Raw genomic sequence first — 247,601 nt, forward strand, 5'->3', positions numbered from 1 at the left:
ATTTACATGGTCAGTTTATTCAAACAACATAATTACATGAAATGTTGAATAGGGAGTGAGATCTGGTTGGTTTTTACAGGTTAGTGTGAAGCCCAAATAAATCCCAGAGCAATTTTGGCAAAGAGCTTGTTACTTCAAAGGAGAGACTAAGCCTACTTATGATTGTGCTGAAGAGTCTCTCCCAGAGAACCTCCTTTTTGCTCAAATGTGGCCTCTCTCTCTTTAAGCCCACTCAGCAGGTGAACTCACTGCACCCCCCACCCTGAATCCCAGGGGGGTGAATCTCCCTGGCAACACAGGACATGGCTCACAGAGATGAGCCTGTACCTGGCATTATGGGATTGAGAAACCCTTATGGACCAAAAGGGGGAAGAGAACGAAACAAAATTAAGTTTCAATGGCTGAGAGATTTCAAATGGAGTTGAGAGGTCACTCTGGAGGGCATTCTTATGCTCTATATCGATATCCCTTTTTGGTTTTTAGTGTATTGGAATAGCTAGAAGGAAATATCTGAAACTTTCTAACTGCAAATCAGTAGCCTTGATTCTTGAAGATGATTGCTTACTAAGTAGCTTACATGATGTGACTGTGTAATTGGTAAAGCCTTGTGGCTCTCACTCCCTTTATCCAGGGTATGGATGGATGAGTAGGAAAATGGGGACAAAAAACTAAATGAAAAATGGAGTGAGATGTAGGGGATGGAATGATTTGTGTGTTCTTTTGTACTTTAACTTTTATTCTTATTCTTGTTTGTGTGTGGTAATGAAAATGTTCAAAAATTGATTGTGGTGATGAATGCATAACTGTATGATGGTGCTGTGAACAATTGATTGTACACCATGATGACTGTATGGTGTGTGATTATATCTCAATAAAATTGAATTTTTTAAAAAAGTGATAGGAAAACTTCATGCCACCATAGCTGCCCAGCCACCACCCACCCAGCAGTTCAGTATGGAGCCAGCCTACACTTTCAATCCAAGTTCCACGGTGAGCAGAGGAAGCCCTATGTGCACACTGGAGTGCATGTCCTCTGGATGAAGAACCAAACCAGGAGTATCTGTCTCTGACTTGCCAATCTAGAACTTGCCCTGCATGCCAAAGCAACTTGTAGGCAGCTAAATCAGTGTAAGAAAAAATCAAATCACAGCATCCTGGGACAAACGATTATCAGCTTCAAAGCATGCAGTAGAGTGCATAGGACATGGAGGAAGGAATAATTTAGTAGAAGAGGTGGCACTCAGATCTTGATACATGGGGGAATTCCTAAGACCACAAATGCATGTCCTGGATAAGACACATACTCAAAACAGACTAAAGAAGGCCCTACAATTTCAACACGGGCTGTTCTTCAGGTTTGTTATTTGGAGGACTAAGCTCTGAAGGACATCACCACAATCAATTTTTGAACATTTTCTTTACCACACACAAAAAAGAATAAGAATAAAAGTTAAAGTACAAAAGAACACACAAGTCATTCCATCCCCTGCATCTCACTCAATTTTTCATTTAGTTTTTTGTCCCCATTTTCCTACTCATCCATCTGTACACTGGATAAAGGGAGTGAGAGCCCCAAGGCTTTCATGATTACACAGTCACATCATGTAAGCTACATAGTAAGCAATGTATCTTCAAGAATCAAGGCTACTGGTATACAGTTAGAAAGTTTCAGATATTTCCTTCTAGCTAAGTGTTTGTTTATGTTATCTCCTGGAATTCAAGGAAATATCTGTCATATCACTATCTGGATACAAACTGAAGGAACAGACACCTCAGGGACTAAATTTCAGAGGCAGCCAATTAAAATATACAATATGCAAGAAAAGATTTCAAGGCATACAAGTAACAGGAAATGTTGAGTCATCCAAAGGAACAATAAATAAATAAAATATCAGATCATCAACAAAGAACACCCGGCTGTGGACATATAAGACAAGGAATTTTTAGAAAAAATCTTAAATATGCTCAAGGACCTAAAGAAAAACATGGCCAGAGAACTAAAGGGTATCTGAAAAATGGTTTGTGAACAAAATGAGTATTTCAATAAAGACATAGAAACTATAAGAAGGTGCCAAATAGACATACTGAAATCAAAGACCACATTAACTGAAATTAAAAATTATTTCAAGGGGATAACATCAGACTGGAGCTGGCAGAAGAAATATTCATTAAATGTGAACATAAGACAAATATTTGTTCTGAGGATCAGAAAGAAAAAAAAAAAGTGATCAAAGCCTAAGAGATTTGTGGGACACCATCAAAAGTACCAATATATGTGTTACGGGAGTCCAAGAAGGAGGAGAAAGAGAAAAAGGGGCAGAAATAATATTTGAGGATATAATAGCTGAAAAATTCCAAAATTTAATGAAACACGTGAATATACACATCCAAGAGCTCAACAAACCCCAAACGGTATAAACTCAGAGATCCACAACCAAAAACTTAATAATCAACCTGCTGAATGCCAAAGGCAAAGAGTGAATGCTGAAGCAGCAAAAGAGAAGCAATGCATCAGGTTAAGGGAGCCTCAATAAGAATAAATGCTAATTTCTCATCAGAAACCACAGAGGCAAGAAAACAATAGGATGACATATTCAAGGTGCTAAAAGAAAATAATTCCCAACCAAGAATTCTATACTCAGTGAAGTGCTCTTTCAAAAATGAAGGAAAGATTAAGACATTCCCAGATAAACAAGAGCTAAGGAAGTTTTCCACCACTAGAACTGCCCTACAAGCAATGCTAAAGGGAATTTTTTGAAATGAAAGGAAATTATGCTAGACAAAAAGATATTCACAAAATGAAATAAGGGATACTAAATGCTTCACTACAAAAGATCTTCTAAATACAAAAGTAGGCAGTAATAGAAGAATTGACAGTCAGAAAAGATATGACTTAAAAAAAAGAAAAACAAAATGGCAGAAGAAAGTCTTGCATTATCTGCAGTTACTTTGAATGAAAATGGATTAAAACCTCCAGTCAAAAGGCAGAGATCGGCAGAATGGGGAAAAAAGTATCACCCGCTTTTTATAAGAGCTGTTTATAAGAGACTCACCTTCAATTAAATCACACAAGTTGGTTGAAAATGAAAGGATAGAAAAAATTCAATGCAAACAGAAACAAAAATAAAAATGGGTGGCTATTCTGATATCATATTACTTCAAGTCAAAAACTATTACAAGGGACAAAAACAGACAGTATACATGGATGAAAGGGTCAATTCATCAAGAAGGTATGACAATAATATATATGCATCTGAAACCAGAGCCCTAAAATATATGAAGAGAATAATGACCATTTGAAGAGAGAAATAGACAGTTCTACCTTAATAGCAGGAGAGTTGAATAAATCACTATCAAAAATAGAAAGAACATATAGAGAAAAGATCAATGAGGAAATAGAAGACATAAATGATACCATAAAACAACTAGACCTAGCAATCATATATTGTGCTGGTTTGGATGTATTATGTCCCCGATAATGCCATTATCTTTGATGCAGTCTTGTGTGGGCAGGAAATGTGTTGGTGTTGATTGGGTTGGAGACTTTTGATTGGATGTTTCTGTGGAGCTGTGATCACTCAACTGTGGGCAAAATCTTTCATTGCATAATTTCCATGGAGATGTGGCCCTGCCCATTCAGCGTGGGCCTTGATTAGTTCACTGGAGCACTATATAAGCTCAGACAGAAGGAGCAAGCTTGCTACAACCAAGAGGGACCCTTTGAAGAATGCACAGAAGCTGAGAGAGGAGCTGCAGCATACAGAGACATTTTGGAGATGGCCTTTGAAAGTAGACTTTTGCTCCAGAGAAGCTAAGAGAGGACAGACACCCCAAGAGCAACTGAGAGTGACATTTTGGAGAGAAGCTGGAGCTGAGAGAGGAAAATCCTGGGAGAAAGCCATTTTGAAACCGGAACTCCGGAACAGACATCAGCCACATGCCTTCCCAGCTAACAGAGGTTTTCTGGACTCCACTGGTCATCCTCCAGAAAAGGCACCCAATTGTTGATGACTTACCTTGAACACTTTATGGCCTTAACACTGTAACTTTGTAAACAAATAAACCCCCTTTATAAAAGCCAATCCATTTCTGGTACTTTGCATAATGGGCAGCATTAGCAAACTGGAACATATATAGAACATTTCATCAAACAACAGCAGAATACATCTTCTCAAGTGCACATGGATCATTCTCTAGGATAGACCATATGTTAGCTCACAAAACAAGTCTCAAATTTTTAAAGACTAAAACAATACAAAGTATATTCTCTGCACACAATGGAATGAAGCTAAATACCAATAACGAGGGAGAATGGGAAAATTCACTAATATGTTGAAGTTAAACAATACATTCTTAAACACCCAATAGGTCAAAGAAGAAATCAAAAGGGAAATTAGGAAATATCTTCAGGCAGATGAAAATGGAAACATGACCTACTAAAACTTAGGAGAAGCAGCAAAGCAGTGCTAAGGGGGAAATTTATAACTTTAAATGCTTACATTAAAAAAGAAGAAATATCTAAAATTGGTATCCTAACTTCACACCTGGAGGAAAAAGAAAAGAACCCTAGGTGAGCAGAAAGAAGGAAATAGTGAATAAAATGATAAAAATGATAGCAGATAAAAACAAAATTGAGAATAAAAATAATAAAGTAATCAATGAAACTAAAAGTTTTTCTCAGAAAAGATCAATAAAATTGACAAACTTTACTTCAACTGACAAAGAAAGAAAATAGAAGACACAATTAAAATCAGAAATGAAAAGGGGAACATCACTACCAGCCCCACAGACATAAAAAGTATTATAAGAGGATACTATGAAAATTGTACAACAACAAATTAGATAAACTAGAAGGAATGGACAAATTCTTAGATACGGACAAATTACCTAAACTGATTCAAAAAGAAATAAAGCCCCTAAACAAGACTAAGACATGTAGGGAGATTGAATCAGTAATCAAAAACCTATCAATAAAGAAAAGCCAGAGACCAGAAGACCTCAATGTTGAATTTTAGCAAATATTCAAAGAATTAACACCAATCCTGCTCAAACACTTCCAAAAAGGTGAATCATTCAATGATGTCAGCATCATACTATTACCAAAGCCAGATAAAGATATCACAAGAAAAGACAACTACAGATGAATATGCCTTGTGAATAAACAAGCAAAAATCTTCAATAAAATTCCAGCAAATTGAATCTAACAGCATATTAAAAAAATTATACACCATGGAATGCAAGTGTGGTTCAATATGAGCAGATCAACTAATATGATTCACCATATTAATAGAATGAAGGAAAATAAATATATGATTGTTCTAGTTTGCTAATGCTGCAGAATGCAAAACACCAGAGATGGATAGGCTTTTATAAAACGGGGGTTTATTTCACTACACAATTACAGTCTTAAGGCCACAAAGCGTCCAAGGTAACACATCAACAATCAGGTACCCTCACCGGAGGATGGCCAATGGTCTCCGGAAAACCTCTGTTAGCTAGGAAGGCAGCTGACATCTACTCCAAAGCTCCGGCCTCAAAATGGCTTTCTCCCAAGACGTTCCTCTCTAGCAAGCTTGCTCCTCTTCAAAACATCACTCCCAGCTGCACTCCCTTCCTCCCCCCGAGTCAGCTCATTTATGTAGCTCCACCGATCAAGGCCCACCCCGAATGGGTGGGGCCACGCCTCCATGAGAACATCTCATCAGAATCATTGCCCACAGCTGGGTGGGGCACATTCCAAGCAAATCCAACCATCACCAAAACGCCTGCCCCGCACAAAACCACAAAGATAATGGCATTTGGGGGACACAATACACTCAAACCGGCACAATGATCATCTTAGTTAATGCACAAAGGGCATTTGACAAAATTCCACAACCATTTGTGAGAAAAAACATTCAGAAAACTAGAAGTAGATAGATACTTTCTTGACATGATAAACTGATATTTGAAAAACCCACAGCTAACATCATACTCAATAGTGAAAGACTGAAAGCTTTCCCCCTAAGATCAGGAACAGGACATGATGCCCACCTTCACCACTGATGTTCAACATTGTACTGTTAGTTCTAGCCAGAGCAATTAGACAAGAAAAAGAAATAAAAGACATCCCAATTGGAAAGGAAAAAGTAAAACTTTCCATTTTCACAGTGACATGTCCTGAAGAATCTACCAGCAAGCTGCTAGAGCTAACAAATGGAATCAGCAAAATGGCTGGTCACAAGATCAATATACATAAATCCAGTGGCATTTCTCTACACCAGTAATAAACAATCTGAAAAAGAAATTAAGAAAACAATTCTATTTACAATAGCTACTAAAAGAATAAAATATCCAGGAATATATTCAACCAAGTATGTAAAGGACTTGTACATGGAAAACTATAAAACATCGCAGAAAAAAATTCAAGAAGACCTAAATAAATGCAGGGACATGCCATGCTCATACAAGTTTAATATAACTATAACTATAACTATGTATATATATAGTTACACACACACACTTGCTGTCCTTTCTTCTCTCGGCTTCTTTAAAGGACACAAAATTATATAAAATAATAAACATAACTATGTATTGTTAGGTTTGTAACATATACAAATGTGATATATAGCAATAATAGCACAAAATGGGGTAAACGGTATAGATCTATATAAGAGTAACATCTCCATATTCACTGGAATTAAGTTAATATAAATCTGAATCAGATTGGATAAGTTAAGATGTATATGGTAAGCACTAGAGCAGCCACTGAGGAAATAACTAAAAAAAAAAATAGAGAAAATCAATAAAGTAATTAAAATATTATATTAAAAAATATTCTCCTAATGCAAAAGAAAGCAGTAAAGGAGGAACAGAGGAACTCAAAAGACAAGAGAAATATAGAAAACAAAAACAAAAAGTTAAATGGAAAACATAAATCCAACTATATAAATAATATTAAATGTGAATGGATCAAGAAATCCAATTAAAAGCCAGAGACCACCAAACTGAATTTAAGATCAAGATCAAAATATATGTTGTAAATAGGAGACACACTTCAGATTCAATGATACACATAGGAAAAGGATGGAAAAAGATATATCAATACAAACAGCAACCATAATAAATTTGAAGCGTCTAAAATAATAACAGACAAAATAGACTTTAAAACAAAACATGTTACTAGAGATAAATAGGAGCATTTATAATGATAAAAGGGTCACATCATCAGGAAGATATAACAACCATAAACTTAAATGCACCCAACAACAGAACATGAAAAAACATGAAGCAAAACTGATGGAAATGGATAAACAGACAATTTGATAATAATAGGGACTCCAATAATCCATTTTAAATAATGGATAGAACAACTTGGAAAAAGATTAACAAGGAAATAGAAGCTTTGAACACTATAAGCCAACTAGACCTAACAGACATCTATAAAACACTCCACCCATTTACAGAAATATACATAATTTTCAAGTGCATGTGGAACATTTTTGGGATAGAAAATATGATAGACCATAAAATAAACCTCAGTAAATCTAAAAAGAAATAAATAATATAAAGTATGTTCTCTAATCACAATGGAATGAAACTAAAAAGAGTAACAAAAGGATATTTGGGAAACTCACAAATATATGAAAGTAAACAACACAGTCCCAAAAGTGTCAAAGAAGAAATAAAAAGGGAAATTAGAAAAAAATTTTATATGAATGAAGATGAAGACACAACATGCCAACACTTGTGGGATGCAACTAAAGTAGTACTTAGAAGGAAATTATAGACATAAATGCTGTATTAAAATAAGAAAGATAGCAAATCAATAGCCTAACTACCCACTTTAAGACATTGGAAAATTAGGAGCAAACTAACCCTAAAGCAAGCAGAAGGAAGGAAATGATAAAGATTAGAGCAGAGATTAATGAAATAGAGAATAGAAAAACAATAGAGAAAAATCAATGAAACTGGTGGGAAGATGGCAGAGAAGGAAACTCCAGGAATAAGTTCCTCCACCAGAAAAGCTACTGAACTGACAGCAATGGTCTGAATAGACTATTTTGAAGCTCTAGAGTTTAGTAAAACACTGTGCCTCAACAGCGAAAAGCAGGAGGAAGAGGCGGATAAACTGCAGTAAAGAACCATGCGGAGCTCTCTCTGTGCAGTGGCTGCCAGTGCCCATCCCCACTCTCCCTGCCAGGTCATGTGGGGATCCAGTCCTTGGCTAGCTGTTGCTATCAAAAAGGGATATAAAAATCCTCTTCCCCCAAAACAAGGGGAGACATGGCTGAGCACTCATGGATTTGATTAGCAAATTTGGATAGCTGGGTATGGACTCTGAGCTACTGTTTCAACTCAACTCAGACAAAAACAGCAGCAGCTTTGTTTCAATCCCACCCCCAACAGAGATGTAAGCAGTGGAGGTATAAAGACACAGTGCCTCCCTAGAGCTGCAGGGAACAGTATGCTGAAGGGATGCCATTGGCCAGGAAAGCACAGCTCAGGGAGCCATCAAAAAGGGTTTTGGAGTCTTTCCTGACCCTCTCCCCAAGGCACTTTGGAATTGGTCTGCACCCCCTTCATGGGTCCCTGGCCCTTTTTTGTCTGGGAAATACTGACTTGGGAAAGTCCTCTCCAGAGGGACTCTCTCCACTGAATTTGCCTTCCAGGCAAAAACAGCTAGAGGCAATGAAATGAGTGTAAAAAAACTATAGAGGCAAAACAAAAGCAAACAGATCATGATTCCTAGAGAAGAAACAGAGGAAATGAAGCTTTCTCCTGGGGGTGAAACAATGGACAAAGAGTGCAACCTTAAAAATTATACCACATATCTAGGACAAGAATCAGATAAAGAAGAGCTGAAAAAAATCTGGTACATTAAACATGGGCTTTTTTAAAGGTCTAGAATAATTTGAACCAACTGTCAAAGAAGAGCCATAACACAAAGTCAGTCGACAATAAAACCCTAGGTAACAGAGTGAAACTGACCTTCAGAGAAAACTCATCAAGACAATAAGATGAATAGACATCAGCAAAATATTATAAGCCATACTAAGAAAAAGGAAGGAGCAAATTGAAACTTGAGAGGAGACACAGAATGTGGAACAACTAATCAAAGATGTCAAGTAAATCTCATAAATCAATTCAGGAGATGAGGGGAAATATGTCTAAAGAGATAAAAGATATCAAGAAGACAATGCATGAGCGTAAAGAAGAATTTGAAAATATAAAAAAGATACATAACAGAAATTATGGGAATGAAAGTCACAATAGAAGAGATTGAAAATACAATAGAAGCACACAACAGCAGATTTGAAAAGGCAGAAGAATCAGTGAACCAGAAGACATGACAATCAAAATCTTACAGACAGAAGAACAGATAGAGAAAAGGATGGAAAAGTTTGAGCAGGGTCTCAGGGAAGTGAATGACCACATGAAAAGTGCACAAACATATGTGTCATGGGTGTCCTCAGAAGTAGAAGAGTGGGAAAGGGGGCAGAAAGAATATTTTAGGAATAATTATGAAAAACATAAATATACATGTCCAAGAAATGCAACATACCTAAACAGAATAATTCTAATAGACCTACCATAAGAAACATACTAGTCAGAATGTCAAATGACAAAGATAAAGAGAATCCTGAGAGCAGCAAGAGAAAAGCTATTCATCACATACAAGGGAATTGCAATAAGACTAGGTGCCGATTTCTCATCAGGAACCATGGAGGCAAGAAGGCAGTGGTATGATATACTTAAGGTCCTGATGGAGAAAAACAGCTAGCCAAGAATTGTGTATCCAGCAAAACTGTCCATCAAAAATGAGGGAGAGTTTAAAATATTCACATATAAACAAACTGAAAGAGTTTGCCAACAAGAGAAAAGCCTTACAAGAAATACTAAGAGTTCTGCAGGCTGAAAGGAAAAGACAGGGAGAGAGGCTTGGAGCAGAGTACAGAAATGAAGATTATCAGTAAAGATAATTAAAAGGGTAAAAAGGGAGTCAAAAAATAAAATAAGCAAAAGATATGACATAAAAACCAAAGGATAACATGGCTGAAGTAAGTACTGCCCTTACAGTAATAACATTGAACATTAACGGATTCGACTCCACAACCAAAAGACACAGATTGGCAGAATGGATAAAAAAGTATGATCCAACTATCTGTTGTCTACAGGAGACTCACCTTAGACATAAAGACACAAATGGGTAGAAAGTGAAAGGTTGGAAAAAGATATTCCATGCAAACAGTAACCAAAAAGGAGCTAGGGTAGTTATACTAATATCAGACAAAATAGGCTTTAAATACAATGCTATTTTAAGAGGTAATAATAAAAGGGACAATACACCAAAAAGAAATAACAATGATAAATATTTATGCACCTAACTATGCTGCCCCAAAATACATGAGGCAAACACTGGAAAAGTGAAGGGAGAAATAGATATCTCTACAATAATAGTTGGAGACTTCAATACAACACTCTCATCAGTACATAGAACATGTACACAGAAGATCAATATGGAAACAGAGAACTTGAATAATATCATAAATGAACCACAGCTAACAGATATATACAGAGCATTGTTCCCCAAGAAACAGCAGGATATACTGTATGCAGGGTTCATCCTCTGGGATAGACCACATTTTAGGTTACAAAACAAGTCTCCATAAATTTTAAAAGATTGAAATTTCACAAAGCACTTTCACTGATCATAATGGAAAGAAGCTGGAAATCAATGACAGGTGGAGAGTTGGAAAATTCACAGATGTGTGGAAGTTAAACAACACCCTCAAAAAAAATCAGTAGGTCAAAGAAGAAATTACAAGAGAAATTCAAAAACGAAAACAGAAATTAGGAAATGAGAACAGAATATATCAAAGCTTATGGGATGCAGCAAAGGCAGTGCTAAGAGGGAAGTTTATAGCCCTAAAGGCCTACATTAAAAAAGAAGAAAGAGCTAAAATCGAAGACCTAACTGCACACTTGGACAAACTAGAAAAATAACAGCAAACTAATCCCAAAGCATGCAGAAGAAAAAAAAAAAAAAAAAAAAACAAAGGTTAGAGCAGAAATAAATGAAATTGAGAATAGAAAAAAATAAAAAGAAATAACAAAGCCAAAATTTGTTCTTAGGGTAGATCAATAAGTTTGACAGACACTTAGCTAGACCGAAAAAGAAAAAAAGAGAGAAGATGCAAATAAATAAAATCAGAAATGAGAGGGAAGACATTACTACTGACCACACGGAAATAAAAAAGATCATAAAAGGATACCATGAACAACTATATGCTAACAAATTAGGCAACTTAGATGAAATGGAAAAATTCCTAGAAACACACAAACTGCCTACACTGACTTTAGAAGAAATGGAAGACCACAACAGACCAAACACTAGTAAAGAGTCTGAATCAGTCATCAAAAACTTCCACACCAAAAAGCCCAAAACCAGACAGCTTCACAAGTCTTTGCTAGCAATCATTCCAAGAATTAATACCAATGCTGCTCAAACTCATCCAAAATATTGAAGAGGAGGGAACACTACCTAAGTTGTTCTATGAAGCCAGCATCGCCCTAATACCAAAACCAGGTAGAGTCTACAAAAAAAAAGAAAATTATAAACCAGTTTCTCTGATGAATAAAGATGCAAAAATAATCAACAAAATACTTGCAAATCAAAACCAACAGCATACTGAAAGAATTATACACCATGATCAAGTGGGTTTTACCTAGGTATGCAAGGGTGGTTCAACACAAGGAAATCAATTAAAGTAATAAACCACATTAACAAATTGAAGGGAAAACCCATACAATCATCTTGACTGACACAAAAGGCATTTGGCAAAATCCAGCATCCTTTCTTAATAAAAACACTTTGAAAGATAGGAATAGAAGAAAACTTTTTTAACATGATAAAGGCTATATAAGAAACACTCACAGCTAACATCATCCTCAATGGTGAAAGACTGAAAGCTTTCCCTCTAATATCAGGAGCAAAACAAGATTCCCACTGTCACCACTGCTATTTAACATCATACTAGCAGTTCTAGCTAGAGCAGTTTTGCAAGAAAAAAAAATAAAAGGCATCCAAATTGGAAATGAAGAGGTAAACCTTTTACTATTTGCAGATGACATGATCCTAAACATAGAAAGTCCTGAAAAATCTATTACAAAGCTACTAGAGCTAATAAACAAGCTCAGCAAAGTGGTGGGATACAAAAACAACATGCAAAAATCAGTAGTGTTTCTAAACAGTAGTAATGATAAATCTGAGGAAGAAATCAAGGAAAAATTCCACTTACAATAGCAACTAGAAGAATCAAGTATCTAGGAATAAATTTAACCAAGGAAATAAAGGACTTCTACACAGAAAACTACAAAACCTTATTTAAAGAAATCAAAGAAGACCTAAATAAACGGATGGGCGTTCTGTGTATCATTAAGATGTCAATTAAACCCAAATTGATTTACAGATTCAGTGCAATCCCAATCAAAATTCCAACATCCTACTTTACAGAAATGGAAAAGCCAATTATCAAATTATTTGGAAGGGTAAAAGGCCCTGATTGGCCAAAAAAATCTTGAAAAAGAATTTGGAGTACTCACACTTCATGACTTCAAACATATTAGAAAGCTACCATGGTCAAAACAGCATGGTATGCCATAAGGATAGATACATTGGCCAATCAAATCAAATTGAGAGTTCAGAAATAGACCCTTGCATCTATGGACAACTGATATGTGACGAGGCTAGCAAGTCCACTTAAAGGAGACAGAATAGCCTCTTCAACAAATGGTGCTGGGAGAACTGGATGTCCACATACAAACGAATGAAAAAGGACCCCTATCTCACACTCATCTTATAAAAGGACCCCTTATCACACTCATTTGAGTTAATTTTTATATACGATTTCTCATACGTATCACATATGTGATTAAAGACCTAAAAATAAGAGCCAGGATCCTAACCCTCCCAGAAGAAAAAATAGGGAAGCATCTTCAAAATCTTGTAGGCAGGGAAATGTTCAAACAATAGATTGGGGGTGTGAAATGAAATGAAGTGAAATAAAGCTTCAGTGGCTGAGAGATTTCAAATGAGGTCAAGAGGTCACTCTGGTGGACATTCTTAGGTACTATGTAGATAACACTTTTTAGGTTTTAATGTATTGGAACAGCTAGAAGTAAATACCTGAAACTATCAAACTCCAACCCAGTAGCCTTGACCCTTGAAGACGATTGAATAGCAATGTAGCTTACAAGGGGTGACAGTGATTGTGAAAATCCTGTGGATCGCACTCCTTTATCCATTGTATGGATGGATGAGTAGAAAAATGGGGACAAAAACTAAATAAAAAATAGGATGGGATGGGGCAGATGATTTGGGTGTTCTTTTTTACTTTCATTTCTTATTCTAATTCTTTCTGGTGTAAGGAAGAATATTCAAAAATGGATTGGGGTGATGAATGCATAACTATATGATGGTATTGTGAACAGTTGATTGTACACCATAGATGATTGTATGGTATGTGAATATATCTCAGTTAAACTGAATTTAATTTAAAAAAGAAAAGAATCCATAGGACAGTACAGTAGAAACAGTGATCATTAATGTAAACCATGGGCTATAGTTAACAGTACAATTATAACAATATTCTTTCATCAATTGTAACATATGCACCACTCTAATGCAAGGAACTCTGTATTTTCTGCATGATTTTTCTGTAAACCTACAACTTCTTTAATAAAAAGCAAACAAAAAATTAAAAAAAAAACAGATTGGGTGATGAACGCACAACTATATGATGGTATGGTGAACAATTGCTTGTACACTTTGGATGATTGTATGGTATGTGAATATATCTCAATAAAATTGAATAATAAAAAAAAATCTTGTAGGCAACAGTTTCTTAGGCAGCCCACACAGAGCAGAAGCAATGAAAGAATAAATAGATAAATGGGACTTCTTCAAGGTATTTCATAATTTACCTTGTGATTTCTTCTTTGACACGAAGATTGTTTAAGATTACTTTGTTCAATTTCCACATACTTGTGAATTTTCCAGTTCTCCTTCTGTTATTGATTACTAGCTTCAATTCATTGTCATCAGAGAAGAAAAATTTGTGATTTGAATATTTTTTAATCTATTGATCCTCGTTTTGTAAGCTAACATATGGTCTATACTATAGAGTGATCATGAGCTGTAGAAAAGAATGTATTCTACTGCTGTTGGGTGAAGTAGTCTATATATTCCAGAATTTATAAGGAAATCCTATATCTGAATGACAAATAGACAAATAACACAATTTTAAAATGGGCAAAAGGCTGGAATAGACATTTCTCCAGAGAAGATATACCAGTAGCCAAAAAGCACATGCTCAACATCATTAGTCATCAGGGAAATGCATATCAAAACCACAATGAGATACAATTGCACACCCATTAGAGTGGCTACAATTTTTTAAAAATGGAAAATTACAAGTGTTGGAGAGGATGTGGAGAAATAGGAACAGTAGATCACTGTTGGTGGGAATGTAAAATGGTACAGCCTCTGTGGAAAATATATGGCAGTTCCTTAGAAATTTGAGTATTGAATTACCATATGACCTAATGATCCCACACTTAGGTGTATATCCAAAACAGTTGAAAGGGACTCGAACAGATATTGTCACACTGATATTCTTAGCAGACTTATTCACAGTTGCCAAAAGATGGAAGCAACCCACATGTCCATCAACAGATGAAAAGATTTTTTTAAAATGTGGTATATACCTACAATGGAATATTATTCAGCTCTGTAAAGGAATGAAGTTCTGATACATGCAACAACATGGATTAACCTTGAAGACAGCAGGTTGAGTGAAATAAGTCTGACACGAAATAATTAGGATAGACAAGAAACTAGGATAGAGTCAGAGACTAGAATTCAGATTACTAGGGTCTGGGATGGTGATAAGAAATGGGAGTTAATTAATGCAGAGTTTCTTTTTATAGTGATGGAAAAGTTTTGGTAATATATAGTGGTGATGTAGCACAACACAGTGAATGTAATCAACACCACTGAATTATACATCTGAATATGGTTAAAAGGGGATATTTGATATTTTGCTAGAATAAAAATTAAAAAAATAACATAGGACTATACAATACATGAACTCTAAGGTGAATTATGGACTATAGTTAATAGTACAATTACAATAATTTTCTCTCATCAGTTGTAATAATAGACCCACACTTACACGAAATGTTTAAAATGGGGGTAGGTATATGGGAAATCTATATTTGCTGCTGAGCCCAGGCTCAGGTGGCTTCATAGTGAATTTTACCAAATATTTAAAGAAAAATTATTACCAATGTGCTGGTTTGAATGTATTATGTCCCCCAAAATGCCATGTTCTTAAAGCAATCTTGTAGCGGCAGAAGTGTTAGTGTTGATTAGGTTGGAATCTTTGGATTAAGTGTTTCCATGGAGATGTGACCCACCCAACTCTGGGTAATGCCTTTGATTAGATGATTTCCATGGAAGTGTGGCCTCACCCATTCAGCACGGGTCTTAATTAAATCACTAGAGCCCTATAATAGCTCAGACAGAAGGAACTCAGTTTTGCAGCTCAGAGAGACATTTTGAAGATGGCTGCTGAAAGCTGCCACTGACATTTTGGAGAACGTTATTTTGAAATGCAACCTGAGAGCAAGCAGACACCACCCATGTGCCTCCCCAGCTAACAGAGGTTTTCCAGTCGCCAATGTCCTTTCTCCAGTGAAGGTACCCTATTGTTGATGCCTTACCTTGGACACTTTATGATCTTAAGACCGTAACTTTGTAACCAAATAAACCTTCTTTATAAAAGCCAATCCATTTCTGGTGTTTTGCATTCCAGCAGCATTAGCAAACTGGAACAACCAATGTTTCACAAAATCTTCTGCAAAATAGGAGAAGTGACCACTTCCCACCTCATTCTATGAAGCCAGTATTACCCCAATACCAAAGCCAGGCAAACATATCACAAGAAAACAATATGCCAATATTTCTTATGATTATAGATTCAAAAATCCTTAGTAAAATACTAGCGAACCAAATCCAGCAACTTATAAAAAGAATTACACACCAAGTGGGATTTATCCCAGGAATGCAAAGTGGTTTTAACATCCAAAATCAATTAATGTAATGCACCATATCAAGAGAATAAGAAACAAAAACCACATGATCATCTCAATGGAGAAAAACATTTGACAAAATCCAACTGTTTTCATTTCCTAGGCTGCTTAAGCAAATACCATGAAATGGGTCAGGTTAAACAATGGGAATTTATTTGCCTATAGTTATGAGGCTAAAAGAAAATCCAGTTCAAGTTGGCATCAAGGCAGTGCTTTCCTTCCAGAGACTGGAGTTCTGGGGCTGCCAGTGATCCTTGGCTCCTCTATCACATGGCAAAGCACATGGATGTGCTGCCTGTTTTCTCCCTTCTCTTCCAGGTTTCAGTGGTTTCCGTTTCTTGATTCCATGGCTTTCTCCCTTTCTCCCTGAATTTCATTCAGAGGACTCCAGTAATAGGATTAAGACCTGTCCCGACTGAGGTAGGACACAAGTTAACTGAAGTAACCTCTTCAAAATGTCTTTCTTACAATGGGTTTACACCCACAGGAATGGACTAAATTTAAGAACATGTTTTTCTTGAGTACACTACTTCAAACTACCACACCAAATTCTTTCACAATAAAACACTCAACAAACTAGAAACAGAAGGGAAATTTTTCAACATGATAAAGGGCAGCTACTACAAATTCACAGTGAACATTATACTTTATGGTGAAAAACTGGATGCTCTCCCCCTAAGATCAGGAAGATGAGAATGTCTGCTCTTACCACTTCTATTCAGCATTGTATTAGGCATTCTAGTCAGGGAAATTACAAAGGAAAGTAAAATAAAATGAATCCAGAATGTAAAGGAAGAACTAAAAAATCTCTATTTACTGAAACATGATCTTGTATATAAAAATCCCTTAAAAACACACTAAAAAAATCTATTAGAACCAATATACAAGTTCAGCAGGTTTGCAAGATACAAGACTGATATACAAAAATCAATTGTATTTCTATACACTTGCAATGAACCATTCAAAATAAAGTTAAGAAGACAACTCTATTTACAAAAGCATCAAAGAGAATAAAATATTTAGGAATAATTTTTTTAAAGCGCAAAACATATACTCTAAAAACTACCAAACAATGTTAAAAGAAATACTTAAAGATCTAAATAAATGGAAAGACAATCCATGTTCATGGTTCAGAAGACTTAATATTGTTAAGATGGCAATGCTTGCCAAATTGATCTACAGATTCAAACTAATCCCTATCAGAATCCCAGCTGACTTCTCAGCTGACTTAATTTCCACTTTCCAGTAGAAACTGACAAACTGATCCTAAATTCATATGGAAACTCAAAGAACACAAAAGCCAAAACTATCTTAAAAAAGAAGAAAACTGTAGGAGGACTCACACTTCATCATTCGCTGTTGCAAAGCAGCAGTAATCAAGATGGTTTTGTACTGGCATAAGGTTCAACGACATACAGCCTAACGGGATAGAATTGAGAGTCCAGAAATAAATCCACACATTAATCCATTTATTTTCCATAGAAAATCCATTGATTTTCAAAAAGGGTGCCAAGACAATTCAATTGGGAAGGAAAAGTCTTTTCAACAAATGGTGCTGGGATAACCAGATAGCCACATGCAAACGAATGGAGCCGGAATCTTACCTCACGCTATGTACAAAAATTAACTTAAAATGGACCAAAGACCTAAATGTAAGAGCCAAAACCATAAAACTCTCAGAATAACACATGTAAGTAAATCTTTGTGATCTGATACCAAAAGTACAAGCAAGCAAAGACAAACATAAATTTGGCTTCACCAAAATTAAAAACATTTGTGCTTCAAAGAACATGACCAAGAAAGTGAAAAGACAATCCACAGAATGAGAGGAAATATTTGCAAACCATATATATGATATATGAATATGTTAAGTACCCTTATAATTCAATAATAAAAAGCAAATAACCTAATCAAAAATTTGGGAAAAGATCTAAATAGACAGTTTTCCAAGGAAGATATACAAATTGTCACAGACACATGACAAGATGTTCAGCGTCATTAGTCATCAGGGAAATGCAAATCCAACCTACAATGAGATACCGCTTCACACCCACTGGGATGGCTATAATCAAAAAGACAGAAAATGACAAGTGTTGGCAAGATGTGGAGAAATCAGAACCCTTATACATTGCTTGTGGGGATGTGAAATGGTGCAGCCATTTTGGAAAACAGTTTGGCAGCTCCTCAAAATATTAAACATAGATTTACTATATGACCCAGCAATTTCACTCACAGATATATAGCCAAGAGAAATGAAAATATATGTCTACACAAAAATCTGTACGCTAACATTCACGACAGCATTACTCATAATAGCCCAAACAGGAAACAACCCAATCTCTATCAACTGATGAATGAATAAACATAACATGTTAAACTCATACAATAGAATATTATTCAACCAAAAAAGGAATGAAGTACTGATATGAGCTACAACATGGATGAACTTGAAATCATTAAGCTAAGTGAAAGAAGCTAGTTACAAAAGACTATTATATGACCCCATTTACATGAAATATCCAGAAAAAGCAAATCTATGGAGACAGAATTTGCATGAGGAAATTGCGAGGTGATAGTTAAAGGGCACACAGTTTCTTTAGGAGGTGGTAAATGTTCTAAAATTGACAGTAGTGATGGTTGCACTACCCTGTGGATACACTAAAAACAACTGAATTGTAAACTTTGAATGGGTGAATTGTTTGGTGTGTGAATTGTATTTCAACAAAGCTGTCACACACACACACACACACATACTCACACATGCACACACACACGCACACATGCAAACGCAGTAAGACCTGGCGTGATTCAGGTCTCCACACACTTCCCATAGCAGCTGCTGCAGCAGCAGCCTGCAGGTTGAACATGCCTTTGCTGGCCCTGGATCTCCTGTAACAACTTTGCGGAGTATGACAGCAGCCCAGGACGCATCCAGAGAACAGCCTGGAGGAGACCCCCGTGAGCTAGCATCTCCCACATGGGGAGCTTTTGTAGCCTGGAATTCAGGGCGGCCCAGAGGAGCAGGATGCCCTTGCCATGGCTGCCTTCCAGCCCTCCCAGTTGACCCAAGGAGCAGGTCAGCTAAAGCCCTGCTTCCTTCCACGTTCGTCTCTGGGAATCATGGGGGTAAGCCTGGTTTAAGATGGGCTGAAAACACTGGCTGCTGTCATTATGTTCTGTGTAGAAAAATACACAGTTTATGTTCTTAAGATTGCTTCAACCCTTTGCTGGGTTGAAAGGATCAGGCTTGAGAAGCTGCCATTTATTAAGCTACTCTCTCTGTGTGCCAGGCACATATATTGTCTCATTTAATCCTTACCACAACCCTGTGAGAAAGCATCAATAGTCCACCTCATAAAGTGATGGGTGGGGGGTGGGGCTGGAAGAAGGATGGGATTTGGGGGCTGGATGTCCCTTGGGAAGCCCCAGGTCCAGGAACCCCATCCTTGCTGTCTTCCCAATCCCTGTGTGTGCTAGTTTGAAGCTGTTATGTACCCTTGAAGAGGCCATGTTCTTCTAATCCATTCCTGTGGGTGCAGACCTATTGTAGGTAGGACCTACTGATTAGGTTAATCCTTTTACTGGAGTCCTTTAACAGAGATGAAATTAAGAGAAGCTCATGGAGAAAAGCCCTGAGAAGCTAGAAAGGAACCCCAGAAGCTGAGAGAGGAGGTCACCGAAGCCAGAAGCTGGAAGCAACAAAACCTAGGAGAGAAGAGAGAGACCAGCAGACACCACCATGTGCCTTCCCATGTGACAGAGGTGTCCCAGATGTCAGCAGCCTGTCTTCAGAGTCCAGATATCATCCTGCTGATGCCTCAAGTTGGACATTTTCACAGCCTAATACTGTAAATTGTATAATAAATTCCCACTGTGAAAGCCAACCCATTTCTGGTATATTGCATTCTGGCAGCTTTGGAAAACCAGAACACTGTGCTTTGGGCCTTGGATTTGCTTCAGATGATGGAATTACTATAGAGGACTCAGCTATTATTGGGCTGTTCTGATCTCCCTTCAGAGCCAACCTGCTTAAAGCTCAGCCCCACTCAGTGCCTCTTTGCTGCTCCAACTCTCAGAATTGTTGCCCTCCACCCAAAATGGCACACACCCTTCTCTGGGGACTCACAGAACCAGTCTGTAAGAAGTCTGACCAATATTCTGTAGTAACCTTTTGTTTGTGGACCTATCTCGCCTGTTAGCCTGTGAGCTCCTGGAGGGCAGGGATCATGAGATTTCCCTTCTGCCAGGGCTAGCCCAGAGCATGGCACATAGGAGATGTGAGGAAGGAAGGGAGGGAGGAAAGAGGAGGGGAGGGGAAGGGAAGAGGCAAGCAGGCAAGCTGGTGAGCCAGTCCTGAAGCTAGTCTTGAAGAAAATCAGTCATATAAATCCAGAATGCAACAGTCCCACTTTCTAAGCTTTCTTTAATTTGACACACTATAAATAAGATTATTTTATCAAAATCTAATGCTGTTGGCTTTGAATTATAAAATTTAGTCACAGAATCAAAAAGCATAAAGGGATCTTGAAGGCCACCTAATCTAACCTACCCATTCCACGAGTGAGAAGCTGAGGCTTAGAGACTTGACCCCTCTTCTGCAAAGTGCCACAGAGCATGAGAAGCAGGACCAGGGCCAGAGCCCAGTCTCCCACCTCCCGGCTCCGGCCTCCATCCTCAACTCCACCCTGCATCCCAGGGAAGTTCCCTGGCAGCTCTCAGCCAGCTCCACTCACTGCGGCAGCTGTAGACTTCCACGTACCTTTGTCTTTGTGGGTTTGTTTTGGAAGGACTCTGACTTGGACCTTTTCCTGAACACCCACCACAAAGCTGTGCCCACTGTCAGTACTCTGCGTGGACCCTGGTCCTCAGAGGCGTGACGCAGCCTGGCTGTGACTGTGACCCATCACTCAGCCAGCACCGAACGTCCAGCTAGGAACCAAGGGGCTGCCTTTCACTCCATAATAAAGCTTGAGCTCAGAAAATGATCACTTTTTTTGCTTAAAAAAAGGAAGTGTGCTTCATAGGATGGGTGGAAAATTCTGATCCCTTGCACGTGAACACTGCAAGCACAGATTTTTACATCTTTCCAAACAACACAAAGGGAGAAGACTGGTTGCATCTGCTCTCTTGTTGGGAGTAGCGTGCATTCTTCCTGGTCACTACAACCCCAGAAAACGGTCTCCGGGAGCTGCCCACTAACGGACACCACAGACCCAAACACACACCCCGCAAGACAACACTGGAAGCAACAAGATGCACACGTGAATAGTCCAGGAGCTCCTACCAGGCAGGGGAAGATCAACTGGCAGATGTATGGGATGGGTGGGAAGTCCTGGGAGTTCAGAGGAGCCAGGGAAAGGCCTCCTGCTGGAGGAGCTACCATTCCAGAGCCCGCATCCGCCCCCTCGTAGGCCACGGGCTACTTGAGTCAATCAGGTCCAACACTTGGACCCTCCTCTCTCTTACCTCCGACGATTGATTCATCACCAAGTCCTGTCCATTGTGTCTCACTCCATCCTCTCTGTGCCCAGCCACTGCTGGGTCCGGGCCTCACCGCTCCCACTGGACCACTGCAGAGCCTCCTGTGTGGCCTCCCTGCCCCAGGCTCCCGGCCGCCCGCAGACCTGGTCACAGCCCTCTGCCGACTCAGACCCGCAGCCCCCACTGCCTCAGAAATCACGTCCAGCCATCGGGGCCTGCCCTGCAAGGGCCCTGGCGCTGAGGCCCACCCGCAGCTCTTGCCACGTTCTGATAGCAGGTTACATCAGGCCATTTCCTCTTCTCCAGATATCACCACCACTGCACATCTCTAGGCCACTACTCATGCTTTCACCCAGCCTGCCGGGTCCTTGTCCCCTTTTTCACCCTCCCAGGTAAATATATAAAAGATATACCTCAAGCTCTGGCTCAAATGCTGTGATGCCTTCCAGGGATCACTTCCTGGGATGCAGCACACAAGGCTGCTTCGCGTGCAGTTTATCCATCTGGCCTCCCCGCGGTCCTGCCCTGTGTGCCACCCAGGCCACCACAATCCTCCGTCCACACCGAGGCGTCCAGCCCGGTGGACACTGAACTGCGGCGAGAAGCCTGACGTGGGCGCGGAGGACCCCGCAGCAGGAAGGAAGGGGCTAGGGCGGCGCCGGCGGCGTCCATTGCTGCTGGCGTCTCAGGGAGCGCTGGACCCCGTGGAGCCTGGAGAAACACAAAGCGGAGAGAGCTGGTGTTGTTGGCAGCAGTAAAGCGCAGGGAACTCCGGGACAGCCTGGGACAGGTTCCTCCCTCTGAGGCCCCCAGCCCTGGGCCCTCCCCCGCCCCAGCCCTGGGCACCTCCCCGTGGGTACATCGACGGAAATGGGGAAAAACTTCTGCTCAGCTCTGACGGGGCAAGGCCTCTGATCATTTACAGAGAAGTTGCTGACTGTTGGCTAGGCCTCAGTTTCTAGGCCAGAGAGAGGAATGGAGATGTAGGGCTCTTACAGAGGCATCTGAGTGTCTCCTGAGAAATGCAGGAACAGAACTCCCTTATCCTCTCTCCAGCCTTCCTCCCCTGCTCCTTCCTCATCATGAGTCAGCTTATGCTCACGGAGCACTCCCTCTCCCGCAATCTCTCCAGCCTTCCTCCCCTGCTCCTTCCCCGTCATGAGTCAGCTTGTGCTCAGGGAGCACTCCCTCTCTCGCAATCTCTCCAGCCTTCCTCCCCTGCTCCTTGCCCGTCATGAGTCAGCTTGTGCTCAGGGAGCACTCCCTCTCCCGCAATCTCTCCAGCCTTCCTCCCGTGCTCCTTCCCCATCATGAGTCAGCTTGTGCTCAGGGAGCACTCCCTCTCCCGCAATCTCTCCAGCCTTCCTCCCCTGCTCCTTGCCCGTCATGAGTCAGCTTGTGCTCAGGGAGCACTCCCTCTCCCGCAATCTCTCCAGCCTTCCTCCCCTGCTCCTTCCCCGTCATGAGTCAGCTTGCGCTCAGGGAGCACTCCCTCTCCCGCAAAGGCATATTTCTTTCACAATTGAGCAATTAAACTCATAGGATCCTAGAACTTCCCATCTGGAAAGGGGGATCAGAGAGGAGGAAAGGGAAGGAGAAGCCACCTTTATTGCACGTTTTGCAAGCAGTGGGCTCAGCCGTGTCCCTGTGTTTTCCCGTGGGACCCTCCAAGGATGCAGAGGCAGGGGGATTTCATCCTTGGCTTACAGGCGAGGAAACTGAGACCCAAAGCAGTCACGTGACCATCGCAAAGCCACAGATCTTGTAAGCAGTGTAAGTAAGCTCTGATCACAAATGTCCTTTCTACCAGATCTGGGGGCTGCTCCAACCCAGTCAGGCTGTCTCACAACCACCTAACCCAACTCAGGCATTTGGTGGACTATGAAACCCTCAGTGCCACTGTCGGACAGAAACTGGCTCCATGTCACTCAGCAAGTCCCCGGCTGAGCTGGGTCTAGGAGATGTGTCTCCCAACCCTGTTCCAAAGCGCCTATAATCATTACATGTAGACGGCAGCAACAGCGTGGGGCTCCCTGAGGCCTGGGAACTTGTTCCTTACAAACGGCCTTCTGTTCCCTCCATGCTGGGGACCAGGGGTGAAGAAATGGCTCCCTGATGCATGCTGGTGCAGAGGAGCTGCCTGGAAGGCTCCAAAACAGGAGAGAGTCTAGAGGGAGCGTGTAGCTGAAAGCTGAGCTGGCACCGGAAGAGGCGCCAGGCACTCAGGGCAGGGATTCCAGCACCCCCCCTCCCAGGGCACCTCTCCAAGCCAGGAGTGAGCCAGGGAGGCCTGAGGTTGCACCCCCAAGGGAAGCCTTTCGTGTAGCAGCAGCTGCAGCAGGGGCCCAAATCTTGTGAGCAGGGACCCAAGATCACAGGCACAAGCCCCAAGCCGAACTGGGAGTGAGCCACGGTTCCCACTTCCTGAGACCCTCGAGGCCCAGCGAGGACCTGGAGACGCACGGGCAGGGGGTTGAGCCCTGACTCAGCCACCTATTAGCTCCTGTGCCTGTGGGCATATTCCATAAAAGGGATCCCTCACAGGTTCTATTTTTTTTATTAAATATGAAGTAAGAGCACGCACCGAAGCCCTGAGCAGAGTGCCGGGGGCAGAGTGGGCGAGCAGTAAATGTCAGGATGGCCTCTCTCCTCCAGGCCCGGCCACAGCTGGCAGGTTGGAGAGGTGGACCCCTAAGCCCTCTCCTCAGAGCTCTCCAAGTGCACGGCAGCCCAGCACCCAAAGCCTGGCCCCTTGACTGCTCCCAGCCTGTGCGCACAGCCTGGCAGGGGTGCTGGAGGTAAAGGCAGGGCAGGGAGCTAATATTTACTGGGCACCCACAGCAGGGACCTTTCTGCCCAGCCAATCCTGCAGCCGCCCTGTTTCTTCAAGCACTGCAGCCACGAGCAGGAGGCCTGGCAGTCGGCTCCTCCACCACCGTGCAGGGTGAGCATGGGAAAGTCACCTACCAGATGGTGGCTGAGCACTCCCACCCACCCACCCAGCCCTAACATTTTCTGAGTCTGCTGTAGTTTTTCAAAAAAAAAAAAAGGCACCCTGCTCATAATTCTTCATAATAATCTGTTTACTGCCTCCCTTTCCCCTTTCCCCAAACACTCTAAGTTCCATGAGGGCAAGACTTGTGCGTATCTTTTCCACTCTTAAATCCCTAGTGCCTGGTACACAGTAGGTGCACAATAAATATTTGTTGACTGACATCCTCCTGACTCAGGCCTCACCTGGAGCCATAGTGCAAGAGTGCTTACTGAGTATCTACTATGTGTCAAGTACTGGGTATTAAGTACTTCCCCACATGGTATCTGAATTAATCTTAATAAACTTGAAAGGTAGGGATTATTATCCCCAGTCTATAAACAAGGATGTATCAGCAGCTCACAGAAGTTAAGCAGTTTGCCTGAGTCACACAACTAGGAAGTGGCAGAGGCAGAATTTGAAGCTGCTTGTGCTTGACTCCATTCCCAGATCTCCTGAGATGCCTCGGTTCTCTTAGACACACCCTTGTTCTGCTCTCATCTTGAGTCCCCCTTTCTTTTTCCTACGTTGTCTTCTCTCTTTTCTCCTGGGGCCATGTTACTGTTTAGTGGATAAAACTAAAACATTCACTGAAATATTTATTGACATCTTAAATATATCAGGCCCTATGCCAGGCTCCAGTGATAGAGCAGAGAACAGGATGACCACCATCCAACACTAAGGAAGCTGACGATGTTTAAAAGAATTTAGCAATGAAATTTATTTGGATGCACTGTGCGTGGTCATTGTGCTCTGTACAGCAGCAAACGGAAGCCTGAAGAATTTTGCTGCGCATCATGGGACCAGAGAACCAAGGTCATCTCATTTACGCAAGACAGACATTTTTATTACTAATAGTATTTTGTTCTCAGTTGCGTCATCAAGTACAGTGTAAAACCAGCCTGGTAAATTCCATGCTGAAAATGATTTAAATGGCTATCAAGAAAAGAAAATAGTGCTCAATATCGGACAAAGAAAAAGCAGCTGAATTTATCTCTGGCTTAAGGAACAGAGAGCTGATCCTGTAAGATGCAGTCTCTCTGGAGAGGGAAAGCAGAAAGCCGCTCTTACGTAGGATTTGAGGAGTTCACGAGCTGGCCGACTGCAGAAGTGGGAGTATTTGAGGTCTGGTAACCTCAGCATAGGAAACCTGGCTCGAAGCAGTTGCTGACTGACTGACCTTCAGCAGGCACAGAGCCAATTGTGAGCTGACTTTCAGATGCTGTTGATGCAAAGTTGTCCTTGATTATTTTGAACTGATGTATAAACTGATTCTGGAGGTTATTTGTTGCTCTGGCCAAAGAACCCTTTCCTAAGCGGGTGGAAAATTTTGTTTTCATGGCAAATGAATCTCGAATTATTTCAGTGACCAATTTCTAAGTCACTTGTTGAGAGAAGCATGATTTAGTTGTACTGAGTGTTAATACAGACCATTTGTATGGATTAAGAAAAAAATTGAAGGCCTGACTCTGCTAAGAGATCCTGTGTGATTTTTTTTTTCTCTTCCTCATTCCAGGCGATTCTAGTTTGAGATTAGATTAGGTTTTCTCTCCACTCCCCGGCACCATCACTTGCCACCTGAACAAACTTTAATTGGGGAGTTATCCTCTGAACCTCAGATGCCTCACCTGTGTAAGGGGGGTGTTCCGGTTTGCTAATGCTACCAGGAAGCAAAATACCAGAAATGGATCGGCTTTTATAAAGGGGGGTTATTTGGTTACAAAGTTACCGTCTTAAGACCATAAAGTGTCCAAGGTAAGTCATCAACAATTGGGTACCTTCACTGGAGGATGGCCAATGGCTTCCGGAAAACCTCTGTTAGCTGGGAAGGCACATGGCTGGCGTCTGTTCCAGAGTTCTGGTTTCAAAATAGCTTTCTCCCAGGACATTCCTCTCCAGGCTGCAGTTTCTCTCCAAAATGTCACCCTCAGTTGCTCTTGGGTCATTTGTCCTCTCTTAGCTTCTCCAGAGCAAATGTCTGCTTTCAAAGGCCATCTCCAAAATGTGTCTGTAAGTTGCACTCCTCTCTCAGCTCCTGTGCATTCTTCAAAGTGTCCCTCTTGGCTGTAGCAAGCTCGCTCCTTCTGTCTGAGCTTATATAGTGCTCTAGTAAACTAATCAAGGCCCATGCTGAATGGGTGGGGCCACACCTCCATGGAAATGATCTAATCAGAGTTACCTACACTTGGGTGGGTTGCATCTCCATGGAAACAGTCAATCAAAGAATTATAATCTAATCAACACTAATATGTCCGCCCATACAAGATTGCATTAAAGAATACAGCTTTTTCTGGGGGACATAATATATACAAACTGGCACTGGAGAGTAATGCATATCTGAAAGGAGCACAGTGAGAACTAGCTGGCATAGCGGTGGAAGCACCTAGCTCAGGGCCTGCACATACTAGGCATTTGCCAGATGTGAATCCCTCCCCTTTACCTTTTTTCCTAATGAGACACTGTTCCAGTTTGCTAAAGCTGCCAGAATGCAAAATACCAGAAATGGACCAGCTTTTACAGTGGAGGTCTATTAGTTCACAAATTTATAGTTCTAAGGTCATGAAAATGTCCCAAGTAAGGCATCAACAAGAAGATACCTTCACTGAAGAAAGGCTGATGGCATCTAGGGTTCCTCTGTCAGCTAGGAAGGCACTTGGCCTTCCCCGAGGATAGCTTCTGCTTAGCTTCTCTCTCTCAGCTCCTGTGCATCCTTGCTTGATTCTCCCAGGGCATTTCTCTCTAAGTATCTGGAGGTTCTCTCTTAGGTTCTCCAGGGCAAATTCTGGATTTCATCTCTTAGCTTCTCTTCTGGTTCTGGTTTCAACAGCTATCTCAAAATGTCTCTGGGCATTTTCTTTCTAAGCATCTCAGTCTGTGTCAGATCTCTTCAAAATGTCTCTGCCTTTTATCCTCTCTTGGAGGATGCCAGTAAACTAAGACCCACCTTGAATGGGCGAGGTCACATCTCCATGGAAATAATGTAATCAAAAGGTCCCACCCACAACTGGGTGGGTCACATCTCCATGGAAACAACCTAATCAAAAAATCCCACCCACAATAAGTCTGCATCCACAAGATTGGATTAAAAGAACAGGGTAAAGTCAAGGTGGGTCTTAATCCTTTACTGGAGTCCTTTAAGAGAGCTCACACAGAGAGAGAGAGAGAGCTCAGAGAAGCTGACAGAAATATTTTGGAGAGAAGCTAAGGTACGTAATCCAGAGTTTGCCCCTGGGAGAAGCAAGCAAGGACCCATCGGAGCTGAGACAGAAGTTCAGAGACATTCTGGAGAAAGTCACTGACACCAGAAGCTAAACCCAGAAGAGAAGGTTCAGCAGAGCCAGCCATGTGCCTTCCCATGTGACAGAGGAGCCCCAGATACCATCTGCCTTTCCTCAGAGAAGGTTTCTACTTCTTCTTCCCTTAATTTGGACACTTTTATGGCCTTAGAACTGTAAATCTGCAATCTAATAAATCCCCATTGAAAAAGCCAATCCATTTCTGGTATATTGCATTCTGGCAGCTTTAGCAAACCAAAAAAAGCATCTAAGAAACCTAGTTATTTCTTCTACCTACATTTATCATATACCTACCCCTGTGCACAAGGACATAGGCAGAATATTCATTGTATTATTGTCTGTAGTAATAAGATACTGAAACAGTCTGAATGCCCTTCCATATGTGACTGGGTAAATAAATTATAGAACAGATATATATGTATGATAGAGTATCATGTGGCCATTAAAAAATAAAAAAAGAATGATTAAGATCCTTATATACTGATGTTTACCAAGTTATATTAAAGTGAAGAGAGCAAGGTGCAACAGAGTATGTACATAAGACTATCATTTGTGTGGGGAATAGAAGGAGAAAAAATATGTTTATTCATAATTGCTTGCCTAAGCATAGACTATATCTGGAAGGATACACAGAAATGATAAAGAAAGAAAATGGTGGCTTCCAAAAACAGGAATTCAGCAATTGTGCAAGAGGGATGGGACAGAGAAATTTTGCTAAATACTCTTTTGAATTTTATGCCATATGAATATATTTCTTATTCAAATTTAAACAAAATAGAATAGAGCATAATGATCATATGATTATCTTGATAGACAAAGAAAAGATATTTGACAAAATACAAAATCCTTTCATGATTAAAACACCTATCAAACTAGAAGTAGAAGGGGACTTCCACAACTTGATGAAGGGCATCTACAAAAAAAAAACCTGTAGTTAATGATGGTACTGTGAACAGTTGATTGTACACCACGGATGATTGTATGATATGTGAATATACCTCAATAAAACTGAATTAAAAGAAACAAAACCTATAGCTATCAGCATCACTTAATGGTGAAAAACTGGAAGCTTTCCCCCTAAGATGAGGAACAAGAAAAGGATGTCTGCTGTCACCACTACGATTCAATATAGTACTGGAGGTTCTAGCCAAGGAATTAGGCAATAAAAAGGGAAAAAGGCATTCAGATCAGAAAGGAAGAATTAAAACTATCTCTATTTGCAGATGACATGATCTTGTATATAGAAAATCCTAAGGAATAACATTTAAAAACTCTTAGGTATAGGTAATAAAAATATTCATCAAGGTTGCAGAATACAAGATCAAGATCAAAGAACAAATCAAATACATAAATAAGAAAACAGTTCCATTTACAGTAGCATCAAAAAGAATAAAATACTTAGGAATAAATTTAACAAAAGTACAAGACTTGAACACTGAAAACGAAAAAACATTTTTGAATGTTTAGATCAGAAGACTTAATATTATAAAAATGCAATACTCCCCAAGTGGAATTATAGACTCAACACAGCTGTTATCAAAATCCCAGATAGATTTTTTTTTGAGAAATTGACAAGCCATTCTCCAAATTCTTAGGGAAATACAAAGGACCCAGAGTCAAAACTATCTTGAAGAGGAAGCACAAAACTGGAAGACTCACATTTCCTGACTTCAAAACTTGGCTACAGAGCTCCAATAAGCAAGACAGGGATTTGCATGACAGCACAAAGTACACAAACATATGTGTCATAGAAGTCCCAAAAGGAAAAGAGAAGGGAAAAGAATATTTGAGGAATTAAAGGCCGAAAATTTCCCAACTCTTATGTAAGACATAAATATATACATTGAAGAAGCACAACTCCAAACAGAAATAAATATACTCCAAACAGGATACATCTTAGTAGACTTACTCTGAGACACATACCAATCAGAATGTCAGATTCCAAAGATAAAGAGAGAACCTTGAAAACAGCAAGAGAAAAGTGATTCATCACTTACAAGGGAACCACAATAAGTGCCAGTTTCCCATCAGAAAACATGGAAGTGAGAAGTCACTGGTATGATATATTTTAGGTCCTGAAAGAGAAAAACTGCCAGCCAAGAATTCTTTATCAGGCAAAACTGTCCCTCAAGAATGAGAGAGAGTTTAAAATATTCACATATAAACAAACTGAGAAAGTTTGCCAATAAGAGACCAGCCCTACAAGAAATACTAAGAGTTCTGCAGGCTGAAAGGAAAAGACAGAAGAGAGAGGCTTGGAGCAGAGTATAGACATGAAGATTATCAGTAAGGATAACTAAATGGGTAAAAAGAGAGGAAAAAAACTAAAATAAGATCTTGTGATAGGAGGTGGTTTCCTAGACCTTATTCCCAAAGCGTGAGCAAACAAAGAACAATTACACAAATGGGATCTCCTCAAAGTCAAACACTTTTGTACATCAAAGGACTTTGTTAGAAAAGTAAAAAGGCAGCTGACATAATGGGAGACAATATTTGGAAACCACATATCAGATAAGGGTTTAATATCCTGAATATATAAAGCAATCCTACAGCCCAACAACAGAAAGATAAACAACCCAGTTAAAAAATGGGCAAAAGACATGGACAGACACTTTTCTGAAGAGGAAATACAAATGACTCAAAAACATATGAAAAAATGTTCAACTTCACTGGCTATTAGGGAAATGCAAATCAAAACTACAATGAGGTATCATCTCACACCTACCAGAATGGCCATTATCAAAAAAAAAAAAAAAAAAAAAAACAGAAAATAACAAGTGCTGGAGAGGATGTGGAGAAAGAGGCACACTTATTCATTGTTGGTGGGAATGTAGAATGGTGCAACCACTCTGGAAGACAGTGTGGAGGTTCCTCAGGAAGCTAAGTACAGATCTGCCACAGGACCCAGCTATTCCATTGCTAGGTATATACTCAAAGGAACTGGAAGTTAAGACACAAATGGACATTTGTAAATTGATGTTTATTGCAGCATTATTCATGATTGCCAAGAGATGGAAACAGCCCAAATGTCCATCAATGGATGAGTAGATAAACAAACGGGGGTATATACACATGATGGAATATTATGCAGCTGTAAGACAGGACAGAGACATGGAACATAATAGCATGGATGAACCTTGAGGACATTATGTTGAGTGAAGTTAGCCAGAAACAAAAGGACAAATACTCTATGGTCTCACTAATATGAACTAACACTAATGAGCAAACTTTGAGAGTTAAAAGCTAACACAGGCTACCAGGAGATTGAAAGAGGGTAGAGATCAGGCATTTGATGCTGAAGAACTACAGAATCTTCAGCAGGATTGATTGTATAAATCCAGAAATAGATAGCATAATACTGTGTGATGGTAGCACAGTATTGTAAGTACACTGAACAAAGATGTCTGTGAGTAAAGCTGAAAGAGGTGGGATGGGGGAATGTATGACACCAGAGGTAAAGATAGGTGATAAAAACTGGGACTGTATAACTTGGCAAAAACTGGAGTGACCAATGACTGTTACTAAATGTACAAATATAAAAATGTTTTTACATGAGGGAGAACAAATGAATGTCAACCATGCACAGTGTTGAAAAAGGGATGGTATTTGGGGAAAAAAACATAATCAAAGCAAACTGGAATCTATGGTGAACAGTAACATTGTAATAGGCTTCCATTAAATGTAACAAAGGCAATATACAAAAGCTAATTGTGTATGAGTGAAGGATATAAGGGAGGGATATGGGATTCTTGGTAGTGGTGTTGTTTTCTGTCCTTATATTACATTGTATTGTATGACATTTTATTTTTCTTTTTATTATCTTTTTTATTATTCACTAAAAAAAAACTTTTTTGTAGTAATCAATATGTTCTAGTGCTGACTGTGTTGATACATGTACAACTATATGATGACACCATGAACAACTGACTGTACACTGTGGATAATTCTATGGTATGTGAATATATCTCTATAAAATTGTAGGAAAATATATATATAGGAGCAAAAGTGTTGGAGAAAACATAGTGAGAGGGATGATGCCTCACCAATATGGACTAACTACAATGTGTAAACTCAGAATTGAATCTTAGAACATAGCCTAACGTGGACACAATAATTGTAATAGTCCCTAGATTGTAAGCTCTTACATCAGTTAACTCTATCCCTGAATCGTAAGGCCTATCTCTAAACTTTGAGATGCTGATCCCCTAGCGTATAACCTGATTGGTCTCTGGAACAATGCATATCTCTGAGACACCTGAAACTCAGAGCTAGAGCTCGGCAGATATGAATGTCAGTATTAGTGCATACAGCCACTGTCAAAAAAAAAAAAAAAAAAAAGCTGAAAAAGAGCCCAGACTTCAGTTAGTGATATGAATGAAGCAGGTCTGGTTAAGACCAGGGCAAGCCAGGCCAAAGGATAAAGGTTGAAACTAACTGTGTTTTAAAACTTCAACTTCCATGTGAGACCAAGGGAAGAGATGTTTATTTGGTGCAGGATCTATATTTTCTAAACAATTTAACTTGTACAGTATATTCAAATACCATAATTACATAGAACTTTGACTAGGAAGTGAGACCTGGTAGGTTTGTATAGGTTAATGTGAAATAGTGACACATCCCAGAGTAATTTGGGCAGATAATACAAAATATATTTGCAGCCTCCCCCTCCCCAGCTCTGAGGATCTGGGGGAAGGTGCGGATGTGTTGGACATCCTCACCTGGACTGGTGTTGATGTTGTCACAAACATTGGGACTGGCGGTTTGATGTGCTGAGCCCTCGAGCATGGGACTTGCCCTTGTGAAGCTCATTACCACAAAGGAGAGTCTAAAGTTGTATGTAATGGTGCCTAAGAGTCTCCCCCTGAGTACCTCTTTGTTGCTCAGATGTGGCCCTCTCTCTCTCTCTAACTGAGCCATCTCGACAGGTGAACTCGCTGCCCTCCCCCCTACTTGGGACCAAACTCCCAGGGGTGTAAATCTCCCTGGCAACGCAGAGTATGACTCCCAGGGATGAATGTGGACCCAGCATCGTGGGACTGAGAGTATCTTCTTGACCAAAAGGGGGATGCAAAATGAGACGAAATAGTTTCAGTGGCTGAGTGATTCCAAATGGAGTTGAGAGGTCACTCTGGTGGACATTCTTATGCACTATATAGATAACACCTCTTAGGCTTTAATGTATTGGAATAGCTAGAAGTAAATACCTGAAACTACCAAACTCCAACCCAGCAGTCTGGACTCCTGAAGACAATTATATAATAATGTAGATTACAAGGGGTGACAGTGTGATTGTGAAGACCTTGTGGATCACACCCCCTTTATCTAGTGTATGGATGAGTGGAGGAATGGGGATAAAAACTAAAGGACAAATGGGGTGAGATGGGGGGATGATTTGGGTGTTCTTTTTTCACTTTTATTTTTTATTCTTGTTCTGGTTCTTTCTGATGTAAGGAAAATGTTCAGAGATAGATTGTGGTGATGAACGCATAACTATGTTATACTGTGGACAGTGGATTGTATATCATGGATGATTGTATGGTGTGTGAATGTATTTCAATAAAACTGAATTTAATAAAAAGAAAAAAAATTGTAGGAAAAAAATATAAATATGGAGTAAAAGTGGTGGAGAAAACATGCTGTTGATGAGGAGACAGAATGGTGCAGCCTTTCTGAAAGTCAGTGTGGTGGTTCCACAAGAAGCTAAATATGTGGGGGCCATAAGGTTCCTGCAACCTCATTATGGGGTATGTACTTGGAAGATTCAAAAGCAGAGACATGAATTGTCATTTGCACACTGGTGTTTATGCAGGCAGTATTCATGATTTGCAATGGGTGGAGGTGGCCTAAGGGCACATCAACTGAAGAACAGAATCGTGAACTGTGGTGTATGCATACAATGGAATATTGAGCAACAAAGAGAAGGAGTGAAGCTGTGAGACAGGCCACGAGGTGAATGGATCCTGTAGGCAGCATTTTGAGTGAAGTATGCCAGAAACAAAGGCAAACACTATAATGCCTCACCAATATGGACTAACTACAATGTGTAAACGCAGAATTGAATCTTAGAGCACAGCCTAACAGGGAAATGATTATCGTAATGGTCCCTAGATTATAAGCTCTTACAGCAGTCACATCTAATCCTGAATTGTAATGGCTATCTCCAAACTCTGAGATGCTGATCCCTTTGTGTATAACCTGATCGGTCTCTGGAACATTGGGTACCTGCGTGACACCTTAAACTCAGAGCTAGAGCTCGGCAGATATGAATGTCAGTATTAACACATACAGCAACTGTTAAAAAAAAAAAAAAAAAAAGAAAGAAAAAAGCTGAAAAATTGCCCAGACTTCAAATAGAGATATGAATGAAGCAGATCTGGTTAAGACTAGGGCAAATAGGGCCAAAGGGTAAAGGTTGAAACTGACTGTGTGTTAAAACTTCAACTTCCATGTGAGACCAAGGGAAGAGATGTTTATTTGGTGTAAGATCTATATTTTCTAAACAATATAACTTCTAGAATCAATTTGTTCAAACACCACAATTGCATGAAACTTTGAATAGAAGTGACATATGGTAGGTTTCTATAGGTTAGAGTGAAATAGCAACATATCCCAAAATAATTTGGGGAGAGAATAAAAACATTTATGCAGGGCCCCCCTGAGGAGCTGGGGGAAAATGCAGAAGTGCTGGACTTCCTTACCTGGATTGTTGCTGATGTTCTCACAAACATTGAAGACTGATGGCTTGGTATGTTGAGCCCTCTTTCTTGGGACTTGCCCTTATGAAGCTCATTACTGCAAAGGAGAGACTTAACCTGCTTATAATTTTGCCTTAGAGTCTCCCGCTGAGTGCTTCTTTGTTGCTCAGATGTGGCCCTGTCTCTCTAGCTAAGCCACCTCGGCAGGTGAACTCACTGCCCTCCCCCCTACGTGGCACCTGACTCCCAGGGGTGTAAATCTCCCTGGCAATGCAGGATACGACTCCCGGGGATGAGTCTGAACCTGGTATCGTGAGACTGAGAATGTCTTCTTGACCAAAAGGGGGATGCAAGATGAAAGGAAGTGAAGCTTTGGTAGCTGAGAGATTTCAAATGGAGTCGAGAGATCACTCTGGAGTGTAAGAACACACTATATAGATAACACTTTTTAGGTTTTAATGCATTGGAATAACTAGAAGTAAATACCTAAAACTATCAAACTCCAACCCAGTAGACTTGACTCTTGCAGACGAGTGTATAACAATGTAGCTTACAAGGGGTGACAGTGTGATTGTGAAAACCTTGTGGATCACACTCCCTTTATCCAGGTATGGATGGATGGGTAGAAAAATGGGGACAGGGACTAAATGAAAAATAGGGTGGAATGGTGGGGGGATGATTTGGGTGCTATTTTTTACTTTCATTTTTTATTCTTATTCTGATTCTTTCTGTAAGGAAAATGTTCAAAAATAGATTGGGGTGATGAATGCATAACTATAAGATGGTGCTGTGAACAGTTGATTGTACACCATGGATGATTGTATAGTATGTGAAAATATCTCAATAAAACTGAATTAAAAAAATAAAATAAAAGATGTGACATAAAAACCAAAGGTTAAAATGGCTGAAGTAAAGACTGCCCTTACAGTAATAACATTGAATGTTAATGGATTCAGCTCCCCAATCAAATGACACAGATTGGAAAAATGGATAAAAAAAGTAGGCTCCAACTATCTGTTGTCTACAGGAGACTCACCTTGACACAAAGACACAGATGGGTCGAAAGTGAAAGGTTGGAAAAAGATATTCCACAAAAACAGTACCAAAAAAGGAGCTGAGGTAGTTATACTAATATCAGACAAAATAGGCTTTGAATGCAAAGCTGTTGTAAGAGACAATAATAAAAGGGGCAATCCACCAAGAAGAAATTACAATGATAAATATTTATGCACCTAACTATGCTGCGCCAAAATACACGAGGCAAACACTGGAAAAGTGAAGGAAGAAATAGACATCTCTACAATAATAGTTGGAGACTTCAATACAACACTCTCATCAGTACATAGAGCATCTAGACAGATGATCAATAAAGAAACAGAAAACTTGAATAATATGGTAAATGAACCACAGCTAACAGATATATACAGAACATTGCTCCCCAAGAAACAGCAGGATACACAATCTTCTCAAGTACACAGGGTTCATTTTCCAGGATAGACCACATTTTAGATCACAAAACAAGTCTCCATAAATTAATTAATAATAATAAATTAATATTCAGTCTCATATTAAAAGACTGAAATTTCACAAAGCACTTTCTCTGATCATAATAGAATGAAGCTGGAAATCAATAACAGGTGAAGAGTTGGAAAATTCACAGATTTGTGGAAGTTAAACAACACACTCAAAAAAATCAGTGCATCAAAGAAGAAATTACAAGAGAAATTAGAAAATGTCTTGAGATGAATGAAAACAAGAACACAATATATCAAAGCTTATGGGATGCAGCAAATAAATAGCAACTGAGAGAGTCTGTCAACAAGAGACCTGCCCATTAAGATAAGATAGGTAGTTCTGCAGGCTGAAAGGAAAAGACTGAAGAGAGAGGCTTGGAGGAGAGTGCAGAAATGAGGATTATCACTAATGGTAACTAAAAGGGTAAAAAGAGAGGCAGTAACAAGATATGACATATAAAACCAAAGGATAAAATGGTTGAAGTAAGTACTGCCTTTACAGCAACAACATTGAATGTTCATGGATTCAACTCCACAATCAAAAGACACAGATTGGTGGATTGGATGAAAAAGTATGATCCATCTATATGCTATCTACAAGACACTCGCCTTAGACAAGAACACACAAATAAATAGCTTGAAAATGAAAAGTTGGAAAAAGATATTCCATGCAAACAGTAACCAGAAAAGAGCTGTGGTAGCTATACTAATATCAGACAAAGTAGATTTAAATGCAAAACTCTTAAAAGAGACAAAGAACACTACATATTAATAAAAGGGGCAATCCACCAAGAAACAGCAATCATAAATATTTATGCATCTAAAAAGGATGCCCCAAAATACATGAGGCAAACACTAGCAAAACTGAAGGGATAAATAGATGCCTCTAAAAAAACAGCTGGAAATCAATACACCACTCTCATCAATAGATAGAATACTTGACAGAGGATCAGTAAGAAAACAGAAAACAGAATAATATGATAAATGAACTAGATCTAACAGACATATTCAGAACAAAGAACCCCAAGAGAGCAGAATATAGAGTCTTCTCAGGTGCACACTGTTATTCTTGAGGATAGGCCACATGTTGGGTCACAAAGCAATTCTCGATAATTTTAAAAGACTGAAATTATACAAAGCACTTTCTCTGATCATAATGGAATGAAGTGGGATATCAATGACAGGTGGAGAACTGGGAAATTCACAAAGGTGTGCAAGTTAAACAACACACACTTAAACAATCAGTGGGTCAAAGAAGAATTACAAGAGAAATTAGTAAATATCTCAAGATGAATGAAAATGAGAACACAACATATCAAAACTTATGGGGCAAAAAGAATGCAGTGATGAGAGGGAAATTTATATCCTTAAATACCCACATTTAAGAAAAAAAGAAAGAGCTACAATGAAAGACCTAATTGCACACTGGGAGGAATTAGAAAAAGAATAGCAAACTAATCCCAAAGTAAGCAGAAGGAAAGAGATAACAAAGATTAGAACAGAAATAAATGAAATTGAGAATAGAAAAGCAAAAAAAGAATTAATAAAACCAAAAGTTGGTTCTTTGGGAAGTTCAGTGAGATTGACAGACCCTTAGCTAGAATGAAAAATAAAAAAGAGAGAAGAGAAAAAGAGGAGAATAAAATGAGAAATGTGAGGAGTGTCATTACTAAGGATCTCACAGAAATTAAAAATATGATAAGAGAATACTAAGAACAACTGCATGCTAACAAATTAGATAACTTAGATGAAATAGGCAAATTCCTAGAAACATACAAACCACCTACACTGACTCTGGAAGAAATAGAAGACCTCAACAGCCCAATCACAAGTAAAGAGATTGAATCAGTCATCAAAAACCTCCCTACAAAGGAAAGCCCAGGATCAGATGGCTTCACAGGTCAATGCTACCAATCATTCCAATAGGAATTAAAATCAAGTTTGCTCAAACTCTTCCAAAAGAGTTGAAGAGGAGGGAATGCTACCTAACTGATTCTATGAAACCAACATCACCCTAATACCAAAGCCAGATATAGATTTGACAAGAAAAAAAAATAGAGACCAATTCTGTAATGAATATAGATGCAAAATGCTCAAGAAAGCTTGAAAATTGAATCCAGCAGCACATTAAAAGAATTATACATCATGGTCAAGTGAGTTTTATCCCAGGTATGCAAGGATGGTTCAACACAAGAAAAACAATTAATGTAATACACCACATTAACAAATCAAAGGGGAAAAACATATGATCATATAAATTGGCACAGAAAAGACATGTGACAAAATCCAGCATCCTTTCTTGATAAGAATACTTTGAAAGATAGGAATAGAAGGAAACTTTCTCAACGTGATAAAGGGTATATATGGAAAACCCGCACCTAACATCATACTCAATGGGGAAAGACTGAAAGCTTTCCCTATAAGATCTGGAATAAGACAAGGATGCCCACAGTCACCATTGTTATCCAACACTGTGATAGAAGTTCTAACTAGAACAATTAGGCAAGTAAAAGAAATAAAAGACATCCAACTTGGAAAGGAAGAGGCAAAACTTTCACTATTTGCAGAGGACAGGATCCTATATATAGAAAGTCCCAAAAAATTAACAAAGATTCTAGAACTAATAAACAAGCTCAGCAAAGTGATGGGATACAAGATCATCAAGCCAAAATTCAGTATTGATTCCACACACTAGTAATGGACAATATGAGGAGGAGGAAATCAAGAAAAAAATCCGTTTACAATAGCAACTAAATGAATCAAATATCTAGGAATAAATTTAACCAAGGAAGTAAAGGACTTGTGCACAGAAAACTACATAACATTGCTAAAAGAAATCAAAGAGCACTTAAATAAATAAAAGGACATTCTGTATTCATAGATTAGAAATGTAAATATCACTAAGATGTCAATTCCACTCAAATTGCTTTATAGATTCAATGCAATCTCAATCAGAATTCCAACATCCTACTTTGAATAAATGGTTCAAATCAATCATCAAATTTATTTCGAAGGGTATGGGGCCCCAAATAGATGAATCATCTTGAAAAAAACAAAAGAAAGAAGTTGGAGGATTCACTCTTCCTGACTTTAAAGCACATTACAAGGCTACAGTTGCAGTCGCAGTTAAATCGTCTGGGGGGATGGCGGCCGGTTGCTGAACCCTCGGCTCTCAGCGTTGCTCGGAGGGTACCGGCGGCGGGGGCTCTTTCCCGGAGGCGAGGGCGAGGCGGGGGACTTGGCCAGGTCCCCGGCGGTGGCGTGCAAGGTATGGAGGGCAGCGAGAAAGGAACAGGCGGGACGCTTTTTTCAGGAGGGTAAAGCCAAGAGCGTTTATTAGGGGTGAGCACAGGTTATATAGGCTGGCATAGAGGGCGGGGGTTGTTACAAGCCAATGCTGAGGGGATAAAGGCTAGGATTGGTTCTGAGAGGGTGTGGAGGTTAGGATTGGTTCTAAGAGGGCGCGGAGGTTGTTTGAAAAGGGGCGGGAGTTGCTCTGGCAACGGTGTCTGGCAACAGTGTATGCGCACTGGTGGTGGCGGGAGTTGCTCTGGCAACGGGGGGTGTGCGGGCAAGATAAGGGGGTGGGGAAAAGGCGGTTCCCTCCGGCAAGCCTCCCCTAACGGTGGTATTTTGGGTGAGGAAATGGGGCCTGCCTCCGGCCTCACTTTCTCAGGCCTGGGGGGCTGTGGAGGGCGCTGTCGCCCGTGCCCACCACCCTCCCCAGGGGCTGATCAGGTCCCCCAGCCCAGGCCAGCCAAGCTGAAGCACGTAATCAGTATCCCGCAACAGTGGTCAAAACAGCATGGTACTGACATAAAGATAGATGCATTGACCAAGGAAATCAAATTGAGAGTTCAGAAATAGACCCTCACATCTATGGACAATTGATATTTGAAAAGGCTGCCAAGTCCATTCAACTGGGACAGAATTGCCTCTTCAACAAATGGTGCTAGGAGAACTGGATATTCATATGCAAAAGAATGAAAGAGGACCCCTATCTCACACCTTATACAAAAATTAACTCAAAATGGATCAAAGACCTTAATGTAAGAGCCAGGACTATAAACTCCTAGAGGAAAACGTAGAGAATCATCTTCAAAATCTTGCCTTAGGCAACGGCTTCTTAGACTTTACAAAAGAATAGAAAAATGGGACCACTTCAAAATTAAAAACTTTTGTGCTTCAAAGGACTTTTTTTAAGAGAGTGTGAAGGCAACCTACTCAATGGGAGAAAATATTTGAAAACCACATACTCTGATAAGAGTTTAATATCCAGAATATATAAAGAAATTCTACAACTCAACAATAAAAAGACAAAAAACCCAATAAGAAAATGGGCAAAAGACTTGAGTAGACATTTTTCCAAAGAGAAATTACAAGTGGCTGAAAAGCACATGAAAAGATGTGCAACATCACTAGCAATTAGGGAAAGGCAAATCAAAACAACAATAAGATATCGTTTCATGCTTACTAGAATGGTGACTATTTAATAAAACAGAAATCTACAATTGTTGCAGAGGATGTGGAGAAATAGGAACACTTATTTACTGCTGGTGGGAATGTAAAATGGTGCAGCCACAGCAATTTCTCTGGAAGCTAAGAAGAGAACTGCCATATGATCCAGCAATCCCGCTGTTAGATATATGTGAGAAGAACTGAAAGCAAGGACTCAATCAGACATTTGTATGTCAATGTTCATAGCAGCATTGTTCCAAATTGCCAAAGATGGAAGCATCCAAAGTGTCCATCAGCTGAGGAATGGAGAAACAAAAGGTGGACATATGCAAATGAGGGAATATTATTCAGCTGTAAGAAGAAATGAAGTCTTGATGCATGCAACAACATGGATGAACCCATTATGTTGAATGAAATAAGCTAGGCACAAAAGGACAAATATTGTATGATCTCACATATATGAACTAATTTTAACACGAAAACTCATAGAGTTAGAATCTAGAATATAGGTTACCCAGGGATAGAAGAGGGGTAGAGAATGGGGAGTTTATGCTTAACTCATGTAGAATTTCTATTTAGGTTGATTGTAAAGGTTTGGAAATGTATAGTGATGGTGGTTGCACATTATTGTGAGTGTAATTAACAGTGCTGAAATACATTTGTGAATGTGCTTGTTAAGGGGAAGTTCTGGGTCATGTATGTTACTAGAAGGAAAGCGAGAAGATACTCATGGGACTGTATAACACGGTGACCCTGTTGTGGACGATGGACTGTGATTAATAGTACGAATATAAACTTGTTCTGTCATGAATTATAACAAATGTATGACACTATTACAATATGTTAATAATAAGGGAGTATATGGGAAAAATACACCTTATATAAACTGTGGAACTATAGTTAACAGTAATGATTTCATGAATTAGAGGTCCCGCTCTAATGCAAAGCGTCAACAATAGGGGGTATATGGGAACACTGTATTTTTAACATGAATTTTCTTTAAACCTACAACTTCTCTAATTAAACAATAATAATGGTAATTTTAGAAACACTATGCTAAGTGAAAGAAACCAGACTACATATTGTTGATTCCACTTATATAAAATGTAAATATAAATAAATCTATAGAGGCAATTAGATTAGTGGTTATAAGTAGGGCGAGGGAAAGAGAGAGAGCTTGAGAAATGACTGCTAAGGAGTATGGGATTTTTCTTTCTGAAGTAATGAAAATAGATTGTTGTGATGAATGCATAATTCTGGGATTATACTAAAAACCATTGATGTACACTTTGGATGGACAGTATGGTTTGTGAATATATATCAATAAATATCTGGTGTATACTAAGCAATGGGCTCAAAGGGATGGTTATACAAAAATAATTAAGATGTGGTTCCCACCCCCACAGGGCTCAGGACTCAGCAGATCAAGCACATGGGGGAAGAGCTCTGCCAGGTAGCAGAAGGTGCTGCTGGGGGGATCTGACATTGTGTGGAAGATGGGGGAGGCTCAGAGCTGGGTCTTAGAGGGTGGCAGATGCTGACTGGGCGTTTGAGTTGGAAGGAGTGAGGCTAGAGGGAGAAAAATGTAGGGAAATCTTAAGGATCACTAAATGGTCCCATTTAGAAGTTTTGTTGGATGTATTGAGAAGGACAGCATGAGTATAAACCCCAAGGAACCCCAATGCCAAGGGAAAGGTTGGGGACTTTCTTTTCAGTGACTGGGAAGACGCTGAAGGGGCTCAGGAGGGAGAGTGAGACATCAGGAGCTGTGCCTTCAAAGTTGTGGTGCGACAGGGGAATTGAGGGGAGGATGCGGAAGCAGGGAGGCCAGTTCGGAGGCTTCTGCTGTATGCACGTGAGAGCTCCTGAGGGGGTGAAGGAGTTGCTGCCAGGAGGTGAGAAAAGGGTCCACGCTGCGGCAGGGCGAAGCGCTCCGGCGGGGGAGCTAGGCTAGAACGCGGGGCTTCTCGTCCAGATTTGACCGCGTAGTTGACACAACCTTGGTCGAGCCAGAACTTTTCTTTGAGTTTCTGCTTCCTCAGCACAAACAAAATGGAGAGACACAGTGATCTCCACCGCTCTTGGTTCTCCGATTCTGATGCATGAAATACGAGCGCAGAAATCTAAGCAGGTCGTGATCGCTGACTGGCTGTGGGGGCTGGAGGGAGGGAGGGGAGTCAAAGGTGTCGCCCTGGCTCTGTCCTCCGAGAGTGGGGTCCCTGTGAGGGGACAGGGAAGCCAGGAAGAGAAGCCGGCTCTGTGGGGGAAATGACCAGTTTGATTTTAGGTACGTTGAATCTGAGATGCTGGCAGGAAATTAGGGGGTTTCGGAATGTTTAGCAGGCAGTCGAAAGTGGACAGGAGAGAGGGCAGGGCTGCAGGCACAGTTTGGAATTTCGCCGTGTCGAAGGGCGAGGTTAAGCTGAGTATGGCTGAAATAACTGATGGAGACACAGTAGATACAGATGCTGAGAAGTGTGTGATGCTGCTGAAGCAGAAACTTGCATATTGCTCTCCTTCAGGGGTGAGAGAATCACCAAGGCAAGAAGAAGATGATGTGAAGGAAAAGTGGTCAGACACGTGGAGAGACAACTAGCAGAACAAGAGGGGAGTTAGGGAAGAGAACACCTAAACAAGTGATGTTAATGTAGATCTTTGTGGACATGAAAAGAATTTTACTATATATTGTTAGAAGGAATTAAAAAACTGGTTACAAAATAGCATGTATGGTATGGTATGGTATCCCTTTTGTAAATAAACCTATTTATCGTCAGTGACCTCCAGAAACACATCTGTAGCTGAACATTGGGTTCATTGGCTCTTTGCTTCAAGGAAGAATGCACACCAGAGTGCCCTGTGATGTCTCGGAAAGAGGGCATTAGGACAGACTTACAGCTTTTGGGTCTTTTAGGTGATTTGGGGGAGATTTCAAGAGAGTAGAGCTTTGATCTGGATGGGATGCTATCCAAAAGACCTGCTTCTACTGATTGGGTATCTTAATAAATCTTAGCTAGAAGGCAGGAGGACTAAAGCAAGGCTAAATCTGTAATTGATAAATACGCAGCAGTCATGCATATTATCCAGGACAGGAACGTTCAGATTAGCGGGAAGGGCACCACTTCACTCCTGATGGGAAGAGTGCTGGAGGGAATGGATGAGGGGGACAGAGGAAAACCGAGGCAGTTCCCTCAAAATAGGAATGGAGGCCAGCCTGGGAAGCCTCGTCCCACTGCAGCCAAGCTCATGGAATGGCTTCTTGATGAGGACACTCTTGACCACGAAGTCCACAAGAATTTAGAACTCAGGAATGTACATGTCTACAGTTTCTTGTTTTTCCAGCTGTTTTTCAGTCCCTTTGCTTGCCTACCAAGCATGTATCAGAGTTAATGGAGCAATTCTATTATTAAACCACTTAGAAATTTAGAAGACAATGTACTTGGGTTTGAATGGGATAATTAGATATTGGGGAAAAAACATTTGGGGGAGAATTCCATATGAATCTCATGTGTTGTCCCCTTGTACCACATCCCCGAAAAAAACAGGATCAGTCACAGAGCTCAGAAATTGAGCTATTTCATGCATTTTGGTGAAAAGTAAAAGCATTTCTATTTCCAGTGGAATGCTTTAAGAAACACTGCAAAATATAGATCTGAACCTCCATTTCTGGTTTGACTTCTACTGAGAGGGTTAGAATCATTTTTCACTTTTGAAGAAGTGTGTGATGCTGCTGAAAGCCATCAGGATTCCTTTGGCAGAACCAATACCTGCTAAGACGCTGGTGCGCCACTCTATTCTCTGCTGAGAACTGTCAAACATATATTTAAGTTACTGTTCTGCTGATGGGGAAGTGGAGGCTTTAGGATATGGTGAGAATGTGGAAGAGACTGGGAGTGGGGTCTCACAATGGGTCAGAGCAGACAGGAGAGAACCTCAGGATGCCTTGCAGTATAGACTGTGCTCCCAACCCCATTTTCTTGGACTCCGCGATCTCAGCATCTACACATGGACTGTATGGACTCAGCAATTTAACAGGATCTTGGCAGGCATTGGTTCATCAGTTTCAGCTCACCTTCTGAAACAGGTTAAATAGTTTCCTTCAGAAGGCACACAACAGAGTTGTGCCCAGTTCTAATTCATCTTGAATGCCAATTTAGACTATGTATGTAGTATAAATGAGGTATATGACAGGGGACTGAGAATCAGCATGGAAAGATGGAAAGAGCACTGGATTTGGAGCCAGGATGATCTGAGTTCAATTCTTGGTTTGCTCACTTATGGACTGAATTGTGTCCCTCCCCTGAAAGATATGTTCAAGTCCTAACTCCCAGTCTCATGAAAGTGATCCTATTTGGAAAAAGGATCTTTGAAGATATTATCAGCTAAGATGAGGCCAAACTGGATTAGACAGGCCCTAATCTGACTGGCATCTTTATAAAGAGAGAAAATTTGGACCCAGAGAAGATGGCCATAAGACGGAGGCAGAGGTTGAGTTATTCCATGGATTCAAGCAAGCCACTGCCAGACCCTACAGATTTCAGAGGATGCGTGGAGCTGCCAACATTTTGTGTCTGGTTTCTCGCACCTAGCATAATGCTTTTTAAATTAATATTATTATTTTTAATTAGAGAAGTTGTAGGTTTACAGAAAAGTCATTTAAAAAATACAATATTCCCATATACCCTCCAACTGTTGACACTTTGCCTTAGTGTGATACCTTTGTTACAACTGATAAAAGAATATTGAAATAGTACTATTAACTATAGTCCATAGCTTACATTAGGTGTATTTTTTCTTGATATACCACCCTATCAACAACACCTTGTAATAGTATTGTACATTTGTTACAATTCATGAAAGAACTTTGTTATACTTGTACTATTAACCCCAGTCCATCATCCACAACAGGGTTCAGTGTGTTATACAGTCCCATGTTTTATCTTCTAACTTTCCTTCTAGTAACAGACACGACCCACAACTTCCCCTTTCAACCACATTCATGCACGTAGTTCAGCACTGTTAATTACACTCATAATAATGTGCTACTGTCACACCATCCATTTCCAAAGCTTTGCAATCAACCTAAATAGAAATTCTGCACAAATTAAGCATCAGCTCCCCATTCTCTACCCCAGTGTATCCCCTAGCAACCTATATTTTAGATTCTAACTCTGAGTTTGCTTATTATAATTAGTTCATATCAGTGAGATCACACAACATTTGTCCCTCTGTGCCTGGCTTATTTCAGTCTCATGCCCTCAAGGTTCATCCATGTTGTCACATGCATCAGTACTTCATTCCTTTTTACAGCTGAATAATATTCCATTATACCAGAGCAGTCCTGGCATTTCAGCTTCAGGCAGTGTAGGCTATCTTTTGGTCCACTCTTCAGCCAACCACCCTAACCACAGTTAGAGCCCTTTCTAACCCCTTGAACTCCAATATTGAATACATAAAATATGCTTAATGGGCCCATGTCAATAAATTCAGCCTGATCCAATTTTATGTCTCTTCCACCATTATCCCATACCCTTAATTTCTATCCCCACACAGATTCCCCTGATTTCTGCTATATAAATTGGAAAAATCATGCAGTTCCTTTGAAGTATCGTGCACCTTCTAATGGGTCACACTTTGTACCTCACCTTTGGGGCCTGTTGGGTCTTCATTCTAGCTCTAGGTCTGGAAGCAAACAGGAATGGTGGGGGCTGGTCATGAGAGAATAAGCAGTGTCTTGCAAGCCAACTATCTCAGGGCATTCCACTGCAGTTTCATCTGATGAAACAGATTAATCTCTTCAGAAAGAGTTGGGAGGGTTGCTTCCTCAGGGGAGGTGATTATGGGTTTATCAGGCATAGAAGGGTTAATCTCTTCAGGTGGAGGCAGGATGGCTGATTCCTCAGGGCAGACTCTGCAGGCTTATCTGGCAAGGACTCAGCAAACTCTAGGGTTTCAGTGTTCCCACTCTCATTATCAACACATATGTCCCCATTCCAGTCTTCAGGATCCCACTCCTTTCCAATCAATGCCCTCATTTTAACAGCAGACATGCTGCAAGGTTGGGAATCCAATTTATGTTTTAGTTCAGCCACTCACACAATGAGACTCTGGGTCTGGTTTACACAAGTCTCAGGTGTGCAGTTACATGACATAAGAGTTTCTTTCAGGGCACACATAGACTCTTTCATGTCCTTCATGTGGTTCTTAAGCTAGGAACTTAGAGGCCTTTGAGTTCATCCCTTTCTTTAACTGTATCCAGCATATTTAAGAACAATGAGACAACATCTTTATATTTTTTAATTTCACAAAACTATGTTAAGGTGCCAAATACACTCTGACCTAGAGTCTTACCTCTTAAAAGCACTCGAGTAGCACTACCCAATGGTGATATTTTGTGTATCTCTATTGCCAGTTCATGACATGGACTATCAGTGCCATCTCGATCAGTGGAAATAGAGTCATTAGTGCCTTTGAATCTAATCAGATTGGAGAACCAATTCCAAAAACCCCAGAACCACCTCCGAAATCTCATCCTTAACATTCTGTTTCTCAGAAGCACTTCCGCTACCAAAACCAAATCTGTATTAGTCAGGGCTCTCCAGGGAACAGAACCAGTAGGAGATACATATATGAGATTGAGATTTGTTATAGGAATTGACTCACATGACTGTGGAGATGGGCAAGTCTGAATTCCGTAGGGCAGGCCGCAAGCTGGGAACTCCAGTGGCGGTTTTGGATGAATTCCCCAGGAGAAGCTGGCCAACTTCTCCTGTGGAGATGGAAATTCTCCATTCTGACTGCTGAAATCATCAGTTCTCCTTTTGAGGCCTTCAGCTGATTGGATGAAACTTCTCTCACTGTTGAAGCAATCTCCTTAATTGACCATAGATGTCATCAGCCATAGACGCAATCTATGATGATTTAAAACCATGAAATACCCTCACAGTAGCAATCAGGCTAGTGCTTGCTTGACCAAACAAATGGACACCATAACCTAGCAAGTTGACACATGAACTTATCCTTTACAGGCTGAAACTGGAATGTCAAAGGATCTTGAAGGCCTGATCCACAGTGAAAGAACAAACACTGCTTAGCCGGGAGACAAATCCGCCTCCCGTGTCCTTCTCTTTTGCTTTGGCTGGAGATCTGAGAAAGTGTAGTGAGTCCCAAGAGAACCCTGACTAATTCATTTCCGAGTCTCAGCACCTCACCCAGTACCTGGCACACAGGCTCCCGTAAATGACCACTAAGTGGAACAGATCTGCATTAATTGTCTCTAGGAGCCCCAGGTGAGCAAGAGGGGGAACACGTACTTCTCCTCCTCCTTCTACTCCCTCCTCCACTCTCCTCCTCCCACCGCCACCTTCTTATTTTTGTGTTGTTTCTCCCTCTGGCCGATGAGCTGTTCAAAGAGCTCTAATTATTTATTTGTCACTTATCATCTAATTTGTTCACTTATTTAACAAAATTTATTAGAATGTACTTACATCCCAAGTGACGAGGATATTGACCAAGAGGAATGGCTGTGGCATTGACTTTAGAGCCCCGGTGTTCATGTCAGCAGACCAGGGACGGAATTCAAGGACTGCTGTTCTACTCAACTGCGGGTCCTGTACCCCCTTGAGACCCAGTTTCCTTATCCATAAAACTGGGGAGATGACAAATCCTTCCTCGGTGTTGTGGTGTAGATCACGTGTGTGTGAACATCCTGTTAACTAGAGAGTTGTGAGGGCTTCTTCATAGAACAGTTGCTTCCTGGAGAAAACAGTTGCCATCCAGGGAGAGCAGTGATGAGGGTCCAGGCATTGATGGTTCAGAATCTCTGGACTGGGAAGAGTCACTCTAAGGGATTCTGGAAGCTCCTGGGGACCACTGTGAGCTCATTGCCCTTGTGCTGCATAAATTTTTTAAGAAGTTAAACCAGCAGGTCCCAGCTCTATGGCAATTCTCAGTTCTCTATAAACTCTTTGCTTTCCTTGGGAGATATTAAAGCTATATTTTTTCTCTAAAAGGCTGAGCAATGGGGAAAGGAGTACTTAAGAGCTTGCTCCACTAAATTCTGTGTTTGATAAATCCAAAATGTCAAGTCTGCACACGTGGAAAGAGCAAGGACTTTGGATTAGACTGCCCTGGTTCAAACACTGCCCTTCTGCCTGTCACTGAAGGGCACTGGGCAAGTTATTAACCTCTATGAGCCTCTTTCTTACTCTGTAAAATGGGGATAAGAAGATCATAATTCACAGGGCAAGAATTACCTGAGGTCATGCACCTGGCACCTCACAGGTACTCTTAAGAGTTAGTTCCTTCATTTTGTGTCCTCTCCTGAGATACCATTTCATGTCATTCTGCTCTTTGTAGGCTGAAGAAGGGGCTGCTTCTGCTCTAAAATTCTGGGGCTCTGTAATTGAGACCAGAGGACAGGGCATAATGGGGGCCACTGGGCTTTAACTTTGGTGCTGGAAGAGTGGTGAACAATGATGACAGAATCAAGTATCAACACGATTTTGATGAGCTGAGTGAATGCACAGATCTAACAAGGTTAGTTTATTAGGTTTCAATTCAGAGTCCTAAAACAGACTGCACCAGTCCAGGCTAGGGACAGGGGTAGAGTAATGTTGGCTCATGTGAAAAAGACTTTGGGGGTTTAGTTGGTTGTAACCCCAGTGCAAATACACAGTGTTTGTGCTTTTCAAAGCAGCTAAAGTATGCAACTCAGGCCAGTCTTGGTTTCAGGGACAACAGAAGTGATGTAACTACTGAATTCTGTTGCATCGTGGCTAGCTTCTCCTTGGTCTTGACATTAAACATTTTTAAAATTATATTTTGCTTTTATCAAAATTATAAATTTATGTATATGAAAAACAGCAGTCTTCTGCCCTAACTTTTCTGTGCTCTCACTTTCCACTCCCCAAAAGAAACCACTTTAAACTTTTTTGACTATATCTTCTGTTGCTTACATCCATATTTCTAATTTATTAACTTGCTCATGCTGCTGTTTCTTGATTCTCCCACAACAGATACATCATCTATTGACTTCCTACCAAGGACAATGAGGGGTTAGCGCCCTTTATACCATCCCTCACACTAGGGCTTCTGAAAGCATGTAAGGCATTTCTGATTGAGTTTTAGGAAGGTGCCCCTTCCTCCAGCCTTGTCAGAGCACAGGGCTCGGCGAGCACACCAGGGCTGGATTTCAAGCTCCAGGCATCTTTGCACAGACCAAAAATCTCACACTGAGGCCCTGCCTCTCCTGTGCATATTTCCTCTCCTCATATCTTCCCCATGTCATTTTATCACAGCTTTGGTTAACCGAATATTCTGTATCTTCAGTAGTATGACTATGTCAGAGTCTTTCTTCTTATTCACTCCTAAATTAGATTAGGTCGTAAAATATGATTACATTTCCTCTTCTGTACACTTTTTTTTTTTTCCCTTGAATCACTGGATAAGTCTTCTCATTTCCTTAAACAGCCCTGCAGAATGCCTCTCCACCCTAGTTTCAACATGGACTAAACCAGGAGACAATTGATCAATTCCATCTTTTTTCCTGGAGACTGCCTCCTGGGGCCCTCTACCCTTCTGCTCCAGCTGGATTGACTTTTTGGGCAGACTGCAGAGCCAGGCTTCTGGGAATTCCCTGTTTCTCTGATCTTGGAATTTCCAGGCCTCTGGGTCCCATGTGTTTCTCTGGTTATATTCCCTTGTTTTGGTATAGCACATCTTCCAGAGCTTTCTGAGAAAGGGTGCATGGCATTTAGAAAAAGTGTGTCTGAAAATGTCTTTTCTATCCTCATACTCAATTGATGGGTTGACTAAGTTATAATTCCTGGTTAGAAATCATTTTCCCTGAGAATTTTAAAGGCATCTCTCCATCATTTTCTAGTTTTTGAGAAGCCCAGTGCCATTCTTTCCTCCAATTTGTTGTTTGTCTCTGAAAGCTTCAGTTTGTTTTCTTTATCTCCAATCTTAAATTTAATAATGAGGTGTTTCGGTGTGGGTTTGTTTTTTGGTGTTTTTTGTTTGTTTGTTTCTTTGTTTGTTTTTTACATCCAGTGGCCTTTTCATTTTGGGAACTCATGTCCTTCGGCACTGGCATATTTTCTTGAATTTTTTCTCCCATTGCTCACCCGTCCATTTAACTCTGTTCTTTTTGAAATTGGTTGGAATTTGGATCCACTGAAATAATCCTTTAATTTTTCTTATCTCTTCTCTCTCTCTGTTTTCCTGTCTAGGAGATTTTACAAATGTTATCTTCTAACTTTTCTAACGGAGTTTTATCTCTGCTATCATGTTTTTTATTTCCTAAAGCTCTTTCTTTTTTATTTGAAGTTTCCTTTTTTACAGCACTGTATTCTTCTCTTAGGTATTTAATAGTTCTTTTGCCTCTCTGGACATATTAATGATAACTTTTCTAGGAGATTTTCCAGCTTCTTATTTTGTCTCTGTTTCTTTGATTTTTCATTTTCCTTTTTTCCCCTGTTCACTTTGGCTGTTTTATGGAGACCCTTGACTTTCTTTCACATTTAGGATCAAGGTGCCAAAATACTGATGAGAAGTCAGCGTCCCTTGGCAGGGCTTGTCCACTTGTCCACAGGGGTTTCACTGTGCGTTGATTGGGTGGACACCAGCGCTTTGTCAGGAACTTCCGCATGTCAGCATCTGTAGGTGTTTAATCCGGGGACAATCCACCTCCCGAGAGCCCTCCAGCCTTCTTCTGGGGAAGAGTTAAGACCCAGCATTTGGGTCAGAGGGGAAAGAGCTTGAGGGAGGTCTTACTGCTCTTGTCTGGTCAAAATGGATCATTATTTTTCACTTCAGCAGTCCTTGAGAGCCCTAAAAGTATGTCTTCTGTTCCACATTTTAATAGAAACATGGAAAGATCCATGTGTCCAAAGAAGGGTGTGACTAGATTTTTGAGGTATCTCAACATTGTGTCATATGATTATGTTTGAAAGAATTGACGTCTTCTGCAGGGGACAGTACAACTCCTAAGCTTTGAGAGCTGCCTTAGATCTCCAAAGTGCTGTCTTTTGGGGGAGGAATAGCTGGCTCTCTGTGGCTACAAAGGAAGGAAGTAGGACCCCTGGTGAGCAGTTCCGGAAGGCAGACTTCAGCTCAGTCTCAGAAAGGGCTTTCTAGAGGACCGCCGGTCCCAGCTGTCCCCTGCAGTGGCTGGAGCACTCCAGAGGGGAAGCTGCAGAGAGGCTTTGTATTGAGATGGGCAGCTGGACCCGATGATGAACCTCTCCAAGGCTTCTCGCAGGATAGGTCTGAGAATTACGATTCCTGGTCCTTCCTGAGAGTCAGGACTGATGCTTGTCCCACAGTCCCTCTCAGCTGGATGAGGACCAGAGAGGGTAAGAGAACAGGTGCCCACTTGCTTTGGGATGTGGCCACTCTCTCCATTTGAGCATTTGAGTCTGGGCTCTAAAAGGAGGCCACAGGCTAGGCCTGGGATGGGATGAGCTGGCTGGGTGAGACTGGACTTGCCCATTGTGTGCCACAAAATTTTCTTAGAAAAATTCCCTAGTATAAATAAGGCTGTGAAAAGGATACTTCCCTACTACTATTTTTATTTATGGTAGTTTTTTAATTGGAAAGGGAGATATATGCCTATAACAAAAGTTCTGAGAGTTATTTAAGGAAAAGTAAGTTTCCTTTTCACCTCAGACTTTCAGGACCCCTTTCCAGAAGCAAGCATTGTCAACAGTTTCTTGAGTATCCCTCCAGAAATCTGCAGGATATACCTGAATATATGTAATTATAATTGTTATTTTTTTTTTTTTACACAAATGGAGATATTCTTGACAACATGTTCTGCATTTTGTGTTTCTGGGGTTAATGCCTTGAAGATTATTCCTCTTTAGTACATCTAGATTTTCTTGGGGCAGGGGGGGCGGGTCATAGATGTATAATATTTACTTAATTCATTTTTGAATGTCTTATTTGTTTGTTTATAAACAGGACTATTCACATACATGCAGTTCACTAATTTAAAGTGTACAGTTGAATGGATTTTAGAACACGCACGGAATCATGCAATATCAGAACAATCCAATTTTAGAATATTTTGGTCACAATGCTGAGCATCTCTTCATGTGCTTGTTGGCCATCTGAGTAACTTTGGGAAAAAATGTCTATTCAAATCTTTTGCCCATTTTTAAATTTGGTTATTTATCTTTTAATTTTTGAATTGTAAGAGTTCTTTATATGTTCTGGATATAAGTCTCTTGTCAGATATAGGATTTACAAATATTTTCTCCCATCCTGGGGTTTGTCTTTTCACTTTCTGCATATTTTTTTAACTTTTTGTTTGAAATACTTTCACATTTATGGGACAGTTAAAAGAAAATAACACAAACCCCATACAGAGAATCCCAACATACTCCTATTGCCCAAGATGCCCAGATCCACCAATTTTATCATTTTGCCACATTTGCTGTATCATTCTAACTATCCATCAATCTATCTGTCCATCTGTCTGTCTATTTATCAATCCATTTTCTGAACACTGAAGTGCAGGTTTATACATCTTGCTCTTTGAACAGTTAACACTGCCACGTACATTTCCTAAGAACAAGGATATTCACTTATGTAACCAACTTAAGTGCAGTTACCTTGTTCAAGAAATTGAACATTGATATAAAGCTTACAGTCGATATTCCAATTTTCTATTTGCAGCATATACATACAGTGGCAGTTTTATTGAGATATTTTATTGAGATGGCTCTCTCAGTGTGACAGAAAGCCAAGTACCAGGATGTGCCCGCAACCAGCCCCAGGACACCACAGCCTTTGTGGGGAGAAGCATCATCTTTCTAAAACCTTGATTTGGATTTCTTCTAACTTCAAAACCATGAGCCAAAAAATTCCCATTGTTTGAGCCAACAATTGCATGGTGTTTGTTTTAGCAGCTAGGAAACTAGAACAGTTTTTATTCTTTGTGGACCCAGTACTTCACCTAACAGCTGCGATGAGCTTCCGTAACTGAGAAAATATGTCATTGGGCCTCAGTACTGATCTGACTCCAGGTGGAGAGGGCATGGAGGCTTCCATTTAAGACCCTCCCAAACTTTGCCTTATGCATCTCTTCTTTTGGCTTCATATTTGTATCCTTTTATACAGTAAAATTATAATTGTAAGACAGTGCTGTCAGTGAGTTCTGGGAGTCATTCTAGTGAACTATCCAACCCGAGGGGTTGGTAGGAACCTCCAAATTTGTAGCCAGTTGGTCAGAAGTACAGGTCACCTGGGCCCACAAACTTGCAACTGGTGCCTGAAGGAAAATCTTTTAGAGGATTTCCCTTAACCTGCAGAGCCTTGTCTAACTCCAGGAAGAGTCCAAACTGAATTGAATTGTTACAGCAGAACTTACAGTTGGTGTCAGCAACTGTTGGAAGTTGATAGAAATTTTGACGCATATATACCCTCCCTTCGAGGCCATATAAAAATTGAACTTTGGGGGAAGAGGGAGTAGACAGGAGGGGCAGCACCAGGGTCACAGCCATTAGAAGAGGGAGTACACATCAACAAGAGCTCTGCCACAGAGCAGAAGGCCGAGGGCCACAGGTACTGTTAAAGGGGACCCCACAACCTGCTATAGGATGGAGCGGTTTCTGGCTTCCAGGGAGAGGTGGGCTCTCAGAGCTGGACCCAAGTGCCTCCGTCCCTCCACTTAGCCATTATCAGTAACATACTCCCTCGTGGCTATCGAACAGATGACATCTTATGCAGACATTGGGGTGTCCAGCCACGGAAGAAGGGCATTTCCTCCCGTACCTTTTTTTCTTAGAAATACCTTTCCCAGAAACTCTCCCTGCAGACTTAGACTTACCTCCATTTGCCAGGATTAGTTGCTTGTCCACATTTACACAACCACTTACAAGGAGAAATAGAATGATTAATACAACTAATCAACCGTCACACCCTGGAGCAGGGGGGAGGGGCCTAAGAAGCACATAGAAACCCCCACACCTGAACAAAATTGGGGTTCTGTTGCCAAGGAAGAAGGTGAAAGTCACTGGGTAATATCAGCTACTAAGGTATATAGAACCTTAGTCCCACATGCTCAAACGTCATAGTTGACTGTTATCCAGCACATCCTTTCCTGCACTGTAACAAAACTGCAACAATGAGAGGCATTGTCTGATATTAGGAGGAGCTCTGACCAATGATCTCAGAATATCTGGGTTTTCTAGTCCATACTGTTCCTTGCCAGTCAGCTGACTTTGGCCAAGTCACTTAACCTCTTGGAGCCTGTTTTCTGCTCGGAAAAATGGGGATTATAATTCTTCACCTAGACATGATAAAGATCAGTTGAGAAAAAAGTTGCATCTGCTTTGTATAACCTTATTAAATGTAAAAAAAAAAGAAAAAAGAAAAAAGAAAATGTAAAAGGGCTTCCTTTTCTTCTTCTCAAAACTGTTTTAAAAATGGTTGTGCTATGGAATATAGCTCACTGGCTGGTATCAGTGGAGGCTATTTTGGGAGGAGTGATTACTAAGAAACATGAGGCTCTGGTAACCTTGACAACCATAGGTAAGACAGAACGACGGTGCCCCTGACTTTCTGTATTTATGTTCTCCTCAAGGTATCTGGTGCTTTATTTGTCAGATGTGGAGTCTGCCAAGGTCGAGCAGGGTCTAGCGTTGGTCTGGCTAAATACTGTTTATACAAAATGGCCCAGACAGGTGCTAGAAGAACAAGGCACCACTCTGCTTCGGAAGTCACGGTGGGGAAGCCCAGGTGCTCTCCTGGGGAGCCCACTTTCTGCTCCCCTCTTCATTTCAGTTCTTGACACAATCACACCTTCACTCCAGCTGTCCAAAGTACACCAAACACTGTGTTGCAGGACTCAGGGTTGTAGATAGTGGATCCTGGTGAGCAATGACAAGCACCCAGAACAGTTATAAAGCACAGCCTGGTCTACCAAGAAGATGCAACAATAATGACCCTTTGTAAATTCAGTGTTTGAACCATCATTTGTGTTTAGGAAGTGTTGACTAGATGGAGAATGTTTATAATCAGTGTGGGGGTGTAAAGAACACCTGTGCTGCAAATATCTACATATGCACAACCCAGCTTAAGAAAAAGCACACACCTTAAGAAAAAGACACCTCTAAAGCTACCTGTGTGCCCGTCCCAAACACCTCCCCACCCTCAAACCCAGGGGTACCTCTATCATGAATTTTGTGTTTGCCTTGCTCTGCCTCTTAATTTTTCTACATTTTTATCCCTGAAAATGTTGTTTAGTTTTGTGAGTTTTTGAACTTCACATGATATAAACTCCTTTTCCAATTCCTTTTTTTTTTTTTTCCACCCACATGTGATGGTTAGGTTCATGTGTGAACTTGGCCAGGTGATGGTGTCCAGGTATCCGGTCAAGCAAGCACTGGCCTAACCATTACTGCAAGGGCATTTGTGGCTGGTTAATAAACCAGAAGGCTGCTTTATTAAATCATCAGTCAACTGGCTGCAGCTGTGACTGATTACATCAACGAAAGGCATGTCTTCTGCAATGAGAGAATTCAATCAGCTGGATTTAATCCAATCAGTTGAAGACTTTTAAGGAAGAGAGACAGGACCGTCACATCTTCAGCTAGTCAGTGAAGTGTTTCCTGATTTGTTCATCGAACACCTTCATTGGAGTTGCCCATTTGCTGCCTGCCCTACGGAATTTGGACTTGTGCATACCCACAGTTGCGTGAGACACTTTTATAAAATTTTATATTTACTGATATCTCTTTTTTGATTCTGTTTCCCTAGAGAACCCTAACTAATACACCCATATATTACTGAGTCTTCCTTCTTCATGCACGTAGTTGTAATGTATTTGGTTTCACTACTTTATTGTGTTCCATTGTATAAATATACCAGAAACATACATATCTCATCTCGTATCAGTGAGCCTTCTTTCCAGTTTCATGCCACTAGGTACAATGCTGCTATGAACACCCTTGGGTAAACTTGCTCTAGGATATAGACCTCAGAGTGAAACTGCTAGGTCCTAAGACATGGGCTTCAGGTCTCCCAGAGGTAACGCCAAATGATTCTCCGAAGTACTTGTGCCAATTTACATCCCACCGGCAGCGAACAGACTCACTGATTCTTGGTATTGTCTGGCTTTATTTTTGCCAATCCTGTTTTTTTGTGAAATGGAATCTTGTGGTTTAATTTGCATTTCCCAAATTACTGATGAGGTGGAACACTTCTAAATGTTTATTGGTCTTCTCAGTTTCCTCTTTTGAGAAGAGTCTATTCAGGTCTTTTTCCATTAGACCATCCTTTTCTTATTAACTATTTTGAGATTTTTATATGTATATTCTGGATCCTCATTCTTTGTCAGTTATGGATTGCAAACATCTATTCTCAATTTGGCTTCTATTTTGACTCTTTTTATGGTCTCTTTAATGAACAAAAATTTATTGTAATGTTGTCAAATTATCCATCTTTACCTTTATGGTTTGCACTTTTTATATCTTGTTTAAGAACTCCTTACTTAGCAGTCATAAAGACAAATACTTACATTATCTTCTTAAAGGTTTCTAATTTTGCCTTTCATACCTGAGTCTTTAGTCTGCTGGAATTAATATTTGTAAATGGTGTGACGAAAGTTCCTGTTTCAATTTTTTTCCATATGGTTATTTTTATCTTGGCACCATTAGTGAAAATGGTGTACTTTCCCCCTCTTCTAGCAGAACAGGCCTGTACTGTTATAAACCAAATGTCTATGTATATCTGGTCTGTTTCTGGATCCTTATTTTAGTCCACTGGTTTATTATTATATCCCTGAACCAATTCCACATTGTCTTAATTACAATAACTTTTTAGTGAGTACTGATATCTGGTAAAGCTAGATCCCCGACTTTCTGCAGTGTTTTGATGTACTTGGTCAAACGCTCTACTATATACATTTTCAGATCAACTTGTCAAGTGCCATGAAAAAAAAACAACAGCCCAGTATTTTGATTAGCACAGAATCAAATGTAGAGATCGGTTTGGAAAGAATTATAAGTTTTGAATATTTTGCCATGTTATTCCATGCCATTAATTTGTCTTCTTTAATATTTTTCAGTAAAATTGCATTATTTTCTCTACATTGGTTTTGCACATTTTGTTAATCTATTTCTATGCACTTAATATTATTTCCAATACTATCAATGGTATTTTAATATAATCCTTTTTAATTGACTGTTGGCTGGTGTGTTGAAAATGCATTTAATTTGTGTATATCAATTTTGTATCTGTAACTTTACCAAACTCTCTTATCAATTCTAATAATTTTTCTGCAGATTCTTTTAGGTTTTCTAAATACATAGTTAGATCGTTTTCAAACAATGACTGTTATGTTTTTTCTCTTCCAATCTTTGCCTATTTTTTTTTTTTTTTCTTTTTTTCTGCCTGGAACCTTCACTTAATGTTGAAATGTTTGTGATGTCAGGCATCCTTGTCTTGTTCTGGTCTCAAAGGGAGTTTTTTCAATGTTTCACCTTTAAGATGATGGAAGAAATGTAAATAATCTGTTGCCAAAGAGCAGTCTGCAGTGATTTTTAAAAACATAGCCATAAGTTCTTTGACATCCCTCCCATCCATTCATAGGTTCATAGATATGGATGAAACAAGAGGGTCCCTGAGTTGATAAATTGTTGAAGCTGGGTAATGTGCACATTGAGGTTGTTACGCTATTCTCTCCACTTCTGAATATTTTACAAATTTCCCTAGAATAAAAGTGTTTTTTTAAGGCTAAAAGGGAAGCATGAGTGTCATTCATTTGTTGGATGCAATGTTCTATATATTAATATGGAACTTATTAAATGTATTGTTCTAATTATCGATAGCAGAATTGAATTTTTGTCTGCTTTCTCTGTCAATTAATGAGAAGTATATTTAAATCTCCCAATGTAGTTGTAGCTGTGTCAATTTCCTATTGTAGTTCTTTTTGAAACCAATTTTTGCTTTGTATATTTTAGGACCATATTATTAAATAAATACAAGTTTAGAATTATTGTATCTTTCTGATGAATTGTCTTTTATTATTATTTAGTGATCCTCTTTCTCTAGTAATGCTTTTAAAGCTAAACTCAATTTTGTCTATTAGATTATAGCTACATCCTCTTTTGATTACTATTTGCCTAATACTTTTTTCATAATTTTACTTCTAATAATTCTGTGAATGTACAGCTTGTCTGGTTTTTTGTTTTGATGTTGGTTTGTTTTTACTTTATATTCCAGAAGAGTCCATACATGCAAAAAAGTAGACAGAATAATAAATTCCCATGTAACCATCACCCAATTCCAACAATAATCAATGGCCAATCTTGCCCCATCTACAATGACATCCACTTATCTGCTCCCACCCCAGATAGTATTTTGAAGCAAATTCCAGCTCTTACGTGTTTTAGATACGTTTTTTATAAACAGCATATAGGTAGGGCTTTTTTTTCTCTGCAGTCTGATAAACTTTTTCTTTTAATTGGAATGTTTGATCATTTTACATGTATTGTGATTACTGACATATTTGGATTTATTTCTCTGCCAAATTTTGTTCTTTATATTTGCCCAGAATTTTTATGCATTTTTTACTTTCCTTCTTCCTTGATTTTATATGGATTAATTAAGGTGGAGTTTTATTCTCATCGTATTTTTCCCTTTAATAGTTTGGAAATTATACACTCTATTTCTCATTCTTTTAGTAGTTAACCTAATGCCTTTCACAAGCATATTTAATAAAATCTAACGGTATTTTCAATATTATTCTTTTTAACTGATTGTTGGCTGGTGTGTTTTTTATCCTCCTTGCAAATAATAGATGAAACTTATAATTTATATGCTGTAATTTCTGGTATATTTGTTCTCACTCAATTGTTTAACTTCACAAATTAACCATTATTGTTATTCTTGTTTGAATATAATCAAAATTTATTTAGATTTATCCATATTTTTATCAAATTCTTTGCCCTCTCTGTCCCTCCTTTTATTGAAATCTCTATCTAAGATGATCATACTGCCTTTAAAATTTTCTTTAGTGAGGATCTATTGGTGCTAATCTCTCTCAGTTTTGTCTCAAAATATCTTTATTTTACCCCCATTCCTGTAGGTTTTCTGTGTATAAAATACTAGGTTGTCAGTTATATTTTCCAGCATCATGAAAGTATTAGCCCCCCTTCTTCTGCTTCTATTGCTGCAATTAAGAAGTTAGCTATTGACCTTTTACAAATGGCACCAAAAGCAAAATATGAAACCCTACCCCTCCAAAAAATGAAACCAAAGCAAAGGCTTTGAAGGCCAAGACGGGAGGAAGGCAGTGCAGAAGGGTTTCCACAGCTACACACACTGCACACACACACACACACACACACACACACACACACACGTGGAGGAGGAGGAAGAGTTGGTCCACCTGTCTCCCACATTTTGCAGTCCCCACACTGCAACTCTGAAGGCAATCCAGGTAGCCTCAGAAGAAGGCACTTCAAAGGATTGACTTGATCTACATGCCATCGTCAGATTCCCCCGATACCATGAAGATTATGGCCAGCGCACTGGTGTTCCTCAAGGATGTCAAGGGCAGCAAGCATCATCTCAGTACCCTCACCTGGCCTGACGGAGGGAAGGCGGCACTGGAACTGGTCCCTGCCTCCCAGGCTTGGGTTGTGTCCAACAAAAGTGGGAGATCATCTGAACTGAGTATTGTTGATGAATTCTAAATATAATAGATATTTTCATCATCTACAAAGAAATCAGCAACAGGAAAAAAAGGAAAAGAAAGAGAAGGAGAAGAGGAAGGAAAGGAGCTGAAGGAGAAAGAGGATGAAAAAGAGGAGGAGGAAGAGGAGGAAGAAGAGAAGGAGAAGAAATCTGCTAGTATAAGTTGTCATTATTTTAAAAACAATCTGTCTTTTTCTCTCTTGCTGCTTTTAATGTCTTATCCTTAATCTTGTCACTGGTGTTCTGCAATTTCAGTATGAAATGATATGATCTCTCATTTCTTCTTTACAACCCTATGGAGCAGATAAGACAGCCCCGATTCCATTGCTTGACAGATTCAGAAGCCAAGACTCAGAGATATTAAGGTTTATAAGGGAGAGACTAGAATGCATTTTCAGCTATGAAATTTCATGCTCTGTATGAAGAGGTCAATCAAGAAGTGGCTAGGTTAGGCCTAGATCCTGTCAAAACTAGTAGCAGAGAACTGAAACAAAGGAGCCCTAGGTTAGAAAATGTAAAATATTTAGAGTGTTTTTGCGTTGATTTGCATCAACTTTTATTACGCAACATAAAATTCATCTATGTGGCACATTCACACTTGCTATAAATCTGGCTGTAAAAAAAAAAAGCCTCCCGGGGCCCAGTTAAACATGTTATTATAAAGTCCCATTTAACTTTTATAAATTTTATTGGTATTAAATATGATTATACTACTACATTTGTACACTAACCAAAATAGAAATCTTAGAACAAGATGAAAAATAAATATAAATGGAAGTTCTGTATTCATCCCCACTCCCCAATGAATTATCTTGCACATTCCCACTTAGGAGATGGTGAATCTGGATACTTGCAGAGCCCATTTTCTACCAAAGGAGAGTACTACAATGAAAGCCTAATGATAATGTGAACTCAGGGCCAGGATGAGAAGGAGCAGTGTTGCAGGAAAGCAGCCCGACCCACCAACACTACCGTGGGGACAGGCCTGCTGGGTAGATCCCTGGGTCAGAGGGCTCGCCCTTGGCAATGCCTTCCCCATTCCCCATTTCTTCTGCCAAACTCCTTCTCTGGCTAGACACACACAGTCTCTCCTATGTTAAAAACCCCCATCAGGGTACAGTCAGGCTGTGCCTCCCTGCTTGGTGGCTGGGGACTTGTTCTCTCTTTTTAGGGATGTCTGCAGAAGGTGAGCTTATCCATATTCAGATCCCACCAGCCTTTCCCCACTAACGTAATATTTCAATGAAAAAATGCCCCTCTTGCTATTTTGAAGTACCTATTCAGCTTTGTATACTATGAGACAAGCTGGGTGCAGAAAGATATCCCAGCCCTGGATGGTGTCGAGTTTTACACCTTAACTTTGAAAACCTAAAATGCCATCCACGTTAATCAGGTAAACAACTACCATAACAAACATCCTCACAACATAAGATAGATGCAAACATAGCAGAAGGTAGATACAAATGGTCTCGTTTAAATCTGACAAAACAGAGGATCAGAAATTCCACCAGCCTTGATGTACATCACAGCCGGAAGGGGTACAGCGAGAACCTGACCCCAAATTGATCTGACTGCAAACCCCGAGTGTGCTCCACAGGATCAGGAGCAAGTGGGTTACCACACAAGCGTCAGTGGGTGCAGCAGTTCTAACACTATCATAGTCTGTAATTATAAGCTGAAACAGCTGTGACTTCAATACCATATTCAATTTTTGTAAATACTTGGCTTTTTTATTGCATATGAATAAAAATGCCCATTGCACTAACCAGATACCTAGAATTAGAACATAAGAAATTTTTAAGCCATGGAAACTTCTACCGGTATATAATTATTCACTGCCGACAGAGCTTATATCTTAAAAATAGTCACAGAGAGCAGGAATTATGAAGCTGGTATTATTACTCCATTAATAGACCACCATTGAGTTTTAGTCACACGATGAACAGATTTCCCTCCTGGTTAAAACTGAAATGTGAAACTAGATTAGTAAGAGATCAGAATAAATCAGAGAAAAAGGTGAATTGTAAGTTTTCATTAAACAAATCTAAAAATGAGCAGTATACAAAGTCACAGATTGGCACAGTGTTGTGGATATTTACAAGTTAAAAATATGAATTCTGACCAGAGGCAGGGCAAGATGGCAGACTGGTGAGCTGTATGTTTTAGTTACTCCTCCTGGAAAGAAGGTAGAAAGCCAGGAACTGTGTGGACTGGACACCACAGAGCAATCTGACTTTGGGCATACTTCATACAACACTCATGAAAATGTGGAACTGCTGAGATCAGCGAAATCTATAAGTTTTTGTGGCCAGGGGACCCATGCCCCTCCCTGCCAGGCTTAGTCCCGTGGGAGGAGGGGCTGTCAGCTCCGGGAAGGAGAAGGGAGAACTGCAGTGGCAGCCCTTATTGGAAACTCATTCTACTGATCGAAACTCCAACCACAGATAGACTGAGACCAGACACCAGAGAATCTGAGAGCAGCCACCCCAGCAGAGAGGAGATGGGCATAGAAAAAAACAGCACAAAAAACTCCAAAATAAAAGCGGAGGATTTTTGGAGTTCTGGTGAACATAGAAAGGGGAAGGGCAGAGCTCAGGCCCTGAGGCTCATATGAAAATCCCGAAGAAAAGCTGATCTCTCTGCCCTGTGGACCTTTCCTTAATGGCCCTAATTGCTTTGTCTCTTAGCATTTCAATAACCCATTAGATCTGTGAGGAGGGCCCTTTTTTTAAAAAAAAATCCTTTTTTCTTTTTCTAAAACAATTACTCTAAGAAGCCCAATACAGAAAGCCTCAAAGACTTGCAATTTGGGCAGGTCAAGACAAGAGCAGAACTAAGAGAGCTCTGAGACAAAAGGCAATAATCCAGTGGCTGAGAAAATTCACTAAACACCACAACTTCCCAAGAAAAGGGGGTTGTCCGCTCACAGCCATCATCCTGGTGGACAGGAAACACTCCTGCCCATCGCCAGCCCCATAGCCCAGAGCTGCCCCAGACAACCCAGTGTAACGGAAGTGCTTCAAATAACAGGCACACACCACAAAACTGGGCGTGGACATTAGCCTTCCCTGCAACCTCAGCTGATTGTCCCAGAGTTGGGAAGGTGGAGCAGTGTGAATTAACAAAGCCCCATTCAGCCATCATTTCAACAGACTGCGAGCCTCCCTACACAACCCAACAGCCCAGAACTGCCCTGGGGGGACGGCACTCACCTGTGACATAGCACAGTCATCCCTCAACAGAGGACCAGGGGGTTCATGGTCTGGAAGAAGGACCCACTCGCAAGTCTCAGGAGCCATATGCCAATACCAAGCACTTGTGGGTCAGTGGCAGAGACAAACTGTGGCAGGACTGAACTGAAGGATTAGACTATTGCAGCAGCTTTAAAACTCCAGGATCACCAGGGAGATTTGATTGTTAGAGCCACCCCCCCTCCCTGACTGCCCAGAAACACGCCCCATATACAGGGCGGGCAACACCAACTACACACGCAAGCTTGGTACACCAATTGGACCCCACAAGACTCACTCCCCCACTCACCACAAAGGCAAAGCAGGGGAGAACTGGCTTGTGGAGAACAGGTGGCTCGTGGACGCCACCTGCTGGTTAGTTAGAGAAAGTGTATTCCACGAAGCTGTAGATATGATGAATTAGAGATAAGGACTTCAATTGGTCTACAAATCCTAAAAGAACCCTATCAAGTTCAGCAAATGCCAAGAGGCCAAAAACAACAGAAAATTATAAAGCATATGAAAAAAACAGACAATATGGATTACCCAAGCCCAAGCACCCAAATCAAAAGATCAGAAGAGACAGAGCACCTAGAGCAGCTACTAAAAGAACTAAAGATGAACAATGAGACCATAGTACGGGATACAAAGGATATCAAGAAGACCTTAGAAGAGCATAAAGAAGACATTGCAAGACTAAATAAAAAAATAGATGATCTTATGGAAATTAAAGAAACTGTTGACCAAATTAAAAAGATTCTGGACACTCATAGTACAAGACTAGAGGAAGTTGAACAACAAATCAGTGACCTGGAAGATGACAGAATGGAAAATGAAAGCATAAAAGAAAGAATGGGGAAAAAAATTGAAAAAACTGAAACGGACCTCAGGGATATGATAGATAATATAAAACGTCCGAATATAAGACTCATTGGTGTTCCAGAAGGGGAAGAAAAGGGTAAAGGTCTAGGAAGAGTATTCAAAGAAATTGTTGGGGAAAACTTCCCAAATCTTCTAAACAACATAAATACACAAATCATAAACGCTCAGAGAACTCCAAATAGAATAAATCCAAATAAACCCACTCTGAGACATATTCTGATCACACTATCAAACACGGAAGAGAAGGAGCAAGTTCTGAAAGCAGCAAGAGAAAAGCAATTCACCACATACAAAGGAAACAGCATAAGACTAAGTAGTGACTACTCAGCAGCCACCATGGAGGCGAGAAGGCAGTGGCACGACATATTTAAAATTCTGAGTGAGAAAAATTTCCAGCCAAGAATACTTTATCCAGCAAAGCTCTCCTTCAAATTTGAGGGAGAGCTTAAATTTTTCACAGATAAACAAATGCTGAGAGAATTTGCTAACAAGGGACCTGCCCTACTGGAGATACTGAAGGGAACCCTACAGACAGAGAAACAAAGAAAGGACAGAGAGACTTGGAGAAAGGTTCAGTACTAAAGAGATTTGGTATGGGTACAATAAAGGATATTAATAGAGAGAGGGGAAAAATATGACAAACATAAACCAAAGGATAAGATGGCTTATTCAAGAAATGCCTTCACGGTTATAACGTTGAATGTAAATGGATTAAACTCCCCAATTAAAAGATATAGATTCGCAGAATGGATCAAAAAAAATGAACCATCAATATGTTGCATACAAGAGACTCATCTCAGACACAGGGACACAAAGAAATTGAAAGCGAAAGGATGGGAAAAAATATTTCATGCAAGCTACAGCCAAAAGAAAGCAGGTGTAGCAATATTAATCTCAGATAAAATAGACTTTAAATGCAGGGATGTTTTGAGAGACAAAGAAGGCCATACTAATAAAAGGGGCAATTCAACAAGAAGAAATAACAATCATAAATGTCTATGAACCCAACCAAGGTGCCACAAAATACATGAGAGAAACACTGGCAAAATTAAAGGAAGCAATCGATGTTTCCACAATAATTGTGGGAGACTTCAACACATCACTCGCTCCTATAGATAGATCAACCAGACAGAAGACCAATAAGGAAATTGAAAACCTAAACAATCTGATAAATGAATTAGATTTAACAGACATATACAGAACATTACATCCCAAATCACCAGAAGTTCACAGAAATGTTGCTATATTAGGTAACTTTCTTGGGGTAAAGTAGGAACAGGCTGGAAGTAAAGCAGTTATCTTAGGTTAGTTGTCTTTTTCTTACTCCCGTGTTATGGTCTCTTTGAAATGTTCTTTTATTGTTTGTTTTTTTTTATTTTTATTTTTTATTTTTTTTTCATACAGTTGATTTAAAAAAGAAAAAAGTTAAAAAAAAAAAACAAAAAAAAAAAACAAGGAAAAAAAGATGTAGTGCCCCCTTGAGGAGCCTGTGGAGAATGCAGGGGTATTGGCCTACCCCACCTTGATGGTTGCTAACATGACCACAGACATAGGGGACTGGTGGTTTGATGGGTTGAGCCCTCTACCATAGGTTTTACCCTTGGGAAGACGATTGCTGCAAAGGAGAGACTAGGCCTCCCTATGGTTGTGCCTAAGAGCCTCCTCCCGAATGCCTCTTTGTTGCTCAGATGTGGCCCTCTCTCTCTAGCTAAGCCAACTTGAAAGGTGAAATCACTGCCCTCCCCCCTATGTGGGATCAGACACCAAGGGGAGTGAATCTCCCTGGCAACGTGGAATATGACTCCCGGGGAGGAATGTAGACCTGGCATCGTGGGACGGAGAACATCTTCTTGACCAAAAGGGGGATTTGAAAGGAAATGAAATAAGCTTCAGTGGCAGAGAGATTCCAAAAGGAGCTGAGAGGTCACTCTGGTGGGCACTCTTACACACAATTTAGACAACCCTTTTTAGGTTCTAAAGAATTGGGGTAGCTGGTGGTGGATACCTGAAACTATCAAACTACAACACATAACCCATGAATCTCGAAGACAATTGTATAAAAATGTAGCTTATGAGGGGTGACAATGGGATTGGGAAAGCCATAAGGACCACACTCCACTTTGTCTAGTTTATGGATGGATGAGTAGAAAAGTAGGGGAAGGAAACAAACAAACTGACAAAGGTACCCAGTGTTCTTTTTTACTTTAATTGTTTTCATTTTAATTATTATTCTTATTATTTTTGTGTGTGTGCTAATGAAGGTGTCAGGGATTGATTTAGGTGATGAATGTGCAACTATGTAATGGTACTGTGAACAATCGAATGTGCGATTTGTTTTGTATGACTGCGTGGTATGTGAATATATCTCAATAAAATGAAGATTTAAAAAAAAAAAAAAGAAAACATTACTTGAGAATACTATCCACAGTTGTCTGAAATGGCTATTAAAGTACTTATTCCTTTTCTATTATGTAACTGTATAAAACTAGATTTTCTTTACTTCAGAGTAACGTATCACAAGAAATTGAATGCAGAAGCAGCTACGAAACCCTATCTTGTATTAACTAGACAATAATGAGATTTGCAAAAATGCGAAACAATGCCAGTCTGCTCACTTATGTTTTTTGTCTGGGATAATAGTTATTTTTTGTGGAAATGTTACTTACATTAACTAAGTTTATTATTAATGCGAAATGAATTAATAAAGAAAATATTTAAAATTTTTTCAGTTTTAATTTATAAAAGAATGTATTAAATAATAAAAAAAAAATGTAGCTAATGAGGGGTGACAATGGGATTGGGAAAGCCATAAGGACCACACTCCACTTTGTCTAGTTTATGGATGGATGAGTAGAAAAATAGGGGAAGGAAACAAACAAACAAACAGACAAAGGTACCCAGTGTTCTTTTTTACTTCAATTGCTCTTTTTCACTTTAATTATTATTCTTGTTATTTTTGTGTGTGTGCTGATGAAGGTGTCAGTGATTGATTTAGGTGATGAATGTACAACTATGTAATGGTACTGTGAACAATCAAATTTATGATTTGTTTTGTATGACTGAGTGGTATGTGAATATATCTCAATAAAATGAAGGTTAAAATATATATATATATGAATTCTGTTTCATCCCATTGCTTTGATGCAGTTGGAAGGGAAGTCATCTGGAGATGGCAATCTGTCACTGCCTGATAGTGTCCTCCTCTAAAATCAACCTGGAGAAATTACAGTTGTGAGAGAAAGACAAACTAGAGGAACAAGCAACAATGAGAACAAGGAGATCAAAACTATCAGCAGGGGGTGTTTTAAGTGGGTGTCGAAAGCTGGCTCCCCACCCATTCCCCCCACAACCTGCCAATAAGACAAAGCTGAGTCGGTGGCTTGCCGTGGTGTTGGGAGACCATCACCCCCAAAGGTTTGCCAGAATCCCAGAGAGGAGGCACAAACTTCAGTGAAAATTGGATGTTTGATTTAAGGAGGGTCTTTCAAATGGGTGAAGCTTGATTAGGACTGGCAAGGGATCATGATACCACATCCAGGGATGGTGGTAACAGTAAGAGAGGGTTTTGAGGGAGGGATTCAAAGAATCTTACGACACAAACTGTTGATGTTTTCCACTGAAGAACTGTGAGGTCTTTCTGGAAGTTCCTGTAAGAACAATCAAACCATTTGCCTGGGCTAGAAGATGCATGGAAAAATAGTCATGTCGATGAATTCAGAGAAATAGCACAAAGTCATGTTCATGTAGACAGTAAGGGGTGGTTTCCACTCTCTGGGTCCAGGCCCAGTGGGAGATGGTTCAGTTCTCACAGGTTTGAGTGGGATCTGCTGTGGTGACAGAGATGTAGGATGCTACGACCTGACAGAGAGCCAGAGGGAATACTGAGAGGATAGGTTAGAAGGCATTTTTGTCACTCTGATCTGTCTCTTTTCTGCAAGCCTTGCAACAGTCATTGCCTGCCCCTTCAGAGCATGCTACTATTTCTGGTGTTTGTAAATAATAATCAGGGCAATGTGTAATCCCTGGTGCAGTGCGACAGACAACCTACCCTCAGGCATCCATCTCCAAGCACCCAGAGCACATGGATCCCAGGAGACTGCCTCCAACCAGTACTGCTTCTTCCTGAAGGTTTATTGGCAAAACTCTGGTCCAAGAAGTTGCCAGGTGGGGAGAGGGTAAATGGGAGTGATTCTCTGAGATCTGTGACTCTCTGCCCTGGGTTTCATCCCTCCCCTACAATTAAACTCTGGGTTTGACAAAAGCCTGGCCTTAGGCCCTTCCCAAGGACCCACTTCCAGACAGAATCACTGACAATCTTACGGAAATGTGACTTCTCAGGCCAAATTAACCAGATTCCTGAGGGATTCCTGAGGAGTACGATCACTGTAAAATAAACAGCCAAATAAATATTTACCATCTGAAGCAGAATTATTGGAAGAGGTGGTCTAAAAATTTAAAAACAACAACATAATAAATATACTTAAGAGAATAAAGGAAGATATTCTTAATCAAGTATAAGGAAGCATCATTTTAAAAGAGGAGGAAGAACTGAATGGATATAGTGTGTGTGAAAACAGTTGAAAATAAAGAAAGCAATGCGTGGGATAAATATCAGCTGAGGAACAAATCAGAGACATGCAAAATCAGACTGAGAAACTCCACAGAAAACAAGAGAAAGAGAAAGAGACAGAAAATATGAAAGAAAAGCTAAATGGTTTTAAATCTGAAATCTACAAACCCACAGTAAAAAACTTCGTATCTTCATTTTTCACTAACTTCTACCTGAAATGCAGCATTTTCTTAAATTATGACTGTAGCCAATGCACTTGATTAGTAGTACCCATGACTTTGTCATTAATGGAAGTAATAAACATTTTCATATCACATTAAAGTTGTTGCAGATCTCTCAAAGTAATATTCACATTCATCACTGCTTTGAAATTACTCTAGTTGTTAGACCAGTGCTAGATCTTGTATTCTAATGCATAACAAAGAAGCACATGTTTACTACAGCACCATTTTTTAGTATTTCAATAATTATATCTACTTTGTAATTTTATGCATTTTATTTATGCATTTTAAAGCATTTTGTCTGAAAAAGAATCTAAAGATTGCACCACACTGCCAAAGGGAGCCATGGTACAAAGAAATATTTAAGATATGGTCTTGGAAGGGACATGGCAGTGTCGATACCCAGATAATAGTGGTCCCATAAAGGAAGAGGGAAGAAGAAAAGACAGGGCATTTTTGACAAAATAATGAAGATTAATTTTCCAGAATCAAAGATCAAAGCTCATCCTGAAGGGTTAATGGAGTGCCACACAATAGAAATAAGGGAAAAAATCACCCATATTTTATAGTAAAATTTAAAAGCATCAAAGTCTAAAAGAAATTCTAAAACTTTCCAGAGAGAAAGATCAGATGACCTACAATAGAACAAGAATCAGACTGATAAAAAGCTTTTCAAAAGCAACATTGGATACAAGATAGTTCAGCAATTTTTTTAAGTGTTGAGGGAAAAGAATAGAATTTTATACTGGTCTATATTGCCAATCAAATGTGAGATCATACAATATTCTCAGACATGCAAGAGCTCAAACTGTAAATCCTCTTAAAGGAAGTACTCAAAAAAAGAAGAGAAGCAAATCCAGGAAGATATTACTTGAAACATGAAAATTACAGGTGATCTGATTCCTTGGTTAAGTTCATTGTTATTTAAGAAAACAAATCAATATAAAGAAAATTTAAAAAGGAATTAAAAAAAGAAGGTATTTTCCAGGGCTAAAATTTTTGACAATGTCAGTATGATAGGAATAGGGGAAACCAAAGAAATAGAAGACAGTAGTCACATATTTGCCTTGTTAGAGGGAAGATACAAATATTAATTTTAAGAAGTCCAAAGTGGTAAATCTACCTGAATAGGGTTATTAAGAGAAACACTATAAGAAAAAAAAATAGAATATGTAACTTTTTAAACAACAGAATAATATGTGACCTATCCAATGGACAGCTAGAAAGGGGAGAAAACATAAACATAAACTAAAATAACATAAGTCCTAAACTAATAAAAAGCCATTACAATAAATGTAAATAGGTTAAACTTGCCAAATAATAGGTAACACTCTCAGACTGGAATAAAAACAACACATATACACACAGAAACAGATCCTATAATATGTTGTCTACTAAGGTTACCCTTGTAGACACAGAGGGTTTGATAATAACGGGATGGAAAAAAGAGGTATTGGACAAATATAAACCAAAAGAAAACTGGAATAGAAAGCTTATCAAAATATAGGAGGATGGCAACTAGTTAGGAAACCGTATTTTCACAAGGAAATTGCTGGGAGTGGAGTGAAGGGCAAAGCTGGCTTGCTTTTTAGTTATGGTTTGCTGTTAAATTTAGCTCAAGTTACAGTGATCTACCTACTGGCCTGTCCAGCATCTCCCCTCTCCTGCCCCAGTCTGTTATAGCTAGGAGGTCAACTTAAGTGTGAAAGGTAAGCAATTTGGCCCCTGAGTCCTTCACTATACGCAAATATAAGAAGCTCTGTTTTGTGTGAGGCAGGAAAGAATGAATGATCTCTTAGCATAAGAAGGGTTATTAATTGTAAGAAGTGGAGTTAAGAAGTCCATTATTAGGAGAAAAAATACATGAATTCATCATATATACCAAATTGCAGTGGGAAGACAGGGGACTGGAAGGAAATGAATTATTGCAGTGGCCTGATGTGTTTAATAGCTGAGATTTGAGAAGGAAGAAAAATGGAAGCCCATACCCCCACACACACCCAGAGTTTCCTTCTCCCATTCCCCACACCAGCCTAGTCCTCATCCCAGGGACAAAGCTAAAGCTCCCCACCATCTTCAGCCTGCACTTACTCAGATTTTAGACTCATTTCTGCAGAGCTATCAGAAACCCTGTCAAGAAATGCCTGGATGTTCAGCTGAGCCTGGAGCTGTGAAATTTCTAACACAGAGAAGGGAAAAAGAGGGAAAGGGAAAGGAACTTGCTTATTTCTCCATAGAGGGGTGGACAGGTGAGCAGTGAAGTGAGGGAGGATGGGTAAAAGGGAAAGAACCATAGGAAATAGAGGAAAGGGAGTATCCTCATGTGACAATTTCAAAAGACCTAAGGAGGAAGATCTCCCATGAGATGACAGGTCATGGGGTTTAAGAACTGTAGAGAAAAATTCTGATGGACCTTGAAATGAACCAAAAATTACTGGTGTCCTGTAGCACCCCCTCCAAGTTATCACAACAATTTCATTGTCTTGGAGCTATTTTACAACACTGTAAGTTCTAGAATACTGATCATAACATGAACTATTCTTGTCCATAGAAATATAAATTAACTGTGCCCAGTGGATTGTGATTGATTATTTCCCTCAGGACAGACCTGTTTTGCATCTATTTGTCAATTCAGTTCAGCATTCCTTATTTGCCTATACATATGCGGTTTTTAATTTTTCCTTTGAACTAATGGCGATGTCTTACTGACTCCCTCACTAGTTGATGAGTTAAATAAAATAGCTGACCCATGCCCATAAAATAGTTATATTTGTATGACAGTCTTGATTTTACCTTTAAAAATTGATCCTTTAACAGTTTGCACAATTAAAGCAGAAAGTCAGCTTCGACTTTCAGTGCAACCTGAGATGACCTTTCTAGAGCTCGGTTTTCTCATCCCGAAAGTAGGAATAATAATAGCACCAACTTCACTGGAATGAAGAGAGGCATAAACCTTCATCCAGGTCCCCTGTGGGTTCAATTCAGGGAAGATGGAAAGATAAGCATGGGGGTATTCAGACTAGGGAGTAGTATCTTTTCTCTCTCTCTCTCTCTCTCACTCTCACTCTTACTATTTGGTAGACATCTGTACTTCCCTCACTGAGGGTTATGGTTGGAGAAAAGTATTCACCACAGGATGATCATGCTAGAGAAGCGAACGTAGAGATCCATCCCATTTGATTAATCCACCGATCAATCTTAGCAGCCCAAAAAATTGGGACAACCAGTCATGATGTGCTTCTTATGGAGCGATAGAAGGATACAACACATCTATGTTATTCAAACACCATAATTACATGGAATTTAGAATAGGAAATGAGATCTGGTAGGTTTCTACAGGTTACTGTGAAAACTGATACATCCCAAAGTAATTTGGGCAGGGAATAAAAATGTATTTCCAGGGCCCCACTGAGAAACTGGGGGAAATTGTGGAAATATTACACTTCTCCATCTGGGGAATTAATGATATTCTCACAAGCATTGAGGACTACCAATTTAGTAGGCCAAGCCCTCGATCTTGGGGCTTGCCCTTATGAAGCTTGTTACTGCAAAGGAGAGGCTAAGCCTATTAACAATTGTGCCTCAGAGCCTCCCCCAGAGAACCTCTTTGTTGCTGAAATGTGGCATCTCTCTCTCTAAGCCAACTCTGCAGGTGAACTCCCTGCCCTCCCCACCATGTGGAACATGACTCCCAGAGGTATAAATCTCCCTGGCAATGTGGGATATGACTCCTGGGGATGAACCCGGACCCGGCATCATGGGATTGAGAAAGCCTTCACAACTAAAAGGGGGAAGAGAAATGAAACAAAATAAAGTTTCACTGGCTGAGAGATTTCAAATGGAGTTGAGAGGTCATTCTGGAGGCTATTCTTATGCCACTATATACACATTTCTTTGTAGTTTTCAGTGTATTGGAATAACTAAAAAGAAATACCTGAAACTGTTGAACTGCAACCCTGTAGCCTTGATTCTTGAAGATGATTGTATAACTTTGTAGCTTACATGCTGTGACCCTGTGATTGTGAAAACCATGTGGCTCACACTTCCTTTATCCAGTGTTTGAAAAGATGAGTAGGGAGGTGGGGCAAGATGGCGGACTGGTGAAGTGTATCTTTTAGTTACTCCTCCAGGAAAGTAGGTAGAAAGCCAGGAACTGCGTGGACTGGACACCACAGAGCAATCTGACTTTGGGCATACTTCATACAACACTCATGAAAACGTGGAACTGCTGAGATCAGCGAAATCTGTAAGTTTTTGCGGCCAGGGGACCTGCACCCCTCCCTGCCAGGCTCAGTCCCGTGGGAGGAGGGGCTGTCAGCTCCGGGAAGGAGAAGGGAGAACTGCAGTGGCAGCCCTTATCGGAAACTCATTCTACTGATCCAAACTCCAACCATAGATAGACGGAGACCAGACACCAGAGAATCTGAGAGCAGCCAGCCCAGCAGAGAGGAGATGCGCATAGAAAAAAACAGCACGAAAAACTCCAAAATAAAAGCGGAGGATTTTTGGAGTTCTGGTGAACATAGAAAGGGGAAGGGCAGAGCTCAGGCCCTGAGGCTCATATGCAAATCCCAAAGAAAAGCTGATCTCTCTGCCCTGTGGACCTTTCCTTAATGGCCCTAATTGCTTTGTCTCTTAGCATTTCAATAACCCATTAGATCTGTGAGGAGGGCCCTTTTTAAAAAAAAAAAATCCTTTTTTCTTTTTCTAAAACAATTACTCTAAGAAGCCCAATACAGAAAGCTTCAAAGACTTGCAATTTGGGCAGGTCAAGTCAAGAGCAGAACTAAGAGCGCTCTGAGACAAAAGGCAATAATCCAGTGGCTGAGAAAATTCACTAAACACCACAACTTCCCAAGAAAAGGGGGGTGTCCGCTCACAGCCATCATCCTGGTGGACAGGAAACACTCCTGCCCATCGCCAGCCCCATAGCCCAGAGCTGCCCCAGACAATCCAGTGTGACGGAAGTGCTTCAAATAACAGGCACACTCCACAAAACTGGGCGTGGACATTAACCTTCCCTGCAACCTCAGCTGATTGTCCCAGAGTTGGGAAGGTGGAGCAGTGTGAATTAACAAAGCCCCATTCAGCCATCATTTCAGCAGACTGGCAGCCTCCCTACACAGCCCAGCAACCCAGAACTGCCCTGGGGGGACGGCACTCACCTGTGACATAGCACAGTCATCCCTCAACAGAGGACCCGGGGTGCACAGCCTGGAAGAGGGGCCCACTTGCAAGTCTCAGGAGCCATACGCCAATACCAAGGACTTGTGGGTCAGTGGCAGAGACAAACTGTGGCAGGACTGAACTGAAGGATTAGACTGTTGCAGCAGCTTTAAAACTCCAGGATCACCAGGGAGATTTGACTGTTAGAGCCACCCCCTCTCCCTGACTGCCCAGAAACACGCCCCATATACAGGGCGGGCAATACCAACTACACACGCAAGCTTGGTACACCAATTGGATCCCACAAGACTCACTCCCCCACTCACTACAAAGGCTAAGCAGGGGAGAACTGGCTTGTGGAGAACAGGTGGCTCATGGACGCCACCTGCTGGTTAGTTAGAGAAAGTGTACTCCACGAAGCTGTAGATCTGATAAATTAGAGATAAGGACTTCAGTTGGTCTACAAATCCTAAAAGTACCCTATCAAGTTCAGCAAATGCCATGAGGCCAAAAACAACAGAAAATTATAAAGCATATGAAAAAACCAGACGATATGGATTACCCAAGCCCAAGCACCCAAATCAAAAGACCAGAAGAGACACAGCACCTAGAGCAGCTACTCAAAGAACTAAAGATGAACAATGAGACCACAGTACGGGATACAAGGGATATCAAGAAGACCCTAGACGAGCATAAAGAAGACATTGCAAGACTAAATAAAAAAATAGATGATCTTATGGAAATTAAAGAAACTGTTGACCAAATTAAAAGATTCTGGACATTCATAGTACAAGACTAGAGGAAGTTGAACAACAAATCAGTGACCTGGAAGATGACAGAATGGAAAATGAAAGCATAAAAGAAAGAATGGGGAAAAAATTGAAAAAATCGAAACGGACCTCAGGGATATGATAGATAATATAAAACGTCCGAATATAAGACTCATTGGTGTTCCAGAAGGGGAAGAAAAGGGTAAAGGTCTAGGAAGAGTATTCAAAGAAATTATTGGGGAAAACTTCCCAAATCTTCTAAACAACATAAATACACAAATCATAAATGCTCAGCGAACTCCAAATAGAATAAATCCAAATAAACTAACTCCGAGACATATTCTGATCACACTATCAAACACGGAAGAGAAGGAGCAAGCTCTGAAAGCAGCAAGAGAAAAGCAATTCACCACATACAAAGGAAACAGCATAAGACTAAGTAGTGACTACTCAGCAGCCACCATGGAGGCGAGAAGGCAGTGGCATGATATATTTAAAATTCTGAGTGAGAAAAATTTCCAGCCAAGAATCCTTTATCCAGCAAAGCTCTCCTTCAAATTTGAGGGAGAGCTTAAATTTTTCACAGACAAACAAATGCTGAGAGAATTTCCTAACAAGGGACCTGCCCTACTGGAGATACTAAAGGGAACCCTACAGACAGAGAAACAAAGAGAGGACACAGAGACTTGGAGAAAGGTTCAGTACTAAAGAGATTTGGTATGGGTACAATAAGGGATATTAATAGAGAGAGCGGAAAAATATGACAAACATAAACCAAAGGATAAGATGGCTGATTCAAGAAATGCCTTCACGGTTATAATGTTGAATGTAAATGGATTTAACTCCCCAATTAAAAGATATAGATTCACAGAATGGATCAAAAAAAATGAACCATCAATATGTTGCACACAAGAGACTCATCTTAGACACAGGGACACAAAGAAATCGAAAGTGAAAGGATGGAAAAAAATATTTCATGCAATCTACAGCGAAAAGAAAGCAGGTGTAACAATATTAATCTCAGATAAAATAGACTTTAAATGCAGGGATGTTTTGAGAGACAAAGAAGGCCACTACATACTAATAAAAGGGGCAATTCAACAAGAAGAAATAACAATCGTAAATGTCTATGCACCCAATCAAGGTGCCACAAAATAACATGAGAGAAACACTGTAAAAACTAAAGGAAGCAATTGATGTTTCCACAATAATTGTGGGAGACTTCAACACATCACTCTCTCCTATGGATAGATCAACCAGACAGAAGACCAATAAGGAAATTGAAAACCTAAACAATCTGATAAATGAATTAGATTTAACAGACATATACAGGACATTAAATCCCAAATCACCAGGATACACGTACTTTTCTAGTGCTCATGGAACTTTCTCCAGAATAGATCATATGCTGGGACATAAAACAAGCCTCAAGAAATTTAAAAAGATTGAAATTATTCAAAGCACATTCTCTGACCACAATGGAATACAATTAGAAGTCAATAACCATCAGAGACTTAGAATATTCACAAATACCTGGAGGTTAAACAACACACTGCTAAACAATCAGTGGGTTAAAGAAGAAATAGCAAGAGAAATTGCTAAATATATAGAGACGAATGAAAATGAGAACACAACATACCAAAACCTATGGGATGCAGCAAAAGCAGTGCTAAGGGGTAAATTTATAGCACTAAACGCACATATTAAAAAGGAAGAAAGAGCCAAAATCAAAGAACTAATGGATCAACTGAAGAAGCTAGAAAATGAACAGCAAACCAATCCTAAACCAACTAGAAGAAAAGAAATAACAAGGATTAAAGCAGAAATAAATGACATAGAGAACAAAAAAACAATAGAGAGGATAAATATCACCAAAAGTTGGTTCTTTGAGAAGATCAACAAGATTGACAAGCCCCTAGCTAGACTGACAAAATCAAAAAGAGAGAAGACCCATATAAACAAAATAATGAATCAAAAAGGTGACATAACTGCAGATCCTGAAGAAATTAAAAAGCTTATAAGAGGATACTATGAACAAATGTATGGCAACAAACTGGATAATGTAGAGGAAATGGACAATTTCCTGGAAACATATGAACAACCTAGACTGACCAGAGAAGAAATGGAAGACCTCAGTCAACCCATCACAAGCAAAGAGATCCAATCAGTCATCAAAAATCTTCCCACAAATACATGCCCAGGCCCAGATGGCTTCACAGGGGAATTCTACCAAACTTTCCAGAAAGAACTGACACCAATCTTACTCAAACTCTTTCAAAACATTGAAGGAAATGGAACACTACCTAACTCATTTTATGAAGCTAACATCAATCTAATACCAAAACCAGGCAAACATGCTACAAAAAAGGAAAACTACCGGGCAATATCCCTAATGAATATAGATGCAAAAATCCTCAACAAAATACTTGCAAATCGAATGCAAAGACACATTAAAAAAATCATACACCATGACCAAGTGGGGTTCATTCCAGGCATGCAAGGATGGTTCAACATAAGAAAATCAATCAATGTATTACAACACATTAAAAATTGGAAAGGGAAAAATCAAATGATCATCTCAATAGATGCTGAAAAAGCATTTGACAAAATCCAACATCCGTTTTTGATAAAAACACTTCAAAAGGTAGGAATTGAAGGAAACTTCCTGAATATGATAAAGAGCATATATGAAAAACCCACAGCCAGCATAGTACTCAATGGTGAGAGACTGAAAGCCTGCCCTCTAAGATCAGGAACAAGACAAGGATGCCCGCTGTCACCACTGTTATTCAACATTGTGCTGGAAGTGCTAGCCAGGGCAATCCAGCAAGACAAAGAAATAAAAGGCATCCAAATTGGAAAAGAAGAAGTAAAACTGTCATTTTTTGCAGATGATATGATCTTATATCCAGAAAACCCTGAGAAATCGACGATACAGCTACTAGAGCTAATAAACAAATTTAGCAAACTAGCAGGATACAAGATTAATGCACATAAGTCAGTAATGTTTCTATATGCTAGAAATGAACAAACTGAAGAGACACTCAAGAAAAAGATACCATTTTCAATAGCAACTAAAAAAATCAAGTACCTAGGAAGAAACTTAACCAAAGATGTAAAAGATCTATACTAAGAAAACTACATAACTCTACTAAAAGAAATAGAAGGGGACCTTAAAAGATGGAAAAATATTCCATGTTCATGGATAGGAAGGCTAAATGTCATTAAGATGTCAATTCTACCCAAACTCATCTACAGATTCAATGCAATCTCAATCAAAATTCCAACAACCTACTTTGCAGACTTGGAAAAGCTAGTTATCAAATTTATTTGGAAAGAGAAGATGCCTCGAATTGCTAAAAACACTCTAAAAAAGAAAAACCAAGTTGGAGGACTTACATTCCCTGACTTTGAAGCTTATTATAAAGCCACAGTTGTCAAAACAGCATGGTACTGGCACAAAGATAGACATATAGATCAATGGAATCGAATTGAGAATTCAGAGATAGACCCTCAGATCTATGGCTGACTGATCTTTGATAAGGCCCCCAAAGTCACTGAACTGAGTCATAATGGTATTTTCAACCAATGGGGCTGGGAGAGTTGGATGTCCATATCCAAAACAATGAAAGAGGACCCCTACCTCACACCCTACACAAAAATTAACTTAAAATGGATGAAAGATCTCAATATAAAAGAAAGTACCATAAAACTCCTAGAAGATAATGCAGGAAAACATCTTCAAGACCTTGTATTAGGTGGCCACTTCCTAGACTTTACACCCAAAGCTCAAGCAACAAAAGAAAAAATAGATAAATGGGAACTCCTCAAGCTTAGAAGTTTCTGCACCTCAAAGGAATTTCTCAAAAAGGTAAAGAGGCAGCCAACTCAATGGGAAAAAAATTTTGGAAACCATGTATCTGACAAAAGACTGATATCTTGCATATATAAAGAAATCCTACAACTCAATGACAATAGTACAGACAGCCCAATTATAAAATGGGCAAAAGATATGAAAAGACAGTTCTCTGAAGAGGAAATACAAATGGCCAAGAAACACATGAAAAAATGTTCAGCTTCACTAGCTATTAGAGAGATGCAAATTAAGACCACAATGAGATACCATCTCACACCGATTAGAATGGCTGCCATTAAACAAACAGGAAACTACAAATGCTGGAGGGGATGTGGAGAAATTGGAACTCTTATTCATTGTTGGTGGGACTGTATAATGGTTCAGCCACTCTGGAAGTCAGTCTGGCGGTTCCTTAGAAAACTAGATATAGAGTTACCATTCGATCCAGCGATTGCACTTCTCGGTATATACCCGGAAGATCGGAAAGCAGTGACACGAACAGATATCTGCACGCCAATGTTCATAGCAGCATTATTCACAATTGCCAAGAGATGGAAACAACCCAAATGTCCTTCAACAGATGAATGGATAAAGAAAATGTGGCATATACACATGATGGAATACTACATGGCAGTAAGAACGAACGATCTCGTGAAACATATGACAACATGGATGAACCTTGAAGACATAATGCTGAGCGAAATAAGCCAGGCACAAAAAGAGAAATATTATATGCTACCGCTAATGTGAACTTTGAAAAATGTAAAACAAATGGTTTATAATGTAGAATGTAGAGGAACTAGCAATAGAGAGCAATTAAGGAAGGGGGAACAATAATCCAAGAAGAACAGATAAGCTATTTAATGTTCTGGGGATGCCCAGGAATGACTATGGTCTGTTAATTTCTGATGGATGTAGTAGGAACAAGTTCACAGAAATGTTGCTATATTATGTAACTTTCTTGGGGTAAAGTAGGAACAGGTTGGAAGTAAAGCGTTATCTTAGGTTAGTTGTCTTTTTCTTACTCCCTTGTTATGGTCTCTTGGAAATGTTCTTTTATTGTATGTTTTTTTTTTAATTTTTTTTTTCATACAGTTGATTTAAAAAAGAAAGGAAAGTTGAAAAAAAAAAGAAAAACCAGGAAAAAAATATGTAGTGTCCCCTTGAGGAGCCTGTGGAGAATGCAGGGGTATTGGCCTACCCCACCTCCATGGTTGCTAACATGACCACAGACATAGGGGACTGGTGGTTTGATGGGTTGAGCCCTCTACCATAGGTTTTACCCTTGGGAAGACGGTTGCTGCAAAGGAGAGGCTAGGCCTCCCTATGGTTGTGCCTAAGAGCCTCCTCCCGAATGCCTCTTTGTTGCTCAGATGTGGCCCTCTCTTTCTACCTAACCAACTTGAAAGGTGAAATCACTGCCCTCCCCCCCATGTGGGATCAGACACCCAGGGGAGTGAATCTCCCTGGCAACGTGGAATTTGACTCCCGGGGAGGAATGTGGACCCGGCATCGTGGGATGGAGAACATCTTCTTGACCAAAAGGGGGATGTGAAAGTAAATGAAATAAGCTTCAGTGGCAGAGAGATTCCAAAAGGAGCCAAGAGGTCACTCTGGTGGGCACTCTTACGCTCAATATATACAACCCTTTTTAGGTTCTAAAGAATTGGGGTAGCTGGTGGTGGATACCTGAAACTATCAAACTACAACCCAGAACCCATGAATCTCGAAGACAATTGTATAAAAATGTAGCTTATGAGGGGTGACAATGGGATTGGGAAAGCCATAAGGACCACACTCCACTTTGTCTAGTTTATAGATGGATGAGTAGAAAATAGGGGAAGGAAACAAACAAACTGACAAAGGTACCCAGTGTTCTTTTTTACTTTAATTGTTTTCATTTTAATTATTATTCTTGTTATTTTTGTGTGTGTGCTAATGAAGGTGTCAGGGATTGATTTAGGTGATGAATGTACAACTACGTAATGTTACTGTGAACAATCGAATGTACGATTTGTTTTGTATGACTGCGTGGTATGTGAATATATCTCAATAAAATGAAGATTAAAAAAAAAAAAGAAGAAACACAACCTTAGAGCAAGGAGGCGCCAGCCATGTGCCTTCCCAGCTAACAGAGGGTTTCCGGACACCATTGGCCATCCTCCAGTGAAAAAAAAAAAAAAATTAATTTTGGTGATGAATGCAGATATATAATGGTCGTGTGAACAACTTAATGTATGCTTTGTATGACTGCATGGTATGTGAATATATCTCAATAAAAATGAATTAAAAAAAAAAAAGAAAAGATGAGTAGAAAAATGCAAACAAAAATTTAATTGAAAAATAGGGTGGGATGGGGGAATGGGATGTTTTAGGGGTTCATTTTTACTTTTTTTTATTCTAATTTTTATTTTTCTTTTCTTTTCGGGGTAATGAAAATGTTCAAAAATTGATTGTGATGATGAAAGCACAACTATATGTTGGTACGGTGAACAACTGGTTGTACACTGTCTGATTACATGGTACATGAATATATCTCAATAAAACCGAATTTTTAAAAAACGTATACAACACATCAGGCAATATCATCTTAAAAAATTAATCATGATTAAATCAAGCCTCTATATCTGACTTCCAGTTAACAGGAAACAGGGTCCACATTTTAAAAGACACTATGAGGAAGCAATTGGCCAAATCTAGACTATGGGACATTACATCTGTTTTTTTAATAAATCAGTGGCATGAAAAAAAGACAGGGAATATTCTTCTAGAATAAAAGAGATTTAAGAAACATAATGACTAAATGCAATATGTGAACCTAATTCATACAAGCCGTTACTGTTAAATACACATACTCCCTTACTGTTAAATAAGGGAAATTTGAGTACAAATTGGGTTAGATGATACTGAGGAACTACTATTCTTTTAATTACATACACTAAAGGTATGGCAGTTAGGTAAAAGGAAAAAAATTACCTTTAACGGTTAAAAATGTATGCTGAAGTACTGAATGGTGAAATTACATTGTGTATGACTTCCTTTAAACAAAAAAAAAAGGTCAGAACAAACAACTCATTTTAAAAAATGAAAAAGGTTTGAACACAGGAATTTCTTTTTACTTTACCAAAAAAAGATATACAATAAGGCCAATAAGGATATGAAAAGATGCTCAATATTATTAGTCGTTGGAGAAATGCAAATTAAAACCACAATGAGTTATAACACAGTCATTAGAATGGCTAAAATTAAAAAGACCAACAATATCAGGTGTTAAAGAGGATGTGAAGTAAATGGAATTTTCATATCTTGCTGATGGGGATATAATATTTAACAACCTCTTTGGAAAACTCCTTGACAATTTCTTAGAACGTAAAACAGTAATTCCATTCCTAGGTATATATCCAAGAGAAATGAAAATATATACCTACCCTGTGAAAGTTCAAACGGTTAAAAGACACAATTCTCACAAAAATATCAAATGAATATTCATCAAATTTGTTATTTAACATATTAATGAATGAGGAAACCAGTAAGATGTTAAAACAGACTCACATGTGAGGATCTGGGTTTTAATTTTAATAAAGGAATGTTAGGATAAGATTGTTGGGTTAGATACAAAACTGGATAATATCCTACATGGCCATAAACCATAACTTTGAAGCTATCTTTTCCCCCAAGCAGAAATTATTTGCATTTCTAAAAGACAAAAATATTTACAAGTTCATCTCTACCTCTATAAACACATTAAAAAGCCCAGTCAATAGAAAACCAAAAGATGCAATCCCAGCACTGAACTGAGAAAAACCCACTTTCGCCTATTTTCAAGTGTTGGATAATTTATCAGTCAACACAAAGACCCACATGTGAATATTCATCACACCTTTATTCATATAGATAAAAACTGGAAACAACCCAAGTGTTCATCACCAGGTGAATGGATAAACAAATTGTAATACATTTGTTCCACGGAGTATGGAATATTGCTCAGCAATCAAAAGGAATGAGCTACTGATGCAACACGGATGAATCTCAGAGGCATGATGCTGAGGGAAAGAAGTTGGACACAAAAGAGAATGTACTGAATGATTGCATTCCTATGGAACTATCAGAAAGACAAAACAAATCCACAGTTATGGGAAGCAGATCAATGCTTGCCTGGGATCATGGGGGTTGAGTGGGTTGACTGGGTAAGGGTACAAGGGAACTTTGGAAAGCCATGAAAATATTAAGTATCTGTTCGTGGTGACGGTTACATGAGTGTGTAAAGTTGCCTAAATTCATTGAAAGCTACACTTAGGTGCATTTTGGGGATGTAAACTATATCCCAATAATGTTGATTTTTAAAAAGGGTATGGATGAAACAAGATGAGCAAAATGTTATTAATTGTTGTGGTTGGTGATTGGTTTATGGGAGATCATTATTCTATGTGGTCTACTTTTGTTTGGATTTGAAAATTACCATAATAAAAAGTTAAAAAAAAAAGCCCATTGTACAAATTCCCTCACTCCACCATCCATAAAGACAAGCCCCCATTAGGACTGAAAAGAGAGCCAACTACAGGGGCTCCCTTTATAAAAATAATAATAAATTATAATTTTTAAACCTGATAATTTTGTATTATTTATAAAATGTTTTAGAAGCATTAACTTTTTATTCTTATGGTAACCCAGGGCAGCACTATCATTCCATTTTCATACGGGAAAACTAAGGACCAGACAAGAAACGATTTGCCCAAGATCACAGAGTCTGGAGGAGCAGGGCTGGGACCTGAGCCGGGGGCTGCTGACCCCGAGGCCGGTGCATGTCCCTCAGCACCAGCTGCCGCCGTCCCTGGGCTCCAGGCAGTGGAAACTGTGTTATCTCGCAGCAACCCTGGGAGGCTCTTTTGAGGAAGTTCAAAAAGAGCTTTCCAGCCTGGAAATTCAAACCTAGTGATTAGCAACAGTGACTGGAGTTAATTGCCTGATAGTTTCCATGGTTATGTCTTACTTACTATACCCCTGAGCCCCAAATGGGAACAAATGCACAATTGTTCACACGCTAATACAGTGGGAGGAAAATGTTACCTGGGCTCTGTTTTCAGAACTTGTCAATTATGTCATTTCTGGGACTTTAGAAGGAAACAGTTACCAGTGTGGAAAAGGAACCCCATTTCCTGGCGTCCTGAGCCCCCAGTCATGTGCCCGGAGGTTTCACTCTTTAAGGATGAAATCAGCAGCACTCTGGCTGTCTCCCTAGCAGAGTGGGGAGGTTGGGGAGGAAGGGGAAGCCAGAGGCAGAACCAACACCCAGACTTTGGAGTACCTAGCAGGAGGGCCCCAAGGCACAGCATGCTGTGCAGGCCCCATCCAAGGATGCCTCCCCCACCCCGCCCCACCCCGGCCTCCTTCCCTCCTTCCCCTCCTGCCCCCTCCTTCTTCCCTCTTGCACCTCCCCTCACTCTCCCCCTTCCCCTCTTCCTTCCTCTCTTCCCCGCACTCTCCTCCCACAGCCCTCGCCCGCCTCCTTTTTGGTCCTGTCCCTCTATCCCTTTGCACTGCTGACCTTGTACATAATAAAAATCCATGCCCACTGGGTGGAACCCTCGGAGTATAACCGCATTTCCAGCCGCTCCAGTGCAGAGGAAGGAAGCTGACACGAACTCATTCATCCAACAGGTTGTGCTGCGCACATTTCGTGCGCCCTGCGCCGCGCTGGGTCGCGAGAAGAACGCAGGAGGGCGGCCACTCCGGCCGGGGAAGCGCGGGAGCGGGCGACCCGCAGCAGAGTCAGCCCGGCCCGGCCCTCTGCGCGCCAAGGCCTGCCAGGCCCCGGCTCGTTCCTCCTCGCGACCCTCCTGCGCGGTGGCTGTTTATCTTTACCTCCGCACGTGGGCTGAGGCTTACGGGGATGAATTAATTCTCCTAACACCCGTGAGCAGCAAACCCCGACCGGAACCCAGATCTGTCCTTCTGTGTCCTTACCGCGCAACTACAACGCCACGTCACCCACAGTTCACGTGAACATGCCAAAAATCAGTTGCAATTAATGTGCTGTGATTGAAGCTAACGCAGCCCTGGTGCTGGCCACGAGGCAGCCCCTCCCTGGCCGTCAAAGGCAGCCGCTTCCGGGTTTGAAGTCCAGGGGCCGGCTGCAGAGCCAGACGCCGGGTTGAAATTCTGGCCCCATCACCTCCTAGCAGTGTGACCTGGACAAGTTCCTTAACTTCACTGGGGATGATAATAGTGCTTACAAAGTTCTTACAATGACTAAACAAGTTAATTCCTGAAAAGTGCTTATCCTGTGGGTGCAGACCTATTGTAGGTGGGACCTTTGATTAGGTTATTTAAGTTGAGATGTGACCCACCTCATTCCTCTTACTGGAGTCCTTTATAAGAGGATAACACACAGAGAGGAAGCCCCCAGAGAAGCTACGAGAGACAGAAGCTAAGAGAGAGAGGGCACACAGAAAACAGAGAGGAAGTCACTGAAGCCAGAAGGTGCAAGCAACGAAACCCGGGAGAAAACGACCAGCAGATGACAGCCATGTGCCTTCTCGTGTGACAGAGGTGTCCCAGATGCCACAGCCTTTCTTTAGAGAAGGTATCGTCCTCTCATGCCTACAGTTGGACATTTTTTTTTCACAGCCTAAGAACTGTAAATTGTTAGTTAACAAATCCCCATTGTAAAAGCCAACCCATTTCTGGTATATTGCATTCTGGCAGGTTTAGCAAAACAAAGCACAATTGCAAGTTCCTGCTGTGGTTCTTAGGGCATCCCACAGGACAAACAATGGCACAATGATAACACTTAAGGAAGGAAAGGCAAAAGACTCAGGGCATGACCCCACCCGAGGCCATTTCATATTTTCACCAGACTCAAGAGAAAGCACCAGAGCAGACATGTCATTCCCCTTCTGTCCTGTCATTCCCCTTCTGTCCTGTCAATACTCTTTTGTCCTCCACACAGGACAGGATCTAAACCTTCACAAATCCCTCTGCCTGGCATGGCCAAGCCTGATTTCTCTCCTTCTCCACTCTCATTCTATACCCAGACCCAGGGGCTGCATTCTGTAGTCAGAAGGGGGCAAGGGAAGGGCAGACAGAGAAGGGATGTTGGTATTGTATGTCAAGCTCATTTGCTCAGGAAACACCCCCTTTCTTTTGCCTAAAGAAAGGTCTTGTCCCCATCATTTTGCTCTTTACTCCATAGCAATTGCTAGGTCCATTCTGTACCGGCACAACATCAAGACACTGACTCTTTAGACTTTGGGTTCTAGCATCACCAAGCCACTGGACTTGTAGTTCCCATACATCTATGCCATTCTGCATCTGCACATTTTTCACAGCTGCTTCAAGGGTCAGAAACATCCTTTGCATGACATTCACTGGGCTGACTCTTTCTCAGGTACAAGACTCAGCAAAGGCATCCAGGAAGCTTTGCTGACTGCCCAATGCTGGGTTAGGTGACCTCATCTTGGGCTTCTTCCCTTTAGTTTATAGCACTTCCTGCAGTGAACCTGTTTACAAGTTCATCTCTTCCACACCAAAGAGACCAGATCTTATTCAGTCTTGCATCTCCTGTCCCTGGCACATAGTAGCCCCGCAGTTCTTACCTTCTGAAGGGAACTTGAGAGATGCTGAAGACCCAGCCCCGGCCTCAGGATCTAGGTGAAGGTGTATCAATCAGGAAACAGTGGACTAGAACAAATATTAAGCATCAGGATGTTCTAAGTGCTCTCAGGGAGGGATGCAAGGGGCTGGGAGAGCACAAACAGGCAAGGAGCAATATTGGAAGAAGGGGAAAAATTAGTCCTCCTCAACCATCCTCCCGCACCCATGCATGTTTCTGTGCATCATTAAAAACTGCTTAAAATAAACTATGGACCACATCAGCCCCTACTGATGCAGGAAGGATTCAAAGGGGAAAGATCCAAGGGAGGAAGGAAAGAAACAACATCAGCATTGTCTCTGGAGTGCATATAATCCTACATTGAATTCTCAAGCATCTAGAGATGTTTGATTTAAAATGTAGCAAAGTACAATTTACAGCTCATTTCCCTGCTGAGTCACTGCTCTTATCCTCTTCCACCTAATGGGAACTTTAAACAGGGAGGTGACCCTGGCAAAGCTTTTAGGTTCTATTAATGTAATAACTGTCATCAACTATCTGAAATTTAGATGAAAGGGAGGTAATTTTTCCAATCTCCTGAGTACCTTTGAGTAAGAAACTGGCTAGAAAACTCATATAGACATTCTAGAACATGGTGTTTTGTGTAATTTGGTCTTGCATTCTAGAACACTTACCCCTGATTAGAACATGGTGTTGCTAAGAATGACCAATGAGTAAACACCCCGACTTTCTATTATTGTTTCATAGAATCCAAGAATGTCTGAGCCTCTGTCACTCTAATAAAGCTGCTCTGCTGGTATCCCCAGTGAACTCCTAATTGTTATAGATAATGGACACTTTCTGGTCCTCTCTTGCTGGACCTGTTTGGTGATTTGGAGCTATGTACCAGAGAAAAACATGTTCTTAGTCTTGGTCCATTCCTGTGTGTGTGAACTCTTGCAAATGGGACCTGCTGATGAGGTTACTTCAGTTAAGATGTGGTCCAGCTGTCCAGCTGAGTTGGAATGGTTCTCATAAGGAAGGTAACAGACAGCAAGAGACAGACAGAGGGAGCAGCCAGAAGCTCAAAGTCAACTGTGCTGGTTTGAATCTGTTATGTACCCCACAAAAGACTATGTTCAACTGAGTGATCATACTGTGAGATATGGATGGAACATATCCTATGTGAACTTAGGAACCCCCTACCTTGTAAGTCAAGCCCTCAATCTTGAGGCTTGCTCAGAAGAAACTTATAGTTGTAAAGGGGAGGCTAAGTTCACCTATAATTATGCCTTGGAGTCACCTTCATGACCCTCTTTTGTTGCTCAAATGTGGACTTTCTCTCTCTAAGCCTAACTCTGCCAATAAATTTGTCACCCTCCCCCTAAAGTGGGACAGGACCCCCTAGGTGAATGAGTCTCCCTGGTGATGTAGGACTTGGATTCTGGGAAGAAGCCTGACCCTGGCATCAAGGGGTTGAGAATGTCTTCTTGACCGAAAGGGGGAAAAGAAGGACAATAAAGTAAGGCTTCAGTGGCTAAGAGATTTCAAACAGAGTCAAGAGGCTGTCCTGGAGGTTATGTCTGTGCAAGCTTCAGCTAGATATGCCACTTGGCCACAGTATGATAAACCTAAGTCAACAGTAGTCCAGAAAACCCTAAAGAATACTCAGACCCTTATCTGAGACTATAAAAGTTTCACTCACTAAGTTTATTCTTCAGAAACTTAAATCTTCTAGAGAGCTCTTAAGCCAACTAAGTCCCAAAACCCAGAGGCAGCAGCATCTTCAAGATTGTCAACCAGATGCATCCCCTTTTCCCATTATGTCTATATCCCTTTTCAACATGAACAAGTTAGGGTGGTCACTGCCTAGACATCCCTGAAGATCAGGAAAGTGATTAAACTAGAGGAAGGAGTAGCAACAGACAAGATGGAATTTAACAAAGGATTATGAATACTGAATCTCTATATAATTTTCTTTTTCTTAGTTGCTAGGGTATTAGAATAGCTAGAATGAAAGAACTGAATTGGTGGGACTATAACCCATAACATTTTTTGCAATTTGCTCTATAGCTACTTGTTATATTGTAATTTGAAAGTTATCACCTTTTTGTACATATGTTATGTTTCACAATAAGGAAATAAATGAAACTATGGTACTGTAACTCATAACATTTTTGGAAATTTCCTGTATAAATACTTACTGAATACTTTGAAAGTTGTTACCTATTTGCATGTATGTTATATTTCACAATAAGGAAATAGCGAAATGGTGGAACTATAACCCATAAAATTCTTTGGAATTTGCTCTCCAACTACTTGTTAAATTGCACTTGGAAACTTATCACTTCTATGTATATATGCAATATTCCACAATAAAAAGTATGATTAAACACACACACACACACACACACACACACACAATGTTCTTTTTAATCCACTCTTGTGGAGGCTGACCTACTGTGGGTGGGACCTTTTGATTAGATTATTTTCATGGAGATGTGACCCTGCCCATTCTAAGTGCATCTTAATTAGTTTACTGGAGTCCTTAAGAGAGCTCAGGGAGACAGAGAGCTCAGAGCCGACACAGACCCATATGCTTGGAGATGCAGACAGAAAGAAATTTGGAGATGCTAAGCTAAGAGATTAAGCCCAGAGTTTGCCCTAAAGAAGCTAAGTGAGAACCCACAGATGCTTAAAGAGAAGGCCACTGGAATCAGAAGCTGAAAACAATGCAATCCAGGAGCAAAGGGCCAGCAGACACCAGCTACATGCCTTCCCAGCTGACAGATGTGTTCCAGATGCCATTGGCCTTCTTCAGTGAAAGTATCCTCTTGTTAGTGCCCTACTTGGGACACTTTTATGGCCTTAGAACTGTAAATATGTAACCTAATAAATCTCCTTTGTAAAAACCAATCCATTTATGGTATACTGCATTCTGGCAGCTTTAGCAAATCAGAACATCAACAGAGCCTGGAAGAGAAGGGAGAAACCAGGAGAGGACACCATGTGCCATGTGACAGAAAAGCCACGGTCCATGATCACTGGCAGCCAGCCCCCAAACACCAGCCTACTGGGGAAAAGCATTTCCCTGATGATGCCTCAACTTTGGACTTCTCTTAGCTTCAAAACCATGAACTAATAAATTCCCATTGTTTAAGCCAACCTATTGCATGGAATTTGCTTCAATAGCCAGAAAACTGGAACTGTCTCCTATGAACCTGGAATTTCCCCCTCCTTGAACTCTGGGATACCTCCTTCTCCAGGCATTTCTTATACCTCTTCCCTATGAGCCTCTTGCTTCTGCCTGCCCTAAAATATGAGCAGGACTAGTGTGAGGCAAGCAAGTAAAGGAGGTACTAACTCTCAAATGTGTGTAAATGCAGGGCTGGTGACTTAAATTTTGTGTCTTAGGCATGCCCCTTGCCTCATTCTAGTCAGGTCCTTCCCCTAGATCTTTTTCTTTTAAACCATGAAAAGCTTTTTTTTTATTTCTTTTAATTCAATTTTATTGAGATATAGTCACATACCCTACAATCATCCACAGTGTACAATCAATTGTTCACAGCACCAACATATAGTTGTGCATTCATCACCACAATTTTTGAACATTTTCATTACTCCAAAAAAATAAATAAAATTAAAAAAAATAAAAACAAGGAAAAAAATACAAGTGAAGAACACCCAAAACATCCCAACCCCTATCTCCCCTATTATTCATTTACTTCTTGTTCCCATTTTTCTATTCATCTGTCCATACACTGGATAAAGGGAGTATGAGCCACAAGGTTTTCACTATCACAGTCACACCATGTAAGCTATATAGTTATACAGTCACCTTCAAGAATCAAGGCTATTGGGTTGCAGTTCAACAGTTTCTGGTATTTCCTTCTAGCTATTCTAATACACTAATAACTAAACAGTGATATATATATAATGCAAAGAATAGCATCCAGAATGACCTTTCAACTCCATTTGAAACCTCTCAGTCACTGAAACTTTATTTTGTTTCATTTCTCTTCCCCCTTTTGATCAAGAAGGCTTTCTCAATCCCACAATGCTGGGTCCAGGCTCATCCCTGGGAGTCATGTCCCATGTTGCCAGGGAGATTGACACCCCTGGGAGCTCTGTCCCAGGTAGTGGGGAGCTGCCCCTGGTTCTCAGCCCATAGCTTCTCTCCCCATGCCATGCAAACTCTTCCTGAGCAACTCCATCCACACACAGGGCCTCACCTCCCACCACCTTCTGCTGTTTCACAAACCTGTGCCCCCAGCCTAGAGCTTCTCCCTAGCCTAAGGCACATTTATCCAACTTCCTTCTGGATGTTTCCACCTGGATGCCTCCCGTTCCTCCAAAGCAACCACCGTCATCTTCCCAGGAGACAGCACTCTCCATCATGGTTGATAACTTCCTATGAACCCTCAGTTACCCAAGGTAGAAAAGTAGAAATCATCCCCCTCCCCTACATTTACTCAATCACCTGGTCAGCCTGATTTTATTTCCTGATGCATTGCTCTACAACGTTGCCTCCTTGCCACAACTGACTCATCGTCTCTCTCTCGGACTACTGCAGCCATCAACAGTTCCAGCTCCCTGTGTCCAATTGGATAACCCTCCTCCCTCATCCTCTAGCACTCGATACATTACTGGAAGGAGTATTACTGGAACAACTTCCTGGAGGAGAATTTAGCAATAGTTATTAAAACTATAAATATATATACCCTTTGACTCATAATTTCACTTCAGGGAATTCATTCTATGCACAAGTTCTGATATATGCAAATATTAATTGCAGCACTGTTTGTAATAGCAAGAAACTGGAAATGAACAAAATGCCCAACAATAGAGAAGAAGTTGAATACAACATCTGGATCCATGATATATTTTACAACCAATAAAAAGACAGTTCTATACATGCTAATATATAATGACTTACAGGGCATTAAGTAAAAAGCAACCACTTGTACATAGGGTGTAGAAGCTGCTCCCACTTGTGTTAAAAGGGATATACAGAAACCATCAAGCATACCAATATATGGGAGTCCTAGAAGGAAAAGAACAAGAGAAAGGGTCAGAGAGACTACCCAAAGAAATTATGGCTGAAAATTTCCCTAATTTAACCAAAGACATGAATATATACATCCAAAATGCTCAACAAACTCCAAACAGGGTAACTCCTAATATATTGAATGCCACAGATAGAGAATTCTGACAGTAGCAAGAGAGAAGCAATGTGTCACATACAAGGGAGCCTCAGTAAGACTAAGTGCCAATTTATCATTGGAAACCATGGAGACAAGACAGCAGTAGGATGACATATTTAAAGTGCTGAAAGCAAAAAAAAATTGCCAACCAAAAATTCTATATCTGGCAAAACTGTCTTTCAAAAATGAGAGAGAGATTAGCATTCCCAGATAAACAAAAGCTAAGGGAGTTTGTCACTGCCAGATCAGCCCTGTAAGGGATGCTAAAGGGAGTTCTGCAGGACACTAGACAATAGATCAAAGCCACAAGAAGAAATAAAGATCTCCAGTGAAGGTAACAACATGGGTAAACATAAATGCCATTACTATCGCACTTTTGGTTTGTAACTTCACTTTTACCTCCTATAGGATATAAAAGGCAAACGTAATGATAAATCAGTAGTTTGGGGCTATACACATGTAATTTGTGACAATAAGTACATAAAGGTGGGGAGGATGGAGGTGTATAGGAACATAGTTTGCATACACCATTAAAGTTAAATTGGTATCAAACCAAACAAGCTTGTTACAGATTTAGAATGTTAAATTTAAGCCCATGGTAACTGCAAAGAAAATATTGGGGAATATGCAAGCTCACAGAGACACAAGGTAGAATACAGGTTGCCAGGGGTCAGGGTCAGGGGAATGGGGGAGTTAATGCATAATAGGTGTAGGCTCCTGTTTGGGGAAATGGGAAAGTTTTAGTAATGGAAGGTGGTGAAAGTACCACAATATTGTGAAAGCAATTAACCCCACTGAAAGGAATGCTTGGGAGTGGTTGAGATGGGAGAGTTTATGTCATATATATGGAAAGAAAGGAAAGAAGGAAGGAAGGGAGGGGGGGAAGAAGGGAGAGAAGGGGGAGGGAGGAAGGGAGGGAGAAAGGGAAGGAGGGAGACAGGATTACAATTAAATGCAGTATAGGATCCTGGATGGGATCTAACAAGGGAGGAGGAAAAGGCTCAAAATGACATTATTGGGACACGCGAAAAAATTGTAATATAGACTATAAGCTTTAGATCAATGTTCAATTTCTTGAGCTAGATAACTGCCCTTAAGGTGGTTACATAAGTGAATATCCTTGTTTTTAGGAAATGTACATGGCAGTATTAAGTGTTCAAGGAGCATGATGTATACAATCTTCCAGTGTTCAGAAAATGGATTGATAAATAGAGTGACAGAAAGATAGATGGATGGGTAGAATGATATGGCAAATATGGCAAAATGTTAAAATTGACAGATCTAGGTATTTGGGGGTTGGAGTTCTCTGTATGGGGTTTGTATTATTTTTGTAACCATTCTATAAGTTTGAAAAGTATTTCAAAATAAAAAGTTTTTTTAAGCAATATATGCTTTTATATTCATAGACTATCTCTGGAGTAAAACCCTAAAACTGGTAATAGTGATTACTTTTGAGAAGGGGAACTCAGAAGGGTACTTACTTGTGAGAAACTGAATATATACAAATGGACAATGCCCAGGAAATTGACCCACTGTCAGGAGTGACCAAACCAGGACACTCTGGCCCATCACCTGCAGCAATCAGTCCAGGAAGCCAGCTACTGACTACAACAGCTAGTCCAGGAAACTAAACCACAATCCCTAAAACAACTGACCCAAAATCATGGGGGCTTGATCAATAACTGACAGCTTCCCTAGTTTCTGTCCCTGCTTCCAACTTAGGACCAACTGGAGAAAGCCAAATCTGCTCCCCTAACCAATCCCATAGGAGGCCCCACTTCAGGTCAGCCCACCTCCTGCCTCTCCAGGCCAACAGCTCCAATCAGGGCACTGAAGTCTCTCCTTTTTCCCACTATAATAGCTTTCCCACCCCCCTGCCTGCCTTTGTCGCTCTGCCAAACACCAGCGATGGTGGCTGACTCCCCTGCTAAAGCAAGCTCTGAACAGGTAGCCTCGGTTTGTTCCCATTTCGGTGTTCTTTTTTATTTTCCACCCTGTCACTGTAAACTTTTTTGTACCATCTGAATTCTCTATGCTGAGCATGTTTTACTTTTTCACATAAATACACATTCAACTCATTTCGCACGCTGGGGACAGTGATCTTTCTAAAATGCAAATCTGATCATGTCACTCCCCTCAAAACTCTTCTGGGCTCTTTATTGCCAGGATGCCTGGGGCAGTCAGAGTTTATGCTTGTTGTAGAGTAATTAACACCTGGTAATTGTTTTTAGCACCTTTTCGCTCTCAGACACGTCCTATTGTGGACCATGAATTATATCCTCACTCTATCCACGGTGAGGATAAAGATCGAGTCCACCCTCCTTGGTGTGGAACACAAGCCCTCCAAGCCCTGCTCAGCCTTCTGGCCTCATCGCCCTCTGCCTGGCTCCTTAAATTCCAGAGACACCGAACTACTTACAGCTCCCCTGCACAGAAGCTGTTTTTAGCCCCCAGGCTTTGGCTCCTGCTGTACCCTCTGCTCGGAATGCCTAGCATACCCACCCAGCCCCAGACCCCCACCCACTCCCGGGCAGGCTAGACACGCATCCCTCTACACCCAGCCTATGATCGCTGCCCCCCACCCCTCCCTGGGCTCCCCTGAACCCTGTGCACAGTGCTGAACCCCCAGCACACTCGCCACATTGGAGCACGATGAACCACTTCTGTATCTGCTTTCTCTATGGGCTATGAGCTTCCTGAGGGTCAGAACTCTGTCCTATTTTAAAAGGAAGGAAAAAAAAAAACACCAAATTAAAGCCCAGCTCCAGAGTCAGGAACGCTTGGCTTTGAATCCTGGATCTGCCCCTGTAGCTATGCAACCTTCAACTCCCAGTGCTTTCCTTTCTTCATCTGCTCTTCTGCTCAGTCTTCTATATTTTTGAGATCTAAAAATGTGGCCTACAGGACTCGTTGGTTTATTTCACTGGGTTGATAGTAAATATGCTAACTGGTTTCTCTCTCTATTTCGGCCCTCAGGAATCTCTGCCCTGACTTTGAAACTGAATATGCCCACACGAACTTTCCTTCAGGCATTATCTCTCTACTTTCCTTATATTTTTATTCACTCTGAATTTTTAATTTTTCTCTTTTCATCTCTTTTGTTTTGGGGTACACAATCTCAAGCCCATTTCAGAACGAGCCAAGGAGGATACACAAGCAAGCACACAAACACACCAGGCCAGACCTCTAAGGAGAAGGGGCATGCATCAAAGGCAGACTGCCAGAAACTGCTAGAAATGAGCCTCCCCAAGTACTGCTTAGTGGCTACTTCACCTCCTTGAGCCTCGTTTTCCTCATCTGTAGAAAGGGGACAACAATAGCACCCACTCCCTGGGGTTGTTCGCCGTGAAAGCCCCTACCGCAGGGCTGTAAGTGCTGGCAAACGTGAGTGGTGAATGGAAGATCTGGGAGGATTCTTAAAGCTCACCTAGAGAGGTTCGTCCCCTCTCACCCCAGTGCTCAGAGTTACTTCCCCAAAGTTTGCATATAGTTAGCTTAAATGCAGGAGCTGGCCTAGAGCATTGCAGGCATTCTCCACGGAGCTCCGATGGCCTCCAGGAAGACAATGGTCCCTGCCTGGGGGACAGGACCTCTTTTCCAAGCCGGCCCTTGGCCAGGTCCTGCTCACATTAAACAAGCTTGTCTCTGCACCTGCCAGACACTTCCCTAAACTGCTGTCAAGGAGCAAAAGGAGGAGGCCTTCTGTAGGACGGGGCTCTCAGGAGTGCTTTCATCACACTTGCTTTCAAAGAGAAAACCCCTTTTTAAGAAGCAGAAACATTTTCAAGTGGTAATTAAAAGAGACCCCTGAAAACCGGATTGTACACCTCACAGAGGTGAGAGCTCCTGACAAGCCCTTTCTGTGCCCTGTGTACAGGGGCCAGGTGCTCTCAGAGATGCTCCAGGGCAGGGTTCCAGGACTGGGGTTGGGAGGGTGGCCAAGGTCCCAGGCCACCCTGGGCCTGTGGGTATGAAAGGCAGTGTCCCCTGTGCTCAGAGCCCCGGCAGTCAGCAGGGGGCCACAGTCAAAGAAGGGCAAAGTGAAAGCCGCAGAACCCGCCAGGGATTCCAGTTCTGCATGAGGGAGACGGCAGGATAGTAGAAAGGACTTGGGCCCTGCTTGGGGGCAGATGGACCCCACTTATCAGTAGCAGTGTTGCTGGGCTCACTGCCAGATGCACATAACAACCAGTCTATGACACCAGGGTTTCAAAGAGAGAAGGAACTTGATTGCAAAGCACAATGCAAGGAAACAGGGCTCACAGGCCTCAGATCTGTCTCCAACAACTGGAGAGCTTCCGAGAGTTTTAAAGCATCTTGGCAAAGGCAGGCTTATGATAATGAGTGCAGTGGTTTGAGATGACGAGGTTAGAGAGAGTCTAATTATGAAGCGTATGCACACAGCTTTCATACTTGGCCATACGACATGTGGAAGGAAAATGGCAGCTTAATATGATTATGGGTGTGATTGTTAGTATTACAATGAGTATAGGTAAAAATTAAGACTACTGCGCATGTCAGTTCTAGGTGGAAATGTCTATCTAGTAAGATAGCTCAGGAACTGGGCTGAGTTAGTTCTGGACTGATTTAAGTTCCTTCATTAATAAACATGAAGAGGTTATGTACCGGATCTCAAGACTGCTGAGCAAGGCGGCTGTTAAAACAAAATAAAGGGTTGCATGCAGGCCAGTCACGAGTGATTCTGAGGTTGTACAGTTACAAAGCAAAGCTTCAGCATCAAAGCCTTTATGGTTCAGTGAGTTATAACCATTGGAGTATCTGCTTCTGGCTACTTCAAAAGGTTAACAGATATCAAGACGATAGTTCAGTAAGTTACAATACTTACAAGTGTTTGCCTTCTGGCTGGGTTATATGTGCTAATTCTCAGTTCTAATTTGGGAGCTCGGTTACAGAATGAATTCCAGCAAGTTATTTAATGCCTCTGAGCATCTATTTACTCACCTGTGCCATGGTGATAATTATGATAATTATGTGACTTAAGAAGTCACATGACAACAAGGAGGACACAGATTATGTGATTAAGCCAATGTACAGTTTCATCCTTATCACGAAATTTTTTAATGTCATTTTGCAATGTCACAGAACTACAAACAATTGTGGGGGAGGCACAAACTCATCCCTCCCACAACTCCCCTGCCTTTCCTGCTACCACCTGTGCCAGCTATCACCTTATTGTATCTCAACCCAGATTCACCCTCCCTTGCCCTGCTTTGGCATACTGAAGCTGGACCCTGCAAACATTTCCCTTTTGCCAGCTGACACCATGTTAGTCTGTGTCAACAGAGGGCACTGGAGGGGTGCTGCAAAACCATAGCAGGGGAAGGGGGCTCTTTTCCTGCTGCCGCCATGCTGTTTTCCTTTCTGCTGCACAGCTGCCAGCGGGACTGGTGAACACCATTAATTCTCCCCCAAACTTGTCCACTACTTAGAGAGTTGTTTTCTATGGACTAGCTCCAGCCTACTCACACCCTCTGATGTGTTGTTTGGCCTCCCAATGGGCTGGGCCTATTGACCAGCTCTGGCCCACACTCCTTGGCAAGTTTCACACCACTAGAAGGCTTCGTGCTCCTGCAGCAGACAAACCTTCTCCCAAAGATCTGAATGTCAGCTTGGGAGTGGGGGTGGGGGGCCTCTTGCAAGTTTTCTTCTTGCCCTTTACCCTCCCTCAGCCCTAGAAGTTACAGCTGTTTCCTGCATTTGCTATTCCTGTGTTCCTCAGAGTCCTCTTTTCCCCTTTTGCTTGTTGATAATTCTGTATATTAGATTTTCCATGTTCAAATTACTGGTGCAGTTTGTTGCCTGACTTTGTATTCCTGAGCTACAAACCACTTTAATTCAAGTCGCACCATTCCAACAATTTCCTAAGCCGCTGGTTGCCTCCTCTCTTGCACACCCACAGTCCCCTCCTGCGCCTCAGCAAATCAGACCACTCGCTGCTTAAAACCCTCCAGAGACTTCCCAGCCAGGAGAAAATCCACATTCTGCTCAGTGCTCTTCTGCCCTCAACTCCTCTCCTACCTGCAGCTCTTCTTGCTTACTAGGCTCCAGCCACACGGGCCTGGTTTTGTTTTCAATTTTTTTGTCCCTTTAACAAGTCAAATTCATTCCCAATCCTGGGATTTTACTGGGGCTGTTCCTTCTGCTTTGACAATCCGCCCAGACATTTGTCCCCTGCCTCCTCGTCTCCCAGGTCCCTGCTCAGCGTCTCCTCCTAGGAGAGGATTCCCTCCTGCTCACTCTCTAGTGTATCACCTTTTTTAAAAGTGATCTTTCCCATATGAATCTAGACCTAAAAGTATGGCACTAGTTTGTTCTTTGATTACTAGCTATTTCACCTTTAGCAAAATGTAAACTCCCAGGAACAGGGACTCTGCGTTTATATTGTCCTATTATCTCCAGCACCCAAACAGGGCCCTGCATGTAATAGATGCCCCTAAATATTTGTTGACTGACTGTTGATATTTTAGAGTTTATTAGAATACGAGTCTAAAGAACATGTTATTATATACCCAGTGTTTAAAAGTTCACATATTTAATAACAGCAACCTGAAAGAAACCCTGCACTGTATCCATTTTCTTCTTAAATCCTAGCACCTTTATTCCTCTAATTGTTCTGGAAAATACCGCATGGTCAGACCTGTTGCTGTCCAAGGTCAAGGTCACTTGCCACTGGGTCCTTAGTGACCCAGTGTGACTCACAGTATGGACGAGGCTGGTCCTGCCAAGGGGAACTTCCACACAGGTCTCCCCAGAAGCAGAGCAAGGAACCAGAAGGTTCTCTGACCCTGGTTTCTGAGGAGCTACACAATCAAGTAGAGAGACGATGAAACTGGGGGCTCTGGTAAGGGCTTCATTCTCCAATTTGTCACCTGTGTCCTTGGGCCATGACCTTCGCCTTGTCAGTCACATGCCTCCTGGAGATGAGTCCGTGGCCTCCATTGGGTTGGGTAATGAGATCCTGCTTTAAAGGAGATGTGCCTTCTAGGAGACCACATTATAATCATGTAGTGTTCACTGAAAATAAATTACTGTTAATTATGTTGTTTCCTCATACAAATCAATACAGTCATTGAGAAAACAATATCAGTAGTGTTAGCTCTTGACTAGAATCTTAGAAACTGTCCACAAAATAAAATCCTTATAAATGATGAGAGCAAACTGCTTAGGACCTGCTTCTTTGGGGCTCCACCTCCATTAGATCTCCAAGAAGAGTTTTCCTTCCCTTGAGTGCTCTGGGAGAATACATAACTCAGGATGTGAGTCAGATCACAGCAGAGACGGGGTTCAAAGATACCCCATTACTGCCTTCTCCATTTTGGGAAACTAAGAGAGGTGCATCATATTGGTGGAACAGCAGCCAGTTCTAAGCAAAAGAGCCCCCAGGTGGGCCTCAGTGACCAGGCTAACATGAACTTTCTGAGCCTCCATTTCTCTTCTGTGAAATGGGGTTACAATAACTACTTTCTAGGGGCACAAGGATTAGATACAGTATTGGTAAAGTGCATGGCATTTAGTAGACAGTTCTCCAGCCCTCTCCCAGCTGTCCAGAGGTCCCCTCTTAGATGTCCAATCAGCATTTGCCTCTCAGCTGTCTCCTACCTGTCCTATCAGCGCTCCCTTCTCAGCCCTCTCCCCTTCCCAAGAGCCCTCTCCCCTTCACCAGCAGGGTCCCTCTGAAGACAACCTCATTACTAGGTAAGATCCTCAGGGCAGAGGAGCTAAGATGGCGGCATAGAGAGGAGTGGGAGACTGTTAGTCTCCCTCCCGGAACAATTCATAAATGACCAAAAAACTAGCAAATAACCTGGAATAACTGTGGGGAGACAAACGTGACCGTCCACTCATCATCCACCAACCTGAATTGGGAGGAATGCCTGAGATTGCAGCATAAAATCTGTGAGTAAAGACTGCAGACCCGCGCTGAGAGCCGAGAGCCGAGAGTCCCCCCTCACAGAAGCCTCGCGGTGCTGGAGAGCAGCACTCTCTCAGCCCAGCTCAAAGTGGGGTTTTAATGTTAACTGCTCAATACAGACAGCGAATCCCCAACAAGCAGAGGCTTTTGGTGACAACTGACCTTAGGAGAGTTGGGGGACAAATCTGTCTCAGGATGGGGAGCCCAGAGGATTGGGTGCTATCTCTGGCTGATGGTGAAACTGGGAGCTTTCTGTCCCTTTCTCTCTCTGTGGAGAAAGTCTCAGCCATTTTAAAATCAAAACACTTTGATCAGCAGAGTCATAGAAACAAAGAACTTATTGATATGCAGATCACATCTCTGGAGGGGGCATAGCTTCCCAAGAGGAAAGGGAGGGGCCCAGCTCTACTGCCTTCCTTACCCCCAGAACCAGCCTGGGGGAGTAGAGCCATGGGCTACACTCTCTTACACCAGCCAGTGACAGGCTGACAGGTGCACCTGCCAGACAGAAAAGCACAAGTGTATCAATCCTCTAAGGAAAACCATCAAGGAAACCAGAGACTGAATATTTCCTCCTTCTGTAACCTGAGCCTGTTCTCTTCTGGGAAAACCTGATTGGGGTGGCCTAGGAGGTCAGATGCCTAGACAACAGAAAACTACAACCTACACTAAGAAAAATGAAGTTATGTCCCAATCAAAGGAACAAACATACACTTCAACTGAGATACAGGAATTTAAACAACTAATGCTAAACCAATTCAAAAAGTTTAGAGAATATTTTGCAAAAGAGATAGAGGCTGTAAAGAAAACACTGGGCATACATAAGGCAGAAATCAAAAGTTCAAAAAAACAACTAGTAGAATCTATGGAAATGAAAGGCACAACACAAGAGATGAAAGACACAATGGAAACATACAACAGCAGATCTCAAGAGGCAGAAGAAAACACTCAGGAACTGGAGAACAAAACACCTGAAAGCCTACATACAAAGGAGCAGATGGAGAAAAGAATGAAAAAATATGAGCAACGTGTCCAGGAACTTAAGGATGAAACAAAGTACAAGAATGTATGTATCACTGGTGTCCCAGAAGAAGAGAAGGGAAAAGGGGCAGAAGCAATAATAGAGGAAATAATCAATGAAAATTTCCCATCTCTTGTGAAAGACATAAAATTACAGATCCAAGAAGTGAAGCATACTTCAAACAGAATAGATCTGAATAGGCCTATGCCAAGACACTTAATAATCAGATTATCAAATGTCAAAGACAAAGAGAGAATCTTGAAAGCAGCAAGAGAAAAGTGATCCATCACATACAAAGGAATCCTGGTCACATGCCGGGCCCTCGGTAAGTGCTTGGAGGCAAGAAGGAAGTGGTGTGATATATTTAAGATACTGAAAGAGAAAAACCGCCAACTAAGAACCCTATATCCAGCAAAGCTGTCCTTCAAATATGAGGGAGAGCTCAAAATATTTTCTGACAAACAGGCAATGAGAGACTTTGTGAACAAGACACCCGCCCTACAGGAAATACTAAAGGGAGCACTACAGAGTGATAGGAGAAGACAGGAGTGAGAGGTTTGGAACACAATTTTGGGAGATGGTAGCACAGCAATGTAAGTACACTGAGCAAAGATAACTATAAATATGGTTGAGAGAGGAAGGTGGGGAGCATGTGAGACACCAGAAGAAAGGAGGAAAGATAAAGACTGGGACTGTGTAACTTGGTGAAATCTAGAGTATTCAACAATTGTAATAAAATGTATAAATATGTTCTTTTACGAGGGAGAACAAGCAAATGTCAACCTTGCAAGGTGTTAAAAATGGGGAGGCATTGGGGGAGGGATGCAATCAGCATAAACTAGAGACTGTAACTAATAGAAAAAAAAATCAATGCAGGAAAAACATAACATTGAGTTTAGCATTCTCTCTAAATAACTAGTTTTCATAACTACTTACTTATCTGAAACTGTCCTTGTCTTTAGCAGAGCTGCTGTGTAACAGATTGCTGCTGACTTTGGAAGGCTTGTATCTGTAATAACAATAATTTTCAACTTAAGAATAAAAAAAAATCAAGATAATTAAAAAAAAAAAAGATCCTCAGGGCAGTATGTGTGTTCATTGTTGCACACCTGGCACCTACACCACCCTGGTCACATGCTGGGCCCTCAGTAAGTGCTTGTTGAATGAATATATGACCAGATGGGGGGTGGCTCCCCTAGCACCACACTCTTAACTAGCCACAGCCTCTCATCTTGAGAATTGTCAAAATGGACTCAGGTACCAGCCCCTTGTCCCCCAACTCCAGAGACATGTGACAGTCTATCGAAATGGTTCTCCCCCACCCCCCCACCTGGCTTCCAGTGGGGAGGGGAGGGCAAACACGGAGCACACTGATAAGCAATCCAGAGAAATCCCCTTCACCAGACTCCCTAACCTCTCCAGCCTCCCAGCCCTCTCTCACTCTCCTCGCAGGAGACTGACAGGCTAACGCTGGCAGAAGCAGGTTTGGGGTCCCCACTTGTAAGTCCCCAGTCGATGGCCTATTTGACACCTCCTGCTTTGCTTGGCACCCTTTGGCACCTCAGTTGAAACTAAGAAGTCTAATTTTAGCATCCAGTTACAACTGATAGAGTAATATGATATTAAACGCAAATGCCTGTGATCTCTAAGATAAAATCCAAGACTTCAAAGGTATTCCGTGTGTGCTCTGTTCGTGTTCAGGCTCCACCACCAGCACGGACACGTGACATCAGGAGGAAGCAGCGCAGGCAGCAGGAGCTCGCACACCAGATTGCCGGTGGTTCAAATCCCAGGCCTGCTAGTTACTAACTGGGAGCTCTTGAACAGGTTACATAACCTTCCTGTGCCTGCACTTCCTTGCCTATAAAATAGGGATAAAATAGTACCTGCCTCTTAAGGCTGTCAAGAGGACTGGATGATTTTACATTCGGAATCCCTTACAACCCTGCCTGCTCCGGTAAGTGTACTTGTAAGTGGTCGTTAAATCATGGTCTGGATTTTCCATCCCAACTTCTCCCTGCCTTCATCTTATTTTTTTCTCTCCTCATGTTTATTTCTCCCCGATTTCCTCACTTTTTACAAAACATCTGTTAAATTGAATGCATTGTTATGAAGGGCCTCAAATCTGTTTGGAGGCTTGGCAGGGCATAAAAATAATATATATAATATTACCCACCCCCCACATCTAAGTGTTTGTGAGAATGTGGGCTCCCCCCAGCTGGGCTCAGGGGGTCCTGGGAAGAGGATCTGCCCACCCTGGAAGGAGTGCCACTAATGGGAAAGGGGGGTGACAGTAAGAAGGGAGGCGGGGGACAGAGCCAGGCTCCTGAATTCAGCCACCTCAAGAAGACTCTCCTCCCGATATCAAACTTGGGCAGATTCAGGGTTCCGTTACTTAAGTGGTACTATTTCCTGGTTGTAAATGGGACAAGTACTTTTATCAGCCATTATTAACTTTTAAGGGTGAGAATTCCCAGAGAAGTTATACCATCCCTCTGGGCTCACACAGCTCACTGGTAGGGATGGAGAAGTGCGCCTCGGTCGAGCTATCTTAAGCAATTCTCACTGGTCTGCCTGCTACACCAGGGCTGAGACAAAAGACACCCTTCCCTTCCACGTTACATGAAGAAAGTCATTTCTTTTTCTTTTTAATCCCTATAGAATACAAATGGGAATAAAAAGACACACCATTAAGGAAAGCCTAAGTGAATTAGTGGCTGCCAGGGCCCAAGGGTAATGGGTACATGTTTCTTTCTGCAGCAATGAAAATATTCTGGAATTAGATAATGGTGATGGTTGCACAATCTTGTGAATATATTAAAATCTACTGAATTATACACTTTAAATTGTGAATTTTATGGTATGTGAATTATATCTCACTGTGAGAATTAGACAAGGTAAGGTGGAAAGCAAGATTTTGTTGTCACTATGGAAAACAGTTTGGCAGGTTCTTAAAAAGTGAGACATATAACTACCATATGACCTGCCCATCCTGTGTATATTTTCAAAAGAAAGATGGAAATAAAAGCAGGGATTCACACAGTTGCTTGTATACTAATGTTCATAGGAGTATTGTTCACAATAGCCAAAAGGTGGAAGCAACCCAAGTATCCTTCAATAGATGAGTAAACAAAATTTGTTGTATACGTACAATGGAATATTATTCAGCTGTAAGAAGGAATGAAGTTCTGACACGTGACAACATGTATGAACCTTGAAATCATCATGTTGAGTGAAATAAGCCAGACACAAAAGGACACATATTGTAAGACTACATTTATATGAAATGTCTTGAATAAGCAAATTCATAGAGACAGAAAGTAGATTAGAGGTTCCCAGGGTCTGGGGGAAAGAAGAATTGGTAGTTATTGCTTAATGGGTACAGAGTTTCTGTTTGGGGTAATAAAAAGACTTTGGTGATGGATGGTGGTGATGGTCGGACCACATTTAATTGTGATCAGTGAAGTGCACACTTAAAAATGGTAAAATGGCAAATTTTATAAAATATACATATCATCACAATTTTTTTAAAAAATTGTTTTCAGCTACTGTTGCTATTGACCATATTAACAAATGGCTGGTGTCATTTAATGCAGAAATCTTGGAAGTTGTGTCATGGAGGATAAGCCAAAATGGGGAAGAAACAGGCCAAGGATCTGCTGAAATATAAATTGGAGTCTAGTTTGCAGGCTACAGCATTTTATTCTGGACACCAAAGTTTTGGTGCTATAAAGGAAGCCAGATCATTTACAAGAACAAAGTAGCTTTGGGTTTCTAGGGATGGCAAGCGATTTTTATAGTCATAAAAAGGAAATTAGCTGAACTCCTATTGATTGGGCAAGCATTTGCCCGTCTTGTAGGGGCACGTTTAGGGTAGATGGGCTTTATTTTGTTTGGGGTCAAACATAATGAGCTGCACCCTTGTTTGGCTACCTGCGTCAGCTGCCTTGGTGGGGATTTCACATTGGAAAAGATATCAAGAGGAAGCTGAAGAGGGAATTCAGAGAGGAATCAGGGCACAGGTTTTTTGGCTCTGCCGTGTCCCAGGGCTTTCTCTATACCATTTTACCAGGTAAGTAGTCGCTTCCCTTCAGCTGGCACCTGGCTTGATAAGATCATCTCAGGCATTCTCCAGTTTACAAGTGTCACGACACCCATGACTGCATTTGACCCCCCTCGGCGGCGGCCCTGTGAGGTGGGCAGGGCAAACAGCCGTCCCCATTTTACCCCCAGGAAAGGTGAAACTCGGCGGCGGGCTCTGAGCCCCGCCCAGCAGCCACTCCAGGGCTCCGTCCCTACACCGCACAGAACCTCCAAGTCCTTCATGGGTCCGAGTTTTCTGGGTTTTATTTACTCAAACATTCTCCTGAGGATGCACATAAAAATAGCTTCGTAAGTGCATTTAGGAGCCTGCCGCCTCGTTCCCTGCCTTCCAAGCCAGCGATGGCCGCCAAGCCGAGCTCTAACTCTTGCCTGCAGCGCCGCCTGGTGGACACTGTCCGGTGCGTCATTGAGAAAGAAAGCGGAGCCCAGGCCAATGAGATGGGAGAAACTGGAGTCACGTGGCTTCGTCCCGGCGGTGGGGGCCGGGAGGCGGGGCGTGGGGGCCGGGAGGCGGGCCGTGGGGGCCGGGAGGCGGGGCGTGGGGGCCGGGAGGCGGGCCGTGGGGGCCGGGAGGCGGGGCGTGGGGGCCGGGAGGCGGGCCGTGGGGGCCGGGAGGCGGGGCGTGGGGGCCGGGAGGCGGGCCGTGGGGGCCGGGAGGCGGGGCGTGGGGGCCGGGAGGCGGGCCGTGGGGGCCGGGAGGCGGGCCGTGGGGGCCGGCGCGCTCCGTGTGTCACCTCCCGCAGCCACCTTCCAGCCGTGCGTCCCTGGACCCCTCCTCCGGCTCGTGTGAAATAAAAATAGTTGTCAGCTCAGATTAGTCGTGGGGCTTAAATGAGACAGTTCAGGCAAAATACAGTAGATAATACGTATTTTTTTTTTAGTAGGGTTGTGAGTTAACAGAACAATCTTGCATAAAATACAGGATTCCCGTACACCACCCCACCACCAGCACGTATTAAACACTCAATAGATATAGAGGAAGAGGTAATCTTCATTTCCCCAATTCCGCTCCAGACACTCATAAATGCATGCTAGAAAATTAAGTCCTTCAACAAATATAAAAACGTTCTTTCATGAACTAGAACAAATGTACGACACTATTACAGGGAGTTAATAATAGAGTGTTACATGGGGAAAACGTACCTATTGGAAACTATGGAATATGGTTAACAGTAATATCGTAATAATCTTTCTTCAACAGTGACAAACGTACCACACCACAACTAGGGGTCAATAATAGAGGGGGAAAAGGGGTATAAAATGTTTTGGATTTTCTTTTATATTTTTCTTTTATATTATTTTTGGAGTAATGAAAATATTCTAAAATTGATCGTGGTGACGATTGCACAACTATACGATGATACTGTGAACCACTCATTGTATACTCTGGATGGATTGTATGGTATGTGAATATATCTCAACAAAATGGCATTTGAAAAAAAATTAAGTCCATCAAAAAACATATTCTGAGTGTCCTCTGTGTGCCGACCATGCTGCCAAGCACTAAAGATGCAAAGGGAGAAGGGAAGAGCCCCACCTCTCAGGAAAATGGTGTTTATAACAAAGAAGGACGTTCACCCCACCCCCGGGTCACAGGAGCCTCGGTCTTTCATTCAATCAACAAGCTGCTCCGGGACGAATGAGACTCTGCCCCTCACAGTCCGGGACTGGAGCAGGGAGAGGCACGGGCATGTGCAGGCAGTGCCACAGGGCCAAGCCCTGCCAGAGGTCTGCACAGAGTGGCCCAGGGTACAGAGGCCAGGCGGCAGCAGCCTCTCTGTGAATGAGGCATAAAATCTAGAAAATTCAGAATGTTCTCCTTCCACTGAGAATTTCCTCTCCAAGGCCCACCACTGCAGGCAGCACCCACGGCCCGCATAGGAGTGATGTTTCCTTTTGGTCCAAGAATTTTACCTTTTTAATCTCTGCCCAGCAGCAGAGCCTGAGGAGCTGCATCCTTCTGAAATCATGCAGCTGCAACCAAGGAAAGATTAAATTGGTTGGGGATTTCACATCAGAATTGCACTGTGCACATATAAGCTGTTGGGATTTAATAAATTCGTGATGCCAGTTCTAAATCATCTTTGGAAGTTTGGAGGGGGTGGGGAGAGGGAATTTATTTTAGAATTCCCTTTCCCTACAGCATCATCAAAAGAAAAGTGAAATGTAGAGAAGCACTCGTGAGGACTGGGGAAAAGGAAAGTGTTCTCTACAGTGAAACGCCAGCAGCTTCTGACACCCAGGGCTCATTCTTGGCTGGGTACCTGCTTCAGGATCCTGCCTTCAGCTTCCAGAAGCTTCTGGTCCTGGGGGCATCCACTAACCCTTCCAGCCTCGGTTTCTGTATTCACCCATTCCGTAAATGTTATCGGAGGGTCTGTTGCATAGCAGGCTCTTTGTCCTGGGAACACGCATACATGCATGACCCCTTCCCTGGCTCCAGGGGCTCCCGTCTGTCCCCAGGGTGAGGAGGACAGCTCAGTACATCCAGACGTGTGTACAAGGGCTGAGCCGAGGGCACTGGGATTTGGAAAACCTCTGAGAAGGGGCTCAAAAATGTTCTGAGAAGACTGCCCAGCCCCTGTTACCCACAGAAGTCAGGGAATGCGTCCTCTGGGGGCTTTTGAGCCTCCTGGGGTCACTGTCCTCATCTGAGATTTTTATTACCCACCTGTAGTGACTGACTGAAAGCCCCAGGGAAGGGGGGGAAGAGGGGGCTGTATGCAAGCAAGAAATAGCCACAAAGAAGGGGCCCTTGCAAAATCTGCACCTGCCTCACAGCCAGATCAATCCTCCAGGGACTCCAAAGAAGGAGAAGGTGGTGGCAGCTGCAGAAAACAGAGGGATGAGGAGGGGACACAGGGGGTGTTGGAGGGGAGGGGAATCTGAATTCCTAGGGCCTGCCCTGAAGCAAAAATGGACCCTCTAGTAACCCACCTGGGCCAGTCTGGGCCTGGAGACCACACTGACAAGTGCTCCTGGTGCAAACCTGGCCTGTCGGGAGGGGGCTGGGCTGCAGCCTCAGCATCCCCGCCAGGCTTGGCATTTGACCCTTGCCCCAAATGAGGAAGGGGAGTGGATCTTCCCACTGTGCTTTCCCCTCAGAGAATAGGGCTCCTTGCTCTTTCTTTGCCCTGATACCATCAGCTCTCCCTGCCACATCACACTCACCCCATCTCCCACGCCTCCCCTCAAGGCCTTTAAGGTCAGTGACCTTGGAAGGCTGGTGGCTTCTGTGGGTCTGTGGCTCGGCGGCCTGAGCAGGTTAGACCTGCCCTGGCCCGAGCCTAGCTTTTCCCGTGTCCCCAGCACGGCCCTGGTCAACCCTCTTGGCCCTCATGTCAACTCTCCCTGCCTCACTGTTCTCATCACAAGGCCTAAAATTCCAAGGAATTCCATCCCTGCCATGGGAAGTGCCTCTTTGGGGCCTTGGACCCAAGAAGATGCTGACCCAAAATCACAGGCCTGTGTATCGGATGACGTTGCACAAGCTCCATCACAGCACAGATTGGTTTTTGAAGTAACTACTTTACTGAAGTCCAACTTCGCCTACAGAAAAGTACACAGATCATAAGCTCAGAGCTCCAATTTCCACAAACTGAAAGCACCAAAAACCCAGCACAGATTCAGAGCAGAAGTGCCCCCTGGCGATCCTTTCCAGTCCCTACAAGGAGAATCTCTAGAACATCGTACGTTTGTCTCCCTGGTTTTGTACTTTATAGAGGGAGACTTACATGGCACGTCCTCTTAAGTGACTGGCTTCTCTGTCTTGGCATCACATCTGTGAGATGTTGATTACACTTGTAGCTGTAGTTTGTGCGTGTTTCTCATCTCTTCTATTGTGCCTTTCATTCCTATAAGCAACAAACCTAGTTAGGAAGACAATTTTTTGCTATTTGCTTTTTCGAGCTTACAAATTCTTCCTTATTGTCATCCAGTGTATTCTTTATACCCTTCATCTCTTTTGCCATATCTTCCCTAAGTTCATTGAATTGATTTAGGAGATTTGTTTGAACATCTTTAATTAGTTGTCTCAACTCCTGTATCTCAGTTGATTATTTAACTATATAGCTTATGTGGTGTGATTGTGTGATTGTGACTGGTCTTTATTTTCATGTCTCCTAGTATGGCTCATTATCTCATGGTGTCTAGGCATCTCATTTTCTTGAATAGTTTATTCTGGAGCTTGTTTTCACTCTTTTACCTAGGGTTTTCTTTTTGGTTGGCTTTGTTCTCTATCCTTTGCTGTTCAGTTCAACTTATTCTAGACCTCTAACTTAGGTTCTATTTAGTTGATCAGAATTTTTCACCTCTTGCTTTTGTTTCTTGCTCTGCCTCTATGTAAACTGTTTTGAAAGTGTCTCCTCAGATATGGTCAGCCCCAGTCATGTTTTCCCAGTCCAAAGAGGCCCAGGTCTCGGGAGGAGGATATGGAGTTTCCTTGAGGATGAGACTCTCCTGTAAGGCCCTTAGACTCTGTGCTTTTCTTATCCTATCTGGCAGGTGGTGCTTGCCAGCCCACAGCTCCCCCACCAGTGTAAAGAGGTGTGGTTCCTTTACTTTTCCCACTGACTCTGTCCCTTTCAGGGGCATGGCTGACTGAAGCTGGTTTCTGTTTTCAAGCCCCTGGGGTCTGACTACTTTGATGGAGGGCTGGAAATTGAGCTGGACCACACGTCCCTTTTCCTGGGGACATTATGCCCTTTAGGGAATTGTCTCCCTGATTAGGTTTGTTGCTTTGTCTGTTAGACCTGTCTCAGCCCTCCTTTGCCTGGGTCCAGAGGCCAGGTGCAAATATCTGAGGCTTTTCATAAAGAGCTACTTAGAATAGTTATTTTAAAAAGAAGAAGAAGAAAAAAAAGGAAATCCCTTTTTTAAGGTCTTTCCCCAGCCCCCAAGATTTGTCAGTGTCAGTATAGAGTATCTAAAGATATGTGCTTGAGCCAGTTTGTATATACTATGTCCCCCAGAAAAAGCCATGTTCTTTGATGCAATCTTGTATGGGAAGACTAACTGGTATTGATTGGATTGTAATTCTTTGGATGTTTCCATGGAGATGCGACCCACCCAACTGTGTGCGGTAACTCTGATTGGATGATTTCCATGGACATGTGGCCCTGCCCATTCAGTGTGGACCTTGATTAGCTTACTAGAGCCCTGTATAAGCTCAGACAGAAGGAGTGAGCTTGCTACAGCCAAGAGCAACACTTTGAAGAACACACAGGAGCTGAGAGAGGAGATGCAGATGAGAGACAGTTTGAAGATGGCCATTTAAAGCAGACTTTTGCTCCAAAAGTTAATTCATTAATTTGTTAACAAATTCTACAGTTGAGGATGGGTTTAACCTCCCTTCTTGCTCCCAGCAGATTGTTTTTTCTTTCCTTCAAGGAGCCAGCTGTAAGACAGTCTATGAGGTCTGGGCAGAGAGGGACACCAGACCTCTGTCAAGGGGAACTTACACATTTCACTGTGCTGTGATCTCCACTGTTCCACCCACTCCAGAAGAGTGTACAATGTGTGACTGGCCTTGGAGACCCTGAAAACACTGTTTCATACAGTTCCTGGCTAATTACCTGCTGCCCTAGAGGAGTGACTAAATTCCACACTTCTGCCATCTTCTGACTGTGTTTTAAAACTTCAACTTCTGTGTGAAACCAAAGGAACAGATGTATATTTGATGGAAAATCTATTTATTCTATAGCATACTATATAATTTAACTTGTAGGGTCTGTTTAAACAAGCACCATAATTACATAGAAACCTGAATAGGGCATGAGATCTGGTTGGATTTTACAGGTAAGTGTGATGCCCCAATACATCCCAGAGCAGTTTGGGCAGAGAATAGAAAAGTATTTGCAAAGACCCCTTGAGGGACTGGATAAAATGTGATAATATTAAACTTACCCATCTGGGGAATGCCTCAATTTCTCACAAGTATTGAGACTGCCAATTTAGAAGGCTGAGCCCTCAGTCTTTGGGCTTGTCCTTATGAAGATTGTTACTGCAATGAAGAAGCTAAACCTACTTATAATTTTGCCTCAGAGTCATCCCCAGAGAACCTCTTTTGTTGCTCAGATGTGGCCTCTCTCTCTAAGCCAATTCAGTGGTGGATATGCTGCTCTCCCCTCTATGTGGCACCTGACTCCCAGGGGTGTAAATCTCCCTGGCGACGTGGGATATGACTCCCGGGGATGAGCCTGGACCCATCCTCATGGGAATAGGAAAGACTTCTGGACCAAAAGTGGGAACAGAAATGAAGCAAAATAAACTTTTGGTGACTGAGAGAATTCAAATGGAGTCAAGAAGTCATTATGAGGGTTATTTTCCTGCATTATGTAGATATCCCTTTTTAGTTTTTAATGTATTAGAATAGCTAGTAGAAATACCTGAAACTGTTAACTGCCTTTCAGTAGCCTTGATTCTTGAAGATGATTATATAACTATATAGCTTATATGGTGTGACTGTGTGATTGTGAAAATCTTTTTGCTCACACTTCCTTTATCCAGTGTATGGACAGATGAATAGAAAACTGGGGACTAAAAATAAGTGAATAATATATGAGGGGATGGGGGATGGGATGTTCTGGATGTTCTTTTTTACTTTAATTTTTATTTTTATTCTTAATTTTATTACTGTTTTTTGAAGTAATGAAAATGCCAAAAAACTGATTGTTGCAATGAATGCACAACTACATGGTGATTCTGTGAACAATCGATTGTAAACATTGGATGATTGCATGGTATGTGAATATATCTCCATAAACTTGCATAAAAAAGAAATATAAACTCCCCGCAGTTCTTCTCTGAAGCACAACCTCTTTCTTATGTACCGAGCTTAGTACTTGAAATATTGTCATACGTCATAAGATCTAGCTAAGCATAAAAATGCTTCCTTGAGTGGAAAATATTTTTAAGACTTCGGTAAGCAAAATGCCTCAAGGGCAAACGTAAGAAGAAAGCAAGTCATTTCCTATTTGTTCCTGACTTGAGAAGGTTTTGTGAAGATTTTTTGACAACACGGAAAAGGTTATAGCAAGTGCTCTTTTCCTATCACCTCTTCCCCTCTCATGAAACAGGGTCTGATGGTAAAATGTCAGGTGCCACTCCCAAACTCTTCCTCTGGTACCATTTATAAATTGTGCAATAAATTAGGAATCAGGCAATCTGGCTGTGAGATGACCAACCCAAGAAGTATTTCAAGGTTGAGAAACCTTGGAGTTCTAGTGAAATCCTATTTCAAGTCCAAAGATAGGACAAAGAGCTGGAACACTAAAATCCCTGCCCTCTGACATGTGGGATGAATAGGGCAGGGTTTGGCAGGACTCTTTACCCATCATAAACCACAGGAGTATCTACAAGATAGTTCATATCAAGTCAAAAAAATATTCCAGCCCAGGTGAACAAGTACAGGGCAAAAGCTTTGTCCTTTGAAAACAGGAATGAATGCAGCACTGGCAAATTTAAGGCATTTCACCTTGGCCAGCTTTGTGGGCCTGAATTACTATGGTAAGAGTCATAACTAGGCTTTCTAATTTATATGACTTCTCTCTTCCCCACACTGTGCCCAGCACCATGGGCAGTAGTTTCTGCCAGTGTTAATTGTGTAGTTAAAGTAGCTTCATGCTCACTTCAGAGGTGGCAGCTTTGCAAGGTACAGGGCAAAACATGACAGTGTCCTTAGGTTTCCATAACAGGAAACCCACTCAGAGGGACACAGTAGCAACACTGATCCTGACACCTTGACGGGGAGAAAGTCCAAGTTGGAGGAAGGGCTTATGACTTCTGGAAATCTCATTGCCTCAGGAGTCCGCAGATACCAGTATCATGACTATTGCTGGAAAACCAAAGGGGCTCTGAACTTGGGTGTTTTGAATATCCAGTACAGAGATGTGGGCAGCCCTGGAAGACTTCTCAGAATTTAGCCTAATCCAGAATTCGGGAACTTCCTCATCTGGTGAAAGCAGCATTATTTGAGTGTCATTATCCCAGGGAGCTCAAAGCAGTTTATCAACTCTTGGGAGGTAATAAATGAAAAATCTTGGGGTCAGGGAGGATGGCAAAAGAAGGGGGCTCATTTCTCTTCCTTGGAAATTTTGTTTGGGGCTTTGTATCCCAACTTGGGCTCCAATCAGGCAGTTATTGCCAATGTGGAACCTCATTTTGTTAATTCATGACTGTTAAGTCCAATGTGGGGAATTCTGTTTCAAGCTCATTTTGATAATTTCTCCCTAGTCTGAGCAGAGAGTAATGGTTCACTTTTAGATATGATAGCAGAGGATACTGAAATTTCAGAGTACAGACCAGTACTGCAATAATTCCTTATCTCCAGGGCCTAGGGCCTCCTGCACATGCAACCACTGGGATTCCTGCATGAGAAGATCAAGAGCAACTTTTGTGACCCATCCTCACTAACTCTACTTGAGTAATCTTCTGGAAACATGATAGCTGACAGACTCCTCCTCTGTCCTCTTACCAGAGCAGAAGCCTGCTAGAGGGCTGTCTGGCTATAGCAGGGAGAGGCCAGTCTTGCAGCACCAGTTGAGTTGCACCCATTGCAGTCAGTGATGGTCAAGACCTGGCTGTTCTCTTTCCACCCATGAGATGCATAGCTTTTATGACCATGGTAACATTGCACTGCTGTTGCATGCACATGGAGAGACAAGTAATAATGCTGAGAGATAATGGTCTTTGATTACATATTATGGTGCCAAACATTCCTCTAAGTGTGTTTCTTTTTTAATGTGTGTTCCCTGCATGACAACCATATGAGGAATGTATTATAATAATTTGGAGTTTACAGAAGAAGAATATTAGATGCAGAGAATTAGGCAGACAACCAAATATATAATTTGAACCTCAGAGGAACTGCCATGGCTGCAGATGGAAACTGGAACACCATCAGCTGTAGACAGCTGTGAAGTTAATGAGGCAAAATGGAGCCCGTGTGAATAGAGAAAAGGCTACTAAGCCTTGATTCCTAGGATGCTCTAACGTTTAGAAAGCTGTCAGATGAACTGGAGTTGGGCAATGATATGGCCTCGGTCATGAGCATTCAATCAAAGACAATGAAGAATAACAACTTATAACCTCTATTTAATAGTTTATAGATGTGCTAATTTTCATAATGTTAGCTAAGATTGCCACCCTGGCTCTCATCTTTTCCAAAATCACAAGCAAGAAATTGTACATAAATTATTGCCTTCACATAGTCAATGTTTACTCACTTTAAACTTCTGTAGTGTAATGCTTAAGCTGCAGCAGGATAGCTTTTTTTCTTGAATTAATTTGTGCATTTAGACATACAGCCTGGACAAGTGGTTTCTGTGCTTGCACATCCTATGATGTGAATGGCAGAAGCAGAGTGGTCTCTCTCCAATGCAAGGTTAAGGATGGCATATTTTATTTGTGTAGAGTCTAACTTATTTTTCTATTGCTTCATTATGCAAGGTTGTTTCTCATGTTAATAAATTGTAAAACACATTAGGAATAGTCTTATTTTCACTGGTGGAAATAAAGAGGGCTGTCAAAGTATTGAATCACAACATATTCATTCATTCACTCATTCATTCATTCATCAAATATTTTTGAGCACTTCAGAGGTGCCAGATACCATTCCATGTACCAGAAATACACTGAGAAACAAAACAAATTTCTATCCTCATTGAGTTTCCATTATGTGGAGGATGCAAATGATAAACAAGGAAAAAATACACATATAACATCAGGGAAGTGTTATTTTAGAGGCATCTCAGATTGTGATTTGTGTCCTTCATGAAGGGTTCTCTCATAACTGTGAAACTCCTGTTAAGTAAAATCTTCTAACAGAACCCATGAGGTCATTAAATGTGAAAAACAAATTTCATTTCAGAGTCATTTTATTGCTTTTATTTGCTGCTGTGTTTCAGTTTATCTTTTAATAAAATTTTGCAGCTGGCAGTAGGACACAAAGCAATTCCTGTCGGTGAGAACAGGCAGATGCTGTTTGTGGAGGTGTGAGGGACTAAGAAATCTTCCAGTGACTTCCAGGGGAGTTGTGAGGGTGAAGACACCAGGAAGAATGGATGAAGAGTTATCCCATCTGCTCTTTATGTTCTTCTCTGTAGATTATGACACAATTAAAACTTGTCTTTTCATCATCTGCAACATTTAAGAGAACCAAGGGAATGTTTTATTATGCAGGGCCTTTGGAATATGCATGCAAGATAATATATTAAAATTTAAACTACATGTACAATCTTCCCTTGTTTTTATTCTTTTCTTGCCTAATTGAAACAGATTGTTGGGCCCTGTGAGGCAGAAGCTGTTGCAAGAGCATGTCTCTTTGGTCAGTGGTAAAAATCTCAGCTCCTTGAAGTGGTCACACTGAGTGAACTGGACTTAGGAGTAGGAGGTGGCAGTGAGAGAGGAGAGTCCTAGACAAGAGTTCCTAGAAAGGACCCAGCTTTTTGATAATGTCCTGGAGCAGGGGGCAACATCTTAGAGGAAAATGGTGGATCCAGGAAGTCAAACAACTGGTGTTGCAGCCCAGACAAAGTGCTCATGCCAAAACTTGTCATGTAAGAAAAAAGAACCACATAGTCATTACAACGGTGTTGTGGATCTTCTACAAAGTCTTTGACCATCGTTATATCTTGCCTATCATTGCTGATCTGTAGGGGATGTGAGGATATCATAAGGACAAGTAAGGTTTAGTTTTCCCAAAAAGTGGAGGATTAAACCAACAATAATTTATTGCACTTACAATTTTTCAAATAATCAGTGTGGGGTTCTTCTGGTATGGTCCAGGTTCAACTGATCTAAACTAGGCATGGCCATGTGTCTGCAATTAGCTGTCAGGTCATCTGAAGATTGGCTGGTCTAAAATCAACACAGTTGCAAGAGTTGGACATCTCCCTACATGATCTCTCATCATCTAGAAATTTGGTCTCCACTCATCCCCATGGGTTCTCAGGGTTCAAAAAGCAGCAAGAGGGGAAGCCCAATGCACAAGCACTTTCAATTCTCTGCTTGTATCAGATTTGCTGCTGTCCCAATGACCAAAACAATCATAATGTCAGCCCAATTTGAGGTGTGGAAAGACTTCACTCTCAATGTGACCTACAAAGTCACATTAAAACAATGTGGGGGGAAGATCTAAGATGGAGGCATAGAGAGGAGTGGAAGCTAAGTAGTCCCCCTGGAACAACTAAAAAAAACCAGAAACTAGTAAATTATCCAGAATAACTGCAGGGGGACAGATGTGATCGTCCGCTCATCATACACCAACCTGAATTGGGAGGAATGCGCGAGATCACAGCATAAAATCTGTAAGTAAGAACTGCGGATTCAAATCGGGAGACCCCTCCCCCACAGCCCGAGTTACAAAGCCTCCTGGTGCCAGAGAGAAGCTTTCTACCAGCAAGCAAATATAGCTTAGCTGAGTTCCAACTGGGGTTTTAATAAGCGAGTGTGAACTGCTCACTAGGAGGTACGAATCCCCGACAAGTAGACAGAGGCTTTGGGTGATGACTAACCTTGGAAAACCAGAGGGTAGCCTCAGATTAGCTCTGTTCCTTTTTCAACTCAGTGGAGAAAGCCTCGGCCATTTTCAGTTCCCAGTTCTGTGACCCAGACAGGGGTGTGGCACAGGCAGAGAGAGACCATTGAAATGCTAATGACCTCCCCCTAATGCATCCATCTACTCTAAGAGGAAAGGGGTGGGGCCCAGCTCTACTACCCACCTTTCATTCAGAACTTACACCAGTCAAGAATTATAGGCTAATCTTTGCATCAGGCAGAGAGCGCCCCTGCATGGCCCAGTGGCCCAGGGCTTCCCTTGAGGGCTGACGCGCACTAGTGATGTAGCACAGCCTTCCCTCAGCAGAGGTCCTGGAAGATCACAGCTGAGAAGGGGGACCCACTCTGAAAACCCAGGGACACTACATCAATGCTGGTGGTTTGTGGGTCAGCGACAGAGAAAATGTGGGACAAAACTGAAATGAAGGCTTAGACTCTTGAAACAGCCTTGAATCTCTGGGAACACCTGGGAGGTTTGAATATTAAAGCAGCCCTGCCTCCCTGACCATGCAGACACATGTACCACGTTCAGGGTGGACAGCTCCAACAACAAACCCAAACAGAGTTCACCAACTGAACCCCACAAAAATCATTCCCCACAAACCACAGAGACAGAGTTGGGGAGAACTGACTTGAGGGGTATAGGTAACTCGCAGACGCCATCTGCTGGTTAGTTGGAGAAAGTGTACGCCACCAACTTGTATTTCTGAAAAATTAGATTGGTATTTTTCATTTTTACAACTTGAAAGAACCCTATCAAGCAAAGCAAATGCCAAGAGGCCAAAAACAACAGAAAATCTTAATGCATATGATAAAACCAGATGATATGGAGAACCCGATCCCAAACACCCAAATCAAAATATCCAAAGAGACACAGTACTTGGCACAATTAATCAAACAATCACAACCAAGGAACAAAAACATGGCACAGGATATAAAAGACATGAAGACCATGGAACAGGATAAAATAAAAGGGACATAAAGAAGACCCTAGAAGAGCATAAAGAAGAAATTGCAAGGTTAAATTAAAAAATAGAAGATCTTATGGAAATAAAAGAAATTCTTGGCCAAATTAAAAAGACTCTGGATACTCATAATACAAGATTAGAGGAAGCTGAACAATGTCTCAGTGTCCTAGAGGTCCACAGAACACAAAATGAAAGAACAAAAGAAAGAATGGAGAAAAAAATTGAAAAAATCAAAAATGATCTCAGGGATACAACAGATAAAATAAAACATCCAAATTTAAGACTCATTGGTGTCCCAGAAGGGGAAGAGAAGGGTAAAGGTCTAGAAAGAGTATTCAAAGAAATTGTTGGGGAAAACTTCCCAAACCTTCTAAGCAATATAAATACACAAAGCATAAATGCCCAGCAAACTCCAGATAGAATAAATCCAAATAAACCCAATCCAAGACATATTCTGATCAGACTCTCAAATACCGAAGAGAAGGAGCAAGTTCTGAAAGCAGCAAGAGAAAACCAATTCACCACGTACAAAGGAAACAACATAAGACTAAGTTGTGACTACTCAGCGGCCACCATGGAGGTGAGAAATATGGCATGACATATTTAAAACTCTGAGAGAGAAAAATTTCCAACCAAGAATACTTTATCCAGCAAAACTCTCCTTCAAATTTGAGGGAGAGCTTAAATTTTCACACACAAACAAATGCTGAGAGTGTTTGCCAATAAATGACCTGCCCTACCTCAGATACTAAAGGGAGCCTTACAAACAGAGAAACAACAGAAAGGAGAAAGAGATACAGAGAATTTTAACAGACATATATAGAACCTTACATCCCAAATCACCAGGACATTCATTTTTCTCTAGTGATCATGGATCTTTCTCCAGAATGGACCATATGCTGGGACATAAAACAAGCCTCAATAAATTAAAAAAAAAAAAACAAAAAAACAAAAAACAAAAAAACAATTGAACATAATTCAAAGCACAATCTCTGACCACAGTGAAATACAAATAGAAGTCAATAATTTTTGAATTGTAGCTCCACTATTTACTTCCTACACGATACAAAATATAAAAACTCTAATGACAAATCAATGGTTTTGAACTCAATGTAAAATATGTCATTTTTGATAAGAACTATATAAAGGTGGGGGAATGGAGGAGTATAGGTACATAGTTTATATGTCCTATTGAAATTAAGTCGTTATCAAAGAAAAACAAGATTGTTATGGATTTAAAAGTTTAATTTTAAGCCCCACAGTAAACACAAAGAAATTATCAGAGAATATGACCATAGAGATGAAAAGTAGAGTATGGGTTAAGAGAAATGGGGGAAGGGGCAATGGGGAGTTAAGAAATGAGTGTAAGGTTGCTGTTTGAGGTGAAGAGAAATTTCTAGTCATAGATGGTGGGAAGGTGGTAGCATTACAACATTCTAAATGTGATTAATCCCACCAATGGAAGGCTAGGGAGGGGGTGGAATGGGAAGATTTAGGCTGTATATATGTTTCCACAATCAAGGGGGAAAAAAAAGACAATCTAAATAGATGACAATTGAATGCCAAGGATGACCCTGGATGGGATCTGAGGATGGAGGACAAGAGGCTCAAAGGGACACAGTTGAGACATAAGGAAAAGGAAATATAGAATGTAAGCTTTGTGTCATTGTTGAATCTCTTGTACTTCGTAGCTGCGCTTAATGGGATTGCATGAAAGAACGTTCTTGTTCATGGGAATTGTATATGTGAATTATAGTGTTTCTTCAAGGATGTGTGCAACTAGCTCTCATATGTTCAGAAGACAGAGCAATAAATGACGGATGATAGGAAGAGAGGGAGGGAAAGAAATAGAGGTGTGACAACATGTTAAAGTTAGTGGATTGGGGTATCGGGGGAGGGGGGTCAGGGAATGCTGGAGTTCTGTGTATGTGGTTTGTATTATTTTTGCAACTCTTCCTGTAACTTTGAATTTATTTCAAAATAAAATTTAAAAAAAACCAAGTGGGTAAAGAGAAAGGCATTTTTTGCAACCAACTACATGTAAATGCAATCAATTCTATTCTAAGCTATGGTAAAGCCTTCCTTCACTACAGTAGATTACACAGCAGGGATTAGGAAATACTACCTAAGGTAGGTCAGGGAAGGCTTTAACCAGGAAGTTAAGTTAAACCAAATTTAGAAATATAAGTGGATGGTTAGAAGGTGGTAAATGCACCAGAGCTTTCAGGAAACCCCAAGTATCCTCATAACCCTGCAGTACAAACTGAATGGTGACATGGTAAGAACAAAGTCTGGAGAGATATGATGGACACTGTGACATTTTTGCTACCTTTCTGAGCAAGCACAGATTTTCTTTTTTCTATTATATATCCTACCACTTGTCTCTGTTCTACCTTCTGAATTACATAAAATTAGCTATTCTCTACCAAGTGAGAGATTTTATTTTCTTCTAGTTGACAGGGTCCTTCCTACTGGCCACTGTCAGCTTTCTTAAATCCTTCCTTAAATGGTTTTCACATTTGCTAGTTCCTGCTCTAAATGCTCTCCAGGTCAGCCCAAGCAGATAACAGTGGAATTTTACCTAAGTGCCTCCAAAACCTCAAAGACAAGTTGACCATGGAGGTCCTGAGCTCAGTGCTTTTTTTGTGAAGCCATAATCCTAACCCTGTTCTAGAGGCCCCAAGGGGAAGTACATCAGATGTTAAGGACATTCACAATAAGATTTCCTGGGTTTCAAGGTCAAAAGATGTACTAACAGTGGCTGAATGATGGTACCTTCAGATGTCAGAGTGCCTTCAGCTATGGATTGATAACCATTCAGGACTAAATCAAAGCCCTCAACTCAGGAGACACTGAAACATCACTTGCAACTGGGAGGAAAGATAAAAATCTTTAATACTATTCTTTTAGGTTCACATTCATCCAGACAAGATGAAATGGCAATCTGGTAGGAAGAGACCATTCAATCTAAAACTGAGGTACGGACGGAAGGAAAATTGTGTTTGACTAATGGGAGTTAGGCAATGTGAGGTCAGATTTTCCATGGACCAGATTTCCCATGATTTCTCTGGCACCTTTTTCCCATGGGCCAGAACAAAGAAGATGAAGGATTTGGGGTGAGGGCATGAAGTTCATTGAGGCTTTCATTGAGAAACACTTACCTGTAACTTAGTAGACAACAAAAATGGATAATATGAATGAAAAGAGGAAGGAACAAACAAGTGAGCAAACAAAACAAATCTGTGAGTTTGAGGGACTTTCCAGACAAGTTAGTCGTTTATTTGGTCAATGATATAATTGCTTCATTAGGTGAAAATAGAAGAAATGGGCAACTGGAGCAGAGGGGTATGGGACAAGGGAGCAAGGTGCTTAGGTACATTTATACTTTATTGTTATTACATTTTCTAATGAGATTTAATATATATTTTTAAGAATTAAGGAAAGTAATAAAATGTGTAAGGAGGTTATGGAAGTGGGTGGTGTGATGGAGTACATTACCGCATGCTCGCCCCAGACATCCCAGTCCTTGTGAGTTCTACTGTCCTCAGGCAGATTTCTGCAGGCCCCTCTCTACTTAGCTCCAGGGACAGCCTTCTCATTTTTCTCCTACCACTTCTTTCCAAGGACCTAAGAGCCTATAATAGCCTAGCCTCACTTCAGGAAACCCCAAGTATTAATATTAACTCCTATTTTACCGAAGTTGAGCTTCTGCTATGTTTTATAACTGAGCACTCTTTGTCCAGCATGGTTTCCCCCTAACCCCCACACTTTCTTCTCTGCTGACACTTCTGCTGTCTTCCAGTATCCCAGCTCCCTTTTCTGTTCCCTTTCTGGTTTGTGCCTGGCCTTTTATGTGCTCCTGAGAGCTCTCTCTTCCCTATCATTTGTCTTTTGCTGAATTTTCACAATCCTTCCACCACCTGCCATCTTTTTCTATCTTTATCCTGATTTCTCTTATCCTTCACTCTTATGCAGAAACATATAGATGCCGTTAAGCTGCAATATACACTCACCCACATACATTCAGTTGAGGGGTTCACATTGTGCACCTATGAGATTTGTGAAATCAAAGCTATCAGAGTAGAAAATTGTGTACTACCTTTAACTTGAAGAAGATTGCCAGATAAGGACATGCTAAGAGGAGATTTAGTTCAGTGAAACACTCCCTGAAGAGAGCATCATCTGATCTCTCCCCAGTCTAATCAACACCAAGTCTTTGGTCCTCCTGCTGAAACTCTTAAAGAAAGAGCCCAAGGCCTTCACCCTTGAGCTGATCACCCAGGAGCAGGAGGAGGAGAGGCCCTGTGTGGGGACCCTGCACTGGCTCTCAGCAGGGAGCATGGTTTCTTTTGCATTGTCTGCTGCAGTGAGTTCCCCTCCAGGGAGTCCATCCTGGAGCATATGCAGTGTGGCATGAAGAAAGAATTCAGCTGCTGTGTCTTCAATGAAGAAATACTGAAGAAGAAATGGTCCCCCTCAGCACAGTACAAATCCAGATGGTGCTTCATGCTGACCCAGTGGCACTTGCTGGCAGGCAAGAAGAAGAAAGTGAAAGAAAAGGAAGAATCTGTCATCACCTGCAGGAGAATCTTGAAGACCAGAAAGAGGAGACTCAAGAGCTGGCAGGTCTTCAGAGGCAGAAGCCTGGCAGAAGAAAATCAGAATAGCACATCCTCAAGGGCATAGGGAGAAGTGCTTTAAGTCTGGCTGTAACACAACTTGACTTGGGAAGAGCACGGTTCTTGGACTGGGCAATGTGAGACTTTCTCTGAAGACCTATAATAAGGCTATTTAATCCACCTTCTCTTAGAGAACCTCCACTCCATCACTGTGATGCCCCCACCTCACTCCGACTGCATGGAGATCAGTTGCCCTGGGAGGTTCTGGACTAGCAGCCTCTGAGTAGCTGACACCAATTCAGGTGCCGAGGCTTGCCCCAGCCAGGAGAAGACAGGAGAAACTTCATCTGTAAGTGAGTTCTACAGGACCCTCAAAATGAGCCACACTGTAAGTCAGGGAGGTGAAATGGGATTTCCGCTGGACATGGGATGCAGGAAAGGGCCTCAGCCTAGGCTGCTCCATGGTAAGAAGGTTTCTAAAGGAGGATATAATGGAAGTTTTTAATGCATTTTTATTGTGAGCTTTGACATATGCATATATATAATAGTGGTAAATTTCAGAGTATGATTTAATAAGTAGAGAGCAAATTTCAAATATCATGGGTTCCACAACTTCAGCTATTTCCATTATTGTAAAACATAACATACATACTGAAAGGTGTCAACTTTCAATGTACTGCTGAAAAAACAGTTATATAGTTAATTTCAAAAATTGTTGAGGGTTACAGTTCCACAGTTTCAGTTCTTTCCTTATTATGAAATATATGGTATATACAGAATGGTGGAGACTTTCAAAGCACAATTCAAAAAGTAGCTTTAGACCAAATTTCAAAGAATATTATAGGTTACAGTTCCGCCATGTCATTTATCTCCTTCCAGCTATTCCAACACACAGCATCTAAAAGTCTCAGTATTCATAGGTCTTTGTTAAAACTTATCTTGTTGCTACCGCTTCCTCTCACTTAATCTCTTTCTCCTTCTTCAGGCAGTGACCACCCTAACTTGTTCCGATTGAAAGGAGGTGTTGACAGTGTGGGGAAGGGGGCTGCATCTGATTGTTGTTCTCAAAGAGGCTCTTGCCTCTGGGTTTTAGGACTTGTCATGCATAGGAATACTCTGGTGGATTTAAATTGCTGAGAGATAAATCTTAGCAAGTGAATCTTTTAAAGAATTGCAGGTAGGGACCTAGGTATTTGGGGACTGCTTTTGGTAAGGGCATGGCATACTGTGGCCACTTGGGATGTCTAGCTGGAGCTTGTGTAAGAGAAACCTCCAGGACAGCATCTCAGCTCTATTTGGGATCTTTCAGTCACTGTAACCTCAGCTTTTACCTTTCGTTTCCCCCTTTTGATCAAGTAAGCATTTTCAATCCCTTGCCGCCAGCACCAGGCTCATTCCTAGAAGTCATGTCCCATGTTGCCAGGGAGATTCATTCCTCTGGAAGTCATATCCCTCATAGTGGGGATGTTATTTGCCGAGGTGAGCTTAGAGAGAGAAAGGACAAATCTGAGCAACAAAAGAGGCTTCCTGGAGGTGCCTCTTAAGCATAATTATCAGAAGGCTCAGACTCCCATTTACAACCCTGAGTTTCACAATGGCAAGCCTCAAGTTGAGAGCTTGATTTATTAAGTAATGGGTTCCTAATTTCACTTAATATATATCCTGTCCCAAAATAAATGGTCAGTTTCTTACATTATCTTCACTTAGTTGTACAAGCATCATCACTCTCAAGTTTAAACAATTATCATGACCTAATACATTCCAGAGCTCTTATCAGCTGCTAATTATTCATTCCTAGTATTAGTATAGTGTTGGTAAGATATTCCTATTAAATATACTCTTTAATATATAATGGGTAGTTTTTTCATATACTGCTCTGTTGTTATACCTTACAAGTGTATCATGTTAACACTTGTTTAGGTTTGTGGTGCTACTCTGTGGGTTACTTGCCTTTAAACAACCATTTATGAATATGTTCACCTTCAATGCATCACTGATACTTCCAATCCCATTAACAAACCATAATGACACCTGACAATTCCCTTACTGTTACATTCACCCTCATTATCATATCTGTACATATTAGATTATCATTTGCCCTTCACTATCTTCTGTCTATCTCTAGGTCCCCTATATTCTACATTATAAGACACTTATTTTACATTTTCTCAACAGAGTTCACATTAGTGATAACATACAATATCTCTCCTTTTGTGTCTGGCTTATTTCACTCAGCATTATGTCCTCAAGTTTCATCCACGTTGTCATATGTTTCACAACCTCATTCCTTCTTACTGCTGTGTAGTACTCCATCATGTGTATATACCACATTTTGTTTATCCACTCATCTGTTGAAGGACAATTGGATTGTTTCCATCTCTTGGCAATTGTGAATATTGCTCCTATGATCATCGGTGTGCAAGTATCTGTTTGTGTCACAGCTTTCAGGTCTTCTGGGTGTATATGAGAAGTGAAATTGCTGGGTCATAGGGTACCTCAATATCTAGTTTTCTGAAGAACTGTCAAACTATCTTCCAGAGTGGATGTACCATTGTACAGTCCCACTGGCAATGAGTAAGTGTTCCAATTTCTCCACATCCTCTCTAGCATTTGTAGTTTGCTTTTTCTTTAATGGCAGCCATTCTTATTGGTGTGAGATGATATCTCATTGTGTTCTTGATTTGCATCTCCCTAATAGCTAGTGAATATAAGCATTTTTACTTGTGTTTTTTAGTCACTTTTATTTCCTCTTCAGAGAAATGTCTTTTCATATCTTTTGCCCATTTTATAATTGGGCTGTTTGTACTATTGTCATTGAGTTATGGGATTTCTTTATATATGCAAGATAGTATCTTATCAGAAACATGGTTTCCAATTATTTTCTCCCATTGAATTGGCTGCCTCTTCACCTTTTGACAAGTTCATTTGAAGTATGAAGCTTTTGATTTTGAGGAGTTCCTATTTATCTATTTTTCTTTTACTGCTTGTGCTTTGGCTATAAGGTTTAAGAAGCTACCTCTTAATATTAGGTCTTGAAGAGGTTTCCCTACATTATCTTCTAGGAGTTTTAAGATACTGTCTCTTACATTGAGGTCTTTGATCCACTTTGAATTAACTTTTGTATAGGGTGTGAGGTAGGGGTCCTATTTCATTCTTTTGGATATGGATATCCAGTTCTCCCAGCCTCATTTATTTAAGAGACACTTCTGTCCCAGTACAGTGGATTTTGGAGCCTTATCAAAAATCAGCCAAACATAGAACTATGGTTCTACTTCCAAATTCTCAATTCAATTCCTTTGAACAATATGTCTATCTTTGTGCAAGTACCATGCCGTTTTGACTAGTAGGCTTCAAAGTCAGGAAGGTAAGCCCTCCTGCTTTGTTTTTCTTGTTTAGAATGTTTTTAGCAATTTGAGGCCCCTTTCCTTTCCAAATTTACTTGATAACTAGCTTTTCTAAATCTGCAAAGTAGGTTGTTGGAATTTTGATTGGGATTGCATTGAATCTGTAGATCAGTTTGGGTAGGATTGACATCTTAATGATGCTTAGCCCTTCTATCCATGAACACAGAATATCTTCCCATCTCTTTAGATCCCCCTTTTATTTCTTTTAGTAATGTTGTGTAATTTTCTGTGTAGAGGACTTTTACATCCTTGGTTAAGTTTATTCCTAGGTCCTTGATTTTTTTAGTTGCTATTGTGAATGGAAGTTTTTTTCTTGAGTGTCTCTTCTACTGTATAGGAAAATTACTGACTTATGTGTATTAATCTTGTATCCAGCAACTTTGCTGAATTTATTTATTAACTCAAATAACTGTGTCATTGATTTCTCAGGTTCTTCCAAATATAGATCACATCAATTGCAAATAATGCAATTTTACTTCTTCCTTTCCAATTTGGATGCCTTTTATTTCCAGTCTTGCTGGATTGCTGTGGCTAGAACTTCTAGCACAATGTTGAACAATAGTGTTGACAGTGGGCATCTTTGCCTTGTTCCTGATCTTAGAGGGAAGGCTTCTGGTCTCTCACCATTGAATACTATGTTGGCTGTGGGTTTTTCATATATGCCCTTTATCAGAGTGAGGAAGTTTCCTTCAACTCCTAGCTTTTGAAGTGTTTTTATCAAAAAAGGATGCTGAATTTTGGCAAATGTTTTTTTCTTTTCAGCATCTATTGAGATGATCATTTGATTTCTCTGTTTTGATTTGTTAATGTGTTGTATTACATTGATTGATTGAATTTCTTATGTTGAACCACCCTTGCAGGCCTGGGATGAACCCCACTTGTTCATGGTGTATGAGTTTTTTAATGTGTCTTTGGATTTGATTTGCAAGAAATTTGTTGAGAATTTTTGCATCTATATTCATTAGGGATATTGGTCTATAATTTTCCTTTCTTGCAGCATCTTTATCTAGTTTTGGTGGTACAGTGAATGAATTAGATACTGTTCCATATTCTTCAGTTTTTTGAAAGAGTTTGACTAGAAAAGGTATCAGTATTTTTTGGAAAGTTTGGTAAAAATCCCCTGTGAATTCATGTGGCCCTGGGCTTTTATTTGTAGGAAGCTTTTTGATGACTAATTGGATCTCTTTACTTGTGATTTGTTTGTTGAGGTCTTCTATTTCTTCCCTGGTCATCTAGGTTGTTCATGTGTTTCCAGGATATTATCCATTTTCTCTAAATTTTCTAGAGTTTGCTGCCATACAGTTGTTCATAGTATCCTCTTATGATATTTTAAATTTCTTTGGAATTGTAGTATTCTCACTCTCTCATTTATTATTTTATTTGGATCTTCTCTTTTTATAACTTTGTCAGTCTAACTAACAGTTTTTCAATTTAGTTGATCTTTTCAAAGAAACAACTTTCGGTTTTATTTATTCTCTCTATTGTATTTTGTTCTCCGTAGCATTTATTTCTGCTTTAATCCTTGTTATTTCTTTTCTTCTACTTGTTTAGGATTAGTTTTCTGATCATTCCTCTTATGATTGAGTTTATTTGTCAACCTGACCAGGTGATGGTGCCCAGTTTTCTGGTCAGGTAAGCACTGGCCTAACCCTTACTGCAAGGACATTTGTGACTGGTTAAAGAAAAGAAGGCTAGTTTATTGAATCATCAGTCAATTGACTGCATCTGTGGCTGATTACATAAACGAAAGACATGTCTTCTGCAATGAGAGAATTCAATCAGCTGGGTTTAATCCAATCAGTTGAAGACTTTTAAGGGAGAAGAGAAAGAACCTTCACTTCTTTGGCTAGACAGAATCTTCTGAGGAGTTCCTTGAACATCTTCATCAGAGTTGCCAGTTCACTGCTTTGCCTTATGGAATTTGGACTCATACATCTTGCCCTGTGGTATTTGGACTCATGCATCCCCACTGTTGTGTGAGATACTTTTATGAAATCTTATATTTACAGGTATCTCTTGTTGGTTCTGTTTCTCTGGGCCACAGCTACAGTGGGACAAATCAGAGCAAAGAAGGAGAGTATTGGATTTTGCTGCTTGTACCACACAAGCTAGAAAACCCTACTTCTCCACTTGGGGGTGCCAAAATACATCCCACCCATATCCTTCCTTACCATGTTGTATTTAGTCTTAGAAAAGAGAGATCCTGGCTAGATGGCCCACTCCAGGATAAGGCTGAGCAGCCCTAGATCTCTAAGAGACTGTCTCATTTACGAAGATTAGAGTAAGGTAAGTGAGGATGGTGAGAATTATAAAGATTTTAAAAAATAAAATAGAAACCAGAGAAAATTTTAAAGCTGCTGCCATGTATCACCAGCAACCAGTTCTTGTAGTTCTCTTCCCTTTCTGAGTACTCCTCTCTACGGAAGACTTACATAATCAGGACAGTTCTTTCTTCCCTGTGAAGTCTCTGCCAGTACCAGTTTATAATCTGGACTGTAGGGAGTGTCCGCCTTAGGCTGGTTTGTGCCTGAGGCCAAAGTAGGTCTCCTTGAGGACATTTATCTTGGCACAGATTTTGAGGGCAGGGCCCAACTTTCTGTTCTTGGCACTCATAAGATGTTCTTTAAGTAATGAGGGTCTGTCCATCAATCTTCTGGGAATGAAACACCATACAATCTTTTGGCAGCCTTGTAGAGAAGCATTGACTTACTCTAAAGTCCAAAAACTAGGGTTACTACACAGGAACATGGGGTTGATGCCACGTAATTCTGGAGTATGTGGGTCTGTATTGGGGTTTCCCAGGTCATGTTATCCGTGCCCAGCTCTCACTGATTTATCTGGCATACATTGTGGAGAGTACTTCCTTGTAATTGGAATTATCAGAACCCTGGCTAGACTCCTCTTGACCCTAGTGGTGAATGCCCTGGGCTTTGGAGGAACCATGATTGGTACCATGCCAGTGTACCCAAGCACAGTTGACTTCTTGAAACTCTTCTTCTTTCATTACTGCTATTCATCATTGTCCTGGATGCCCTAGCCAGAGCAATTAGGCAAGGAAAAGAAAAGATAGGCATCTAAATTGGAAAGGAAGAAGTAAAACTATATTTGCAGATGACATGGATTATATATAAAAAGAATCCTCTTGAATTCACAAAAAATCCTTTTAGACTCAATAAACAATGACAGTAAAGTTGCACAAAAATATGTTGCATTTCTATACTGTAACAACAAACAATGTGAATTAGAAATTAATAAAACAATTTATTTCACAACAGCATCAAAAAAAAAATACTTAGGAAGAAATTTAACCAAGGAGGCGCATGATTTGTAACCTAAAAACTACAAAATATTGCTGAAATACATTAAAGGAGGGGGGCCTGGGGAAAACATTTTAGGAAGCTAACTAATGAAAAATTATTTAACACCATTACTCATTCAAGAGAAATTGTTGAAATTGCAAAATTATGCCAATTGAAAATGAAAAGACCAACATAATAAAATTAAAAAATTTTTTGAAAAGTCTATTTTCACTAAATTCAGGAAATTAATATTAAAATACATGCTAGATTTGTTATATATAAAAATTTAAACTTAAAATATGGTTTTATTTTGAATTACCCCTACTTTCCAATTTTAGTTCTTCACTACTTTAGTGTCCAAGAATTATTGCTCATTAAAAATTAATGAAAGATAATGCATCCTTAGCTAGCACTGTTATAAATTTTTAAATGATTTCAATTTACAACCACAGTTTAAAATATTTGCACCATAGTCAACAAAGTCAGACGGACATTCAGGTGTCTGTAAACAGCATGGTTCACGTGATACTGAGAATAGGATGGCATGTATTTGTTTACCAGCTAAAGTGGCACCACCAAGTGGTGGTAACAAACATTTAAAATTGACAGCCTGCCAACCTGAAATTATGGGATTCTTGACAAAAATTTTGGTTTTCACATTACTTCTCATTTTGCTAGAGTAAAAATCTAAATGTTGTTAATCTGCACAATTTCAAATTTGCATAATTTAAAATCACATTAAGAGTAAGTAAGGCATGGTTACTGATTAATTTTGAGGTTGGCAATTAATAAGACTTCTCCTGGGCTGAAAAAAAAAAAAAATTAATGAAAGAACACCCATGTTCCCTTTTTCCTCAGGTTTCAATAAGGCTCATCTGGTACAAGCCTGTCCCCAATATACCCAATCAGATGGTCCCAACATTTTGCATATTCAAGTCATGATGGTATATGCTTTCCCACTTTCTCTAAAGCCATCAGAATTTTACACAAAACACTCCTGAATTGGTAAAAGATGCTGTGTCATGCATTGACTGGAAACTTGAATAATTTTTTCTAAAGTATTCATCAGAAAATAAAGAATAAACTTTATGGGAACAGCGCAGAAAATGAAAGGTTCTGTGCTTACTCTTTAAGAACAATCATCATGGAGAACACATGGCAAAGCTCCCTCCTTAGGAGAGATATGAACAGGAAACTTTTACTCACTGAGGACCCCCAGTTGTCCCATTGCAGTGGGTGCCTCTCCCATCTGCCATGCCTGAAAGAAGCTCTGTCAACCAGTAGAAATGGTGCCATATTCTGCAAGGCCCAAAATGGAAACCTTTGCTGCACTGAGGCTCAGTTGGTTCAAATAGTGGGTCAGGCAACATTTCCTGGCTTTGGGGCATAGCACAGGAAGCTTGGCACTCATTCTTTAGCTGAATCTCTGAAATTAAATATTACTGTTATCCAGTGCCATAAATTTGTAAATTAAAGAAAACAGAGCTAACTACTGCCTTAATAAAAATGCAAGGAGACGTCAAGAAGCAAAGTACAATATACAATACATAGTTTCCCTTTCTGAGCAGTGAACAAACAATAAAGTAAAAAAACAAACAAATGCATTTACAATAATAAATACACACAATGAACTCCTTTGGTTTAAACTAAAGGATATATATATAAACTCTTCATCTTATAAACTATGGAAAACTTGAGAGAAAGAAGAAAAACATCTAAATAAGTGGGCAAATACTCCTTTCTCATGGTGAGTACACTGAGTATTATTAAGAGGTCAATTTCTCCCAACTAGATCACTGAAGTCAATGCAATCTCAATCAAAATCCCTGAAAGATATTTTGTAGATATTCATAAACTGTTTTTAATCCCAGAAGAGCATACAGATTATTTAAGAAAGTTGAAGAACTCACATTGCCTGATACTGACACTTATCATAAAGGTACTGTTCTGATTTCCTAATGCTGCCAGAATGCAAAACACCAGAAATGGATTGACTTTTATGAAGGGGGTTATTTGGTTACACAGTTACAGTCTTAAGGCCATAAAGTGTCCACATAAGTCATCAACAATCAGGTACCTTCACTGGAGGATGGCCAGTGATGTCTGGAAAACCTCTGTTAGCTGGAAAGGCATGTGGCTGGCATCTGCTCCAAGCTCTGGTTTCAAAATGGCTTTCTCCCAGGACATTCCTCTCTAGGCCACAGCTCCTCTTCAAAATGTCACTCTCAGATGCCCTTGGGGCATTTGTCCTCTCTTAGCTTCTCTGGAGCATGAGTCTGCTTTCAACGGCCATCTTAAAAATGTCTGTCTCAGCTCCTGTGCATTCTTCAAAGTGTCCCACTTGGCTGTAGCAAGCCCACTTCTTGTGTCTGAGCTTATATAGTGCTCCGGTAAACTAATCTAGGCCCATGATGAATGGGTGGGGTCACACCTCCATGGAAATTATCCAGAGTTATCACCCACAGTTGGATGGGGCACATTTCAATGAAAACAACCTAATCCAAATGTTCCAACTTAATCCCCACTAATATGTCTGCCCCCACAAGTTTGCATCAAAGAACATGGCTTTTTCTGGGGGGCATAATATATACAAACTGGTACATTCCACCCCCTGGACCCCAGAAAAACATGATCTTTCCATATATAAAATACATTCATCCCATCACAATATCACAGAAATGTAAGTCATTTCAGTAACAGTTAAGTACAAGATCCCATCGAAATCAATTACAGGCATGGTTGGTCCTAAGGCATAATTCACTTCTGGCTCTGTACCTGTGAAAAGTAGAACAAGTTATCTGCTTCCAATATACAAAGGAGGGACAGTCATAGGGTAAACATTTCCACTGCCATAAGGAGAAACTGAAAGGAAAACAGGGTTTAAGGGACTAAAACAATTGTTAAAACCCACAGGGCAAACTCCATTAGATTTCAAAGGCTGAGAGTCATTAAAGGAAAGATGTTGTATCCTTGGGGCTTGAGTTAGTGAGAGTCCAACCCTTCCCAAAGGCTTTTGTGGCAGCCCTTTTCTCTCCAAATGCTTCAGTGAGTGCTCCAACATATCCACACATTGGGGAGACCACCTTCTTGGCCCCACCCTTTTCAAACATTGGGGCAGCACCCAGGTTCTCTTCCTTCTCTGGGGCACATGCTCAACCCCTTCAGAACAGTGGGGTGGTGGCCAGGCTCTCCCCAGTCCCCCGGAAATGTTCTTCACCCTCTTTGAGGTCTGAGGTGGCAACACCTGTCCTGAACATTGAGGAGGGCCCACCCTCAACCTCTAGGGCAAACTCACCCTTCCCATGCATGTGGGCCACTCTTCTCTCCCAGCCTGAGACCTCTTGACTCTAGACCTCAAACTCCATGGCTCTGTCTTTGAAGAAATTATTCCTTCAATTTGTTTCTTGTCTGTCTGCTCCAGTCCTGACTGGCAGTGGCTCTGTCTGTAAAGAGCTTGCAAAAATTCTGTTGGCTTTGCATGAAGCACATAGAGGTCAAAGCCATCAGACAATAGGACTTCCCACAAATCATTTCTGCTTAACTCTTTCTCCAATCTTGGCTTGGTTTCCATGTTTGGTTACATCCTCATGTTGGGCTGTAGCTTCTGGGGTTTCACCCCCTGGAAGTCCAGAGTTTTTCAGGCCATCAGTTTCTGGTTTCTTTGAAACCAAGAGTTCATTTCTCAGCTTATCTCTGTCCTCTAGCTTTTTACTATAAGCTGCAAGTAAAAGCCAGGCTACTTCTATATTTTGCTTGGAGATCTCATCAGCTAAATATTCCAGGTCATCACTTTCAAATTCTGCCTTCCATCCAACACCAGGACTCAATTTTGCCAAATTCTCTGCCACTTTAAAACAAGGTTCACCTTCCCTCCAGCTTGCAACAACACATTCATCATTTCTGCTCAAGGCCTCATCAGAAGTATCTTTAGAGTCCACATTTCCACAAACAGTCTCTTCAAAGCAGTTTAAGCCTTTTCTATCAAGCTCCTCACAATTCTTCCAGAATCTTCCCCTTATCCATTTAAAAAGCAATTCCAACATGCTTGGTATTTGCAACCTCAGCAGCACCCCACTTCGGTACCATCATCTGTTCTGGTTTGCTAATGCTGCTGGATGCAAAACACCAGAAATGGATTGGTTTTTATAAAGGGGGTTATTTGGTTACACAGTTACAGTCTTAAGGCCATAAAGTGTCCATGTAAGTCATCAACAATCAGATACCTTCACTGGAAGATGGCCAATGGTATCTGGAAAACCTCTGTTAGCTGAGAAGGTATGTGGTTGGCATCTGCTCCAAGTTCTGGTTTCAAAATGGCTTTCTCCCAGAACATTCCTCTCTAGGCCACAGCTCCTCTTCAAAATGTCACTCTCAGATGCCCTTGGGGCATTTGTCCTCTCTTAGCTTCTCTGGAGCATGAGTCTGCTTTCAACAGCCATCTTAAAAATGTCTGTCTCAGCTCCTGTGCATTCTTCAAAGTGTCCCTCTTGGCTGTAGCAAGCCCACTTCTTGTGTCTGAGCTTATATAGTGCTCCGATAAACTAATCAAGGCCCATGCTGAATGGGCGGGGCCACATCTCCATGGAAATTATCCAATCAGAGTTATCACCCACAGTTGGGTGGGCACATTTCTATGGAAACAACCTAATTCAAATGTTCCAACTTAATCCCCACTAATATGTCTGCCCCAAAAGATTGCCTCAAAGAACATGGCTTTTTCTGGAGGAACATAATATATACAAACCGGTACAGGTACCTTAAGAAAGTGTGACCTTGGCACCAGAAACATGGAAAGGAATAGAGCCCACATGTAGACCACATGCAGATGTAGTCAACTGAGTACAGTTCTTTCAATAATTGGTGATGGAACCACTGGACAACCATAAAAGAAATTTTTTTGAAAGAAACTGTACATCTTAGGATAATATTCTCTCAGAATAATTTACAAGCTTATGTGTAAGATGAAAAATTATAAAAATTTTAGAAAATAGAAAAGAAAGTGTGACCTTAGGTTTGCTGATGAGTTTTTATATGCATCACCTAAAGAAAGAGTCATGAAAGGAAAAATGTGGTAATCGGAATGTTCCAACCCAGCTCTTGAAGGTGAAGGTCTTGGGTCAGCACAGTCCCGAGTCCAAAGAACAAGCCAGGGATGGATTCGTTAGGACTTATGTACAGAATAGGGTTCTTCCCAGAGGCAGCCAGCTGGAAAATGGAAGTCAGCTCTGGAGAAACCAGGTGGTGCTAAGGGGTGGTTTATACGGGTTAAGACAAAGACATTCCAAAGGGTGTGAGGACAGAGTTTCAGAGGGTCTTGTGACACAGGTGTGTGGAGATTTATCAAGAGTGATTGGGGGAGGGGAGTTGTAATGGTTTATTTATGACAGCATATGTACATCTTTCTGTCCCCCACCCCGGTGGGGGAGATCTGATGACTTTAACATTTTCCTAGTCAAGTGGACATCTATATGCAATAACGTACTTTCATTATGTGGGTGACCCAGGCCCTGGGTTCTCACAACCCCCACCCATGCCGCAGACTGTGTTGACCATAGGAGAGACATTCATCCATATTCCACACAGTGTAAGAAAAAATAGGACAGTAGAAATCCCACCCACAGAGATAGCAACCCCACAAAGAGGTACTGCCATGAGCAAGAAGGGAATTAAACCATTTAGACAAGGGGTCTACTGATAATTGATCAATATTATGTATGTGCTTTTGTATATGATTTAAAACTTGTTGTGCCGGTTTGAATGTATTGTGTCCCCCAAATGCCGTTATCTTTGTAGTTTTGTGGGGCAGAAATTTTGGTGCTGGTTGGATTTGCTTGGAATGTGCCCCACCCAGCTGTGGGTGATGATAATTTTGATGAGCTGTTCCCATGGAGGCGTGGCCCCACCCATTCGGAGCGGGCCTTGATCAGTGGAGCTATATAAATGAGCTGACTCAAGGAGAGAAGATGGAGTGCAGCTGGGAGTGCTGTGTTGAAGAGGAGCAAGCTTGCTAGAGAGGAACGTCCTGGGAGAAAGCCGTTTTGAGGCCAGAGCTTTGGAGCAGACACCAGCTGCCTTCCCAGCTAACAGAGGTTTTCCGGATGCCATTGGCCATCCTCCGGTGAAGGTACCCGATTGCTGAGGTGTTACCTTGGACGCTTTGTGGCCTTAAGACTGTAACTGTGTAGTGAAATAAACCCCCGTTTTATAAAAGCCTATCCATCTCTGGTGTTTTGCATTCAGCAGCATTAGCAAACTAAAACACTTGTGAAGCAAGTGTGTGAATGACCAGGAATATATATGCAGAACTGCACATTAATTAAGGCACAGGTACCTCCCTTTGCTGCAGTGAGGATATCTAAGTCCATTCTATTTTGTAAAATTACTTTTCTAAGCTGTGTGATTTCCTTATTTAGCAATAGTATAGTTCTCATGGAGTCATTAAGTGCTTGGGCACTGTGATTGGCTAAAGCTGCCACATGTTTTTCAGTAACTATTGCAGCTCCACCAGATGCAAGAATGGCTAAAGGATAACACCACCAGAGAGTATGTATTATTCTTTATCTAGCTTTAACCATTTCCCAGTTACTAGGAGTGTGAGATAAAGAGTCACGATAAGGTAGCCAGGACAAAGGGCTGTCCCCATGTACAATGTTCTTTCCAGTTATAGGGTAAATTGGGCCAACCATGTTGTCCACAGGTCCATAGTCATCCCTTAGGGGAAGGATATGCTCCATGTTGCTTGGAGATATTTTGCCAGTGAAAAGACTATTGTTTTGTAGCTTAACAGTAAAATGACACAATTTAGGGGTAGCCACTCCACATCAAGTCACCCCATGCAGACAGGGGCAACAAGGTCTACTAAACAGTTTCTGCCATCAGCCCCCCTAAATCATCATATACAACATACCCTAATACATATCAGGTCTTGTTCACCTGTTCAGTACAAGGCAGGAGACATAAGCCCCAGTCTTGTTATAGGATGGTAGTTGGATTTCAGTCTAAAATGAGAAAACTCTTATCCAGATTTTCCAATGCACTGAATTCTGCCAGGCGAGTAGGGTGTTTCATGTAGTCCAGTTCACACATGGGTCACCCTGCAAGGAAGGCCAGGAGCACCTGAAGATGGCAAGTCCATGTAAACCCAGCATTGGTTTCAATTGTGGGCACAAGTTACTGCTGAAGCCCAATGTAGGAAGATATTCACTAGGCTCTATGGGTGAAAAGAAAGATGTTTATGTGGAAACAATAAGGGATACTTCCTGCCAATCTAATAATATATATGCTGGAGTTCCATCGGTTGATAACAAGGTACCAGGCAGAGAAACATTATGGGGAGGTTTTAAATAGCAGATATTCTCCATCTGCAAATCTTGAGAGTCATCTACCATTACATCAACTATTAATTTGGGCATAAGAAGGGTCCACATAGTCATACGTAAAGTTCCCATGGGAATAGGAGGTCCCAAATTGGTTATAAAGATTTTATCAGGCATTTTCTGAGTAAACAGAGGTCTCATTACAATTTTTTAGATAATTCTTATTTCCCAGGGACTTATTTTTTTTTAGGCCTGCACTGAGGCTAAAGGATCTCATTTCCCTATTTTGTATGGTCTGAGGCATAGGCAACAAGTTATTACTATTTCCCCACTTTGGCTGTAAGGCAACTGGCCCTTTTACTTGGATTCTCAATGCTTGTATTGGTTCCACCATTAGCATTTCCATGGGGGCAGGTGCCACACTCTGTGGCTGCATTGCACTCAGGCAAGTTAAGGCCTGACAAAGCCTTTTCAGTCCACTATTGCAAGGACCTTTTATCATCTTTTCACTGTCCATTTAACAAACCATTCTTTCTTTCAATAAGGCCTGCATCTGCAACTGTACCTGTACCTGCACCTCTGGGGTTATAAGGCAGATGGAAAGGCCATGTTGTGTCATAGTCTGTGGCACATGCTTCAATCATTTGTCCAGTGAAAGGGGTCCCCTGATCACTGTCTATTTGTGTAGTATGCCATACAGAGCTCTCATCCTATCCAAACAGTGTATGGTGGCCTGCTGGTTCACCTTCCCAAACAGGAAAGCTAAGTCCTGTAGCCAAGTCCATGGCAGTAAAAGCATACATCACCCCCTCCAAGAATAGAAGGGAAACAATGCAGTCCACTGGCCTCTGGTTCACCAGGATTTATGACCAGCTGATATGTCCCACCTGGTGTGGTATCCTACATGTTCAACACATGGAGCAAAAACGCACTTTGTGGTGATGTCCACTATCTGCTGGTGCATGATTGCCAGCTGGAACTGCTGAGCCAGGTGCCACAGAGTTTGATACCCTTGGTGTCCACTTTTCTGACAAAGCCATTCTGTCATTTCCCTGGTCTCAGCTGTGCTGCTTCAAACCCATGTGTGCTAGTTTGGACATATTATGTCCCCCAAAACATTGTGTTCTTTAATGAAACCTTGTGGGGACAGATGTATTAGTGTTGATTAGGTTGGAATCCTTTGATTGTTTTCATGGAGATGTGACTCAGTCAGCTGTGAGTGAAATGTTTGATTGGATTATTTCCATTCAGCATGGGTCTTGATTTAATTGCTGGAGTCCTATATAAAAGCTCACAAACAGAAGCCCCTCAGAGCAGCTGACAATGACATTTTGGAGAGCAGATCAGAGAGACATTTTGGAGACAGCTGCTGAAAGCATACTTTTTTTTCTTTTTTTTAATTTTTATTTTGAAATAATTTCAAACATATAGGAGAGTTGCAAATACAATACAAACTCCATACAGAGAACTCCAACACCCCCCACCCCCAGATATCTGTATCTACCAATTTTACATTTTGCTACCTTTGCAGTACGTTTCTTTATCTTTCCTTCCTTTCTTTCTTCCTTCCTTCCTTCCTTCCTACCTTTGTCTCCCTCCCTCTCTCCCCCTCTTTCTTTCAACTCTATTATCTTTCTATCAATTATCTATCTACCCATTTATCATCTTCTGAACATTTGAGAGCAGGTTCCATATATCATACTCTTTGAACTCATACTTCCATGTACATTTCCTATAAACAAGGATATTAACTTATGTCATTAACAACTGCAGTTAATTCAAGAAATTTAATACAGATATAAAGTTTAAATTTTATATTCCAATTTTTCCTTAAGCCCCCTTTGAGCTTTTCTCCTCCATTCTTAGATCCACTCCAGTATCATATATTTCATTGATTGCCATTAACTCTTAATTAACTTTTTTTAATTAACTATATCAAAACAATTTTTTAAAGATATACAATAAAAAAACATTTCAAACAAACCATAACAAGGGAGTAAGAAAAAGACACCTAACTTAAAATAACTACTTTACTTCTAAGACGTTCCTACTCTACCCCAAGAAAATAACCTAATACAGCAACATTTCTGTGAACTTGCTCATACCATACTCATCAGAAATTAACAAACCATAGTCATTCCTGGGCATTCCCAGCATGTTAAATTTACCCACAATAGCTTATCTGTTCCTACTGGATTATCATTCCCCCTTCATTAATTGCTATCACTAATTCCCCTACATTCTACATTATAAATCATTTATTTTAGGAGTGTGCTGTTTAACATTCAGGTGTTTGTGAATTTTCTAAGTGTTCTAGTTTGCTAATGCTGCCAGAATGCAAAATACCAGAGATGGATTGGCTTTTATAAAAGGGGGTTTTTTTGGTTACACAGTTACAGTCTTAAGGCCATAAAGTGTCCAAGGTAACACATCAACAATCAGGTACCTTCACTGGAGGATGGCCAATGGCATCCAGAAAACCTCTGTTAGCTGGGAATGCACGTGGCTGGCATCTGCTCCAAAGTTCTGGTTTCAAAATGGCTTTCTCCCAAGACATTCCTCTCTAGGCTGCAGTTCCTCAAAAATGTCACTCTTAGTTGCACTTGTCCTCTCAGCTTCTCCAGAGCAAGAGTCTGCTTTCAACAGCCATCTTCAAACTGTCTCTCATTTGCAGCTCCTGTGTTTTCTTCAAAGCATCCCTCTTAGCTGTAGCTCCTCTTCAAAACATCACTCACAGCGCACTGAGTTCCTTCTGCTTGTCAGCTCATTTATATGGCTCCACTGATCAAGGCCCACCCTAAATGGGTGAGGCCATAGCTCCACAGAAATATCCAACCAGAGTCATCACCCACAGCTGGGTGGGGCACATCTCCAAAGAAACACTCAAAGAAATTTAATCAAAACTGATAACATCTGCCCAAACAAGATTACATCAAAGATAATGGCATTTGGGGGACATAATACATTCAAACCGGCACACTAAGTCTCTGATGGTTATTGACTTCTAATAGTATTCCATTGTGGTCAGAGAATGTGCATTGAATAATTTCATTTTTTTTTTAAATTTATTGAGGCTTGTTTTATGTCCCAGCATATGATCTATTCTGGAGAAAGTTCTGTGATCACTAGAGAAGAATGTGTATCCTGGTGATTTGGGATGTGATGTTCCATATATGTCTGTTAAATCAAATTCATTTATCAGATTGTTTAGGTTTTCAATTTCCTTATTGGTCTTCTGTCTGGTTGATCTATCTATAGGAGAGAGTGATGTGTTGAAGTCTCCCACAATTATTGTGGAAACATCCATTGCATCCTTTAGTTTTGCCAGTGTTTGTCTCACATATTTTGTGGCACCATGATTGGGTGCATAAACATTTATGATTGTTATTTCTTTTTGTTGAATTTTCCCTTTTATTAGTATGTAGTGGCCTTTCTTTGTCTCTCCTAACATCCTTGCATTTAAAGTCTGTTTTATCTGAGATTAATATTGCTACTCCTGCTTTCTCTTGGCTATAGCTTGCATGAAAATTTTTTTCCATCCTTTCACTTTCAATTTCTTTGTGTCACTGTGTCTAAGATGAGTCTCTTGTATGCCACATACTGATGGTTCATATTTTTTGATCCATTCTGCCAATCTATATCTTTTAATTGGGGAGTTTAATCTATTTACATTCAATGTTATTACTGTGAAGGTATTTATTGAATCAGCCATCCTATCCTTTGGTTTATGTTTGTCAGATATATTTTTTCCCTCTCTCTCTTAATGTCCTTTAATGAACCCATATTGAATCTCTTTAATACTGAACCTTTCTCCATATGTCTCTCTCCTTTCTTTGTTTCTCTCTCAGTAGGGCTCCGTTTAGTATCTGAAGTAGGGCAGGTCTTTTATTAGCAAAGTTTGTCCACATTTGTTTGTCTGTGAAAAATTTAAGCTCTCCCTCAAATTTGAAGGAGAGTTTTGCTGAATATAGTATTCTTGGTTGGAAATTTTTCTCTCTCAGAAATTTAAATAAGTCATGCCACTGCCTTCTCACCTCCATGGTGGCCACTGAGTAGTCACTACTTAGTCTTATGTTGTTTCCTTTGTATGTGGTGAATTGATTCTCTTTCTGCTTTCAGAACTTGCTCCTTCTCTTCAGTATTTGAGAGTCTGATCAGAATATGTCTTGGAGTGGGTTTATTTGGATTTATTCTATTTGGAGTTTGCTGGGCATTTATGCTTTGTGTATTCATATTGTGTAGAACATTTGGGAAGTTTTCCGCAACAATTTCTGTGAATACACTTTCTAGACCTTTACCCTTCTCTTCCCCTTCTGGGACACCAATGAGTCTTATATTTGGATGTTTTATTTTAGCTATCATATCCCTAAAGTCCATTTCAATTTTTTCAGTTTTTTCCCCATTCTTTCTTTTGTTCCTTCATTTTCTGTTCTGTGGTCCTCAAGGTCACTGATTCATTTCTCAGCTTCCACTAGTCTTGTACTATGAGTATCCAGAATCTTTTTCATTCGGTCAGCAGTTTCCTTTATTTCCATAAGATCATGTATTTTTTATTTACTCTTGCAATTTCTTCTTTATGCTCTTCTAGGGTCTTGTTCATGTCCTTTATATCCTGTGCCATATTCTCATTGTTTGTCTTTAGTTCTTTGATTAATTGCTCCAAGTACCAAATCTCCTTTGATCTTTTGATTTGGTGTTTGGGTTTGGATTATCCATATCATCTGGTTTTATCATATGCTTTAAATTTTTCTGTTGTTTTCGGCCTCTTGGCATTTGCTTTACTTGATAGGGTTCTTTTAGGATATGTAGGATTATTCAAGGATGAATCTTTAATTTGTCAGATCTACAGCTTGGTGGCATATACTTTCTCTAACTAACCAGCAGATGGCATCCATGAGTCACTTATTCCCCTCAAGTCAGTTCTTCCCAACTTTGTCTTTGTGGTGTGTGGGGAAATGATTCTTGTGGGGTCCAATTGGTGCAACAAGTTTGGGTGTGTTGTTGGTGCTGTCTGCCCTGAATGTGGGGCGTGTGTTTGAGAGATTAGGGAGGAAGGGCAGCTTTAATAATCAAACCTTGCAGGTGTTCCTGGAGATTTAAGGCTGTTGCAAGAGTCTAAACCTTCATTTCAGTCTCACCACAGATTGTTTCTGCTGCTGACCCACAAGTCTTTGGTATTGGCATATGGTCCCTGGGATTTCCGAGTGGGTCCCTCTTCCAAGCTGTGCCCTTCTAGGGCCTCTGCTGAGGGAAGATTGTGCTACCTCACAAGTGCACACCATCCCTCAGGGAAAGTTTTGGGCCACTGGGCTGTGTAGGTGCATTCCCTGCCTGCTGTAAGAATGGCTGTATGGGGTGTGTTAATTTCACTCTTTTCACACAGCTCTGCCTTCCCAGCTCTGGGACACTTCACTGTGGGTTTGTGAAAGGCTATGTTGTCCATGCCCAACACTGTGGTGTGTGCACATGCCACTGGAAACACCACGCATCACACTGGGTTTCTTGGCACAGCTCTGGGCTGTGGCCCAGGTGCCAGGCAGGACCATTCCCAGCCTGCCAGAAAGATGGCTGCAAGGGGCATGGTTTTTTTCCCCTTTTGGCTAACCTCTGCCTGCCTTGCTCCAAGACTATTAGCAGCAGGTGCATGAAGGGCTATCTTCCATGCCAGATATTGTGGCATTCACACAGCTCATTCCTGCCTCGCTTCACTGTCCAGTTCTTGCTGCTGTATCTGCAGCCCCTTTTGGTTTTTTTTTAAAAAAAGAAGTAGTCTGCCTCCAAATGCCAACCCTTGGTTTCCCCACACTGCAGCATAGCTGCTGGATATTCAGTGGCTTACTCACTCATTTCAGAATGCAGACTCCCAGTTTCACCAAATTCACAGTCCCTGTGGATTTAGCAGAACTTGTCCAGCTGATGCATCACTGGAACTGGTGTTCTGGGTCACTTGCTGGCTTTTATCTAGTATTTTTCATGGAGGTGTTTTTTTTTGTTTGTTTTGTTTTTTTGCCCTGTCTCTTCTAGTCACCATCTTAGGTTCTCCTGAAAGCAGAACTTTGCTGACATTTTGGTAATGCCAGTCCAGTGTTTGCTCCACAGAAGCTAAGAGAGGACAAAACACACCAAGAGCAACATTTTGAAGAAAACACAGGAGCTGAGAGAGGAGCTAGAACACAACCCAGGATTAGTAGCTAACAGCTAACAGAGGTTTTCTGGATGCCATTGGCCTACATTTGGTGAAGGTATATGTGCCGGTTTGAATGTATTATGTTCCCCAGAAAAAGCCATATTCTTTGATGTAGTCTTGTGGGGAAGATGTTTTGGTGCTGATTAGATTTGCTTGGAATTTGCCCCACCCAGCTGTGGGTGATGACTCTGATGAGATATTCCCATGGAGACATGGCCCCACCCATTCAGGGTGGGCCTTGATCAGTGGAGCCATATAAATGAGCTGACTCAAAGAGAAGGAACTCAGTGCAGCTGTGAGTGACGTTTTGAAGAGGAGCAAGCTTGCTAGAGAGGAACGTCCTGGGAGAAAGCCATTTTGAAACAAGAACTTTGGAGCAGACGCCAGCCATGTGCCTTCCCAACTAACAGAGGTTTTCTGGATGCCATTGGCCATCCTCCAGTGAAGGTACCTGATTACTGATGTGTTACCTTGGACACTTTATGGCCTTAAGACTGTAACTGTGTAGCCAAATAAACCCCCTTTTTATAAAAGCCAATCCATCTCTGGTGTTTTGCATTCCACAGCATTAGCAAACTACAACAGATTTTGGTACTGGAGAAGTGGGGTGCTTTTGCTGCTGAGTTTGCAAATACCAAACATGTTGGAATGGCTTTTTAAATGGATAATGGGGAGTTTCTGGAAGAATTGTGAGGAGCTTGATAGAAAAGGCCTAAACCGCTTTGAAGAGACTGTTTGTGGAAATATGGACTCTAAAGATACTTCTGATGAGGCCTTGAACAGAAATGATGACTGTGTCATTGTGAACTGGAAGAAAGGTGATCCTTGTTTTAAAGTGGCAGAGAATTTGGCAAAATTGAGTCCTGGTGTCAGACGGAAGGAAGAATTTGAAAGCGACAACCTGGAATACTTAGTGGAGGAGATCTCCAGACTATGTGTGGAGGCTGCACCCTGGCTTCTTCTTGCAGCTTATAGTAAAATGCGAGCAGAGAGAGATAAACTTAGAACTGAACTCTTGGGTTCAAAGAAACCAGAAGCTGATGGCTTGGAAAATTACGAGCTTCCGGGGGGTGGAATCCCAGAAGCTACAGCCCAACATGAGGATGTAACCAAACATGGAACCCAGCCACCATTTCAGTACAAGCCAAGATTGGAGATGGAAGTATCCAGAAAGGATTTGTGGAAAGTCCTGTTGTCTGATCGCTTTGACCCCTGTATGCTTCATGCGAAGCCAACGGAATTTTTGCGAGATCTTTACAGACAGAGCTGTTGCCAGTCTGGACTGGAGGAGACAGACAAGGAACAAACTGAAGGAAAAATTTCTTCAAAGACAAAGCCATGGAGGTTGAGGTCTGGAGTCAAGAGGCCTTGGGCTGGGAGAGTGGAGCGGCCCACATGCATGGAAAGGGTGAGTTTGCCCCAGAGGTCGAGGGTGGGCATTCCACCTCAATGCTCTGGAAGAGTTTTGCCACTTGAGGTCCCAAAGAGGGTGGAACACATTCCCAGGGAATTGGGGAGAGCCTGGCTGCCACCACACTGTTCTGAAGGGGTTGAGTGTGTGCCCCAGAGATGGAAGGGAATCCGGGAGTTGCCCCGATGTTTGAGGAGGGTGGGGCCAAGAAGGTGGTCTCCCAAATGTGTGGATATGTTGGAGCACTCCCCTAAGCATTTGGAGAGGAAAGGGCTGCTGAAAAGGCCCTTAGGAAGGGTTAGGCTCCCACTCTCTCTAGCCCCAAGGATGCAACATTGTTCTGTAAATGACTCTCAGACTTTGAAATCTAATGGAGTTTGTCCTGCAGGTTTTAGGAACTGTTTTGGTCCAGTGAACCCTGTTTTCTTTTCAGTTTTTCCTATGGTAATGGGACTGTTTATCCTATGAATGTCCCTCCTTTGTATATTGGAAGCATATAACTTGTTCTACGTCCACAGATCCAAAGCTAAAGGAGAATTATGCCTTAGGACACACCACGCCTGTAATTGATTTTGATAGGATCTTGTACTTAACTTTTGTTACTGAAATGATTTAAGTTTTTGTGATATTGTGATGGAATGAATGTATTTTTTATTTGGAAAGAATATGTTCTTCTGGGGTCCAGGGGGTGGAATGTTCCCCAGAAAAAGCCATATTCTTTGATGTAGTCTTGTGGGGAAGATGTTTTGGTGCTGATTAGATTTGCTTGGAATTTGCCCCATCCAGCTGTGGGTGATGACTCTGATGAGATATTCCCATGGAGACATGGCCCCACCCATTCAGGGTGGGCCTTGATCAGTGGAGCCATATAAAACATGCTGACTCAAAGAGACCGAACGGAGTGTAGCTGTGAGTGACATTTTGAAGAGGAGCAAGCTTTTTAGACAGGAATGTCCTGGGAGAAAGCCATTTTGAAACAAGAACTTTGGAGCAGACAGCAGCCACATGCCTTCCCAGCTAACAGAGGTTTTCTGGATGCCATTGGCCATCCTCCAGTGAAGGTACCCAATTACTGATGTGTTACCTTGGACACTTTATGGCCTAAAGACTGTAACTGTGTAGCCAAATAAACCCCCTTTTTATAAAAGCCAATCCATCTCTGGTGTTTTGCATGATGGCAGCATTAGCAAACTGGAACACCATGCAAGTGTTTCTGCTTCCACATTCCTGGTTAAGTGTTGGGGGTGTGGGCAGGGACATGCTGAACAATTACCTTTCATCATTGGCATGTGTCCTCAATTTCTTCCCACAATTCTTGTTCCCAGAGGGGGTAACCTATAACTGTCTGTTGTTCCTGCTTCCAGGTTGCCATCCAGTTTGTAAGGTCTTTGTAAACAGCCCAGCTGTTGATACAGACAGCACATCCCCAGGTTCATGCACTATTACCATCCACACTGCTATTAACTCAGCCCATCGACTGCTTTTCCTAGTGCCAGTCTCCCACTGTATAGAATCAGTACTGGGTTGCACTCCCTGAGCTGTCCATATGGGGGGCTGCCCATTAGCATACCCATCAGTGTAACAAGCAGACTTGGGAATGGTGTCCATGCTTTCGACAGTGGACATTTTAACAGCTATTTTGGGTGCAGTGACTTTAGCTGTTGAATCTTCTATGTAGGACACTGGTCTGAGAATATCATGAATTTCTGTACTCAGAGGGCTGATGTTGAAAATTCTACACTGCAGCAGGTAGTCTTTCCATTTGGTCAGTGTGATTTGTTGGGCACTGCCAGAGCATGGCTTAGAAGCCATATTGGTTATTCACCCCTGAATAGAGATGGCCATTTTCAAGGTGACTAGGGAATTTGCATCAGTCCCTCCACTTGCAATAAGGCATTATATGCAGCATACAATTGCTTTTTCAGGGGGGGCTGTATCTCAGTTCTGCCCCTTCCCATAATTGTGACCAACAGCCAAGGGGCATTCATTTAGAATGTTGCCTCTGCCAGAGACCCCCACCCAAAGCCAAATATCAGTACTGGCTACATCAAATTCATAGGGCACGTCTGTTTCAATGCCCCCCATTGCTTGTGCCTGTGCTATTGCCATTTTTTGCCTTTTCAAAAGTAGTCTGTTTGGAGGTACGCCATTCCCAGGTATGGACTTTCCTAATCAAAACTTACTAAAGGGAGCCCTACCAACAGAGAAACAAAGAAAGGAGAGAGAGGTATGGAGAAAGGTTCAGAACTAAAGATATTCAGTAAGGGTACACTAAAAGACATTGAAAGAGAGAGGGGGAAAATATATCTGACAAACATAAACCAAAGGATAGTTTGCCTGATTCAGGAAATGCCTTCACAGTAATAACATTGAATGTAAGTGGATTAAACTCCCAATTAAAATATAAAGATTGGCAGAATGGATTAAAAAATATGAACCATCAATATGCTGCATACCAGAGACTCATCTTAGAGGGACACAAAGAAACTGAAATTGAAAGGATGGAAAAAATATTTCATGCATGCTACAGCCAAAAGAAAGCACGAGTAGCAATACTAATATCAGATAAAATACACTTTAAATGCAGGATGTTATAGAGACAAAGAAGGTCACTACATACTAATAAAAAAGACAACACAACAAGAAGAAATAATCATATTTATGCACCCAATCAAGGTGCCCCAAAATACATGAGACATACATAGGCAAAACTAAAGGAAGCAATAGATGTTTGTACAATAATTGTGGGAGATTTCAGTACATCACTCTCTCCTATTGATTGATTAACCAGTCAGAGGATCAATGACAAAATTGAAAACCAAAACAACTTGAAAAATGAATTTGAATTAACAGACATATATAGAACATTACATCCCACATCAGCAGTATACACATTCTTCTGTAGGGCTCATGGAACTTTCTCCAGAATAGATCATATGCTGGGCCATAAAACAAGCATAAGTAAATTTTTAAAAAAATGAAATTATTTAAAGCACATCATCTCATCACAATGAAATACAATTAGAAGTCAATAACCATCAGAGACATAGAAACTTCAAAAATATGGGAGGTTAAAAACACTCCTAAACAATCAGTGGGTCAAAGAAGAAATAGCAAGAGAAAATGCTCAATATATGGAGATGAATGAAAATGAGAGAACAACATATCAAAACCTATGGAATGAAGCAAAATGGGTACTGAGTGGGAAATTTATAGCTCTAAGTGCATACATTTAAAAGGAAGAAAGAGCTAAAATAGAAGAACTAATGGAGAAACTGAAGGAGCTAGAAAATGAACACCAAACTAATCCTGAACCAAGTAGAAGAAAAGCAATAACAAGGATTAAAGCAGAAATAAATGATGTAGAGAAGAAAAAAATAGAATAAATAACACCAAAAGTTAATTATTTGAGAAGATCAACAAGATGGACAAGCCCCTAGCTAGACTGACAAAATTAAAAAGAGAGAAGACCCAAGTAAACAAAATAATGAGAGAAGCCACATTACAGTGGATCCTGAAGAAATTTAAAAAATTGTACGAGGATATTATGAACAACTGTCTGCCAACAAACTAGATAATGTAGAGGAAATGGACAATTTCCTGCAAACACATGAACAACCCAGGCTGACCAGAGAAGAAACAGAAGATCTCAACCAACCAATCACAAGCAAAGAGATCCAATCACTCATCAAAAACTTCCCACAAATAAATACCCAGGGCAGATGTCTTCACAGGGGAATTTTACCAAACTTTCCGAAAAGAACTGACACTAATCCTGCTTAAACTCTTTCAAAACACTGAAGAAAATGGAACACTACTAAACATATTTTATGAAGCTAACATCAATCTAATACCAAATCTAGATAAAGATGCTACAAGGAAGGAAAACTATAGGCCAAACTCCCTGAAAAATATAGATTCAAAAATTCTCAACAAAATACTTGCAAATCGAATCCAAGGACACAATAAAAACATCATATATCATACCCAAGTGGGGTTCATTCCAGGCATGCAAGGATGGCTCAACATAAGAAAATCAATCAATGTAATAAAATACATTAACAAATCAAAAGGGAAAAATCAAATAATCATCTCATAGATGCTGAAAAAGCATTCAACCCAATCCAGCATGCTTTTTTGATGAAAACACTTCCAAAGGTAGGAATTGAAAGAAGCTTTCTCAATATGATAAAGAGCATATATGAAAAACTCACAGCATACTACTCAGTGTGAGAGACTGAAAGCCTTCCCTCTAAGATCAGGAATAAGATAAGGAAGCCTACTGTCAACTCTGTTATTCAACATTGTGCTGGAAGTGCTGGCCAGGGCAATCCGGCAAGACAAAGAAATAAAAGGCATCCAAATTGGAAAGAAAGAAGTAAAACTGTCATTATTTGCAGAAGATATCTTATATCTGGAAAACCCTGAGAAATTGATGACACAGCTACTAGAGCTAATAAACAAATTTAGCAAAGTAGCAGGATACAAGATTAATGCACATACATCTGTAATGTTCCTATACACTAGAAATGAATGAACTGAAGAGACACTCAAGAAAAAGATACCATTTTCAATAGCACTAAAAAAAATCAAGTACTTAGGAATAAACTTAACCAAAGATATAAAAGACCTTTACAAAGGAAACTACATAACTTTACTGAAAGTAATAGAAAGGGACCTAAAAAGATGGGAAAATAGTCCGTGTTCATGGATAGGGAGGCCAAATGTCATTAAGATGTCAGTTCTACCCAAACTCATCTACAGATTCAATGAAATCCCTGTCAAAGTTACAATGACCTACTTCACAGACTTGCAAAAGCTAGTTATCAAATTTATTTGGAAAGGGAAGATGCCACAAATTGCTAAAAACATTCTAAAAAAGAAAAATTAAACTGGAGGACTTATACTTCCTGACTTTGAAGATTATTATAAAGCCACAGTAGTGAAAACAGCATGGTACTTACACCAAGACAGATATATTGATCAATGGAATTGAATTGAGAATTCAGAGGTAGACTCCCAGAACTATGGTAAACTGATCTTTGATAAGGCCCCCAAAGCCACTGAACTGGGACATGAAAATCTTTTCAACAAATGGCACTGTGAAAGTTGGATATCCATATGGAAAAGAATGAAATAGGACTGTTCTAGTTTGCTAATGCTGCCAGAATGCAAAACACCAGAGACAGATTGGCTTTTATAAAAGGGGGTTTATTTGGTTACACAGTTACAGTCTTAAGGCCATAAGGTGTCCAAGGTAACACATCAGCAATTGGGTACCTTCACTGGAGGATGGCCAATGGTGTCTGGAAAACCTCTGTTAGCTGAGAAGGCACGTGGCTGGCATCTGCTCCAAAGTTCTGGTTTCAAAATGGCTTTCTTCCAGGATGTTCCTCTCTAGGCTGCAGTTCCTCAGAAATGTCACTCTTAGTTGCACTTCGGGTATTTGTCCTCTCTTAGCTTCTATGGAGCAAGAGTCTGCTTTCAACAGCCATCTTCAAACTGTCTCTCATCTGCAGCTCCTGTGCTTTCTTCAAAGTGTCCCTCATGGCTGTAGCTCCTCTTCAAAATGTCACTCACAGCTGCACTGACTTCCTTCTGTTTGTCAGCTCATTTATATGGCTCCACTGATCAAGGCCCATCCTGAATGGGTGGGGCCATGTCTCCATGGAAATGATCTCATCAGAGTTATCACCTACAGTTGGGTGGGGTGCATTTCCATGCAAATCTAATCAGCACCAAAACGTCTGTCCCACAAGACTGCATCAAAGGATATGGCTTTTTCTGGGGAACATAATACATTCAAACTGGCACATTCCACCCCCTGGAACCCAGAAAAACATATTTTTTCCAAATACAAAATACATTCATCCCATCACAATATCACAAAAACTTAAATCATTTCAGTTACAATAGTTAAGTACAAGATCTCATCAAAATCAGTTATAGGCATGGTCAGTCCTAAGGCATAATTTTCCTTTAACTGTGGATGTGTGAACTTAGAACAAGTTATGTGCTTCCAAAATACAAAGTAGGGACATTCATAGGATAAACAGTCCCATTGCCTTAAGGAGAAAGAGTAAGGAAAACAGGGTTATCAGGACCAAAACAGTTTCTAAAACCTGCAGGACAAACACCATTAGATTTCATAGTCTGAGAGTCATTTAGAGAACAACGTCGCATCTTTGGGGCTTGAGAGAGTGGGAGCCTAACACTTCCTAAGGGCCTTTTTGGAATCTGTTTCCTCTCCAAATGCTTAGGTGATTGCTCCAACATATCCACACATTGGGGAGACTGCCTTCTCGGCCCCACCCTCCTCAAACATCAGGGCAGCAGCCAGATTCCCTTCCATCTCTGGGGCACACACTCAACCCGTTCAGAACAGTGGTATGGCAGCCAGGATCTCCCCAATTCTCTGGGAATGTGCTCCACCCTCTTTGGGACCTGGGGTGGCAAAACTCTTCCAGAGCATCGAGGCGGAATGCCCACCCTTGACCTCCAGGGCAAACTCACCCTTTCTATGTGTGTGGGCCACTCTGCTCTCCCAGCCCAAGACCTCTTGACTCCAGACCTCAACCTTCATGGCTCTGTCTTTGAATAAATTTTCCCTTCAATTTATTCTTTGTCTGTCTCCTCCTCTCCAGACTGACAATGGCTCTGTCTATAAAGATCTCACCAAAATTCTGTTGGCTTTGCATGAAGCACACAGGGGTCAAAGCTGTCAGACAACAGGACTTTTCATTATTCCTTTCTGCTTAACTCCTTTTCCAATCTTGGCTTCTACTGAAATGTGGCTGGTTTCCATATTTGCTTACATCCTCATGTTGGGCTGTAGCTTCTGGGATTCTACCTCTTGGAAGCCCATAATTTTCCAAGCCATCAGCTTCTGGTTTCTTTGAACCCAAGAGTTCAGTTCTAAGATTATCTCTCTCCACTTGCATTTTACTATAAGCTTCAAGGAGAAGCCAGGGTACACCTTCCACATGGAGTCTGGAGATCTCCTCAGCTAAGCATTCCAGGTTGTTGTTTTCAAATTCTTCCTTCCATCTGACACCAGGACTCAATTTTGCCAAATTCTCTGCCACTTTAAAACAAGGATCACCTTTCTTCCACTTCAGAATAACACATTCACCATTACTGTTCAAGGCCTCGTCAGAAGTATCTTTAGAGTTCATATTTCCACAGTCTCTTCAAAGCAGTTCAGGCCTTTTCTATCAAGCTTCTCACAGTTCTTCCAGAATCTTCTCCTTATCCATTTAATAAGATGTTCCAATATGTTTGGTATTTGCAAACTCAGCAGCAAAACACCCCACTCTTGGTACCAAAATCCATTCTAGTTTGCTAATACTGCCAGAATGCAAAACACCAGAGATGGATTGGCTTTTTTTTTTTTTCAATCTTCATTTTATTGAGATATATTCACATACCATGCAGTCATACAAAACAAATCGTACATTTGATTGTTCACAGTACCATTACATAGTTGTACATTCATCACCTAAATCAATCACTGACACCTTCATTAGCACACACACAAAAATAACAAGAGTAATAATTAAAGTGAAAAAGAGCAATTGAAGTAAAAAAGAACACTGGGTACCCTTTGTCTGTTTGTTTCCTTCTCCTATTTTTTTACTCATCCATCCATAAACTAGACAAAGTGGAGGGTGGTCCTTATGGCTTTCCCAATCCCATTGTCACCCCTCATAAGCTACATTTTTATACAATTGTCTTCGAGATTCATGGGTTCTGGGTTGTAGTTTGATAGTTTCAGGTATCCACCACCAGCTACCCCAATTCTTTAGAACCTAAAAAGGGTTGTCTAAAGTGTGCGTAAGAGTGCCCACCAGAGTGACCTCTCGGCTCCTTTTGGAATCTCTCTGCCACTGAGGCTTATTTCATTTCCTTTCACATCCCCCTTTTGGTCAAGAAGATGTTCTCCGTCCCACAATGCCAGGTCTCCGGGAGTCATATTCCACGTTGCCAGGGAGATTCACTCCCCTGGGTGTCTGATCCCACGTAGTGGGGAGGGCAGTGATTTCACCTTTCAAGTTGGCTTAGCTAGAGAGAGAGGGCCACATCTGAGCAACAAAGAGGCTTTCGGGAGGAGGCTCTTAGGCACAATTATAGGAAGGCCTAGCGTCTCCTTTGCAGCAACCGTCTTCCCAAGGGTAAAACCTATGGTAGAGGGCTCAACCCATCAAACCACCAGTCCCCTATGTCTGTGGTCATGTCAGCAACCATCGAGGTGGGGTAGGCCAACACCCCTGCATTCTCCAAAGGCTCCTCAAGGGGGCACTACATATTTTTTTCCTTGTTTTTCTTTTTTAAATCAACTGTATGAAAAAAAAATTAAAAAAAAAACATACAATAAAAGAACATTTCAAAGAGACCATAACAAGGGAGTAAGAAAAAGACAACTAACCTAAGATAACTGCTTAACTTCCAACCTGTTCCTACTTTACCCCAAGAAAGTTACCTAATATAGCAACATTTCTGTGAACTTCTTCCTACTATATCCATCAGAAATTAACAGACCATAGTCATTCCTGGGCATCCCCAGAACGTTAAATAGCTTATCTGTTCTTCTTGGATTTTTGTTCCCCCTTCCTTAATTGCTCACTATTGCTAGTTCCCCTACATTCTACATTATAAACCATTTGTTTTACATTTTTCAAAGTTCACATTAGTGGTAGCATATAATATTTCTCTTTTTGTGCCTGGCTTATTTTGCTCAGCATTATGTCTTCAAGGTTCATCCATGTTGTCATATGTTTCATGAGATCGTTCCTTCTTACTGCTGTTTAGTATTCCATCGTGTGTATATGCCACATTTTCTTTATCCAGTCATCTGTTGAAGGACATTTGGGTTGTTTCCATCCCTTGGCAATTGTAAATAATGCTGCTATGAACATTGGCGTGCAGATATCTGTTCGTGTCACTGCTTTCCGATCTTCCGGGTATATACCGAGAAGTGCAATCGCTGGATCAAATGGTAACTCTATATCTAGTTTTCTAAGAAACTGCCAGACAGACTTCCAGAGTGGCTGAACCATTATACAGTCCCACCAACAATGAATGAGAGTTCCAATTTCTCCACATCCCCTCCAGCATTTGTAGTTTCCTGTTTGTTTAATGGCAGCCATTCTAATTGGTGTGAGATGGTATCTCATTGTGGTCTTAATTTGCATCTCTCTAATAGCTAGTGAAGCTTAACATTTTTTCATGTCTTTCTTGGCCATTTGTATTTCCTCTTCAGAGAACTGTCTTTTCATATCTTTTGCCCATTTTATAATTGGGCTGTCTGTACTATTGTCATTGAGTTGTAGGATTTCTTTATATACACAAGATATCAGGCTTTTGTCAGATACATGGTTTCCAAAAATTTTTTCCCATTGAGTTGGCTGCCTCTTTACCTTTTTGACAAATTCCTTTGAGGTGCAGAAACTTCTAAGCTTGAGGAGTTCCCATTCATCTATTTTTTCTTTTGTTGCTAGTGCTTTGGGTGTAAAGTCCAGGAAGTGGCCGCCTAATACAAGGTCTTGAAGATGTTTTCCTACATTATCTTCTAGGACTTTTATGGTACTTTCTTTTATATTGAGATCTTTCATCCATTTTGAGTTAATTTTTGTGTAGGGGGTGAGGTAAGGGTTCTCTTTCATTCTTTTGGATATGGATATCCAACTCTCCCAGCCCCATTTGTTGAAAAGACCATTATGACTCAGTTCAGTGACTTTGGGGGCCTTATCAAAGATCAGTCGGCCATAGATCTGAGGGTCTATCTCTGAATTCTCAGTTCGATTCCATTGATCTATATGTCTATCTTTGTCCCAGTACCATGCTGTTTTGACAACTGTGGCTTTATAATAAGCTTCAAAGTCAGGCAGTGTAAGTCCTCCCACTTCGTTTTTCTTTTTTAGAGTGTCTTTAGCAATTCGAGGCATCTTCCATTTCCAAATAAATCTGATAACTAGCTTTTCCAAGTCTGCAAAGTAGGTTGTTGGAATTTTGATTGGGATTGCATTGAATCTGTAGATGAGTTTGGGTAGAATTGACATCTTAATGACATTTGGCATTCCTATCCATGAACATGGAATATTTTTCCATCTTTTAAGGTCCCCTTCTATTTCTTTTAGTAGAGTTATGTAGTTTTCTTTGTATAGGTCTTTTACATCTTTGGTTAAGTTTATTCCTAGGTACTTGATTTTCTTAGTTGCTATTGAAAATGGTATCTTTTTCTTGAGTGTCTCTTCAGTTTGTTCATTTCTAGCATATAGAAACATTATTGACTTATGTGCATTAATCTTGTATCCTGCTACTTTGCTAAATTTGTTTATTAGCTCTAGTAGCTGTATCGTCGATTTCTCAGGGTTTTCTAGATATAAGCATATCATCTGCAAACAATGACAGTTTTACTTCTTCTTTTCCAATTTGGATGACTTTTATTTCTTTGTCTTGCCGGATTGCCCTGGCTAGCACTTCCAGCACAATGTTGAATAACACTGGTGACAGCGGGCATCCTTGTCTTGTTCCTGATCTTAGAGGGAAGGCTTTCAGTCTCTCACCATTGAGTACTATGCTGGCTGTGGGTTTTTCGTGTATGCTCTTTATCATGTTGAGGAAGTTTCCTTCAATTCCTACCTTTTGAAGTGTTTTTATCAAAATGGGGATGTTGGATTTGTCAAATGCTTTTTCAGCATCTATTGAGATGATCAATTGATTTTTCCCTTTTGACTTGTTAATGTGTTGTAATACATTGATTGATTTTCTTATGTTGAACCATCCTTGCATGCCTGCAATGAACCCCACTTGGTCATGGTGTATGATTTTTTTAATGTGTCTTTGGATTCGATTTGCAAGTATTTTGTTGAGGATTTTTTGCATCTATATTCATTAGGGAGATTGGCCGGTAGTTTTCCTTTTTTGTAGCATCTTTGCCTGGTTTGGGTATTAGATTGATGTTAGCTTCATAAAATGAGTTAGGTAGTGTTCCATTTTCTTCAATGTTTTGAAAGAGTTTGAGTAAGATTGGTGTCAGTTCTTTCTGGAAAGTTTGGTAGAATTCCCCTGTGAAGCCATCTGGCCCTGGGCATTTATTTGTGGGAAGATTTTTGATGACTGATTGGATCTCTTCGCTTGTGATGGGTTGGTTGAGGCCTTCTATTTCTTCTCTGGTCAGTCTAGGTTGTTCATATGTTTCCAGGAAATTGTCCATTTCCTCTCCATTATCCAGTTTGTTGCCATACAGTTGTTCATAGTATCCTCTTATAAGTTTTTTAATTTCTTCAGGATCTGCAGTTATGTCACCTTTTTCATTCATTATTTTGTTTATATGGGTCTTCTCTCTTTTTGATTTTGTCAGTCTACCTAGGGGCTTGTCAATCTTGTTGATCTTCTCAAAGAACCAACTTCTGGTGATATTTATCCTCTCTATTGTGTTTTTGTTCTCTATGTCATTTATTTCTGCTTTAACCTTGTATTTCTTTTCTTCTACTTGGTTTAGGATTGGTTTGCTGTTCATTTTCTAGCTTCTTCAGTTGATCCATTAGTTCTTTGATTTTGGCTCTTTCTTCCTTTTAAATATATGTGTTTAGTGCTATAAATTTCCCCCTCAGCACTGCTTTTGCTGCATCCCATAGGTTTTGGTATGTTGTGTTCTCATTTTCATTCATCTCTATATATTTAGCAATTTCTCTTGCTATTTCTTCTTCAACCCACTGATTGTTTAGGAGTGTGTTGTTTAACCTCCAGGTATTTGTGAATTTTCTAAGTCTCTGATGGTTATTGACTTCTAATTGTATTCCATTGTGGTCAGAGAATGTGCTTTGAATAATTTCAATCTTTTTAAATCTATTGAGGCTTGTTTTATGTCCCAGCATATGATCTATTCTGGAGAAAGTTCTGTGAGCACTAGAGAAGTATGTGTATCCTGGTGATTTGGGATGTAATGTCCTGTATATGTCTGTTAAATCTAATTCATTTATCAGATTGTTTAGGTTTTCAGTTTCCTTATTGGTCTTGTGTCTGGTTGATCTATCTATAGGAGACAGTGATGTGCTGAAGTCTCCCACAATTATTGTGGAAACATCAATTGCTTCCTTTAGTTTTGCCAGTGTTTCTCTCATGTATTTTGTGGCACCTTGATTGGGTGCATAGACATTTATGATTGTTATTTCTTCTTGTTGAATTGCCCCTTTTATTAGTATGTAGTGGCCTTCTTTGTCTCTCAAAACATCCCTGCATTTAAAGTCTATTTTATCTGAGATTAATATTGCTACACCTGCTTTATTTTGGCTGTAGCTTGCATGAAATATTTTTTTTCTATCCTTTCACTTTCAATTTCTTTGTGTCCCTGTGTCTAAGATGAGTCTCTTGTATGCAACATATTGATGGTTCATTTTTTTTGATCCATTCTGTGAATCTATATCTTTTCATTGGGGAGTTTAATCCATTTACATTCAACGTTCTAACCGTGAAGGCATTTCTTGAATCAGCCATCTTATCATTTTGTTCATGTTTGTCATATATATTTTTCCCCTCTCTCTATTAATATCCTTTATTGTACCCATACCGAATCTCTTTAGTACTGAACCTTTCTCCAAGTCTCTCTGTCCTTTCTTTGTTTCTCTGTCTGTAGGGCTCCCTTTAGTATCTCCAGTAGGGCAGGTCTCTTGTTAGCAAATTCTCTCAGCATTTGTTTGTCTGTGAAAAAATTTAAGCTCTCCCTCAAATTGGAAGGAGAGCTTTGCTGGATAAAGTATTCTTGGCTGGAAATTTTTCTCACTCCGAATTTTAAATATATCGTGCCACTGCCTTCTCGCCTAAATGGTGGCTGCTGAGTAGTCACTACTTAGTCTTATGCTGTTTCCTTTGTATGTGGTGAATTGCTTTTCTCTTGCTGCTTTCAGAACTTGCTCCTTCTCTTCCATGTTTGACAGTGTGATCAGAATATGTCTCGGAGTGGGTTTATTTGGATTTATTCTATTTGGGGTTCGCTGAGCATTTATGATTTGTGTATTTATGTTGTTTAGAAGATTTGGGAAGTTTTCCCCAACAATTTCTTTGAATACTCTTCCTAGACCTTTACCCTTTTCTTCCCCTTCTGGAACACCAATGAGTCTTATATTAGGACGTTTCCTCTAACCAGCAGGTGGCGTCCACAAGCCACCTGTTCTCCACAAGCCAGTTCTCCCCTGCTTAGCCTTTTTGGTGAGTGGGGGAGTGAGTCTTGTGGGGTCCAATTGGTGTACCAAGCTTGCGTGTGTAGTTGGTGTTGCCCGCCCTGTATATGGGGTGTGTTTCTGAGCAGTCAGGGAGGGGGGTGGCTCTAACCATCAAATCTCCCTGGTGATCCTGGAGTTTTAAAGCTGCTGCAATAGTCTAATCCTTCAGTTCAGTCCTGCCACAGTTTGTCTCTGCCACTGACCCACAAGTCCTTGGTATTGGCTATGGCTCCGGAGACTTGCAAGTGGGCCCCTCTTCCAGGCCGTGCACCCCCTGGTCCTTTGTTGAGGGATGACTGTGCTATGTCACAGGTGAGTGCCATCCCCCCAGGGCAGTTCTGGGCTGTTGGGCTGTGTAGGGAGGCTCCCAGTCTGCTGAAATGATGGCTGAATGGGGCTTTGTTAATTCACACTGCTCTACCTTCCCAACTCTGGGACAATCAGCTGAGGTTGCAGGGAAGGCTAATGTCCACGCCCAGTTTTGCGGTGTGTGCCTGTTATTTGAAGCACTTCCATCACACTGGGTTGTCTGGGGCAGCTCTGGGCTATGGGGCTGGCGATGGGCAGGAGTGTTTCCTGTCCACCAGGATGATGGCTGTGAGCGGACACCCCCCTTTTCTTGGGAAGTTGTGGTGTTTAGTGAATTTTCTTGGCCACTGGATTATTGCCTTTTGTCTCAGAGCTCTCTTAGTTCTGCTCTTGTCTTGACCTCCCCAAATTGCAAGTCTTTGAAGCTTTCTGTCTTGGCCTTCTTAGAGTAATTGTTTTAGAAAAAGAAAAAAGGATTGAAAAAAAGAAAAAAGGGCCCTCCTCAGAGATCTAATGGGTTATTGAAATGCTAAGAGACAAAGCAATTAGGGCCATTAAGGAAAGGTCCACAGGGCAGAGAGATCAGCTTTTCTTCGGGATTTGCATATGAGCCTCAGGGCCTGAGCTCTGCCCTTCCCCTTTTTATGTTCACCAGAACTCCAAAAATCCTCCGCTTTTATTTTGGAGTTTTACATGTTGTTTTTTTCTATGCCTGTCTCCTCTCTGCTGGGCTGGCTGCTCTCAGATTCTCTGGTGTCTGGTCTCAGTCTATCTATGGTTGGAGTTTGGATCAGTAGAATGAGTTTCCGATAAGGGCTGCCACTGCAGTTCTCCCTTCTCCTTCCCGGAGCTGACAGCCCCTCCGTCCACGGGACTGAGCCTGGCAGGGAGGGGCACAGGTCCCCCGGCCACAAAAACCTACAGATTTCGCTGATCTCAGCAGTTCCACATTTTCATGAGTGTTGTATGAAGTATGCCCAAAGTCAGATTGCTCTGTGGTGTCCAGTCCACGCAGTTCCTAGCTTTCTACCTACTTTCCTGGAGGAGTAACTAAAACATACAGCTCACCAGTCCGCCATCTTGCCCCGCCTCCCGGATTGGCTTTTATAAAAGGGGGTTTATTTGGTTACACAGTTACAGTCTTAAGGCCATAAAGTGTCCAAGGTAACACATCAGCAATCGGGTACCTTCACCGAAAGATGGCCAATGGTGTCCGGAAAACCTCTGTTAGCTGGGAAGGCACGTGGCTGGCGTCAGCTCCAAAGTTCTGGTTTCAAAATGGCTTTCTCCCAGGACATTTCTCTCTAAGCTACAGTTCCTCAAAAATGTCACTCTTAGTTTCCCTTGGGGTATTTGTCCTGTTTTAGCTTCTCTGGAGCAAGAGTCTGCTTTCAACAGCCATCTTCAAACTGTCTCTCATCTGCAGCATCTGTGCTTTCTTCAAAGTGTCCCTCTTGGCTGTAGCTGCTCTTCAAAATGTCACTCACAACTGCACTGACTTCCTTCTGTTTGTCAGCCCATTCACATGGCTCCACTGATCAAGGCCCACCCTGAATAGTTGGGGCCACACCTCCATGGAGATGATCTCATCAGAGTTATCACCTACAGTTGGGTGGGGTGCATTTCCATGCAAATCTAATTAGCACCAAAACGTCTGCCCCACAAGACTGCATCAAAGAATATGGCTTTCTCTGGGGGACATAATACATTCAAACTGGCACAAGGACCACTATGTCACATGCTACACAAAAATTAACTCAGTTAAAGACCTCAACATAAGAGACAGTTCCATAAAACTCCTAAAAGATAACATAGGGAAACATTTTCAAGACCTTCTATTAGGCAGTCACTTCCTAGACCTTACACCTAAAGCACAAGCAACAAAAGAAAAAATAGATAAATGGGAACTCCTCAAGCTTAGAAGTTTCTGTACCTCAAAACAATTTGTCAAAAAGGTGAAGAGGCAGCCAACTCAATTGGAAAAAATATGTGAAAATCATGTATCTGAGAAAAGACTAATATCTTGCATATATAAAGAAATCCTACAGCTCAATGACAATAGTATACATAGCCCAATTATAAAAGTGGCAAAAGACGTGAAAAGACAGTTCTCTGAAGATGAAATACAAATGGCCAAAAACACATGAAAAAATGTTCAACATCACTAGCTATTACGGAGATGCAAGTTAAGACCACAATGAGATACAATCTCACACCAATTAGAATGGCTGCCAATAAACAAATGGGTGGCTACAAATGCTGGAGAGGATGTGGAGAAACTGTAACTCTTATTCATTGCTGTTGGTACTGTATAATGATTCAGCCACACTGGAAGTCAGTCTGGCAGTTCCTTAGAAAACTAGATATAGACTTTACCTTCAATCCAGCTGTGCCAGTTTGGATGTATTATGTCCCCCAGAAAAAGCCATATTCTTTGATGCAATCTTGTGGGGCAGACAGAATAGTGAGGATTAAGTTGGAATGTTTGGATTAGTTTGTTTGCATGGAGATGTGCCCCACCCAGCTGTGGGAGGTGACTCTGGTGGGATACTCCCATGGAGGTGTGGCCCCACCCATTTGGGGTGGGCCTTGATCAGTGGAGCCATATAAATGAGCTGGCTCAAGGAGAGGAGACGGAGTGCAGCTGTGAGTGACGTTTTGAAGAGGAGCAAGCTTGCTAGAGAGGAGCGTCCTGGGAGAAAGCCATTATGAAACCAGAACTTTGGAGCAGACGCCAGCCACGTGCCTTCCCAGCTAAAAGAGGTTTTCCGGATGCCATCGGCCATCCTCCAGTGAAGGTACCCGATTACTGATGTGTTACCTTGGACACTTCATGGCCTTAAGACTGTAACTGTGTAGCCAAATAAACCCCCTTTTTATAAAAGCCAATCCATCTCTGGTGTTTTGCATTCTGCAGCATTAGCAAACTAAAACACGAGCAATCACATTTCTTGGTATATACCTGGAAGATCTGAAAGGTGTGTCATGAACAGATATCTGCCTGCCAGTGTTCATAGCAGCAATATTCACAATTGCCAAGAGATGGAAACAACCCAAATGTCCTTCAACAGATGAGTGGATAAATGCAATGTGGTATATTCACACGATGGAATACTACATGGCTGTAAGAGGGAGCAATGTCATGAAACGTATGACAACATGGATGAACCTTGAAGACATAATGCTGAATGAAATAAGCCAGGCACAAAAAGAGAAATACAATATGTTACCACTAATGTGAACACTGAGAAATGTAAAATAAATGGTTTATAATGTGGAATATAGGGGACCTAGTGATAGCGATTAAAGAAGGGTGAATGATAATCTAATAAGAACAGATAAGTTATTGTGGTAAGTTTAAATTTCTGGAATGCTCAGGAATGACTGTGGTTTGTTAATTTCTGGTGAGTATGGTAGGGACAAGTTCACAGAAATGTAGTTATCTTTGGTTATCTGTTTTTCATATTCCTTTCCTGGGTTATGGTGTGTATATTTTCTTGGGGTAGAATAGGAGCATGCTGGAAGTAATTCTAGGATATTTATTATTCTAGGATATTTGTTTTTTATTATTCCTTTGTTTTGGTTTATTTGAAATGATTTTCAATTGTCTGGGTTTTTTTAGAAAAAGAAACATTGAAAAAAAAAAATATGCAGAGCCTCCCTGAGGGGCTGGGGCAAAATGCAGAGCTGTTTGGCTTCCTCACCTGGATGTCAGCTGATATTCTTACAAACACTCACTGAGGACTTTCGTGTTGATGTGCAAATCCTCTATCATGGGACTTGCCTTTAAGAAGCCTGTTACTTTAAAGAAGAAGCTAGGCCTCTGATAAATGTGCTTAAGAGTCTCCCCTGTGTGCCTCTTTGTTGCTCAGAAGTGGCCTCTCTCTCTAACTAAGCCACCCAGGCAGGTGATCTCACTGCCCTACCCCCTACATGGGAGGTAACTCCCAGGGATTTAAATCTCCCTGCAACACAGGATATGACTCCCAGGGATGAATCTGGACCCGGCATTGTGGGATTGAGAACATCTTCTTGACCAAAAGGGACAGGAAATGAAACAAAATAAAGCTTCAGTGGCTGAGAGAATTCAAATTGAGTCTAGAGGTCACTCTGGTGGACATTCTTATGCAATATATAGATGAAACTTTTTAGGTTTCAATGTATTGGAATAGCTAGAAGCAAATACCTGAAACTATCAAACCCTTCCCAGTGGCCTTGCTTCTTGAAGATGATTGTATGACAGTGTGGCTTACAAGGGGTGATAAGGTGATTTTGAAAACTGTGTGGATCACACTCCTTTTATCCAGTGTATGAATGGATGAGTAGGAAAATGGGGGCAAAAAACTAAAGGAAAAATAAGGCTGGAGAGGGGGTATGATTTGGGTGTTCTTTTTTCACTGTTTTTTTTTATTCTTATCACTTTTTCTGGTAGAAGGAAAATGTTAAAAAATAGATCATGGTGATCCATAAACAACTGTATGATGGTAATGAGATCAATTGTGTATTCTGGATGATTTCATGGTGTGTGAATAAATCTTAAAAAAAAGAAGATACTTTTAGAAATGTCATGGGGTTTCATATGGTCTATCCTGGGGAATGTAACGTGTAATTGAGAAGAACATATATTTTGAGGAATCTAGTTAGTTTACAGTTTTGTTCAAGTTGTCCATTTCCATATTGCTCTTCTATCTAGTTTTTCCAACCATTTATGGAAGGGGGTAATTGATGTCTTCAACTGTTATTGTGGAACTATTTCTCCCTTCAATACAGTCAGTCATATATTTTGGTGTTCCATTGCTCTGTGCATCTATGTTTAAATTATGATATCTTTTTGACAGATTGACCCTTACATGGATATATAAAACTTTATCTCACAATATCTGACTTAATTTTGTCTGATATTACTTTAACCAGCCCAGATCTCTTTTGTTTACTGTTTTCATGTAGTTGGGCTTACCATTTCCCATTCTTTTACTTTCAACTTATTTACAACTTTGTATATAAAGAGGGTCTCTTACTGTGTTATATTATCTTTTACCCATTATGCCAACCTCTGTGCCAAGTGAATAGACTTTAATCCATTTTTATTTAAGTAATTACTTACAATTTTCCATTTTGCTAGTTGTTTTCTATATGTATTTTTCATTAATTAATTCCTCCATTACTGCCTTCATTTGTGTTTGAGTTTTTGTAGTATAGCATTTTAATGCTCTTCCATTTCTTTACATATATATATATTCCTTTCAAATTTTTAATTTTGAAATTATTTCAAATTTACAGGGGCAATTGCAAAACTAAAGCAATAAAACTTCATACAGAGCACTCCAATACATAACCCTCCCATGATACACATATTGCAGAAATTTTAATATTTGTCTACATTTGCCAATAATTCTATCCAATATCTATCATTTTCTAAACATTTTAGAGTAGGTATATGCATCATTCTCCTCAAACACAGTGTTTCCATGTACATTTCCTAAAAACAAGTCTATTTACTTATGTAATCACCTTAAACAGTCATGAGCTTCAAGAAATTTAATATTCATATAAAGCTTACAGTCTATGTACCAGTTTATCCTTTTGAGTCTTTTCTCCTCCATTGTTAGATCCCATTGAGGATCAGCTATTACTGTTAATTGTTGATAACTGTTTTTCTTTAAATGCAATTTTGTTGACATATATTCACACACCATATAGTCATCAAAAGTGTACAATCAATTGTTCACAGTATCATCATATAGTTGTGTGTTCATCACCACAATCAATTCTTTGAATATTTTAATTACTCAAAAAAAGTAAAACTAAATATAAGAATAAAAATAAAAGTCACAGTAAAAAAGAACACCCAAAATATCTCATACTCTTCCCCCCACCCCCATTATTCATTTACTTTTTGTCCTCCTTTTTTCTATTCATCTGTCCATACACTGGATAAGGGGAGTGTGAGCCACAAGGTTTTCACAAACACACAGTCATACTGTATAAGCTATAAAGTTACACAATCATCTTCAAGAATCAAGGATACTAGATTGCACTTCAATGGTTTCGGGTATTTTCTTCTATTTATACTAATACACTAAAAACTTAAAAAGGGTATCTATATAATGCATAAGGATAACCTCCAGGATGATCTCTCAATGCCATTTGAAATCTCTTAGCCACTGAAACTTTACTTTGTTTCATTTCTCTTCCCTGTTTTGGTCAGGAAGGCTTTCTCAATCCCACAATTCCAGGTCCAGGCTCATCCCCAGAAGTCACATCCCATGTTACCAAAGAAATTTACACCACTGGTAGTCATGTCCCACATAGGCGGGAGGGCCATGAGTTTACCTGCTGAGTTGGCTTTGAGAGACACATGCCACATATGAGCAACAAAAGAGGTTCTCTGGGGGTGACTCGGGCACAATTTTAAGTAGGCTTAGCCTCTCCTTTGCAGTAACAAGTTTCATAAGGGCAAGCCCCAAGATTGAGGACTTGGCTTCCGAAAATGGTAGTCCCCAATGTTTGTGAGAATAAAAGGAATTCCGCACGTGAGGAAGTTTAATATTTCCACATTTTCTCCAGGCACTCAATGGGGCTTAGCAAATACTTCTCATTCTCTGCCCAAATTACTCTGGGATGTATAAGGGTTTCATGTTAACCTGTACAATCTAACCAGATCTCACCCCCTATTCAAGGTTCCATGTAATTATGGTGCTTGAATAAAGTAACCATTCAAGTTAATTTATATAGCTTGCCAGAGAACATAGAGATTTTGCACCGAGTAAACATCTCTCCCTTTGGTCTCACACAGAAGTTGTGGTTTTAAAACAGTCAATATCATCTGTTTCCCTTTAGTCTTCTTTATCTTGGTTCTAATCAAGTCTGGTTCCTTCATATCTCTAATTGAAGTCTGATCTCTTTTTCAGCTTCTTTAACATTTGCTGTATGGGGCATTGCTGACATTCATAGCTGCTAAACTCTGGCTCTGAGTCTCAGGTGTCACACAGGTACCCAGTGTTCCAAGGCCCAACCAGGTTATACACAAACACCTCATCATCTCAGAATTTAGAGACAACCATTGCAACTCATGAATTGATGTGACTGCTGTAAGAGCTTACACTCTAGGAACCTTTACTCTAAGCCTTCCCCTTATAACCTATGCTCTCACATTCAATTCTCAGTGTTTGCACATTATAGTTAGTCCATGTTAGTGAGGTGTTATAATGTTTGTCTTTTCAATTTTGGCTTATTTCACTAAATCTATTGCCCTCAAAATCCATTCACCTTGTTGCATACATCACAACTTCCTTTTGTTTTGTTTTTTTTTTTTGCTGCCATTCAGTATTCCATTGTATATATATATACCACAGTTCACCCTTCCATTTATCTGTTGATGTACCCTTAGGCCACCTCCATCCATTGTGAACTGTGAATTCTGCTGCCATAAACACCAGTGTGCAATGTCCACTGATCTCCCTGCTCTCAGTTCTTCCAAGCACATACCCAATAACAGGGTTGCAGGGCCATATGGTAAACCCATAATCAGCTTCCTTTGGAACCACCACACTGCCCTCCAGCTGGGCTCTGCCATTCTACCTCCCTCCCAACAGGGAATAGGTACATACCTCTCTCCACATTTTCTCCAGCACTTTTATCCCTCTGTTTATATTTTAAACAGTTTTACCCAAACACCATACAATCCACCCTGCATTCATTGGGGTTCTTTAGGGAAACAGAATCAACAAGAGATATCTATAAACAAAAGATTGTACAGAAGTGTCTCACACAACTGTGGGTATACATGAGTCCAAATTCTGTAGGACAGACAGCAAACTGGCAACTCTAATGAAGGTGTTTGATGAACTCCTCAGGCAGCGAACTGGCAACTTTGATGAACTCCTCAGGAAATGCTTTGCTGGTTAGCTGAAGAAGAAGTGAAGGTCCTCTATCTGTCTCACTTAAAAGTCTTCAAGTGATTGGATTAAATCCAGCTGATGACATTCTCTTAATGTGAAAGACATGCCCTTCATTGATGTAATCAGTCACAGCTGCAGCCAATTGACTGATGATTTAATAAACTAGTCTCTGGTTATTAACCAGCCACAAATGTCCTTGCAGTAATGGTTAGGCCAGTGCTTGCTTGACCAGAGTCGTGGGAACTACCACATAGTTATTAACTCACCACCGCAATGTATATGAGGACAGTTCCATTTCCTCCCCCAAAACAAGAGGAAAATGAGAAAAAAATGAAGACTAAATATACAAAAGATAGAATAAAAATAAAAATAAAATACAGTGAAAAGGTCAGACAACAAGACCACCACCAAGAATCCCATATCACTCCCTTATAGCCCCCTCTTATAGATATTTAGCTTTGGTATATTGTCTTTGTTACAATGAATGCAAGCATCTTATAATGTTACAGTTAACTATACATTCCAGTTTGCATTTATTGTATTTTCCCCATACCATCCTAGTTTTAACAACTTGCAATGTTGACATTCATTTGTTCTCCGTCATTTAAAAACATTCTTACATTTGGTCATTTAATTACCATCATTGACCTCTCCAGGTTTCACTAAATTATACAATCCCATTCTTTATATTCTGTCTTTCCTTCTGGTGTCATAACATGCCCTTAGACTTCCTCTTTCTACCACAGTCATACTCCTTTTTGTTCAGACTACTTACAATATTGTGTTACCTTCACACTCTATTATCTATCCATTCCATTTCTGGATCTATACAATCAATCCTGTTGTACCTTCTGTACTCCTTCAGCATCAAATGTCCAATCTCTAACCTCTTTCAACCTCCTGATAAACTGTGTTCTCAATTCTCAAATTTCACTCATCAGTGTTAGTCCATATTAGTGAGACAATACAATAGCCTTTCTGATAGTCTTCATTTCTACTCTCTTCACCAAATCTCTCTATCCTGTTTTTTCCTATCTGCCTGTAGTGCTCCCTTTAGTATTTCTTGTAGACCAGGTATCTTGTTCACAATCTCTCTCAGTGTCTGTCTGAAAACTTTTTAAGCTCTCCCTCATTTTCTGAGGGATAGTTTTTCCAGATATAGAATTCTTGGCTGGCCTTTTTTCTCTTTAAGTATCTTAAATATATCATACCTCTGCCATCTCACCTCCATGGTTTCTACTGAGAAATCTGCACAAAGTATTATTGAGCTTCCTTTGTATGTGATTAATCACTTTTCTCTTGCTGCTTTCAGAATTCTGTCATTGTCTTTGATATCTGATAATCTGATTATTATGTGTCTTGGTGTTGGTCTACTCAGATCTATTCTGTTTGTGGTACATTGTAGTTCTTGTGATTTTACATCTTTCATAAGAGATGGGAAATTTTCAGAGACAATTATTCTTTCTGCCCTTTTCCCTTCTCTTCTCTTTCTGGGACACCTATGACACCTTTATTTGTGTACTTCATGTTGTCATTCAATTCCCTGAGTCCTGCTCATATTTTTCACTGTTTTCCCTATCTGTTCTTTTGTTTGTGGGATTTCAGGTATCCTCTCCTCTAGTTACTGAATCCTTTCTTCTGTCTCTTCAAATCTGCTGTTGTATCTCTCCATTGTGTTTTTCATCTCTCCTATTGTGCCTTTCATAAGTTCTGCCAATTGCTTTTTCGAACTTTTGAGTTCTTCCTTATGTTTGCCCAATGTCTTCTTTGTATCCTTCATCTCTTTTGCCATATCTTCCCTCAAAGCATTGGTTTGATTTTTGAATTTATATAGCAGATTTTTGAAGATCTTATTTCCACAGACCAGTTGGGTCTAGGTATCAGGAAGACAGTGTAATCAGTATTAAGTTTCCCTGAAGATGAGACTTAGAAGGTTGTCAGATATTCCAGTGAGGCCTCTAGACTAGGTGATTTTCCTCTCTTGCCCAGCAGGTGGCGCTTGTCAGTCCAAAGTTCTCCACTGATGTAAAAAGGTGTGGTGCATTTAAGTCTCATTGGAACCCATCCTGGCCAGGGACTGAGGGTGTGAGAAGCCAAGCTTGAGCTGTTTCTTTATTTTGCCTTTTCCCCCAGGCCCTGTGGTCTGAGTTCTCTGAGGGAGGGCTGCCATTGGAGCTGAGCCATGCCGCCCCGCCCCGCCTTTTCTTAGGGAAGAAAATCCCTTTAGGGAATTATCTTCTACACTTGAATTTTCCTTTGACTCCCGGAGTATCTTAACTGCACCCTTACCTAGGCAGTGCTGACAGTTGAAAATGTCTGAGGCTTTCTCTGAGTTACTTAGAATGAGAGAGATAAATGGAAAAAGCAGTCCCATTTTCAGAGCCAGTCCCTAGCCCTCCAGTTCATCAGGCAAGAAGTGCAGTATTCTGAGCTGAGCAGACTCCAAATGCCTCTGTTTTTATTTTTGTATGTTTTTTTTTTTCCATCAGCCCACCTTGTCTCTGCCAGAGAAAGCTCTGGGTTCCTTTCCTGCTTTCTCAAGGTTTATCTTTCTCATAGTACGTATTCAGTTCTTCAAATTTGTTAATGAAAACTGCAATTGGAACTTGGTTGAGCTACATTCCCTTGCTGCTGGCAGGGACTGCTTCTTTATTTTTTTTAAAAATAAATTTTAAATTTTGAAAGGTAAAGTTGCAGAGAATTCCTGTTTGTTCCTCACCCAGTTTTTCCTGTTAACATCTTTTTTAAAATTCAGTTTTGTTGAGTTATACTCCCATACAATACAATCATCCATGGTGTACAATCAACTGTTCACAGTACCATCATGTAGTTGTGCATTCATCACCCCAATCTATTCTTGAACATTTACTTACACCAGAAAGAATATCAATAAGAATAAAATCTAAAAGTAAAAAAGAACACCCAAATCATCCCACACATTGCAACCTATGTTTCAATATTTTTACACAATTTTTCTATTCATCCATTCATACTCTGGATAAAGGGAGTATGATCTGCAAGGTTTCCACAACCACACAGTCACCCCTTGTAAGCTACACAGTTATGCATCCATCTTCAAGAATCAAGGCCACTGTGTTGCAGTTTAATTGTTTGGGGTATTTACTTCAGCTTCTTTATCTCATAGTGACATTTTCCAACTCAACTTGCCATGCCAGTGAGAGAGGGGAGCAAGCTCCATGGTTTGGGGAGATTGACTTACAGTTCTATGCTGAAATTTCAGCCATTCCACCCATTCCAGACTGGTGTTCGATGTGTCTTTGGTCTCGGATGTCCCCTCAGCAGCTGTTACAGACTATTTTCTAGTTATTCCTGGCTATTTACTAGTTGCTCTAGGGGACTAACTAAATTCCACACCTCCCTATCTATGCCACAAGCTTGCCCCACCTTAAACCTGTTGTTGACTCTTTAGATGCTCTTCTTTTTTAATTGTGGAAACATATATGTCAAACATAAACTTTACCATCTCAACCACTCCAAGCATACATTTCAGTGGGAATAATCATTTCCAATTTGTGCCACCCTCACCACCACCCATAACCAGAATTTGCCTATCACCCCAAACAGAAACCATACACACATTATGTATTATTTCCCCATGCCCCTCACTTCCCCACCCCTGGTAAACTGTACTCTACATTCTGTCCCTTTGAGGTTGCATCTTATAACTATTTTTAAACTAGTTGATTCATGTCTCTGTTATTTCTTCATGTCTGACTTATTTCAACATGATGTCTTCAAAGTTCATTATTGCAATGGCTTACATCAGAAGTTCATTCCTTTTTTAAGGCTGAATAATATTCCACATATAGTTTATGCATATACCTACTCGTGTACATTTGGCATGCTTCCAATTTTTGGCTATTTTCCTCATAACACTGATACAAACACTGGGGTTCAAATGTCTGTCTAGGTCCCTGCTTTTAATTCTTTTGTGTACATACCTAGAGGTGGGATTGCCAGGTTATGTGGTGGTTCTATGTTAAATGTTTTGAGGAACTGGTAAACTGAGAGGGCACTTTATAGCCCTAAATGCCTACATTGAAAAGAAAGAAGGAGTTAAAATCAAAGACCTAAATGAACACCTGGAGAAACTAGAGAAAGAACAACAATCTAATCCCAACACAAGCAGAATGGAAGAACTAAGAAACGTTAGAGTGGAAATGAATGAAAAAGAGAACAAGAAAACAATAGAATCAATAAAACCAGAAGTTGGTTCAAGAAGATGAATACAACTGACAAAGCCTTAGGTAAACTACCAAAGACAAAAAGTGAGAAGATGCAAATAAATAAAATCAGAAACGAGTGGGTGTGTTATTACCATGGACTCCAAGGAACTAAAAAAGATTATAAGAGCATAGTGTGAACTACTATACACCAAAAAACTAAACAACTGAGATTACATGGACAATTTCCTAGAAATACATGAACAGCCAACTTGACTCAAGAAGAATTAGAAGACCTCAACAAACCAGTCACAAATAAAGAGATTGAATCAGTCAGCAAGAACCTTCCAACAAAGAAAAGCTAAGGACTAGATGGCTTCACAGGTGAATTTTACAAATCATTCCAAGAAGAATTAATACCAATCCTCCTCAAACTCTTCCAAACATTCGAAGAAGAGAGAACACTACCTAACCCTTTCTATGAAGCCAATGTCATCCTAATACCAAAGCCAGATAAAGATACTACAAGAGAGAGAACTGAAGATGATGGATAGATGAGACAGGGCAAAAAAACATCTCCATGAAAAATACTAGATAAAAACCAGAAAGTGACCCAGAACACCAGTCCCAGTGATGCACTAGCTGGACAAGGTCTGCTAAAACCACAGGCACCGTGCACTTGGTGAAACTGGGAGTCTGCATTCTGAAATGAGTGAGTAAGCTGGCTGAAAGTCCTGTGGCCATGTTGCAGTGTGGGGAAACCAGGGATTGGCATTTGGAGATGGACTAGTTCTTTAAAAAAAAAAAAAAAACCTAGGAGCGGCTGCAATTATGATGGTAAGAACCACGCAGTGAAGCACAGCAGGAGTAGGCTGTGCCAACCTCTCGGTGTCTGGCATGGAGGATAGATGGCTGCTGATTCACTCAGGGCCAGGGGGTAGAGGGGAGAGCCAAAAGGAGAAAGAAACTGTGCTGCTTGCAGCCAGCCTCCTGGTGGCCTGGAGACACTCTTGCCTGGGGCGGTACCCACGGCCCAGAGACGCGCCAGGAAACACAGTGTGATGGGGAGTGTATCCCATGGCACCATGCACATGCCACAATATCGGCCATGGATGGTGGCCTTGAGGTTATACACAACTAGCTGTCCCAGAGCTGGGAAGGCAGAGCTGTGCGAAAAGCAGGGGGTTCAGATGACCCATTCAGCCATGTTTGCTTCAGGCTGGGATTGCCACTGCATGGCCCGGCTGCCCAGGGCTTCCCTGGAGGGATGGCGTGCACTTGTGATGTAGCACAGCCTTCCCCCAGCAGAGGCCCTGGAAGGACACGGTTGGGAAGAGGTGCCCACTCGGAAATCCCAGGGACCCTATGCCAATACCAAGGACTTGTGGGTAAGTGGCAGAGACAATCTATGGGAAGACTGAAATGAAGGCAAGACTGAAACAGTCTTGAATCTCCGGGAACACCTGGGAGGTTTGATTATTAAAGCTCCCCTGCCTCCTAACCACCCAGACACACACCCCACATTCAGAGCGGACAGCACCAACAACACACCCAATCTGAGTTCACCAATTGAACCCCACAAGAATCATTTCCCCACACACCACAAAGACAAAGTTGAGGAGAACTGACTTGAGGGGAATAGGTGACTCACAGACACCATCTGCTGGTTAGTTAGAGAAAGTGTATGCCACCAAGCTGTAGATCTGAAAAATTAGATTGGTATTTTCTACAATTTGAAAGAATCCTAGCAAGCAAAGCAAATGCCAAGAGGCCAAAAACAACAGAAAATCTTAAAGCATATGATAAAACCAGATGATATGGAGAACCCAATCCCAAACACCCAAATCAAAATATCAGAAGAGACACAGTACTTGGCACAATTAATCAAAGAACTACAATCAAAGAACAAGAGCATGGCACAGGATATACAGGACATGAAGAAGAACATGGCACAGGATATAAAGGACATAAGGAAGACCCTAGAAGAGCATAAAGAAGAAATTTCAAGAGTAAATAAAAGAATAGAAGATCTTACGGAAATAAGAGAAACTGTTGGCCAAAATAAAAAGACTCTGGATACTCATAATACAAGATTAGAGGAAGTTGAACAATGACTCAGTGTCCTAGAGGACCACAGAACAGAAAATGAAAGAACAAAAGAAAGAATGGAGAGAAAAATCAAAAAAATTGAAGTGGATCTCAGGGATACGATAAATAAAATAAAACATCCAAATTTAAGACTCCTTGGTGTCCCAGAAGGGGAAGAGAAGGGTAAGGGTCTAGAAAGAGTATTCAAAGAAGTTGTTGGGGAAAATTTCCCAAACCTTCTATACAATATGAACACACAAAACATAAATGCCCAGCAAACTCCAAACAGAATAAATCCAAATAAACCCACTCCAAGACATATTCTGATCACACTGTCAAATACTGAAGAGAAGGAGCAAGTTCTGAAAGCAGCAAGAGAAAAGCAATTCATCACATACAAAGGAAACAACATAAGACTAAGGAGTGACTACACAGCAGCCACCATGGAGGTGAGAAGGCAGTGGCATGGCATTTAAAATTCTGAGAGAGAATAATTTCCAACCAAGAATACTTTATCCAGCAAAACCCTCCTCCAAATTTGAGGGAGAGCTTAAAATTTTTCACAGACAAACAAATGCTGAGAGATTTTGCTAATAAAAGACCTGCCCTACTTCAGATACTAAAGGGAGCCCTACCGACAGAGAAACAAAGAAAGGAGAGAGAGACATAGAGAATTTTAACAGACATATATAGAACCTTACATCCCAAATCACCAGGACACACATTTTTCTCTAGTGATCACGGATCTTTCTCCAGAATGGACCATGTGCTGGGACATAAAAAAAGCCTCAATAAATTAAAAAAAATAAAATAAAACAATTGAATATATTCAAAGCACATTGTCTGACCACAATGGAATACAAATAGAAGTCAATAATTTTTCATTTGTAACTCCACTATTTACTTCCTACATGATATAAAATCCACAAACTCTAATGATAAATCAGTGGTTTTGGACTCAATGTAAAATATGTAATTTTTTGACAAGAACTACATAAAGGTGAGGGAATGGAGGAGTACAGGAACCTATTGAAGTTAAGTTGCTATCAAAGAAGAACAAGATTGTTATGGATTTAAGTGGTTAATTTTAAGCCCCACAGTAAACACAAAGTAATTATCAGAGAACATGACCATAGAGATGAAAAGTAGAGTATGGGTTATGAGAAGTGGGGGAAGGGGCAATGGGGAGTTAAGAAATGAGTGTAAGGTTGCTGTTTGAGGTGAAGGGAAATTTCTAGTAATGGATGGTGGAAAGGTGATAGCATTACAACATTCTAAATGTGATTTATCCCACTAATGGAACGCTAGGGAGGGAGTGGAATGGGAAAATTTAAGCTGCATGTATGTTTCCACAATTAAAAAAAAAAAAAAAGACAGTCTAAATAGATGACAATTGAATGCCAAGGATGATCATGGATGGGAACTGAGGATGGAGGACAGGAGGCTAAAAGGGACACAGTTGAGACATAAGGAAAAAAAAAGGGAAATACAGAACGTAACTTTGTATCATGTTGAATTTCTTGAACTTCTTGGCTACGCTTAATGGGATTGCATAAAAGAATGTTCTTGTTCATGGGAATTGTATATGTGATTTACAGTGTTTGTTCAAGGATGTGTGCAGCTTGCTCTCATATGTTCAGAAGACAGAGCAATAGATGAAGGATGATAGATATGGAGGGAGGGAGGGAGGGACAGAAAGAGAAATCGCGGTGAGACAGCATGTTAAAGTTGGTGGATCAGGGTATCAGGGGTGGAGGGTCAGGGTTTGCTGGAGTTCTGTGTATGGGGTTTGTATTGTTTTTGCAACTGTTCCTATAACTTTTAACTTGTTTCAAAATAAAATTTAAAAAAATAAAACAAGTTACTCATTTTAAAAAAATACTACAAGGAAAGAAAACTACAGGCTAATCTCTCTAGTGAATATCAAGGCAAAAGTCCTCAACAAAATACTTGTACATTGAATCCAACAGCACATTTAAAAAATTGTACACCATGAACAAGTGGGTTTTATTCCAGGTAGGCAAGAGTGGTTCAACACAAGAAAATCAATTAATGTTATACACCTCATAAAGAAATTTAAATCAGAAAACACACAGTCATCTCAGTTGATGCAGAAAAGGCATTTGCTAAAATCCAGCATAATTTCTTGATAAAAACACTTTGAAAGAGAGGAATAGAAGGAAACTTCTTCAACATGATAAAGGGCATATATAACAAACCCTCAGCTAACATTGTATTCAACAGTGGAAGACTGAAAGCTTTCCCTCTAAGATTGGGAACAAGACAAGATTGCCCATTGTTACCACTGTTATTCAACATTGTGCTGGAAGTTCTGGCTAGGGCATAGGCAAGAAAAAGAAATTAGAGATCCAAAATACAAAGGAAGAAGTTAAACTCACTATCTGCAGACGATACACCACAGTTTTTAATCCATTCATCTGTTGATGGAAATTTGGTTTATTTCCACCTGTTGGCTATGATGAGTAGTGCTGTAATAAACATTTGTCAAGATTTTGTATGGGAAATGTTTTCATTTCTCTTCAGGAATATTCACAGTAATGGAATTTCTGGATCATATGGTTATTTACTTAATCATTAGGAGAGCTGGTGGACAGTTTTCCAGAGTGTCCACATCACATTCCCAGCAGCAGTGTGTAAGTGTTATGATTTCTCCACATCATTGACAACTCATTATCGCGTTGCTTGTAAGACTTGCTGGGAGGGGGGCGCCTGCTGTTTCAGGGTGGCGCTGCTCTGAATCTCCTCACCCCTGGGTCCTGGGGCCTGTGTGCGACTTTCCGGGGGACTGGAATTGCTGGAGGGTGGGATGGGCAGAGCTTCAACCACAGCACCTAGGGCCAAACTGCTTTCTGAGGTGGTTGAAGCTCAACTCCCACTGTCCCCAAGACGGCTGAACACACAGCCTGCTCTAGTGCACAGGGGTCATTCTCAAGGAGAGGCCGTCTTAATTTTTTTTCCATTTCTGATCATCTTCCACAGACTCTTGACTGTGCAAAATTAGCAGCCAGAAGATAATCCGGAGTTTCAAGTCTCCCACTGCCATCAGGCTGCGCGGCAAGCTCGCGCCCGAAGCCTGGGGGAGCGCGCACGGCGTGCGCTTGTGTCGCGCGCGGTGACGTCAGAGTGCTGGGGGCGGGTGCGCGCGGTGACGTCAGAGTGCTGGGTCGGATGAGCGCGGTGACGTCAGAGTGCGGGCGGCGGCGGCAGCGTTTCTCTGTCCCGCCCCCAAGGAGCCGAAGCGGCTGCGGGCGGTCCCCGCGGTGAAGACCAGCCTGTGCGCGGGACGGAGAGGCGACCCCGGCCGGCGCTGGCGGTCCAAAGCGGGGTCGGCGGCGGGGGCGGCATGCGGCCTAGTCACGCAGGTGAGCGCCGGGTGCCCTTCGCGGACACGGCCGGGCTGGGGGCGCGGCGGGGCCCCGGGCGGCCCGCACACCCGCATTGCGTAGGGGGTGGGCGCCCGCGGGGACGCCATGGCCGCGGCGGGGGCGGGAGTCTGGCGCGGGTCCGGCCTGCGGGGCCTCCCCGGCCTCCCTCGCCCCAGCGGCCCGCGCGCCCCCCTTCGCTTTATAGTTTTCATTTGCATTTCCTTGTTGATTTAAAATGCTGGGCATATTTTTATCTTCTTAGTAGCTATTTATTAGTCTCCCTTTGAGAAATGTCTGTTCAGTTTCTTTGACAGTTTGTTGATTGTTTATATATTCTAGGTTCAACTCCTTGAACAGATGTATGACTTGCATATGTTTTGTCCCATTCTGTGGCTCATGTTTTCACTGTGTCGATAGCGTCTTCACAGCACAAAATTTAAATTTTCGGTTGACTTATTTATCTGTGTTTTTTCTTTTGTTGCTCATGCTTTTGGTGTCATATCAAATAATCCTTTTCTAAACCCAAGGCAATAAAGGTTTACTCCTATGGTTTCTTCTAAGAGTTTTATAGTTTTACTCTTAAGTCTTTGATCCTTTTTGAGTTTATATCTCTATATGGTGTGAAGTATGGGTCCAGTTTCATTCCTTTGCCTGAGGTTCTATTGTTGTCCCAGCAGTATTTGTTGAATAGACTATTATTTCCTCATTGAATGGTTTTGGTTTTTTGTGAAGCACAGTTGAACATAAATGCGTGTTTTATTTTTTACTTTTAGTTCTATTCTGTTTTTTTCTATTCATTGCATTATCGTTTTTCCATTGTCTTGGCATTCATTGTTTTCTATTGTTTTGATCTGCTTTGTCGTTTTGTAAACTTTCCAATTCACTGTCAACGTTTTTTCTTTTTTTAATTCGGTTTTATTGAAATATATTCACATACCATACAGTTATCCACAGTGTACAATCAGTTCACGGTATTATCATTGAGTTGTACATTTATCACCACAGTCAGGAGCACTTAAACATATTGATTACTATGAAAGAGCTTTTTTTTTTTCTTGTGAGTAATAAAAAAAATAAAAAGAAAAGTAAAATGTCATACAATACAGTAGTAAGGACAGAAAACAACACCACCATGAAGAATCCCATATTCTTCTCTTATATCCCCCTCTCATACACATTTAACTTTGGTATTGCCTTTGTTACATTTAATGGAAGCATATTACAATGTTACTTTTGACCATAGACTCCAGTTTGCTTTGAATATGTTTTTTCCCAAGTACCATGTGTTTTTCAATGCTCTCCATGGTTGACATTCATTTCTTCTCCCACATGTAAGAACGTTTTTATATTTGTACATTTAGTAATAGTTATTGGCCATGTAGTTTTTGCCAAGTTATACAGTCCCAGTCTTCATCATCTGTCTTTACCTCTGGTTTCATACATTCCCCTATCACACCTCTTTCAGCTTTATTCTCAGATATCTTTGTCCAGTGTACTTAACAATATTGTGCTATCATCACACAGTATAATGCTATTTATTTCTGGCTCTATACAATCAATCCTGCTGAAGATTCTGTAGTCCTTCAGCATCAAATGCCTTATCTCTACCCTCTTTCTATCTCCTGGTAGCCTGTGTTAGCTTTTAACTCTCAAAGTTAGCTCATGAAAGTTAGTTCATATTAGTGAGAACATATAGTATTTGTCCTTTTGTTTCTGGCTAACTTCAGTCAACATAATATCCTCAAGGTTTATTGATGTTATTGTATGTTCCATGTCTTTCTTCTGTCTTAGAGCTGCATATATTCCATCATGCGTATATACCACAGTTTGTTTATCCATTCTTCTGTTGATGGATATTTGGGCTGCTTCGGTCTCTTGGCAATCATGAATAGTGCTGCAATAAACATTGGTTTACAAATTTCTGTTTGTGTTAACTTTCAGTTTCTTTGAGTATAAACCCAGCAGTGGACTAGCTAGGTCATATGGCTTCCTGAGGAACCTCTACACTGTCTTCCAGAGTGGTTGCACCATTCTACATTGCCACCAGCAATGAATTAATGTGCCTCTTTCTCCACAGCCTCTTCAGCACTTGTTATTTTCTGTTCTTTGGGTAATGGCTATTCTGGTAGTTGTGAGATGATATCTCATTGTGGTTTTGATTTGCACTTCCCTAATAGCCAGTGAAGTTGAGCATTTTTTCATATGTTTTTAAGCCATTTGTATTTCCTCTTCAGAAAAGCGTCTGTCCATGTCTTTTGCCCATTTTTTAATTTGAGTTGTTTGTCTTTCTGTTGTTGATTTGTAGGATTGCTTTATATATTCGGGATATATTAAACCCTTATCTGATACATGGTTTCCAAATATTGTCTCCCATTGTGTAGGCTGCCTTTTTACTTTTCTAATAAGGTCTTTTGATGTACAAAAGTGTTTGATTTTGAGGAGATCCCATTTGTCTATTTGTTCAAAATTTTGTTGCTCACACTTTGGGTGTAAGGTCTAGGAAACCACCTCTTATCACAAGATCTTTAATATATTGCCGTATGTTTTCGTCTAAGAGTCTTATGGTCTTAGCACTTATGTTTAGGTCTTTGATCCACTTGGAGTTAATTTTTGTATAAGGTGTGAGGTAGGAGTCCTTTTTCATTCTTTTGGAAATGGATATCCAGTTCCCCAAACGCCATTTATTGAAGAGGCTGCTCTATCCCAGTTGCTTTGACTTGACTGCCTTATGAAAGATCAGTTGTCCATAGATGCGAGAGTCTATTTCTGAACGCTCAATTCTATTCCATTGGTCCCTATCTCTGTCCTTATCCCAGTACCCTGCTGTTTTGAGCAGTGTAGCTTTGTAATATGTTTCAAAGTTAGGTAGTGTGAGACCTCCCACTTTGTTCCTCTTCCTCAAGATATTTTTGGCTATTCGGGGCACCTTGCCCTTCCAAATAAATTTGGTTATTGGTTTTTCTATTTTTGCAAAGTAAGTTGTTTAGAGTTGACATCTTAATTATATTAGTCTTCCAATCTGTGAGCATGGTATGTTCTTCCACTTTTTTAAGGTCCTGTTCGATTTCTTTTAGCAGTTTCTTGTAGTTTTCTTTGTATTGGTCTTTTTTGGCCTACAAGTTTATTCCTCAATACTTGATTCTTTTGGTTGCCATTTTAAATGCAATTTTTTTTTTTTTATTTCTTCCTCTTGTTGCACATTACTGTGTATAAGAACACTAGAGATTTTTACATGTTGATAGTGTAGCCTTCCACTTTGCTGTGTTCATTGATTAGCTCTAATAGCTTTGCTGTAGATTTTTCTGGATTTTCTATGTATAGAATCATGTCCTCTGCAAACAGTGAAAGTTTTACTTCTTCCTCTCCAATTTGGATGCCTTTCATTTCTGTTTCTTGGTCTAGCTAGAACTTCCATCCCAATGTTGAATAACAATGGTGACAGTGGGCATCCCTGTCGTGTTCCTGATCTTAGAGGGAAAGCTTTTAGTCTCTCCCCGTTGAGTATGATGTTAACTGTGGGTTTTTCATAAATTGCCTTTATAATATTGAGAAAATACCTTTCTACTCCTATCCTTTGAAGTGTTCACCAAGAAAGGATGTTGAATTTTGTCACATGCCTTTTCTGCATCGACCAAGATGATTATGTGTTTCTTTTGCTCTGATTTATTGATGTGATATATTACATTCATTGATTTTCTTGTGTTGAACAAGCCTTGCATACCTAGAATAAACTCCACTTGGTCGTGGTATATAAATGTTTAATGTGCTGCGGGATTCGATTTGTGAGTATTTTATTGAGGATTTTTGCATTTACGTTCATTAAAGTGATTGGTGTGTAATTTTCTTTTTTTTTTCGTTGTAGTATCTTTGTCAGATTTTGGTATTAGGGTGATGTTACCTTCATAGAATGAGCTGGGTAGCTTTCTCTCCTCTTCAATCTTTTTTGAAGTATTTGGGCAGGATTGGTATTAATTCTTTCTTGAATCCTTGGTAGAATTCAAATGTGAAGCCATCTGGTCCTGGGCTTTATTTTTTTGGGAGCTGTTTGATTACTGACTCAGTCTCTTTGCTTGTGATTGGTTTGTTGAGGTCCTCTATTTCTTCTTGGGTCAGTGTTGATTGTTTATGCTTTTCTAGGAAGTTGTCCATTTTGTGTATGGTGTCCAGTTTATTAGCATATAGTTGCTCTTAGTATCTTCTCATTATCTCCTTTATTTCTGCAAGGTCAGTAGTTACGCTTCCTTTCCCATTTCTGTTTACATTTATTTGCATTTGCTCTCTCTCTTTTTTTTGTTAACCTAGTTAGGGCTCCATCAATTTTGTTGATTTTCTCCAAGAACCAGCTTCTGGTTTTGTTGATTCTCTCTATAGTTTTCCTGTTCTCAGTTTCATCTGTTTCTGCTCTTATCTTTGTTTTTTCTTCCATTCTGATTGCTTTGGGGTTAATTTGCTGTTCTTTCTCTTGTTCCTCCAGGTGGACAGTTAATGCCTCAATTTTTGCTCTCCCTTCTCTTTTATTATAGGCATTTAGGGCAATAAATTTCCCTCTCAGCACCACCTTTGCTGCCACCCATAAGTTTTGATAAGTTGTGTTTTCATTGTTATTTGCATCAAAGTATTTACTAATTTCTCTTGTAATTTCTTCCTTTACCCACTGGTTTTCTAAGGGTGTGTGGTTTAGTCTCCATATATTTGTGAATTTTACAATCTTCTGCCTGTTATTTGCTTCCAACTTTGTTCCATTATAATCAGAGATAGTGTTTTTTTATAATACCGATATTTTTAAGTTTGTTGAGATTTGCTTTGTGACCCAACATTTGGTCTGTCCTAAAGAATGTTCCATGAACACTTGAGAAGAATGTGTATCCTGCTGTTGTGGGGTATAGTGTTCTGTTAAATGTCTGTTAATTCTAGTTCAAATAAAATTAACAGAATGCTTTTGAAGTCTATTTATCATCCAATTCCTCATCTCTGTTTCCTTGTTGATCCTCTCTGGAGATGTTCTGTCCATTCATGGGAGCGGTGTATTGAAGTCTCCAACTATTTTTGTGGCATTATCTACTCCTCCTTTCAGTGTTATCAGTGTCTGCCTCATGAATTTTGGGGCACTCTGGCTTGATGCATAAATATTTATGATTGGTATGTTTTCTTGATGAATTGACCCTTTTATTAATGTATAGTGTCCTTCTTTGTCTCTTTTAATTGTTTTCCTTTTGAAGTCTATTTGTCTGATATTAATATAGCTACTCCCGCTTTTTTTCCTGGTTGCTGTTTGTATGAAATATCTTTTTCCAACCTTTCACTTTAAGCCTGTTTTTGTCCTTGCATCTAAGATGAGTTTCTTGTAGACAGCATATAAATGGGTCCTGTTTTTAAATCCATTCTGCCAGTCTATGTCTTTTTATTGGGTAGTTTAATCCATTAACATTTAGTGTTATTGTTGTAAGGGTAGTACTTTCTTCTATCATTTTGTCTTTTGTATTTTATATGTCACATCTTAGTTTTTCCTCTCTCTCTTTTTACCATACCTGATAGTCTTCATTTCTAAAGTTTTCTCCAAACCTCTTTCCTCCTCTCTTTTCCTATCAGCGTGTAGCACTCCCTTTAGTATTTCTTGTAGCTCCGGTCTCTTATTCACAAACTGTCAGTGTCTGTTTGTCTGGAAATATTTTAATCTCTCCCTCATTTTTGAAGGACATTTTTGCTGGATATACAATTATTGGTTGGCAGTTCTTCTCTTTCAGTATCTTAAATATATTATACCACCATCCTCTCGCCTCCATGGTTTCTGCGGAGAAATCAGTACAGAGTCTTGTCGAACTCTCCTTGTATGTGACGGATTGCTTGTCTGTTGCTGCTTTCAGAATTCTCTCTTTGTCTTTGACATTGGACAGTCTGATCAGTAAATGTCTTGGAAAAGGTCTGTTGATATCTGTTCTCTTTGGGGTGCACTACACTTTTTGAGTCTGTAATTTTTTCTGTCTTTCATAAGAAATTTTCAGTGATTATTTCTTCTATGATTCTTTCTGCCCCTTTACCCCTGTTTTCTCCCTCTGGGACACCCATAACATGTATATTAGTGAATTTCATGTTGTCACTAAGCTCCCTAAGATCCTGCTCATATTTTTCCATTCTTTTCACCATCTATTCTTTTGTGTGTGTGAATTCAGGTGTCTGGTGTACCAATTCAGTGATCCTTTGTTCTGCCTGTTCAAATCTACTGTTGTATCTCTCCATCGTCTTTTTCATCTCCTCCATTATGCCCTTCATTCCCATAAGTTCTGCCATTTGCTTTTTCAAGTTTATGAATTGTTCATTATGGTCATCCAGTGTCCTCCTTATGTCCTTCATCTCTTTTGGTATGTCTTCCCTCTGTTCATTGACTTGATTTTTGAATTGATTTGGATTTGTTTGAGCATCTCCAATTAGTTCTCCTTCAGTTCACTGAATTGATTTAGCAATAATTTCCTCAACACCTGTATCTTGGTTGAACTGTTATTAGTTTGTTCCTTTGGTTGTTCCATAGTTTCATGTTTCTTACTATGGCTCTTTATCTTTAGCAGTCTAGGCGTCTGACTTTCTTGAGTGGTTTATTCTGGAGCTTGTTTTCCTCTTTTACCTAGGGTTTTCTTGTTGGTTGGCTTTTTTCTCTAACACTTGTTCAGTTCAGCTTTTTCTAGATCTTTAACTTAGATTCTGTTTAGTTGATCAGAGTTTTTCACCTCTTGTTTTTCTGTTTCTTGTCCTCCCTGTCTGTCCCCTTTTTGTGTGATGGTCTGCTCAGATATGGTCAGCCCCACTCAGGTTTTCCCAGTGCAGAGAGGCCCAGGTCTCAGGAGGAGTGTTTGGAGTTTCCTTGAGAATGAGACCCTCCTGTGAGGCCTTTAGACTCTGTGCTTCTCCTATGCTAGCCAGCAGGTGGCGCTTGCCAATCCGCCATATGATACGGATTTGCACATATCAATGGAATTGTTTTGGTTTTTCTCTTTTCTGTGACCTGTCCTATCCTGACCTGTGACCTGACCTATCTTGAGATCATAAAACTGTAGGAAAAGGCCCGGACTAATGAGTAAAAGAGACAGTGAGGCCTCCTCGCCCTGGGGGGAACAGTGTGGACACACAGAGGTGAGGCTGGGAAGACAGATTGAGACCCAGATTCAGTAGTGGGCAGAGAAGCCCAAATCACATCCACAGCATCAAGTCCCAGGGCCTCGGAAGAACTGCAGGTGCCCGAGCTGCTGTCCACCTCCCTGTACGATCAGATACAGAGTGGCACGGGGGAGCCTTCAGAGCCACCTAGAAGATGGGGAAAACCTTTGGGACTGTCACATCCATCCCTAGTGCATCTCATTTTTATTTCTCAGAGAGATAGAGATGTCTCCAATGAGCAATAGGTTCTCAGGCAGAGGGAACTGAGGAATTTGAGATGAGGTTTCTCTGCACACTCTTGATGATGAAGAAGGAAAGCCTGTGAGGTCCAGAGTCACCTGAGTGGGAGGGGTCTGATGTTCCCAGCGTGGACAGAAAGTGGCTAGAGGGGGTCATACTTCTCAAAGGATCTTGTCATGAATCTCTTTCTTAAAAACTGCATCCTCCTAGTTAACTTCTTTTATGTTCAGTCCTAAAAAGGTATCTGGAATACACAAGGGTATATTTTCAAGTAGAGCTATGGTGGTGGTGGGGTGATGGCTCATACCAGAGAAAGAGAATCTCATAGTGGTCCACATGTTACCTAGAGAATTGCATGTGATGTCCAGATACTTGCTTATTTTTAGACATGCACAATCAATGGATACTTCAAGAATAACTTCATTAATCTTTGCAAGATTCTTTTTGGTCGTTTCTAGATACAGAGACCAGAAGAGGCCATTGACTCCAAATAGGAATTTAAAACTATGCTAGAGTTGAATTTTGTATGGTCTGTGGTTATGCTCTTCTGCCAGTGATTAAACATTTGAATATGACATTAAATGTAGCAATTCACCTATTAAAAAAATATGAGAGGACATATTTATGGTATCTTTCAAATTACAAAGTTCTCACATACTTATTATAATGGATATTATATGCAGTTCTGTGTAAAGAAGTGGTGCCACCACTTCATATGTGAATTGTACCTCCTCCTTCAAGGTGCCCAATGTTAAAAGACATGTAACTTTCTATATATTTCTCTTTGCTTGGGTACATACATACACTCACAAAGTGTTATGGTTTGGAGCTGTGTCCATGATGAAAAAGGAAAGCCTATGAATCACAGATGTAGGACAATAGGAGTTGGGTTGAGGCTGGGTAGGGGCTGGCATACGAGTCCCAACTCCCCAAGGACCTTTTGGACAAAATCTCCTTCCTTTAAACTGGCATCTCCCCAGTTAATTTCCTCAATGTCCAGTCCTGGAAAAAAAGGCTTAGATTGCACAATGGGTTGTTAATTAGAGTGACTGGGGAGGAAATTTGTAGAAGCATATTAAAGAAAGAGAATATTGTAGTAGTCTGTGTGTTACCAACTGAATTACACATCATGTACAGCTGCTTCCTTATCTGCAGACATGCACACTCAATAACTATTTTAAGAATACCTGCATTATACCTCACGGAAATATTTTTGTTCATTTCTAGATATGGAGAGCAGAATAGGAAATAGCTCAAGATAGGAAGCAGGCCTCCCCTGTGTCAGACTTTTTTATACTCTGTGGTTATGCTCTTCATTCAGTAATGAAAATATTTGAACACAGCATTAAAAATCATTCTTTCTTATTTACATATAAAACGCTATAGGTCTGCGTAAAGACGTTATAACCAAGGTCACCTCATTATATATAAATTGTACCTCTTTTCTCAAGGTGCCAACATTAAAGACACATGAATTCCTCATGCATTCCTCTTTACTGGACACATATATACAGTTATGGGTACATGTGCAAATATCTGTTTGTTTTGCATTTCTGGAAATTGGGCCAAATTGCTATGAACATTTCTCTACTTGCTGGCCTATAACAGTTCACTATAATTCGGTATATAAGGTACTAACACTTTCATTTTGTTTATTCTAATTTTTAATTCATATAATTGTATATGATTTACATGAATTGGAACAATTGCAATACACCTTATATTCACTCATTAATAAATCTACAGAATCAAGAACACATATCATCCATTCTTTTACTTTAAGTACCATCTTTTTTTATTAGAGATGTTGTAGATTTACAGGAAACTCAAACAAAAAATACCGAGTTGCCATATACCACACTATTATTAATGCCTTGCATAAGTGTAGTACATTAGATGCATTGAAAGAATATGTTTTTAAATGTACTAGTATCTATAGTCCATGATTTACATTAGAGTTCACTGTTTGCATTATACAATTCTATGCTTTTTGTTTGTTGTGGGTTATTTTCTTAAGTTTTTAATCTGATAACATTTACCCTTTTAACCACTTTCAAATACATAATTCAGTGCCATTAATTACATTCTCAAGGTTGTGCTACCACTACCAACATTCATTATCAAAACTTTTCCATCAAACCGAATAGAAACTGTACAATTTAAGGATTGACTCTTCATTCTCTACCTCCACCCCTAGTAACCTATATTCTTGTCTCTGAATCCATGAATTAGTTTATTCTAATTGTTTCATATGCATGAGACCATACAATATTTGTCCTTTTGTATCTGGATTACTTCACTCAACATGATGTTTTCAGTGTTCATCTATGTTGTCACATGTATCAGAATTTCATTCTTTTACAGCTGAAAAATATTCAGTCATATGTATGTGCTACATCTCATTGGATCATTCATTAGTTGATGGACATTTGGGGTGCTTCCATATTTTGCCATTGTGAAAATGCCACTCTGAACATCAGTGTGCAAATATCTATTTGGGGCCCTCCTTTCAATTCTTTTGGCTATATAAGCGGAAGTGGGATTAATGATTCATATGGTAATTCTAAACTTAATTTTCTGAGTAACTGCCAATCTGTGTTCCACTGTGGGTGCACCATTTTACATTACCTTCAACAATGAATGAGAGCTCCTACTTCTCTACATCTTCTTCAGCACTTGTAATTTTCCAGTTTTTAAATAGTAGCCATTGTAATGGGCATGAAACAGAATTTCATTTTGGTTTTGATTTGTCTTTCCCTAATAGCTAATGATATTGAGCATCTTTTCATGTGCTTTTTCGTTATTTGTGTATCTTCTTTGGAGAATGGTCTGTTCAAGTTGTTTTTTTTTTTTTTAAACCAGGTTTTTGATTGCATTTTTTCTTTTGGTTGTCAAATTATAGAATAAATTTATATATTCTGATTATGAAACACTTATTAGATAATGTGATTTCCAACATTTTCTCTCATTATGTAGCTTGTCTTTTTCCTTTTTTTTTTAAATCTTCATTTTATTGAGATATATTCACATACCACGCAGTCATACAAAACAAATCGTACATTCGATTGTTCACAGTACCATTACATAGTTGTACATTCATTACCTAAATCAATCCCTGACACCTTCATTAGCACACACCCAAAAATAACAAGAATAATAATTAAAGTGAAAAAGAGCAATTGAAGTAAAAAAGAACACTGGGTACTTTGTCTGTTTGTTTATTTCCTTCCCTTATTTTTCTACTCATCCATCCATAAACTATACAAAGGGGAGTGTGGTCCTTATGGCTTTCCCAATCCCATTGTCACCCCTCATAAGCTACATTTTTATACAATTGTCTTCGAGATTCATGGGTTCTGGGTTGTAGTTTGATAGTTTCAGGTATCTACCACCAGCTACCCCAATTCTTTTTTTTTTTTTTAATCTTCATTTTATTGAGATATATTCACATACCACGCAGTCATACAAAACAAATCGTACTTTCGATTGTTTACAGTACCATTACACAGTGGTACATTCATCACCCAAATCAATCCCTGACACCTTCATTAGCACACACACAAAAATAACAAGAATAATAATTAGAGTGAAAAGAGCAATTGAAGTAAAAAAGAACACTGGGTACCTTTGTCTGTTTGTTTCCTTCCCCTATTTTTCTACTCATCCATCCATAAACTAGACAAAGGGGAGTGTGGTCCTTATGGCTTTCCCAATCCCATTGTCACCCCTCATAAGCTACATTTTTATACAACTGTCTTCGAGATTCATGGGTTCTGGGTTGTAGTTTGATAGTTTCAGGTATCCACCACCAGCTACCCCAATTCTTTAGAACCTAAAAAGGGTTGTCTAAATTGTGCATTAAGAGTGCCCACCAGAGTGACCTCTCGGCTCCTTTTGGAATCTCTCTGCCACTGAAGCTTATTTCATTTCCTTTCACATCCCCCTTTTGGTCAAGGTGTTCTCCATCCCACGATGCCAGGTCTACATTCCTCCCCGGGAGTCATATTGCACATTGCCAGGGAGATTCACTCCCTTAGGTGTCTGATCCCACATAGGGGGGAGGGCAGTGATTTCACCTTTCAAGTTGGCTTAGGTAGAGACAGAGGGCCACATCTGAGAAACAAAGAGGCACTCGGGAGGAGGCTCTTAGGCACAATTATAGGGAGGCCTAGCCCCTCCTTTGCAGCAACAGTCTTCCCAAGGGTAAATCCTGTGGTAGAGGGCTCAACCCATCAAACCACCAGTCCCCTATGTCTGTGGCCATGTTAGCAACCATCGAGGTGGGGTAGGCCAATACCCCTGCATTCTCCACAGGCTCCTCAAGGGGGCTCTACGTATTTTTTTCCTTATTTTTTTTTCAACTTTTTTTTTTAATCACCTGTATGAAAAATTAAAAAAATTAAAAAAAATTAAAAAAAAATACAATAAAAGAACATTTCAGAGAGACCATAACAAGGGGGTAAGAAAAAGACAACTAACCTAAGATAACTACTTTACTTCCAACATGTTCCTGCTCTACCCCAAGAAAGTAACCTAATATAGCAACATTTCTGTGAACTTGTTCCTACTATACCCATCAGAAATTAACAGACCATAGTCATTCCTGGGCATTCCCAGAACGTTAAATTTACCCATGATAGCTTATCTGTTCTTCTTGGATTATTGTTCCCCCTTCCTTAATTGCTCTCTATTGCTCGTTCCCCTACATTCTACATTATAAACCATTTGTTTTACATTTTTCAAAGTTCACATTAATGGTAGCATATAATATTTCTCTTTTTGTGCCTGGCTTATTTCGCTCAACATTATGTCTTCAAGGTTCATCCATGTTGTCATATGTTTCATGAGATCGTTCCTTCTTACTGCCGTGTAGTATTCCATCGTGTGTATATACCACATTTTCTTTATCCACTCATCTGTTGAAGGACATTTGGGTTGTTTCCATCTCTTGGCAATTGTGAATAATGCTGCTATGAACATTGGCGTGCAGATATCTGTTCGTGTCACTGCTTTCCGATCTTCCAGGTATATACCGAGAAGTGCAATCGCTGGGTCAAACGGTAACTCTATATCTAGTTTTCTAAGGAACTGCCAGACTGACTTCCAGAGTGGCTGAACCATTATACAGTCCCACCAACAATGATTGAGAGTTCCAATTTCTCCACATCCCCTCCAGCATTTGTAGTTTCCTGTTTGTTTAATGGCAGCCATTCTAATTGGTGTGAGATGGTATCTCATTGAAGTCTTAATTTGCATCTCTCTAATAGCTAGTGAAGCTAAACATTTTTTACATGTGTTTTTTGGCCATTTGTATTTCCTCTTCAGAGAACTGTCTTTTCATATCTTTTGCCCATTTTATAATTGAGCTGTTTGTACTATTGTCATTGAGTTGTAGGATTTCTTTATATATGCAAGATATCAGTCTTTTGTCAGATGCATGGTTTCCAAAAATTTTTTCGCATTGAGTTGGCTGCCTCTTTACGTTTTTGAGAAATTCCTTTGAGGCACAGAAACTTCTCAGCTTGAGGAGTTCCTATTTATCTATTTTTTCTTTTGTTGCTTGTGCTTTGGGTGTAAAGTGTAGGAAGTGGCCGCCTAATAAAAGGTCTTGAAGAAGTTTTCCTGTATTATCTTCTAGGAGTTTTGTGGTACTTTCTTTTATATTGAGATCTTTGGTCCATTTGGAGTTAATTTTTGTGTAGGGTGTGAGGTCCACTTGGAGTTAATTTTTGTGTAGGGTGTGAGGTAGGGGTCCTCTTTCATTCTTTTGGATATGGATATCCAACTCTCCCAGCCCCATTTGTTGAACAGAGCATTATGACCGAGTTCAGTGACTTTGGGGGCCTTATCAAAGATCAGTCGGCCATAGATCTGGGGGTCTATCTCCAAATTCTCAATTCGATTCCATTGATCTACATGTCTATCTTTGTGCCAGTATCATGCTGTTTTGACAACTGTGGCTTTATAATAAGCTTCAATGTCAGGGAGTGTAAGTCCTCCCACTTCGTTTTTCTTTTTTAGAGTGTCTTTAGCAATTCGAGGCATCTTCCCTTTCCAAATAAATTTGATAACTAGCTTTTCCAAGTCTGCAAAGTAGGTTGTTGGAATTTTGATTGGGATTGCATTGAATCTGTAGATGAGTTTGGGTTGAATTGACATCTTAATGACATTTAGCCTTCCTATCCATGAACATGGAATATTTTTCCATCTTTTAAGGTCCCCTTCTATTTCTTTTAGTAGTTATGTAGTTTTCTTTGTATAGGTCTTTTACATCTTTGGTTAAGTTTATTCCTAGGTACTTGATCTTTTTAGTTGCTATTGACAATGGTATCTTTTTCTTGAGTGTCTCTTCAGTGTGTTCATTTCTAGCATATAGAAACATTACTGACTTATGTGCATTAATCTTGTATCCCGCTACTTTGCTAAATTTGTTTATTAGCTCTAGTAGCTGTGTCGTTGATTTCTCAGAGTTTTCCAGATATAAGATCATATCATCTGCAAACAATGACAGTTTTACTTCTTCTTTTCCAATTTGGATGTCTTTTATTTCTTTGTCTTGCCGGATTGCCGTGGCTGGCACTTCCAGCACAATGTTGAATAACAGTGGTGACAGTGGGCATCCTTGTCTTGTTCCTGATCTTAGAGGGAAGGCTTTCAGTCTCTCACCATTGAGTACTATGCTGGCTGTGGGTTTTTCATATATGCTCTTTATCATATTGAGGAAGTTTCCTTCGATTCCTACCTTTTGAAGTGTTTTTATCAAAAAGGGATGTTGGATTCTGTCGAATGCTTTTTCAGCATCTATTGATATGATCATTTGATTTTTCCCTTTTGATTTGGTAATGTGTTGTAATACATTGATTTTCTTATGTTGAACCATCCTTGCATGCCTGCAATGAACCCCACTTGGTCATGGTGTATGATTTTTTTAATGTGTCTTTGGATTTGATTTGCTAGTATTTTGTTGAGGATTTTTGCATCTATATTTATTAGGGAGATTGGCCAGTAGTTTTCCTTTTTTGTAGCATCTTTACCTGGTTCTGGTGTTAGATTGATGTTAGCTTCATAAAATGAGTTAGGTATTGTTCCATTTTCTTTAATGTTTTGATAGACTTTGAGTAAGATTGGTGTCAGTTCTTTCTGGAAAGTTTGGTAGAATTCCCCTGTGAAGCCATCTGGCCCTGAGCATTTATTTGTGGGAAGATTTTTGATGACTGATTGGATCTCTTTGCTTGTGTTTGGTTGGTTGAGGTCTTCTGTTTCTTCTCTGGTCAGTCTAGGTTGTTCATGTGTTTCCAGGGAATTGTCCATTTCCTCTGCATTATCCAGTTTCTTGCCATACAGTTGTTCATAGTATCCTCTTATGATTTTTTAAGTTTCTTCAGGATCTGCAGTTATGTCACCTTTTTCATTCCTTATTTTGTTTGTATGGGTCTTCTTTCATTTTGATTTTGTCAGTCTAGCTAGGGGCTTGTGAATCTTGTTGATCTTCTCAAAGAACCAACTTTTGGTAATATTTATCCTCTCTATTGTTTTTTTGTTCTCTATGTAATTTATTTCTGCTTTAATCCTTGTTATTTCTTTTCTTCTGCTTGGTTTAGGATTGGTTTGCTATTCATTTTCTAGCTTCTTCAGTTGATCCATTAGTTCTTTGATTTTGGCTCTTTCTTCCTTTTTAATATATGCGTGTAGTGCTATAAATTTCCCCCTCAGTACTGCTTTTGCTGCATCCCATAGGTTTTGGTATGTTGTGTTCTCATTTTCATTCGTCTCTATATATTTAGCAATTTCTCTTGCTGTTTCTTCTTTAACCCACTGATTGTTTAGGAGTGTGTTGTTTAACCTCCAGGTATTTGTGAATTTTCTAAGTCTCTGATGGTTATTGACTTCTAATTGTATTCCATTTTGGTCAGAGAATGTGCTTTGAATAATTTCAATCTTTTTAAATTTATTGAGGCTTGTTTTATGTCCCAGCATATGATCTATTCTGGAGAAAGTTCCGTGAGCACTAGAGAAGTATGTGTACACTGCTGATTTGGGATGTAATGTTCTATATATGTCTGTTAAATCTAATTCATTTATCAGATTGTTTAGGTTTTCAATTTCCTTATTGGTCTTCTGGTTGATATTTCAATAGGAGAGAGTGATTTGTTGAAGTCTCCCACAATTATTGTGGAAACATCAATTGCTTCCTTTAGTTTTGCCAGTGTTTCTCTCATGTATTTTGTGTCACCTTGATTGGGTGCATAAACATTTATGATTGTTATTTCTTCTTGTTGAATTGCCCTTTTATTAGTATGTAGTGGCCTTCTTTGTCTCTCAAAACATCCCTGCATTTAAAGCCTATTTTATCTGAGATTAATATTGCTACACCTGCTTTCTTTTGGCTGTAGCTTGCATGAAATATTTTTTTCCATCCTTTCACTTTCAATTTCTTTGTGTCCCTGTGTCTAAGATGAGTCTCTTGTATGCAGCATATTGATGGTTCATATTTTTTAATCCATTCTGCGAATCTATATCTTTTAACTGGGGAGTTTAATCCATTTACATTCAACGTTATAACCATGAAGGCATTTCTTGAATCAGCCATCTTATCCTTTTGTTTATGTTTGTCATGTATATTTTTCCGCTCTCTCTATTAATATCCTTTAATGTACCCATACGGAATCTCTTTAGTACTGAACCTTTCTTCAAGTCTCTCTCTCCTTTCTTTGTTTCTCTATTTGTGGGGATCCCTTTAGTATCTCCAGTAGGTCAGGGCTCTTGTTAGCGAATTCTCTCAGCATTTGTTTGTCTGTGAAAAATTTAAGCTCTCCCTAAAATTTGAAGGAGAGTGTTGCTGGATAAAGTATTCTTGGTTGGAAATTTTTCTGACTCAGAATTTTAAATATATCGTGCCACTGCCTTCTCACCTCCATGGTCGCTGCTGAGTAGTCACTAGTTAGTCTTATGCTGTTTCCTCTGTATGTGTGAATTGCTTTTCTCTTGCTGCTTTCAGAACTTGCTCCTTCTCTTCCGTATTTGACAGTCTTTTCAGAATATGTCTTGGAGTGGGTTTATTTGTATTTATCCTCTTTGGAGTTCGCTGGGCATTTATGATTTGTGTATTTATGGTGTTTAGAAGATTTGGAAATTTTCCCCAACAATTTCTTTGAATACTCTTTCCAGACCTTTACCCTTTTCTTCCCCTTCTGGAACACCAGTGAGTCTTATATTCAGACGTTTTAAATCATCTATCATATCCCTGAGGTCCGTTTCGATTTTTTCGATTTTTTTCCCCATTCTTTCTTTTATGCTTTCATTTTCCATTCTGTCATCATCCAGGTCACTGATTCGTTGTTCAACTTCCTCTCGTCTTGTACTATGAGTGTCCAGAATCTTTTTCATTTGGTCCACAGTTTCTTTAATTTCCATAAGATCATCTATTTTTTAATTTAGTCTTGCAATGTCTTCTTTATGCTCTTCTAGGGTCTTCTTGCTATCCTTTGTATCCCATACTATGGTCTCATTGTTCATCTTTAGTTCTTTGATTAGCTGCTTTATGTACTGTGTCTCTTCTGATCTTTTGATTTGGGTGTTTGGGCTTGGGTTATCCGTATCGTCTGATTTTTTCATTTGCTTTATAATTTTCTGTTGTTTTTGGCCTCTTGGCATTTGCTGAACTTGATAGGGTTCTTTTAGGATTTGTAGACCAATTGAAGTCCTTATCTCTAATTTATCAGATCCACAGCTTCGTGGAGTACACTTTCTCTAACCAGCAAGTGGCATCCACGAGCCACCTGTTCTCCACAAGCCAGTTCTCCCCTGCTTTTCCTTTGTGGTGTGTGGGGGAGTGAGTCTTGTAGGGTCCAATTGGTGTACCAAGCTTGCGTGTGTAATTGGTGTTGCCCACCCTGTATATGGGGCATGTGTCTGGGTGGTCAGGGAAGGGGGGTGGCTCTAACAATCCAATCTCCCTGGTGTTCCTGGAGTTTTAAAGCTGCTGCAATAGTCTATTCCTTCAGTTCAGTCCTGCCACAGTTTGTCTCTGCCACTGACCCACAAGTCCTTGGTTTTGGCATATGGCTCCTGAGACTTGCGAGTGGGTCCCTCTTCCAGGCCGTGCACCCCGTAGTCCTCTGTTGAGGGATGACTGTGCTATGTCACAGGTGAGTGCTGTCCCCCAGGGTGGTTCTGGGCTGCTGGGCTGTGTAGGGAGGCTCCCAGTCTGCTGAAATGATGGCTGAAGGGGCTTTGTTAATTCACACTGCTCCACCTTCCCAACTCTGGGACAACCAGCTGAGGTGTAGGGAAGGCTAATGTCCATGCCCAGTTTTGTGGAGTGTGCCTGTTATTTACAGCACTTCCGTCACACTGGGTTGTCTGGGGGAGCTCTGGGCTGTGGGGCTGGTGATGGGCCAGGAGTATTTCCTATCCACCAGGATGATGGCTGTGAGCGGACACCCCCCTTTTCTTGGGAAGTTGTGGTGTTTAGTGAATTTTCTCAGCCACTGGATTATTGCCTTTTGTCTCAGAGCTCTCTTAATTCTGCTCTTGGCCTGCCCAAATTGCAAGTCTTTGAGGCTTTCTGTATTGGGCTTCTTAGAGTAATTGTTTTAGAAATTAGGGCCATTAAGGAAAGATCCAGGGGGCAGAGAGATCAGTTTTTCTTCGGGATTTGCATATGAGCCTCAGGGCCTGAGCTCTGCCCTTCCCCTATATTCACGAGAACTCCAAAAGTCCTCCGCTTTTATTTTGGAGTTTTTCTTTGCTGTTTTTTGCTATGCGTGTCTCCTCTCTGCTGGGCTGGCTGCTCTCAGATTGTCTGGTGTCTGGTCTCAGTCTATCTATGGATGGAGTTTGGATCAGTAGAATGAGTTTCCGATAAGAGCTGCCACTGCAGTTCTCCCTTCCCCTTCCGGGAGCTGACAGCCCCTCCTCCCACGGGACTGAGCCTGGCAGGGAGGGGCGTGGGTCCCCTGGCCACAAAAACTTACAGATTTCACTGATCTCAGCAGTTCGACGTGCTCATGAGTGTTGTATGAAGTATGCCCAAAGTCAGATTGCTCTGTGGTGTCCAGTCCACGCAGTTCCTGGCTTTCTACCTACTTTCCTGGAGGAGTAACTAAAACATACAGCCCACCAATCCGCCATCTTGCCCTGCGTCTTGCCTTCTTTTGTTTTAAGAGAAGCCACATTTAGGAACCAAAAGTCTGGAGTGAGAACCAGCCAGCAGGGCTGCCTGTGGCGTGGGAGATGGTGGGCAAACAACAGCCTGACCTGAGCGTGAACAGGTGCATTTAGCAGGTGCTCAAGGCTCTCTTCACCCATCTCCCAGGGCTCTTGTTGCGTCGTGACCGGGAACGCCTCACAGGAAACTCTGTGTCCCGCCACAGCGGAGTCTGCTTGGGGTGGTGCACACCCTCTCCTGGGACTCCTTGGGACACGGTTCCCCTGGGTGGGTCGGACAGGCCGGTGCCATCTGGAGCCAGGAGGACGTGGCTGGGGATGAGGGCGAGTACCGGGTGGGTGCCGAGGCTGGGCCAGAGGGGCTGGGGTGGGGTGTTCAGGCCACTGCCATGGAGAGCACGTGAGTGTCCAGCTCCACAAGAAGAAAGCGGCCTGTGGAATGGATGGGAAGAAAGGACTCGGTCATGGAAGGAGTTGTGAAGTGCCGGGGGTGGTTCTTACCAGATGTCAAGACCGTGTGTGGGCTCCGGGCCCCCTTTGTGCCTGGGTCCTGGAAAGGTGCCTGGCCGGGAGCAGCTGAGTCCTGAAGAGATTTCCCTGGGGGAAGAAAAAGGGAAGAGTGAAGCCAGACTTGGGGGCCTGAGCATGGCAGGGCAGGGCGGGCCTCTGGCATAACTGCCGCAGCCTGGCGAGCTTGCCATCGAGACCCTGAACCTGACGTCTTCACCAATTCGCCTGTTCAGGGATCTAAAAACATTTGACCACGATGCACAGCAAAGCCTGTGTTCTATATGATGGCCCAGTACAGACAGGCACACATACACGTGCCCGAAACAACAGTCTCTTAATATGTGAAGCATTCCAATCATTTCCATGCCTTTCCATCCCATCCTGTTCCAAAAATACTGGCTTGCAACCCAGAGACTGAAAAACTCTGCTCTAGACCCAAACCTTTTTATCTCTTCTGGGACTTCATTTTTGCAATGATCACTTTACTTTTCAGAAATCTTCATCTCTCATGTCTGTATGGGAGTTAATCTTCTTTTTCTACAAACATAGTCAGGTTTATCCTGTTTTATAAAAACAAAAACAATTCTTCTCTTGACTTGCTCTCCTCTAGTTATAGGTCTTACATTTTCCTTTTACAGGAATAGCCTCTAAATCACTGGTCTACTCCTACTCCTTCCCTTTCTAGCCTCCCTCTCATTCCCTAGGCCCCCCCCCCCCCCACTCTCTCAGAAGCCCCTGATGACCTGCAGGGATGCAAATACAATGCTTTTTGGGTTTTTTTCTTCATTCTTTTTCTCCTACTTTTCTTGACTGTTGATGATGTTGAACACCCTATTCACTCAATGAGTGTCACCTTTCTTAGTTTATTTTTATTCATGCATTCATTCATTTATTTGTTACTCAGTCAGCTATGGCTTAAGGGACATCTGCAATGTGTAAAACATGGGCCTAGATGCTACAGGGAAACAAAGACGAGCAAGGCGCGCAGCCCCCACCTCAGCCTGTCTGCCCAGCACAAGAGGTTGGAGGGTGACAGGACGGAATGAGCTGGCTGAATCCAGATAGACCTGCCAGTGTCTAGTCATTTAACTTGGGACAAATTATCTCACTTCTGGAAACACCAGCTTCCTTTATGTCAAATGGTAATATCTATGGTGCCTGCCCACCAGGTGTTTGAAGATTTCATGATCTCGTTGGATCCTCACAAGATCCCTATGGGGCAGATGCCATCATTCATCCCAGTCTATGGATGGGGAAACTGAGGCCAGTAAGTAGCGGACCTGAGGCATGCACTTGGGTGTGTGACCCCGGCCACCACAAAGCCTGACTTCCCTGGGTCTCCCAGAATCCTGGGAAACAAGACTAGAACCTGGTGTCATCAGCATTTGCAGAGGCCACGAGGCAGTCGGGAGACTGACTTACCCACTAGAAGACCATGTCATTAATTCCCAGCTCAAGAAATGAAACTGCACCTGCAAAGGATGATCCTGCTGTGCTGATAATGAGGACACTGAGAAATAATAATGAAAACCACCATCAACTGTGCATGTGCTCCGTGCTGGGTGATGCACATGTATGCCGGGTTTTACCCGAAAATGCTCTGAAATAGGTCTCCTTAGCCTGACTTTACAGATGGGAAGACCAAGAATTTTATCGAGTGCATGGTAAAAACCCCATGTGTTTCAGCTGCTCTTTTGCCACCACTGCCTGCCCCTGCCCTTTATCTTCTGACTGTTAGCAGGCCCAGCAGTGATGAAGTCAAGGGATTTGCCCAGTAGCTCCTGCTGGCAGATGTCAGAGAAGAGAACATCTTGTCTGTCTGTCTGATTCCAGATGCAACATTTTCACCGATAGACTTCACAGAAGTTTGGCATCAGAGCAGCTCTGGAGAAAGGGAACCGAGTGTCCCCATGGGGTAGCTCATCTGGTCTGACTTGCTTCCGTTCCAGAGACTGTGCCTGGTGGAGGACAAGGCTCGGCCACTGGACGTACGGATCCAACTCTTCAGATGCTACCAGATGGAGATGGATGGAGCCACACTGAGGGACGCCTTTTACAACCAGCTACCCAGCGCTGCACTCCCCGGGGCCGGTCCAGTCACACGGCAACTGGGGCCGTTCCCCATGGGGCGGTGCCTGGGCCCTGCCAGGTCCCAGGACAGGGCACTCTCCTATCTGCGTTCCTCGGCGACCCTGAGAATGAGGTGCCTCTCGGAGGACTCTGGCCTTGTGGAATTTGGTTCTTTAAGGAGTTCTGTGACTGACCCAGACCCTTGCTCCGGGGTGGAGGGGTTTTCCATGTGGCGGAAAGACGGAAGGGTTTGGCACCTGGTTTTGAGGTATGTGGGGCGCCACGGTGGCGAGTGGGTGGAGGTGAAAGGTGCGGGGGCTGTGAGGCTCCCCTGAAGCAGGTGTTCGGGCAGCCGGGGAAGTGGCAATGGAATTGCAGAAAGTGAGAGGGAGGGAGGTGGGGGCTGGGGCGGGATAAGGAGTCAGGTGGGGAAGATGCGCTCAGTTCCAGACAGGACGGATTTATGGTGCTGCTGGAATTTATTTTACTCGATGTGTTTTTCTCCCTTTGCATTACTGCTATAGTGAGCAAATTTGTTTTGCACTGTTAATATTTGCACATTAAGATTTGCATAGTACTTGGCTAAGTAGCATCATACATGTATGTTCACATGTATGTTCACATCCATGTGACTTTATTTAAAGGAAGAGGGGTTTTATACATTTATGCACAAATATATAAATATTTACTTAAAAATTCCTCTAAGATATTAAACAAATTTTACCAAACAGGAGGATAAAATTAGAGAGGAAGATGAAAACCAACTTGAAAATTTCAGCTAAGCACAATAATTAAATAAAAATGCATTAAAAAAGGTAAATTTATAGTGAATGCATTAACAGTAATTTCTGAAATAGCCAAACAGAACATTCAGTATTATTTAGAAAAGCGCCTGCATTTTGGTATAGGTGTGGGAGTCTTACAGAGTTTCAAATAATTTCCCTACAAGCAGAAGTCAGCAATTCAATTGGATTCAGGGCTGAAATGGGCAACCTTGATCGGTTTAAGAGAGGACATGAAATATTTGGCCATAAAGTCAAGTCAGTGAGTGAAAACAAAATGGAAGGCTGTTTTTAGTAATCAAAGTCTGTGCTTCACCCACCGTCACATCCACAGCCAACACACCCAAATACAGTGGACACAAAACAAACCCAACCACCCACGCACTTCCCTGAGTCAGCTTTAAAGCACAGGGCCTCAAAACTCCTGCGCATTTGCAAATGTGAGGAGCGAGGGAGCCAATGAGGTGGTTTTGAGTGTCAGGTGCATACAGAGAGAAATCCAGGTGGATAGATACGGTAGTAAGGAGAGGAAGGGAGCAGCACTGGGAGCAGATCCCCTGGAAGTGCCTTCGTTTCTGAGACAGAGAGAAGGAAAGCAAGGAGGCAGTTAGAGAGTAGAAGCAGTGAGAAGCTCTGAGGAAGCCTGGAATTCCAGCTTCACTTGGGGTACTGGGAGTGTTGAAATGGGAGAGAATCGTGGAGGACAAAGTCCAAAAACACATCATGGGTGTCCCTGGGGTGGTGAAGGGGTCAGGCTGCCTTCCAGGTTAGAGGAGGGAGCGGAAGGCGGGCATCTCAGTGGCCAAGTTAACGCAGACTGGCTGGTGGTAACACAGACACTGACTCCCAGCTCTGGAGACCACACTGGAGGTCCCGGTGCCGGCCGGAGCACACTCTCGAAGCTGGACGTCCGAGGTCCCGGTGCCAGCCGGCCTCACTCCTGCTGCAGGCTCCGGGGCTCCCTCCTCCCTCTCCAGCAGCCCTGGGGTCCCTGGGCTTGGCTGTGTTGCTCCACCCCTGCCTGTCTCCTCGTGGCCGTCTCCTGTCCTATGGGGACCCCAGGGTTGTGAGCATGGGGGCCCACTCTGCACCCCACTCCAGAAATACATCTTCAACGTATCTTTTTGGGGACATGATTCCACCGATAAGAGTGGGCGAGGGGAGATGGGGAGACTTGAAAGAGAGAGGGGGAAGAATCCCTCATCAGGGGTCTTGTAGTTGGCCTTTACATGAGCCAACAGTGTTTTACCCAGGGAAAAACGTGCGTCCTGGGAGGGTAATGTTTAGTGAGGCAGGAATGTGCTGGACAGGCGTGGATTCCTGGGTCCAATGGCTGCAAGGCTGCCGTGCAAGGCAGGCACAAAGGCCACCAGCCCCAACGTGGGTTCTGTGGAACATGGGAGCATCTGCAGGACCTGAGTGGCTACTTGGCGGGCAGCCCCTGCTCATGAGGGGCCCCTCTTACCATCCACTGGCCGTCTCCCAGCTGGAGGCCAGCCCTGCCCCTGCTCGGTGTTCCTCCCCATTCCTGGCTCACTGAGATGTTTGTGCCTCAGCTGGGTTGTGTCCTGTTTTCTCTACAATATTTTGTCTCTCTCTGCCATGTATGTGTGTGGTGTAGAGGAACATCCTGGATTAAGCAAACTATGCCATTCGGATCAGAAGTCTTGGGCAGAATTCTTCATGGCAGGACATCCGGAGCTTTTCATGACTCTCCAGGAGGACGGTGAGCCATGACTGCTTCCCAGCTGCTGTGGCCACAGGGCTCTTCCTCCCAGCTGCTCCTGGCACCTGTTCTGGGAAACACCCTTTGGGAAGCTTGTAAATGAGATGCTGGAAATGACAGGAAGGTACTTTAGAAAAACCAAAAAAAAATATTTGAGGGATGAGCTGCTCCAGAGAAGTCTTCATGGCTGAGGTGCAAAGAGACAGGCAATTCTGGAAACAGAGAAGTTCCAGCTCAGGGGCCTCAGGAATCCGCTGGGAGCCATCAGCAATCTCATCCAGCAAGGTCACGGGAAGAACTCTATTTCCTCCAGACTTCGGAGCTGAGATTGCCCAGGGGAAGGACGTCAGTCTAAGGAGGACACAGTTGTGAACGTGGGTGAGCCAACTCTTAACAAGGCTATAAGTGCTGAGGATTTGTCCACCTGCTCTGGGACTCTGGGTTCAAGTGCCTTAAGCATTGGGTGAGGGTGCCATGCTCCAAAGATAATTGTAGGAAGAGGGTGCCCAGAAGACAAAAGTATATGGCAGCCCTCCATGGGCACAGTCTATGGAAGAGAGTTTTGCTTTCCTCCTTGGGTAGTGATGGAGGAGATATTTGTGTGGGTATTCATCAGCCTACCCATTTAACAAATGTTTACTGGGTTTTTATTGGGTTTCCACTGTGTGCTTGAGTACCCAATAACCAGCCAGGAGATGTAACTGATGAAAAGTGAACAAAAAAATGTAGCCCTTGACCACACGGAGCTTGGGGTCTAGCAGAGGAGATAGACAAATGAACCTACAGCTAAAATGCAGTGTCATCACTGTGGATTGTGGGAAGATGGTGAAGGAGAGAGCTCTGGGGCTCAGTCCCTCTGCCAGAGCAATGATTAAACAAGCAGGAACTGTCTGAAGCAACTATTTGGGAACTCCAGAGGCCAGTGAACACCGCACAGCATCCAGGGAGGCTGAGAAAGTACAGTAAAGAACAGTCAGTTGCTCTCCACATAGCAGCTGCTGCTCCCATCCTCACTCCCAGGCCATGTGGGGTCCAGCCACGGCCAGCTCAGAACAGGGATGTATAAATCCTCTTCCCCAAGACTGGGGTGGGCATGGCCAATTGCCGATCGCGGCTTCTGATCAGCAATTTTGGATCTCTGGGGTCGATCTAAGGGAGGCCATGTTCCAACCCACCCAGACAAGGGCTAGGGAGGGGAAGGAGAGATGCTTCCTCGGGGCTGCATTTGCGGGGCAGGTCAAGAAAGCTGAGCTTTGGGGAGCCATGGAAGAAGCTTCTGGTGCCCTTCCTGACCTCTCCGCGGGGTGGTTTGGGGACAGTCTGTGGCCTCTTCATGGGTCCCTGGCCCTTTGGGGGCTTGGAAGGACTGACTTGGGAAGCCCCTCCCCAGTCTGCCTTCCCTCCCAGAATCTGTCCAGGCGAAGGCAGCTTGAGACACTGGAAGGAGTGTAAGAAACCTCAGAGGTGGACACCCTGGGGCAAAGGTCTGCCGCCTTCAAACACCAAGAGAAGGACGTCTGTATCCCAGGAGACAGAGGGGACATTCAAACTCCTGTAAACAGGGAAACTGCAAAACAACTACCAAGCACAAGCTCAGGACAAGACAAGTCCCCATAAAAGCCAGGGAGGGTTGCTTTGGGCAGTCCTTTTGGAGAGAAGGGTGGAAGCTCAAGAAAATCTCTGTCACTCAAATACTGTGTACAGGATCCATTCACCTCGTTGTGTGTCTCACAGCTTCACTCCTGTTCGTAGTTGGTCAATATTCCATTGTATGCATACGCCACAGTTCACCATCCTGTTCCTCAGTCTGTGTACCCTTAGGTCACCTCCACCCATTGCAAATCATGATTACTGTCTCCATGAACAACAGTTTGCAAATGTCCATTCATGTCTCTGCTTCTTGAGCATTTTTAAGATTTTTTTTTTAAGACTTTGTTTCTTATGTCCACATTCTGGTCTTCTTTGCTGGAGTTTTCTGGATTTTTATCCTCTTCCTTTGGATAGGCCATTTCTCGTTTCTTTGTCTTGTACCCTTGTTGCACACTATACATTTTAATATTTTAAAATGCTGACTCTGGGATTTATACTGTTTAGAAAATATAGATCCTGCCCCAAATAGACATCTCTTCCCTTGGTCTCACATGAAAGTTAAAGTTTTAAAACACAGTCAGTTTCAACCTTTACCCTTTGGCCTGGTTTGCCCTAGTCTTAACCAGAGCTGCTTCATTCACATCACTAACTGAAGTCTGGGATCTTTTTCAGCTTTTTTTTTTTAAACAGTTGCTGTATGCACTAATACTGACATTCATATCTGCCAAGCTCTAGCTCTGAGTTTCAGGTGTCTCAGAGATACACACTGTTCCAGAGACCAATCAGGTTATACACTAACAGATCGCATCTCAAAGTTTAGAGAAGAACATTACAACTCAGGAATAGAGTTGACTGCTGTAAGAGCTTACAATCTAGGGGCTATTACAATAATCATGTCCACGTTAGGCTATGTTCTAAGATTCAGTTCGGAGTTTACACATTGTACTTAGTCCATACTGGTGAGGCATTATAGTGTTTGCCTTTATTTCTATATGATCGTACTGTGAACAGTTGATTGTGTACCATGGATGTTTGTATGGTATGTGAATATATTTCAATAAAACTTAATTTTAAAAAAGTGTACAATCAATTGTTCACAGTATCATCATATAGTTGTGCGTTCATCACCACAATTTTTTGAACATTTTAATTACTCAAAAATAGATAAAACTAAAAATAAGAATAAAAAATAAAAGTAACAGTAAAAAAGAACACCCAAAATATCTCATACTCTTCCCCCCCACCGCCATTATTCATTTACTTTTTGTCCCCGTTTTTTGTACTCATCTGTCCATACACTGGATAAGGGGAGTGTGAGCCACAAGGTTTTCACAAACACACAGTCACACTGTATAAGCTATATAGTTACACATCATCTTCAAGAATCAAGGATACTAGATTGCAGTTCAACAGTTTCAGGTATTTCCTTCTATCTATACTAATACACTAAAAACTAAAAAAGGATATCTATATAATACATAAGGATAACCTCCAGGATGATTTCTCAATGCCATTTGAAATCTCTTAGCTACTGAAACTTTATTTTGTTTCATTTCTCTTCCCTCTTTTGGTCAGGAAGGCTTTCTCAATCCCACAATTCCAGGTCCAGGCTCATCCCCAGGAGTCACATCCCATGTTACCAAGGAAATTTACACTGACTGGTAGTCATGTCCCACATAGTGGGGAGGGCCATGAGTTTACCTGCTGAATTGGCTTTGAGAGACACATGCCACATTTGAGCAACAAAAGAGGTTCTCTGGGTGTGACTCGGGCACAATTTTAAGTAGGCTTAGCCTCTCTGCAGTAACAAGTTTCATAAGGGCAAGCCCCAAGATCAAGGACTTGGCATCCGAAAATGGTAGTCCCCAATGTTTGTGAGAATAAAAGGAATTCCGCAGGTGGGGAAGTTTAATATTTCCACATTTTCTCCAGGCACTCAATGGGGCTTAGCAAATACTTTTCATTCTCTGCCCAGATTACTCTGGGATGTATCAGGGTTTCATGTTAACCTGTACAATCTAACCAGATCTCACCCCCTATTCAAGGTTCCATGTAATTATGGTGTTTGAATAAAGTAACCATTCAAGTTAACTTATATAGCTTGCTACAGAACGTAGAGATTTTGCACCAAGTAAACATCTTTCCCTTTGGTCTCACACAGAAGTTGTGGTTTTAAAACACAGTATCATCCATTTCCCTCTAGTCTTCTTTATCTTGGTTCTAATCAAGTCTGTTTCCTTCATATCTCTAATTGAAGTCTGATCTCTTTTTCAGCTTCTTTAACATTTGCTGTATGGGGCATTGCTGACATTCATAGCTGCTAAACTCTGGCTCTGAGTCTCAGGTGTCACACAGGTACCCAGTGTTCCAAGGCCCAACCAGGTTATACACAAACACCTCAGCATCTCAGAATTTAGAGACAACCATTGCAACTCATGAACTGATGTGAGTGCTGTAAGAGCTTACACTCTAGGAACCTTTACTCTAAGCCTTCCTCTTATAACCTGTGCTCTCAGATTCAATTCTCAGTGTTTGCACATTATACTTAGTCCATATTAGTGAGGTGTTATAATGTGTCTTTTCAATTTTGGCTTATTTCTCTAAATCTACTGCCCTCAAAATCCATTCACCTTGTTGCATACATCACAACTTCCTTTTTTTTTTTTTTTTTTTTTGTTGCCATTCAGTATTCCATTGTATGTATATACCACTGTTCACCCTTCCGTTTATCTGTTGATGTACCCTTAGGCCACCTCCATCCATTGTGAACTGTGAATTCTGCTGACATAAACACCAGTGCGCAATGTCCACTGATCTTCTTGCTCTCAGTTCTTCCAAGCACACACCGAATAACAGGGTCGCAGGGCCATATGGTAAACCCATAATCAGCTTCCTTTGGAACCACCACACTGCCCTCCAGCTGGGCTCTGCCATTCTACCTCCCTCCCAACAGGGAATAGGTACATCCCTCTCTCCACATTTTCTCCAGCACTTTTATCTCTGTTTATTTTTTAAACAGTTTTACTTAAACACCGTACAATCCACCCTGCATTCATTGGGGTTCTCTAGGGAAACAGAATCAACAAGAGATATCTATAAATGTATGATTGTATAAAAGTGTCTCACACAACTGTGGGTATATGTGAGTCCAAATTCTGTAGGGCAGACAGCAAACTGGCAACTCTAATGAAGGTGTCTGATGAACTCCTCAGGCAGGGAACTGGCAACTTCAATCAACATGTTTGATGAACTCCTCAGGAAATGAACTGGTGACTTTGATGAACTCCTCAGGAAGTGCTTTGCTGGTTAGCTGAAGAAGAAGTGAAGGTCCTCTATCTGTCTCACTTAAAAGTCTTCAACTGATTGGATTAAATCCAGCTGATGGCATTCTCTTAATGTGAAAGACATGCCCTTCATTGATGTAATCAGTCACAGCTGCAGCCAATTGACTGATGATTTAATAAACTAGTCTGTGGTTATTAACCAGCCACAAATGTCCTTGCAGTAATGGTTAGGCCAGTGCTTGCTTGACCAGACTCCTGGGAAGTATCACAGTTATTCATTCACCACCACAATGTATATGAGGACAGTTCCATTTCCTCCCCCCAAGAAAGAGGAAAATGAGAAAAAAATGAAGACTAAATAAACAAAAGATAGAATAAAAATAAAAATAAAATACAGTGAAAAGTTCAGACAACAAGACCACCACCAAGAATCCCATCTCACTGCCTTATATCCCCCTCTTATAGATATTTAGCTTTGGTATATTGTCTTTGTTACAATGAATGCAAGCATCTTATAATGTTACAGTTAACTATACACTCCAGTTTGCATTCATTGTATTTTGCCCATACCATCCAAGCTTTAACACCTTGCAATGTTGACATTCATTTCTTCTCCCTCATTTAAAAACATTCTTATACTTGTACATTTAATTACCATCATTGACCTCTCTAAGTTTTGCTAAATTATACAATCCCAGTGTTTATCTTCTATGTTTCCTTCTGGTGTCATAACATGCCCTTAGACTTCCTCTTTCCACCACAGTCATACTCATTTTTGTTCAGATTACTTACAATATTGTGTTACCTTCACACACTATTATGTTACCCATTCCATTTCTGGTTCTATACAATCAATCCTGTCGTACCTTCTGTACTCCTTCAGCATCAAATGCCCAATCTCTAACCTCTTTCAGTCTCCTGATAAACTGTGTTCTCAATTCTCAAATTTCGCTCATCAGTGTTAGTCCATATTAGTGAGACCATACAATACCCTTACTGATAGTCTTCATTTCTACTCTCTTCACCAAATCTCTCTATCCTGTTTTTTTCCTATCTGCCTGTAGTGCTCCCTGTAGTAGTTCTTGTAGACCAGGTATCTTGTTCACAAATTCTCTCAGTTTCTGTCTGAAAACATTTTAAGCTCTCCCTCATTTTTTGAGGGACAGTTTTTCCAGATATAGAATCCTTGGCTGGCCTTTTTTCTCTTTCAGTATCTTAAATATATCATACCTCTGCCATCTCGCCTCCGTGGTTTCTACTGAGAAATGTGCACAAAGTATTATTGAGCTTCCTTTGTATGTGACTGATCACTTTTCTCTTGCTGCTTTCAGAATTCTGTCATTGTCTTTGACATTTGATAATCTGATTATTATGTGCCTTGGTGTTGGTCTACTCAGATCTGTTCTGTTTGTGGTACATTGTGTTTTATTTGACTTTAGTTCTTTCATAAGAGATGGAAATTTTCAGTGATTACTTCCTTCATTATTCTTTCTGCCCTTTTCCCTTCTCTTCTCTTTCTGGGACACCCATGACACCTGTATGTGTACTTCATGTTGTCATTCAATTTCCTGAATCCTGCTCATATTTTTCATTGTTTTCCCTGTCCTTTTGTTTGTGGAATTTCAGGTATCCTTTCCTCTGGTTACTGAATCCTTTCTTCTGCCTCTTCAAATCTGCTGTTGTATGTCTCCATTGTGTTTTTCATCTCTCCTATTGTGCCTTTCATAAGTTCTGCCAATTGCTTTTCCAAACTTTTGAGTTCTTCCTTATATTTGCCTAATGTCTTCTTTATATCCTTCATCTCTTTTGCCATATCTTCCCTCAAATCATTGGTTTGATTTTTGAAGTTATTTAGCAGATTTTTGAAGATCTTTAATTAGGTGTTTCAACTCCTGTATCTCAGTTCTAGTTTAAGTTTTTTCCATTGCCTGGGCCATATCTTAATTTTTCCTAAAGTGATTCATATTTTTTTTTTTTTTTTTTTGTCTAGACATCTGATTTCTTGATTATCCCAATCAGATTTCCATAGACCAGTTGGGTCTAGGTCTCAGGCAATTGGCACTTGGTTGAGCTACATTCCCCTGCTGCTGGCAGGGACTGCTTCTTTATTTTTCTTTTAAATAAACTTTTAAATTTTGAAAGTGTTTTCAATTCATGGAAAAGTTGCAGAGAATTCTCGTTTGTTCCTCACCCAGTTTTTCCTGTTAACTTCTTTTTAAAAATTCAGTTTTGTTGAGTTATACTCACATACAATACAGTCATCCATGGTGTACAATCAGCTGTTCACAGTACCATCATATAGTTGTGCATTCAACACCCCAGTCTATTTTTGAACATTTACTTACACCAGAAAGAATAACAATAAGAATAAAATCTAAAAGTAAAAAACAACACCCAAATCATCCGACACATTCCACCCTATGTTTCAATTTTTTTACACAATTTTTCTATTTATCCATTCATACCCTGGATAAAGGGAGAATGATCTGCGAGGTTTTCACAATCACATGTCACACCTTGTAAGCTACACAGTTATGCATTCATCTTCAAGAATCAAGGGTACTGTGTTGCAGTTTAATTGTTTCAGGTATTTACTTCAGCTTCTTTATCTCACAGTGACGTTTTTCAACTCAATCTACCATGCTGGTGGGAGAGGGGAGCAAGCTCCACGGTTTGGGGAGATTTACTTACAGTTCTATGCTGAAGTTTCAGCCATTCCACCCATTCCAGACTGGTGTTCGAAGTGTCTTTGGTCTTGGATGTTCCCTCATCCATTGTTACAGACTGTTTTCTAGTTATTCCTTCCTATTTACTAGTTGCTCTAGGGGACTAACTAAATTCCACACCTCCCTATGCCATGAGCTTGCCTCACCTCAAACCTATTGTTGACTCTTTAGATGCTCTTCTTTTTCATTGTGGAAACATATATGTTACCATATCAATCACTCCAAGCATACATTTCAGTGGGAATAATCATATTTCCAATTTGTGCCACCCTCACCACCACCCATAACCAGAATTTTGTTATCAACACAAACAGAAACTATACACTCATTATGTATTATTTCCCCATGCCCCTCATTTCCCCACCCCTGGTAACCTGTACTCTACTTTCTGTCCCTTTGAGTTTGCCTATTCTAACTACTTTAAATTAGTTGATTCATGTCTCTCTTATTTCTTCATGTGTGACTTATTTCAACATGAGGTCTTCACAGTTCATCATTGTAATGGCTTACATCAGAAGTTCATTCCTTTTTTAAGGCTGAATAATATTCCACATTTAGTTTATGCATACACCTACTCAGGGACATTTGGGATGCTTCCATTTTTTTTTTTTTATTAGTTACAGCCTCTAGTTTATGTTGATTGCATCCCTCCCCCAATGCCTCCCATTTTTAACACCTTGCAAGATTGACATTTGCTTGTTCTCCATCGTAAAAGAACATATTTGTACATTTTATCACAATTGTTTAACACTCTAGATTTCACCATATTACACAGTACCAGTCTTTATCTTTCCTCCTTTCTTCTGGTGTCTCACATGCTCCCAACCTTCTTCTCTTAGCCGTATTCATAGTTATCTTTGTTCAGTGTACTTACATTGTTGTGCTACCATCTCCCAAAATTGTGTTCCAAACCATGCACTCCTGTCTTCTATCACCCTGTAGTGCTCCGTTTAGTATTTCCTGTAGGGCAGGTGTCTTGTTCACAAAGTCTCTCATTGTCTGTCAGAAAATATTTTGAGCTCTCCCTCATAATTGAAGGACAGCTTTACTGGATATGGGATTCTTGGTTGGCGGTTTTTTCTCTTTCAGTATCTTAAATATATCACACACTTCCTTCTTGCCTCCATGGTTTCTGCTGAGAGATCTGCACATAGTCTGATTAAGCTTCCTTTGTATGTAATGGTTCGCTTTTCTCTTGCTGCTTTCAGGATTCTCTCTTTGTCTTTGACATTTGATAATCTGATTATTAAGTGTCTCGGCATAGGCCTATTCAGATCTCTTCTGTTTGGGGTATGCTGCGCTTCTTGGATCTGTGATTTTATGTCTTTCATAAGAGATGGGAAATTTTCATTAAGTATTTCCTCTATTATTGCTTCTTCCCCTTTTCCCTTCTCTTCTCCTTCTGGGATACCAGTGATACATTATTGTACTTTGTTTCATCCTTAAGTTCTCGGAGACGTTGCTCATATTTTTTCATTCTTTTCTCCATCTCCTTTGCATGTAGGCTTTCAGGTGTTTTGTTCTCCAGTTCCTGAGTGTTTTCTTCTGCCTCTTGAGATCTGCTGTTGTGTGTTTCCATTGTGTCTTTCATCTCTTGTGTTGTGCCTTTCATTTCCATAGATTCTACTTGTTGTTTTTTTGAACTTTCGATTTCTGCCTTATGTATGCCCAGTGTTTTCTTTACAGCCTCTATCTCTTTTGCAATATCTTCTCTAAACTTTTTGAATTGATTTAGCATTAGTTGTTTAAATTCCTGTATCTCAGTTGAAGTGTACATTTGTTCCTTTGACTGGGCTATAACTTTGTTTTTCTTAGTGTAGGTTGTAATTTTCTGTTGTCTAGGCATGGTTTCTTGGTTATCCAAATCAGGTTTTCCCAGACCAGAAGAGGCTCAGGTCCCAGAGGGAAGAAATATTCAGTATCTGGTTTCCCTGAGGGTGTGTCTTAGAAAATTGCTCCACCCTGTGATGCCTCAGGTCACTGTGCTTTTCTGCCCTATAATTCTTGACTGGTGTGAGGAGGTATGGCCGTGTTCCCCCAGGCTCTGGGGTCTGGTTCTGAATGGAATGGGCCCCACCCTTTCTCTCTGCTTGTGCTGTCTCCACTCTTCCCTGAGTCACAGCCCTGGAAACTGAAAGTGACTGGGGCTTTCTCCACTGAGCCGAAAAAGAAACAGATAGTCCCCTGCAGACCTAGTCCAAGGCGACCCTCCGTCTGTCCAAGGTCAGTCATCACGCAAAGCCTCTGTCTGTTTTTTGGGGATTTTTACCTGTAGTGAGAAGTTCACATTTGCTACTTAAAACCTCAATTGAAGCTCAGCTGAGCTATATTTGCTTGCTGGGATAGAGCTTCTCTCTGGCACCAGGAGGCTTTGCAGCTCGGGCTGTGGGGGAGGGGGTGTCATGACTTGGATCCGCAGGTTTTGCTTACAGATTTTATGCTGTGATCTTGGGCATTCCTCCTAATTCAGGTTGGTGTATGATGAGTGGACGGTCTCGTTTGTCCCCCTGCAGTTATTCTGGATTCTTTACTAGTTGTTTCGGTTTTTTTTTAGTTGTTCCAGGGGGACTACTTAGCTTCCACTCCTCTCTCTGCCACCATCTTGCCCAATCTCCGCTTCCATTTTTTTTGGCTATTGTCTTCATAACACTGATATAAACACTGGGGTTCAAATGTCTGCCTAGGTCCCTGCTTTTAATTCTTTTGTGTACATACCTAGAGGTGGGATTGCCAGGTTATATGGTGGTTCTATGTTAAATTTTTTGAGGAACTGGTAAACCGAGAGGGCAGTTTATAGTCCTAAATGCCTACATTGAAAAGGAAGAAAGAGCTAAAATCAAAGACCTAACTGAACACCTAGAGAAACTAGAGAAAGAACAGCAATCTAATCCCTACAAGCAGAAGGAAAGAACTAAGAAAGGTTAGAGTGGAAATGAATGAAATAGGGAACAAGAAAACAATAGAATCAATAAAACCAAAAGTTGGTTCAAGAAGAATACAACCGACAAAGCCTTAGGGAGACTAACAAAGACAAAAAGTGAGAAGACACAAATAAATCAGAAATGAGTGGGAGTGTTATTACCGTGGACTCCAAAGAACTAAAAAGATCGTAAGAGCATACTATGAACTACTGTACACCAAAAAACTAAACAACTGAGATTACATGGACAATTTCCTAGAAACACATGAACAGCCAACATGACTCAAGAAGAAACAGAAGAGCTCAGCAAACCAGTCAGAAGTAGAGAGATTGAATCAGTCAGCAAAAACCTTCCAACAAAGAAAAGCCCAGGACCGGATGGCTTCACAGGTGAATTTTATAAATCATTCCGAGAAGAATTAATACCAATCCTCCTCAAACTCTTCCAGACATTTGAAGAAGAGGGAACACTACGTAACTCTTTCTATGAAGCCAATGTCATCCTAATTCCAAAGCCAGTTAAAGATACTACAAGAAAAGAAAACTACAGACTAATCTCTGTAGTGAATATAGAGGCAAAAATCCTCAACAAAATACTTGCACATTGAATCCAATGGCACATTTAAAAAATTGCACACCATGACCAAGTGGGTTTTATTCCAGGTAGGCAAGGGTGGTTCAACACAAGAAAATCAATTGTTATATACCTCATAAAGAAATTGAAAGCGGAAAACACACAATCATCTCGATGCAGAAAAGGCATTTGCTAAAATCCAGCATAATTTCTTGATAAAAACACTTTGAAAGATTGGAATAGAAGGAAACTTCTTCAACATGATAAAGGACATAATATAAAAAACCCCCAGCTAACATTGTATTCAACAGTGGAAGACTGAAAGCTTTCCCTCTAAGATGGGAACAAGACCAGGTTGCCCATTGTCACCACTGTTATTCAACACTGTGCTAGAAGTTCTGGCTAGTGCATAGGCAAGAAAAAGAAATAAAAGACATTCAAAATACAAAGGAAGAAGTTAAACTCACTATCTGCAGATGATACACCACAGTGTTTAATCCATTCATCTGTTGATGGAAATTTGGTTTATTTCCAACTGTTGGCTATTATAAGTAGTGCTGCTATAAACATTTGTCAAGATTTTGTGTGGGCAAATGTTTTCATTTCTTTTCAGGAATATACACAGTAATGGAATTTCTGGATCATATGGTTATTTACTTAATCATTAGGAGAACTGGTGGACAGTTTTCCAGAGTGTCCACATCACATTCCCAGCAGCAGTGTGTGTAAGTGTTATGATTTCTCCACATCATTGACAACTCATTATCGCGTTGCTTGTAAGACTCGCTGGGAGTGGGGCGCCTGCTGTTTCAGGGTGGCGCTGCTCTGAGTCTCCTTAAGTGTGGGTCCTGGGGCCTGTGTGCGAGTGTCCGGGGGACTGGACTTGCTGGAGGGTGGGATGGGCAGAGCTTCAACCACAGCACATAGGGCCAAACTGCTTTCTGAGGTGGTTGAAGCTCAACTCCCACTGTCCCCAAGACGGCTGAACACACAGCCTGCTCTAGTGCGCAAGGGTCATTCTCAAGGAGAGGCCGTCTTATTTTTTTTCCATTTCTAATCATCTTCCCCGAACTCTTGCGTGTGCAAAATTAGCAGCCAGAACATAATCCGGAGTTTCAGTAGTCTCCGACCGCTATCAGGTTCCGCGGCCAGCTAGTGCGCGACGGCTGGGGGAGCGCGCACGGCCAGCGGTGGGGGCCGCGCGCGGTGACGTCAGAGTGCTGGGGGCGGGTGCGCGCGGTGACGCCAGAGGGCTGGGGTCGGATGAGCGCGGTGACGTCAGAGTGCTGGGGGCGGGTGCGCGCGGTGACGTCAGAGCGCTGGGGGCGGATGAGCGTGGTGACGTCAGAGTGCTGGCGGCGGCGGCAGCGTTTCTCTGTCCCGCCCCCAAGGAGCCGAAGCGGCTGCGGGTGGTCCCCGCGGTGAAGACCAGCCTGTGAGCGGGACGGAGAGGCGACCCCGGCCGGCGCTGGCGGTCCAAAGCGGGGTCGGCGGCGGGGGCGGCATGCGGCCTAGTCACGCAGGTGAGCGCCGGGTGCCCTTCGCGGACACGGCCGGGCTGGGGGCGCGGCGGGGCCCCGGGCGGCCCGCACACCCGCATTGCGTAGGGGGTGGGCGCCCGCGGGGACGCCATGGCCGCGGCGGGGGCGGGAGTCTGGCGCGGGTCCGGCCTGCGGGGCCTCCCCGGCCTCCTTCGCCCCCGCGGCCCGCGCGTTATAGTTTTGGTTTGCATTTCCTTGTTGATTTGTAATGCTGGGCGTATTTTTATATCCTTGGGAGCCGTTTATTAGTCTCCCTTTGAGAAATGTCTATTCAGTTTTTTTGCCAGTTTGTTGATTGTTGTCTGTATATTCTAGGTTCAACTCCTTTAACAGATGTATGACTTCCATAGGTTTTGTCCCATTCTGTGGCTTGTGTTTTCACTGTATCGATAGCGTCTTCACAGCACAAAATTTAAATTTTTGGTTGACTTATTTATCTGTGTTTTTTGTTTTGTTGCTCATGCTTTTGGTGTCGTATCAAATAATCCTTTTCTGAACCCAAGGCAATAAAGGTTTACTCCTATGGTTTCTTCTAAGAGTTTTATAGTTTTACTCTTAACTTTAAGTCTTTGATCCTTTTTGAGTTTATATCTCTGTATATGGTGTGAAGTATGGGTCCAATTTCATTCTTTTGCCTGAGGTTCTATTGTTGTCCCAGCACTATTTGTTGAATAGACTGTTATTTCCTCATTGAATGGTTTTGGTTTTTTTTGTGAAGCATAAATGCGTGTTTTATATTTTACTTTCAGTTCTATTCTGTTTTTTTCGATTCATTGCATTATCGTATTTCCATTGTCTTGGCATTCATTGTTTTGTATTGTTTTGATCTGCTTTGTCATTTTGTAAACTTTCCAATTCACTGTCATCGTTTTATCTTTTTTTTTTAATTCGGTTTTATTGAGCTATAGTCATATACCATACAGTTATCCACAGTGTAGTCAGTTGTTCATGGTATTATCATTGAGGTGTACATTTATGACCGCAGTCAGCAGCACTTAAACATATTGATTACTATGAAAAAGTTTTTTTTTCCTTGTGAGAAGTAAAAAAAAAAAAATGAAAAATGAAATGTCATACAATGCAATGTACTAGTAAGGACAGAAACAACACTACCACGAAGAATCCCATATTCCTCTCTTATATCCCCCTCTCATACACATTTAACTTTGGTATTGCCTTTGTTACATTTAATGGAAGCATATTACAGTGTTACTTTTGACCCTAGACTCCAGTTTGCTTTGAATGTTTTTTCCCAAATACCATGTTTTTCAATGCTCTCCATGGTTGACATTCATTTTTTCTCCCACATGTAAGAACATTTTTATGTTTGTACATTTAGTAACAGTTATTGGCCACTCCAGTTTTTGCGAAGTTATACAGTCCCAGTCTTCATCATCTGTCTTTACTTCTGGTTTCATACATTTCCCTATCCCACCTCTTTCAGCTTTATTCTCAGATATCTTTGTCCAGTGTACTTAACAATATTGTGCTACCATCACACAGTATTATGCTATTTATTTCTGGATCTATACAATCAATCCTGCTGAAGATTCTGTAGTCCTTCAGCATCAAATGCCTTATCTCTACCCTCTTTTCTATCTCCTGGTAGCCTGTGTTAGCTTTTAACTCTCAAAGTTTGCTCATTGAAGTTAGTCCATATTAGTGAGACCACATAGTATTTGTCCTTTTGTTTCTGGCTAACTTCACTCAACATAATGTCCTCAGGGTTTATCTACGTTGTTATATGTTCCATGTCTTTGTTCTGTCTTACAGCTGCATAATATTCCATCATGTGTATATACCACAGTTTGTTTATCCATTTGTTCTTTGATGGATATTTGGGCTGCTTCCATCTCTTGGCAATCATGAATAATGCTGCAGTAAACATCGGTTTACAAATTTCCGTTTGTGTTAACTTTCAGTTTCTTTGAGTATATACCTAGCAGTGGACTAGCTAGGTCATACAGCTTCCTGGGGAACCTCCACACCGTCTTCCAGAGTGGTTGCACCATTCTACATTCCCACCAGCAGTGAATTAAAGTGCTTCTTTCTCCACATCCTCTCCACTTGTTATTTTCTGTTTTTTGGATAATAGCTATTCTGGTAGTTGTGAGATGATATCGCATTGTGGTTTTGATTTGCATTTCCCTAATAACCAGTGAAGTTGAGCATTTTTTCATGTTTTTGAGCCATTTGTATTTCCTCTTCAAAAAAGTGCCTGTCCATGTCTTTTGCCCATTTTTCAATTGGGTTGTTTGTCTTTCTGTTGATTTGTAGGATTGCTTTATATATTCGGGATATAGTAAACTTTTATCTGATATGTGGTTTCCAAATATTGTCTCCCATTGTGTAGGCTGCCTTTTTACTTTTCTAACAAGGTCCTTTGATGTACAAAAGTGTTTGATTTTGAGGAGATCCCATTTGTCTATTTGTTCTTTTGTTGCTTGCACTTTGGGTGTAAGGTCTAGGAAACCACCTTGTATCCCAAGATCTTTAATATATTGCCCTACGTTTTCTTCTAAGAGTCTTATGGTCTTAGCGCTTATGTTTAGGCCTTTGATCCACTTGGAGTTAATTTTTGTATAAGGTTTGAGGTAGGAGTCCTTTTTCGTTCTTTTGGAAGTGGATATCCAGTTCCCCAAACACCATTTATTGAAGAGGCTGCTCTATCCCAGTTGCTTTGGCTTGACTGGCTTATGAAAGATCAGTTGTCCATAGATGCGAGAGCCTATTTCTGAACACTCAGTTCTATTCCATTGGTCTTTATCTCTGTCCTTATGCCAGTGCCATGCTGTTTTGAGCAGTGTAGCTTTGTAATATGCTTCAAAGTTAGGTAGTGTGAGACCTCCCACTTTGGTAGCCTGACAGTTGAAAGAACAGGATTGTGAAAAGTACTCAGACAATAACTTGCCGTAACGGAGAGGAGAGATGCCCCTTTCTAGAGAAATTTCTATGAAAATATCCAGTAGTTAATGAATTGAGGAAACCCTGAGTGACCAGAAGCACCAAGAGTCTTGTCTAGGAAAAAAACAAGACAACATTGAATTCCAATAAACACAAGATACCGTGGGGACATCGAACCTTTGTTCCTAAAGAGATGTCACAGAGAAATCATATTACTTGTAGCAAACTGTATTACACTGAGTTCAAATTTTCACTACTGTATATTTTATTTTTACAATAAATATTTCAATATTGTATTCTTTCCATTCCTAAGAGCCAGTTTAGGAGAAGTACACATGCTGCTTCTGATCCTCCTGCATGTAAGCACCTGGGACCTGCTATGCTGTTTCCTACCTGATATCTCTGAGAAAAGCCCTTTCTTCCTTCAGGACTCTCAAAATCCTTCTTTTCAGTGAAGCAGATGTGATGAATAATGCATATACTAGTTAGGAAATAAGTACATTAATCAGTTTGTGTACAGATAATTTATAAACATGGAAAGTGTCCTGTAGTAAGAAAAATCTCTGAAACTCATAGGTAAAAATAGAAATATACATTATTAAATATTTTAAATTGGGGAAAATTAAAAATTAACAAATAAGTGTCCAAAATGACAGAAATGAAAAACAAGAAAAAACAAACGATGCAACTGTTAGAACAGACATATGAGGGAAGCTACCCAGAGCGGACTTGGGCAGAGAAAGGAATAACGTCTTCATCCTAGGAAATGAGTGTGTAGGTGACCTGAAGTTAAACAGAAGTGAGAAATGTGGAGTGAGCAGGAAAATGGAGAGATGATTCAGAAATTTAACAGAAACAACAGTAAACATCTTTAGAAACCTTGCTCGTAAAGACACTCTTTAGATAAAACCTCAAGCTCTCTGCTATTTACTATACATGCTGCTTTTATGGTTAAACCATCCTAAGCCATCATTCTAACTTGATGTACTCATATATTCCTGCTTTTAGGGAAAGTCCATTCTTCCTTTAGGTCTTATAAACCAAGTATCACTGGTAATGATATTTGTAAAGTAATCAATACAGAAGAAAAATAAAGTACTATATAAATACTTTCATGAAAGGGGAATATGTAGAATAAGAGAAAGTTAACAGGCATAATCATCTTTTCTTAGATTTGCTAACATTAATGGAGACAAAATGAAGTAGTGAAAGAATTAGTAATAAAAATATAATCAGTAATAGTTTACATAATCACTCAAACAATTCTGATCAATCTGTAAATCTTAGAGACAACTTAGAGCAATTCAAACCAATATCAACAGCATAGCTTTGGTATTAAAGGGATGCCCTGGAAAAATGAACTCCAGCCTTGAGGAAGTAGACATGCTCCTTTCTCTCTACGTGATCCTCCTTCCACCTTGACCATCCTTGCTCATTCCCACTTCCTCCCCTTGAAGAATGCCCTTTTCTTCCAAGACCAGAAACAACTGTGCTTTCATTGAAGGAGATGTTGAAAGTATCCATAATAAGACAAAGTACCTATGTAAATGAACTCCTTAGTTAAAATGTGCATAGCATTTGTTAATTTCCATTTGATTATTAGTGCTCTCTTCATTTGCCTCTATGAATTGAATGATCCTAAAGTAACTAAAAATTGATGTTTAAAATATAAATACATAAAGTTATTATTTTTAGCTAAGTTAAATATTCATTCCTACATCTTAATTACATTCTGTGGAGGAAAATGTGTCCCAATAATAAAAAATGTGATAAGACAAATAACCAAGATGACAGGTGATTTGACTATAGAAGAATTGAATCAGGGAACTCCCTGTTCTCAGAGATAAATCAAAATTTGCATTTTGGGAAACTCCCTAGTCACAAGTATCACAATCAGCTGAGAGATCAGTGACACTGAGGGAGGATTTAAGGCACAAAACATGGCAAGTAGAATCTTCGTTCACAAAAGGACTGTCCCGAAGGTCTGGCAACACTGTTATGTCTCTCTTGGGCACAATTGTGGGGAGAGAGAAGGGCTGCAAAGATGAAATAATCCTATTTTCTCTCCCCATAACCATGTTGCATATCTCCACTTTCTCTGTTGTGATTATATGTTAGGTAAAGGTCACCTCTGACCTCACCAGGAATTCGGGGTCAAGAGTTTTACTACAGAAATTGGTTCAAAAAGGAGGGACATTGAATGGCTGCTCAGTGTCTGAGGAAGATCTTTTTTGTCAGGACCACACATCCCTACAACCTCAAACTCATGAGTCCCTTCTCTGCTATCTCATGCAGATGGCTTCCTTTAAAACAGAAGGCCAGTCCCGGGGCTCTCAGGCCTGAAAAGCTTTCTCCCTCTTCTCTATTCCTAAGTCTACTCGCAACTTGGTATCAGTGATTCTTCAAAGTGTGACAGAACTTCCTTGAGTGACCTCAGATTCTGCAATGTGTACTGGAAATCCCTAAGCATATAGAGCTTGCTGCCAAGCAAAAAGGAAAATGACAGTATTTATGACAGGAGTCCTCAGTAATTGCTGGTAGAGGAATCAGAAGGGCACAGTGAAATGTTTGGGAGGCAGAGAGGGTAGGGGGTGGGTCAGATTCAGCGAAGTAGAATTCTTTGTGGAGATGGGTCTGTTGATGAATGACTGTGAAGGCTTGTGATGAGACATGGTGTCAGTGGTTAACTCCTGAGGTTTTCTGAGAGAGTGTCAGCGGATCCTGATGTGAATTGTCATGGTGTCAAGATGGGAATGCAGTCATTTTACCAAGGGGACAGGGCTTCTGAGGTTGTGCTTCATGCAGGAACCCTTGGCAGTCTGTTTGCCTCTCAGATGGACTGTGGTGGGCATTATAAGAGCAGAACAAGATGGACTTTCCAGGACCTCATTTCCTCTCTGAATTTTTCCTAAATATTGGTCTTGATGGTATAGCAGAGAAAGGAGCTGTCTTGTAAGGAATGTAAAATGAAAGGAATGTGCTGTCAAAATTAAAATCCCAGTGACATATGACCTCCCATTCCAACTTCTCTGAGAACATTTTCTCAGGAAACTTACTGAAATGTTCTCGGTAAATTACATAATAAGCTATATTTGTGATATATATACACATATGGTGTGTGTGTATTCATGTATATGTTAATCCCTCTTTCATATCTGTTAATGAAATTATATTTATTACTCAAGTTTTGATGGAACAAACATGTAATTGACAAAATAATCAGCCATTATAACACATATGTCTTTCTATAGATTTTAATTACCTGTAACATTGGCTGTGTTCAGTAACTCGTCTTACCAAGAATAATCATGGGAGTGTGAAGGCTCACTTGGATGATTCTCATGCTCCACTTGCTCTCAACGGGTTTCACTTGATGGAATTTAGGTGGTATCTGGTTAGGTTTCATAAGCCCTGATGTCTTCACTCACTTATCTGCTGCTGTGGGAGGGACGACTGGAAGATTGGGCTCGGCTGGTGCTCTCCGCTGGACACCTGCCAATGGCCACTGCAGCATAGTGACCTTAGGGTGGTCAGACTCCTTACATGTGGCTCAGGAATCGCAAAATAGTGATCCAAGAGACATGAAGTGGAGGATGCCAGTTTCTCATGTTCTGGGGTATAAACCAGAATTTTGAGTCTTGCTTCCTCTTCTGCTGGTCACAGCAGTCACAGAGCCCACCCAGTTTCAAGTGGAGAGGACACAACCCTACCTCTACAGGAGGTTCATCGTAGTGACAAATATACTCAGCTGAGGCCCCAACTTTCCCTGGCCAGGGCACCAATTTACCATAAGCTGGGCCTCAACAACGGGTAGGTAACTGGACTGGGATTAATTAGTGTGGTCACTAAATTGTCTTCTCAGACACAGGTACAAGACAGCATTGCTCAAACTCCCACTGTGAGTACCAAAGCCACAATATGTGCCAGTACCCATGGCCTGAGCTATGACCCCATACACATCACTGTGGGAGCCATGTCTAAAAGGAACCTCAGCCCACCTCCCACCTTAGCCTGGAGTATTAAATCACCAAGTGTGTGTGTGTGGGGTTGAGTGAGTTCTGGACAATAAGTGCCAGAGGGAGGACTTTAGGGATTTCTCCAGAATCCTGAGTATCTGAGGTTTATTTCTGCCTCCAGGTGGCTGAGATCAGAATTTACTAGTCCTGCTCCCTCATCACACCCAATGTTTTATCAGTGGCATTCTTGGGCTGTGATTATTCCAAGATGCTTCTCACCTCTTCATACTGCAGATTGAGTTCCTCCTTCCAAAGAAATCTTCCACACCAAACTCCTGACAAGGCATGCAATGTATTTTAACATGTTCACACATTAATGACATAAAGACTAAGGAGTATCATTTATGAGGAAAAAAACACATGAAAGCTATCATAACTAATTAAAAATTTCATGGAAGTCTTTCTAAATTTCATCATACATCCCTTCCCTGACCAAACCATGGATTTTACTCTAAGGAGTTTTATTATTATTTTATATTTTATTATCATTATTAAAGTAAAACATGGCTAGGGATTAGCTCTTAAAATAACATCTCAATGCCAGCTTCCTCTTTCACAAAAGTCCCTCAAAATAAAATATCTGCTGAGAGGCAGGACTTGAGATTGTAGTTATTATTGTTAATATTTTCATTTGTAAGGTAATGCAAGAAATTTATTTAATCAAGAAAATTCAAATACCCCTTAGGTATTTATCTTGCACAACAATCCTGTAAAATGGAAACTATACTGAGAAATAAATTCATTGTAAAGTCTGGGCATGGTTATTTCAACACTAAATGAATACCTTAATCATATGGGGTTTATTTGTTTAAAAAAATTTTAAACCACATTAAATTTGGAATTCTCATTGAAGTCCTTCTAAGTAAAATGACTGACCAATTATAAAACATTAACAGAGTAAGGGGTTTTACTGTTTTTTTTAGTATCTTTGTTATTATTTAGAAAATTTTAAAGAAAGAGCAGTCTATTAAATAAAAACAATTCATAGACATTTATTTGACTGTCTTTACAAACTCCTCTGTGGGTTTATTATATCCATTAATAAAATAATACCGCGTGTTCATTTCATTGAAATATATAGCAAACCTGTATAACTGGCTTTCCCCTTCACAGAAATTCCTCTAAACAAAATATCTGCCAAGAACTAAAAGCATCTTAAAGCGGTTTGTCATTACTGCTGTCATCCTTATGATGCCAACACACCTGATGTGGCCCCACGGCCCCCAGGTAGCGCTGACCCCTTGGAACTTGGGGCCAAAGAGCAGGTGATGTGATCATAGCTGTGAAATGGGATACTGATGTCTGAGGATCTAGGAGGAATTTGGACTCCACAGAGCTCATGGAGATGTGTTGGCCAGTCACGGGGGACGCAGTGAGGGAGACACATTTGAGAGGGAGGGTTGGGTAACTGGGAAAGAAGCACAGAATGAACTTGATTCTGTGGACTGAAAATGGCATTTTCCATTGGCTCATGGGGTTGTGTGGAGAATAACAATAAGGACAAGGAGGACTGGTAAAAGAAATTGTCATAAGTTACAAAAACTATGAAAGTAAAAGCATGTGCCAGTGTATCTTAGGAGATGACAAAAAATAGAGTGACAGATAATCTATGTTCTGTACCTTTAATTATAATGTGTATATAATAATATACAGATGTATAGTATTTCTGTATGAACCCAAGAGATATAGGTGTACTTCTATGTTGGTGTGGCTGTTTAAATAAGTTAATATAGCCTACAGTGACTTTGATCCCCACTAGCCCCCCTGGCTTACAGCCAGTCTTGCTGAATGAGCTGCCGGAGGTGGAGGTATGGCCTGGAGACCAGGGCCTTTTGTATCAGGAGAGAGACTTTTAAAGTCATTTCCCTAATTTTAAAAAAATCGGTTTGCTCTTGTAGGTTTTTTTTTTATACCTTACAAATCTAATTACTTGTAAGAGAATTGTCTCTAAATACATACATATATATAGTACGTACAAGGAAACATACACACATACCCAACAAGAAATAAAAGGTCTTTCAGGTGGTCGTGTTTGACTCTTATGGGTATTTTCACTGTGCTAGCCAACAGATGTGGATGAATCCCTAGAAGTCTTCACATAGGATAAAATCCTTCAGGCATTATAAAATCCTCGTAAAACACCAAAACAGGAGGTGTTTGGCATTGTGGTTTTCTGTTGTTCTTGATGAATCAGTTCATATGTAATAGCATAAAAACTCACAAAACTGAATTGCTTACCTGTTCCTTTCACAGAAATGCCTCTTGAGAAAATAAACAAAATAATTTTAAAGTCTTTGGCCATTACAATTGTAATTGTTAAGTTAATTATTAATACCTTACTCATTCCACTTTAACTTCTTTTCCATATGCTAAAATCCTTTTGAATAAAACATCTGCCCCAAAATAAGGACACAAAGAAATGAGGCCTTACTATTAGAAATATTCATTTAAGATGAAATGGAGGATTGTTGTTTCAAAAGAAATTTTAAAGGCCTCTTAATGGGCTGGCTATTTCTACTGAGAAGTACAAGCAATGTAAGAGATTACAAATATTATTGTTATAATAGTTTTGAGAGATAATTAGAGGAATTTATTTCATATAAGGAATTGTAAAATCTCTTTAGCTCTTTGTTCTTTTGATGGAAACTCTTCCAAATAAAATATCTACCAGGAATTTAAAAAAAACACTTTAATTATACTATTATTGTAATTATTCCTCAGAAAGAAACAACTTCCTGAAGAAGTGGCTGAATCAAGGGTGAATGTAAAAGATGAATCTGGAATTTATTGTGCAACAAATTAGGGAAGTGCTCAAAGGTAGTGAAATATCAAAAAGGCGCAGGGACAGCTTCAAGGGGCTCCCAGTAACCAAGTCAGGGGTAATACGGGCATTGAAATAACCAACAATGGCAATAAAATAGGAATCTTTGCATTTACACTGATATACATAAATGATAAACAAGGGAGAAGGGAAAACTCTTTCTTAAAATAGAATGCGAACGAATTTAGTGATTTTATTGAATTAGAAAATCATATTTTCCTAACTTTATGATAAGAATTGTCTCATTCAAGAATGATCTCTGCATGCTAAAACATGTGGGTGAAATTTGAGAAGTAACAGGATATTCACATAGTTTAAATATGTCTCCGCAGAATAATTATTCATTACAAAAAGGAAAAGATAACTCTGTGAAGAAACCTCGCAGTCTACAACTTAGCCAAAGGATCTAGTTACCAGCGCTAGTAAAAGGACAGATTGACACCATGTGCCCCTGACCCCAATATGAAATACAGGAAAGAACATAGTATCCCTTCAGTGGTCTTCCTGCCAAAGATAGATTCCTACCTCTAATCACATGGAAACATCAGAGAAACCCACACTGAGGCGCATCTTCACAAATGCTCAGTTCCTGAATATTAAGAAATGACTGAGAAGCCATTCCTGATTGAAGGATTCTAAAGATATGTGACAACCAAATGCCATGCCCCATTGTGAACTGAGTCGTCTGTTGTAAAGGACGTAACTGGGATAATTGGTGAGACCTGAATGGAAGTGATATTTGAATGAATGGTAGTTCTGTATCAGGGTTAATTTGCAAAAAAAAAATTGAGGAGTGTTTTTTTTAATATAGGAGAGTGTTCTTGGCTTCGGAGACAAACCTAATGTATTTGAAGGTGAGGCATCGATTGGGCAACTTGCTTAGAAAGTTCAGAAGTTCAGAAAAAAAGGTAAAGAGACAGGTTGGGAGATAGAAAGCAAAGACTGTAAAATGTTAACTTTTTTACCCTTATATGAGTGAAAGAAAATCAGGTTTTTGTTTTGTACAGCTTTTTCCCTGAGGTCTTCATTAACTGCTTATTAAGTTTGAAATTATTTCAAAGCAGAAAGTTTAAAAAATAAGTGATTATTCCTTAGGTGAACTACAGCTGAACTAAATGCCTGCCTGTAGTTAAGTCTTCAGCGTAATAACAGACATTATTTTTTTTAAACAGGTTTAGCCCCAGCCAATGGGAACCGCTAATGGCCTGTTACCCGGGGGACGCCTGGATTCCAGCAACCATGAAGGGACAGCGCTGTCCAATGGGGGTCCTGGGCTGCTCTGTATCCGTGCAGGTAAATAAAGGTATAAGTGCCATCTGAGAAGAAAATTCCGGCATCCCTAAGATTGGGGAGGAAATGAGAAAATCATGTAGGCTCCCAGCTGCACTGGTTGCCTGCTCTTCCACCAGTCACCTTCCCTGAGGTTTAAAACGCCGGTCCAAATCCAGCCCTAACCCACCCGTTTCACAGACACACTCTGGCCCCAACCCCCTTCACTCCACTTAGGGGTTCCTCCATGACTAGAGCCCCCACAGCCTGTGCCCATTTTTCCAAACCTCATACTGAGGATGGGGGTCTCCTCTCAGCTCTGTGGGATCATCTGACCCTACATAATTGCCCAGTGTTCCCCCAGGACCCCATCACCCTCTGCGCCAGCCCAGATCCCCACCCAGTTCAGACCCGTGGCCAGGACCCCGGCCCAAACCACGGTTGCTGTACCCAGCCTGGTGGTCTGCGGTGGAGACTGAGCTCCAACAGTCTGGGCCAGTCTCCAGAGCAGGCACCAGGCTCTGTGGTCAATGGCAAGTGTGATCCGCCAGTTGCTAGGCAGGATCCTGTCTTCCTGCAACGCATGGGCGGGGTATTGTCAGTGTTGGGTAGTCAGAGATAGACAGCAAGCTGAGCCAGTCAATGGCTGCTTTTGCCAGTGGCTGTGGGTGCCCTGACCAATAAGAAATGTGATTGGTCTTTTACTAAACCAAAACTGTAAGTTAATAATAGTAGGTAACACATAGAAGAGAAGGAACCCAGAAAACCACTAGTGGAGTCTTTATGAAGGATAATAAAATATTTTCTGTAATCCAAATTTAAATGTTTTGTTTGCTCTCCTAGGCCTAGCAGGATATCACTATGATCCAGCCTCAGCCACACAAGGTGTTGATTTGGGCAGGATCTCTGCCTCAGGCCACCCCCATTCAGGCCCAGGTTTATCCTTTAAGAGCCCTGACAACCGTGTGGAAATGCCAAGGCTCTGTTCTGGCAGATGAGGGGGCCATGCAGCATTTATCTTGGGATGCTGTCCAGGAAACTCAGAGAAACACTGAAATTACAATGTTTTCTTCTCCATTTCTGCCTTAATTCAAATTATATTAAATTAATACATTTTGGGTGAAGTAGTGCTCCATTCCCATGGATAGGAATGTAAAGGCTTGGCCTGTGGGGTCTCTGATCATCAGTCTGTTGGGTGAAAGCTGGGTGGGCTGCAACCTAAGTGACAGAGAAGCTGAAGTGTCTGTGATGGATTTCTGGGGCCAAAGGCGGGGACAGGAGTGTCAGAGATGTGAGACTTATAGTTAGAAAAATGCTCAATATAATCCTTTAGCTGGAAAAAGCTGAGTATAGTTTTTGGTAGTTAGAAATGCTTATAATCAGGCAGCCTTGATTCACTTCAAGTCTGAAAGCCGTTACTAGCATAGTTTGCTGTGACTTAATCTCAAAAGCTAACACTCTGTTCCTGGTTACATTCTTGAGATCTGTTCCCAGCTTTGCTTGTAGGTATAAGATATCACCCAAAGCAGGACGAAATGCATATGGACAAGGCCAGTACCTTCCTCTCTTTGAAAGACAAGATCAAAGGCCTGAATGGTCAACAAAGAGAGAAGGGTTTATCAGATAACAAGACATGCTGACCAAACAAAGTGAAGCAGGCGACCCTTACTCAATTTTAATGAATCCTGTGACTTTTACTTAGTTTCTTTTTTCTTTTTTTTTTTCCTTTTCTTTTTCTGCTTTCTTTTGGACCTTTGCCATTTCTTTGTCTGTTTGGACTATGAAAGTTCAGAACACCTTTCTCACTTCATACTGGTCCTGGAAAGATTTTCTTTCCTCCAGTTCCTTGTTGATGCATCTTCAATAAACTCACCTTCTCACCCAAGTGAAGAGACTTGTTTCTCTCTTTGATCTGGGATCAGGCACGTCTAACTACATAGGACCATATTTTATCACAGTAACAAGAACCATGAGGTGAGGGGTGGATCTGTTGAGCAGTGGGGGTCTTTTTGCTTATTGATGGGGTATGTTTTGTAGGAGATGCAGGGCTTTAGGTGTGTGTGATATAAGATCTGTTCAATGATGTTGAGTCTTCAGTGTCAGTGAATTGGGGTCTCCTGAGTTATTGGTGGGTGGTCTGCTGAGTCAGTGAGATGGGGTCTATTGAGTTAGTGGTGGGGATCTGTGGGATCACTAATGGAAGACCAACCATCCCCAACCTGATCCACTCTCTCCCACCTGCTTCCCTGAGAAAACCCTGGATCACAAAAGCTTTTGACGGAAAGATTAGTTGGTGAAAGAAATCCAGAGTGCTTTAACTTCCTGCTAGAGTGTATTATGAATACTACAGACACAGCCCATTTTAATTTTATTGAAATACAACACATATGCAAAAAAGTGAACCTGTATGTTCACTTGATTTTTCAGAAGATGAAAAATCATTTAACCAACCTCATTCAACCCCATTTTACCAACACCTAGATAAAGAAACCAGATATTACCAGAATCCCTCCTACCCCCTTCTAGACTTTGTCCCTCCCAAGGGTAATCACTGTTGTGATCACTCACACTGTGAATTAGTTGTTGTTCTTGAGTTTTATATAAATGGAAGTGTGCAGTATAACTCTCTGTTAACATTATATTGTGAAACGTGTCCATAATACATTTGGTTGTTCATATTGCTAGATAGTACTTTTGTGTGTATATGCCATTATTTATTCATTCTGTTGAGAGAACCTCTATTTGACTACTACAAATAGGAAGTGAACATAGAGAAAAGTAAAACTTAACATCAGAGACGAATGAACCCTAAGATCCAGCAAACATGAACCCTTAACTAGAAGGATTGGATTTATGTTCAGTAAAGGCTCTAGCACTGGATAAATTGGCACTCTCAAAGGTAGAGTTGAGAAATGAGGCTAAAAATAGAAACAGAAATAATGGCTGAAAAAATCTCCCAAAGAAGGAGTTAGAGATGTCTATATCCTCCCAGTCTGCAAGAGCAGGTGAGTATCTGTCCCCTTCTCTACCCCAGCTTTGCATGTGATGGGAAAGATGAGAAAAGAGGCTGTGAACATGTAGATGTGGGCATAGGTGAGGTTGGGGTAAGAAGCTCACCAAAAGAAGCAGGAACCCCAGTGAAGGCCTGTAGGCTGAGCCGCACCCCCTGCTCCCCCTTAGCAACCAGCACACTGGTGACCAGAGTCACTACACCCAGGTAGGAGTCTGTGGGATGCACTCATGGAGATCTTTAGCTGCCCAAGGCAAACGCCTCAGATCCACGTGGGTCCACACCTGAGAACTGAGAGACACAGGCCCCACTCAAGCACGCAGAGCCCCACTCAGCTGTTTTCTCCCAAGCTCGGGGATATCCAACAGTGGCCAGGACCCCCAGATAACTTGAGGAAAGACTCTGGCCTGAAAGGTGGAGAACAAAACTCTCAGTAAAGAGAGGGAAGAAAGGAAACATACACATTTAGGGGCAGTTTCTCTGTCTCTGCAGAACAGGTCCTGGAGCTGATCCTTCTCTGTCTCCACTGCTCGCCCCACCCCTCCACCCCAGTGTAGCAATCAACATCCTCATCTTAAAGAATCCCTGTCATGGTCTCCACCTGTGCTTCGTGCTGTACCCTTTTCCCCACATCACAGCCACTGTTCTCTTAAAATTAAACTTTACCCTGGTGACAGCATTTACCCCCTCCCCTCTGGCCACCATTCATTCGCTGCATTTTGGCTTCTCTGGCCTGTGGCTGACTCTCCAGCAGACCACTCTCACACCCGCTTCAGAGCCTTCACCTGTTCTGTCCCTTCAGCCCACAGTGCATGGACAGGTTGGGTCACTGCTCAGATGTCTCCGCTCAGATGTCCCCTCTTCAGAGAGTGTTCCCTGACCTCTCCTCCCAAGCCCCCTTTAACTGCACCCATCACTCCTATCCTTCCCTGTGCATTCTTCTCCTTTATTTCATCATCACATGACATCCTCTGTGCTCTGTTTAATTTTAGTACCTTCCTCCCCCTTTAGTATCTTTAGTATCTACTCCTTTAGTGTCTTCCTACCCCCACCCCTGAGACATCAGCTCCATGAGGACAGGGACATTCCCCTCTTCACTGTTCAATGCTCAGAGCCGAGCTCTATTTTGAGGAGAAATCATTTACCTTCGTATAGTGATTTTCTGTCCTTTATCTTATTTCGGCCCCTCACCCACTGCTCAAAGTGTCATTTTCTGCTTTCCTTCCACCATCACTAATAATCCCCAATTACTGCTCTTTGCCTATAGAGGGTGTGTCATTTGTGACTAAAACGACTAATTGTGGGGCCACCAGCTATTTCTGTGGAAGAGAAACCCCTGCTGCTCCCTCACCTTTCCAGTGGGGTATGTCAGATGGGGAGGGAGAGGCATGTGGAGGTTTCCCCAGACTGTCCAAGGGGAATTTCTACATGGTCAGAAAACTCTCAGTTCAGCACATGGCAGAGAAAGAAAATCATCTACATTTGGACTTAGCATTTTTATTTTTTAACCTTTCTTATTTTAGAATATAAATATTAAATGATATAAATTTCTCTCTAAGAATACAGTTTAGCTACACCCCAGAATTTATATTTATTTTTTAATGTTTTAACCAATGCATACATAGAATAAAATATAAAGTTGTGCTTACTTACAAGTTGTGACTAATAGGAATTGAGTTCTGCCAAAAAATTTTATTGCTGGGGTTTAAATGTCTGTTATGCCTAATTAGTGTATGTCTTCAATTGGCAATACAATATTTTTAATATATAGATAAAATATTCAAATAAAAATAGCTCACTTAAGATTCATATATAAATAATACTTAGAAAATATTGTTTTGGGAAATGTAGTTTGATCAAGTTTCAATTTGAGTAAATGTTTAAATAGTAGCAGGGTTTTCTACTACTGAGACAGAATTCAAACGTTCTTTGAAAAGAAAGTCCCGCATTTCCTGGTGTTTTTCTGGAAGTTGATGGAAGTTAGCTGGAATATCTTTCCATCTAAAAGGAGGAATTGACCATGGTCCTGTCCAGGATGAGAAGGTGGAGGATCTCCAGCCAGTGGAGGGGGTCCCATTGGATCCACTGGCTTCAAGGACCTTCCTAGGGAGGCCGGGTGGGTGAATGTAGCGTGGAGGCTTCTGAGGCCTGAGTGGAGGGGAGGGGACAGCACTGCTCTAACTCCCAGACCCACCCCTGCGGTCAGGGCCATCAGAGGGTAGATGAGGGGCACAGCTGGGTTTGGAAAATGCCTTGTGCTGTGGTGTTTCTCAGACCCCTTTGAGACTCTTCAGTGGATTTAGTATCTTCATTATCTCCTCTTTTAGTTTGGAGCATTTGTTTCTCTGTTCCTTTAGTTTTGGGGCCAGGGAAGTTAATCTCATCAGCATCATTTTCATTCTCTTTGCCTTTCTGTAGGTATCTACAAGGCTGGGATTTTATTTTATTTTATTTTACTTTTATTTTATTTATTTTTTTAATTTTGAAATAAATTCAAACTTACCGGAGCAGTTGCAGAAATAATATAAACCCGAAACACAGAACTCCAGCATACCCCAACCCCCCCTCTACCGATACCCCAGTCTACCAACTTTAATATTTTGTCACTTTACCATCTCTTTCTTTCTTTCCCTCTCTCCCTCCCTCCCTATCATCCATCATCTATTGCTCTGTCTTCTGAACATATGAGAGCAAGTTGCACACATCCTTGAACAAATATAATGCACCTATACATTTCCTATGAACAAGAATATTCATTTATGTAATCACATTAAGTGTAGTTAAGAAGTGCAAGAATTTAACATTGATTAAAGCTTATATTCTGTGTTTCATTTTTTTCCTTCCTTATGTCCCAGTTGTGTCCTTTTGAGCCTTTTCTCCTCTATTCTTAGATCCCGGCCAGGACCATCGATGGCATTTAATTGTCATTGTCTATTTAGACTGTCTTATTTTTCAATTGTGGAAACATATCTACAGCATAAATCTTCCCATTCCAACCCACCCCAAGCATTCCTTTTAGTGGGATTAATCACATTCAAAGTGTTGCAACGTCATCGCCTTCCCACCATCCATTACTAGAAATTTGCCTTCACCCCTAACAGAAACCCTACACTCCTTTCTTATTAACTCCCCATTGTCCCTTCCCTCACTTCTCATAACCCATACTCTGCTTTTCATCTCTATGATCATATTCTCTGATACTTTCTTTGTGTTTACCGTGGGGCTTGAATTTAACATCTTAAGTCTATAACAATATTGTTTTTTCTTTGATACCAATTTAACTTCAATAAGACACATAACCTGTGTCCCTATGCTCCTCCATTCCCCCACCTTTATGTAGTTCTTGTCAAAAATTACATATTTTACATTGAGTCCAAAACCACCGATTTATCATTACACCTCCTGTGGAAAGTAAATAGTGGAGTTACAAATCAAAAATACAGTAGTATTGGTATTTATATTTACCATGTGATCTTTACTGGAAATCTTTATTTCTTCATGTGGTTTCAGTCGATTGTTTAGAGTCCCTTCCTTTCAGCCTGCTCAGTTCCCTTTAGCATTTCTTATAGGACTGATCTACTGGTGATGAAGTCCCTCAGCTATTGATTATCCGGGAATGTTTTCATCTGCCCCTCATTTTTAACCTCCAGGTGTTTCAGAATTTTCTGTCTCGATGGTTATTGACTTCTATTTGTATTCCATTGTGGTCATAGAATGTGCTTTGAATAGTTTCAGATTTTTTAAATTTATTGAGGCTTGTTGTATGTCCCAGCCTATGGTCTATTCTGGAGAAAGTTCTGTGATCACTAGGGAAGAATGTGTATCCTGGTGATTTGGGATGTAATGTTCTATATCAGTTAAATTTTTTTCTCTCTCTCTCCTTTCTTTGTTTCTCTGTTTGTAGTGGTCCCTTCAGTATCTGAAGTAGGGCAGGTCTTTTATTAGCAGAATCTCTCAGCATTTGTTTGTCTGAAAAATTTAAGCTCTCCCTCATATTTGAAGGAGAGTTTTGCTGGATAAAGTACTCTTGCTTGGAAATTTTTCACTCTCAGAATTTTAAATATGTCATGCCACTGCCTTCTCACCTACATGGTGGCCTCTGAGTAGTCACTACATAGTCTTATGTTGTTTCCTTTGTATGTGGTGAATTGCTTTTTTCTTGATGCTTCCAGGACTTGCTTCTTCTCTTCAATATTTGACAGTCTGATCAGAATATGTCTTGGAGTGGGTTTATTTGGGTTTATTCTATTTGCAGTTTGCTGGGCATTTATGCTTTGTGCAATTATATTGTGAAGAAGGTTTGAGAAGTTTTGTCCAACAATTTCTTTGAATACTCTTTCTAGACCTTTACCCTTCTCTTCCCCTTTTGGGACAGCAGTGAGTCTTGTATTTGCGTTTTATTTTATCTGTCATATACCTGAGATCCATTTCGATTTTTTCAATTTTTTTCCCCATTCTTTCTTTTTTGTTCTTTCATTTTACGTTCTGTGGTCTTGAGGTCGCTGAGTCATTGTTCAGCTTCCTCTAGTCTTATGAGTATCCAGAATCTTTTTAATTTGGTCAACAGTTTCTTTTATTTCCATAAGATAATCTATTTATTTATTTACTCTTGGGTCTTCTTCATGTCCTTTATATCCTGCTCCGTGCTCCTCTTCATGTCCTTTACATCCTGTGCCATGCTCTCATTGTCTTTGGTTCTTTGATTAATTGCTCCAAGTACTGTGTCTCCTCTGATCTCTTGATTTGCATGTTTGGGTTTGGTTATCCATATCATCTGGTTTTTTCATATGCTTTAAAATTTTTCTGTTGTTTTTGGCCTCTTGGCATTTGCTTTACTTGATAGTGTTCTTTTAGGATATGAAGAATTATTGAAACCCCAATCTCTAATTTGTCACATCTACAGTTTGGTGGAGTACACTTTCTCTAACTAACCAGCAGATGGTGTCTGTGAGTCTCCTATTCCCCTCAAGTCAGTTCTCCCCAACTTTGTCTTTGTGGTGTGTGGGGGTCTGGTTCTTGTGGGGTCCAATTGGTGCACCAAGTTTGGGTCTGTTATTGGTGCTGTCCGCCCTGAATGTGGGGCGTATGTCTGAGCAGTTAGGGATGCAGGGCAGCTTTAATAATCAAACCTCCCAGGTGTTCCTGGAGATTTAAAGCTGTTGCAAGAGTCTGGACCTTCATTTCATTCTTGCCACAGATTGTCTGTGCCGCTGACCCACAAGTCCTTGGTATTGGCGTAGGGTCCCTGGGATTTCTGAGTGGGTCCCTCTTCCCAGCCGTGCCCTTCCAGGGCCTCTGCTGGGGGAAGGCTGTGCTACATCACAAGTGTGCACCATCCCTCCAGGGAAGCCCTGGGCCGCTGGGCCATGCAGGGGCATTCTCAGCCTGCTGTAAAGATGGCTGAATGGGGCATGTTAATTTCCCCCTTTTAACACAGTTCCGCCTTCCCAGTTCCCGGACAACCAGCTGTGGGCACGTGAAAGGCCTCTGTCTGCGCCCGATATTGTGGCATGTGTGCGGTGTTACAGAAAATGCTTCCTGTCACACTGGGTCCCTTGGTGCAGCTCTGGTGCAGGGCTCTGGCACTGGGCAAGAGTGTTCCCAGCCCCCCAGGAAGATTGCTGCAAGGGGCGTGGTTTTTTTCTCCTTTTGGCTCGCCTCTGCCCTCCCTCCCTCCGAGACAATTAGTGGGTCCACGAAAGGCTGTCTTCCATGCCAGATAATGAGGCGTTAGCACAGCCCATTCCCGCTGCGCTTCACTGTGTGTTTCTCGCTGCTGTATCTGCAGCCACTCCTGGGATTTTTTATAAAAAGGAGGTAGTCTGCCTCCAAACACCAATGCACAGTCTCCCCACCATGCAGCACGGCTGCTGGACACCCAGCAAGTTTGCTCACTCGTTTCAGAACGCAGACCCTTGGTTTCACCAAGTTCATGGTCTGTGTGTATTTAGCAGACCTTGTCCAGCTGGTGCATCTCTGGAACTGGTGTTCTGGGTCACTCTCTGGCTTTTATCTAGTGTTTTTCATGGAGGTGTTTTTTTGCCCTGTCTCTCCTAGCCACCATGGTAGGTTCTCCAAGGCTGGTATTTTAAAGTCTTTCCCTAGCCTGGCATCTAAAGATGGCACAGTCTCTGCAAAACCCTGTGAGCAAACTGATTTTATCAAGGAGCTGGCATTTCTCTTCAGTCAGTGTGGCCAGTGTGTTGGCAAGCTGCTTTTCTCATCTTACATAAATCTGCTGCTTCTAACAGACTGCCACGTCTGAACAACAATGAGGGACCCACCAGTAAGCTGATGAGAGGTGGAGGCTGTGGAATGTGAGGCTTGCACCCATGTCATTTGGGAACAGCTCCATCACCTCCTCTTGTAGCTTCTCAAGGATCAGCCCAAAGTCAGGCAATAAAGGGGTTCACAGCCCCCCTCTATGGCACCATAGCCACCCCCAGGGCTCTTCCGAGTGAAACCGTGAATCCCCTCAGCACAGCAAACCACAGAGAAACTCCCAGGGTTCCACCTGGCGCACTCCAGCCACTGACAGCTTGAGGGATCATCAGCGAGAGGGTCTGAGGGAAGGGGAAGGCGGAGAGACTTGGAAAATAAAATGTCCTTGTTTCAGTGACAGTCTATTAATCATTTCTTTCTCTCTATTTGTTTTCTTGAAGTGATATAAATTGAAATGCGGTGAAATGTGCCAGTTTTAACTAAATGAATGTCAAATTTTTATAACTTTTTACTCCCAAACCTCCATAGGATCCAGCAACCCTATCAAGATAGAATTCATTCATTTATATTAATCCATAAAATCACTCTGGTACCTTCAGCCAATACCCATACCCCTCGTATGCATGCAGCCTGTGTTCTGATTTTTATCATCATGCATCATGTTTGCCACTTCTTATAATTCATAAAATGAAGTAAATCAGAATGAACTCTTTGGTGCCTGCATCTTTAGCTCCAAATCATGTTTTGAAATTTTTCAGTGCTGTGTATGGACCAGCGGTTCTCTCTGCTTTATGACTGAGATCTTTGACATTGAACACCCACGTTACAAAATGTTTATCTAGTTTTCTCTTGGTAGACTTTTCAGTTGCTTCAAGTTTTGTGCACTATGAATAAAGATATTCTGATACCTGTGTACAAGTCCTTTAAATAAACAGATGTTTCTTCCCTCCCCCTGTGGAGTACATGGGAGTAGAAATGCTTAACTATATGGTAGGTTGTATGCAGAATTCTTTTTGTTGTTTGCTTTAAACAACTATTGAGGTAGAATTTACATGCATGTGTAAAATTCATAAAATTAAGTCTATAATTTTTTTGTAAGAAGATCTGTACAAAGCTTACCGCTATCCAATTTTAGAACATTTCCCTTACCCCCAATTTTCCTTTTCTGATTTACTCCATCAGCCATATTTTGCACAGTCACTCTTGCTTGAAATGCTTCCATTAGTTAGTTTCTGGTTCACTACACTTTCTGCTTTATATCTGATTTCACTGGCCTTTCCTCTCATGCCTCTTTTCTTTGTTCTACTTTTCCATAAAAGTCCTTCCCTATAAGTGTCATCCTCAGGGCTCAGTTCTTGGCCTGCTTTCCTTCTCCAGCACCATGTTCCCTGACTGGAGCATCTTGGCTTTAAAGGCCTTCTATACTGGCCTGATTTCTACATTTATTTATCCATCCCAGTCCTTCCCATGCAGTCCGGAGATACACACGAGTGCTTCATATGTCTCCGTGTGGATGTCTAACATGCCAAAATGTTCACTCTGGTCCCTGGCGCCTTCATAACCAGGGCTTTCCAACTTTTTTCCCAGCTTTCCTCTGGCATCATGAGCTGCGGTTCAGTCAGTTTTAAGGGTGTAGCTGAAGTAGCTCTTTCCTCTCTCAGAAGTGACCGATTGACAGGGTTCAGCACATGAATTAACAGTGCCCTGAAGTATCCTTTACCAGAGAAGCTGCTGAGCAGGGTTGAATGGTCAGACTGGTCCTGAGGCCCTGATGTGGTGCAGAATCCCTGGGAGATGGGTAGTTAATCTCTTTGGTTTCTGTCAATCTCAAAGCCTCAGGATCACACAGTCACTGTGATCAGGACACATTGTTGGAAAACCAAGGTGGTTCTGACCTCACTGTGTTGAATATCCACTATGGAGGCCCAGGCAGTCCCTGGAGGACTTGTCAGACCTTTGCCCAAGCCGGTCTTGGGGAAATTCCTTACTAGATTAAAGTAGGAGTATTCTAGGAGATTATGATTCAGAAGAACCTTAAAGCTGTTTATAAACCTTGGGGATAATAGATGAGAATGGCTTGGGGCTAGGGAAGCTGTTAAAAGAAGGGAGGGTCTTACTCATGAATTTTTGTTGTTTTTTGTTCTTGTTCTTTGTTCTTATTCTGGCTTTATTTTATTTTTTAAGCAATCTGGCTTACAAGCTGGCAATTTTAGCTAACACTGATTTGCCTTTTGTTAATTCATGACCTTTAGGTGACATCTGGAGTGTGTTTTGAAATCATTTTCAAAGTTCCTCTTTAGTCTGAACAGAGGATAGTGTGTTCACAGATCCTGATGGTAACAGAGGAACCTGAAATTCCCTCATCCTTACCAGGGAAGGCTTTGCTGCAAGAAATCATTGCATTTTAGCCCCATGATCTCCTTCCCTGGGGAGAGTTTCCCACCTAGACCGTGGAAGGCAGTGGGACATGTGGGAACCTGCAGCAGCTGTGCTAAAGGTCCAAGAAGACCTCCAAAATGACATCTGTCTCTTTGACATCAGAATTGCCTGAAGACCTTGGAGGAAATGCAGATTCCCAGAAGCCACAACCCTGAAGTAGTGAGCAGCTAGAGGCACATGGACCACCTTCTGGTAACATCCATGGAGCGGTTATGCACGTGTTCCAGAGCAGCAGAGTCACTGAGGTAAGGGTAAAAGGAGAAATGTTGGCTTTCATCTGAGGGAATAATTTGGATGTCTTAAGTGAAAGAAACAAGGAATAGAGCTGAAAATATCGGGAAAAGCCTGCCATTGGAAATGAACCGTAAAATTCACCACAGTGGCTCATGGTGTTGGGTAGGAGCAGGAGTGGACTGGTGTCCTTGGCCTTGTGTCTCAGTGTTAGAGCAGCAGGTGTGTACCAGGCTGCATGACCCAGCTCTCCCTGGACCATCTGTTTCCAGAATGCTGGGCTGTCCCTAAAATAGGCTAAAAATTCCCAGGTTGGCAAAATGAGCCAAATACAGGAAGAGTTGCTGCAAGGGAGGCGGCCAGGTAGAGCCCTACATCGTCCTTGCCCAAAGCAGCTCTAAAAGTTTCAGATCAGCTCTGGTCGTGAGCTCCCACCCTGGGCTGAGCGGGGGAGGGGCTTTCTGAGGACAAAACAGGCAGCCGGTCCAGGCTGGAGAGTGTGGGTCCACCAGGCAGCATGGCCCTGGGGGCACGGCCTTCTCAGGGATGTGCAATCCAAGTCTCTTGAATGGGCAGATTCATAGGCACCTGTGCAGCCCCTTCTCTCGCCCCCTTCCCGGGTCATCGCCCAGATCCCAGATGGCTGACCAACTCTTCCCGTCCCAGTCATATCCCAGTAGGAGTGCTGCTGGCCAGGCGGCTGCAGCCTCAAACTCCTGGGCCTTGATGCTGGACTTTGTCCTGTGCCTGCCATTTCCTCTCCTTCTGGCCATTCCTCCCGGAGCCGAGTGAGTAGGCCGAATTGTTTGGTACCAGATGAGGTGGGCAGGTGTCAGGCGGCACGCGAGGTGGAGTTCCCTTCCTGCCACAGGACTTGCTGGCAGCCAGGCCAGGACCTGGACCTCATTTTTGTCCGCACACAGCCCCGGCCGCCCCAGCCACCGCCTCCCGCAACCCCACCCCACCATCCTGCCTTTTCCTCCCCAAAGTGTGTTCTCTTCTGATGCACAGATGCAAATGGACACCAGCACCCTGCCATACACAAAAATGCATTCCAGCTGGATAAAGACCTCAATGTGGAAAGCAAAGCTTTGAAAATATGAAAAAAAGTTGTACTTAAAAAATAAGCAATGGAAAAAAATTAAAGACAAATTAGAAAGAAGAAACGCTAGATTATATTCACTCTACATTCTGGATTCAGTGAAGCTGTAGACAAAATTCAGCTTGGTTATACTACTGTTCAATTCTTTGCAGCAAATAATAATTTTAAGATAAGAGATTTGATAATCAGGACTAGTTACCAAAGTGGGATCGATTAATTGGTGTGGATAAGTCTAAAAACATTGACAATCCACATAACGCTTTTTTTTAAAATTTTATTTTGAAATAAATTCAAACTTACAGGAACCATTGCAAAACCAATACAAACCCCATACACAGAACTCCAGCACCCACCCCCCCCGATACCTCGATTCACCAGCTTTAACATCCTGTCACAGTACCATTTCTTTCTTTCCCTCCCTCCCTGTCATCCATCATCTATTGCTCTGTCTTCTGAACATATGAGAGCAAGCTGCATACATTCTTGAACAAACAATATAATTCACATATACATTTCCCATGAATAAGAACATTGTTTTATGCAATCCCATTAAGCACAGCTAAGAAGTTCAAGAAATTCAACATTGATGCACAGCTTGCATTCTATTTATTTATTTATTTATTTATTTATTTATTTATTTATTTTTACTTATGTCCCAGCTGTGTCCCTTTGAGCCGCCTCTCCTCCATCTTCAGATCCCATCCAGGATCATCCTTGACATTTAATTGTCATTATCTATTAAGACTGTCTTTTTTTTTTTTCAATTGTGGAAACATATATACAGCCTAAATCTTCCCATTCCAACCCCTCCCTAGCATTCCATTAGTGGGATTAATCACATTTAGGATGTCACAATGCCATCACCTTCCCACCATCCATTACTAGAAATTTCCCTTCACCCCTATCAGAACCCCTACACTCATTTCTGAACTCCCATTGCCCCTTCCCCCACTTCTTGTAACGCATTCTCTACTTTTCATTTCTATGGTCATATTCTCTGATGATTTCTTTGTGTTTACTGTGGGGCTTAAATTTAACATCTTAAGTCTATAACAATCTTGTTTTTCTTTGATACCAATTTAACTTCAATAAGACACATAACCTGTGTCCCTATACTCCTCCATTCCCCCACCTTTATGTAGTTCTTGTCAAAAATTACATAATTTTACATTGAGTCCAAAGCCACTGATTTATCATTACAGTTTATGTATTTTAGATGCTGTAGGAAGTAAATAGTGGAATCACAAATCAAAAATACAGTAGTATTGGTATTTATATTTACCATGTGATCTTTACTGGAAATCTTTATTTCTTCATGTAGTTTCAGTCAATTGTTTAGTGTCCCTTCCTTTCAGACTGCTGAATTCCCTTTAGCATTTCTTATAGGACTGATCTACTGGTGATGAACTCCCTCAGCTATTGATTATCCGGGAATGTTTTCATCTCCCCCTCATTTTTGCCCTCCAGGTGTTTGTGAATTTTCTAAGTCTCTGATGGTTATTGACTTCTATTTGTATTCCATTGTGGTCCTACAATGTGCTTTGAATAAATTCAAATTTTTTTTTTTTAATTTATTGAGGCTTGATTTATGTCCCAGCAGATGGTCTATTCTGGAAAAAGATCCATGATCACTAGAGAAGAATGTGTGTCCTGGTGATCTGGGATGTAATGTTCTATGTATGTCTGTTAAATTTCTCTATATGTCTCTCTTCTTTCTTTGTTTCTCTATTGCTAGGGCTCCCTTTAGTATCTGAAGTAGGGCAGGTCTTTTATTAGCAAAATCTCTCAGCATTTGTTTGTGAAAAATTTAAGCTCCCTCATATTTGAAGGAGAATTTTGCTGGATAAAGTATTCTTGGTTGGAAATTTTTTTCTCTCAAAATTTTAAATATGTCATGCCACTGCATTCTCGCCTCCATGGTGGCCGTGGAGTAATCACTGCTTGGTCTTATGTTATTTCCTATGTATGCGGTGAATTGCTTTTCTTTTGCTGCTTTCAGAATTGCTCCTTCTTTTCCATATTTGACAGTGTGATCAGAATATGTCTTGGAGTAGGTTTATTTGGATTTATTCTATTTGGAGTTTGCTGGGCATTTATGTTTTGTATATTCATATTGTGTAGAAGGTTTGGGAAGTTTTGCCCAACAATTTCTTTGAATACTCCTTCTAGACCTTTATCCTTCTCCTCCCCTTCTGGGTCACCAATGAGTCTTAAATTTGGACCTTTCATTTTGTTTATCATATCCCTGAGATCCATTTTGATATTTTCGGTCTTTTCCCCCATTCTTTCTTTTGTTCTTTCATTTTCCGTTCTGTGGTCCTTGAGGAGGCTGAGTCAGTGTTCAGTGTCCTCTAATCCTGTATTATGAGTATCCAGAGTCTTTTTAATTTGGCCAGCAGTTTCTTTTATTTTCATAAGATCATCTATTTTTTTATTTATTCTTGCAATTCCTTCTTCATGCTCTTCTAGGGTCTTCTTTATCTCCTTTGTATCTTTGTATCTTTTAACCTCCACCTTTCCTTCTGGTGACATGTATGACTCTGAGCTGAGCCTTTCCACCACCTTCACACACCTTTCAGCACTGTTAGTTATTCTCACAACATGCTACCGTCACCCGTGTCCATTTCCAAACGTTTACATTCACCCTCATTGAACATTTTGCTCATAATAAGCAACTGCTCCCCATTCTTTAGCCTCATTCTATATCCTGGTAACTTATTTCATGTCTATGAGTTTATGTATTATAATTAGTTCATATCAGTGAGACCCTGCAAAATTTGTCTTTATGTGTCTGTCTTATTTCACTCAACATAGTGCCCTCAAAGTTTCTTCATCAACCCATTTCTTTTAAGATGGTTTTTGTTCACACACCATACAGTTGCATCCTAAGTAAACATCATTGGTTCTCTGAATAGTCACTTATTTATGTATTCAGCACCATAGCCACTATCTAAATAAGGACATCTCCATTTCTTCCACAAAGAAGGAGGAAGAGTCAAAGAAGGCAGAGAGACAAAAGAAGAAGAAAAAGAAAAGAGAGAGAAAGAAAAAAAAAAACTTGACCGCTAGAAAGCAACAAAAGGAAAGTTAGCATTAACCTAGAGTAGAATAAAGAGTCAGGGAACATCACCAGTGTCAGGTGTCCCATAACCCTCCCCTATTCCCCACCCCCACCATTTGCATTTAGCTTTGGTATATTGCCTTTGTTACATTAAAGGAAGCATAGCACAATATTTCTGTTTATTATAGTGTCTAGTTTGCATTGATTGTATTTTCCCCCATCCTCCTATTTTTAACACCTTGCAATGTTAACATTAATTTGTTCTACCTCATGTAAAAACATATTTGTACCTTTTATTACAATCATTGAGCACTCTAGGTTTCCCTGAGTTACACTGTCCCAGTCTCTATCTTTCATCTTTGGTTCTGGTGTCCCACATGGTCTCAACCTTCCTCTTTCAACCATACTCACCAGTCGTCTTTGTTCAGTGTACTTACATTGCTATGCTACTATCTCCCAAAATTATTTTCCAAACCTCTCCTGTCTTTTCCTTTCTGTCTGCAGTGCTCCCTTTAATATTTCCTGTAGAGCAGGTATCTGGTTCACAAACTCTGTCATTGTCTGTTTGTCAGAGAATATTTTAATCTCTCCCTCATATTTGAAGGACAGTTTTGCCAGATATAGGATTCTTGGTTGGTGGTTTTTCTCTTTCAGTTTTATAAATATATCACACTTCTTCCTTCTTGCCTCCATGGTTTCTGTTGAGAAATCTGCACATAGTCTTATCAAGCTTCCTTTGTATGTGATGGATGAGTTTTCTCTTGCTACTTTCAGGATTTTCTCTTTATCTTTGACATTTGATAATCTGCTTATTGTGTGTCTTGGCATAGTCCTATTCAGATCTATTCTGTATGTGATATGCTGCGCTTCTTGGATCTGTAGTTTTATGTCTTTCATAAGAGATGGGAAATTTTCATTGATTATTTCCTGTATTATTGCTTCTGCTCCTTTTCCCTTCTTTTCTCTTTCTAGGACACCAATGAGATGTACATTCTTGCTTTTCATTTTGTCGTTAAGTTCCTGGAGACATTGCTCATATTTTTCCATTCTTTCCTCTATCTGTTCTTTTCTGTGAAGGCTTTCAGTTGCCTTGTTCTCCAGTTCCTGAGTGTTTTCTTCTGCCTCTTGAGAACTGCTGTTGTATGTTTCCATTGTGTCTTTCATGTCTTGTGTTGTGCCTTTCATTTCCATAGATTCTTCCAGTTTTTTCGAACTTTCGATTTCTACCTTATGTTTGCCCGGTGTTTTCATTACATGGTTCATCTCTTTTGCCATATTGTCCCTAAACTTTTTGAAGTGACTTATTATTAGTTGTTTCAATTCCTGCATTTTGTTCCTTTGACTGGGCCATAACTTCATTTTTCTTAGTGTAGGTTGTAGTTTTCTGTTGTCTAGGCAAGGTTTCCTTGGTTACCCCAATCAGGTTTTCCCAGATCAGAAAGGGCTCAGGTCCCAGAAGGAAGAAATATTCAGTATCCGGTTTCCCTGAGGGTGTGTCTTAGAAAATTGGTACACCCTGTGATGCCTCAGATCACTGTGCTTTTCTGCTCTGCAGGTGGTGCCTGTTAGCATGTAACTCCAGACTGGTGTAAAGAGGTGTGGCCCATGGCTGTTTTCCCCCAGGCTCTGGGATCTGGTTCTGAAAGGAAGGTGGGTAGTAGAGCTGGGCTGCACCCCTTTCCTCTTAGGGAAGATAGACCCCATAGGGAGAGGTCATTAGCATTTGAATAGACTCTGCCTGTGCTGTCTCCACCCTTGTCTGGGTCAGAGTGCTGGGAACTGAAAATAGCTGAGGCTTTTGCCACTGAGCTGAATCAAGGACAGAAAGCCACCCTCCGGCTCTCCCAAGGTCAGTCATCACCCAAAGCCTCTGGTTGTTGGGGATTCGTAGCTTGTAGCGAGTAGTCACGCGTGTTAATTAAAACCCCATTTGGAGCTCAGCTGAGCTATAACACTTGGTGGGAGAGAGCTTCTCTCTAGCGCCATGAGGCTTTGCAGTTTGGGCTGTGGGGATAGGGGGCGCCCAGCTTGGATCCACAGTTTTTACTCGCAGATTTTATGCTGCGATCTCGGGTATTCCTCCCAGTTTAGGTTGGTGTATGGTGAGTGGATGGTCACGTTCTCCCCCCACAGTTATTCCGGATTATTTGCTAGCTGTTCCTGGTTGTTTATTAGTTGTTCCAGGGTGACTAACTAGGTTCCACTCCTCTGTATGCCTCCATCTTAGCTCCTCTCCTGACCATAAACATTTTAAAGTGTTGTAGAGAAAGACTAAAAAATGTTGCAAAACTGTTAAATGCAAATAGATTTGGAAAATTGTTTGAAATATAGATGACAAAGAATAATAACTTTATTTTAATGGGAGAAGATGCACAAAAATTGAGACTTGAAAAGTGAGGAGTGAATTGAAGGCAGCCAATTATAGAAAATAAAAATGCCTGAGAAACTTAGCAAAGGTTTTCTTATACACTGGTAAATAGAAAAATGTCAAAGTACCAGTCAAACTGTTCAAAATTAAGAATCAATAACAGCTGTTGTATGCTGGGTTGTGTGGAAGAGGATATGCATTATGTAGTCAAAAGGAAAATGCTTACCTCCTTTCACAGAAAGCAACTTAGCAATAGCTCTAAAATTTCAAAATGTTTTAAAAGTGAAAATCTCAACATTAGAAATTATCTCAAAGGAATACATGTATAGAAAAAGATATTTACTGCTATAATATCAAGGCCAAAAAGGAAAAATAAAATGACTGCCCCTTGATGGTGAAATGTAGAATAATTTATGGTAGAGGTGCATCATAGAATAATATTAGGCAGTCATTAGAATGAAAGAGAGCAATGCAGTTGAGAAAGACAAAGTTCTGTCAAGTATTATACATGGAAGGAAGCAAGATGCAGAGTCGCATACATGAAATGAGCCCATATGGTTAAATCACTAACAAATACCTGAACATATTTGAATATGTATGTGTGTGTGTGTGTGTATATATATATACACACACATATATCTGTATGTATGTATATGTGTGCATAAGAATAGATATATATATTTTTGTATAAGTGGGTATGATCATTTAGGCATGAATTATAATATTTACTTGTATTTAACATAAATTACCTTGTGTTCACATGTGAGGCAGGAATGGAGGGTCGGAACATGCAGATAAGAGAGTATTTAAAGAAAAGAGCTTGGACATGTGCTCCCCTGTAGAGTTATGAGCATATGTAATGTGTACCATAATAGTTCCCTCTTATTTATTTGATATGTTAGTATGAAAAAAATTAGAATAACCATGATGATAGTGTGTCATTTCTACTGAATTACAGGGAACCATGATAGAATGTTAAGTGGAAAAGGACAAATAGCACTGGGCAGAGTGACTTATTTTCTGTAAAAGTAAACAGAGATCTACATGTATATTTTAGCTGTGACTGTATCTCCCAAAGAAGAAGAAAGGATGAAAAGGTACACATGTGTCATGAATGTTGTACACATTGATGGAGGAGGTGCAAATTACATGAGGGGTGCTCTGTTTTCTTCTTTATACAAGATTATAATGCTTTTAATGAGAATGTAAGATATATGTAAGTTAAAAATTAATAGACACATATATATAAAAACATTTTGTTGGATATTTTCTAAATAGGCAAAAAAAGAAATCTTTCAGGTTGTGTTCAAAGATTTTAATCATTGCATGAAGAGCATGACCACAGAGTGTACAAAAGCCAGGCCCAGTGGATATCCTGCTTCCTATTTGGAGACGATGATCTCTTCAGATCTCCATCCTAGAAATGACAGAAAGGAATTGTGAGTGCTAATGGAGCTATTCTTGAAGTCCCTATTGAGTGTGCATGTCTAGAATAAGGAAGTAGCTAGACAATATGTAATTCACTTGGCTATGTATGAGCTGCCGCAAGATTCTTTCTCTCATATGGTGCTATCACCTTCCCCAGTGTGCTCTAGTTGAAAACTCACTCTTCTCTATTCTAGACTATTTCACAAGACTGAGCATAGAGGAAGCTTACTGAAAAGATGCAGCTTTAAAGGAAAAAGAAGATTTTGGCCAAAAGTCTTCAGGGAGATGGAAGTCCTGAGCCAGCCTCTGCCCGATTCTGACTGCACAGATGTACATCTTTGCTTCACTGCCTTTCCTTCTTCATGATGGTCGTGTGCAGATTGACCTCATCTCAAAGCCTTGACTTCCCTCTGCCCCAGAATCTCTTGCTTATTGGAGCCTTCAGCATCTCTCTGAGAAATAAAAATAGGACTCACTGTGGATGGATGTGATGGTCCTGGAGGCCCTGACTGCCCTTCTCCTGCCTCTGAAGGCTGCCCTGCACCGCTCTGGGTCTCATCTCTCAGGGGGACGGACACGCCCTGGCACCTCCAGGACTTCCCAGGCCCTGGGACTTGGTGCTGTGGGTCTGACTGGGCTTTTCTGTCCATTATTTATTCTGGGTCTGGGTTTTCCCGTTCCATCCTCTCTCACCTCTGGTTATGTAGGTGGTTGTTTTTCTGTCCAGGTTTAGGAGATCTCATACTTGCTTTTTCACCTTTACTTTTAGCTCCCCTTTTTTCCAATTAATGATCTCAGCATAGGTCAGGTTATAGAAGAAAAAAAAATAAAAGCAAACAAGGGTCAGTGATACCTGGAAGGGCACAGAATAAAATCTGTTTAAAATGGGAAGAAAAGGGGTTCTCTTACCTCGTAGGAAATCTTTGCAGCAGTTATCCATGAACTAATGCTTCCACTCTTACCCAGAAAAAAACTCTCAGTGGAATTTTTCTGCACTAACTACCTCTTCGATTCAGTCAAGACGAAACAATGCATCGTCAACCCAAATTCAGTTTCTTCCTGCAAGGCAGCTACTGGGATGTCATGAACTCACTCTGTTTCCTGATGCCCTCCTGTCCTCTTGCAATGCCCTCCTTCTTTTCCCAGCCTAAAGTTTGGCCCACTGTTCCCATGCAGGCAGGATTCTGCACAGCCTGGCACTGCTCCTGTTCCTTCTGCTTTAAAGATCTCAGTTACTTCTTCTTCAGAAATACAGTTAACTTGGAGCTTCTAGACTGAGACCCACTTCAGCATCCCTGGTTCCAATAATATCCCTTTTCTCCTCTCTGACTTACCGTGTGGCTCACATTCGGGATTTGCAGAATTCACCGTCCAGATGAGGTGTCTATATCCTCCTGGCCTGGGTGAGCCTCTGAGCCGGAGAGGATGTCAGCTGTTCTGAGGCTGCTTCGGTCCAGTTCCCGCTATGGCTGGGTCCCCTTGAGGTTGGGGTGGGGTGCAGGCTTTGCAGTGGATGGAGGCGGTGTTAGAGAGGAAATGGATCGAGGTAACCTGAAGGGAGGTCTTCTCAGAAAGGCCCACATTTTCCAGCCCAAACGCCCTGCTCTCTCCGAGTCAGGGTGTCTTAATGGCCCTTCTTTAAGCGCTTCCCCCTCTGGCCTTCAGGGTGTGCAGCTCTCAGTTCCTTCTGCCCAGCCTCCTGCCTCTGAAGCTTCAGCAGTTCTCCTTGCAGCCTGAGCAGCTCTTGTTCCTTTGCCTTCAACTTCTCCCGTAAGCGGCGACAGATTTCTTCGTTCTGTTTGATTCTTCTTTGCATTTTGGCCCTCTTGTGACGCTGGGCCAGCTGGTAGCAGCGGCGATGAGGGCGCCGCTCTGAGCGTGGCAGCTGCCTCTCCAGCATCTCCTCGTAGAAGACACGGCAGCTGAATCCCTCCTTCACGCCGTGCTCCGCGTGCGCCAGGACCGCCTCCCGGGAGAGGAACACCCGGCAGCAGGCCACGCAGCGGAAGCCGCGGTCGGTGGTGAGCAGCCAGTCCGGAGTCGCAGCACGGGGCCTCTCCTCCTCCTGCACCTGGACGGCGGGCTCGGGGGCGCGGGCCCCGGGTTCCTCCTGGGAGTGCTGCGGGGAGCTGAGCTGGGACTTGGTGTCGACTAGACTCGGGGGAGAGCCGATGGTGCTCTCTTCGGCGAGCTCAGCCTCGAAAACCCGGGGTGTTTTTCCCACAGGTGAAAAGGTGTTTTTGGTTTCCCACTCAATGGCTACACCCTTGACAGTGCTCACTCGGGTAAAATATGCGCACCTGACCCATTGAGGCGCCGCAGGAGACCCGTAGCTTGAGGAATTAGAGGTCTTCCCGGTGGAAGTTGAGGAAGAAGACCTCTCTGATGCCCTTGGAATCTTGCTGGGCCTGGAGCTTGGACTTTTTGATTCCAATGTTGGTTGCTTGGCACTTTCCTCTTGGGTCGTAGTATCTGCAAACAGAGAGTTCTTTCCATGAGCCCTCTGGGGCTTGGGTGGACAGCTCTGAGCTCAAACTCTGATCTCAAAGATCCCTGGAGGCTTCTCCATCCTACCATCCTCAGCTCCGTGAACCCTCCTCAGTTCTTTCTCCTTCCCAGGACTCCCCTCCCTTTGTGGACACTGTGTAGGCAACGTCGTGTCCTGTGCACATGACATTAAGTATCTGCACAGGACATGAAGTATATTACCTTATAGCAAATATTTTTACTCTTTGAAAACACTGTAATATATATTGGGATTTTATGTTTGCAACTGGAAAGTCAACCATTTTAACAAAAAAAAGTTTTTTTTCAATTCCAAATGATTTTAAAGTTTGAATAATTGAAATTACCTCATATGCCTGAACTTACCTAATATTATGTTGCTTCTCTAAAAGAGGTATTCTATGAAAGTGATTTTTTTAGCAAATTTATAGTGCAAACATTGAAATCGGAGCAATGGTCACCTCTTTTTAATCTGTTTTCAAATTCTTTTCAGGGAAGCCTTATATAAAAGGAATTATGTTTAAAGAAAGATTTTAATTTGTACAATTTATTTTGGCTCTTACAGTTATACCTCCTATTTTTACCATATTTAACCAAGCAACAGTTTCATGTAAAAAATACATTTCCCTGAAAAGAAGCTACTGTTAGCACATCCTTCTTAAATGGTTCTTTCAGGATCAGATGATGTATCTTCAGAATTATCGATGTCTTAAAGTCATGATTCCACAAATTTCACATGGTCACAATGAAAAAACCTCAAAGGGATTTATCTCTGTGTGTGTGTAATTGTCAGTGTGAGGGTTTCTGTATGTTTCAGAATAAGATCAGAGAATGAGTATGAAAAAAAAATGATGGAGATATGAGTTTTGTGGTGGCAAGGGGTGGGTGAAGTGTCAAAATCCATCCAGAGTCATAGGACAGAGAGGAGTTACTGCCTTTCAGGAAGATGTTAGGGGCACACAGAGACCAAGAAGGTAACAGGAAGGTGGATTGGGCCCCTGGAGGGCTGCAGAAGGGAGAAGCAGAGAAGGGGTGGGGCAGGTAGAGGAAATTGGTTTGTGGAAAGGGTGCACAACGAGGAATTAAAACAGAAGCTCAGGGTGAGTAAAGTAAGAATTAAAACTGTCGTCTTGAAGCGGGGCTATGCTGTTACAGGTTAGGTCCTTGGGAAGCGGAAGGTCGGAGACAAGTGAGAAGGATGTCCCTGGAGCTAGGGAGGGAGGGGCCTACAGAACCCTTCTGCCTGAGAACAGCAGAACTCACTAGGACTGGGGGGCTGCCTGGGGTGAATATGTGGTACTGGCTCCATCACACCACCCACTCGCTTAACTCCTTACACATTATATTTCTCTCTGAAATTCCTACAAAGATACAGTCAGTCTCATTAGAAAATGTAGTAACAGGTAAATACAACTCTCCCTAATAACCCTGTTCCCTTGTCCCACCCCCTTGTGCCCCAGTTGCCCACTTCCTTTTCATCCAACACAGAACGTAAATCTTAGAACTCATAACTTAGTGTTTTTTTCTGAGCCTATTCTGGAAATCCCTGAGACTCAGTAAATACTTGTTTTGCTTACTCATTTATTCCTTTGTTAATCATGCAGATTACACAATTTTGTTAATTGTCTACCAAGTGACAAGGAAAGCTGTCTCACTGAGAGCCCCAGTGAGCTTTATCCCTTTACCCCAAATCTTCATCTTTGCTCTGGCCCAGGATAAATCAGGTCTCAGAGACATCTGGGGAAATGTGGACAGGGAAAGTTGGATCACTCATGGCCCAGCTCCCATCAGTCAGAGACCATTTTATTTCCACCCTTACCTAAAGTTTCAGAGAAAGGTCTCTTCCTCCCAGATTGCCTTTTCATCTTGTCTGGGTGAGTGTGAACCTAACAGAACAGTCTCTGAAAGATTTTATCACTCCTCCCAATAGTAGGTGCTGTCCCAGCCTCTCCTGAGTTGGGGACTGTGATTTAGTCCTGAATGTCTGTCAATCTGTGACCAAAGTCACTCTCCCACAGGGAGATCTCAGATGACCAACCTCACAGAAGAGCAGTTGGGATCTGAGTGAGCACCAAGGCTTCCAGTAACCCTTGTGTGACATCATCGCTGACATAGCTCGGTTCCATGGGCCCAGTTTGAATCTAAACATGTCAACAAACACATGGCTACAGTTGGAGTAGCAGTTGGTGGGGTCGGTTGGGGGGAGTGGTAAGATTATATAATAAAAATGAATTGAAGGTTTTCCCTATCCTCAAAGAAGTTGCAGTCAGTTGTGGGAGAGAGGTAAAGTAGAAGTGCAGGTATGATAAAACACGATGGGATATTTCTTTCTCCCAAACCTCTCAACTGACTGGTTGAATCCTCTTTCCAAACTTGGTCACAGAATCACCACTCTGAACCCCTGTCAGGTCTCCTTGCCTCTGAGTCTTCCCACAGGCTGTTCCATCTGGCTACAAGAGTTTCCTCCCCCCCCCTCCACCCTGCCTTGGTGCAATGTAGTGTTGAAAAGAGCTGACTCTAGGAGCTCCTGTATTTGAGGCTCAGCTCCACCCTTCCCTGGCCATCTATTCTTGGATGTCTCATTTGACCTCTCCATTGCTCCACTTCACTCACCTGTAAAAGACAGTGTACAAGAAAGGCCCTTGAGTTGGACATTCAGGAGGTCCCAGGGAACAGAAATAAGGATTTCTTAGAGAAATGTCTGCACCAGTCTGGGCAACAGAATTTCAGATTCCTCCTCTGTCACTAACAGTGAACCACTATCCTCCAGTCACACTATGGAGGAATTATCAAAATGAGATTAAAACAGAATTTGCACATTTGACTTAATAGTAACTCATTAACAAAGTGAAGTTCAACATTAGCAGTCATTGCCTGATTCAAGCCAAAGTTGGAAAAAAGAAGCCCCAACAAGATCCCCAAGGGAGTGGGATGAGCCTCTTTCTTTGGTAACCCTCTCTGAACCCAAACTTTCTCACTACCTGTCTCCCAAGAGTTTGTAAATTGCTTTGAGCTCCTTGAAATAAAGATACCCACAAACACTGCTGCTTTCACCTAATGAAAAGTCCCCCAATTGTGGGTTAGCCTAAGATCTGAGTAGTCTTCCAGAGGCTGCCCAGATGTCTGTACTGGACACTGAGAACACCAATGTTCAGAGCCACTGGGTTTTCCAATTTTGGAATTTGGCATGCCCCAGAATCTTTGCACCCATGGGGCATGGAGATTTCCAGAA

At 41.0% G+C, this 247,601-nt stretch overlaps 1 protein-coding gene across 1 annotated transcript; it reads left to right on the top strand.

The window, feature by feature from the left end:
* Positions 1 to 120,886: 120,886 nt before the first annotated feature.
* Positions 120,887 to 242,344, top strand: LOC119516503. The gene is made up of 7 exons (XM_037812801.1): positions 120,887 to 120,913; positions 121,629 to 121,751; positions 174,503 to 174,709; positions 195,730 to 196,118; positions 221,907 to 222,027; positions 233,777 to 233,919; positions 242,059 to 242,344. The coding sequence occupies exons 1-6, from the start codon at positions 120,887 to 120,889 to the stop codon at positions 233,843 to 233,845; spliced, it is 936 nt and encodes a 311-aa protein (XP_037668729.1). The 3' UTR covers positions 233,846 to 233,919; positions 242,059 to 242,344.
* The last annotated feature ends 5,257 nt before the right edge of the window (positions 242,345 to 247,601 follow it).

Source organism: Choloepus didactylus, chromosome 20 (assembly GCF_015220235.1).
Source record: "Choloepus didactylus isolate mChoDid1 chromosome 20, mChoDid1.pri, whole genome shotgun sequence".
Taxonomy (NCBI): domain Eukaryota; kingdom Metazoa; phylum Chordata; class Mammalia; order Pilosa; family Megalonychidae; genus Choloepus; species Choloepus didactylus.

Coding starts and splice junctions, on each gene's coding strand:
- LOC119516503 (XM_037812801.1), top strand. CDS start 120,887: ATGCTCGCCCCAGACATCCCAGTCCTT. Junction 121,752..174,502: donor CTTTTGCATTGTCTGCTGCA/GTGAGTTCCCCT, acceptor CGGTGACGTCAG/AGTGCTGGGTCGGATGAGCG. Junction 222,028..233,776: donor GCTGCTCTGTATCCGTGCAG/GTAAATAAAGGT, acceptor CTTTGACATCAG/AATTGCCTGAAGACCTTGGA.